Genomic DNA, 223,426 nt, shown 5'->3' on the forward strand with positions numbered 1-223,426 from the left:
TTTATTTATACTCCGCCCAGCTACTCTGGGCAGCTCCCAACCAAATATTAAAAATACGATAAAAGATCAAACATTAAAAACTTCCCTAAACAGGGCTGCCTTCAGATGTCTTCTAAAAATCAGATGATAGTTTATTTCCTTGACATCTGTATCCCATTCCCAATGGGCACCAGCAACCACTAGGCCAAACAACTGCCCAGTGAACGAGACACTGCTTAGTGATACTTCGCTGACTCCTACTTTAGAATTGGCCTCTTTTCTTCTCAATTTTGCATCATCTCTGCTCCAAAGTGTTTTGTTTTTTAAAAAAAAAACCTGAGGAAACCGGAAATAATTATTCTGAGGTTACACAATTCATCCCCCAATAGATTCCACAGGTGGCGTCTCCCCAAGCCCCAACTCCTTTGGCTGCTTATCTGTTAGGGAGAAAGGACAGTGGCAATCTCTGGATCAGCCTTCTCCAATCTGATGCCCTGAAAAGTTTTTGGACCGGAACTACTATCAGCCCCAGATTTGGGAAGGCTGATCTAGAGGAACAATATTGGCTCTGTATTCGTGACTTTATTCCCCCCCCCCCATTTGAACCGCACAAGTGTTGTAAAATCTCCCCTCTTTGGTCTGGGAGGGGGTGGGATGTGTGTGTATTCTGTATGTATAAATTGCAACGTCACCTACCTGTTAACGTGTGTACGTATTTATTTATATATTTACCTCTGCCTTTATATGAAAATGCCCAGCGAGTTGCTTTTTTTGCTACGTTTAGACAAAGATTCAAGAGAGCTAGGACTAGCCTTATTGTTGGACCAATCCTAGGTGGAAACCTAGGACCGCACTTGATGCGAGGAGCTATCCCTTCTTGGCAGTGACTTGGCGTGTTCAGTTCGGCCACTGATTGTCAGCTGGGAACGAAAGAGGGGCAGAAAGGAAAAGGGTCAGGAAACGGCCCTGAGCTCCTGTCTCAGCAGCAGCAGCAGCAGCAGCAGCAGCAGCAGCAGCAGCAGCAGATGGATTGATGAGGAGCCTTGTGGAATTGACCAGCATCTGAGACGGGTGAACAGCAAGTAGCCTGTAGGACCAGTGACTGGTTGGGGAAGGGCCGTAGCTCAGTCACAAAGCACTCATTCTGCACACAGAAAGCCTCAGGTTCAATCTCCAGCATGTTCAGGGAGGGCTGGTGAAAGTATTTTGCTTGAAACCTTGGAGAGCTACTGCCAGTCATTGAAGACAAAAACTGAGCGAGATAGGCCAGTGAACTGAAACAGCATCAGGCAGCTTCCTATGAAGAGAAGGGGCGAGCCAGAGATCTTAAGGTGGCTGCCTTGTGCTACTGTATATTAGAAAAATGGGTGGGTGTCAAAAAGGGCCCCACCAGCGCTGGCAAGGCTGATTGTCCAAATGGGATCAGTGAGGAGAACAGAGGCGCCAAGGAAATCCAGGATCCAGTGCAAATATGACATGCAGTCTGTGGGTGGGTGGAAGTTATTATTACTTTAAGACTTCAGGATGTTGTACTTGAGGTTCCAGTACAGAAACTGGTTTTTCAGTAAACCTTTTAAAAAATGTGTTGTCTCATCTTCTTTTGTTACATCAGTTCCATTGTGATGACGATAGCCTGCTTTATTTTTTAATGAATGGTTTCCCGTAAAATACCTGAAACGTGATTTTGCAATGAGAACATCAGCATTAAAAAATAATTAAAAACAACTCCATATGTTAAAAAAAACATAATAAGAAAATAAAGAACCACCTGGTGTGTAGTGGGGGTAATTGCAAAGAGAAGGTGCCACCACACTAAAGGCCCAATTTCTATACCATACATACAGGATACCTCCTGATGAGATTCTATCTGCAGTGTGCCTTCTCCTGCAGAGTGGAATGATTTGCGGGGGGGGGGGCGGCATATAATGGGTGAGATGATGTTTTAAATGGTGGCAATTAGAGTTTAAATATATCAGCAGAATTTTGAACAGTGCCTGGAGGAGAACCCCAAGACCTTGACTGTGGAAAATAGGAAAGCTAAGTTTATTACTGGAAATACATGTTGGATAGGAAAGAACTTAGTTCCAGCTAATTCAAGTGGGGATTGTCTTACCCCAGATCCTCCAAGTGTTCCTATTCAGGGATAGTCCCAGATTTACAGAAGCCGTCCCAGTTTCTGACTGGATCCCAGAATGTCCCATTTTTCCTCAGGATGTCCCTATTTTCATCAGAAATATGTTGGAGGGTATGTTACCCCACATTTGGCTGGTTGGCATATCAGCAGAATGGGCACTAATACAAGTGTCACTACTACAGGGCTTTATATACTAATAGTAACCTTTCCTGGTATCAAATCAGCAACCAGCGCAGATCTCTGAGCACAGGTGTTACATGCTGACAAGGCCTCACTGCTGTCAGTAGTCATGCTTCAGCATTCTACACTAACTGCAGCTTCTGGATCTGTCCTGAACCCCTGGCCTACCTGGCGGCAAGTCAGTGTGTCAAATCCAAAGTTAAAAGACCAGGGGTCAATCCACACAAGCAAAGTCCAAAGGTCAAGAAACACAGTCCAGAGTCAAACCCGAAGCACGGTCCCATAGAAATCCAAGTCAAAGTCCCTCAGCAAGGGCAGCTGAGCAGACACAACCCCTCAGCTCTGCTTCACTTGTGTACTTTGCATGCTGATTGCAACATCTGGGCTTGATGAGGCATGTGGCACACACCTGTTCCAAGCCTACTCCAGCTGAGGAATCACATGCCTTTTCCCAGAACTAGCGAGCCCCACCTGGCCAGCTAGGAAGCTGGGCTGTGGGCCGTAGCTTTCCTCTGCTTCCTGGAGCCCACTGCTCCCTACTTCTCAGAGCCTGCCGTGTTCTGCTGCTCTGGTTCCTGTGCACTGACACTCATCCCTTTGCTATCCTCCATCACCCTGTGAGTACATCCTTCCCCATCCCCTCCTTCCCCCGGTGTGTCCTAAGGGGTGTAGCCAGGATCCTCTTCCTCCTCCCCGTTGTCCTGCCAGTTCATGTAGGGCTGCCATATGCCTGGATTTTCCCAGACATAAACAGTGTCCCGCTGGAAATTGCTGAAATGTCCAGGAAAATCCGGGCGTATGGCAACAGAAGTTTTCACTTTTTGAAATATGGCATCCCTAAGTTCAAGACAATATCAAATCCTACAGTGCAATCCAGATAATGAACCAGACAGAGAACTTCTTCAATATATCATGGTTTGTTTATGTGCTAGACATGAGGGAGGAATTCAGTTCAGATTTTAATGTAAACGTACCTAATCCCCACTTCCTAAATCACAGCTATCTTTTGAAATTCATACTACTCTAAAATTTGCAATGCTGCTCTCCAGCCAAAAGATGTATACTAAATTTTAAAAACTATATTGAAGGAACGTATGGATGGAAGTTCATATATGAGTAAAAATACATATATACAAAAATGCATTATCTTTGGTAACATTGCTCGCAAAGAAATGTGCGTATGCCCTCTGAAATGCCAATGAATCTTTGCAAGAATTGCAAAGGGAAGCGGAAATGTGAAGACTGGGAAAAGGAGAATCAGAAAGGAAACCAAAATTGTCTGTCCTTAGTGTGTGTATGAACATAGACAGATAATTTAGATTTCCCATTGAGTTATCCAAAAACAAAGCGGAATATGTGAGTTTTGGCGTTATGCATGTCCCAAACTGTGAAGGAGGGAAAGGTAAAGAAATTGCATTTTGCTGATTTTGAAAGAAAAACAGGGTCTCCACAGGGATTGTTGCCTAGTTCCTTCAGCTGCAGTTGCTCAGAACAGTTGACAATGAGTGAACAGAAGTATTTAAAGCACATATAGATATATAGGATTATATGAATAGAAGATCCCTAAGGATGCATATATTGTTGAACACCTACAAAAGAGGTGATGACCACCAGCTGGAAATATTTAAAAAATGGTTTCAGAAGAATTACGGTACTTAAAAACGCAGCCATGCACCAAAAGGTATGAAAATCATACAGGAAGAGGCCCATTTGCCATACCATGTAAACAGTAAACGTGTTTTACAGTCTCTCATATTGGCATGGCTTAGCCTTGCTTAGAACTTGGCCTCAGGGAATAATTAAACTATGGAACTCACGCCTGCAGGAGGCAGAGATGGCCATCAGCTTGGGTGGCTTAAAAAAAAGGATAATAATAATAATAATAATAATAATAATAATAATAATAATAATTTATTATTTATACCCCGCCCATCTGGCTGGGTTTCTCCAGCCACTCTGGGCGGCTTCCAAGAGAATATTAAAATACAATAACCTATTAAACATTAAAAACTTCCCTAAACAGGGCTGCCTTCAGATGTCTTCTAAACGTATGGTAGTTGTTTTTCTCTTTGACATCTGGTGGGAGGGCATTCCACAGGGAGGGTGCCACTACTGAGAAGGCCCTCTGCCTGGTTCCCTGTAACTTGGCCTCTTGCAGCGAGGGAACCGCCAGAAGGCCCTCTGCGCTGGACCTCAGTGTCCAGGTGGAATGATGGGGGTGGAGACGCTCCTTCAGGTATATTGGACCAAGACTGTTTAGGGCTTTAAAGGTCAGCACCAACACTTTGAATTGTGCTCGGAAACATACTGGGAGCCAGTGTAGGTCTTTTAAGACCTGTGTTATATGGTCTCGGCAGCCGCTCCCAGTCACCAGTCTAGCTGCTGCATTCTGGATTAGTTGTAGTTTCCAGGTCACCTTCAAAGGTAGCCCCACATAGAGCGCATTGCAGTAGTCCAACTGAGAGATAACCAGAGCATGCACCACACTGGTGAGACAGTCGGCGGGCAGATAGGGTCTCAGCCTGCGTACCAGATGGAGTTGATAAACAGCTGCCCTGGACACAGAATTGACCTGAGCCTCCATGGACAGCTGTGAGCCCAGAATGACTCCCAGGCTGCGCACCTGGTCCTTCAGGGGCACAGTTATCCCATTCAGGACCACACCTGCCCGCCTCCTGTCCACCAAAAACAGAACTTCTGTCTTGTCAGGATTCAACCTCAATCTGTTAGCCGCCATCCATCCTCAACATATTCATGGAGGATTCAACATATTCATGGAGGAGAGGACTATCGAAGGCTACTAGCCACAATGGCTGTGCTCTGCCTCCATGGTTGAAGGCAGTTATGCTTCTGAACAGCCGTTGCTGGGAATTATAGAAGGGGAGAGTGCTCTTGTGCTTGAAGCTCTGCTTGAAGTTTTCCCACAGTGGTCGGCCACTGCGAAAACAGGATGCTGGACTAGATAGGCCATTGGCCTGATCCCGTAGGCTTTTACATTCTTCACTTTGATGCACCTTCACTTGCCTGAGGCCTCTCATCCCCAATGGACTTCCTCCATCTGAAACGTGGCTTCTGTTAGCTATTGGCGATGCAACTATTGGTGTTGGCAGCATGCAAAGCAGAGCAGTTGCTACAGACCAAAAGCGGTGATGGGAACAGGGTTGGAGGTGGGTCTACAGCTCCTGGATGGATGGGATGGTGGGATTTTGAGTTCAACCACATCTGGAGAACCTGGTATAAAGCCTCCAACTTAAACTGCAGAGATGAGATTTGAGGTGGGGGTGCGAACTGGCAAGAACTCTAGGACCCCCTGCAAGGGAGGAAAGGGGGGGAGACCCAACCTTTCTGCTTTCCACCCTGTCTTCTAAGTCAGCCTAGGTATTAAGCAGCAGAGAGGAAGTGAAGACCTTGACGTTAATCCCTTGTCAAAGAGTGGGATTCCCAATCAAAGAGATGGGGAGATCAAAGGCACCTAATCTCCCTCCTCCCTGACCACAGAGGGCTCCAGTAGGGTTCTGAGAGTTTATTTAGCTGACAGCCCCTCCCCTCCTTGACAGGATTACTGGAGGCTGTGGGTTTATTAGAAGGTGAGGCCAAAGAAAGTGGCCTGAGCTTCTACATATGACTTCTTCTCTCTGCCCACTCTGAACGTGAAGTCATAACAATCTGCTATAGGGGCAACGTTGCTGATGTTCGGTTGCTCCCAACTTCTTCCCCCCCCCCCCCAAGCGGAGAAGATATATCATCTATTTACTCAGCTGGCAACTTCCCCATTCGCCCTGCTTTTTGCTGGGCTGTCAATTGTTTGTGGGGCTCTGCCTCCCTTTTCCTCATTCTTCATTCATTGCAAGTTCAAAAGGCATCCCATGGAATAAGAAGGCACTGAATGCAGCGAGCTTTGGCTTTGATGTTCGGGAGGCTCATTTTCATTCTGAGGGTTCGAGCATTTCAGGAGGCCACTGGGTAAGGCTCACCTGACCTTCTGGAAGGTGATGGTGATGATGATTTCAGAAGGAAAGGTGAAGAAAACAATACTCTGGCTTTATACACGTTTTGTCTCAAGCCGGGACCCCCTCAAGTATCCAGTCCAATCCAAGTTATCCTCAGTCATCCTCCCCTCTGTTTCTGATATCCATGCTCAGACGGCCACTTACAGGAGGCAAAAATGGCAACCACCCCAACACATAGCTGGTGGGGGAGGAAGCATCAACAGCCTCAGGGGGAAACCCTATGTTTTGCAGAGGTACAATTAAAGGGAGACACACTCCAAAACTGCCCAATTAAAAACTGTGTGATCAGGCACCACAGACTGCTGACTGCTGCTTTGTTGTTGTTTTACCTATCACATTTATCTCTCACTTTTCCTTCAAGGAAAAGGACGCGGGTGGTGCTGTGGGTTAAACCACAGCCTAGGGCTTGCCGATCAGAAGGTCGGCGGTTCGAATCCCCGCAACGGGGTGAGCTCCCGTTGTTCGGTCCCTGCTCCTGCCAACCTACCTGTTCGAAAGCACGTCAAAGTGCAAGTAGATAAATAGGTACCGCTCCGGTGGGAAGGTATACGGCGTTTCTGTGCGCTGCTCTGGTTTGCCAGAAGCGGCTTAGTCATGCTGGCCACATGACCCGGAAGCTGTATGCCGGCTCCCTCAGCCAATAAAGCGAGATGAGCGCCACAACCCTAGAGTCGGCCATGACTGGACCTAATGGTCAGGGGTCCCTTTACCTTTACCTTTCCTTCAAGGAGCTCAGGTGGCACACATGGTTCTCTCCCTCCCTGTTTTATTCCTCACAACAGCCCTGTGAAGTAGGTTAGGCTAAGAGTCAGTAACTGGCCAAAGGTCATCCAATGAGCTTCATGGCCGATTGGGAATTTGAACCCTGGTCTCCCAGGTCCTAGTCCAACACTCTAATCACTACACCACACTGGCTCTCTTTAGCATCACCCAGCAAAACAGCCACAATGCAAGAAATCAGCCAAAGAATGGGCTATTGACTTCACATTAATATTTGAAAAATATTTTTCCCCTGCTCCACTCTCATCCTCTGCATTTGGTTCATACTGCCTTGTCCTTCACCAACGAATTCCTCAATCTGTTGCCTACTCTGAACCATTCCTTAAGCAACTTTGCCTCATGGATCTCTGACTCCCAGCACTCTTACTTTCCAGGATCACTGTCCTTTGCCTGATCCACAAAGCAGTTCTTGCCTCAGCCAGACCAACAACAGTCACTTCCCTCATAGTTACTGGACTGTGGAGATTGTCAGCTTTGTTCCTTGAACACTTGGAATGTTTGTGAACACTTTATCATCACAGAAGCTCAGCCAATCAGTGTAAAGGTTTCACGACCAACAGCATAGTGCACTATATTTTATACTTTCAGTATGTGGCTATATGAGAATTTTAATTGCAATCAGATTATCCTTTATCAGTATTTATTTACTGGTCCTAAAATGTCTATCCTACTTCCCCCCCGCCAATGGAGACGCTTAAGGCGGTTAACCCTATATAGCAAACAAGCCACTTCAAAAGTAAAAGAAGAAGAAGGCACAATCCCCATCCCTGAAACAATCATATTATTATTATTATTAAAATGTATACATTGCTCTTCATCATAGGATCAAAGGGCAGTTTACAGCATAAAAACACAGAAACACCTAACACATTAACAAACAAAAACAATAATCTTCAACGCCACCACAGTTTAAAAGGCATAGATTGTTTAATCAGCCAAAGGCCTGACTGATGAATAATGGCACCTAACGATATGTAATGAAGGCACCTAGCGTGCCTCCCTGGGAGAGCATTCCACAATCCGGGAGCCACCACAGAAAAAGCCCGTTGCTGCCCTCCAGAGCTCTTGTGTAGGGGGCACATGAAGAAGGGCATCCTCTGAAGAAGGGCCTCAGATGATGAAGGCAGGGTCTAGGTCAGTTCATATGGGGTCCTTGGCTGTTTAAGGCTTTATAGGTCAAATCTAGCACTTTGAACTGGGCCTGGAAACTAACTGGCAACCAGTGCAGTAGGACCAGGATTGGTGCCATTTGCTAATATCCCATCCTCCTCCTATTGCTCTTGGTCACCAGACCAACAGCAATAGGAGGAGGAAGGATGGGATATTAGCAAATGGAACCAATTATGCTCTATTCAGCTCAAGGGGACTTACTCCCACATAAGTGTGTTTAGGATTGCAGCCTCAATACCAGTTTTGGTATTGCTAAAAATGATCACTAGGTGGCGGTAGAGTCACACTTCTCTGTATAGGAGAAGGTGAGGACCAATCTTAAGAGACTGTGGAGAAGAATCATCCCCCTCCATTGACTTTGTAAGCAAATGACTGTCAGGATGCATAATGGAATCTGCCAGGTTGCCCCCAAACACTCTGAAGCGTTCCCCTTTCCTAGGGGCCTGATCCTGGCGAGCCTCCAGATGTTGCTGGACTGTGACTACTGTAGCCATCATTGGCCATCTGGGACTTGGACTCAAATCACCCATGGAGGTCTCCCTTCCCCTGCAAACCTCACTGCCTTTATATCACCTGGATATGCACATTTTTTACAGGCAACACATTATGCAAATACTCATTTAATACACGCATTGTCCTCAATTTGAACAAATTCCCTTGATTTGCACAATGTATCTTGAGCCCAGTTTTGCATAATTATGATTGCAGGTGACCAGAACTGATAGTGTCATGGTCATGGAGAAGGAAGAAGAGAGGTACAGCGAAACGTGGAACATTTAATTAGTATTGTCAAGTAAACAGAGGCCACGAAGAAGAGAGGTGTAGCTTGGCCAAGCTCAGAGGTCACTGCGAAATCTTGCCAACGCTGACTCTGGGTTTTCAAACCTATCTACACATCCATAAGAACCAAACATCTTTTATTTATACAAAATAGAAATTGTGGTGTACTTCCCATACTCACCCCTCCCCCCCCAAAAAATCATCCAGAAGATGGCCAACTCTGATTATAGGTTTGAGTCTTCGGTTATTATAGACTAGCCTGCCATGACTGCTTTATAGGCTGAAATGAGCAACACACCATGTAGAGTTAATTATAGGTAGAATTCATTGGGCTGTCAGCAGTCCTTTCAATTTTATTAATTGGCGAGCCAGGCTTTCTCTTAAAGGTCTGTCTGTGCCGTCTTTCCACAACCCACGTTTTGAACTACAACTCCCATCATTCCCAGCCAGCACAGGAAATCAGATCAGGAGATAAGGTTGCAGGGTCTGGCAGGCGAAAGCTGGTCCACAGGACAGAGGCTAGCTGCTCCTGCTCTATAACCCCTCTGCAGCGCCACAGATCCAGCTCAATGGTGTAACGTTGGAAAATGTCGATCACTTCTCCTACCTAGGCAATTATCTTTCCACATTGATGCCAAAATCCAGCATCGCCTGAGCTTTGTGAGTGCAGCTTTCTCCCAATTGAAGTGTAGCATGTTTGAGGACTGGGACATTCGCAGGGAAACCAAAATGCTTGTTTACAAAGCTATTGTACTACGAACCTTACTATATGCTTGTGAAACATGGACCACTTATAAACGCCATCTCCAACTCCTTGAAAGATTCCATCAATGGTGTCTCTGAAAAAAAATTACACTTGGGAAGACAGGCGAACTAATATCAGTGTGCTGGAAGAAACAAAGATCTCCAGTATTGAAGCAATGATTCTTCAACACCAACTTTGTTGGACTGGTCATGTTGTGCGGATGCCTGATGATCGACTTCCAAAGCAACTACTCTATTCTGAACTTAAAAAGAGGTTTAAAGACTGTCTCAAGGCAAATCTTTAAAAATGTAGTACAAACACTGACAACTGGGAAACACTGGCCTGTGAGCGCTCCAGTTGGAGAACAGTCTTTACCAAAGGTGTAATGGGCTTTGAAGACATTCAAACTCAGGACGCAAGGGAGAAACGTGCTAAGAGGAAGGCACCTTTGGCAAATCCACAACGTGATCAACTCCCGCCTGGAAACCAATGTCCCCACTGTGGAAGGACTTGTGGATCCAGAATTGGCCTCCACAGTCACTTATGGATTCATTGTTAAAACCGTGTTCATGGAAGACAATCTTACTCGGCTATGAGTGATCGCCAAAGATAGTATATTAGTTTAAAACAGGCTCAAAGCTGAGTAATCAACACAACTCCCAATCCAGGAGCTCTGGGTGTTGTATTTCTGCGACGATCTAAGGATCTTTGGACAGAATTCACAGCTTAGTGGTTTAGCCATCAATCCCCTTCCCAGGGAACTCTGGGAATTATAACTCACTTAGGGGAATAGGGCATAGGGTTGCCATATTTTGAAGAGCAAAAAAGAGGACACATTTGCCGACTTCTACTTTTAACTATGGATCCCTATGATGACTCTCATTTTACATACCCCTGAAAAAGAGGACGTGTCCTGGAAAAAGAGGACATATGGCAATCCTAAATAAAGGCCCCATCAAAACTCTCAGCACCCTAAACAAACTACTGCTCCTATAATTTTGGGGGAGAAACCAAAGTAGCATCATAGCGCTTTAAATGTATGGTGTGGGCTTTGCAATTTTGTGGGTACAGAAGAAGCAGGCACACAAAGGCTTGATCAGGTGCTGAAGATTCCTGTGTGCTCTCATGAGAAAAGGCATCAAGTCACGACTACGTTGCCATGTGTTTGTTCTCTAGGAAGGCCACAAAAATGAACCAGATAGCAGATAAGAGCATTTTAATATATGATGCCTAAGTGTTTTTAGGGTTGATAGCAAGCTCTGTGATATGGCAAGCCCAGATATGGGCTTTTCCCTGGAATAATCTGCACCATTTTGCTGCCTAGCTAAAATGGGCAGAATATCAAATGGATATGCCAAAAGTTCAGTTCTTCTGTATTACCCACCCACTTCGTTCAAACCATGCTTGGGAAGGACAGCTGTGGACCCTGCTATATACCTGATGATGCAATTAGGCACACACCCCTTGCACCCCTAGCTCTGCAAGCTTCTTCTGCTTCCGCCAGAAACAGGGATATGGCTGAAAGGATCCACTTTACTCTGGCCACAGAGGGCATTCACACAACCACTTGATCAGGCATTAGTCTGACGTAGATAGTGTCTCAAACTCACAAGACTTTACAAGGCAATTGTCCCAAGCCAGATCTACAGCCTTGTGCATTAAGCACAAGGACAAGCGTGGGTGGCTGAAGAACATAATAACTTAATCTGCAGAAGCAAAAGTTCAACCCCATTCTCATCACAGTTGCCTGTCTTCTCTGCCTTTTCCCTCAAACCTCTTCCTACTTCACTTATTTTTTCTGTGCATTACTGCTCCCTGATCCATCACACACTTCCTTCAACCACAGGAAGGAACAGGGGAAGCTGCCTCCTATTGAGACAGACAATTGGTCTAAGCTCAGTACTGTCTACACTGACTGGCAGTGGCTTTCCAGGTTTTCCCAGCCCTACCTGGAGGTGCTAGGGAAGGAACCTAGGGCCACCTGAATGCAAAGCAGATGCTATATGGACCTTCCCCTGGAACCTTAGAGAGTTTCTCACACACAGGCTAAGACCATAAAGTTATTCTGCAAGTTTGTGGCAGAGATGACCTCTGAAACTATCTTGTCCCTGGGCTGCCTGCCCTTTAGTTTCCCTACCTCCTGAGTTTCCTTCCAAAGCTTCCAGTCCTTAATACTGCCCCTTTCACTCCATGGGAAGTTTCAACCCCAGTCAAACTGCCAATGTTCCCTGCCTTCAGCGAAACTGGACAGCAGCTAATCTGTTTCAGAAGCTCCACTGTCACAAGTACAATGCTACATAGATATCCCCTTGAGAGGAAGCCAGAGATGCTATCAGGAAGAGGGGAAGGGATGTAGGGAGGAAAGTTACTTTGATGAGCAGCCAACTTAACCCTTGCTTCCCAGGCCAAGAGCCAAAGGGATTCTTATTGCAAAGATGTCTATAACATATGCCTGATGTCTCTGAAGGCTTACTAACTTTGCAATAATGGTTGCAAAACTTGGCTTCTCTGCTGGGTATTTAAAATGACAAAGAGGAGTGGGGAGAGGGAGGGAGAGAATGAGAATAAAATGTAGAACAAGCAGCAGTGGAAGGGTTTGTTTCCTATAAGATAACTTGAGGTAGTCAAGTAGCACCCAGAGGAGAGTGCAAGTCTGGGAGTAAAGGAAGGCCTAGGCACTAAAGCAAGGTCAGTAAATGGTTTGTGTGCCAGTGTGGTGTAGTGGTTAAGAGCAGTAGTCTCGTAATCTGGGGAACCGGGTTCGCGTCTCCGCTCCTCCACATGCAGCTGCTGGGTGACCTTGGGCCAGTCACACTTCTTTGAAGTCTCTCAGCCCCACTCACCTCACAGAGTGTTTGTTGTGGGGGAGGAAGGGAAAAGAGAATGTTAGCCGCTTTGAGACTCCTGAAGGGGAGTGAAAGGCGGGATATCAAATCCAAACTCTTCTTCTTCTTCTTCTTTGGGTCATGTCTGAAAATCCATAGGGGAGGAAGAAGTGGATAATACTATTAGTACAAGAGAGGATACCCTCCAGCACTTTGAAGACAAAATCTGGAGTGCCATCTTCCCAGATGCTTTCTTCCCATTTTTTATTGCAAAACCTGGTGGACTGCCTTGCCCCAGATCAGATCCAGGAGCAGAGCTGGCGACAGTGTCCCAGTCTGGAGGAGAAGGCAGCTGTTGCCCTCCAGTGCTGTATTTAAAACCCTCACAGGAGAGAACTTCGTGGAGTCGTCTTTGAAACTAGCTGGAGGGTAACAGGTGAGAGAAGGCTTGGCTGCAATTCCTGGCAGCGGTTCTCTGGGGATTCGAGACAGGAGTGTTTCCAAACTGTGCCTGAAGATGCCAGGGATTGAATTCTGGATCTTCTGCATGGAGAGCACATCCTCACAGGATGAGCCAGGCATGATCTAGCAGCCTTCCCCAACCTGGTGCCCTCCAGCAGTTCCTCAGGTATCCTGGGTCTGAGCCGTTAAGTGTCCTCCTACCTGTCCATAATTTGAGGACTGAGTCAACCTCTGTGGGCATAGCATGGTTTCTGAAGAGTTGTTCCCAGAAGCAAACTGGCAGCCAGAGAGTTGGGTGGCTCTTCCTGTCATTGGCTCTGGCGCCACCTACTGCTGGACTCCCTGCCTTCTGCCCTACCAGTACAAATGGGCACCAGACACCTCTGAAAGCAGGATGCAAATAAATATTGTACATAGGCAAGCAAACTTTGAGCAGTTGCAGACTCCCTCCAAGTCCCCAGCCTCAGAGTGTTTCTTGGTCACAGAAGTGTTTCCCAAAAGGCTCTGCTTTGACCTCTTTCCAGTTGAAACAATCATTCTGGCAAGGTGACTGGAGGCAAAAGGAGGATGGCAGGGCTGCAGGGCTTTTATTAGAGAGAATTTTTTATTAGAGAGAATTTTCTGCAGGTACAGCTTCTCTCTCGTGTGACAAACCACACACTTGTTGACATTCCTTCTTGTCTACCGTTAAAAACGACAACACCCAATCTGCTTGTGCTTTGAGACAGGCTTTTGTATGTAAAATAAATAACTGTAAAAAGGAATCCATCAACTGTACTTCAACTCCCCTCAGCCTTTCCTGGTCCTGTACTGTACTTTCAACAGCTAGCTACCATGGCCATAGGGGTTGCCAACTTTTTTGGGCCGCTCCTGTGGCTGTGCCTTTAAACAGCAGCCAGCCCAACGCACAGAAACGCAGAAGGGGAAACCCCTTTTTTCCAGGCACCTGATCTCCAAGCCAAGTAAAACGTCTCCTGCTGAACTTCTGCAGGTCAACCTGGTAGGAGAGCCTGGGATGGCAGCGCCTCTGACCCAAGCGCACCTGAACCCACCAGGTTGCAAAACCAACCAACCGGCACCCGCCTCTGTAGCGCCACCTGGCGGCGGCGCTTCCCCTTCGCCCGCAACCCACGTGTACCGCTTCTCCTTTTACAACCTCGCTATTTACCCGAGTGTGTTAATTCCGACGACCAATCAGTGGGCAGGAGGTGTAGCTCTGGGAGGTTAAGCTCCAATCAGCACCTGCGAGTGGAGAAGGGAGGAGATGCTCTCTCCCTCTCTCCCCCCCGCTTCTCCCTCCCCCCTTTCCTCCCTTTCTGTAAACCACGTTGAGTTTGTAGCGCTAATTAATTTTTCCAAAGTCTGGGAGGGCTTCGCTGCAATTCGGGATTCCGCTGCTGCTGCTGCCGCTGCTGCCGCCATCAACGGCCCTTCTTCGCCTTCCTCCTCCTCCTCTTCTCCCTGCACCGCAGAGCCCAGTTGCGGAGGCCCCTCGGCTACAATAAAATGTTTGACGGCTCCTTCCTGTCTCTTATATCTCCCCTTCTGTTGCGGCTGCTACTGGTGCTCTGCGGACCGGGCACCCATTCAGGTAGGGGTGACTCTGCGGATTTTCTCCCCACTTCAATCTTCTGCCTTCTGTCGTCTCCCTGGATTTGACATTTTGGAAGCGGGCGCGGGGAAGGGAAGTTTTTTTTTGGGGGGGGGGTTGGCGGACTAGACTGCAAATTGCATGCATTTTCAAAACGCACACCAACCCTTCGAGATACAATCATTTCGGGGAAGCCCCATATTTGTTGCATCCTTCCCCCGTCCCCTTAACAAGATGCAAAAGTTTGCAAAGCCAAATGGCATGTTCGTTTACTTCTCTCTCTTTTCCACCCTCCCTTCCGTTATATGGCTCTGGTCCCAGTTTTCCTTATCCAAAAGGATGTATCTGTTTCCAGACTTGTATATTCTTTATTCCTGGCTGGTCTTCTTGCAAACCTCACCCCCCCTCTCTCTCCCCTCTCTCTTCTTTTTTAATAGGTTTGGTGAAATGTGAGTACCCCCTCCACACTCTCCCTCCTTCCCTCTCCTTGTGTGTGTGTGTGTGTGTAATATCTAAAATACTTTTCTTGAACGATGCAAGAAAACTCTGGCGTTGTTCGGTTCTTTATCTCCCTCCCCCACTTTTCCCTTTATGCTGCACAACTAAAAGAAAAGTTGTAGCTACTGGCGGCAAATAAAATTAAAAAGAACCATCACCTCTCTCTCTTCTCTTCTCTGCCTGCAGCTGGCTCAGAACTTCCAGGGCATTTGATCTGGGAATATATCTCATTTATTTCTTAAACTGCTAAATGGGCAGTGCATGGGATGTAGGGAGAGGATATGTGACAAGTTAAATGGAAGGTGATGTGTCAATGGCTACTGACCCTGATGGCCGAAGGCATTATGCTTCTGAATCCCAGTTGCTGGAAACCGCAGGAGGGTAAAGAGCTGTTGTACTCGGGTCCTGCTGCTTGTGCGCCTCCTGTAAGCATCTGGCTTGCCACTGGGATAATGGGATGCTTGGCAAGGCGAGCCACTGCCCTCATCCAGCAGCAGACTCGTCTTCCATCCTTACGATAGGCAGAACTATAGAATCGTAGAGTTGGAAGGGACCCTTCTAATCCAATCCCCTGCAATGCAGGAATGTGCAGTTGTCCCATACAGGGATCAAACCTGCAACCTTGACGTACATTGTAACCAAGTGAGCTATCCAAGCTTCCCTAGTAAACGGAGCTTCAAAGGCAGTCTAAATTCTGAGTGTCAAGATGCTGGGGTCAAATAAAGAAGGGAAGGCTGGCAGATCCATGGAGGATAAGTCTACCTGTGACTGCTAGTTGTGTGATGAGTGCTCTAGTCTGTATGTCTCTTGATACTGGTGCTGAGAATCACAAGGTTGGGGGGGGAATTGTTGCATTCTGGTCTTGCTTGCAGACTTTCTATAGGCACATGGGTGACTACGGTGAGAACAGGATGCTGGGCTAGGTGGGACTTTGGCCTGATCCAGCCTGGGCTCTGTTTATGTTCTGAGAGGCAACCGAAAGTCCCATGGCAAAGACCTAGTACACTTGTTCCATTGGTCCATCTAGCTCACAGGATTGCGTCAATACTGGTTGCTGGGATTTGCAAGCAGGGAGAGTGCCGCCGCTCTCAGGTCTCGCTTTTGAGCATCCCACAAGCATCTGGTTGGCCACCGTGAGAACAAGATGTTGGGCTAGGTACAAGTTTGCCAGACTTGTGGTCTAACTACAGCTGGAGGCCCAACTCCCATCATCCTTAGCTAGCGGGACCAGTGGTCAGGGATGATGGGAATCGTAGTTCAAAACCGGCTGGAGACCCAAGTTTGGGAAACCCTTGGCTAGATAGACCTTTGGCATGGCCCAGCAGGGCTCTTGTGTTTCAGCATCAATGAGTATGTAACAGAATGCTGGCGAGACAATCCTTAGCCTGACCCAGAAGTGCAGCAGAATGTGTATGAACCAAGGGAATTTAGGTAGCTCAGTTGGATAGAGCATGGTGCTGATAACGCCAAGGTTGCAGGTTCGATCCTGCTATGGGACAGCTGCATATGCCTGCAATGCAGGGGCTTGGACTACATAATCCTTGTGGTATGCCACCTGGAGCTCCTTGGAGAAAAAGATGGGATATAAATGTAATAAATAAATGCACTGCACACAGATGCTCACAGATTCAATCCTTCACATCTTCCATTTAAAGAAAAGCGGTTCAGAGAGTTGATGACGAGGGAGAAATATTTGCCCAAGACCCTGGAGAGGCCCAGACAGTCAGAGCAGAACTGAAATGGATGGGCAGAGAGTATGGCAGCTTCCTTTGTTCATTCCTATGTGCTTTTGAGCATATGCAGAGTGCTTTCCGTCGCTATTAACAGTTGCCAGAGTAACCCCAGTTGACCTCCTCCTCCTCCTCCTTCCCCACACACCTGTGGGGAACAAAGGAGGATTAGGAACAAAGGGGGAGAAGTAGGAAGGATGTGACCTGAACCTAAATCTGAATCCTACTATGTCTGATTTAAAAAAAGAAATATAGTGTGTCCATCCTCTAACACGTAGAGAGGTTGTGTAATTCTGACAAAGCATCATCAAAAGTCTGACAAGTATAAAAAAAGATCAGTTTTAAAAAGTAGTAAAGGTAAAGGGACCCCTGACCATTAGGTCCAGTCGTGGCCGACTCTGGGGTTGCGGTGCTCATCTCGCTTTATTGGCCGAGGGAACCGGCGTACAGCTTCCAGGTCATGTGGCCATCATTACTAAGCCGCTTCTGGCGAACCAGAGCAGCGCACGGAAACGCCATTTACCTTCCTGCCGGAGCAATCCCTATTTATCTACTTGCACTTTGACGTGCTTTCGAACTGCTAGGTTGGCAGGAGCTGGGACTGAGCAACAGCTCACTCTGTTGCGGGGATTCAAACTGCCAACCTTCTGATCGGTAAGCCCTAGACTCAGTGGTTTAGACCACAGCGCCACCCGCGTCCTTTAAAAAGCAGTAATGCTGGGCAAATAATAATAATAATAAATGTCCAGCATTTTCAACTTCTGACCAGAGAGCTCTGCCTTCTCAGTCACAATGTACCAAAGGGGGTTGCATGTTGTTGGAGAGGGGATTCGCTCTGCATATGTGCAGAGGTGCCCTCTTCTTACAGACTCCAGTGTAAGACTGCCAGGTTCTAGCATTGCGAATAAGGTTCTGAAAATAGGTTTGGCTCTGGTGAGGTTGTGGTTTTAATTAAGACAGGGGTGGGAAACATCTGGCCTGCAGCCTGGCCTCACCATTTGACCCATGCAGATGCTGTATCTCAAGCCACCAACCTGACTGCGTAGATTTCATGGGGTGGCAGCCCCAAGCAGGTATCTCCTTGCGTTCTTACGACTAACAGTGAATACAGTGGTACCTCAGGTTACAGACGCTTCAGGTTACAGACTCCGCTAACCCAGAAATAGTACCTCGGGTTAAGAACTTTGCTTCAGGATGAGAACAGAAATCGCAGGGCAGTGGTGCAGCAGCAGCAGGAGGCCCCATTAGCTAAAGTGGTGCTTCAGGTTAAGAACAGTTTCAGGTTAAGAACGGACCTCCAGAACAAATTTAGTTCTTAACCCGAGGTACCACTGTATAACCTTCTACCTGGGAGTTGGGTTCTCTGTCCTGTATTGCTGATGGCTGCTAATGCTCTCTCAACCCCCTTTCTTCTCTCCCTCTGCGTCTTTTTGCAGTCAATGCGGACCTGGGTGTGATGATCATCCCGGAGCAGGTGCCTCTTGACAAGATCCCTTCCCTGCAGGTCAGAGGGATCCACTCTGAGGAGCGTAGGAGGCGACGCTCTGTGCCTCTGCAGCCTGAAGAAGAGGCCGAGGTGCTGATCGTCCGCCTCCCCGCCGGGCTGGGCTCCGACCCAGGCTCTGACATCTACTTGAACCTTCGCCGAAATGGGCAGTTTTTGGCACCGGGTTTCTCCGTGGAGGAAATTGGCGTGGGCCGAAGCAGCCGCCGTGTGGACTTGGATCGCCTCTGCTTCTACACAGGGCACGTGCTCAACCGCAGCGCAGACTCCTTCGCTTCCCTCAGTGCCTGCGGCGGGCTGGTACTTGTCTCTGGGCGAATTTGCCCTCGATGGGCGCAGTCTGGTGTTGCGGGAGGCCGTTGTTTGGGGGAGAAGAGCCTGTGGAAGAGTGTGTTGGGTGGGGCATGGAGTTAAGGGAGTCGAGAGACAGGAATGTGAGAAGGCGGGTGGGTCCCCTGTACCTAGAAAGTGGGGAGCCCGGTCAGGCTAGAGAACAGCGTTGCAAACCTGTGTCCGTTCCCTTACGATTTTCAGTTAGTTAAAGGTTACGCTGTCAGTTTCGTACTGACAAGTGGAAGAAAATTGTAGCAGTCTGGCCTGCTTCTGATATCAGAATTACAGCCAGCCAGCCATTCCCTTTTCTTAGGTACTCCATTCCATTTAGCCATCATGTTTTCCATTTCCCCACTCCAACCTTCAGGCAGCATTTTGTGGCTGCTGCGTAGGCTCAGTCCTCTTTGGACAGTGCCTGGAGTGCATGCCCTGGAACAGGAGGTGCTCTTAATGTTTTACCCCGGGGCCTACTTAAGAGGGCTGACAATTTCTGAGGCCTACCAGTCTCAAAATGGTGGAGGCGGGAGGTAGCGTCTGGCTTAATTAGGTGGCTGTTACTGACATGGTTTTCTATTGATCCCTAATCAGCCTCTGGTCATTGCTAAATTCTTTGCCACAGTGTTTTTCATGTGGCAAGGAGTTCTGTAGTCTATCTTGCCTGTATTTCAAAACAAATGTTGCTCATCCTGGGGATATTGTAAGATGAGTTTGCTGATCTAGAGGCTCAAAGTAAAGCACACTTACATTCACTTCCTTTTGCTGCAGTTACTCTCTCTTACCCTGTTCCTTTCTATTCTCAGTTGTTGTTTTATTTGTTGTTGTTTAGTCGTGTCCGACTCTTCGTGACCCCATGGACCAGAGCATGCCAGGCACTTCTGTCTTCCACTGCCTCCCGCAGTTTGGTCAGACTCATGCTGGTAGCTTCGAGAACACTATCCAACCATCTCGTCCTCTGTTGTCCCCTTCTCCTTGTGCCCTCCATCTTTCCCAGCATCAGGGTCTTTTCCAGGGAGTCTTCTCTTCTCATGAGGTGGCCAGAGTATTGGAGCCTGAGCTTCACGATCTGTCCTTCCAGTTGTTGTTTTTTTATTATTATTATTATTATTATTATTATTATTATTATTATTATTATTGTTATTATTAATTTTCAATAACTTTTGTTGTCTCTAATTTCCCTTAACACCTCCTCAGGTCTTTTCCCCTTTGAGAAAGGAGGTCTACCCCCCTTCCCCCAAATTTATCTGACCCTCAGCCATCTTGACTCGCCATATGAGGAGTGCTGACATTAATGCAACCATTAGCCCCACACGGCCAGGGGACTAGATGGGTCATGGCACCATGGCTCACTAGTCGCCTCTGGCCCAGCGTTTGGGAAACTCTATGCTAAACTATTCCTCTGACGCTCCTTTGGGTTGCTGGCAAAGAGGGCAGACCAGCTTCTGCTTAAAGATCTGCCCTTATGGATTGAATTGCAGAGGGAATCCTGGCTTCATTTCTGAAGGGCAGGGTGCTCCAGGAGCACACCTTGTAAACCAGTAGGGGGCAGCATTCTAAAATTGCAGGCTTAAAAAAAAAAGAATCTCCAGTTTGCAGGAGCTCTGGCCCCTTTTGCATCTTGTCACCCTGCTTAGCCCTGAGTGATGAACAAGCATTGATAGCTCAGTTGGTTAAAGTGTAGTGCTGACAATGCCAAGGTTGTAGGTTCAATCCCCGTATGGGACAGCTGCATGGCAAGGGGGTTGGACTAGATGATCCTTCCAACTCTGATTCTGTTTTAGGACTGGATCCCTCTATGGGACAACTGCGTAGGAGGTTGGACTTCCAGGATCCCTACTAACTGTATGATTCTATGGGGCTCAGCTTGGCCTCCCAGTCTTCCAATCGGTCTAGTCCAGCGGTTCTCAACCTGTGGCTCCCCAGATGTTGTTGGACTACAACTCCCATCATCCCTGAGCTCTGGCCTTGCTAGCTAGGGGTGATGGGAGTTGTAGTTCAACAACATCTGGGGACCCACAGGTTGAGAAAGGCTGGTCTAGTCGCATTGTGGGTCTCGCCTGTTAACTTTCTGCGATGTTTCTGTGGCTCTGTAGGAATGCCGATGAGGCTGGAATTCTTCACAGCCTGTCCTCGCCACCCCGCCCCTTCCCTCCCGCCTCCCCACCTAATGCAGGCGTTGCCCCTCAGGGCAGGAATGGGCGGAGCAGGGGGGTGCTTAGTTTGGGCAGCTGTGCTGTAGACAGTCCTTAAGGAAGGAGGGGCAAGCCCTGTGCCTCAGGTGAGCACCTGCATCCAGATAATGGGATACCAGCGTCTTTTGTGATTGATGTTGGAAGCTGGAGCTGAGCACCAGCAAAGGTTTCTTGGAGCTTGAAAATGTGAATGCTGCTCCCCCCTCGTGAAACGCTGACAGGGTTCTCCACCCACCTGTCCCTTGCTGCAAAGCACACTTTGTTAATCTCATTCATAAATTACCAAGCTCTTAAGGCTCTGAAGCCATCTGAAAAGTGTACGAACGGAACAGGGGAGGAAAAGCCATGTAAAAATATAAACTAAAAACGGGAATTCATTTGTAGAGGCAACTTTTATTGCTTGAGAAGTGATGGTGGTAGAAAGGGGAATTAATAACACTCTGCTGGCAGTTGGGGAATATGTCCCGACCTCACTTACTTGGAAGTAAGCTCCTTGAATCCAGTGGGACTTACTTCTGAGTAGACATGGTCCACATCCACACCAGGCATTTAAAATGCTATGGTACCACTTTAAACAGTCATGTCGTCCCCCCCCGCAACGAATTCTGGGCACTGTAGTTTAAGGGTGCTGAGAGTTGTTAGGAAACCCGTTTGCCCCCTAGTGCTACAATTCCCAGAGTGGTTTAACAATCAGTCCTGCTTCTCAGGGAACCCTGGGAATTGTAGCTTTGGGAGGGGACCAACTTTCAGCACCCTTAACAAATTACAGCTCCCATGTTTCCTTGGGGGAAGCGATGACTGCTTAAAGTGGTAACAGACCTCTTTAAATGTATCCTGCGAATAGGACTTGTGGTTAGGTTGACAGACTCTGAATTGTGGAGGGAATTTAGGAAGCTCCTGAAATCTACAATCCGGACGCCCTAACACCCTTGCCCCTGTTTTACCTTGTAATTAAAATTGGCAAACTAAGGGTGTTGCCACACAAAGTTAAGAGGTGCAGTTCCCTTTTGTATCCCCTATAACATGAGCAGCACCACAAAGGTATACAGCTGAAATTGGAAGAATCGCTATACCGATTTGAGTTAGGACCAAACCACCACCACGACAACCTTCTCCCCTTGCAAGGAGATCAATAACTTTTTTGCCTAGGAGTTGAGATTCTTCTGGATCCTGACATTTCTTCAGATAATCAATCAAATCTTAAAACAGGTATACTGTTCCACTTGTCTGGGAAGCTTCCGCAGCCAGTTCCCTGGACTCTAAGGTAGTGGGGACCCTCGCGGGGTGTCAAATCAAGACTCTTGCTTTGGCAGGAGGGATTAACTGACCAAACAAAAGTGCATTGCAGCTTGGGGGGGGGCAGCTACTTAAAGAGAGATCCTCCCTTGGGCCATAACATGGGTGGGTCTGGGATAACCTCTTGAGTAAACAAAACAGTGCAGACACCAGACTGCCCTCATCAACCAGGCGCAGAAAGACATAGTGGAGAGACCACTAGGGGAGTCATATCACAACTACTGTTTTAGGAGGTGATAGCAAGAGCTAAGGGGAGTGTTAGAAGAAGGTAGGGGGCTGCCTCTCCCCCATGCAATCCAAGCGCTGGGTGGGTTACAGAGTGGGAAGCAGCTGTTGAGCAATCCTTTGTACATTTCGCTTTGAGATAGTTCTTCTTTTGAACTATTTCCCCCAGCATCTGAAACATGTGCAGCTGCTTTACACGGAGTCAGATCAGTGTTGTTAACTCTGAGTGACAGTCTTCTTCCGGGGCCTCAAGCAGAGGTCTTCCCCAAGCCTGCTGGCTGAGATCACATCAGCTGGAGATGCCAGGAGCCAGTATATAATCAAAGCACTTGGTTCTACCACTGGAAACCCCTGTGAGCAATGGCCTACCAAGGCACTTTCCATTTTGGAAAGTTGGGCAGAGCATGGTATTGTCCCAATTCCTGCCGTGACAGCGATGTTCACTGTGTACCACAATCCGAAGCTGAAATAGCTCTGCGGTGATGATGAGCAGGTTGCTTGCAAGCCCTCTATCTCCTAAAAGCCAGGCAGCATAACTTTTAACGCGAATTCCATCTGTGGAAGAACAAAACCAAGGGTTGTTCGTGAACAGCAGTTGCGTCCGTGACATCTGTGTGCCATGCGTAAGTAAAATAACATGGGCTCAGCAGTAAACTAACCACAACAGATAGGAACATGGACCCTCTCCTATTGTTGGTCCTCTTCCAGCCCTGCTAACTGCATCATTGTTGGCAGAGAACACATTGCGGCAAAAACTACATATCCTGAAAAGCACTACCAAACACATGGGATGGAGGCACAGAGAACATGATCCTCTAACTATGCCCAGCTGCTGATGCTGGGAAGACCTATCCAGATGTTCAGTGGGGAGCAGTAACTATGGTTGCCTTGATGATGTGGACAGGAGGGGGAGCAGGGAGCTGTGAGGCACTGAGAGAAGAGGATGCTTGACTAGATAGGCTGTTGGCCTGATCCTGCAGGCTTTTGTGTTCTGATGTTCCTGTTGGTGCCAATGGGAGGTTGTTTCTTAATGCGAATTGCCACCACCTCTCTATGCAATTTGTTCCAAAGATAAACCATTCTTACTGCCAGGAAACTTCTACTCGTGTTCCATCTCTAACTTACGTCCAGGAGATCCAGTCCTGTCCTATGGGGCAGCAGAGAACTAACTTTTGCCCTGTTTTGGGTGAGAGTCCTTCAGGTATTAGAAGAGGGATATTATTTCCCACCTCTGTTTTCCCTGGGTGAACATACATAGTTCCTTCAACTTTTCCAAGTAGGCAAGGAAGGCATTTTGCTCTGGGAAACTGGGGCACTACTCTTTCTACAGGCAATGACAACTTTCTTCTCTGTCTGGTTGGAGCTTGTGTGTGTGTGTGTGTACATGTGTGCAAGAGAGGCAGGTGGTGGATGATGAATGCAGAGCAATCCTATGTAGGTCTACTTAGAAGTAGTTTCTGCTGAGTTCAGTGGGGCTTACTCCTAAATAAGCCCACATGGTATTGCAGCCTTGTATTTCAATTAGTATTTTCATTGCTGGATTTCTTTACATTACAGATGGAAATAATTGATATCCTTAATGTCGTTTGCAAAGGAGGAGAATGAGGGGAAAGCTATAATTTGTTGTCCCCGACCACTGTGATTCCCTGCTCCATCTATCCTTAGTTACCATTTCCTTGGCCCCACCTGTCTCAGCAGGCACCATCCGCTGCTGCTGCTGCTAGTAGTTTGTGATTCCTTTACCATGGACCATCTTCATTGACCTCCTCTGAACTTCTTCCAGTTTGTTAGTTCTAGTCTAGTCTCCTCCCTGATGTGCATTTGTACCAGAGGGAAACATAGTCAGTCCTTGTGAGCGGCCAACAGTCTTGAAAAGCACAGCCCAATGCTGTTACCCATTCCTAGATATTTAATGGTGGCAGAGCTAAGAAGTCCACCTGTGCAACGATGCCCCATATTCCCATGCTATGAAAGGCCTCCCCGGTAAGTGTGATGTGATAGTCTTTTAACTAAGGATGTAAGAAAGCAGTGCTTTCCATTCTATGTTGTGCTGTTTCCATCCCAATGCAGTTTATCTTCCACCCAAAGGTGCATTAGTTGTGTTGCTGTCTGCTGTGACAAATTTATAAAACGTACCGTATTTTTCGCTCTATAAGATGCACTTTTTCTCTCCTAAAAAGTAAGGGGAAATGTGTGTGCGTCTTATGGAGCGAATGCAGGCTGTGCAGCTATCGCTAAAGTCAGAACAGCAAGAGGGATCGCTGCCCAGTGATCCCTCTTGCTGTTCTGGCTTCTGGGATTCAGAATATTTTTTTTCTTGGTTTCCTCCTCCAAAAACTAGGTGTGTCTTATGGTCTGGTGCATCTTATAGAGCGAAAAATACGCTATATAATTTACATAAACAATCACATTTCAGTGCAAAGGAAAAACGATGCAAGGGGGTGGGAATAAAATGTAAGCAATTACTTACTGTTTGCAGACATAGACTGCAAGATGCAACATTTTATTCTATAATCTATAATGGAGACTGGGTCCATGTTTTCTCTATGTAGTCTACACACGATCTTCTTGAGAAAACGGGTTTCTTTCTGAAAATAACAGCTCACTGTAGATTGATTCTGCATAACCCCCCATTGTGTCCATTTGAAAACAGATGTAGGTGGTCCTGATAATGGTGAGGTGTGTATTATCACCTGCTTGATGTGGTTGTGGGTGGGCGTATATCAAGATCACAATCACGGCTTCCTTCTTCATTCACCTGGGGCTAGCTCAGGAAGGAGAAGGCATGGATAACTAAATCAAGGGTTGTATCAGGTAACCACACCCACACTTGTAGACGGCAGGCTCCAGAATCAATGTAAGTTGAAACCAGCATGTTGGAAGACGAGCATCAACAATTCTGGATTGAGAAAAATGACATTTCTGTGCCGATTCATTTCCGTTCTGGACACAGGACGAATAAGCGAACATCGGCAATTTCCTGTTTCTGTTTCTATTGGAATTCTCCGACATCCCTGCTTTTAACTCTTCCATAAGGAATATTCTAGTTAAGTGATGCAAAATGCTATCAGTTGACATAAACAGCTCCTCAAATGCATTGCAATGCACTTCAGGGCTGTTCAGCTCATTCTAGCTCACTGCACGGGAGCCCACAGGGTGGTTCTCCTTTGAACGGATAGAACAGCCCTGAACAACATGTGATCCACCAACACTGGATAGCTCAGTTGGTTAGAGCATGGTGCTGATAATGGCAAGGTTGCAGGTTCAATCCCCATATGGGACAGCTGAATATTCCTGGACTAGATGATCCTCAGGGTCCCTTCCGACCCTACAATTCTATGATTCTATGGCAACCTGAACGCAGCTCTGCAGGTGTGGATGGGCCTCCATATGCCCAGCTGCTCCCCTGGTTTTTGGATGCCCAATCAGGCATCAAGAACAGGGGGCTTATTGAGGCCTGGGTAGGCTGTGTAGGGCTGCTGGGTCACAGATGTGCAGGCCTTTTCAAATGAGGTACCTGGCTGGATTTGTCTGATCTAAAGCAGGCCAAGATTTCTCATTCAGCCAGATCTTTCTAACATTCAGTCAAAATGTTTCACTGACTGGGGTGGGGAGGATGTGTGATCCCATAGTAAGTGGGGAAACACGAGGGCTCTCCTGGGGCTCATTTGAAGTTTGTTTTTTTGTACCTGGTACCAGTTTGGTTTTCAAGGGAGGGGATGATGAGCCTGTCTTAAGAACAGAAGATTAGCCCAATTGGCTTGGCCCAATGGCCCATCTAATCCAGCATCCTGTTTTCATGGTGCCCAGCCAGATGGCCATGGGAAGCCCATAAGCAGGGCCAGAGTACAACAGCCCTGCAATATAGAGGAGGATGCCAGGGCTCTTCTTAAATTGTTTGCCAGATTAGACAAAATAATGGAGGATAAGGCTATTGATAGCTCTAATCCAGAGTTTCCCCAAATTGGGTCTCCTGCTGGTTTTGGACTACAACTCCCATCATTGCTAGGTAGCCGGACCAATGGTTAGGGATGATGGGAATTGTAGTCCAAAACCAGCTGGAGACCCATGTTTGGAAAACCCTGCTCTAATCCCATAGGCATTTGGTTGGCCACTGTGAGAACAAAGGTGTTGGACTAGATGGACCTTTGGCCTAATCCAGCAAAGCTCTTGGTATGTTCTTTTTCATTTATTGTGATATAGTGATGCCCCAAATATTAGCTTTCCTCTTCAGCCACTTCCAAAGTAGAGAGCCCACACTGGAACTGTGCTTCTGTTATTAGTGTACCGAAAGCACCCTAGAATGCAAATCAAGAGAGGAGAAAGACCAAGCTGATTTATGAACTTCATCCTCACTAGTAAAATTCAGCAATCTTCTTCTTGCCTTGGCTGAATTCTCCTGAAAACGTTAAAAAGAAATGTGAGCAGTTCTCTTATTTTAGTTTGTAATCTTCCTATGAAGCTATATAGTTAAAGTATGTCAGTGAGACTGCCCTGGTATAAGTGAAGACAAAGACTAGCGTGTTGTGTGTGTGTGGCCTGTGTAATTTATAACACATATGTAATGTAGATTGTAAATCAGATTAATGCAGTCAGCTGTTCCACATCCCAGCAGTCATATGTACGTGCAGAGAACTTATTTGGGTGGCTGCCTAGCTGGTATAGAACTCTCTCTTAAAAACAACCCCTCCCCCTTGAAATATCTGGCCTTATTCTCAGTCTGTACCCATCTGGTGGGTCTTGCATACAGCTGTAACAGTAAAAAAAAGGAGATGAACATTTCCCTTTTAAAAGTTTGATGTATGCCTGAGCACGCAATGGTGGTCTGCTAAAATTTTTGCTAGAGCTCTAAGTGTGATGTGGTGATAAGACTTAGCCCAGTGAGCTCGTAAACATATAGTAGTAATGTTTAAACATCTTTTTTCCTTTTTTGCCTAATGGAGTGGATATTTCCACACACACACCCCGGCTGCCAAGTTATTGGATATTCTTGGTCAATGTGATTCCAATGTCTTTTTTGTTTTGTTTTTGTGGTGAACAGGTTGGCTATATCCAGATTGGATCAGAACAGGTGCAGATACAACCAGTGAACACTTCTGAGACCTCGTTTCATGGGAAAGAGCACTTCATCAGGCACAAACGGGCCATCAGATCAGCACATCCCGGCAAGTCGGAGATCCCAGTTGAGCCCTGCAGAGTTGTAGCAGGTGGGTTATTGGAAGTCGATGTGTGAATGAGTGGCCTCCTTGGAGCAGTGGTGGTTGCCGCAGCTAGAGTTGGCCTTGCACACCTGTTCGTTTGCTTGCTTGCTTGCTTGTATGTTTGCAGAGTTGGAAAAGGTTCAGAAAAAGGCAACTGAAAGGATCAATGGGATTGAGTGACTCCCCTATGAGGAACAGTTGCAGCCTTTTGGACTTCTTAGTTTTGAGAAAAGGAAAGTAGGCGGTAACATGGTAGAAGTCTATAAAATTATGCATAGCATGGAGAAAGTAAGTAGAGGAAAGTTTTTCTCTTCCCCCACTAAAACTTGTAGACATCCAGGGAAGCTGAATATTTGAAGATTCAGGCCAGATAAAAGAAAGTACATATTCACACAATCTAGGTATGTGACACTTAATGGGAACTTAGAGAGTGAAGCGTGGCTGAAAATTTGGAGCAAAACATCTGCAAAATTCTGAAGTAAGCAAAAATGCCAATAAGGCTAATTACATTTTCTGCACACTCCTTCCTGTAAGCAATGCAGATCAGGACCCTGATCAGTTCCAAGTGAGCTGTGCTGTGTTGGCTAAGCTATGAAAAACATTGTTTTAGCAAAAGACTTGATTCTTATGAAGACGGGCAGAGCCTTGACTTCCAGCGGCCTGCCTCCCTGGGGGATATAACCTGCATGGCTGTGGAGCAAAAGAAACTATAAGAGAGGGCACAGACTTTAAGCTTGTGACATCTGCTTTGTGTTTTACTGGAATCCCAAGATATACTGACTGGAGCAAAGTGTGAAAGGCATACGAGTTTTATAACATGATTCTATCTCAGCTGCTGTTGAGCAAGGGGTTGTGAGCGCCAGAGCAGAGTTGTGCTCACAGGCCGCCACCCCACCCCCCAAATCTATTTCTGGTTACCCCTAAGTGCTATTATGCATTGTGTTTTATACTTTTTGTTTTGTATAAAGCAACTGATAAATGTAATAAATAAATAAAAATAATTGCCACACAATTTCAGTGAAAGTGAAATTTTGAAGAGAGACTAAGAACTTAATTTCTCTTTGAAATTTAAACAGTAGAGGCAGAAATATTTGGATTTACAAAAATATTCTGGACAGGAGTTCTCTACGCATACCTAGTTAAGTGCAATAGTTACAGTATCTTCTAACTAACTCTTTTCCAACTAGCCTAGTGAATCTTAAATTTCATGAATTGCCCTTAAGCCCTTTTCTTATTTGTGTGTGTCTGTGTGTTTTTAAAAAAACCATGATTGCTTTTTCTCCCTTTTGCTTCAAGAAAGATGTGATGTCATGGCTTCTAATAGGCTTAGTGTGTTAATGACCTAATTGACTCCTGTCTTGTTTGGATTAACGTTTTTGTGCCTAAGAGGGGAGAGGGTGGGGAAACCCTAATCTGCTGTGACACACAAAAGAACCTATTCCTTATGACATGGTTTGGGGACCAGGTGATCTTGGAGCACTTTCCCAAAGGTTCTTAGGAGAATCAAAGGCCTCATTTAGAATGGCACCCATCAGTGCAGGCAGGAGTTGGCCAGGATTCATAAGAGACCTTTGGTTCCAGAACATGGTATTTAGGCTGTCACATTTAGGCACAAACTTAAGTTATTCAGAGCAGAAGCTGAAAAATATATGTAAGGACATGCTTTTCATGTTATGAAAATTAATGTGTATATTTGTATGAGGGGGAACCTGGAAAAAAATCTCAAGTATTTTAGGGTAGACTGTTGAAAGAGCTTTGATGACCAGCAAAATTTATCTTGGTCTTGTATCTACTTCCTTGTGATGACAATATTACAATGTTGTGATTACAATGTTTACAAGATAAGCATGTGTGACTAAAGGAGTGGTGTGTGCATTGTGATGTTATATTTTGAAATGTATTACTAGATGGGAAGACATAAAATACAGGAGATAAAAAAGGGGGAGGAAGCTTTGCAGAGAAATATGTATATTGAACCCAATGCATTTCAAATATCTTCTTCATAACTAGGCATAAACAGCTTGAGTCTTATTTTTCCAGCTCTGGCAGAATTGTAGTTTATGGAGTTGAGAATTTGATGTACAAACCATAGTTCTGTGTGCATTTATATTGCTGGAAAGGAACGTTAATTTGCTTGCAATTCTTTTGTAGATAACGGAAGTGACCAAAAAGTGGTAATCTTGCAAATGGATTCTATCACTTTGCAGAAAAATCTGGTTGGGGACCATTAAATGTTAAAAATAGCTCTGGCATAAACTGATTGATTTATGTTAAAAAAGACTCTAATTTGTGGGTTCTGAAACAGCTATACAAGTTATGTTACATTTATGGGAGAAAAGAATATCTCAGGTATTTACTGGGGCCAAGGATGACATTCTTGTTTAAGTAAGTGTAGATATGAGACACTAAAAGAAAGGCATGCCTTCTTAAATTAGCTATAAATGTGGTGTTTTCTCTAGGAAATCTGACGTGCCTTTCTTAAGGTCTGTTCCAAAGGTCTCAGACGGTGATTTAAAGTCCCATTACCTAGAAAGGCCTTCTTATAAAATGCGGCTCAAGAGTGCGAAACAAGGCAGATCATCTTCTGAGGAAAAGTGATAATTTAATGCTCATGACACCAAGCTCATAAATTACTCTTAAATGTGGAACTGCCTAAAATTTGGCTCAACTGAAACACATTCTTCATTTAAAGCCTCGAGTCATACTCCAAGGAGAGGTAGGAATTTATTACAACAGAGTAAACTATTTTTAAGAAGTGGGCTAACTTTATTTTTAACACACTTCTTTCTGCACAAGCAAATATAAATGCAAACAATGCATGTGTCTGAGCTAGGATCTTTTTTTCCTTGGGAACCTTGTAATTCTTTGAGAACCTGTAATATCTGTGAGAAGATCAGTAGTAGTGAAATAATTTTTCATTACCGCTCTTCTCCTGTAGTGCACAGTGTATGTATGTTTGATATGTTCTAGATTGATCATGTTCTTCAAGGCTGGCCCATTAGGACCAACAAGGCCCTTCTCCACTAACCTCAGCCTGCCATTAGCCAGCCCCCAGCCAGCCTCACCTATTGCCTTCTTACTTATATCCAATGAAGGAGGTGCCACTGCCTTTCAGCTTCCTCCTCCATCTCAGTGTTGCTAATCTAGAACTCATTGAGGAAAAACTAGAATCAGCTGGCTTTGCATGTCATTGACTCTGACTCCAACTGTTGCTGGGCTCTTTGTCTTTTGCCTTCCCAGTCTGTAGGGAACTAGGCAGTTTTTTAGGTATGGAAGGCCAAAGTCATTTAGGGCTTTAAACATTAATGTGAGCACCTTGAACTGAGCCTGGAAATGAACTGGCAACCAGTTCAAAACGGGTTATGTGAGATCTAAACAGAATCCCAGCCAGTAATCTGGTCACCACAATTTGAACCAATGGAAGTTTCCAAGTCATCTTCAAGGGCAGCCCCACGTAGAGTGCATTGCAGCATTGCACGAATGATCCAGCAATGAATCTAAGATTGCCCAAAGGACTTTTACCTCTAAATTTGTAAGCCTATAACTGCATTTCCAACATAGTGCCAGAAAGTTTGAAATTAAAAAACAAAAATTTGAAATTTCCAGATAAGGTTTAGTATTCCATCTCCCTGCTCCACCCTCATCCAAGGGTCCAGGTATACATATTCAGGTATCAGCTGTGGGCCATTTCCCCAAACACTTATTAATTGTGACCACATGTTATTCCAGCATTAAGTCCTCTCCACCCAGTGTATTTTTAATGATTCTCTCTCCACCATGTTATTTTTTTTCCTGTAGGTTTAACTTGGCTTGAAAAACCCATTGTTATGGCCAAAGGCTGCACATACTAAAAATAGAATGCAATGTAATGAAACCTCTATTATCCCATATTAGGAAGTATCTGTTGAAATATTAACGAGTGCATTTTTTGATGACAGCTTGTGCTCGATGTATCACGAATTCAGTTTATAGGCTGTGGAGCTTTCAACCATCTTGGATGCCCATATGAAATTCCCTTACACCATGCTAAATCATTTAAGAATCTAATAAAAAGGCACACCATTTTTAAACAACTCCCCACTCCCCAATACCTTTGGCTTCTTATTAAGCAACAACACTAAATAGCATAATTTATAGGTGAACAACTTCAGTGGTCCAGGGCTGCAAGTGTAACACAACTCCTGTGGAGGGCAGTTAGAGCCAGGGTGGTGTGAAGGTTGCTGTTTCTGTTCAAATATCTATTCAGTGTGGAGTTCAGTGGATGAGCCTTGTGCCATGATGTCTGTGGTCTGTCTCCAACAACGGAGGCAGCATGCCTCCATATGCCTGTTGCTGGGAATCTCAAGTAAGGCGAGTGCTGATCTGCCTAGGTCCTGCTTTTCAGACTTCCCTTATTTGTATATTTCCAGTTATAGGCTGCTTACTGTCTAGAGATGTCAAAGTAGCATCTGGTTGGCCATTGTGACAACAGGATTCTGAACTAAATGGGAATTGGCCTCATTCAGGTGGCTCTTATGTTCTTATGAGAGAGGAACATAGAAGTAGCCTTCTACCAAGTCAGACAAATGGTCCATCTAGTTTCAGTGGCTGACAGTGACTCTCCAAGGTCTCTCTTAGCCCTATTTGGAGATGCCAAGAATGGAAGCTGGGACCTTTTGTGTACAAAATAGATGCTCAGCCACTGAGCTACACCTCTTCCCTTATAACATTAGGGTCTATCCCATAGTATGTGAGATATTTCTTTCTCATCCAACTGTGGAAAACTTCTGAAAGTGAAACTGTAGGCAATCTCTGCCCCACCGTACTTTGGTCAAATCACATATTTAAAGCACATGGTTACCCTGAAAGAATCTTGGGAACTGCAGTTTACCCTTAACAGAGCTACAATTCCCAGCACTATTAACAAACTGGAGCAGAGGCATGTGCTTAAATTTCAGTGTGAAATTGGTTACATCTTGGTAGGGCAGATGAGGGCCAGATAAAAATGCTTCACAGCCCGGCCCCCCACCCCCAGGGAACCAGTTTAGCCATCTCTGTTACGAATACAGTACTTGGGCTCCAAATAAATTATTATGAGAGTATAGCATCCAAGTGGGCAGAGAACACAACCTCATGTTCGCGTGGAAGATATAAAAACACAATAAACACTATTAAATAAAAATATAAAGCATCATTTTAAAATACAGTAACCAAGATTAAAAATAATAGCTCCCAGATATAAAATAGTTGGCAAAACCTGGAACTGAAAAAGACATCTTGGCACCAGGTGAGCTTTCTTGGGGATGAATATTAGAGATCCAGGGAGCCATGCCAGAGAAAGACATATTCTTGGCATCATCTGCCTCGTATTTGAAGGTAGGGTTATCTAGAGAAGAGCTTTAAAAGAAGACCTTAATACCTAGGCAGGTTCATGTGGAAGGAGGTAGTCAAATAGCTTAGAGCTTTGAATGTTAAGATTAGCATGTTGAATGTTGCTTGGAAACAAATCAGGCGGCACCAGCATAGTCGTTTTAAAACTGGCAAGAAGTGTTCCACAAACCCAGCCCCAGACAGCAATGTAGGTTCTGTATTTTAAACCAAGTGGAGTTTCTCCAGTCTCCAAGGGAAGCCCTGTTTGTAAATGTAAAAACTTAGAAGGTTGAGCCGGGGAGGAGGGAAATCTTAGGCTCAAATAGCCAAAAGTTTATTGTGTTGTTTTATGAAAATGGCATTAAGTTTTTTAAAAATGTAAAAATATTAAAAATTATGATAAACTCAGAAGGTTGTGCAATTGCACAGATTCCATTTTTCAAAAGAAAGGGGAAAAAAGAATATGTTTTGTATTGCTGCTGCTTCCTTTAGTTACTTGGTCAGCACTCTGGGGACACTCTCAGGGACACTTTGAGAAGTTAAGAGGGTGGTGAACTAAGGCCCCACCTCCTCAGCTTCCCACAATTGACTTCTGGCAAGTTCCATGGCTATAACCATCTCTTCCTATACACCTACCCACTCACACACATCAATAAGTTGGCAAGAGGGATGAGGGCAGAACTTGGCAGCTCAGGTTGCTGGTTGCTCATCCTCTACCTTAGTCGTTCTGATTACTTGGGGTTCTTAAGCAACCTGAGAGCTGGTATTGAATTATCCCCAGTGGAGCCATCCTCTCTTTCTCTCTCCACTTCATAAGGGAAGAATGCTGAACTTGCAGGGTCAGGGAGCTTAATCGTATAGCTTGGCTGTGTAAATTGACATCTCCTTACTCAGCAAATCTGCTGCCTGGGTAGTCCAAGGTATTTGCTTACATTACTAGGGATTACAGTGGAGACTACTTGTTAATAATGCAGTTGGGGACAGCACAGGGGAGTCTGCCCCTCCCCAAGAGTTGCAGCTGGGATCCCTTCTGGACTGTCTGTGGCTGGTGGGATGGAGAGTGGGAGGTAGCAGAGATGCCAGCTATTTGTTAGTAGTATTAGTAGTGGCAGCAGCAGTATATGTGTTTAATAATTCCCTGACAGGGACTCAAGGCGGTTTACAGATAAAATAGAAAAAGCTAAAAGCAAAGGGGGGGATGACAATTTAATCATATCTATCTATCTATCTATCTATCTATCTATCTATCTATCTATCTATTACAAACACACAATATCACTTAAAACGGGTAGGCAACGTAAGGCCCGGGGGCCGGATGCAGCCCAATTGCCTTCTCAGTCTGGCCTGCGGATGGTCCGGGAATCAGCATGTTTTCACAAGAGTAGAATGTGTCCTTTTATTTAAAATGCATCTCTGGGTTATTTGTGGGGCATAGGAATTTGTTCATATTTTCTCCAAAAATATAGTCTGGCCCGCCACATGGTCTGAGGGATGGTGGACCAGCCCATGGCTGAAAAAGGTTGCTGACCCCTGACTTAAAACATAAAAATAATTACAGTGAAACATCACAGCAACAGCCCTTTCCTTCAAAACAGCCACTTCCCCAAAACCTGTCGGAATAAGCAAGTTGTCATCTGCCGGTGGAAAGACAAGGAGGGAACCACAAGCTCTTTGATTATCACTATAACCAGGAAGGTGAATGTTGATAGAATTCAGGACAGGCAAAAGAAAGTATGTCTTCACACAGTGCATAGTTATACTATGGAATTCAATCCCACAGGAGGCAATGATGGCTACCAACTTGGATGGCTTTAAAAGAGGTTTAGAGCCAGGGATCAGCAAATTTTTTCAGCAGGGGGCCAGTCCACTGTCGCTCAGACCTTGTGGGGGACTGAGCTATTTTTTTTGGGGGGGGGAGAACGAATTCCTATGCCTCACAAATAACCCAGACATGCATTTTAAATAAAAGGACACATTCTACTCATGTAAAACACGCAGATTCCCAGACCATCCACGGGCCAGATTTAGGAGGCGACTGGGCCAGATCCGGCCCCAGGCCTTAGTTTGCCTACCCATGGTTTAGACAAACTCGTGGCAATGTACTTCTGAATACCCAGGTGCTGGAGGCTGCAGGAGTGGGGAGTGCTGTTGCACTCAGGTCCTGCTTGTGGGCCGCTGTGAGAACAGGATGCTGTACTAGATGGGACACTGGCCTGATCCAAGAGGTTTTTCTTATGTTGCCATCATCACTGTTGCATTTTTCTATATAAAAAATGAAATGTACCCAGTTTACTCTGTACTAGGGCTTATTTCAGGATGCTAAGGCTGATTAGATCATGCAATTTGTTAAATAAATACTAAATAAACCTGGGGAAATGGTGCAAATCCCCACTTGGCCACCCAGTTCAGTGGGGTGACTTTGGGCCAGCCACAAATTCTCAGCCTAATCTACCTCAGAGAGGGGTTGTTGAGGTTCATATGGAGGGGAGGGGGCCAATTTGAGCTCTTTGGAGGAATGTGATTATAGAATGAATGAATGAATGAATGAATGAATGAATGAATGTTTGCTGCTTCTGCTTTGCATAAGGAAGGACCCTCAACTCAGTGGGTAGAGCATATGCTATGCATGCAGAATGCTCCAAGTGTCAGTCCCTGGCAGTTTACCCAGCTCTGCAACATCACCATTTGAAAGAGCCTTCAGTAATTATAATAATAATTTATAATAATAATAATTTATTATTTATACCCCACCCATCTGGCTGGGTTTCCCCAGCCACTCTGGGCGGCTCCCAACGGAATATTAAAAACACGATAAAACATTTAAAACCTTCAGATTTTGATGCTTGTTATGTACATTTCTCTGCCAGTCGGTCTGCTTGGGTTTTATGACTTTCATGCTCACACTTAAACATCTGAGCTACATGGCTTTTAACGCCCGTTTGGCTATTTGTTTATTTTAGCTTGGGGTTTCATTGGCTTCACAGAGGGAATACCATTCCAAGGTTCATAAATCAGATAATTCCAGAGGAGAAAGGGGAGATGTGCTGTTGTGCCTTCAGCCTTCTTCAGTGCTGAAGTGCTGGAGGGTTTTCAGGGAGCTTCCTTCTTGTCTTGTAATGACTGGAGGCCAGGCCAGTCCAACATAGGCCTGCAGGATCCTTTCAGACCCACTAAAAGAATTCCAAATACTCTTGTTTGTGGCCCTTTCCATCACTCTGTGGGAACATCTAAGGTTTGCCCAAGTCCCCAAAAAACATGGTTGAGTAAAAGACAGTGCTGATCTTTATCCCATTTAATGGAGGATCTGGGATCACTTTCCCCCAACCTCATTGTAGTTGTGAATTCTTGGGGTCACTTCTGCTGGCTGTCAGCCAGCCCAGAGTGGTTTAACAGTCAACCTCTCTTCCCAGGAAACTCTGTACTAGGGCTTAGTTCAGGATGAGAATTGTAATCCTGGGAGGGGAATAGGGGTCTTAACAACTCTCAGCCACCCTCAACAAACTACAGCTCCCAGGATTCTTTGGGGAGAAGACATGACTATTTAAAATGATATCATAGTGCTTTAAATGTCTGGTGTGAATGTGGCCATTCTTGCTCTTTGAGTTTGACACATTTCTTTTTGAAGGCTTGCTCATTGCCAGGCACAGTTTTCTTTTCTCTTTTTTTGTTGTGTCCAGCTCCAGCCGTACTTCATAGCAGTTACTCTGGGTTATGAGACCAGAATAACTCCCTCTCTGTCTCTCTTTCAAATAAAGGGAAAGAAATACAGTGTAGAATAGAGAATAGGTTGGTGGGAGAGAGAGGCGGTGGGAAAGAAGAGTGCTTGAAGGAACGTTCTGAAAAATTCCACAGAACTCTCCTCACACTTGCATCATCTGGTGAGGAACAAGTGGGCATTGGATGCAAAGGCACTCCGAATGCCAGCCGTCATGGCTGCCAACTCCCAGCATGCAGCTGTTCCTCTCCTCTTCCAGTTTGCCTCAGGTTAGTTGCCAACCGGCAAACCTTCTCCCACCTCAATAATGAAAATCTTTTGACAGCCAGCATCAACGGACAGCTCTTGAGTTTTCCCTCATACTGGGTCCCGTGAAACACTTTGTTGCTTATGAGCCAGGAGTTGGCGGTGGGGGTGATGTGAGCGGCAGAGAGGGGTGGCAGTGTTGGAGTGAGGTTGGACGTGCAGCACTTTCAACAGAAAACGTGAAGCTTCAGCCCTCCACTTGCAGAGTCCATATTCTGCTAAAACAAGATAGCAAGCCATTTTGGTGACTGCCAAGGGAGATGAGAGGCAGCGCTGCCAGGTTATCAGTTTGGAATCCTGGTTCCGCAGGCTTAAAAAGAAAAAGAAAAACCTAACTTTTTGTTCAGAATTATTGTATGGAGGAGGGGGAGAAACTCCAGCTGTACAGTGGTACCTCGGGTTACATACGCTTCAGGTTACAGACTCCGCTAACCCAGAAATAGTGCTTCAGGTTAAGAACTTTGCTTCAGGATGAGAACAGAAATCGTGCTCCAGCGGCGCGGCAGCAGCAGGAGGCCTCATTAGCTAAAGCGGTGCTTCAGGTTAAGAACAGTTTCAGGTTAAGAACAGACCTCCGGAACGAATTAAGTACTTAACCCGAGATACCACTGTATTTGCTTCTTGAACCCCTCAAATTTAGCAATAGGCCACTTAGGAAACATAGGCCATGTTCAAAGCATACATTTAAAGCTATACTATGATACCACTTTAAACAGTCATGGCTTCTCCCTCCCCCCCCCCAAAAAAAATGTTTCTGGAACTGTAGTTTAAGGGCAGTGATACCTCGAATTCCCTGGGGAAATGGACTGACCGTTAAACCCCTCAGAGAATTGTCGCTCTGTGAGGGAAACGGGGGCCTCCTACCAACTCTCAGCACCTTTTACAAAATATGCCTTTCAGAATTATTGGGGGGGGGGAGCCATGGCTGTTTAAAGTGGCATCATAGCAACTCTTTAAAACTTGCCTGAGCATCAGTACCTCAAATTAGAGGAGGATCGGGGGGACGGCAGCCCCCCCTCCCCTCATGACTATTAGAAGGCTGCATGGGGCGAGGGCAATATTTGGCCCCCAAACCTCTATTGAAACCCCATCCCTGGCCCATATCTCATCCCCTGTGTCTGCTGGTGGGCCCTGTGCCTGGCAGAAGAGGGCAGTCTGGTCTCCAGCTGTGTATGGCTTTTGTTTAATTTGGCTGCCTATTCAGACCCACCCTCGTTCAGTGTTTGACTTGCAGAGGGGATGGGGCAACCTGGCTGCCCCCTACCTGGGCAACTGTTCATAGGGGAAGGTTATGGGGGGGTGTCTGTGACCTGGGTTAAATTAGGAGGAGTCAGGCATGGGGCTTAAGGGGTTTCATTAAGGGCAGATCTACTTTTCTTGTACAGTGGTACCTCAGGTTATATACGCTTCAGGTTACAGACTCTGCTAACCCAGAAATAGTGCTTCAGGTTAAGAACTTTGCTTCAGGATGAGAACAGAAATCGTGCTCCGGTGGTGGGGCGGCAGCAGGAGGCCCCATTAACTGAAGTGGTGCTTCAGGTTAAGAACAGTTTCAGGTTAAGAACGGACCTCCGGAACGAATTAAGTACTTAACCCGAGGTACACTGTAATTCAATCATGGCAGGTCACAATTGGAATGACTGAGCAGTCCTGAATTCTCATAGGGATAGATGATAGATAGATAGATGATAGATAGATAGATAGATAGATAGATAGGTGCAAAGGGTATAGTGTATTGTACAGAAATCCTTATTTCGTGTGGCTGCAGAAGAATTACGTCTTGCAAATCTGATAAGGCAAAAGCGTGTGCTGTCACTGCCAGGCGACTAGACCCAACACTCACTTGAACAGTTTCTGGCAAATCCTGTAATGTTTAGCAGATCTTAGCAAGCTGCTTTTCCTCAATAGCGCTTATCCTCTGCTTCTTAAAACTGGCAAAATTTATTGCTGGGTAAGAACTGAAAAGCATAAATACCCATCTCCTGAAGTGTAAAAGCTTTGTTCAGACTCATTCAACTTCTGAGTCCTGTATACATTTACTTAGATTCCTGCGTAAATCATTAGGATTTTTGCCAGTCTATCATACTAGCTGTGAGAACCAGGGGTGGTAAAAAGAAAATGATTTTTTATTTTTTTGGAGACTGAACAATTAGGATGGAACAAACTCTTCCTCCTGGGTCAGGCCTCTACAACTTGTCACCTACAACAAACACAGCCCACAAACCATGTAATGAGGGCCAGTTGTCTCATTGTTTCGGCTTATTCAGGATGCTTCCAGATTTGAGTTTATTGTGGAATCAGTGCTTTTCATGCATGCAAGTTTTTTTCTTTCTTTTGCAATGTCCATGCATTTCTCTCTGTTTAATCCCAGTTGAGAAAAACCTTTCTGTGCCCACTTTTTTCATGCCATGCATTATTTTATAAACTTCTATCATGTACCATCTCACTTGTCTTTTCTCTATATTAAAAAGTCCCAGTCACTGCAACCTTCCCTCATTGGCACACAGTGCTTGGTAACAACCCATGTTTATCGCTAGTCTGAGCTACTAAGAGATTTATTCTGGGTAACTGGATACAGCATCACTCTCTCCCTTGAACCTGGACAAACCAGGTCTGATTTGAGTGGAGGTGGTCTTGCTGGTGTTATAATGGAATTAAATTGCTAACCCTTTGCCAATAGAAGCCCTCCAACTTTGTGGAAATTTGCTGCTACCTACCCTAAACCTCTGTGAATACGGTGAGCTGTATATCTGGCTTAATAATCTATATCCTGTTTTTTGAACACACACACACAGAAGGATGAGGATTTGCCCAGGCAAGCCTAGTGGGATTAAGCCACTGGTGTGTAAATTGTTGTTATTCATTACCATTTCAAAAAAAAGTGAATATATGGTAGATCTTTATCACAATAGGGTCTTTCCACAACATGCATTTTTTCTCTTTGCTTCTGTGTGTTTCTCTTTTTCAGGAGGAGGGTGTGTGGTGGGGTTCAATTCCTTGTCTGTTGCTTCAGTTTATAAGTGGGGGGAGAAAACTATATTGAGTGATGATAGTTGGTGCCTCAGGCAGAAAAGCAATATAGCAGAACGGTTGCCAGACAGTTTGACAGAGGATGGACTGGATGTGAACAAATGCAGGCACTGACGAGACAGAATGGAAGTATGAATGAGCAGAAGGGTATTGGTTTCAGGTGTGCCTTGAGGGGCCCACAGAGGCAGCAGAGGCCATGACCTTGTATTATTTAAAAGATCCTTGCTCAAGGGAAATGGGCAGCCTGTTTTGAGGCAATGAATAGTTTACTAGTCTGGTTAGGAAGGCAGAATCATAGAATTGTAGAGTTTAAGGTCATCTAGTCCAATTCCCTGCAATGCAGGAATCTCAGCTAGATCATACACGTAAAATGGTCACCCAACCTCTGTTTAAAAATTTCGAAGCAAGGAGAGTCCATGGAAGTCTGTTTCACTGTCAAACAACTCTTTCTGTCAGAAAGTTATTCCTGATGTTTAGTTGGAATCTCCTTTCTTGTCCCTTGAATTCTTTGGTTCAGGTCCCAGCCTCTGGAGCAGGAAAAACAAGCTTGCTCCATCCTCCATGTGACAGCACTTTAGATGTTTGAAGATGGCTATCACATCTCCCTCAGTCTCCTCTTTACCAGTCTAAGTATACCCAGTTCCCTCAACTGTTCCTCATAAGGCTTGGTTTCCAGACCCTTGATCATATTGGTCGCCCTCCTCTGCACAGGGTTCAGCTTGTCAATATCCTACTTAAATTTTGGTGCCTAGAACAGGACACAGTACTCCAGGTGTGGTCTGACCAAGACAGAATAGAGCAGGACTGTTCCCTATAGCAAAACTACACTGGGGAATTTAAAAGAGAATGTACCACTGAATATGGACTCAGCAGAAGAGTTGTGGGAGCCAATGGAGATACTTCACCCAATCACTAGCTTGAGAAACCATGATGACTTGGTTGGAAGCCATGTCAGGTGTCACTGGTTCTCAGCCAAGTCCATGGGTTGTAGTGAACTAAATTATGTTTAGAGCAGACACACTGAAATTAATGGGCCTAGGTAAGTCATGTCTATCATTTTCAATAGGCTACATTCTCTCTCTGCTAGTGTGAGGGCTCCAGTTCCTAGTGGACAGATTACTTTGAATGTGGTACAACAGAGGAATCCAATGCAACTATTGCAGTAGTGGAAACTTGTTGCTTCAAAGTTAAAGCATCAAAGGAGAATATTTAATAGTGCTAGAAAAGATGTTTGAACATGTTGTTTGCTTTCTAGAAAAGAAGAGGCAAAAAAAGGCAAAGCTCACCAATGACTGGAGAGAGCGGAGGAATGCTATTCGGCTCACAAATGAATACACAGTGGAAACACTCGTGGTGGCGGATGCTGATATGGTCCAGTACCATGGGGCAGATGCTGCTCAAAGATTCATTCTTACTGTGATGAACATGGTAGGTTCACTTGGTTTCCTTGAGATGTGTCTGCATTCAAAACTAGCCCTATGTTTTGATGCTTAGTTTTTGTATTTGAGTTTGAACTCTTTATTCATTTTTATATGAAACATCTTAGACAGGCATAGTTGCATCTTAGACAACCATAGTGCAGTAATTGTATGTGAGCTCTCTTTTCACAGCAATGAATCAAGTAATATTGATGGAGAGAAAGGGTTCTTGCAACACAGAGTACGGTACTTCCTTAAGTTAACAACTTCAACATTTAGGATGTCGACTCTAACCAATTCATTTTTGTGCTTTTTATATGATAATTAGTACTCCTCCAAATGCTGTGAACAAAAATGTGTGTGTTAGGGGAAAGTGTGCCTAAGAATGCATATATTAGTGAAAATTAATTCTTGTTAAGAGCACCAAAGAAGAGAAATTCATTAGGCTGCATCCAATTCTAGTTCTACTCAGAACAGACCTGCTGAAGTTATTAGAGATTAATAACTTCATTTATTAACTAGGATCACATTTTTAAAAGTCAAAATGCTCTCCTTCCCCAGGAAACTGAGGGTGCCAAGAGTATGGGATAAGTTTATCTGCAATCCCTGATGTGTCCCCCTTTGCACCCCTTTATTTTTGCCCATATAAATGAATGGCTCCTCCTCCTATGCTAGGTAGGATCTGCTTAGTACCTCTGACAGTGCAAAATAATAATAATTGCCTCCCTTGCCTCTACTAACTACCCACCCTAATGTTAGTGTTAAATTACAAAGGTAGAACCTAGTTTTGCATTACAAATGGTCAATGAGGGCAATGATGAACTTCCATTAAGGCTTAAGGGTGCAAGGAGTCATTAGTGTCTTCCTATGAATGTTGATAAATGTTCAGGTTTTGGCCTTGCAGAGTTTAGTTTCTTCTCTACTCCAACATGGCAGGATGAACAGCTGCTTCTAAAAGAAACCAGAATGTTAATTTTGGCATGTATGCCAGGATTTAAGCAAATAGAGCATTGCTGTTGGGGAGGGGGGGGATTTATTAATTTGGCTCCTTGCTGTAAGGCATTACATTTACAGTCAAACCACAAAGTAAGACTTAAAATGGCATATTAGCACACACATTATATTTATAGTTTTTTTATATATATAAAAAAGCTAGGATCTGCTTAAAGCAATTTAATATCTGTTTGTTGGGAAGGAAAGCCAGCATTACAAAATATGGTTTTATTTTTGCAGCTGCTGAATGAGGATATGAATTTAGGGGTGGAAATGGATGCAACTCAAAAGAAAACAAAAATAAAAATTATTTCAAAAGACACAGATCGGATGATGGGCTCCTAAAGCCAAATCTCTGCTTTAAATGTCTTTTAAAAGCTTTGAACTGTGCCTTAAGACAACATTGACTTATGAATATATTGTTTAAAAAAATTAAATGTCCCAGGGAAACCATTATGGAGAACTCTAGGTGCTTGGTCTAGACCTGAGGGTCAGGTTTTGGTGGTGATGAGTGCTTTCTGTGAAAGAACTAGGAGTTCAAAGGCATATGGTCTGGCAGAATTATGTAGTACATTCCACCTGGGACCACAGGTGGAGAATCTCATAACTCTGAAAATTCCTTGCTGTAGAGAGCAAGTTCTAACAGCTGGCTCCCTGATTTGCTAGTTGTCTGTGTACAGGAAGTGTTTTGTTCAGCTTTTTGCTATAGTCCAGATATTTGGGTATATTATCACTACCAACCTTAAGCATTGACTACGTTGCTTGGGGTTGATTGGATTTGTAACCCCAAACCCTGGAAGGCACCAGGTTGAAGAAGGCTGGCTTGAGACATTTGAACAGGGCCGTCTTTAGCATAAGCGCCACTTGGGTACAAAGATCCGCCCAGCGCCTCCAAATTTAGTTTAGCTATCCCCAAATTAACTTTTATTGAGCTTTTTTGGGAGAGGAAATAGCTCACCTACAACAACAATGCAACAGAAAAAAACTGCTTTTGTTTTCTGACTCTTCAGGAATATTTGATGCTACGGAGTAACAGAGTGATGGAGGAGGTGGGCAGGGACTTTTGCTCCATTGCTTTTCACTGCTGCTGATAGAGAGGGACCAGTATACAGTTAGGTATACATTTGGTGCCCCCCAGAATTCAGCGCCTGGGTGCCTAGCACCCCTTGCACCCCCAGGTAAAGACGGCCCTGCATTTGAAGGCTGGTTGGCATCTGTCTGTCTCAGGAACAATGGAGGAGTGCACCTTTAGGGGTGAAGTCAAACTGTTGGAAGGCTTGCTGAGACTGGAGACACATGCTTTTTGCAGCTGGGGTAGATGAAGGTATCCGGTTGTGTTGCTGCAGATGCACCATTGTATTTCTTCTCTCTGTTCTGCTCCCAGTGGTCATTCCTCCTCTGGTCACTTCTGTAAATGCACAACCTGTCTGTCTCGAGGCTTTTTGGTCTTTGTAACACATCATATACATTGAGGATGCAGGATACATAAAAGTAATAGTTATTACCCACATCATATTGTTTCAGCCATCCAGGAAAAGGGGATGGATAATGTGATGTTAAAAATCCTTCTTCCTCTCACATCAAGCTTCCTCTCACATCAGAACACCAAATGGTGCCTCAAGGAATAAAAGCATTACTCCCAAAATAGAGATTAGTGTATTTTGAAGAAAAGAACAATTATTTCCGCATACAACTCTGCCTCTAAGATGCATCTGCAAGTGGAAAGACCAGGCTTAACAGGGTGATTTAAAATCCAAAAGGAAACTACAAAGGGAAGCCCAACTTTATTCAAAAAATCTAACATATAAACTTTCCTTTTTAATAATGTTCAAGGGATCACTAATTTCATGTTACTGCTTGCAGCTTCAGGAGGCTCTTAAATTAATCACATGGTTTAGCAACAGCTGCAGCCACACTAAGAATATACATTTACAATTTCTTAAGTCAGCCTGTGGTCTTTCTTGAAATAGAGGCAAGTTCATTTCAAAACCAAGAAGTGAGTATATATTTGAAAAGTAATTATTTAGGTTAACCAAACAGCAGATTATTTTTAACATCGCTGTTCCATAGATTTCAATATCTGGGCATCCTCTTACCACAAAGGTCTTAGAAAGTCCCTCTTAAATTGTAGATCTGTTCTTCCATTAGGTACATCTGAAGATGACCAAAATTTGATATAGTTGGATATACTAATTACTAGTTGAGTTGCAGGCTCACAAAGCTAGCATTATTTGTCACTATTTTGGGAAGAGCAGGGTTTTTCTCTTGGTTGCTCAACAACCTTCTGCCAGCAAAACAAGTATATTGTCAGGCTCCCATCCCAGAATGCAACAACAGTGGCACTTACTTCGGAGTAAGAAACAGATCTTTGTTCAGGCACAGTATGAAGCGCAGGTCCAGGAGTGGTGAGGGTACATGAGGAAGACGAGTGATCCACAATGAGTGACACACCTCTTCCTCCAAGCTTGTAAAGGGTGAGTCTGCTACATACGCACCTGTGAACTCCTCCTAGGCAGGTGCAACTGATCCCACCTACAACAGCGACACTTTGTTCATGGTGACAATGCTGTGTCCTGTCCCTCTGCCTCCAGCTCCTCTTGTTCAGCATCTCCCTGCTCCCTAATGAATCTCTGCACACCTCAGGAGTGGGGCAGTGGGAAGAACCAGTAGCTCTGCTTCTCCATCTGTGACACCTGGAGTTACAAGGGGCAGGTTCCCATCCTTCATCTCCAGATGCCTGTTATCCTGCCCTCTATCAGCTCTATCTCCATCCTCCTCCTCTTCTGTTTGGGACTGTCATGGCATGTCTGATCTTGATGGGACCGAGGGATTCATGGCATATACTGCTATGTGACTTTAACATAGTGCTACATTGGACCCAATATCATAGCAGTCTTCAACTTAAAGAACAGAAATATCATTATGTCCACATGGTGCCCTATGTATTCAGGCATCATTTCCTGCCCTTATCATTTGTCTTTCCTGGTGTCGCCAGGCACCAAGCCCAGTGAGGACCTCTAAGGCAAGGGAGTGCAGCCAAGCAGCTGGAACTCTCCTGGCTCATGAGGCAGGAAATTGCCAGCCACCACTGCCTATCAGAAGCAGTCAGTGCTTATTTCTTCAAGCATCTTGTAGGCATCAATACCTGTTAAAGGAATGCCTTCAGCTATTAGGTAGCTCAGAGACAGTCCATCTTCTGTATTCTCAGGGGCTGTTCTAATATCCTTACAGTGGTTTTCAGAAGCCAGAAGTGTACTTTGCAGCACAAAACAAAGTGCTAGGCATCTATGCTTACCGAAATCTTCTAGATCCACCGGGCATCCCTTTCTAGATTGCTCTGTGAGTGTCGACATTGCCTGATAGCAAGCAATCAAGTTACAGAAAAGACAGACGTCTCATCACAACACATACTCTAGGATTTATGCAACACAAATTTGTGCTTTGAATTTAGCTCCCTTTGTTGGTGGAGAAGAGCATAATTCAAAATGTACAGAAGATGCTTAAGATTTGCAAATATTTCTTGTTCCTCCAATTTTTGAATGATTGATATCTTCTAACATGAGGTATCTGTGCAATCAAGGAATGGGAAATACAGTTCTGGGCTTAATTACGTATCTGTAAAAGAGATGAACTGTCTAGCTGGAATGTACAGTCTGGAGATAACCATATAAACTAGTTTCCTGCGGTGTTTTTGAGCTTCCTAACTTAAGATTGTGCCATTCTGTACTCACTCATATTTCTATTCTCTTATATTGCACATGAATAACTCAAGGAAATTGCTTTTCCATTCTATTTCCTGAAGTCCAAAATGCACCATTATTTCGTTTTGCTTTCTGACAGCACTGTTCTCAGTATTTTTGACCTGCATAAACCACAGTCTTTCAACTTATCTCAGTGACTCTAAAATTATACTTTGACCTCAGTGTTCCCTTTGATTATAGTGCCCAACCATCCATTTCCCTCAGAACCATCTATCTTTTTTTCCTTCAGCTGCCTTTTCAATGCCTCGTGTTTTGTTTGGTTTTAAACCCACATATTAATTTTCTTTTTAGCCCTTGGAGAGCTTGTTAAAAAATATTGTTGTTCTTAAGAAGAGCTGCCTGTGGATATGCAAGTTATCAGATGAGTCAAATTTAAGGAACATGTGCTTAGCATTTGTGTACATAAGAGAGCTGGTTTGGTTTACTATGTCAGGGCTGGCAGACGTGGAGTCAAATCCTAGCCTGGATTCACAAGGAAAGGCACAATATTTTTAACCATGGGCGGACATTCTATTGAAAAAGGTATCACAGATTGCACAGGCAGAGGAGTTTGTAGAAACTCTGAACACAGGATGTGGGCCTGTGAGGCTGCAACAGATTCAGGCTCTAGTGCTATACTTCTGCCTGACAAAAAGCACTCCCCCACCAAGGCTATTGGGTTGGGTGCAGATTTATTATACCTCACATCAAAGTAACGCTTTCGCTTTGACTTAATTTGTGGCAGAGATGGATTTAGGGTGGGGTAGGTGGTTCCCCTGCGCAGTGCACCAAGCTGGGAGGGGGCGCAAAATAACCGTTGCCACCACCTATATTTATATGGGTACCTACTGAGAAGATCCACAATAAAACAACCATAAAGGTAAAGGGACCACTGACCATTAGGTCCAGTCGTGACCGACTGGGGTTGCGGCGCTCATCTCGCTTTATTGGCCGAGGGAGCCGGCGTACATGTGGCCAGCATGACTACGCCGCTTCTGGTGAACCAGAGCAGTGCACGGAAACGCCGTTAACCTTCCCGCCGGAGCGGTACCTATTTATCTACTTGCACTTTGATGTGCTTTCGAACTGCTAGGTTGGCAGGAGCAGGGACCGAGGAACGGGAGCTCACCCCGTTGCGAGGATTCGAACTGCCAACCTTCTGATCGGCAAGCCCTAGGCTCTGTGGTTTAACCCACAGCGCCACCCGTGTCCCTAAAACAACTGTACCAAAAGGAATTATTGTGAAAATAAAAATATGTTTTGTGAGGAGGAGGAGTCCAATTTTGTCCTCACTCAGGGCACCATATTACCAAATTCCATCCCTGTTTGTGGCACAGTTGCCGAAAAGACTGGACCCCACTGTTTGTTTATTTATTATTTAATCCTTCGTTAAAAATCTTAAACAGCGTCCGTAGTCTGGTGTTTTAGATCTTTGAATTAGTTGCTACTTACTAGTGAGTTGTGAGCCAAACCTGGGTTACAGTCTCCCCTAAAGTGCATTGCCCCAGGGCTACAGCTGCCATTTTCATTTTATTTTAAAGACAAGGAGAAAGAGAGGTGAAGTAAAGTAAGCAGATTGATTCTTGTCAGGCAGAAGTTAGGTTGTGGAAGGCCCATAGCTCAGCAGTAGAGCATCCGCTTTCCATGCATAAGGTCCCAGGTTCAATCCCCGTCATCTCCAGGTAGGGCTGGAGGGCTGCATGAAATCCTAGAGTGCTACTGTCAGCAGTGTGGACAGTACAGAGCTAGGTGGATCAATGGTCCGACCTGCTATAAGGCAGCTTCCTGTGTTTCTGTAAGGCCGTTGTAAAAACTACTGAGATATGTGCATGAAGCTATTTGCTTGAAAAATAGTATGCAAGTTATTTAAGTTACTGTTAATAAAATTAAATCCTTTGTATTTGTGGCAAGTAGTTTAGTATGTTAGGTCATGGTCATTAGATTATTTGCTGAATAAATCACAGGGAAACATTTTTGTCTTAGTTAACTTCTTTCCATGGAATGATATTCTGAGCTTGTTGTCTGTTACTGCCTTTGTTCAGGTGTACAACATGTTTCAACACCAGAGCCTTGGAGTTAAAGTCAATATTCGAGTGACTAAGCTTGTCCTTCTTCAAAGCCGTCCTGTAAGTTGGTGACAACCTGCTATGGTGGTTTTTATTTTGCTCAAAACAACTGTTTGAAATTGTGACTTTGATAACCATTAAATGATAGATGGGTTAAATAAAACAGCAGTGGACAGATTGCAGAGTTCCACAACCCACGTGCTGTAGCCATCTTTGGTGAGGCTTTTTTCACTGAAGTGAGGAATTTCAGTTTACCTGAAATTGACCTGGATCCACTGGTGGGCTGCAGTTAATTTCTGCCCCAAGCCCATTGCTAGATTTGCCTTCCTATCATCCTTAAGATTGACTGCTTTTTGATTATATGTATATATTCTCTTAGGCAGAGCAGGGTTAGAGCAGAGCCTGAAGAAATCTAGTCGAGTAGGGAGAGATTGTAGAGAAATCTGCCAGGGCTCAGGTACTGCCAGGGCATAGGCACAACCATGGCAGAATCTGGAAACCAGGGACTAAAACTAGGATAGACCCTGGTAGAGTATGGGCAGAACTGTAGAGAATCTAATGATTATGGGTGAAGTTTCCCCAGAAATGATTTTACAGATCCCAGTGCTGGTTACTAGATAGAACATGACTTTATTGGTTGGGCTGCTAAAATACTGCTTGGCAATCTTCATCCCATTGCTCCCTGTACTAGTGCAAAGTGAAAATGCACCCCCTCTGCTATTGCAGCAGGATTTCTTTCCAATGCAAAGTGGACCTCTAGTCTAGGCAGCCGCCTCTGTGAAAGCTAGCCCTGGTAGAGTTATTCCTCCGGTCCATATTAGTTGTCCATATTTTGTCCATATTAGTTTGTCATGAAAGATTCTTGGTTCATGTTCTACTGATGGCCTACTCATTGCTTGCAGATTTGCCACCTGGGTTGATTGCCTCCCTGCTTTGTGTCTCTTCAATTCCTCTTTGTTTCCTGAAGGCCAAGCTGTCCATTGGGCATCACGGGGAGAGGTCCCTGGAGAGTTTTTGCCATTGGCAAAATGAAGAATTTGGTGGCGCAAAATACCTTGGAAATAATCAGGTGCCGGGAGCACGAGATGACACCCCTCCAGTGGATGCTGCTGTCTTTGTCACCAGGTAGTGATTTTAATTCAGATTGATTGATCCCCTCCAAGACTGGCTTTTTTTATTTCAGGTGCATCCTGCAACATGTTTTGACACAAGATAGATAGATAGTTTATTACGGCCATAGGCCCATATTCAATACATCATACAGCAAAACAGGTATAACAAGATAAAATTAATAAATTAAATTAGGTTTAAATCAAGTACATCTCAAACCTAAATTCCATTAAAATAAGAACAATATAGCGCTTAAAATATCAAATTATCAGTATAAATCAATATTATTTAGGCAAAATCAATAATCATAGAGTAATCCATTTTTCCTTTTATAGGCTAATACTGTTATCAGAAATCTGGCAACAGAAAGGGACCTACTCGGATCAGAATCTTGCAATAAATGTATTAGCTGTGTTTCCAAGGAGTCACCTGAGATTTCCAATAATAAAGGGGACAAAAATCTGATCCGAGAAACTGAATGTAGTGAACAACAGAATAGTATATGTTGGAAAGATTCTATAGATCTATTATCACATACACACACCGCTGAGATCCGACCATTGGAAAATCTATTATTCAAGACATTGGAAGGAAAGGCGTTAAATCTTGCCTTAATAAAGGCATATCTGTGGGCTGCTACAGACAAAGAAGTCAAATAAGATGGTATCTGCTGTGAGGGCACTATGCCAAGATTTAATGGTGAGCAAGTGCCACTACCCAAAATGGTGTTTTGTTGTAGGTCAATCTCCTCAAGTTTTTGAATGAGGTTTTTTTTTGCTGTGGCTAGGTCCAATTCCAATAATTCTGATGGAGACAATCCATAGGTCACTACTTTAGAATGGATCTCTTTTGCCCCTAGGACAGGAAAATTATCTCTCCAGAGGCATTGGATCAAATACAGATTCGGGAGCCTATGCCTTAAGGACAACCAGTAACAAAGGCTGCGCCTCCAAAGAGTATTTTCTAAAGATGTAGTTTTTAATTCTAAGCGAATAGCTGCGTTACTAACGCACTGAGGAAGTTTTAGCAGTCGTCTTAGAAATTGATTTTGAATTACCTCCAAGGGCATCAAGTTTACTGCGGTCCCCCATAAAGGAACAGCATATGCCAATGTTGCAATTACTTTAGCTTTGAATACTTTCAAGGCAGATGGAACATGAAGAGCCCCGTCCGAAAAGAAAAAGCGCAAAAGCGCAAAGGATAGGGCCTTGGCCTTGTTTAAAATATGTGCAATATGCGCCTTCCAACCCAGATTATATTGGAGAAAAACTCCCAGGTATTGAAATTTATAGACCTGTTCAATAGGTTTTCCATCTAATTGCCACTTATAGGATTTCCGACTTTTTGAGAAAATTAGTACTTTTGATTTAGATTGATTTATAGTGAGGGAATTTGTTTTACAATATGAAACAAAGAATTTTAATGCTCTCCTGAGGCCAATTCTTGAGAAGGATAAAATCACAGCATCATCAGCATAGAGTAATAATGGGCAACGATAGTTTGCGAGACGGGGGGCATGGGTGATTTCCTGAGATTCAGCCAATGGTATCCTCATGTCACTAATGAATAAATTGAAAAGAAAAGGAGCTAGGATACATCCTTGCCGGACTCCTCTGTTGATGAGCACAGAGTTTGTGAGATCGCCGGCTGGGGTTATTCTCACCCTAGCAGCCGACCCCTCATGCAGCTGGATTATTAACCATAAAAGTCTTCTATCAATTCCCCATCGGGCCAACTTTTCCCAGAGTAACCTTCTGGGGATGCTGTCAAATGCAGCCTTAAGGTCGATAAAAGCCGCACAAAGTTGGCCTCGGTTTGAAAAGGAATATTTCCGGGCTAGATGGTGCAAGACTAAAACATAGTCCGTAGTTGACTGGTTCAGTCTGAATCCTGCTTGCTCGGGGCCTATCAGTTTCTTTTCTTCAGCCCATTGGGTAAGTCTATTCAGCAGAAAACGTGCGTATATCTTTCCAACTATTGACAGTAAACTAATATTCCTATAATTCTCCGGATCGTCTCGGGAGCCTTTTTTATATATTGGAATTATAATAGCGTCCTTCCATATTTTTGGCACCCTTCCAGTTGTATTAATAGCATCGAAAGTAACAGCCAGGATTTTTGCCCACCAGTCGGAATGTAGTTTTATGGCTTCCGCCGGAACCAAATCTGGCCCAGGGGCTTTGCCGATTTTAAGTTTAGAGATTAAATTCAAGATTTCATCGGGGTCAGTAGGAGGCCAGATGGGGAGATGATCAAATACATCATCAAGAGCGTTGGTATTGGAATCTGGTGACGCAAAATATTTCCTTAAAAAGGATTCCCAGACCGGGGCAGGAATTATTGTTAAGGGGTATCTCCTTGATCTTCTATTAACCAATTGCCAAAATTGCCGTGAGCTACATGAACTAGAGGCGACTATAAGCGCCTGCCAGCGATTTTGTTGCCACTCTTGCTTAGCCATTCTCTGGGCTTGCTTATATGCTGTTTTTGCTTGTTGGTAATTCCTAGGTAATACTAAAACACCAGAAGATTTATATTCATTGTAAATGGCACAGAGATGTTGTCTAGCTTGTTTGCATTTTAAGTTAAACCAAGGGGCACCGGTCTTAAAATGGGCCCGATTTACTTGGATGGCTGGTACTGTAAAAAAGGACATAAGATCTATTGTAAGCAGAGAGAATGAATTAATAATTTGTTCATGCCCATACAGATCTAAATCTAAAACAACATGAGTTTGAGTTATCTCTTGTTGGAAGAATTCCATATGTTTTTGGGCTTGAGTTACTGACCATTTTATTCCTCTCACTTGTTCTGCAGTATTTATTCCCATATATATGGGGTGTCTAGACTTGATAGACTGCCAGTCTAGGGAAAGCTTGGCACTCAAGGGGAGATGGTCGCTCATTTGGACGTTTTCTATTTTAAAATAAGAAAAATTTGGGAATAAATCTCTGGAAACAATAAAATAATCGAGAACACTATTTGTAAGTGTGCTCAAATGAGTAAACTCACCCGGAATATCCGGGGGACAATTTCCGTTTAAAATTATCAAATTCAAACGTAAAATCAGCTGATAAAGAAGGGTTCCCGCTTCGTTAACCCTATTATCTTTCGATTTTCTCTGTATATGGGGGGAGAAATCCAAGTTCTGGTGATCAGGTATGACCCTCCATTTGGCCTTGCCTAGCGCTTCCCAGTTTGCAGCTGTACGAGCATTAAAATCACCTCCCATGGCTGCTGAAATGTTTGGGAACTTAGTGTAACAGAAAGCTAGGTGTTCTTCAAGTGTTTCCCATTTGGAATGGAGGTCCACTACCTGCCCCCCAGGGGGGAAATAAACATTTGTTACCAGTAATTCAAATTTCCCTCCTGAAATCAATCCTGTAATCGCGTAAGGAGAGGAAGATTTAACAAGTGTAAGTTTTGCTTGCAATTTGAGGGAAATGGCTATTACCAAACCTCCCCTAGGGCGTCCACCTTTAAGAGAGGGGCTAGCTGGAAGCAAAATGGTATCGTATCCATTTATGTCAATCACCTCCTCTTCCCAAGTTTCTTGTAGGAGAATTACTTGGAATAAATTAACAAATTTTAAGAAGTCTGGATCAGATTTCTTCCCCTCCATCCCGCAATATTCCAGCATAAAAATGACATCGAGGAGTGGCTGGGTTGGTCGTTAGGTAGTCAGATCATGTGGGAATGGGATTCTAAATTTGGGGGAGTTTCAGCTTCAAAAAAATCAGTAATTTTCCTTTGAGAAGGTGGCAATCGTGCTATACATCCCAACTGTTTAGATTTATTGGGGTGTTTTGGCTGTAAAGTCGTGCCACTTGTCTCGCTAAAGGCAGATGTTAGGCCTAAGATAGTCGACTTTTCAGAGCCAGATGGTAGAATTAGGGGGGTATTACTTAGAGAGAGCGAAATTAAGTCAACAGGTATCGTGCCACTAGTTGAGTGATCATTAATTGTTTGGATAGTTTTGTTAATACGACCTGTCGGGTCTTCAACCAGATCACTCTTCGGGGCTAAAAATAAAATGGAGTCGTCTCTCATTTGTTGGTCTGGTTCAGCTGGTTCTGTTACCGGTTCGATGGTATCTATGGATTTATTCAACTTGCACACGTTAGAAGAGAGTGGGTTAATAAAGTTACAAGTAAGTGGATCCATATGGGGCACTTTACATGGAGAGCCTAATTCAGATTCGTTAAGTTTCCTCATTTTGTCCCAGGCAGATGTTGTAGCCATATTTGCCTCAGAGATGGGGTGCATGATAGATGGGTCTGGTGATGGGGTTTCCGCCTCCAGAATATGGAAGAGTGGATTCATCTCCGCAACAACCAGTTGGCTGGTAGGGGTGGGTGCCTTCCCAACCCACAGGTCCAGTTCTTGGTGGTATAAGCGTGGGACAGAATCTGAACCACAGTCTCTATCAAGCATATTTTGTTTAGGTAATCTCAGCTGTTCCTCCGTCACTTTTGTCAGGCAGAAGTAAAGGGTATCAATTTTATGAAGTATTTCTTTCTGAACTTCTTGCGGGAGAACGCTATAAGAGTGGAGTAAGTTATTATCAAAGCTATCAAGGTCGATTCCCTGATTCTCCACATACCTGGGCCCAAGGGAGTCCAACCTTTGAGAGTCCTTGGCAACCAGACCAGTAGGATGTTTGGAGATGTCCTCCGCAGGGTTTATATCAATTAGAACGTGTTGGTCAGTCTCATGTTGAGTTTTTGGCAAATTTACAATATGGGGGATAAGTGGAATTGGAGGTGCTTCATTTTTAAAGTACCTTGAGATTCTTATACCACTCGTCTCCAGATGTTCTCTACATTTGTACACTAGTTTTGCCAGTCTCCCCTCATAGAATGAGACCACCGCTCTGGCAAGGAATCCGTTGAAGTATAGATATTCCACTTGGGCCAAATCAGTAGGGTTATTAAGGATACCCGGCATATAGATCTTTAAAAGGTTCAATAGATGGGCTTTACGCTCTTCTTGTGACAGGAGTCCTGGGGGTTTAGGATAATTTGATAAAACGAGTTTGTTTCGGTACAGCACCAGATTCCAGTTTTTATTTGTTAGATTTGTCAAATTTCTCTTCTTAGAGGGATTGGTTTCATCTACTGATAGAATGTAAGACCATGGATCTTGGATCAAAATGTCTTGCTTGGAGTTAGGTGTTGGGGTAGGTGTTAAGGGTTCCAAGCAATCCATCGCAGCGTCAGGGCAAGGATTTATAGGACGTTCTTGCTTAGAAGATTTCCTGGTTAGAAGTTTCTCAGTGTTCCCACTGGTCTCGGTTATTGGGATACTCTTGAAAAGATTAAAGAGCTTTTTAAAATCCATTTTTTTGTAACGCACTGCCTTAAAATTTTTAACATTTCTGCTCTTTTTTACCCTTATGGGCCTCCTTTTCAAGGCAGTAGCCCTACAAGATCTCTTGGCCTTCCTTGGTGATCTGTTTTTGCAGGTGGTAGGAAGGAAGTTGTTATTACTTTCCAATTCTACAGTCACCCCGCTGGATTCCCTACAGAGAGTTTTGCAAGTGTCCATCATTATAGTGAGGATTTTTGTACAGGTGGCCAGATGAGATTTTATATTTTCGATATTCTCAGTTAAAAGCACAAGCCATTTGATAACTGAAAAATCCTCATCCTCATTTGTCTCAAGTTGGAAGCAGGAGTCTCTTGATGTTTTAGGGTTTCCTGAAGACATCTCTGCAATTTGTTTTAACATTAGTTCTTCCACTTCTCGGACTTGGGATGGTTCAGGAGAAGCTTGGGATTTAAGTCTCTGTTTTGGGAATACTTCGGTGACTGTACCAATTATGTTTGGATTTACTTTGGGCTTTATTGGCCCTTTGTTGTGGCATTCTTCTACACAATCCTCTCTCTGCACAGCCGGCCCTTCAGTGCAGGAGGGAGAAGTTTCAGTTTCCTGCTGATTCTCAATCGGCTTGACTTTACCCCTATTCTTAAAGGGCCGAGTGCTTTTTGTTTGAGCTCCCTTTAGGGTAGCTCTTTTAGAGAGAGGTCTTAAATCACTCCGATAAAAGCCTGGTGTTCTACAGCCACTCCTGGTTGTCACCATTATTTATCTTGTAAAGGTCAAGTTGGTAAAAATCTCACCTTGGTTCATTAGCTCCGTCGGGTGTTGCAGCAGGGTTCTCCGCGAGACTACTTCCAAGGTAGGCAAGTAATTGAGACCAATTTGCTGAGCTCCTTTGCCGTGGCGGTGGAGGCCGCGGCGGCATCAGCGGCGCCTTTCTGGGCCGTGTCGCCCTCCTAGCTCAGTGGGAAAGCATCCGAGATAACAAGGAAGTAAAACCATGAAATGATAAAATAGGGCAGTAAAACAATAAAATAAAACAATAAAAGGATAATAAAACTATAAAATGGTGAGAACAGCTGCCTCACCCTGCCTCACAGATCGGTGGCCATCTTGAATCTCTGTTTTGACACAATAATAGTTGCATTACTGATGGTGGATTTGTTCTGCTTTAGTTTGTTTTGTGATGATTCCTCAATGCTACCACATTATTTCTGCCTGGAGGGGCTATAGGACATTAAAAGCATGACAAAAATACAACAGAACATTTCTGGTATGAAAAGTTACTGGATTTCAGCAGGACATTGCAGGATATGCACTGATTGGAAATAAAGCAGTATGATTGCCCCCAAACATTTGTGGGCATAAGTAGTATTAAAAGCGGGATCACGTGTGACTGTCCTGGTATAATCATGAGCACAGATAATCATGAATGAACAATAAAAAGGAATGTCTGGAGGAACCCACTGATGACTCCCACTGGCTCTGGGTTCTGAGAGGCTCTTCGGCAAGATGCTGTCATTTGTCATTTGGAGAGATGGAAAGAGATTCTTAAATCAGTGCCTACCCTATCCCAGAGTGCTGTTTGCAAGAGACATCCCTTTACTCTTTGCTCTTCACTGGGGACTTGGGCAGGGTCTTTCATTCTGTGTTGTGTCCAAAGAAGCTGAACTCCTCCTTGCTTCTTCTGTCCTGCCCTAGTGGAAAGTGGAACTGGCAGAACTATTGGCACAATGGGCTTCTTTCTAATCACTTATCCTTATTAAATGCCCAACACTGTTATCAAGCATTGGCCATTATCAGTAGCAAAACCACATAAACAGTCTTAAATATGGGCCATGCTGCCTATTGTGGCTGTCCTCTGGAGAGCCCCTCCCTGTTTCAAACTTAGGGCTTTTCTCATCACCAGACACACACTGATGTTTGCTTATTTATACTCCTGCCACCACTGGGGTCTGCTGACCCTGACTTTACAACTTTCTTCTCTGCTTTTCTTCCTCCATCCTTGTTACACAACTGTATTCTCTCCCCTCTTAATTCACCAGAGGTGGTCTGCTTTCCTCCATCCCCTCTTACACATCTGTATTCTCTCCCATCTTAATTCACCAGAGGTGATGCTGCTTTCCCTTACTCCTAATGCAGTCAGTATCTTTCATCTCTTTCCTTTGCAGTCTCTTTGCTGCACCTCCTCCTTTCACTCCCACTTCCTTTCCCCATCTCTTTCTCAGTGGCTGGGACCTGCATGCAGTGCATCTCTCACCCCACTGTTATTCTCTGCCAGGTTGAATAGTGCTGCATCCTTAGCTTGGTCACCCTGCTTCATCCTTCCTAGCTTATGTTCTGGTCAGACTGCCAACACCTTAGCATGCTGGAGAGCTTACCTTGCTTTAGATTCACAGAAAACTTAGTTGAGTTACTGAAACTGAGTTTAAAAAAATACTATGTTTGTAAATGGTTCATATGTATATTTGGTAAACCCTTTTACGTGAAAGGTTCACAATATTTCCAAAGACATGTGCCAGCCAGATGGGGAGTTGGGGAGAGCCATAATTTTCCCCCCCTGTGTTGCATTTCCCCCTCCTTCGTAATCCCTTGGTGTCAACATAGTTATTCATTTTTAAGATTCAGGGTGATTTGCAAACCAAATACAATTAAAATAGAAGAACAGTTTTAAATGGTCAATAGAGCCTCGAAAAACTCAGTTAAAATCTTATCACAGAATTAACAGCCGAGCTTAAAGTCCCTACAGGATGGGAGAGGTCTTAACCAACTTCAAAAATATCAAATGGGGCTGGTCTAATGCACGTTCTTCAGCAGGAGGGTCCTCAGTGAGGTTGCCACTGCTGAAAAGTCTTGGCTTATTACAGTCTAATTTCAGAATCCCAAGGCACATGGATTAGGGCCCCTGTGATTATTGCATATAGACCTCTTTGGGTAGCATTGCTGGAGAAGCAGAGTATAGAACTTGGGGGGGGGAGTAAAAGCGGGTGATACCTTAGATTCCCAGATTTACCTGTGCTTTAAATTAATTAGCACCCTTGCTTCAAAATGTAACATTACATTTACATTACATTACATAATGTAATGTGCTCTGGTCCATAGGGTCACAAAGAGTCAGAGACGACTAAACGACTAAACAACAACAACAACAACAACATGTAAATTAATTAACACTCTTGCTTCAAAATGAGATTAAGTGCTAACCTCTTGATCTTCTTTGAATCCTGTAGCTGAGATGTGATTGGATTCTCTTATTTCTCTCCCCACTTCATTGTGAGATTTAACACACACTCAAGCACACTATATTGTTGAGAGGGGCAGCAAAGGTCCAATATTTTACATATTCTTCTTCCTTACCCACTGGGTTGATTTATCAAATGGAATGCCACATGTACTTAAGCGTTTGGAGCAGCTAGTCGCTCAGGGAAAACTTGGGACACCCTCCAAATTATATGGATTTGGAGAAGTTTACAGAAGTAATAATAGATGGGGCGCTCCAGCTGCCACTGGTTTGGATAATGGACTCAAAGATTAGCTCATTTTGTGAGAGAATTGGGCACCATACCAATGCAGGGCTTCAGCAAAACCACATCCACCCTGCAAAATAAGCCAGCGCTGTGTTGCCACAACCTTTCCCTTCCTGTATATCCTTTTGCTTTTGTTTTTTTGTCCTGTTTGAACTTTCCCCTTCATAGGAAAGGACAGTGTGTCAATTGGAAGATTTCTTGGCTCAACTCTTTTTGGTTTCTGTGGCACAAAAGTTAGCATTTTCAGCTAGGTGCTGCAAGCTTCTTCATTAAACGTTGGCTTTCAAAATGCATGTACATGTCCCTGGATGCTCCCCAGTGTGTCCAGTTTGGAAGGGCTAAGCCAGGGAAAAGCAGGAGCTGGTTTTTCAACAGCTGCAGCTGCTACTGTTAGCATAAGAACTAAGCTCTTAAGGGTCAGCCTCTAAAAAGGAACGTTTTTTCTGGATTTTGTAGGGCAGGCTATGTTTGTTTGGGCAATGGAGGAGCCAAACGCAGCTTATCTCTGGGAAGTTGTATTTTAAATTTCTATTTATGTGATTGCACCTCACCTTGATAGCATGCTGTAACATAAGAAAAGCCAAGACAATCTACTCCAGCATCCTGTTCTCATGAATGCCTCTGGGAAGTCCAAAAATGGAATTCTCCCCTACTGTGATTCCCAGCAGCTGGTCTTCAGAGGTATACAGCCTCTAACAGTGGAGGTACAACACAGTAGTCACTAGCAACCGCTGATAGCTTTATCTTCCATGATTTTGTCTAATCCTCCTTTAAAGCCATTGATGGCCATCACTGCCTCTTGTACAAGGGAGTTCCATAGTTTAACTATGCATTTTGTTTAGATGAAGGGCAGTATTAATAATAATAATTTCACCTTTGCACTTTGCTTTCTGCAAGCTTTCCTGAAGCTAGAGGGTGGGGGCACAATTAAAATGATTTTCTAATACATTATTTTCCTTATGACAAGATATAGCGTGCTTGAGGAGAAGGACCAGGGAAAAGTTTTCATAGGACTGTGCAGAAACTACCCTGAGATATTTCCCTAATCTTATCAGAAATTCTTCTTTTGCTGCCCTTGAAGTTCCACAGATGTTTCTCTTCTGCAATAATTAAATTCACCTCAAAATGTCAGTTCTGGTGAGATTTGCCAGTAATTCTCTGCTAATTGCTGAAAAAGAACCTTTATTTGATGTGCTCCTTCCTTCCTGCCTGCCTGCCTGCCTGCCTGCCTGCCACACCACTCTACACTGAGCTCCCTGTATCTTTTTTATATATATATAAATAAATTTATTGATTTTCCAAACAGTTATACAATTTTATCCAAAATACAACAAATTGTTTCTTTTTTGAACTTCCTTCAGCGTCTCTGACAATCACCCGTATTTATAACTTTAGTTACACATTCCCTTCTTTTGTATTGCCATTATACTTCCCTTCTCCTACTATTTCATATTAACAATACTTCTCCATTTTTACAGTGCCTCTTGAAATCCCACTAGCGTTGTGTTCACGCCACATATGTTTTTCAGATAATCTACAAACTTTCCCCAGTCTTCGATGAACTTTTGGTCTTTGGTGTATCTGATTTTCCCAGTTAATTTATCCAATTCCGCATAGTCTGTCATTTTCAGTCTCCATTCTTCTATCGTCGGTATTTCCTCTTGTTTCCATTTCTGGGCCATCAAGATTCTGGCTGCCGTTACTGCATATTGGAAGAGTTTACAGTCTTTTCTTCTTATATCCTTTCCTACAATCCCTAAAAGAAAAGCCTCCGGTTTTTTTACAAAAGTATATCTTAACATTTTTTTCATTTCATTATATATCATTTCCCAAAAGCTTTTCACTTTCTTACATTCCCTGTATCTTATCCCTCTCCCTCTACACTGGCTGCTACTGGATCTGATGCAGTAGGCAGCTTCCTTAAAAATTGTGTCCTTCACTTGTTGTCTGAAGTGGTACAGGCCTCTTTACCACCACATTCAGCTGTGTGTATATATATGGCCTCAGAGCTATTCCATCACAGAATGTGGCTAGTGGTAGACTGACAGTCAAATCTTTGTTGTTATGAGCAATGGCCAACAGATAGGCCAGGGATTTTGCCTCTGAATCAAGTTAAGATTGTAGATGTGAAAATGCATTTTTGTAATGCTCTCACACTCTTGCACATACAGACACAAAACACCTGTCTATAAAAAGCTAGGACATTAGGGAGAAAGGTTTGGCATAGTTTTGTAGGTTACTAGTGGAGATTAGTGTAGACACAGCTCATAATTCTACCACCTCAGTCAACCTCCCCATTCTGCATAATGTAAATACGCAGCTAGCTGCCTACATTTTCTTTCTCTGTTCCCCTTCCTGCTGCCACGTTAAGAGCTCCCCAGTGGACCGTTTGGTGTTGAGGGATAAGATGATTTTGCAGTCCTGTCAATCAATCACAGGTGGCAAATTTTGCTGCACTGTTTTCTAGTGTGGAGCAGTGGCATTTAGAGGGGGGCATCCAGGGAATCGCCTGGAACCACCAGCTCCCATTGTCATAATTTTGGTACCAGAGTGCAAGAGGGAGAAATGTCGTGTTTTTATTTGCTAAGCTAGCAAGCCCCTTAGGGGAAGAGGCTTTTCCAGCCGTGGCCTCCCGCCACTTACTCAAAGTTCACAATAAAAGCATCTGTTTGATTTACCAGTTTATATAACATAATAAATCCTTAAATAAACTTCTGTCGAGCTGGCTCTGGGAACTCCTGTGAGGGTGCTTGCGCCAGCTGGGTCAAGAGCAGAATGTCATCAGCCGCCTTGTGGAAAGGCTTGTATTTCAAGCATTTAGATGCAGTAGAGCAGTCCTGGATTCCTTTGGTTCACTGGTAGCAGCTTAAGAGTTTCTTTTGCTTCAGCCTGAATTAAATCCTTTTTGATGACTCTCCTGAAAGAGAAGCCTGGAGATGGCTTTGGGAGGAAAGAAAAATGAAAGTAATGGATTGACAGTGTGCATTTAATAAATTTTAGTTATGATGCATTGAATCGCCAAGGGTAAAGATGGGTAGAGCATGGTTAGTGCACTAGGACTGGATCTGGAAACATTTTAACTGTATGGTCAAGATTGGGGTGGAGGGATTGATTCTGCAAGTTTGCAGCAAAAGCTGGCTTTGGATAGTGCCAGCTGGATGTCACACCAATATGCCTCTGGTCTCGATCCCTGGAGCAACTGTTTTTAAAAACCCAGCCGGATGGGTGGGGTAAAATATTAATAATAATGCTTTATAAATGTAGTTTATTCCATTTTATGAAACAAACAGCATACAATAGTTAAAGGAAAAGTACGAAAACATTAGAACATTATGTTCATAGTTTGAAATTCTCAAACATCTCAAATATTTTGGTTTTGTTAAAAGTTAATTGGAACAAAGTAACGAGGTGGGTAAGTCCACCTAAAGCCAGAGGACTCTTTTTTTTGTATTGAGGGCTGCATTCCCTCTTGGTCAGCCCTCTAAGGGGCCTCATGCCAGCGATGGGCACAAGCAAGGCGGAAGTGGGCAAGGCTATCTACTTGCCCATGCTCAAATACAGCACACACATCCCGCGCATTTTCTTGTACACTCAAGTGCACGCACACACCAAACTTGGACAACATTTAATGGGGATTAAACAGACTGACAGAGGATCAGTTCTAGCAGGGCTCTTCTGATGTCTATATACACTCATGCACCTGCACACTAACTCTCTCCTGCCCCAGCAATTAGGTCATGGGGGAGAGCATTTCAGACCAAATTGCTGTGGGGAGGGTGACCTCAGAGACTGCAGCTGCGGTGAATGTCCCTGAAAATGCCACCCACACCCGGGTACCACAATTAAATTTAGAAAGGTTTTCTATTTGCTCCGATAGAGCAGTTTTTCCAAGCCTAATCACTGTGTGTTTAGTGCATATATAAATGTGCAAGACTGGATTCAATGGTTTTATTATATGTATATGCTTATTTTAATGAATATGTTGTGCATCATAGCCTTTCGTGTTTTTAATTACTATTTATTATTTTTAGGACAGATTTTTGTGTCCACAAGGATGTGCCCTGTGACACTGTGGGTAAGTAACTGAGCGATTACGTTCCATTTTTATGAGGGTTGGTGAAACCAAGGCACTTAAGATGGTGTTGGAATCCAACTCCCATCAGCTCCAGTCAGCATGGCCAGTGGTAAGGAATGATGGGAGTTGTAGTCCAACAATATCTGGAGAGCCACAGTTTGCCCAGTTCTTATCTATGTTGCCTTTATTTTATATGTGGAGTTTTCTGATCAAGCTCAGAAACCACTGTCACTGTCAGAAACCACGCATAAAACATTATGGGTAACTTGCAACTTACGGGGTATTTAACTTGTACACATTTAGCTTTACCTGCTTGGCAAAAAATTTTTTTAAAAAAAATTAAAGGGAGAAGACAGAGGGTGGGCGTGTGGGCAAAAAAAGTTTGGCAATGTCACCCACCATTGAACCCAATGTGTTTTGACGCAGAGTAACCCCAGCGTAAGTTGAGTCGCCTGTACGTAATACATTTGCATATTCATATTTATTCCCTCAACTTTTTCTACACTGTGTGCTAGACCTGGCAATAAATTCATCTTTGCTTAATTGGTTTGACATTGTGACACTGGAAATTGTAGAATTGTACAGTGAAGTTGGTAAGGCAATCAGCATCTGGGTTAACTCTTGCTAAACTGAACTATTCTTCATTGTAAATAAGAAATGAATGTCCTAAAACTGAAGCTTACAAGGTATAAATCAGAGTACTTTGAATGAAAATGCAAGTCAATTAAGGGAAAAGGAATGTTCTATAAGAGTATCATGTACTGCTAGAGCCAAACCCTGATAATCATCTATGTCCCATAGACTGGGAGCGGGGAGCATTTTTTTCAGTCTGAGGGCCACATTCCCTTATGGACAATCTTCCAGGACAGAGGCACAGACCAGTGATGGGTGGGGCTAGAAGCAAAGGTGGGTGGGGCAATAAATGCAAATTTTACCTTAGTACAATAGAAGAGTTTCTGCACATGCTCACTCAGCCCTCTCTGTCTTCTCTCCAGCCAAACAAGAGGTATTATCATAGCTCAAGGAAGCAGTGCAGCCAGGCTAAAACATATAAGGAGAGTACAAAGAAGGCCTCTTAAGGGATTTATCCAGGAGAAAGGGTGTGCGGCCTGGGGAATGTTCTGAGGACCAGATAGAATGGCCCCTAGCATAGACTTTTGTGGTAGAAAATAGTAACGTGCAGTAGACTGAAACCGGGAAAATTAAATACATTTCCAGGATCCATCCTTTCTTAGACGATTGCATGACAAGGGTTGTACAGTAACTTCCCTGTTTATATCAATGGGAATTTGGCTGGATCATGCTGCTTGGTTATATCTACACTACAAGCCTCTATCAGTTTTCTTTCTGTTTAAATGTCATAGCTTCCTCCAGATATACTAAGGAATTGCTGAATGTGTTAGAGATCCCTAATGCCGCTTCTAGAACTGTATATACCAGATTTTCTCTCTCTCTCTCTCTCTGCCTCTGTGTGTGTGTGTGTGAGATTGACAGCTAAAACATCTTTAGTGTAGGATGGCAAGGTGAAAAAGAGGGCAGAGCTCCTATACCAGGGGTACCCAATGTGGAGCTCTCCAGATGTTGGACTACAAATCAGATCAGTCACAGGTAGCATAGCCAGTGGCCAGGATGAAAGGAATCCATCAACATCTGGAGGTCACCAGGTCGGCTGTCCCTATCCTACACCTTTAACAGTTGTGTAGAAGCAGGAATTTCAGTAGGTGTAGCATTCATAACAAGTGGTACACTGTTTGATGCTTTATTTTCTTTGCCATACCTGACCTGTTCATCCCAATGCACCTAAAAACATGGGGCACATAATATACACAGAGAACAAATTCAAGGATAAGGCTAAGGCAAATTGGTTAACCTGTATCTACTTGGGTTATTTTGCACCTTTTACATAATTATGTTGGCTTCTGTAGTTTCATTGTCTTTTTTTCTTGCTTGTAAGCTGCCTTGGGTCTTCTAGAAAGGTAAAATAGAAATGTTTTAAATAATAAAATGTGATAGTTGAGGACTCATAGTTGAGTATAGAGTATTTATAGTATAACTTACGTAGTTCAGTTTAGTTGGGTAGGAGCAAAACTCCAGTCCTTAGAAATGTGTATTTTGTGTGAAGACTTTATTGAATGTTTCAGAGAAGTAGATATTTAGATATTTTTTCAGCTTTAATATTTCCTTGCTATATCTGCTTTCTGTTAACATTATAGCGCTAAGCATATTTTCTCAGAAGTAAGTCTCTCTGAATTCACTGGGATTTATGCCCCCAAAAAGTGTGTTTAGGATTATAACTGTAGACTTTATCCAATACTCTGTGTTTGCAGATTTTAGTACAGTCATAAAGGGAAGGAATTTGGAAACTTCCACTTTTGACTAACCAAAGCTTGCTGTGTTACCTGTATCTGCACGTATTATTAGTTTTAACCATGGTTAGCTTAAACTATCCAGCTTCAGTAACTGTGGTTGAAAGTTAGCCTTTCTGAAACTAAACAATTTGGTCTGATGTCAGTATAAGGCATCTTCTTATGTTCCTAATGAGCACAATTCCCTCTTCGGCTGCCCAGAGAACTTTTATGTTAAGTGTCGGCACACAAATAACATAAATTAATTAATTTTAAAATGATGGCTATGCACAGTGGCCAGTGTTTCTGTGTATTCTCCATTCAACTTGTATTAAGCCAGATATATCTAATGATCCAGATTCTGCACAAACCGAAGTATTTTCTTGGAAGCTGTGCTTGCTGGAGAGAAAAAATGGCACCAGGCGGCTTGCATTTGTATTTTGGCAGGGTGTGCTTGCTGGAATGGATTGCTCAGGGAATGGAATTCAACTGCCAAGGTAGCTTTGAAGGTTACATAATGACTCAACCAAGCTCAAAAATGGGGAAAAAATATGTAGGTATGTATATGCGGGATAAGACTGTGCTGGCTGCTCCAAGAATCAGAACAACCACATTTGTGTTGGAAAGAGTCTGCTGGCACTTAATGTATTTGCTCAATTGGTTACCTGGCCCCAAAGGACAGCTGAATTCTTTCTTTATTTGAAAAAAGAGAGAGAGAGAGAGAAAGGAGGATTTAATGGAAAAGGCATGCAAATTTCTAGCAATAGCATTGTAAGCAGCGTAACTGCAAAGAACCCACAGCCTCGCCCCCGCCCCCCACCAGTACTGAAATGCAGGCGGCCTTGCTTTTATGCCGTTCAGGGTTCCCTGTTGACAGAAGCTAGTTAAACAGTCTGTGGGCTGCAGCCGTCAGCCCTCAGCCATATCTCTCGTGTTGTGACTTGAATCAGTTCTCCTGTTTCCTGCTGAAATCTCTGTTCCAGCCACGCTGCCTTTGAGCGAGCCAAACAGTGAGAGTTCAGCGTCTCGCTCTTAATATCCTGTGGAAGGAGACTGGACGAGCTTTGCATAGCTTGTCAGAGTCTAACCTTGTTTTGTAGGCCAGCATGTTTGTAACCCTTTGCAGGTTTTAGGGCAATCTCCTTTGCTCTTGCAGCCCAGAATGAAAATGTGAGACATGAATTGAGTTTAAAGAGTCACGACTTTTTTTTTGTAATAGCAACTATCTGCAATTGGATGACCTTAGCTTAGCTATTTCCTGGGGGCATCCCTAACTTGAGGATAAAGCTGGGAGAAGTTCCTGCCCTCTCCCCATTTGAGTGACGTCATCAGGCGCTGGATCTGAAAATTACCTCTGTGACTTTCTTTAGCCACTTGCATTGAAGGCAAGTCAAGAGAGGCTGCTGGATGCTGGTCAGCATCATTCAGAGCAGAGGTTGGCAACCTTATCTGAGGATGGGCTGGTCAACGGTAAGAGTGGGCGGCTGCAGGGGGCACCATGGGCCAGTTAGACACTTTACTTACTTACTTATTCAAACCTTTATTAGGCATTATACAAATAAAACGATAAAAGAGAAAGAAACATATAAAAGCCTTGAGATATAAACAGAAAGGCAGCAGTTGGCTACATACATATATATATATATACATATAAAATCAGTGGTTTTCCTTGTTAACCTGCTCCTTGGAGGACTGCTACCAAAAACTCGGCTACCCCCGCCGTTACCCTTTGGTCAACGTCGGATAGGCAGAATCCCACACATTCACCTTGTTGGGGCTCCAGACCACCCAGAAGAGGGGACAGCACGCGTTGACGGAGCGTACTGTACAATGGGCACTGAAAGAGAATGTGCTCTACCGTGTCCGGGACATTCATAGAACATCTGCAGAATCTCTTATTTCTAGGGATGTTTTGATATCTTCCCCTGACAAATGCTGAGGGAAAAACATTCAAACGGGCCAGCATAAAAGCCCTACGTTGGGCTGGAATTATTAATTTGGTGACGTAATTGGCTCTGCTATCTAAGATATTTAAATCATAGAATATGGGCGAACAAATTTTGTTTACAGCTGCCATAATATTTTGCCTCTCGACATCCTTTAGTCTAGTTAGGATATTATGGAAAATGTATTGCTCATTAGAATTGTACAGGGGCTCCAGCTCGATGCCTAAAGATTCAATCTTTTTTTCGAGGTACTGATACCATCTTGATTTGTAGGAGTCTTTGAGCAAATCAGCGAGCAGACTTGATGGAGGGCAGCGAAAATGGCAGCGTAACCAGTACTTTATTGAGGTGGACCAGGCCCAATATTCCATTGTGTGTATGCCTATTTCTGCACACATTGTTTCATATTTGATCACAGCTGGGAGTCCAAGAATACGTCTCAGAAAGCTGGAGTGAATCTTTTTTAGATCACTATTATATGCTTGGACCCATAGCGGGATTCCATAGAGTATCTGGGATTGCACTTTTGTTTGGAATATCTGATTGGCCGCAGGAATAAATTGATTGCCTTTCTGATAATAAAAACGGGCAACAGCTGATGAGGTGCACTTTGCCTGTTTTATGGCATTTGTGCAATGATTTGCCCACCCTAAATTGCTCTGGAATAAGATTCCCAGATACCTATAGATTTTCACTTGTTGAATTTCCTGCCCTCTTATTTTCCATTTCTCTAATTTCCAACCATTCGAGAAGACCAAAATTTTTGTCTTCTCGTAATTTATAGAGAGCTTGTTACATTCGCAGTAAAGGATCAGAGAAGATATAAGGCGTTTCAGACCCAAGCTCGTTAATGATAGTAGAACAGCATCGTCTGCGTATAATAATAGAGAAACTGGTTTCTGATTAAGTTTAGGGGCATGTGATTCTATTTTTTGAAGGTGATCTGGCAAATCTGATAAAAATAAATTAAATAGGAAGGGGGCAAGAATACACCCTTGTTTTACCCCTTTCGAGTTTGGGATGTCTGATGAAAGGTGACCTTTGGTGTTAAGTTTGACTTGACAGATATTGGAAGAGTATAAATTTTTTATTAGGATCAATAAGCGCTGATCAATTTTTAATTCTGCGAGTTTCCTCCACAGCTTTGGGCGGTCAATTGAGTCAAATGCACCACGAAAATCTACAAAAGCAGCATATATCTTAGATTGCCTTTGAGATCTGTATTTTTCAACCAAATGCATAAGTATAAGGCAATGGTCTAATGTAGAGCAACCTTTGGAGAAACCTATTTGTTCTTTCCCTGGTAAATTTAGATTTTTCATCCAGGTAAGGAGTTTAGATAAAAGGTGCTTAGCGTAGATTTTCCCTATCACTGATAATAGGCTTATCGGTCTATAATTCCTTGGTTCTTTTGGGTCGCCATTTTTAAAGATTGGGATAATTATTGATCTTAACCATATCTCAGGTATGATCCCATATTTATCTATGAGAGTAAACAATTGAGCTAAGGGTTCTGCCCACCAATCTATATAGGTCTTAAATAATTCTATTGGTAGACCGTCTGGCCCAGGAGATTTCCCCGATTTGAAATTTTTAACTATCTCTCTAATTTCCTCTTCTTCTACCCTTGGCCACTCCTGGAGTTTATTGATTTTATTTTTAGTGGTTTCATTTCCTTTAAGTTCACTGTGTAGATTGTTAAATACCGATGTAAAATATTGGGACCATTTGGATTCTGCAATTGGTGGTAGAGTTAGTTGATTTTCGGGTTTCAATCCTCCGTACACTAGGTTCCAGAACGCTTTGTTATTTTTACTCTGAATTGAGTCGAGTAATTGTAGCCATTTTTGGGTTGCATATTTCTGTTTCTTTTCGGCCAGAATGTAATGATATTTTCTTTTTTCATCAAGATAAGAGGGCTCTAGTTTAGTGCGATTATTTTTAAATGTTTGGCGCAGTTTTCTTTTTAGCTGGAAACATTCATCGTCAAACCAAGGGCTAGCGCTATGTTTAAGTACCCAAACTTTAGGTGGAGTACTAAGTTCTACGAACATTTGGAAGATCTCATTATAAATTTTCGGAATATCGCTGTAGGAATTAGTGGTCTTTAAGTTGGATAATACTTGTTTTCTCAGGTTGGCTGTAAGTTTTTGCCCCACTACTGCACTCATTTCCTGGGACCATTTTAATTGGGTCATTTGTTTGTATTGAGAGGGTTCTATAATATTGTGCTTAGTTATCTTGGTTTCATCCTTTAAGTTAATAGACAACAATAATGGCTGATGGTCGCTTTCAGTACGCGTTCCAATTTTGAGGTCCATGATCGAATTTATAATATTATAAGGGACAAGAATATAGTCGATGACACTGCATCCTCGGGGGGAGAAGTATGTAAACTCCCCGCTTCTATCGCCTTTTGTTGAACCGTTCACAATCTGCAAATTAAAGTTGTTACATAATTCAAGTAGGCGTAAGCCTTCGTTGTTTACAACCCTATCTCTGGAGAATCGTCCTATTTTCAAGGCATGTGCGATATCATTATCAGTATTCCAATTTAGTTTGCTACATAGTTGTTCATTGTTGGTTCCCACTCTGGCATTAAAATCACCTGCTATTATCAATGAGGCATTTGGGTATTTATCGGTCAAATTTTCTATATAAAAGGTTAGTTGTGACCAATTTTCACTGTTGCTGTTGTTTTTGGATGGGGGGATATAGACATTTACAAGTAGCAAAGTATCGTCTTTTTGGGTTAAAAGTAGGGCTTGTGCAAGTGGCAAGCATTTTTCTAACTGCTTGATTTCAAACCCTAAGTTGTCTTTGATCATACAACAGAACCCTGCTTTCGGCCGGCCCTTCGTGTTTATTTTCAATGCGGGTTTCGTATAGGAGGAGAATCCATTGATTTTAATATCTCTAGTTGACCATGTTTCTTGTAGAAGTATTAATTCAAAATCTTTAAAGAAGTTCATTAGGTCTGGGTCTCCGTCTTTGTTTCCCCACCCTGCAATATTCCAGGACAGCAAGCGTAGGATCCGTTTTTGAGTTGGTGGCTGGTTGACAGCATTTAGTCATTCTAATTCTGTTATTGAGTCCAGCGAGGGATTTTGTCTTGTGCCGATACAGCCATTTGTCGCTACTTTCGGTGGGGAACATAATGGTGGATCTTTTAGATTCTTTTTTAAAGTGCGGGAAATTAGAATTTCCTCCCTTTCTTGATTTTCTTCCTTAGCTGTTCCTTGTTCCTGAGAGATTTCTGTGGTTGGTGGGCTATTATGGACAGTAGGATTGTTTTCGGTCTCTACTTCCATTTCTTTGGTTTCATTTGGTGTTGAGCTCAGTGTGTCAGGTCTGTTGGAGGTCATCTTTTGTTCGGCAATGTTAGAATCCTTTGTAGTACTTAAATAAGGGGTACCTATTTCGTTTGGAGCTAGTATTTGATATCTCAGCCAGGAATTTGTGGTCTCATTGCTGGAGTTTTTCCTTGTCATTTCATATTTTAAAGGAGGCTGGATTTGAAGCTCTGCATCTATACATTTGAAAGTTCCATTAGTAGCTCTCTTTTTGACTATGCATTTTGGGGAGAGGGCTGGTAGGTGTGAGGTTTGATTGTGTATTGTTTCTACTGCATTTTGTTGGCCTTGTTGGTGAATTTCGGTCAATCTGGCCTGTAGTTTCGTCAGTTTACTGAGTATGCTTGTTTGTTCTTTATCTGGTAAGTTGGTAAAGTTATTCAGCAGATCTTCTTCTTCTGGGACTGTCCAGTCTGTTGTGTCAAGGGCGAGGCTGTTAATTGATGCTACAATCGCATGATTTGGGAGCTTAGATTTTTCTTGCGTGATTTCTCGGGTAGCTGGCAGCGGTTTCTCCCATCTACTGGGTTCTTCCACGGGAGTAGGGCAGATATCGGCTTCTGTTGGAATGGCCTTGTTCAACTTGTTCTGTCTTTTAGATGCAATCAATGGTCTGAGCGATATATCTTCAAAGTGTCGACGTGGAATAATTCCTTTCTGGGCTAAATGAGCCTTTTCCCTTAAGATTTTGGTTGGGATTCTATGACTACCAAATCTTAGTAGTACTTTTTTGGAATATCCATCGTTAGTGAGCCTCTTGACTGCTTTTAAGTCAATCCTTCCCCCCTCAAGGCCTAGGAGCAGATTTAGATGATGTCTGGCCCAGGAGGATGACTCCCAGTAAGGTAGGGGCCCTCTGTATGGAAAAATGTGGAGAACAATCTCACATGGCCTCAGTATCAAGTTGACTGAGTGGGGGGGGCTTCCTCTGATTTTTGGTTGGTTTAGAGGTATAAATTTGTATTTGTTCTGTTTATCTCCAGGGCTTGTTAAGGATGGCAAAAAGGGAGTGAGTTGCCTCCTTTCATCTGGGTTATCCAGCTTCTTGAAGATGTTTTGTAATTGTTCAAAGATTTTTTGAACTGTTTGAGCAGTCAGTAGGCAGCATTCCTCCAGCAGCTCCACCTTTCTATCAATTAGTACTTGTGCCTCGGTTATGGGAGTAGTAGCCTTGTCCTCGTTTATTCCTAGGGATATCTCTTCAACTGTCTTTCCATGTAAAGAGTTGAGAGAGTTTTTGGGAGGAGATATGTGCTGTTTTTGAAGTAGCAGATACTTATCTAGATTACTCTGTTTGAAACCAGAGGGCTCTGCGTCAGTTTCTGTGTCAAGACACCTGAGTCTTTTGGCTCTTCTCATTGCAGATTCTTCTTAAATCAATGAGATCAGACTTCTAAATAGAGTGATAAAGTATTAAAGTTCTCAGGTCGCAATCTCGTTCAATTTTCATTCCCATGTAAATATCATACATATCATAAATAACATAAGGGGAACATGGGAGGAAAGAGAGAGAGTGGGAGGAGAAAAGAAGCCAGAGGTTTATGAGCAGGACATAAATCCTCCGTAGTAAATTCCAGAGTTCAAGGGGTCCTAGTGTTCTTCAGATTAAAGTTCAAATAAACAGTCGTAAAATAAGTCCCAGAAACGTCAATAAGTTCCCAAAGTTAGGGAAAGTTAGAAAAAGTTCTTTTTCCGAATATTTCTTTAATTTCTTTGGGTCGTATTTCCAACTTGGTATTCACTCAGTCAGGCAAAGAGATACATTCCTTCCTCCACCTTGCGACTTTGTAGCCTGCGCCATTTTAGTCCTCTACCGAGGTGAACTCCTAAATTAAATCGTCTAACATCCGACGTTCTCTTAGTGTATTTTTAAATTTTGTAGCATTAAATGAGTCTACTCACACTAAGGGTTCCGTTCTTATAGTTTTGGAGGTCCGTCGCATTCTTCCGTTAGACACTTTATCCTAGGGCACTTTATCCTAGGCTGGATCTAGGCACATCAAAAAAGCGTTTCAGGAAAACGCGCTGTAAACTTCATAATGGGAAATCACATTGGTGAAAGACGGGACTCCACAGCACCCTCTGGTGTCACAGTGTTATAATGCACATAAAACACCTTTTCTTTACTAACGTAGCTGAGTCACCTATTCCCTCTCTGCTTGCATACCTGTTAGTCGTTACTGATTTTGAAGCCAACAAGTCCAATTAAAATGCCTCCCCATCCTGGGATAGGAACATAGGAAATTGCCTTATATCAAATCAGACAATGGTCCATCGAGCTCAGTATTGTCCGCACTGGTTGGCAGCATCTCTTCAGAGCTTCAGATAGGGGTCTCTCCCAGCCTTACCTGATGATACCTGGAGAGCTGTGGAATTGAACCTGGGACCTCCTACATGCAAAGCAGATGCTCTACCACTGAGCTATGGCTCTTCCCCCATGAAGGAGAATTTCATACCATCTACATTTTTAAGCAAACTGCCCTGATTCATATCTCCTGGACTAATACACAGATTGGAACATAGTTGCTGCCCAGATTTTATAAAGTCCTTACCAAACTTTAAGGTACATACTCGGAGATTAAATACAATAGAAAACCTTTGCTGAGATTAAGTATGTTTTTAAACATGTATTTTGTGATGCAATTATTTTAAATGCATTTAAAAACATGTATTTTAAATGCAAGCATTGATATGGATTTTTTTTTAAATGACAGATGAATGGCAGAATGGACAGCTTAGAACTGACACATGTATGAATGAAGACATGTGAAACTGACATGACCAAGCTTAGAATTTTTCTGATGTGGAGTATACAAAAACAAAACAAAACAACCCAAATGAGGTTCTCTTGGCCAGTTATGAGAAATCCCCATAAAATTCATTCTCAGCTCACAGAAGGACAGTAAGTTAGACTTGCTGTGCAATGAAAAGATGGGTGGGTGACCAGGAATGAGGGCAGCACTGTCAGTGAGATGCAGTGATTAGAGTGTTGGTCTGAGATCTAGGAGACCAAGATTCTGACTTAGTCTTGGAGCTCACTGGGTGACCTCTGGCCATGCACTTACTCTCAGCCAAACGTACCTCACAGGGTTGGTGTGAGGATAAAATGGAGAGGAAGAGTAACCATGTATGCCACCTTGCGCTCCTTGGAAGAAAGGTGGGATATAAGTGTAATAAATAAATACAGTGGTACCTCGGGTTAAGAACTTAATTCGTTCTGGAGGTCCATTCTTAACCTGAAACTGTTCTTAACCTGAGGTACCATTTTAGCTAATGGGGCCTCCCATTGCCACCGCGTGATTTCTGTTCTCATCCTGAAGCAAAGTTCTCAACTCAAGGTACTATTTCTGGGTTAGCGGAGTCTGTAACCTGAAGCGTCTGTAACCTGAAGTGTCTGTAACCCGAGGTACCACTGTAATAAAACTGAAATAATATTAAGACAAGCTGCATTTCACCCTTGCTGGATTGTTGTTGCTCCCTCCTCTTCTACCACCTTGTGAGCCCTCAACTTGCAGTGTGTCTTCTTCCAGGGGGGTAGGGCAAACTTGCCCAGGCTGGAGGGCAGAGGAAAGTCGGTGTTGTGATAAGACTGGGCTTTGGTTCCGTCTCTGTTCTTTTCCTTGCTTTACTACTGTTTTGAGGCTTTTCTGTGAAAGGTTTAGGACACAGAGGCCGTGAAGGAAGAGTTTATTTGAGATGATTCCTCAGGCTTTGGTTTAAATCTCATTGACCACTTATTAGAACCTGATGCAGGTGTGCTTCTCCCAATCTCTTTTGTTCAGAGATGGGGAACAGGAATGTGAATTCCCCTCCCACTATAATGTTTATTCCCCCCTCAATAATGTGAATTTGTAATTATGTACATTGGGCCAAAATGTGCCACATACTCTCAACTAAAAAGACTAGAAAAGCTTTTGTTAAATAACGAAGTAAGCCAAACCGTGTCTCACTCTATATTTGGTGCCTTGCTTTGTTTTTGGGTGTTGTCATTTTAATTCTTATTATGACTAGAGATCTCAAAAGATGGAAGTGGGCTGGGCCTCTCTGAACCTACGAGAGGGCCTGCTTGGCGGCCACCTGCTAATCATATCCCTCCCCCCTATGCCATGCTTTGAAGTGATAAGAACATAATAAAATCCTTGATGGTTCAGGTGAAAGGTCCAGCATCCTGTTCTTACAGTGGCCAAGTGAGAGACCCACAAGGAGGGCAAAAGAAGGACATCTCTCTCTTCCATTCATGATACCCAACAGCTGGTATTCATAGGCAATCCAGAACCAAACGGATTGACTTGACTTTGGAAAAGGCAGTTTCCTATGTCCTAAATTGGCCTTCACCATGGGAGTTGTGTTAGTCATTAAGAATATAAGAGAAGCCCCAGTGGATCAGGCCAAAGGCCCATCTGGTCCAGCATCCTATTCCCAGAGCAGCCAGTCAGATGCCTATAGGGAGCCCTCAAGCAGAACCTGAGAACAACAGAACATTCAAGACATTGAGGGGGCAGGGAGCAATGATGACTGCCAGGAGGCAGCTGGTGAGAGTACTTCCACTGCCATCACTAAATGTTTTGACCAGCCCCTCCCCCAAATCAATGAAGTAGTGCCTGGCTCATCCTTCACCTCTTCCAATTTTCCACCAAAAGTACTCATTTGAGAATTTTCGGCTCAGCCCGAGTTTTATTGTGTGCTATATATGGTTCATATCTTACCTCAATGGCAAGTGTGTCATCCCAGCTGCAGTTAAAGATGCCCTCCCTTTGCAGTTAGCCATTCAAAACTGCCAAAGTTTTCTACATGATTGTATCCTAATTGCTGTCCTTAACTGGGAGAGGTAATTTTGGTTTTGCTCCACCCTGTTCACTTTGCTAGAATCTTTGAAATAAACATTTTTAGCCGTTTTGTGCCTCAGTATCAGCGTGCAGAATATTGTCTACCAAAAGCAACCTAATTCCAATTTCATTGTAATTTAAAGCACATCCTTTACATATCTCAGAAAGCAGGCAATCGTATATGCAGTTGGACTGGCTGAAGACACAAGCCGAACTGATGTCCAGCTAAGAAACTTCAGCCAAACAAATGTCAACAAAGGCTTTTTGGAATCCTTCCCAGCTACTGGGTGTGTGAGGCATGAGGTCTGTTTGGAGGCAGATGTGGACGGAATAGCTTAAGCGTGTTAGAACTGGAGGCGGGATGTTCCATGGAGAGAATTGCAACTCCTGGAGTTTATCACTTTTGGGTGTTGCCAAAGCTTTAAAATAAGGTCCAGTGAGAACTGGAGTGTATTGCACCGGGGGGGGGGGGGGAAGGTTTTGTAAACACTTATTGGAGACCCAAAGAGCACTTCATGGCCAATATGCAAATATTTCTTTCTTACAGTTAGCTTTTTAAAACTCTAATTCCATGTACATTTACTGGCAAATGAAGCCCACTGAATACAGTGGGATTTACTTCTGAGTAAACACACTTGACATTGGCTTGCACAAGCTGTGGTCCTCACACTTATTCGAAATCACTGGGACTGTCTGAACATAGCCAAGTTTAAGATGGGCCAATGATCAGATTCCAGACCAGGCATACAAACAAGTGGGATGAGGCAAAGAAAGGAGAGGCGAGTTTGTTCTAAATATGAGTGGGTCCAACTGAGGTGCTAGGCTTTATGGTACAGATAGATCCTGACTGGCTTGTGGGGTCAGCTTTCAGAATCCAGGCTGGTGCTGAAGTCTTGACTCACAGAACTTCTTATGAGCAGCACTGGACGTAAGGCATTGGAGACTGGCTGCTGGAAGCCCTGTTTTCAGACCCCACATTCCCATCAGCACTTTGCAGACTTCTAAGTGTAAACATGCATACGATTGGACTGTATAGCTTGAACCCTATGCACACTTATCTGGGAGTAACTACCATTAAACACAATGAAACACATTTCCAAATAAACATGCATAGCGGTCAGGCATTACCTTAGCTGTAATTATAGGTTTTGCTAGTATTCTGCAGTTTATTTTAAAAATGCATATGCTGCCTCATTTTCAAAGAGCTTAAGCTAATAAGTGAAATTCAGTACTCCGGAGTATGAACATTAAAAACTCAGCAACTTCACTGCTGAGAAAATGCAAATCCCAACTAATCTCAACATTGAGATAAATCCATGCTCAGATTCTTGCTGACGATTGGCCTTTTGCCACTTCCTTAGGATATCTCCAGGAGTCTTTCCAGATGTATGTATTTGCCACCTACAGTGGTCATGGACTAGTACTCAACTTCTTGTGACAGTGTTCTTGGAGTTTACATTTTGCATGCAAACAGTAAAGCTGTGCAAGCCACTTGCGAAGATAACACAGTTTCCCCTTCCATGCCATTTCAGCCATCAGGGACAGTCTTTTAGCATTTGTTTAGTTTGGATTTAGGTTCTGGTGCTGGTCTTTGAGTTCTGTGGCTCACGGGTTGAAAGCATTCGTTCTGTGTATCTATTTTGCTGGTGTCTTAGAGCTCTGAACAGTCTCTTCGGTCTGAAATATCTGCTTTGGGATGCCCTGTGCCCCTGGCAAGAGCCTAGAACTTTATTAAATAACTGTATACCTTTATTAATAGTGCAGGTCTTTGACCCCTTTTGTATGTCATGTGAGTAGTAATGAAATATTATGTTCCAATTACTTATGAGGAAGCAGGGTTAGAATTGTTGCATTTTTTCCTGAGTGTCGCAAGAGAGCATGAAGGTGTTGAAGGCTCTACTGGGATTGTTCATTAGTTGTGTTTTTAGTTGGACCTCAAGCTTTAGATGGATAATTGGTAGGGGCCAATTTTATTCAGAAAGAACACATTCCGATTAGCAGAGTTGGCATACATATTTTTAGGATATTTAGGTCTCTCTGTGTTGCTGTAATAGGGAATGCAAAACTTTCCAAGGTTTAGCTGGTGTAAAACGATTGTGACAGCTGGTATGATCAGATTGGGAGCGATACACATTCACCATAATTGTGTGCGCGCGCACACACATTTATGCCTGGAAGCTGTTTATGTTGCTTTTAATCCAGAGGATTTGTTGGGAAATGTTAGGCATCCCATCACATGGCATTTCATATTCGGTTCCTCAGTAACAGGGACCGTTAAGCAAAGTCAGTGCAAAATTGTTGCTGTTTAAGCTGTGGCTGTGGCAAATATTTTCCACTTTTGATATTCAGTTTGAAAGTAGCCCATTCTATGCAACGGAATAGATTCCTGGGGGTTGCGGAAATCATTTTACTCAGCATTATATTGTTTCTCTAGGGTATATGGGGTGTTAGGGATTATTATTATTATTATTATTTATACCCTGCCCTCCCCAGCCAAGGCCGGGCTCAGGGCGGCTAACAAGCAATAATAAAAACAAGTTGAATGAATACAACTTAAAAACAAGATTAAAATACAACATTAAAATATTGAAACATTAAAATATTAAAATACAGCCTCATCACAGGAGGAGAAAGGAAAAAGAAAAAAGAAAGAGGGGAAGGGAATCAAATTGGCTCCAAGCCAAAGGCCAGGTGGAACAACTCTGTCTTACAGGCCCTGCGGAAAGAAATGCAGATGGGGTAGTACCTCTGGTGGGGGACATGCCATGCTCCTTCTGGGGTAGTTTGTCCACCTTTGGTCCCCAGCCTGTACTCTGCTCTCACCTGTGGTTCCTAGAAGCTGTCAGCATGCAACAGTGGCCACACCCTGGGAACAGCTTTGACTGGCCAGCTAAACCAATGAGTCTCAAACCCTCGGTGAGTTAGGGACTTCCCCTGCATGTGAAGACAAGCTCAAGCAGATTGAGCGGACAAGACCAATAGTGGGCCCAATGGTCAAGAAGGCATTTTCTGCTCATGCTATAGAGCAAATTGAGGGGCAGATGGGGCTCATCAACCTGGGAAGGTAGCCCATCTAGGAGAATGAAAACTCTGATCCTAAACCTCCTTTGCTTTGTGGGACATCTTTGAGAGAAGAAAAGGCTAATGAGTAAACCCTATACAAACCTGGCGTGGAGTCCCTGTGACAGTTGGATGGTGCCTTGTACACCTTCTTCCAGCAACTTCTGCAGCCAAACTGGTGCCAAATGTATTGTTCTGCTTTCCTTTAGACCACATCAGCGAAGCTGAGAGGGGGGTCTTGTTGTCTGGGCAGCCCAGGACCTCCATACACACTGCCCAGGCTTGTGCCTTGGGGAGTGCAAAGAACAGCTGCTGTTTGATTTGCATACTGTTTTAATCAGGTAAGGTAAAGGTACCCCCGACCGTAAGGTCCAGTCGCGGACGACTCTGGGGTTGCGGCGCTCATCTTGCTCCACAGACAGCTTCATGTGGCCAGCATGACTAAGCCGCTTTTGGTGAACCAGAGCAACACACTGAAACACCGTTTACCTTCCCGCCAGAGCGGGGGGGGAAGGTATTTGTCTACTTGCACTTTGACGTGCTTTCGAACTGCTAGGTTGGCAGGAGCAGAGACCAAGCAACGGGAGCTCACCCCGTCGCGTGATTCAAACTGCCGACCTTCTGATCGGCAAGCCCTAGGCTCTGTGGTTTAGACCACAGCGCCACCCTTTAATCAGGTAGATTCACATTAAAATTCTAACCGAACTGAATTTCTCCCCATCTCTTATCTAATGTGAGATTATGGGTGCTTGTGAACAGACTCATATGGGGTACCACAGCCAATAGAATTAAAACTCAGTGGTGGGCAATTAGCGAGGGCAAGGAAGAGGAAATGAAATGAAGCTATTAAGTCATGTTTGTGTGTTATCCTCATAAGAATGAATGAATGAGTTAGCATCATAAAGGAATTATAAGAAAGAGTGGGACAACACTGCTGCCCTATCCCTGCCGTTGTGTATGTATGACCATCTCTGCACATTCAGCAAAGGTTTGAACAGAGAACAAATTGCCATTGCGTAAGTTGCATGGAGGAGCTTGTGCAAGTACAGCCAGCTTCCCTTTCAGATCTTGGTCAAACATGCAAACACCAGGGGGTGGCATTGACAGGTTGCAGTAGCCGTTAGAGGGTGGGGTGATGCCACTTACCTGATCTCCCAGTGAGATCAGGGCAGTGCCAACACACTGCCAGAGCCAATTGCACAAAACTTGTTGGTTCCTTGCTCCTCATCTTCCTAATACGCCACAGTGGTAGTGGTGACAGGAGATCACGTAAGCAGTGCCCCCACCACCACCCAACCACTTCTCGTAGGGTGGAAACATTGCTTTTATCTTTCTTGAACATTTTTAATAGAACGACAGGATAAAAAAACTATTTTAATAAACAAACAAACAAACACAGGTGTGTTTACAACCAGTGCTGAAAAATTGCCAGCATGAAAATAAAGCAGTTTCAGCCTTAGATTTGATGGCAGGAATTTTCACCTTTTCGTTTTTTGAAGTGAAATTCACAGAGTGGGAAAAACCCAGAGGCGGAGCACTGATTTGGATGGTGATATCAGTAGGACTGAGGGGGGAGTTGCTTTGGTTTGCATTTTACTGTGAACCTACCCAATTTCCACTTCCTAAAACAATGCACAAACTGAAATGCAGCTATCCTTCAAAGCGTGCGCTTCTGTGAACTCTGCAATGCAGTTCTCTAAGTCAGTACAAAAATATGACAGTGTGCATAATGTATATAATAAGATAATGTATGAGAGTGCATTATATTGGGGGGGGGGTTGCTTGCAAAAATGTGTATATTGCAGAAATTGGATTTAAAAAATATACATTTGGATACATTTGCATTAAAATGCTGACTTTTGTTCATGATGACTTGTAAACTGATTTGGAAATGCAGAGAACTGAACTTAAAGACTAGGAAAATGAGAAACGGAGAGAAACCAAAAGTGGCATCCCTAGTATCAGCACCTGATCTACAACAGGATGTGTTAACCATCCCATTGGTTGTGCTTGGATGCCCTTAAGCTCCCAGAAAAAGGCTGTTACTAGTGGAGTGGCAGAAATTGTATCTTGCCTTTTTGTTTCTTTTTATGCACAAGCAATGATGCAGCAGGTCTGGGGATGGAGGGGAAATGATAAAAACCGAAACGAAACCTTAGGTGAAGCAAAAAACAAAGTGGGGGGAAGCAGTTGGAGTCTTTATGAATGAAAAATATATATTGTTACCTCACAGTATGCTGACATGATAGGAGATATCCATTGGCAATAATTGCATGCAACGCCTCAGTGAATGTGACTGAAGCTTCCCTTCCCTTGTGGGCTGGGGTGGGGGAGGATGTCTGAATTCAGAGTAAACGCTTCAGGGCCAGAATGTGCTGTGGCTTGCTTCTAGGAAGCACGGCGGTTCTTGTGTTTTCTTAGTATTTAGCTATCATATTCTTACATTTGACTTCCCAGGTTTACTGGGTCATATCCAATATTCATTCTACTTAGTGTAGTTTATAGAAATGTGTATTTTGGGTCCATTAATTGCAGTGGGGCTACTCTGAGTAGAAACGTAGTTGGATGCAACCCCTTACTTCCTTCTAGTGCAAGCATTTTATTTTTGAGAGTTTAACTTTTATGCTGATTTGGTCTCTTTTAAAGAAAGTCTACCAAATTCTCCAAAAGAAACAGTTCTCAAACTCTTTTTCTTTTTGGGGACCACTTCAAATTTGCTAGAATGGAACAACTGATGGAACTCTTAAACTTCCTCTGTTCTACAAGGCAAAACTGGCACACAGCACATATTTTAACAACCACAATTTTCTAACATGAAGGAGATGCCTGTTTTTGTGAGCAAATTTCTGTAAAATTGGTGTAATGTTTGTCAGCTTTAGCCTGAGGTTCAGCTTTCATCCTGCTTCTGCATTTGGACTCAAGGGCAGCAATTGACGAAAATCCCCATCTTGTACAGGGACAAGAATAATGAAATTATTAGACTGCACCAGCACTGTATTCACTGTATTCTGAAGATCATAGGACAGTTCCCACCCACCCCTCTCTCACAAAGGCGTAGCTGGGGGGGGGGTTGTGGCACTGGGCACCACACCACACTTATGGTTGGGCCTGCAGTGCGCCTGAGCCATGCGTCTCTCCTGGGAGTGATGTGGTGTCTTGGGTGCCTGCAGGCTCTGCACTGCCTGAAACGGCAGTGTGGGGCTTGCGTCTGCCTGCCACTTCCCCTCAGCCGCCCCACAGCTGAGGGGGAGGCGGCAGCCAGACTCTTTGGATGCTCCACAAAGTGCGCTCTGTCCCCAGGCACAGGGTGCACGTGGTCTCCTGGTGCCCGAGTGGCTAGCTATGCCTCAACTGCCTCCACCCCCTCTTTCAGATTTCATGGAGCCCCACAGGCAAGTAGGTGATCGCCCCACCATGTACATCTCTAGCTTAACCCAAAATTATTGGGACAAATAACAAGGACATCTGTTTGATTCAGCAAAGCAATTTTTATGATAAATTGCATGTGAAAAGAAGCTATATTTTAATCTTTAAACATCTCCTATCCCTGCCATCAGCCTCCAGACCCATAAAGTCAATATAATCATAATATATTATTCAATACAGCATGTCAAAAACTCCCTTCTGGGAAAAATGGATTCGGCGTACGGCTTTGCAAATAGAAGGCAAGCCGACACAATGCAACTCATTTGTCTCTAAAGCCTGTTAAGATCGTTGAGTTGCAGATCCCCAAGATAAGCAAGCTAACATTGTTCTCCTACTCATTCTTCTGTGGTCTCTGTGTTGAAGCCAAAATGTAATTTAGAGCTTTCATTTACATAGTCCTTTTTGTACTGCCATGTCTTTTTAAAAGCTGTCTAATGTATTTACCGACCCACGTTAGAAGCTTTTTGAAAGGGAGTGTTAGTGAGGTCAAGGCCTTGGCCGGCTCTTTCTTTCCAAATCAGATAGGACTGTAGAGATATGTCAGCGCTCAGTATAAAATAAGATAAAACTCCCTGTGCACGCCACCCAAAACAATTGACTATTGGAATTATCAGATTGTAGAAGTGTGAGGAGGTGAAGCCAGTGGAAAAGTTGGCCCTGTGAGTGAAGATGCAAGGTGTCTAAATTGGGAAACATCACTACGCCATATGCAGCAGCATCAGTTCAGAGTTCAGACCTTCAGAATCGTTCCATTGAGACGGTCCAACTTGGCCTTGACCCAAGTAGCACAGAAACAAGTTGTGTCTTGCCAGCTCAGTGTCTGGATGCTTGTAACCTTTCTAAAAATAAAGGACTGCTTCTGAGAGGAGCATGGCTCCCTCATTTTACTTATACCCTTAGGACTCTGAAAATGCAAGGAAAGCTGATAAGACATTCCTCAACTCGACTAAAGTTTATTCCGTGCATTTCCACACGGTCTATATTTAAACTGTTTTAGTACTTTTTTTCATCTCTCTGGGAAACTCTTACTACTGGAATTCTGTGAGGGGGCCCTCCAGTTGTCAATTTTATTGTTCGTTTGTGATTTTTTGTCCTCATGATGCTGTTGGGGCGATCAGGCTCAGTTCTGCTTTCCCTACAGCTAAAGGCAGGACTTGGAAAGACCCTTTCCTGAAATCCTTTCCTGAAATCTTGCTGCCAGTCAGTTATCTAATTCTGAGCTGATTTGTACAGGTGCTCACCTTGGACTCATAGAAGCTGTTCAGTCCAAGTTCCTAAGGCAATTTTTCTCCATCCCATCCTGTGTTCCAAATGCTTCACTGCTCTTGGAGGCTAATCTTCCTTCTGTTGAATTACAGATTTGGCATAGGACATTTAATTATTGGTTTTGGCTGAATTTAACCCCCACCGGTCTATTAACCCTAGTATTGAGAGACCGCCGTGAAAGTGCCTGAGTGACTAAGTGTGACTAAGAGTGTCATCCAAAAGCTTTATTCCTCTGCCTTATCACCACAACAGTTATTAACATTGGGCTTCAGCAAAGCAAAGAATGTAATTAGACAGCACCTATATGACATTGAACGACAGAATAATTTGCTCTCCATAAAGTAATTTAGTCCATGGTATGATTATTTTTCACCCAGTCTTCTTGACACATTGGCACCATACTTGCAAAAGTTAACAGTTCTAAGATACAGATGTGCTTTCACTTATGCAAGACTGAACATACTGCCTTCAGCCGTACTTGAGGGTCGATTTCAAAAAATTCTGCTAGAAAACCATTTATGTCCATGTGGAGATGACAGTATTGAATCAGTAGCTCATGTACTGCTAGATTGTGCTCTTTATAAAGATTTGAGGAGTGAGGTTATTACCCCTCTACTACTATCTATACCAGGCCGCTCAACCATCGCTACTGTATCATTTTTTTTGGCAAATAAAGATAACCAGGCAACAGCAAAAACTGCTAATTTTTAAGCAGCAGCAATTAGAATAAGATCTATTTAACTTTCTAACAATGCTCAGCTTTTTTTTTTAAATAAAAAGAAAGCCTATTGGTTCACATGTTTTATCTGTGGCTAAAGGATCATGTATCAATTCTGTCATTTGCATTGATATAAACCTCCACAACATATTCTGTATAGCTAACTATTTAGCTCTGTTCCCCAGGAGAGTGGGTGGCGTTGTGATCTAAACCACTGAGTCTCTTGGGCTTGCTGATCAGAAGGTTAGCGATTCGAATCCGTGCGACGGGGTGAGCTCCTGTTGCTCTCTCCCAGCTTCTGCCAACCTAGCAGTTCGAAAGCACACCAGTGCAAGTAGATAAATAGGAAGCGCTGTAGCGAGAAGGTAAATGGCATTTCCGTGTGCTCTGGTTTTCGTCACAGTGTTCTGTTGTGCCAGAAGTGGTTTAGTCATACTGGTCACATGACCCAGAAAGCTGTCTGTTGGCAAACACCGGCTCCGTCGGCCTGAAGTGAGATGAGCACTGCAACCCCATAGTCACCTTTGACTGGACTTAACCATCCAGTATATTTTATCTTATTGCTATGGCAAGTGGCTAATGCAAATAAAGTTTCTATCTGTCTATCATCTATCTAATTCTGAGCTAAATGGACTAGTACAAGGGCTTTCAGTGTGGTTGCCCCTGTTCTGTGGAACAGCATTCCTGTCAAGATAAGACAGGCCCCTACTGTCTACACTTTCCAGAAACAACTGAATATATTTTTTTCTTCTGAATACCTTTCCCACAGCTGGATGAAGAATTCTCTGCCATGGGTGTCCATTTTGTTTTTAAATTTATCTTCTGTTATATAGTTGTGCTGCCATATTGCTATGAAAGTTGATAGCAATATTAATGCTTCCTGTGCTCCTAACTTCTGCTTTTTCTTCTTCATTAAATTTATATACACCCCTTCGTCAGAAAACCGCAGGGTAGTTTACAAAATGCAACCCGTGTCACTATGTGTTATATCTGTGCAACATACAAATCAAAACAATTATATGAATGCAACTCTAATACTAAACATTATATAACAAAACACAGATTCTCATTAACAGCAGCAGCATAAAAAATAAGGAGAGGAGAAAATCAGCAGCAAAAAAGCAGCAGTTCCCAGTCGCTTGTCACAGGACCACAGGCAAAGAGATATAGGAGAGGAGCCCTTTAGCCCAAGCAGTTCTCAAATTAATAAAATACCTACAGAGTGGGAGGTTCAGGAGACAGATAAACTCTGCTTCCAGCTGCCAGGTGTTCCCCTCCCCCTGCTCCTGTCTGCATCAGCCTTTGTGTTTGAATGCTGTGGGCTTCGAAGCACCAGTGATTCTTTATGATGAATTCCATGATACTCTCTTGCTCAGAAGTCTTGCTTAAGACTCGTGTTTAGTCCCATCATCTTTCCCTTCTCCCTTCTTTTGGCACTGCCTCCTTGTCTCCATCCAAAATTCTTTATTGATACAGATGGTTTGGGCAAACTGGAAAAGAAGGAAGTCTCTGAGTTCATCTTAAAATACTGAATGAAAAGCTGACTTTCGAAACTCTGCAAAGTTTGCAGAGCAGTTGTCCTTGATACATTTTTAGCTGCGAGCAGTTTTATTTATTTTTTATTTATTGAATTTACATCCTCCCCCTCAAGGAGCCCAGGGTGACAAACAGATCTATAATTTAAAAACAAAAACGAAGCAAAAACATTCTAAAACAGTTTAAAACATTCTAAAAGCAACTACAATTTTAAACTTCTAAAAGCAGTTATATTTAAAAAACATTCTATAAGCGATTTTCGGCCTGAAAAGCGAGATGAGCGCCACACCCCATAGTCGCCTTTAACTGGACTTAACCATCCAGAGGTCCTTTACGTTTTCCTTTACCCTACCATAGATAAATAATCTGAACTTTGGCCTTACTTTTCACTCTAGGCATTAGCATCCTAATTGCAGTGCCTGAGCCTTCGTTAATGATTTTCCTGATCAGCCCTCAAAATATTTAACAGTAACTGAAATGTTGAGCAGGGAAATGCATTTTCATTTCCACTTGATTTCTAAGCAAGCAGAAGCAGCCCGCACCTCCTATACTCTCTAGGGTTGTCAGAGGGTGGGATTGTTTTGGAATGTGGACATCAGCACATCAAAGTGTAGCACCCTGCTTGTGGTTAACGCTTAGCTGGAATGAAATATTCTCCCGGACTCTCATTTGGTTTCTGTTCTACTTCTGAGACTTTAGACATATTAGTGGGCTTCTGGCATGCCCTGCGGATACCTTGCACAAGCGTCTGGCGGTAGGTGGTAAGCCTGGCCAGGTGAATTGCATTGTTTGGATCCCAATTAGGATCTTCCAAGGGAAAGTTGTCCTGGAGATGACGGTCGATATTAAAAATATTTCCCACTCTGGCCTGCTCACGCAAATATATCTGCCTTTTCAATTATGTCTCTCCTTTCCTCAGTGGTGAACAGAGTATTCAGGAGTTGGCGGCAATCTGTCCAAGTAGGACTATGAGTATTTACTATTGAAGTCACCAAGTCCATCATAGCCTGAGGTTTTTCTGCGAAAGACGGGGTGTGTGTTTTCCAATTCATCAGATCCGTAGTTGTGAATGGAATGTACTGGAGGGTTGAAGTTCGAGGTGGCCGTGGTCCGGGTTGCCCGTTAACCAGCACGGGTTCCTCAAGTGCACCAAATACTCTTCTAAGAGGGGCTACTACGTGACCTTTCTCTTCGCTTTGCTCTAGGGGCCTCAAATCATAGGGGATGGTATCTGTCCCAAGGCATTCTTTTAGCAGCTTTATGCGCCTGGCTGTATTGCTTGCTGACCGATCAAGGTCTCCCTGTAACTTCTGTAATAATTCTCTAGGACTTGGATGTACAGGGGTTTGGGGTGGGCAATTAGTTGGTCCACTAAAGGAGACTGTAGATGGAGTTCTACTGGGACTCACAGGTGGAATAACCACTTCTGCTTGGGCTTTATTATAAGATTCCAATGCCTCCTGAAGATATTTATCATAATCTATCAAGGAATCAAGTTCTGCGACTACAGATTCATTATTCATTCCATTTTCTTGCCTTGGGGTTACAACTGGTGGAGTGTTTGGATTAGGCTCCCCTCGACGTGGCGCATAGGGTGGAGGTGGAAGCACCTCTTCCTCTGGCCCCTCAAAAATGGGTTTGAGTTTATTTGGCAAGATTCCTTTCCTAGCTTCGGCTTTTACAGCCAATAATTTGCATCGTTGGACTTTGCATTCCCAAGAATCTATATATGAAAATTGTTCTGGGCACCCTCCCGTTTCTTTGGTGATATTGGTCCAAAGTTTGCTTGCTAAATTTATATCAAAAGTTCCCTGAGGGGCCATCCAGTATTTTGTTTCAGCCACTCTAATTCACATAACGTTCTCAAGCGCTCTGGCGTCATTTTGACTCCATATGCTCCTGAGAAGGCTTTCTTAAAATTATTTAACATACATTCAAGAGGTGTATTTTCCCCCTTTGAACCTCCAACTCCCATTGTATGGCCCTGTGAAGTATCCATTCAGTCACTCACACACTCGCCTTACTGGGAAACGAAGTAGTACCCACTCCACACTTAGGTCAGCTACAGATTGTACTTTCTCACACATACAATGCGCTGGATACTTCACCACACTCTACCTCCCAACCTTTCCCTTTTCCTCCACCAGACCACCATCTGATGTACCCAACCACCTAGCGTACTCAGTTCCCCCTTACTGAGACGCAGAAGTTTGATCAAGACTTCTCTTCCTCCCAATTAATTGGAGGGTCACAACCCCTTTGCGCACTTACCCTTAGCTGGTTCCCTGTTTATTTCTCTGGTTCCCCGTCCCCGGTCCATCGCCGTGGTGAGCAGGGTATCAGACAGACGAGACTTCTGCGTTCCCCTGGAAAAATGTTCCAGTGCGCGCTGGGTAAGCAGGTAGTGGTCCTCCCTCTTGTACCCTGCCCACTAGGGCGAAGGGGCTGCGTTCCAGCAGACCACTTATCCGAGTCACGGCACCATAAAATGTAGCACCCTGCTTGTGGTTAATGCTTAGCTGGAATGAAATATTCAACGCAGCAATAGAGAAATTAAAATAATAATTTATTTGTCAGACAAATAAATGAGAGACACAGTGGTATACGGCTACCAAAGCTCTGCCCTTCCAGCCTTGATGGCCAGCACTTATATTCCCTCAGCCCAGCCCCCTTGCTCCTCCTTTGGCTGCCTCTGTCCAATCAGCCTGGTTGAAATTCCTATTGGCTGTTTGCTAGAACCAATCATAAAAGATACACCCATTTCCTATTACCTTTTATGGGAGACAAAGAGCTATATTTCCTTCTATCTATAAATGGCAAATAAATAGTCATATATCTTACATTTGCCTCAACAAGGCAACTTAATTACCAGCTCACCTCTTGCCCTCCTTGCCCTATTGCCCTCCAAAACAGATGGCTAATGGTTTTAAATTTTTATTTTAAACAGAGGTCAGAGATCTTGGGTTCACATTCTCACGCATCATCAATGAAAGATCTCCTTCTTTGGATGTCTTTAAGCAGAGGCCTGACAACCATATGTCAGGAGTGCTCTGATGGTGTTTCCTGCTTGGCAGGGGGCTGGGCTCGATGGCCCCTGTGGTCTCGTCCAACTATATGATTCTATGATTCTATGAAATAAGAATCTAACATAAGAATCTAACATTTCTTACTTTCTAAATCCTTTGCATAATTACATTTAAGCCTAGTGTTAAACTAGGTGTCGAACACTGAACCCTTGGATTCAGCAGTTTCCTGATGAGGTAGTTGCCTGGGAGAGAAGCCATTCAGAAAACAGAGGAAAGGTCAGACAGCAAATGCATGGGGCCCCTCACTCAATTCACAACTCCTAGTCAGTGAGAAGAAGAAGAAGGCAGCGTTTGAATTAGAGTTTTAAAGGTGTAATCTAGGAGGGGGGAAAGAGAGGGTCAGAGCACAATGGTTGATTTTTTAATGAATGAATCCTGCCATGGGATAAACAAGACCCCCGTGGACTGTTAATGCTATGATCCCCTCCATCATAGGCTCAGGTTGTATATATGTGTAAATAAACCATATGTCATAAAGACACCACAGTCTCTGCTGTGCCTCATTTCCAAAAGGAAACGCAGACTCTGGGTAAGTGCATTCAGCATTCAGCAATACTAGACTGTGCAGTATTCTGGAGGCCTAAACAGACTGACCTGCCATAATTCTAGAATCTAAGTTATGGAAGACAGAAGCAAATTTACCCTGAATTCTGACACCACACTAGGTCCTTGGTCCTTCTGTGCATTTCATGTGTTAAAAGAAAGTACTTCTTCACACAGTACGTAGTTAAACTATGGAATTTGTTCCCACAAGAGATAATGACGACCACAAAGCTGGATCGCTTTAAAAGAGGATTAGACAAAATTCATGGATGAGAGGGTTATTAATGGCCACTGGCCATGTTGGCTGTGTTCTGCCTGCACTCTTGGAGTGGAGTATGGCTGAATACCAGTTGCTTGAAACTGCAGGAAGGGATATTGCTTTTGGGTTCAAGTCCTGTTTTTGGAATTCCCGTAGGCATATTTTTGACCACTGTGAGGACAGGATGGACCTGGACTAGATGAACTCTCACCTAATGCAGAAGGACCGCTCTTATGTCCTAAATGTCACGGTTTATGGTGATGGATCTGTGGTAGTGGGCACACCACATCCAAAGCATTTCCTTGCAGGCATGAATTTGGACATTGGGCACATTTGCTGTAATAGAAATTTAAAAATCACTGGTAGAAAAGTTTGTGCCTAGTTTTTAGCCCTGCAAAGGAATCTTCATCATCTGTGTAGTTTAGAATTGGTAAAGGCTTTATTTGTTTCCAGTGTGGTTTTCATTAACTATAGTGACAAAGACAATTGTTGCTAAGGACACCAGTTTCCTTTCATGGAAGTGAAATCATAATACAAACCAGAATTTGGCATCCTGTTGTCTAACCAAAGTTGGGACAAACTGATCTGTGTCAGCAGATGTTAACCCTTTGTTCTTGCTGAGGTTGAATTCTGAGAAGAGGTTTCAATTTATGGACCCAAAGGGCACTTCTCTGAAATTCCAGAGCATAGAGGCAGTTAACACAGAAGCCTATAGGTGAGCTTACATGTGGTCAGAAGCTTTTGGGTGACTGTTGCAGCTTTTAACTCTGATAGCTAAAAAGTAACCATACAGAGCCCCTGACTGTCCCTTTCTCCTAACCATCTACACTTTCAGCAGCAGATTTGGTCTACAGCTGTTTGCTCCGGTTGGTGGCTGGACTCCTTCCTTTATTCCTGATGAGCTGGGTGACTGAGCAGCCTCGCACCTAGATTTTTCTGTAACAAGATAGCAGCCTCCTGAAATAGCAGAGGGGAATCAAGGAAGTTGCAGTGAAATTGACTACCCTGTGACTTCCTTGTTCTTGTCTGCTGCTACAAAAACCAGATACTGCCGTACTGGTGCAGATACCGTCAGCTGCACCAAGAGAAATTGAGCTCTGTATGATTAATAATCGCAACTGATAGCTGCGACAGTCGACTCAGAGATTCTTTCGCAAAATACAGTGTGAACTGGCCCATGGAGTTCTTTGAGGTTTTTGGATGGGGAAGCTTATCTGTGACTATACTGGTCTAGTTAAAGTTATTGCTTCTTTGCCTATTTTGCGTCTTTCACCCCACCCCCAAAGAATTAGAATTTTCCTTGACAAATTAAAAGTAGCAGCAGTTAATTTTTCATTAATTAACTTGCTAACAGCGCTGATTACACGTTTATTTGCTGCCAACAGGAGCTCCTGCAAATAATCATTAAAGGATTAATGGAGGGGGAACAGCAGGGGTCAGCAACCTTTTTCAGCCATGGGCCGGTCCACCGTCCCTCAGACCATGTGGTGGGCTGGACTATATTTTGCGGGGGGGGGGGGAATGAACAAATTCCTATGCCCCACAAATAACCCAGAGATACAGTTTAAATAAAAGCACACATTCTACTCATGTAAAAACACCAGGCAGACCCCACAAATAACCCAGAGATGCATTTTAAATAAAAGCACACATTCTACTCATGTAAAAACATGCTGATTCCTGGACCGTCCGCGGGCTGGATTGCAAAGGCAATTGGGCCACATCCGGCCCACGGGCCTTAGGTTGCCTACCTCTGGGGAACAGCATTAACCTTTACATCCACCAGCATTTGATGTATCACCTCTGCAACTAGGCAATGTCCTCATGGCCTGGCTGTGTTGCTTTGCAAAATTGTAAAGGGCTCCTTGCAGTGCTAAGCAGAGTCCTTTTTAGCTGGCAGTAGAGTCAGCAGCTGCAAAATGTTTACATGTAACAACTGGGATAAACCCATTTTTTAATAGTTGCGTGCAGTTTTTCTGTTCAAGTCTAGATAGCATCATATGTTCAAACTCAGAAGTTACATGCTGCAATTACGCAATTTCCCTCGGGGAGTAATTTTTAAAGGAACCCTGCCAATACTTGAAAATATAGCGCTGATGTTGCTTTGGCTGGGCATCTGATGCTCCTGTGTTGGGGTTCTTTTTAACATTAAATCATGCTGGTTTTTGGAAATGAGTGAATTGGCTTAGGTATCATCTGTAAGACAAGAACTGTATCAAGTAAGACCCTCTCCCCCGCTCCACACCCCCAGCCCCAGCTTAAACTAAATTGCAATAGTTGGTGCGGTTACATAGACCGGAGATCATACAGTAAAGCTTGTACGACAGTGGCTGGATTTGGAATTGATCAAACACCAAAGGAACACCAACTTTGGTTTCTCCCGCTGATTCACTTCCACATAAGCTGATTTAAAATGCGGCCTCTGGTGTGTGTGTGGTTTTTTTTTTAAAAAAGATTTCCCAACCAAGCCTGTAGACACACACACACCGCAATTGTTCAGCCCAAATAAATGAATTGATTAATTGGAGTCATTTATTCAACTCCATATAAGCATAACTTTAAAAGGCATAAGACCTTTTAAAACCATCCTCAGCTTGAAAAGCCCACAGCTCTCCAAACTGTGAAACATGGGACTCTTAAGAGGCAAGCTAGACATAATGTTAATATTCTCTCTCTCTCTTTCTTTTTAAATAGCACCAGGTCCCAGCTGGTATCTGAAAAATTGAAAATTAATGTTGTCAAGTATTTTTGTAGATATTGCCTTGCATATCTAGTTGTGGCCTGAGAGCCCATCCCATTTGTTTAAGAGTACAGTGGTACCTCAGGTTAAGTACTTAATTCGTTATGGAGGTCCGTTCTTAACCTGAAACTGTTCTTAACCTGAAGCACCACTTTAGCTAATGGGGCCTTCTGCCGCGCCGCCGCCGCCCAATTTCTGTTCTCATCCTGAAGCAAAATTCTTAACCCGAGGTAATATTTCAGAGTTAGCAGAGTCTGTAACCTGAAGCGTCTGTAACCCAAGGTACCACTGTACCTACAAGTGTGACTTGCAGTTTTAAAAAGTTGCACGAAAACTTTTTCTGTCTTCTAGTCTCCCTTCTCCAGGTTCTGCTGAGATGGGTAAAGTACAGGTAATCATTATTCAATCATGGGTCTGTCTTTTTTCTGAATTGAGTGGCCACTAAATTATTCTCCACCTTATTCTCTGAGGATCTTACCAGAGATTTGTGCTAGGTGTTTCCCCACTACTATACCAGAGGAATCCTAGACCTACAGAGTTGAAAAGGGCCACGAGGGTCAAGGAAGAGACTAAAGCAGGTGTGTTGGTAGTGTTGCTCAGGCAAAGCACTTTTGGTCTTGGACAGCCCTTCTGCATTGTTGGATACTTTCTCATTGAACTAGTGGTTTAACTGACCTGCATGACTGTGCACACACTTGTGTGAGACCTTTGTGTGAGAGACATTTTGCCCCAGGGGAGTAATTTTAAAATGGCATGGACCAGTTTCCCTGGTAAAGCAGAAATCTTCATTATGTTGTAAGTGGTCCTGTTTTGTTTCCAAAGTCGTAGCCTAACCAGTTTGCTATTAGAGGGAATGGTACCTGGATTTGACCCATCACCTCCCACTTAATCCTTTCTCCTCTCTCCCTGGGGTGAAAGTGTGAATTACTGGTTTTTGTCTGCATCTCAGAGAACAGTCTCTGAACTGAAAGGAAGCTGCCCAGCTAAAACACTTCTTATCACCTGCTGATGCACAAGAGGAATTATTTGAACATATTGCCCCCTCCCCCAAGTCTTAAGAAAATATTTTCCAAGGACTTAGGACTAATAGGGACATATTTCTAAAAGACTTAATGGTAAAAATGGACCTATGGTCAGTTGTTCCATAGTATTATTATTCATGCACCCAGTTCATTTAACTTTTATTATTCATTGTCCTATTTGTGTTATTGTCCGTTGTCTCCTTATTATATACAGTATATTTTTTAACATTGCAAGTATATTTTAATATTTATGGGTCATTTTGCTGATTGTGTTCTTCCATATAGGAGCCCTGATGTTCAGTTTTGTCCTCTGGATGCTGTAACAAACACCTCATCATGTAATTAATTAACTATACCAGATACCCATATAAGCCTATAATTCTCATGTAAGCCTGAATTTCAGCTTTCCTTGTACACCACCCCTTTAATCGCTGGCAATTTTCACTTATTTTCTTTTAGCACACAAGAGTATGATGGCCAAGCTTTTCCCACCAAAGGTTTCAAAACTGCAAAACAGCAGAACATGATGGAAAGTTGCCACATAGAGGCCCCTGCATTGTACTTGGCTTGTTAATTAAGTGTTAGTTTATTGGCAAAAGGTAGAAGATTTTCTACTCAACTGCATCTTCCAAAAAAAGGGTAAACTATCTGCCCCCTTTTTAACATGCCAGTTAAGAAGGGCTTAAAATTGGTGCTTTACTGAGAACATGTCCAAAGACTCTGAAGCTGAATTGTGCTAAAACAAGGGGTGTTGCTATGCTGCGTGTCGGCTTATTTCATTCTGCTAGGATATGGCTCTCATTATAGAAGGGGTTTGATTTGGCACCAAGCATGCTGGCATGTGTTAAGCACGTTGTGTAGCTGGGCTCACACCATAGGTGAAAAGCCCTTTGGGGCTACTCTAAAATTCTGTGTCTGCTTTCCCCCCAAGATACTGCTCCAAAAAAGAATACGGATGATCGGAGAATCTACAGAGTTGTAGAGTTGGAAGGGACACAATAGCACAACCCCCTATAATGCAGGAATCACAATTAAATAATCCGCTCTAAAAACCTCCACTGAAGGAGAGTCCACTGTTTTCTCAGGTAGTCCATTCTACCGTTGGACAGCTCTTACTGTCAGCAGTGGCAGAGGAAGGGGTGTGTGGTAGGGGCGGTCTGCCCTGTGTATCACCACTGGGGGTGTGTGACAAAATGCTGGGTGGCACTCACCACAGGGCCTGCAGTGCGCCCAAGACACACGTCTCTCCTGGGAGAAACACGGTGGCTTCAGCGCATGCAGACTCTGCACTGCTCAAACAGTCCGCCCGCTGCCTCCCCCCCCCCAGCTGCAGGGCGGCTGAGTAGGAGGAGGCAGGAAGACTCTCGAGCTTCCTCCACCGCTGACTGTCAGAAAGTTCTTCTTAATGTTAAGTCTTGTAATTTGAACCCATTGGTTCAGGTCCTGCTCTGGAGAAGCAGAAAACGAGCCCTTCAGATATTTGAAGATGGCTATCATATCACCTCTCAGTCTTCTCTTCTATGGGGTAAAGGTAAAGGGACCCCTGACCATTAGGTCCAGTCGTGGCCGACTCTGGGGTTGCGGCGCTCATCTTGCTTTATTGGCCGAGGGAGCCGATGTACAGCTTCCGGGTCATGTGGGCAGCATGACTAAGCTACTTCTGGCGAACCAGAGCAGCGCACGGAAACGCCATTTACCTTCCCGCCGGAGCGGTACCTATTTATCTACTTGCACTTTGATGTGCTTTCGAACTGCTAGGTAGGCAGGAGCAGGGACCAAGCAATGGGAGCTCAGCCCATCGCGGGGATTCGAACGCCGACCTTCTGATCGGCAAGCCCTATCTGTTACATATAATGCTACTCCTTCATCCTTAAAGATCATGATTAAGTTTCCCTCGGCACACGTCTCATGGTCTTGAAAATGATCCTACTTCTTCATGCAATAAGAACATGTAATGTAGACTAATTTTACAGCATCAACCCAAATATACAGTCACTCCATTTTGTATGAACAGTCATGAGCCTTTGAAAGTTGCCACTGGTAAGGGGGGGAATATATTTATTATATTATTATTATTATTATTATTATTATTATTATTATTATTATTATTATTATTATTATTATTTTACCACCCTTCATCAAAAGATTTCAGGGCGGTTCATAAGATAAATTCTATGTTATTATGTTACATTGAATTAAACAACAACAACCTTATAAACGAACTGGATGAGAATGGCCCCTGTATAGTGCAGCTGGATCCATTGTCTCTCTCTATTAAAGGCAACTGAACCCCAGGCCACCTCTGTGTGGGAGAAACATTTATTGCAAGTAAATAGATCTCTTGTCTCTTAGCTGGGGGTAGGGAAACTAAGCTTGAAATAATTAAAGCTGCTATTGAAGGATTGTGGGCTTTAGTTCCCCCCTTTACAATTAAATAAGGTCCTAATTAAAGTAAAAAACAAAACAAAAAACTTTAGATGGGTGCATGTTTTGTTCATACATGCCTGAAGTGTTTACCTAGCTTTCATTAAAAGGTCACCTATGAAACCTTTTGGAAGCAGGTACCCAGAGAGGTAATGAAAGCACAGTGAATAAAGGATAGTTCCTTTTTGAAAATTGGAGTGGAAGTGACTATTTCCATCATATACTGGATCACTATGTGAATAGAAGTTGATTGATTGCTATGACAGAGTCAATACCAAAACTGTTTTATGTTCAGACAGCTGATGCTCTTCTGAACACCAGATGCTAGGTATTATCAGCAGGTGATAGAGCTGGGCATGAGGGTAGATTGCTCTAGTGTGCCCTGTTTGTGGACTTCCATGAGAAATTTGATTTGACCACTTTTGGCCAACAGAATACTAGGCTTAAGTTGTCAATTATATGAACAGTCTGTGGCAACTGCAGGCCTATGTTCCATTTGATTATGAGTCTACATGTCAGAACAGGCTTTTGGGCTGGCTGTGCAAAATATTTACACATATCCTACCCTGCAGCAATTGCAGCCTCTGAGCATGTTTTGGTGCTGGTTATGCAGCAACTTGGGCTTGCCGTTCGGAAGGTCAGTGGTTCAAATCCCCGCGATGGAGTAAGCTCCTATTGCTCTGTCCCAGCTCCTGCCAATCTAGCAGTTCAAAAGCACACCAGTGCAAGTAGATAAATAGGTAATGCTGTGGCGGGAAGGTAAATGGCATTTCCATGTGCTCTGGCTTCTGTCATGGTGTTCCGTTTGCCAGAAACGGTTTAATCATGCTGGCCACATGACCCGGAAAGCTGTCTGTGGACAAATGCCACTTCCCTTGGCCTGAAAGCGAGATGAGCGCCGCAACCCCATAGTCGCCTTTGACTGGACTTCACCATCCAGGGGTCCTTTACCTTTTACCTTTTATGCAGCATCTAGTAATCAAAGTTAGATTTTTATTTTTTATTTTTAAAAGGCATAATCAATATTACAAAACGTAAGAGTACAGTTGTATTTGCCAGATGAAGAGAGAGTCAATAATGTCACAGAGACTAGATTATGACACATAAAGGAAATCTCACCAAATGTCATCTTCCTTACCCTTGGAAATGTGTAATTTGTGAGTTATTTTCACTGCAGTAGCCAGTCTACATTTTCTCGAACCACAACGGGAGTTTAAGTTATGTACTGGACCAAATAAGTTATCACTGCAGCCAACATCCATATAAGAAGTTCCTTAAATCAGAAAGTTGCTGTTTGATCATCCCACAGATTCAAAAGGGCAAGTTGTGGGTAGGCCTGAATGGAAAATTTAATTTTTTAAAATATATCTTTAAAAAAGTCAGTCCAAAATTTAGATGCCAGAGTGCATTCCCATTGGAAGTGGGAAAATGTTCCTCTGCTACTGCAACCACAACAACCTGTGGGGTATTTGAAATCATATGAGAAACTGCACAGAAGTACAGTGCCACCTGTGCTGAATTTTTAAGGAATATTCCCTTACATAAGTTAAGGTTGATTACAGATTGTAGGTGTCCATATTGCATTCCACTTAGGGACATCTAAGCGGAAGTCCTTCACGCAGGTAACTTTAAAGCCTTCTAATGAGCCTTTAGAGATATGAAGAAGTTCCTTATAAATGATAGACCTGGGATAGCTCAGTTGGTAGAACATGAGACTTACCGTAATAATTGTGGGTTCAAACCCTATGTTGGGGGTTGTACTTAGATGACCCTTGTGGTCCCTTCCAACTCTATGATTATATGAATTTATAACGGATACCAGTTCTCTGCCTAGATGACCCAGATTTAATAAATCCTTGAAATTTAGTGAGAGGTCTAGTCTCTTTTGACTCAAGGGCAGGATCAGCCTGTAATTATTGTCGCTTATACGTAAATAGCCAATTAAGCCCCCAATTTCCTACGACTAGCCTGACTTGCTATGTTCTGTAACTTTGATTATTTTGTTTTGTTTCGTTTGTAATTTTGATTTTACATAAAAATAAAAACAAAGTTAGACTACATCTGAACATTTGGCTTCCATTCCCAGCTATCATAGACCTACAGTATGTATCAACAGTTTTTATCCATCTTAGAATCATAGAATCATAGAGTTGGAAGATGCCACAAGGGCCATCGAGTCCAACCCCCTGCCAAGCAGGAAACACCATCAGAGCACTCCTGACATATGGTTGTCAAGCCTCTGCTTAAAGACCTCCAAAGAAGGAGACTCCACTACACTCCTTGGCAGCAAATTCCACTGTCAAACAGCTCTTACTGTCAGGAAGTTCTTCCTAATGTTTAGGTGGAATCTTCTTTCTTGTAGTTTGGATCCATTGCTCCGTGTCCGCTTCTCTGGAGCAGCAGAAAACAACCTTTCTCCCTCCTCTATGTGACATCCTTTTATATATTTGAACATGGCTATCATATCACCCCTTAACCTCCTCTTCTCCAGGCTAAACATGCCCAGCTCCCTTAGCCGTTCCTCATAAGGCATCGTTTCCAGGCCTTTGACCATTTTGGTTGCCCTCCTCTGGACACATTCCAGTTTGTCAGTGTCCTTCTTGAACTGTGGTGCCCAGAACTGGACACAGTACTCCAGGTGAGGTCTGACCAGAGCAGAATACAGTGGCACTATTACTTCCCTTGATCTAGATGCTATACTCCTATTGATGCAACCCAGAATTGCATTGGCTTTTTTAGCTGCCACGTCACACTGTTGGCTCATGCCAAGTTTGTGGTCAACCAAGACTCCTAGATCCTTTTCACATGTACTGCTCTCAAGCCAGGTGTCACCCATCTTGTATTTGTGAACTTGATTTTAAAAGAAAAAGCCACTTTACCTAGTAACATTACAGTGTCACGTGGCAATAAATATTAACAGCCATTGATACTTGCACCAAGAAAGTGCTTCCTTTTCATTTTCCTTGAACCTGCTTCCATTCAGATTCATTAAATCCCAAGTCCTAGCATCCTCACAGCAGGGGCGGATAGCCTGCGACCCTCCCGATGTTGAACTTCCATCAGCCTCATCCTCATTGCCAACAGTCAGGGATGATGGCAACTATAGTCCAGCAATATCTGGAGGGCTACAGTTTAGCCACCTGTCTTAAAGTAACTTCTCTCTGCTTACTGTTTTGATGATTGTTCACGATTTTATATACCTCTGTCACACCCCTCCTTGTTTGGCATTGAATTTCCATCCTGGTGCACCTCCTCCTTGGAGCAATCTGTGAGCAAATTGCTCAGTATTATTCCTTAATGACTCATAATTTTATTTCTTATGACAAGCTGCTTCAACGTGTTTGTGAGCATGAGCTGCTTTTGCTGGCACTGATGGAACCCTTCATTATCTTTTACAGGAATTGCCTATCTTGGAGGCATCTGCAGTGCGAAGAGGAAGTGTGTTCTTGCAGAAGACAATGGGCTGAACCTGGCATTTACCATTGCTCATGAATTGGGACACAAGTAAGAGGTCACCATTATATTTGCAGCTGTGTCTGAAGGTGTTGTGACTAGGGTTGTCCATACAGGTTATGGATTGCTGCTGTTGTTGCAGCAGCTAGTATTCCTAGTGAAATTTCATATTTGTTGTGACTGGATGGTAGTGAGTATTTCTTAAGCAAAGCGTAAGTGAACTTCCAAAGAAAACCAAATATTTCAGTGAAACTAGTAAAATTAGTCCAACATTTCCCAAGGCGGTCTCTGGATTTTAGCGATTTGATATTCGAGGTCATTTTGAAAGTTCCCACCTTTAGATGAATTGCCTTAAGGAATTCTAAGAAAAGGCAAAGGAGTTTCTGTAAGACCAGCAGAAGAACAGCAACATTTCTTAAGCATGCTTTTGTACATTGCTAATGTACACTCTGACAATCGATAGTAGAACATTTATTATAGATGAAGTTTATATTTACACAAAAGCAACTCACATTGGTTTTCCACTGATAAAAATGACTATGTACGTTGAGCTTAAGGATAAAGAATTTCAGTAGTTATACATCAGTGGAGTAGATGCTTTTAGGTAAAGGTAAAGGACCCCTGGACAGTTAAGTCCAGTCAAAGGCAACTATGGGGTTGCGGTGCACATCTCGCTTTCAGGCCAAGGGAGCTGGCGTTTGTCCACAGACAGCTTTCCAGGTCATGTGGCCAGCATGACTAAACCACTTCTGGTGCAACAGAACACTGTGATGGAAACCAGAGTGCACGGAAACGCCGTTCACCTTCCCGCTACAGTGGTACCTATTTATCTACTTGCACTGGCGTGCTTTTGAACTGTTAGGTTGGCAGAAGCTGGGACAGAGCAACGGGAGCTCACCCCGTTTTGCGGATTCGAACCGCCAACCTTCTGATCTGCAAGCCCAAGAGGCTCAGTGGTTTAGACCACAGCGCCACCAATCTTCCTCGGCTATGAGTGATTGCCAAAGAAGAAGAAGATGCTTTTAAGGAGGATATTTATTTTATAAAGTTTGCAAGGATTATTGCAACACAGAATGTCAAAGCAGATGCAATATTATTTATGAAATCATCAGTGCACATGCCCCATGAGACTGCAAACTATTTTTTGTTGTCTTCAGGGATGAACGCCAAGGAAACAGAAATAGTTGCCAATTGGGCAACTGCAGAAGCTGATAGCTCAGATTTCTCCTTGTATGTGAGCAGGCTTATTGATGGTGGAAAATGGTTTAGGAAAATGTTCATCAGATACGTTTGCCTTACTATGGCCTTTGACACCTGAAATGTGTGTTTTCAGGGGCCCCTCTATTCCTGTGATTGTAATCTCTTTAAACTGTTTTTAATTTTGTATCTGGGACCTGCTGGAAATGAGTAAATAATAATGGTGGTGGTGGTGGTGGTGATGATGATGATTATGATGATGCAGCAGACGGCATCAGATACGTATCCCATCCCTACAAGTGACTGGTGGTGAGCTAGAGGTGCCACCTTTTCTGGAGCATTGAGAGGGCCTGTGCATGATGCTGCACAACATTATGGGGGTGGGGCTCTGAACATTGAGTCCAGCACACTTTTGGTGAGCAAAGGAATGAAGAGCAACTACATGGAATCTACATGGAATCTAATTGCATGTATGTTTACCCAGAAGCAAAGGGATCAAAGGGGCTTATCCCTGAGAAAGCATGCACAGAATCACACCCTTGGTTAGGATTGCAGACTGAGGTGCTAAGCTATGGGTGCTGGTCAATGGCCAGGGATAATGGGAGTTATAGTTAAGCAACATCTGGAGGGCCAAAGGCTCCCCACATCTGTGCTAAACCAACAGCTTGAAGGAAGAGATGGATTTTGAGGTTGGGAATTCCTCTTCTGTCTGTTAGCAGAACAACTAGAATAAAGTTGATGAAGTCCAGAGAAAATAAACTTTCCTGATAACAAACTGAACAAGAATAGGGTATAAACTTATTTGCAGGCCTAATTGAGAGCAGGGAGACATATTCAACCACACAAACTGAGGTAAATCTCCTTCTCCCTCCTGTCACCTGCCAAATCTCAACCATCTTCTCCCTTCCAAATGACTAGAACCTCCAGACAATCAGAGTCCTCTGTCAGCCAGACCAGTAACAGAATTAACCCCTTAAGTCACACAGCGAATGATTCTTGCATTTGTCCTTCCAACATTGTCCCTTCAGCTACATTTCCCACGAACCTTCTTCAGAAGTCCCAGGACTGACTTTATGAACTTCTGCAAAAGGTCAGAAAAAGAATCAATGATTCTATTTTAAACTCATACACTTGCATACCACAAAAGCTAAAATGAAAAGGGAGGAAGGGAAAAACCCTCAAAAGAAATCATTGGACACAGATCTGCAAACATTTTTACTGTTTGCATGGTCCTGATGATGCATTACCTTTTAATAACCAATATTTGCTTTAAAGTGAATCTTTAAGAAGAAGAAAATCTTTGCTGAGTTTAGAAGCAACTTTTACCCAAATACATATTTTGAATACTTAAAGGAGTGGGTGACGTTTGTATGGGGTTCAACATCATGCCTTCATGTAAAAATGAACTCCACTCATAATAATCATAATGCTTTTGAGGCTTATTGTACCTGATAGTGTTCAGTAACTGTAAAAAGAAATACGTGGCTTCTCAATTCTTGATGGAGTACTTGGGGCAGGTACAGGAAATATTTCAACTCCTACCAGACTTGACAAGATGAAAACGAATGTCCTGTTCCCCTTCCGTTGACACTGAAAGGCGGCTGAGCCAAACTGGGAATGGTTTCAACAGAAGTGAATGATGGGAAGCCTTGTTTTTATTTGAACCATATGAACCAGGCTGTTATATCAATTCTCAACCTTAACGACACACTAATCTTTGAGTTGGAGGGTGAGAACACCATTGTTCTGTGTCAAAAAGATTTTGCAGAAACTAGCTCAGTAGTTTTCCAGCTTCTGAAGAATCCGCATTTATCATCACCATCATCAATATTATTATTTATTAGATTTCTTAGACATGGTTTACAAAACAGTCTCAATGTGGCGTACAGGCAGTTTAAAACATACAGAATATAAATAAAAATATAGCAAGGACACACAACCATTAAGTTTACTATACTAAAACCACACCATTCCACAAAAACCTGAAACACCACTCTCATAACTTCCAGTTAGACAGATGCTGGTAAAAAATTAATAATCAATCCATTAATCTCGGGATCTGGGTAGGTACTTGTCAGCCAAGTGTTGGGGTTGTGCATGGCTTTATAGGTTAAAACCAGCACTTTGAACTGGGCCTGGAAATGAATAATTAGCCAGCGCACTTGGTCCAGAATTGGTCATACGTGGCCAGACTGGCTGGGGCCCATTATCAGTCTGGCCACTACATTCTGCACTGCATTCTGCAGTTTGCAAACCATCTTGCAAGGCAGTCCCATATGTTATTGTAGTAACTTTACCTGGAGGCAGGTATTTTGGCACCTGAGGCAAACCACAAAATGGTGTGCCCCCTCCTCACCAAAAAAGGAGGGGCGAGTGAAGATCTGCATCAGCACACCCATTTGAAATCTGTCTCGGAGCCACTTCCCTTGTTACCTTAATGGCCTGTGCTTAGAGGGCCATTACCTCACCATGAAGCTAACCTGGCTATTCCAGAAAATGAAACTGTGCTGGATCCAGGAATTAGAAGGGGACTCAGGCACATAGACCCACCCACATCCTACAACTCATAACAGTATGCTTATATCTGTAGTATGGTTATGTTCTTGTTTGTACCTGGTGCCTTCATTACATATCTTTAGGTGTCAGGCAAAAAATGTTCCTCTACAATTGGCTTTGGCCAATTAAACAATCTATGGCCTCTTAAACTGTGAGGTGGGTTTATTGTTTTTGTTGGTTACTATGTTATGTGTTTTTCTGTTTCTATATTGTAAAATGCCCTGCGATCCTTGGATGAAGGGCAGTATAGAAATATAATAAATAAATAAGATAAATAAGATAAAAATAAGATAATATATATATATATACCCAGAAATTCCAATGGAGAAACATAATTCAGCACATGTATTATGTCTGATGAAAAGTTAGGTATCCTCCCCCCAAAGTTCTTTGCCAAAAATACCTAATCTTCCATATTTGTAGCTTTCAGCAAAATCTCTTGGTAGAGCTTCCTGGTGTGGGTTAAAAGGGTAAGATGTATTGCTGCTTGACAGGAGGAAAAACAAATGATGTCTGTTCAGATCAAAGTTTCAGTTTTGGCACTCACAAACAACCTCGGCTGTTACACTGTGGAAAGAGTGAATGAGCTTACTAATTGATGTGTCGGATTCTGAAATCCTCCACTCGTGTTGCTTGGATTTACTGCAAAAACATTGCTACAGACAGCTGCTTTATAAAAAGTTTCAGGCAGGGTTTATTCTAATGAATGAATCCATTAGAGAGTGGATTAGTATATACATGAAACATCTCCTTGTGTATTGAAACTATAGATTCTCACATTGCTCTCTTTCTTTCTTTCTTTCTTTCAACCCTGTTCTTTAAAAAAAAAAAACCCGCCTCCTATGGAAGCTGGATTTTTGGAAGGCCATTTATTTATTTATTTATTTATTTATTTATTTATTTATTTATTTATTTCATACAATTTATACACTGCTTGATTGTAAAAAACCTTAAAGCGGTTTACAGAAAGATAGAACAATAAAATCGAGGGGGAAAATAACAACCATACAAAAGTTAAAATACTAAATTAGATTAAAATTACCTCAGCTTTTAAGCATCTGGGTAGCAGGCTCCAAAAAGAGTACAGGGAAGGCGTCTGCTTGATTTCAATAGGCAGGGAGTTCCCAAGTGCAGCTGCTACTACACTAAATGATTAAGTTCTTACAAATGCAGAACGGGTATTATATGGCACCTGTACCACTGCCAGTTCCGGCAATTAAAGCAGGCGAGTGTGCACAGGTGGTATTTAGTAACATATGAAAACACTCATAACCAGCTAGTTTGTGAAAATCCAGCATCCACATTACTAGTTGTTAAGATAAAGAGGAAGTCCATTGACAATGGTTTTCAGAATGGAGGCAGGCACAGAAACATGTGAGAAAGAACCACATTATTTTGGTCCAATATACTTTATAGTCCACCATTCTTTCAACACTCTTCCTCTTGATGCTCCTGAAAAGCAGAGTTTGGAGAAGATACAATCCTTTGCTGTCTTATCCCCACAAACTGGTATATTGCTTCTGTTCATGGAGCCTGCATTTAGTGGTGCTATGGTTAATTGATTTGGAAATCCAGATTTTTTAGTTAGGCAGCACCAGATAATGGTGTTATTTAGATGCATTTGAAAACGGATTTAAACTATTTTCCTTTGTCTAGACAGAATAATGGACAAAGGGCCCCTCCAGACTGTTGTTTTATTGTGGGTGTATTCTGCAAGATGTTATTGACACAGTAATAGCGATTAATGGTGGATTTATTCTGCTTTATTGGTTGCTCTTTGATGCTTCCCCTGTGCTAACATGTTTTTGCTGTCCGGAGAGGGCTATAGCGCAACACAAGCAGAACAAAAATAGACCAGAACATTTGTGGTATAGAAAGTTATGGGAATTTGGCAGGAGGTAGCAGCATATGCACTGTGTGGAAATGAAACAGTGTGACTGCCTAAAAACTTTTGCAGGTGCAAATGGTATTGAAAGCGGGACTGTGTATGACCACTCCAATAGCATAATGAGCACAGATCATTGTGAATTTGCAATAAAAAGGAATGAGCCCATAAACTTTACAGAATGTTTTATTGGCCAAGAAAGAGAAGGAAAAAACTACATGGTTCCATGCAACTTCTGATGGGTACCCTTCCTGCCCTGAGGCTTGCACACAAATATCTTCATGTAGAGCAGAGGAATGCCATGGTCTAAAGCAGTCTTCTGCAAACCCAAGTCTCCTGTGCAAGTCCCATCATCCCTAAACATTGACCATGTTTGCTGGGGATAATGAAAGTTGTAGTCCAACAATATCTAGGGACCTAAGGTTGTGGAAAGGACATTCTAAAGTTTGAAACTAACCTATTTAAGCACCCCAGACTGTGGGTGCACCCTCCCACACACATTTATCAGGAACCATCTCTAAACTCCTATCCCAATTTTGCTTGTAAGGAAATGTATCTAAATTACTGCAATCACTGCACTCAGATAGGGATGTAAGGAAGTAGTGATTTCTATCCTGCCCTGTGTTTGTTGCAACCAGCACTCTTTCCCACCCACTACAGTCCAGCTTCCACTAAACCCTACATTATTCATCTTGCTATCTGCTATGGCCAAAATAAACATAATTATTTACATAATGTTTGTGAACTAAAAAAAAAATTGATAGCAAATGCTGCTTGTTTTTGCTTGCACGATTTCCATTTCTGACCTCAGACAAACATGTGAATTGTGGCAATTTCCATTCCTGTTTCTGTTTCCAACTGAATTTTCTGACATTCCTACATGGACCGTCCTCATCAGGCATAGAATCAGGGAACAGAGACACGCAACATCTGTCCCTGCAGTTGCCAGCAACGTGAAGCCTTTGGATTGTCTAGGCCTAGTATTAAATGCCACAGGACAAGCATTCTGCCAATGCCTGCTCAAAAGAGCAAAGCCTCCTGCCTGTTAATCTCCACACTCCAGCACAAGCCTTCACCCTCCAGCAACAGACTGCAGGGACCTTGGGTTTAGGCAACACACATTCCAAGCCTTATTCTTAGTTCAACTGCCTTTGGAGCATATTGAATCGGACAATCTCATTTGCCATCTCTCTCCCCTCCCCACTTTCATCACTGTGTAATTATTTCTTACTCCCAGGAGATGGGACCGCTGGGACCCCTTTCATTAGCTTGCCATTTCTGATGCATCTTGTTGAACTGAAGGTTCAGACGAGAGCTTAGGGAGCTTGTGTCTGGAAGACTTTGTTCACGCAGAAGTCTGTAGGAGCAGAGAAAGATGTCAGAACACAAACACAAGCCCTGAGAGCGACTTGTCTCCAGCAGTTACGAGGCCTGTACCAAATTACATCCCGCTGCACACAACCTGTGTGTGCAAGCTGGAGATGATAGAACGTGGGCACACAAGTGAGTTTTCTCAATTCCCCAAGCAGGAAGTCGAAAAAAGCAATTATCCAGATGTGTGAAGTGCAGAGATTTGCCTGTAATACATATTAAAAAATTGAAATATTTCACAAGGGACCCTTGGAACAGCCCAGAATAAATGGGAGGGAGATTCCGGTATCTTGGCCACCACAAACAACAAACTGGCTGGTGGCCATTTCTTTTCTTTAGGTTTCCTGGTTGCTGGCTTCACTCAGCGTTGCACAGGCTACGTTGCAGACGTTAAGCCAAATAATGAAGCAGGCCAGAGAGAGGATTTTTGGAATGTCATGACGACAACTTAGGGATGTTTGTTTTAAAACAAACAAAAAATCCCTCATGTTTCCCCTAGAGGTATGTTATGGATTTTAGTTTGCACTTACAGATGGCTGTCATTGCATGAAAAACAAAAACTAGAATCTCCTTCTGAGATACATGATTCTGCATTGATAATATGATATGCAGTAACTCCCCTTTTAACTATGATTTCCAAAGACACATACTGCAGAAATTCTGCTGGCAGAATATGTTAAGGTTCCTAAGAACAGGCATTTGAAGTGGCAATAACAAACTAACAGAGCAATCCAAACTTATAGGAAGCCAACATAACTTACGCCAGGGCAAATCATGCCGGTACAATTTACCTCTATTACAGATTCTGTCTAGGAACAGAGCCAGGTAGATTATGCCAGTGCTATTTACTGTTACTCCAAACTTCATTTGATAGCAAGGCTACTGTCAGAGCCTGGCAGAAGGAAAACAAGCCTTTAAAGTAGTTTGACTTACACTACCCCTTATGCCGGTATAGCTTCCTCTGGGTTGTTAGGCCACGTGACTGAGTTGAACAGAGTTTGGAACAGAGGTGAGTCTCCCCCTGACTTGCCCTGCCCTGCTGCCGCCCTTCCTCCAGTACACTCCTTTTTTGGGAGTTGCCATTTCTTGACATCTGTATATTCCCTTAAAACGATAGGTTAGTTTGAGGTCTTTCCACTGCACTTCACTTCTTTCCACTGCACTATACCCAGCCAGATGAGCGGGGTATAAATATATTATTATTATTATTATTATTATTATTATTATTATTATTATTACCCATGCCTGGGAAACCTCTTGAGTACCCTGTCTCTGCCCATGTGCTACTTTGATTTTCTGCTATTTCCACTGCGCATCTAGGGTAGCATATTTGTTGTCCTTTTAATTATTCATTATTTTACCCATAGAACAATGGAAACACATTTTCAGAGTTCATTTGTACTCTGTGCTCAGCTTGACAACACTAAAAAAGACAACATTTGGTTCTTTTTTTACACTGTGGCTTCATATTTCAGGGTGACATTTGCAAACTCCACAGATATCATCACTCTGACAATGGCATCCGGGTTGCGTTTAATGTAAAGTTGCCACTTGGGTGCTTCTTATCACCATCTGTTGATTTATTTTCTAATTATTTATTTAGAATGCATTTCATGACATCATACTTTGCTAATCATTCTGATTGCACAAGCATTTCAGCTTGCCAGATGAAATTAACCCGCCCCCCTTCTGTGTTGTTCAGGGGGGTGGTTCGCCAAGTGCTGCCCCCAAACCAATTGTGTGGGTGCAGGAGAGGAGAGAGGAGAAAATCCAGTTGCACAAGTGGGATTCCTTGCACAGGGTCTCCGCTGACAAGGCTGGTTAGGTGAATCCCATCAATTGGAACAAAGGAAATTGCCTTATACTGAGTCAGTCCTCTTTCTCAGCTGGCCACCCTAGTTAAGACCCAGGATGCATTCTGACTTTGGGAATACAGTCATACCTTGTATCACAGTACTATCTACAATGACTATCTGCAGTTTTCCAGGGTTTCAGACAGAGTTCCCTCTTAGCCCTTCCTGGAGATGCCGGGGATTGAACCTGGGACCTTCTGCATGCAAAGCAGATGCTCTTCCACTGAGCCATGGCCCTCCCTCTCATTTGTTTTCATTTCCCCCATTGAATATAGCCCAGTCTTTCTCTTTTGTTGGCTTCAGGCCATTGAGGTTTAGATCTTTGTGGCAAATGGGGGAGGCCAATGCTAAAATTGCCTGGATCATGAATCTTGTGTGAAATCACAGGCTGCACTAACTCCACACTTCACCACCCACTTTTCAGTCTCATGCAGTAAATCCCAGCTACCCATATTTCCCTTTATCCACCTCTGTGTCTTTTGTGTGTGCCTGCCTAATCATAGAACAACTTGGGGAAACTGCAAGGCAATGTAATGAGCAAATAATCCCTTTCTTTCATGCATGCTCTTCAGCTGCTGGCCTTAGAACCAGGAAAACCTGCTAAACCGCTGGGACTACAGAAGCCACGGTGCTTCAATTAAACATCCACACGTATATATGTAAGATTTGCTTTCCTTGAGAAACAAGGCATGCATCTTTACCCATTGCACATGCTAACTTGACTTGCATCTGCAGTATGCACACTCTGCAAACAGTTGCACGGAGAGCATTCCTGCTCTACTTGGGTTTGCGTCATTGGGCAAAGGAGATTACTGCCAACAAAGGCCATGATGGATTGAACCAGAACCATCTTGGCACAAAACATCTGTAAGCTTTGCCAGCTCATTATAGCCTAGCTATTCTGTGTGTCTTTGGCTTACTCAGCAGAATGAGCCCAAGTGGGGGTAGACAGCTGAGCTGCAGTGCTGTTGATTAAACTAAGATTATTTTGGCTAGGTTTCTCGAAATGTCTCAGCACTCCTCGCATTTTCCACACAGTTCCAGTATGTTGAAGTAAAACTCTGCAAGATGCTTATAAACAATGCTATTTTTCTGGCACTGGGACATTTCGCTGGGAATGTTGGACACATATTTCAGGAAAAGCTTAGAGGAAGGGGGTAGAATTGGGGAAACTTGTTCCCCATGGAATACAGAAGTCACCAGATTCACTTCCCACCTGCAACTGGATAAGATGCTAGAGGGCAACAGTTGCTGCAAATCGTGGTGAAAAGAAAAGAAGGTAGATTGCTTGACTATTAGGATGTAATGCAGACATCTACACATCCGCCAACCATTATTCATTAGCTATCTTCTGATCACTAATAGTAGCCCCCATTTGCCATAGAAGCCAGTAGAGAAGGGTGTGTCCAAACAACAAATCTGAAAGGGGATATGTGTTCCTGGCACTGATACTATCCCAGAATTAACAAGCAGCTACATTTGTTCTGGGGGTGCCTGGAGCACATCTGACCTTCAGATCCACTATTTGGGCACACCCTTCATTATTGCCTTCTATGGCAAATTGTTATTTGTGTTGGCAGGCAGAGGAGAGGATATGGACAGAACTGTGCAGGTAACTCTGTGGACGCTTTGGACTTGTGTTTGCTTTTTTCCAAAGTGACCCCACTTGCCACATGGCAAATTGCTTTTGGAATTAAAGGCCCTTTTAGAAGCAGTTGGTGATACCGCGTTGGCCTGATGTTTGAGGGGAGATAGTTCAAAAATCCAGCTAGGTGTAGCGAAACCCTTGGGTACACCTAAAGTAGCTTTTAGTTTATTCTCCTGCTTATGCTTTTTTACCCTTCATTGTTTTTGGTTTGGTTTGGTTTTTTGCTTGCCAAAGCAGTTTTGTGCAGAAGATCTCGACTATATGAACAGAAGTGCATGCAGGACTTACTGAAAAACATACCTATGATATATTGGGAGTAAAGCAACAATGTTTGCAATAAGTTACCTGAAAGAGGGGGGACTGGCAATGGACAGAGAGGCAATCTATTCTTCTCTTGGCAATTCCTTCTTGAGTACATGTAAATTGTCTTTCCTTGGGCTTTTACTTCCTTCCTGCTTCTCCCCTGAGTCAGTTAGTGTTAGACTTCTTTTTGTTATAACCTCATGTCTCCATGATGGCCATATTTGAGCTTGCACCCACAATGGCTTTGTTTGCCAGAAGTAATAAATCTTAAGTTTCTTTATTCTTTCAACCAGCAGTCTTACCAGACAATATATTTCTGCGCTCTGATACCAAACTCCAACATGATGGTATCACGTAGAACATGGGTAGGCAAACTAAGGCCCAGGGGCCAGATCCGGCCCAATTGCCTTCTAAATCCGGCCCGCGGACGGTCCAGGAATCAATGTGTTTTTACAGTCCTTTTATTTAAAATGTACCTCTGGGTTATTTGTGGGGCCTGCCTGGTGTTTTTACATGAGTAGAATGTGTGCTTTTATTTAAAATGCATCTCTGGGCTATTTGTGGGGCATAGGAATTCGTTCATTATTTCCCCCCAAAATATAGTCTGGCCCCCCACAAGGTCTGAGTGACAGTGGACCGGCCCCCTGCTGAAAAAGTTTGCTGACCCCTGACTTAGAAGATATGCAAGATCCCATCCATTTACAACTTAATACCCTCAAAATGTGTCTGTTGTTCAAGATATGTCAGCTTCCCTCGTCTTACACTGTAATTCAACTTAATATCAATACGTTCCAACAAATGTTTTCCGAAACAAAGGTATCTCTTTTCAAGTGGCTTATTCATTCTCTTATGTTATTATACAATAACTTGATTTCATTAGCTCTGAGTTTTATAGGCAAACAGGCAACCCACCGCTGCTTGCCAATTTCAATTTTGGATTCATCTTATACAGTATGTCTTGTTTTGGAGTTGCTTTGATACCAAGCCATCACCTACAATTTCTTCTGTCACCTTCTCCCTGTGGAGAAGGCAGAGAAGACTGCACAATGCACTTCTAAAATAGTTTATGGAGCAGCCAAGCCAAATGGCTCTAGGATTTTGAATTATCTTTCCCAGCTGCTCTGATACGAGTAATAATGGAAAGCTGGGAACTATGAGGGGCTGTCAACTGGAATGCAGCCTTTCTCACTTCAAAAGGAAGTAGAAATACCATTGATGGGCAGGCAAAAGCAGTTGGGACATGGACACAGCTGAAATTTCATACCCTTTTGGTGTTAGACTTCTTGAGCTGGAGGATTTTGTTGCTAGCAAATGGACTTGCGCATAACGTTTGTTGGATTACAACAGAGCTTGGAAGCTGGCACCTGCTGAGGAAGCACTCTCCTGATGAATAAAATATCCATTTTGCATGCTTGTAGGCAATGGAGAGAGATTAATTCATTAGAGTGGGGTTGAGTTTCTTTACTCTTAGTATGTGTCAAAACACCTGTCTGTAGGCATCATATTATGTTGGCAGCAGAGGCGATCCAATACATTTTTCTTCCTGAGGTGAAGGGCAAGATGGCTGCCACCCTACCATTCCACACACAGAAGCCTATTGAACTGGCCGCTATGTCTCACTTCAACACAGCAAATAGAATTTTTCGTAAAATTATGTTGTTGTTACTCTGTTCCATTTCAGTGCAGAGGAAACAAAATACAAATGGGGGGACGTAATCACTTATGTAACATTTACAGACTGAAAGCATTGTATTCACTGGATTGATTTCCATTCTGGACATGGGGCAAATAAGGAAAGATCAGCAACTTCTGTTTTTGACATCCCTAGTTGGAAGCTCTGCTTTCCTGACCAGGCAAGGAAAGAAAACCAGTCCGGTAGTAATGAAAATTAGGCCTAGGCAATCCAGAGGCCTTATACAGTGGTACCTCAGGTTACAGACGCTTCAGGTTACAGACGCTTCAGGTTACAGACTCCGCTAACCCAGAAATAGTACCTCGAGTTAAGAACTTTGCTTCAGGATGAGAATAGAAATTGTGCTCTGGCGGCGCGGCAGCAGCAGGAGGCCCCATTAGCTAAAGTGGTGCTTCAGGTTAAGAACAGTTTCAGGTTAAGAACGGACCTCCGGAACGAATTAAGTACTTAACCCGAGGTACCACTGTATGTCTGTAAGTCACAGGGGACACTGCTGCATGTCCCATTTTCCTTTTATGCCTGAGGATGCTAAGCAGGCACAGTCCTGGAAAGGAGCCCCTCAGCCTCCTCCTGTGAGGTTCCAAGGGTTGTATCCAGTGCTAGTTCTATTCAGAACTGACTCATTAAAATTAATGGACCTACATTAGTTATGTCCATTAATTTAAGCGCGTCTGCTCTGAGTAGAATTAGCACCAGAGACAACCCCCAATTCAAACTCCAGCTTCTGTGGTGTAGTGGTTCGCGTCTCCGCTCCTCCACATGCAGCTGCTGGGTGACCTTGGGCCAGTCACACTTCTGTGAAGTCTCTCAGCCCCACTCACCTCACAGAGTGTTTGTTGTGGGGGAGGAAGGGAAAGGAGAATGTTAGCCGCTTTGAGACTCCTTCGTGTAGTGATAAAGCGGGATATCAAAGCCAAACTCCTCCTCTTCTTCTTCTTCTTCTTCTTCTTCTTCTTCTTCTTCTTCTTCTTCTAAACCAGGGCCCTTCCTTCATTGCTTCTTTTCTCACGCATGGGTGCCTGAAGATTTGCCGGGCTAGGCATTTCAGAGCCGAAACACTTTTAACATATTGAATCAGTTTAGCAACTGGCCTTCTTCCAGTGTTGCAGCTTCAGTATGAAACACCAATAAAAATTCCTAACATTCAAGTCCACTGAGGACTGAAGAGTGAGTAAAAAAAACACACAAAAAACTGGGGGGGGGTCTCTGCATTGGAAAGGCAACTTCCAACTTGCATCATACTTGGCTCTTGCACCAACAGCAGGATGCGTCGTAGGTGGAGCTGCAGCTCTTTTGTCCTTCAGGAAGCTTCAGCAATGCTTCACGTTTTTCTTGGCACGTTGGCCCAAAAAGTAGATGTTTCAACACAGCTCACCATAAAACTTTTATTGGGGTGGGAAAATGGCCTTGTGGCATTGGATGGAAATCTGCAATGACCCTAAGGGGGAAAATACAGCTTTAATGGGACAAAGAAGAAGGGCTTATGTAACTATTTGTGAGTTTTCATTGGGAAGAATGTTCTTCTGCATCGTAATCACTGGGAAGGCTCCCATCAATTTTTAACAGGAGTTCTGGTCAAAGCCTCAGGGCAGTAGCTAGACTTGTGTGTGCGCTGCGCTAACCAGTTCCAAATTCTGCACAAAGAAAGGCTAAGTTATTTGACTGGGTTAACTGACATAAGTTAAGCAAATACTGTGCATGTTGTTTATTTGCATAGTGTATCCATGTAGTTGCTTGGGGGGGTGTATTACTCCATAGGGAGGATAAGGCAGGTAGAGCACTGAAGCCCAGCTTCTGGACCACAAGAGTCCTATTCAGACATTATCGTTTGCATATACAGCAACAAGAGCAGGGTTCAGATCCATTCCGACTAGCCCAACCCAGTGGCACTCGTGCATACAGGATGAATGTCTGCAAGGGGGGATTTTTGCGTACAGCAGTACATGCAAAGGCTTCCACACAACATGGAACTGCAACTGTGCAGAGTTGCAGGCTGCATGGAAGCCTTCACACATACAGATTTGTGTGCAAAGGCCCTCTCCCTGGAGGCATACATACAAACATAGATCACTTTATTTTTATGCACCTTTCCATAGTTAAAACCATGCTCAAGGTGGCTTACAACATGAAATTGTGTTTACATAATTACAAACATAACAAACGTAGTCATAAACAATAAATAAAACATCAAAATGTACACAGCCAAATTAAACAATTTCCACATATATCATACTATGGCCTTTTAAATGTGTTTGGGGGGGGGGGTTGTAGGTTTGTTTTAGTTTTATTGTGTATTTTACATTTTCATTTTGTTATGTTATGAACCGCCCTGTAACCTTTGGATGAGAGTGGTATACAAATCAATCATCATCATCACCATCTAAAAGAAAGATACAAAATATCAGTAACAACAACAACCCCCCTCTCCCGCTGGAATCAATCAGAGCCGCACCCTCCCAGGCCAGGTAGGAAAAGGCCTGTAAGGTAGTGAGCAAGTCTTCCTGGACTCACATCCAAGATGGTCTTTGGCCATTCTCACAGGTGCTGGGGGCAGGGTAGTTGGCACATGTGATAATGGGCATGGATACTCAGCAGGGTCTCTTCCTTGCTCCCATGTTGCACTCCACAGAAGGTATAAGTCCTGGATAAGCTTACAAGTCCAGCTTGGTCCCCGTTTTGTACGTTCACCAGAGTATGGCATGTACATTTTCCAGCTTTGTTGCACTGCTGTAAGAGCTAGAAAAACGGTCCTGTCCCCCGGAAAAACCATGCATGAATTAGTTAAAACTATATACAGTGGTACCTCAGGTTACAGATGCTTCAGGTTACAGACTCCGCTAACCCAGAAATAGTACCTCGGGTTAAGAACTTTGCTTCAGGATGAGAATAGAAATTGTGCTCTGGCTGCGCGGCAGCAGCAGGAGGCCCCATTAGCTAAAGTGGTGCTTCAGGTTAAGAACAGTTTCAGGTTAAGAACGGACCTCCAGAATGAATTAAGTACTTAAGCCGAGGTACCACTATAATGAAGTTGTGCCTGTGTTTGATCTGTGAGGTAGCTTCTTTGCACAGACAAGTTGTGCTTTATGCATGCATGAGCCAGCCTGTATGTGATATAGGACACACTTTCTTTTGATTTCAAGGGTGAATGGGTTGAATGTAAAAAAATTACTTTAACTAAGAATGTTAATCTGATTTGATCCAATAGTCTCAACCTTGACATCTGCCCATTGTTTCTAGCCTTTCTAGCAGCTGCATATGGCTGACTTCCTACCATTTTCGCTACTCTTGCTTAGATTAACTATGAAGAGGCTTGTACAAGAAGAAGAATGTGTGACAAGAGAAAGCAGGGACTCATTACAATATTCCTGTTTAACAGACCCTTAAAAATAAAAATCCCCTCTATTCTGTTTTAGGAAATTCCCTATGGGAATATCTAAGACTAGTTTTTCCAAAGGGGGAGAAGGATGAGTGTATTTCATACCAAAAACTTCAGACCTGTGATCTCTGGAAAGATTTTCAAATGTGCTATTTCTGGAATTATTTCAATGAGGAGTGAATGGGAAATTTGCTCTGTTATTTATTCGTATTTGTTCATTATTTTATTTTAAAGCAGCAAGTGCTAGCTACCAGCACTGATTAACAGTCATTTTTAATTACATGCATAGCCGTGAGAATATATATGCTGATTGAATGAAGGCATCCCAACTCAAAGCACAAAGGCAATTACTGACAAACCGCCCCCCTTCGCTTTAGCCTTTTAGGCATGAACAGATGTGAGGAAAAGACGGAGACCTTTGTAAAGTGGCTCAGAGGAGCCGCTTTCCCAGAATTCCCTTTAAAATGCAGCTCATTGGAGGCAAGGATTACATGACCTCAGTTGCAAGGGTGCTGCATTGTTAGGTAAGGTTTGTGGGCCCTTCGCTGCATTGAAAAGAACAGTTATTCCTAAACACACAACACAGACCATCAGCCATTAAGAAGCAGTTTTGTTTTAAATAATAATAATAATAATAATAATAATAATAATAATAATAATAATAATAATAATTTTATTTGTACCCTGCCCATCTGGCTGGGTTTCCCCAGCCACTCTGGGTGGCTTCCAACAAAGATTAAAAATACATTAAAATGTCACACATTAAAAACTTCCCTAAACAGGGCTGCCTTCAGAGGTCTTCTAAATGTCAGGTAGTTGTTTATCTCTTTGACATCTGATGGGAGGGCGTTCCACAGGGCAGGTGCCACTACCGAGAAGGCCCTCTGCCTAGTTCTCTGTAGCTTTGCTTCTCGCAGTGAGGGAACCACCCGAAGGCCCTCGGCGCTGGACCTCAGTGTCCGGACAGAACGATGGGGGTGCAGACGCTCCTTCAGGTATACTGGGCCGAGGCTGTTTAGGGCCGTTTGAATTGTGCTCAGAAACGTACTGGGAGCCAATGTAGATCTTTTACATGCATTTCCCTGTAACTTGGTTATTGGCTATTATCAGATTACTCCAGACCTACAAAGTCAGATGCAGCCCACTAACCTAACAATTGCATTAATGCCATTCCATAATTGGGCATAATTGTGGCCACAAAAACCCAGGAGCAGTGGGAAGACCGTTGGACTTAGAGCAGAGAGACTTGGGTTCAAATCACTGTTCAACTATGAGGTCATTGGATGGTCTTAGGCCAGCCATTATTTCTCAGCCTGATCCTATTCACAGCCCATTTGTTGTGAGGTTACAAGGGGACAATCCCATTTACACTTGGAAGAAGGGATAGGTTGTTTCCCTGCCTGGTTTTCTTGTTGCTGTACAAGTTTTCATTTTCCATCTAGGTAAATGTGCTCAGTGTGATCTCACTTTCAAGTTTTTGAAGGTGGTTTTACAGCTAATTACTGCAGTTAAATCTGGTGCTCCTTTAAGTACAGAGCCTTGCATTGTGTCCAGGTCTTTACACAAAGGCGCCATTTGAGGCCATTGGCTTCTGTGTTCACTCTTCCATTGTACCTTGTGATTGCCAGGTATTAGCCTTGTACCCTGTGTAGAGTTACTTACCTGGCTGAAACTGAAAGATTTCTATCCATTAAGCTAGCAATGACAGACAGAAATCCTTAGTTCTGCATCCTGGATCACTGATCCGAGTGACACTGCTGTGCGTAGGGAGCCCTGAAACAGCTAGATTCTCATTTCTGATAATGTAGAGCTGAAGGTGTCTATCCTGGCAGAATTGGGACCGGAGTCAAGGGGGAATGTTGTGGCAGTTCCACAAGAATGGGAAATCCATGAAGACATTGCTGCCAGTTGAGTGGTACCAGCATGCAAGCCAGTCTATGGGACTGTAGTGTAGCCACAGTTGGGATTATCTGGCTGAAAAACTCTTTTCCAGTACTTCAAATCTGCCATCTCTTAGAAATAACCAATATATTGTTACTTTTTGAAACTGAAATTGAGAAACTGCAAATGGAAGTGTCCCATTCACAGTATTAGTTTACTTGTTTCTTTTTCTTCTCTGACAGCATGGGGATGAGCCATGATGATGACCACTTGTCCTGTGCTGGAAGATCTCACATCATGTCCGGAGAATGGGTGAAGGGAAGGAATCCCAGTGACCTATCCTGGTCTTCCTGCAGTCGTGATGACCTTGAAAAGTTTCTCAAGTAAGAATGCTGTTGTCAGCAAAGCCTTTGAATCACAAGACACCAGTCTCTTGTCTTCTCTGCAGAAATGATGAACAATTTTCAATGGTGGGTGCCAGAAGGTGGAAGCTGTCTCCTTTGAATCCTGGGTTTTGCAGACATTACTGGCAGGAGATCAGAAACGTTATGATACCCATATTTCAGCACCTTGACAGCTTCTTGACAAGAATCCCAGTTTTGCTGTCCTTTTCAAATCAAACCTTGCCAGTGTTTTGTGACAACTGAAATATGTTGGTTTGAATGAAGAATCCAGCTCTATGCTTTTGCAATGTTGCCATGAAAGTAATAGAGAAATGTAACATTCGTGAGTGATTCTTCTTCTTTGGGCCAAACCTGGCATAAGATATACCATGAGTCTTAGTTCTCCCATCCTCTCCATAACACTTAGTAGAAAACTTATATCATGGCATTACAAAATTATGCACTTTCCCAGCTTTCACTGCTGGCAGCCAAGGGTCTGGAGTAGAGGTAGGAAAATATAGAATGTTGTGATGTCATAAGATAAGTTTTCTACTAGATATTATGGAGAAGGAGAGCAAAGCTGGACACATGATTGTCATTTTTTGTGGTAGTCACATTTTTATCATTGTGCCTAGTTTGTTTCTTAGAATTTCTGCCAATTTCTTCCCAATTCTGAATTTGGGGAAGGTCTGAACTGGAACCAAAGTTTACCCAAAACCCTTCATAAGATTATAACTATTTCCCCCCTTTTAGCAGCTCCATTATAATCCCTTTCTGAGACCATAATCCATCAGAACATTAATTTCACGGTTAACTCTCTGGATTGTAGCCAACACATTTTGTCATGGGAATCTGATATTTGATATTTTCATTTTTATTGTGATATTGATGCTGTTAATTCTGTCCTGTAGATTTTCAATATAAGCCTCTTTAAGCACTCATTATGGACCAGAACAGTGTTGTATACCTTTTTTTTTACAAATCAAATACATACCACAGTTTCATAGCACGCTGTCACTTAAAAAGGAGGTAGTACGTATATGTCAGGGAACTGCCATCGGAGCCAAGAGTGGAGGTAAGGCTCCCCAACAATGCAGGAGAAGGGACCAGCAGGGAGAGAGAGAACACTTCCTTTGGGGAAGGAAATCGGCGTGACACCAGGAAGAAAGGGGAGCAGGGAAGGACTTCGGAGAGATGGCTCCAAGACTCTTCCACAGAGACCAGCGGGGAGAGCCCAGGACCTCCGCTGGCCACGCCCACTCTGCGCAGAAGACTTCCGCGCAGAGAGGCTAGGAGGAGACTTGGGGTCAAAGAATTTTTATGTTGGAAGAAGTTCAGAAAACGCCCACTGACGGATTCTGCCAGCGACTGACACAGCCATGGAGAAAGGGCTGTCCAGCCAGGGAAAGGTTTAGCCAGACAACGTTGCCTAGAGCAGCAGCCCCCTTACGCACGAGCAACCCCCAATTCCCTTTACAGTATACATAGTAGTACACTGTTGGGAGGCATGTTTTGAAGAGGTTGCTAAATTGGAAGTCCATTATATTGTGAAAATACAGTCATTTGATGAAATAGAGCAATGCTCTCACAATGCCCTTCAAAATATGTTTTATCTCTTCAGGTCAAAAGTTAGCACCTGTTTACTGGTAACAGACCCACGGAGCCGTTATGTTGTGCGACTTCCTTACAAACTTCCAGGAATGCACTACAGCGCAGATGAGCAATGCCAGATTCTCTTTGGAACCAATGCAACTTTCTGCAAAAATATGGAGGTAAGATAACCCATTTGGGACATAAACAAGCTGGGGACAGAACCATAAGGCCCCAAGCATGGTTTTTTAAAAAAGTATGCCCACAGTTTCATTTATAAGGGCAAATTGTTTTGAGATGGAAGTAATAAAGAAATTTATTTTGTACATAGCATGTAATTCTGCGCCTGAGAACTGCAAAGTCAATGGCAGCTCTGTTACAGAGTTTCACCGCTCCCAAGGAAGCCAGTTTGGGTGGCAAAATTTATTCTGGCCCCTAGACTGCTGTGTGGTTTACAGAGTGGCCCTTGAGAATACAGACTTTGGCCATTTCTCCTCTAGAGGTCGCACTTAGAATAGACAGAGTAGTTTGTAATTCTGCTCTTTATTTTGGGAGGTAATTGTTTCAGTAAATGCCCCCCCTCCCCTTAGTAAAAAATCCAGGAACTTGAAATGTGATATAAAACAGAAAATAAGAACCATTTATATTTTTTAATGTTACATAAATGAGACGTGCCAAATTAATAAAACTTTTCACTGTGTGCTGTAGCAGAGGGAATGAACTTCAAGCCTTAACTGTTCCATTTTATTTATTCTGGATCGGGAAGGCAGCTAATGCAACATGAAAACAATGAGCACAAAAAATATTTTAAAAATCTTCCTAAGTAGTGTTTTTCGGGGAATGTGGACCACCAAGCTTGCTGTTATTGAGAGACGTTCTGAATGTGTATATCTTTAAAGACCATCCCAGGAAGTGTCTGTTAAAAGAAAGGACATTCTCAATTATTTTCCCTTTGAGAAGCTGGTTGGCTTTCCTTGGCTTGAGGCCTTTATATATACATATGCATTTTGCTGCTTGGCCTACTGCAGTAGTTTTCAACCTTCAGGAAATCCTTTCTGTGCTGCCTTCTCTTGAGGAACCCCTGCACGTCAGCTGTGGAACCCTTGAGAATTACACAGGATTCTCTATAGGGCAGGATCTTATAGTATGCACAGTGAGTTAACTTGAGGCATTGGCCAACAGTGGCGTCAGATAATGCTTGTTGCTTGCCTGAATGGGGGGATAGAGAGGGGGATGTGTGTGAATGTGTACAGAAACTAGTCTATTGTACAAAGGTAAAACCCACATCTGTGGTTATGCCCACTTTCCCCTCTATCTCTGCCCACCAATGGGATGTGGCCCCTGAAATGTGGCACAGAATGGAATATGGCCCTCAGGCTGAAAAAAGTTCCCCACCCCTGAACTGATGCCAAGGGCAAAATAATATGTTGGGAGAGGTGGTGTATAGCCAAATGTAAAATGGTGGTTAAGGTGGGGAGTCACTATTTTTACCTGCTGTATCCTGAGCCATGCTGTGGCCTAATATGTACAGGTATAAATCTATAGCTGAAGTACTAAAGATCAAGAAAGAGAGAGGGCTCTGAGAGGTAAATTATGTTGAAATCCGACTTCTTTCAAAGTAGATGTGTTAATGGCTAGGGCTCTATCATCCAGAATATCTACAAGAAATAAGTAGAGTAGAGGAAGAGGGCTAAAACGAGAAGTTGGTCTAAGTTGCAGAAAAGATTGGCAAGCTGTTTTAGCCAATATTTATCCAATAAGACAATATATGAAAAACAGAATATAAATATAAACATTTGTTACAAAATGGAAACAAGCTTCAGTAAATCAGCCCTACTCAATTTTGTTGAAATTTGGTATTAAAAAAAGAGTTACGAAGATAACATTCAGTAAAAGAACAACAACAACAACAACAACAACAACAACAACAACAACAACAACGTATAGTTCTCTCCTTGTCCCTTATCTGGAAAGCACGGGTCCAAGACCTTGACCTTGGAGAGTCAGAGTAAAGAACAGTGTGACTCGGAGACCCACACATTTCCACATGCACAACTAGTTCACCAACATAGGGATGAGCCAAATTTCATTGGAAATGAATGTTCTGACAAATTTTTTAACTGTTAGAGCATTTCAGTCCCCCCGGAGATTATTCAGTAGAATGGCCTCCCCAATTCACCCTCTGCAAATCTGAGGCACAATTGTCCATCCAGTTTTAATATTGTGTAATATTATTTTACTATTGTTCAAGGAAATGGGGGTTATGGCCCCTACGCTTTCTAATCCTCTCTTAATCCATGGCTTCCTCTCCAAGAATCCTGGGAACTGGAGTTTGTTAAGGGAGCAGAAGGTTGTTACGAGACCCTTAACAAACTCTAGTTCCAAGGATTATATGGGAAGAAGCCATGTCTTTTAAAGTGGAACAAAAGTGCTTTTTATATATGTGTGGATGTGGTCTTAATGTTGAATGGAACTTTATTGTTAGCTCATGTTATACGGTAAAAGAGGAAACCAATACTACTGAATGGAATAAAGTCATCCTGTGTGGGATTTACAAAAACCAAACTTTTAAAAGTGGGTATTGTTGGGGGTAGGGTGGGGAAAACATAAGCTGGATTTCTGTCTTCTGTCACACTAAGGCAATTGTTTGAAAGGAAAGTTGCAGCTCATAGAACTTACATTTCCCCCAAATTATTTGCCTCTGTACTATATCCATTGTAAATCAGGTGACTGGAGCAGAATGTTTGATATCTCTTTTTAAAGAATTTGCTACATTTCACTTGCCCTCATGTTCATATTTCAGTATAATGGCAATGACCGCTCCCCGCTTAAAACAGGGGGCGCCCTTTGTGTGGACGCGCGCAGCCATAGATCTGGAGCGGCCCCATCAGCATAGGCTTGGCTTTGCCTTCCCTCAGGTGGGATACCTGGAGGTCTCTGCCTACCTCAGTCAGTTGTCCAATCCCACCTGGGGGAAGCGTTGCCAAGGAGACCAGGCCAGGTAGGGGAGGGATTACCTGCCCACACAATAGAGGGAGGATCTTACCTGGGAATCCTCACTTGGCTCCAGAGCTTCTCCCACCCTACCCACCCTCAGTTAATGTCTTCTTTTGCAGGTTAACTTTTCTTCATAGGTTTTGCAGGTTAACTTATCTTCACAGGTATGTGGGCGCTGCTACGTTAAGGTCGCTGTTAAAGGGCCGGAAAGGAATTTCCCTGCATTGGCAGGCTTCGCCTTTCCCGTAGCAAAACGTCACAACTTTGGCGGTATCAGGCCTTGGGCGGAATCCTTTAGTCCATCTTCATCTTTGCGGCTGCAATACCAGGGTTCCCCGTTAAAGGGGTTTCTGAAGGGAGGCTTTGACCGTACGCTGAAAGGTCGTCATTGCTCTCCCCTGCGGCGGCGGCGGCGTAACAGGGGCGGCTATCTCTGCTTGAACATATGTTCTCCAGAGCCGGCCCATCCCCCCCCACACACTGGATAACCCTGAAGCTCCCTAGGTCCCCGGCTGGGGACTGGGGAGGGAGAACGCCCAATGCCTGAGCCAAGGTCTACCCACATTTGAAATTTAATAAAGTTGTGGCCAATTTAATCCCATAGCACGTTGTCTTGAGTCGTTATTCCACATGACGGGGGGGACCACTCGGGATCTGGGGACTCCGCCTGGCCACGCAAAAAGATGAACCCCTTGATCCCAGCACCAGCTGTTTCCCCCAAGATTTATAGCCTTGTTAAATAGCTAGATGCAATGCACTTTGACCTTGACATTCTTCAGAAGTTTAACTTAAGTGGGTGGGGGGGCATGATTATTAGGATGTGAATACTGTAAATGCTCTCCAAATGGAATACAGAAAATTTTGCTTTTCAAACTGGATCTCTAGCAAACCCTGAGATTCCTAGACATTTTATCAGGAACTCCTCAATGAGGAAACCAGCAGTACTATCCTTTTAAAGCTGTATTTAAATTGTACTTTAAATTGTCGTGGCTAGGGATTTAATTCCAGCTGTCAGCTTTCTTGGTTATTTTTTTTTTGTTTTGTTATTTATTGAGCCCATTCCACTTCATGGCACTTCCTTTTTCATCATTTTGAAGCTCTCTTGTTGCGAACTGCCCTGAGATCTGTGGATGAAGGATGGTATGCAAATATATACAATGGAGGAGTGTGTGTGTGTGTGTGTGTGTGTGTGTGTTTTTCAAAAAAAGAATTCTGCCTATGTAACCAATAACAAAGTGGTGCAGAACTGAGTTATGATCCTTTTGTATTTTAAATTTAAATTTCATATTGGAGTGCTTTGTGCCCTCCCGCACTTCTGGGATCCCTGCTTTCTGACCCTGAAGGCCTCTGCCTTCTCCTTCCTTCTGCTACTGATGCTTCTCTCACCTTCCCTGGACCGATCTATGTGCCCTAGCCTTCTTGTAGGGTCTGAGCAGTTCAGCTAGTGACACTTCTGCCTTCTGTCTCTTCTGCAACATTAAGGCAGCTCAATCAGTCATTGCCCACCAATATTACACATTACTTGGTATACCACAATACAGATCTTAACTAATTCAAAGGAAGCGTAACTGTAGTTTTGCATTGCCACACCAGCCCCTGTGGAAGTTAATTCAAAGCTGCTTGTGTTTCAGTTTCTCAAGCCCTTTTCTTATTTATAGCCATCACTTTAAAAATTATTTTTATTAGGATATTCTTAGATTCCCACATTGTATTTTACAATTCTATTTAAAATTTGTTCTCCCTCCTTTCCCCCCATTAAGCCAGAGTGCCTTTTGACAATCAGCCAAACTGAAACCCATGCAAACATTTTTGAGACATTCCAGTAAGTGTAAAATGGGTTGTAATAAATAATAATAATAATAATAATATGAAAAATATTTTCTAGTAAGAGTAAAGTCTTGCAATACACAGAAGCTGTGAAACCAAACACTTAAGCTTCATATAAAACAGCAAAGTGAAAACAGTCACACTTTTTTAATAACCCAACTTACGAAAACCATAAAACCCAAGGACAGCAATTAGACATGTTATTAACTTCACATGAGGTGGGTTTTTTTTTCTTTTTGTCTCTGAGCATTAACAAAAGTAGAACTTCTTTGCTGGTTCATTGCCATAGTGTCTCATATTGAATGTAAATGGACTGTGAAAAAAGGCTCTATGAATTGAAACTGGAGACACTATATGTACTTTTCCTTGTTTATTTGTTTGTTTTGTATCACACAAAAAAATCTTTAAGAAAAATTAAATTAAAAACACACATACATACACAAGACCCCAGTTGTGTTGGTGCTTTGAGGTCATCCCAAATTGTCCTGCCAAGGTTCTCTGAGGATCTTTTTAAGGCACATTTGCAATTCAACAAATTGTGTGATACAGTTCTCCAGCCAAACAATGTCTAAAGGTAAAGGTATCCCTGACCATTAGGTCCAGTCGCAGACGACTCTGGGGTTGTGCGTTCATCTCACTTCACAGGCTGAGGGAGCCGGCGTTTGTCCGCAGATAGTTTTTCTGGGTCATGTGGCCAGCATGACTAAGCCACTTCTGGCGAACCAGAGCAGCGCATGGAAACGCTGTTTACCTTCCCACCGGAGCGGTACCTATTTATCTACTTACACTTGACGTGCTTTCGAACTGCTAGGTGGGCAGGAGCTGGGACAAAACAACGGGAGCCCACCACGTCACGGGGTTTCGAACTGCTGACCTTCTGATCGGCAAGTCCTAGGCTCTGTGGTTTAGACCACAGTGCCACCCGCGTCCCAAACAATGTCTACAAAGATGCATATATTAGAGGGAAATGTGCATAGACATGCACACATTATTGAAAATAGCATACTTACCAACATGTGTATATTAATCAAAGCTGCATACAAAAAGGGAAGGTGAAGGTAAAGGACCCCTGGACGGGTAAGTCCAGTCAAAGGTGACTATGGGGTTGTGGCACACATCTCGCAATAAAGGCAAAGATGGGGGGAAACTGGTGCAGATTATGAGCAGAGAAGAGAGGTGTTGCAGAGATCGGGAAGTCTCAAGCTCCCATATTAATCTAAAATAAGCAGCTAGATTGTTTACGAAAAGCATCTATTTTATTTCTTTGGGGTAGGAAGAGGAGAAAGGGGGGGGATATGGTAGAAATAAAAAGTGTCACATTTCCCACAGTCAAGTGTGTGTGTGTGGATGCATATTTCCAGCCCAGGTGGTCAGTGCAGAAAACATAACTGTGCTGTTCTTTGAAAATATCACTTTGCTTAAAAATGAAGCCAATCAGATACTTCTGGATTCACATGAGAGACTTCGTCCCTCACAAAAAATAGCTGATATCTCCAGAAAAAGGGACAAAATGCCTTTGCTTTTATGTTGGCAGCATTTGATGTGTGCTGGTCTCTGGTGCCTTGTGGAAGGAGACGCATCTTGCAAAACCAAATTGGACCCTCCTCTGGATGGCACAGAATGTGGAGCAGACAAGGTAATCCCCCTAAGGGAGAATTCAGGCCTGGTCTTTTTATTTATTTGCTGTGTCTCTATGCTGCCTGATAGCAAATTTTTCTAGCCAGTCGACAGTATCAGTTTTCTAAGAGTTGCCCTTCCACTTGCTTTTCAAGACCATTTTCTACTCAGATAATGTTTGTGCATGTTTTCTTAGGAATCATTGTGTGGGGTGTGCATTAATTACATTATGGCAAATAGTTGGTGAACCTCAATACAGTAGACCAGAAACTTACGTTGGGGTTACATTCTTGGGGTCTTGCGCGCAAAGGCAAAATTGTGCAGTCAGGAAGACACACACCCACACCCTGAAATTGACACCCCCATCCCTACCTGTTTAATGCTGGTTCAGTGAGCAGATAAGATCTTGGGAGCCTCACAAGGCCTTCCAGAGTCCTCATGCTACTCTCCAAAGGCTGGTAAGTGCAAGGCAGAGGGCTTAGAAATTTCCACAGCAGGAAAGCCTAGCACAGAAATATCTTTTTAAGTCCTTTGCCTTGCTTTCCAGGCTCTGGGAAGGTTGTACAAGTGCTCTGGATGCTGTTTTGAAATCTCACAAAGCCCCTTCTGAGGGCTTTTTTCAGGTCTCCCATCATTCATTCATTCATTGGCAAAGTGTGTAAGGCTGTGATCGTGTAAGTTAACTGCATGTAAGTTTTGGGCCTACTGTACTCTTACTATTGGCAGTATCAGTATCTGATACTGGTGTCTTCTTATTGTATTGAAGAATGCTCTAAGCAGCTGACTACAGGCTTCCAGATAAGGTTTTCCCCAAAAAAATCTTCCTCAGAGTTCTCTTGCTTCTCCAGTAAGCAGAGCAGGCTTGAGTCTCGGAACAGATAAATCAAACAGGCTGTCTGTCTCTTTGTTAGAACCTGCCCCAACAAGCCAGCATAGTGCTCCAAACGATTTTCCTTGCTTACATCATCCAAACTGAGATCCTACATCCCATAAACCCTTTTGTCTCTTCCCACTAACACGCAGCTGGAGGAGGGGCCCCATCCATCTTCCTCTGGCATATTTCTCAGGATGATTGCTTTATTATTATGCTGCCTATCAGTATTTTTTTTACCATGTTTCCTATTATGTTTTTATCATTGATGTTCTGTGATGTGTTTTTAATGTTGTACATCACCCTGGGAGCTTTTGATAAAGGGCGGTATATAAATTGAATAAATAATACTACTATCACCTCAAAAGTGTTTCAAGGCCCTGATTGCAGTTTTTACAACTGGGAGGACTTCAGAAATATTTATCTCCAATATTTATTTACCCAATTCCAAGAAGATATTGCCACCACAAGGGTCCAGAACTATGGGCACACACTTCAACCATGAAGTTCATTGAGTGACTTTGTGCTGGTCACCGTCTCTCAGGGTTGATATGAAGATAGAAAGATGAGAAGCATGTGTACCACCTTGAGTTGGTAATGCTGGTATATACCTGTAATTTCTCTTTATTTCAGCTTAACAAGTGCTTCCACTTGTGCTTAACCTCATCCTTGTAGCCATTCCCTTATTTGTTTGATGGGTCTCAAAGCACCTGTGGCATTGAAGTCATTGGCCTCACTATTCTAACCCTTGTTACATTCCAGTGGTGCCGAACTGGGGAGTGTGTCAGCAAAACTCCCATCCCCGAACATGTAGATGGAGACTGGAGCATGTGGAGCCAGTGGAGCATGTGCAGCAGGACGTGTGGGACCGGTGCCAGATTCAGACAACGCAAATGTGACAATCCACCGTAAGTTGCCTCATTCCAAGGAGACATTAAAGTCTGAAGGCATCTCATGTAACCTAGGACGCTGCCTTATGCTGAGTCAGACTGTTGGTCCATCTAGTTCAGTACAGTCTACCCTGACTGGCAACAGCTCTCCAGGGTATCAGCTAGGGTTATCTTCTAGTAGTACCTGGAGATGCCTGGAATTGGACCTAAGGTCTTCTGCATGCAAAACAGATGCTCTGGCTGAACCAAAGGAGTGCCTTGACAGGAGACCTCCTGGTCCTGGGGACCCTATGTATGCCTCCTTGAGTTTCCCATAAAAGCTGTAGTATGCAAATGTATTAAACAAAGTAAGCTGTGGAAGAGGCCGAAAGATGCAGCCGTTACTTCAGGAGTCTCCTTTGTAGCTCGGTTTGCTTTCCTTGCCATTTCCTCATTTCTTTTGTGCATAAGCTAACTCTGCAGCACACATCACTCAAAGCTGCAGCATTGCTCAAGGCCCAATACTATGAAAATCACAGAAATTACCATGCTGTGTGCCAGTCTCATCTATAGTTGCCTAGATGGTACACACTATGTGGATATCTGAGGTCAACAAAATCTGCTTGAGCAGACAAGAAATGTAGTGTGTGCATCCACTTCAGTAAAACTAAATCTCCCCAGTGCCCCTTACTTTAATGCACCAGATTTTTGCGCTGATTTTTCACATTCTTTTGCTCATGTAAGTTCTTGGCTCGTAAATGGCACGTGATCCTGTTTCACTCTCTCTATATAGGTTCACTTTATATTCCTGTCTGCATTCTTTGTTCTTCTGCAGCTGGTTTATTTGCTGTCCAAAACTATTGATTGAAGATTTAAAAAATACTTCGCTTGGGGAATTCAGTAATGTTGGTGGTGGTGTTCTCTGCCATGGATGGAGGAGAAAATTGATTTTGTTCAATCTTCCAAAACAATATACAAATCAAAACCCAGCCATCCCATTTTCCTGAATTTCCCCCTAAAATTCTTACCGTTTTCTGAATTTTGCACTGCTGTTCTCCAGCCATGTAAAGAGTACAAAAATGCATATACTGGGTAAATGTGCGTGCCTCAGGGAAAAGAACATACAAAAAATGTGTTATATTAAGAAAAAGTGCTTTGAAAAATGTGTATATTAGGAGAAATTTACACTCAAATGTTGATGGATTTTGAGGAAGGCTTATTTTTAAATTACTAAAGGGACAAGGGGGGAGGGGTAAAAGGAGCTGTGGCTCAGGCCCCACCCCTAATGACATGTGTCTCCTCTGATCCCGGAATTAGCATGGATGTCTGTTTCAGGGAAACCTGTGTGTGTAGGTGTCCCTGAGTCCTGGAGCGCTCCATTATCAGGGTTCTAGGAGCCAGAGAAAACGAACATAAGAAGAGCCCTGGTGGATCATGCCAAAGGCCCAACTAGTCCAGCATCCTGTTCTCACAGTGACCATCCAGATGCCTATAGCAAGCCCACCAGAATGACCTGAGTGCAACAGCACTCCCCCCTCTTTTGTTTCCCAGCAAAGGGAATGTGCAGAAGCTGGGACAGGGCTAGGGAAAACCCCGAGTCATCTGCCAGGGGCAGAGGTGAGACTTCACAGCCCTTTCCTCCCCACATTGCTCCTTCACATGAATAACATCTGAGCGATTTGGTGGCAAAGGTGGGATAGGAATCCTGGGTTTGCTAGCTCACAGTTCAGCATCTTAGCTACCATGCTACTACTCTCTCAAGAGTTTTGAGTTTTGTCTTCCTTCCTTCCTTCCTTCCTTCCTTCCTTCCTTCCTTCCTTCCTTCCTTTGCCATTGATGTATTTTCATTTCTAACAGGCATTTGACTCCTTTTCAAAAAAGAGCACAAGCACACATTAAGTTGGCTTGCAACAGGTCCAGCTATTCATCCATCTAGCTCAGTATTGCCTGTTCTGACTATCCATAGCTCTCTAGGGCCTCAGGCAGAGGAGGGTGTTTGTGCCACTTGCAAGCTGATCCTACCTGGTCTCCATGCTGGGCAGGGGGAAAGCCCCTCCCCCCTGAAATTGCAGGGAGTTGCTTCCAATCAGAGTAAATTCTGGACTAGATGGAGCTATATGGTCTGACTCAGTGCCATAAGGGGACTCCCTGTGTTCTTATTCTTTTAACTACAGATGCCAGAAACGGAGCCTGGGGCTGGGACCTTCTGCGTTCATAGCAGATGCTCTATCACTGAGCTGTGGCCCTTCCCCAACTTTGTTGATTAAACACGTGTGTGTGTATGTTTGGTAGTGGCACGGTTCTTCACAAAAGACACTCTGCTCCTGGCATGGTGACGCAGATGAGTTCCAGCTGCAGATTGGAATCTTTTATGGAAATTCTGCCTGGCTAAGGAGGATTTAGGAATTGGATGTTTTAGGCCTTATTTAGATAACGAGGATTAGATCCCGGGAGCTTTAGCATGAGCTTCTCCCACATGTAGCATCTGAGACAGGAAAGCATTTGGGTTTGGATTTTATTCAGCGGATTCTATTAACAAGGTAACTTGTGTATACAGAGATCATGTTCCCCACCCATACTGTGCAACCATTTTGCATGCTAGAACTCAGCAGCTGTGTTAAATGTAAAGAGCTTTAGAAATCAATGAGGGTGGTAAGTGGATGTTATAAATGACAGTCCAGTGTGGTGAGTTTTGAGTTAAGGAGGGCCAGTAGCTGAGTGCTGGATCATATGTTCTGCATGCAGAAGGTCCCAGGGTCAATTCCCAGCATCTGGTTGAAGAATCTTTTGGCTGCAAAGGACCATTGCCTCAGATATTGGACAGCTGCTACCCATTGAAGTAGATCTGTGGTTCACAAGCTCTTCCACCTCCAGACCACTTGACTAATTCTAAGGAACTTAATGGCTTACATAATAAACGTTTTTGTTCTGTAAACCAAAGTACATGAATAACTCTTAATAACTGTAGTCTTTCTTTCAAATGCAGTGGGTTTGCTTGTTTTCATGAGCAAAGTCATGTGAAGTCAACTTCACATAAAGTTGTTTATCAGCTTTACTCTTGGGACAGGTTCAGCATTTATCTCACTTCTGTATTTAGACTTGATAAGTAATGAAGATCCCAAGTCTTTCACCAGCAGCATACTATGAAAATTATGAGCACTGTTTGTTAGCTTGTTTGATAAGCCAGCCCTACTCAAAACAGCCTGTTTCCATCATCAGGGGAAAAGTAAATAAATAATGGCCAGGGCCAAGTGCAGATATTCTCAATTGTTCTGCATCCTTACAATGGAACATCTGATTGAAGCTTGTGGTCCACATGCCAATAGTTGAAAGCCACTGCAATAGAGAGTAGTGGGCTCGGTGGGCTCTTGTTCTGACTCCCCATCAGGCAGCTTCCAGGGTTACAGTGCCGTAGTCAGCAGAAAGGTACCTTTTAGAGAGGAATGAGGGCTAGTGGTTTTGTTGGTTAACCTTCACCTCCCAGTTAACTGGCCAGAAAATTCTGCTGACACAAATGCTGCTTATTTCATGGCAGTGTTTAAAAAACAAACTGATTTTAGTGGTTGGGATTAAGAGTGGTTGGAGTCCTGTTGGATTCCAAGAGGGTGCATATGGTCCAGTATTCTGTTTACAAGAGAGGGTCTTGCAGATACTACTGGGAAGCCAGAAGCAGGGATTAAAGGTGATGCTCCCCAAAGCTGATTTTAAGAGGTATACTTCCTCTCGGAATGGATGTTCCATTTCCCTATCATGATTAATATTTGGTAGACCTCTCCTGGGAAGTTGTCTTTCACGAGCCTTACTTTTTTTTTTACTTTGAGAGCTCATCTAGCCTTAAAGGTAAAGGGACCCCTGACCATTAGGTCCAGTCGTGGCCGACTCTGGGGTTGTGGCGCTCATCTCGCTTTATTGGCCGAGGGAGCCGGTGTACAGCTTCCGGGTCATGTGGCCAGCATGACTAAGCCACTTCTGGCGAACCAGAGCAGCGCACGGAAACGCCGTTTACCTTCCCGCTGGAGCGATACCTATTTATCTACTTGCACTTTGACGTGCTTTCGAACTGCTAGGTTGGCAGGAGCAGGGACCGAGCAACAGGAGCTCACCCTGTCGTGGGGATTCGAACCGCCAACCTTCTGATCGGCAAGTCCTAGGCTCTGTGGTTTAACCCACAGTGCCATCCGCGTCCCCATCTGGCCTTAGAGCAACTCAAATTGCTAAAATTCTGCTCAGACAGACACATGTGCTTCCAAGGTCTACAGTACATTCTCCCTTTGCTAGGTTAAAAACACACACAAGTGTGTTACTTCAAATATGACAAAACAGCCCTCCTGCGTGTGGGGCCCCCTCTGGTTCATTCTGCTGAGTGGGATCCTGTAGTGCCATCTCTGAGTTCTACCCTGAAAACAGGGTATGATCCATTAGCTGTCTCCTGCTCATGGCTACCCATGCTTTTCTCCACTAACAGCCCTGGACCCGGAGGCAAAAACTGCCGTGGCACGAGTGTCGAACACACAGTTTGTGAAAACTTGCCCTGCCCCAAAGGGGTGCCCACATTCCGAGACCAGCAGTGCCAGACTCATGAGAGGTACACCAACAAGAAGAAAAGCCTTTGGACTGCTGTCATCATGGATGGTACATTTCTGTACCCTTGTACATTATTTCCCCCTGCCTCCCACCCTTCAGTACTGTTTTTTATTTTTATGGTTTTGTTTATGTATTATTTTAAACTTACTAATTTGGAGTAACTGAGTGATATACACGCATGTGTGGCAATTCATTTGGAATATATACTGTGCTGGCTTTTCAATGACGAAATAGGCCAGTACTGTTGTTTTGGTGGTGATAGCTTAGATAATACAACTTGCTGATTTATATTTATTTTATGGTTTATTTATAATATTTTTTGCCCACCTTTCATCATAAAGTTTCAGGGCAGGTTCTAGCAACGTAATATCTAGTTACATAAACAGATGCAACTGTTATAATTATAAAAACAAACCTGCTATTGCACTGCATTTACTTCTGCGGTGTTCCGTGTAATTGTTGGGGGCCAAGCATTCGGAATTGCATTGCCTGTGGTTTTGGTCTCCATGTTTATATAAATTAAGACATGTAAATTTACATCTTTTACCATACAAAATAGTGGGTGGTAGCCAAAGTAGCACTTTTTGCTAGCATAAGGATTTCTGCTTGTGCAGTGGAACATCCTCCCACTCTCTCCCCACCCCACCCCCACTCTGGTCCCTTAGATCTAAAGAGAAGGGAAGGAGGTCCCATTGCACAAGGATAAATTCGTGCACTGACAGTTTGCATTAATTGAATACCATCTTATCTGTTGTATATCATATACTTGTCCCAATAATTTTCAAGTGCTTTGGGTACATGATATGACTAAAGTCAATATTCTTGCGTGGTGTTTTCTGCGTATGTGTGTATTTCTTTTTCAGATAAGCCCTGTGAACTTTATTGCTCCCTGTTTGGAAAGGATTCCCCTGTGTTGGTGTCTGACAGGGTAGTTGATGGTACACCATGCGGGCCTTACGAGACTGACCTCTGCGTTCATGGCAAGTGCCAGGTGGAGTAACTTTTTTGTTATTCTCTCTAAGCAATAATATTTGCCTTGTGCATGACTTAACTATGGAAGATGATATAATAATGAGGATATGTTAAGCTTCAGCAAAGGCATTTCTGTTGGGAAAGGCTAGTGGGCAGCATAAAATGTGTTCAGGGAATTGCTGGAACTGTGACTATGCTTAGCTGTGATTACATCCTCTTTCAGGACCACAGGGCCTCAGTTTTCAGGTCGAGAACGGTTTATTTGAAAATACCCCCACATGAAAATTATGCCCCTAGGTCACATCTTCCTGCTGCAGTGAGAATTCTTGAAAGCTAGAAGAAATGTGAATTTGCACAGATGGCGCAGTCTTTTTAAATGCAGGATATGAAGACGTTTTCATATTGAACCAAAGTTCACCTGACCATATATACGCAAAGCTAGGTTTCTATGCTAAGCATTGTTATTTTATTTTATTTCATTTATCTCACAAGATTTATATACCACTTACAACCTCAACATGTTTTTCAAAAACAATAAAACAATAAAAGAATAAAATTATTGGTTTTAAAAAAACAAACCATTAAAAACCAACTATTTAGAACATTAAAAAGTGTGGGTGTTGCCACCCTAAAAGACTGTTTTGCTTTGTTTTTTAAAAATGCATTGAAGTATTATGTTGCACCTGTAACAGTGCCAGTTCTATAGATTGAAGCAGCCAAGTGGGCGTGTATGGGGTAAGGTAATCTCGCAAGTAAGCAGGTCCAAAGGCAACGTTTCTCAAACTTGGGTCTCCCATCATCCCTGACCACTGGTTCCTGCTAGCTAGGGATGATGGAAGTTGTAATCCAACAACCGCTGGGAACCCAAATTTAAGAAGCACTATATTAAAGCCTTTATATACTAGTAGCAACACCTTGAATTTGGACCGGTAGCACATTGGCAACTAGTGCAGATCTCTGACCAGAGGTGTTATTTGCTGACAGGGTTTCACTTCTGTCAGCAATTGTACTGTAGCATTCTGCACATACTATAGCTTCCAGATCAAGCACAAGGGAAACCCCAAATGGAGCACATTGCAGTAACCCAATATTGTATGATGATGTGCGCTTGGTATATAAAACTTGAACAGCCGGAGGTGGTTAAGTGATGTTCTTCAGGGGTATTTGCTCAATAGCTCAAGCTTCTTCTGGGTGACGTCTAGTGCATCCTCTGGTTTCTTTGGATTCTTGTGGCTGCCAACTTGGCCAACTCCTAGGTACACCCAACCTTCTCAAACACTGTTTGCTAACATCTAATTTATTGACACAATTTGGGGTGTTGTTTTTAATCTGTAAAGCCCTCAGTGACCTGGATGTAGGCTACTTGGAGAACTATCTGATCTCATTGTGAAAATATATCCTAAGTAAACAACACACAGTTGCCTGCATTTCTTGCACACAGGCACACACACACACACATCTTCTTTTAATAGGCACGAGCATTTTCTTCTTGATTCAACTGTTTCCACCACTGATCATTATTCTCTACTTTATACAATAATTCTCTCTTTGTAACATCCCAGCTGGTTGCTGAATTCAATAATAGCATCTTTAAATACTCTAAAGTTCTATGTGAGTGTTGGAAAATATCCAAAAAACAAGAATGATTTGAGAATCGGGTTAGAATAGCAATGTTTATTAAGAGCACCTCTAGCTTCCCCTCACCCCAAGTTTTGGAATCTTGCCCCTTGTACAGTATTCTTTTTTCTTTTCTTTTTTACTTGCAAAATGTAAGCCCTTTCCCAATGGAGTTTAAAAGTTTCTGAAAAGAAGGGATTTAACAACATCTAAATTTCTGTAACAGCCATCACAGATGTTTTGCAAAAGGCAGTCACCCAATATTGTAAGGCAGTGCTCCCAAGACAACAGCTAAATGGCCCTGATGTACATGGGAGCCAAAAGACACTTAGGATGCAGTCCAAATCCCTGACCAGCAGTGGCAGGGTTTAATGGAGTATAGTAGCCTCTGCCTCATCCACAGCCCTTCCACCCGTGCCAGGTGGGGGGGGGCAGGAGAAAATGTAGTTCCATTACACCTGCACTGGAGTCTAAGGACGGAGGAGAAATTTGATGCAGTTTGCATTTAAAGGCAAAGCTGCCTAATTTATACTTTCCAAAACAAGCAAAACACAGTCAATTTTTAAAATTCTACAAACTATGCAATGCAGTTCTCCATGTGTACATAAATGTATATACAGTACTAGGGTAAATTGTGTGTGTAAATGCATATCATAGTGAAAATAACATACAAGCATTCATATTGGGGGGGGGCGGGCTTTTTCTTACCGTGAATTTCAGTTTACAGATTGGGGGAATGATATTCCTGATAGGGATGACTCCCCCTTCTGGAGACAGGCAGGGTCTTCAGATTCTTGTGTCCTTTTCAGGGGGGAGGAGTCATCTGGTCTCTCCATACTGAGTGGCAGGCACTTAAGCGGAACCCACAGGTTCACAAGGGAGGAAAACACTCATATGCACCGTAAGATATTAGGTGAAAACACAAAACTAACTTTCCAGAACTCCTCCCCATACCCAGCTGCAACCAATCACAACCTCCACCTAGGGTTGACAAATGCTGAAGTGAATCAGGCCAGAGAAGGGCAGAATGTTGGCAAGATTCTCATTGATTTTTTAATAGATCCATTTTGCAATTTCCCTTTCTAACAGCAACTTTGGCCCTACCCAACAACACCTCTTCTAACATCCAGTCCCATGCTTAATCAAAACATACCCCTTTGCAAATATTTTCCATCAAAATAACAAAGAACCTCTTGTTATCATTAGAAAATTGGCTGTGATGGGATCATCGGATCAGCTGCCAAAGAAGATCGTTGCGGCATCTGCAATGGAGATGGCAAAACCTGCAAAGTAGTGAAAGGAGACTTCAACCATACTAAAGGGATGGGTGAGTAGATACTGGGCAGTCTCAGTAGCTTGGCATGGGAGAAGTGAAATGCAAAAAAGTCTGCGCCTGCAGAAGTTAAGGCATGTGCTGCATTTTGAGGGCAAAATTATGAAATTCAACTTGTTAACAGCAATGTGATACTCAGCTTGATACAGGTATTGACTGAAGTCACTCAATTTTGATTCAGACTTTGCAGTTTCAAGACACTCTGCCCCAAAGGTCTTTACATCCCAAGGCTATTGCCTTGCGCTGTCAGATTTCAGAAGGATAGCTTTGAATCTACTGGTCATTATTGTTCCCTGTGTGCTTCCATCTTGTTTCACAATGAACAGATGCATAGTCCAAAGCTCATGCAGATCAAGAGTGAAGACAAGTGGCAGACAAGACATGCTGTGAACTACCATTTAGAATAAATGTGTGTGCCTGCCTTGCCACTGTACTATGAACATGTGGTGTTCTGATTTTCAGCCCTTGGGTGGCCATGTGTCCTACTTTATAGACAACATTCCTCCATCTAAAGGAGTTCCAGAGGACAGTCCTTCACTTCAAGGTGCCGTCTGTCTGGTTCAAGGTAAAGAACCGTAAGAAAGCAGAGGACTTGAAATTGCCCAGCAACAGTTAGCAGGCCAGGCATAAAAATAACTTGGTCAGTCTTTTCCACTGTGGTGAGATGTATTGTATTTCTATGTCGATTATAATAACTAAAACAGCATGTACATGTTTTATGCAAATCTATGTGCTCTTTTTTGGCAATGCTCTACCCCCCACTTTCATTGACTCAATCGTTTTAATTGGTTGGTGCACAAGGAACAATCTTGGCTAGGGGTTTCAAAGAATTTCCAGAAATTGTTATGGGTTGTTGATTTATTATGTTAATATTTTGGTTTTATTATTGCTGTTGTTAGGAACAGTGTATGTGAAACATGTTTTTGAATACTGAACGATGTTTTCTGTTTTATTAACTGCTTTGGATCCCCTTTGAGAAGGGGAATAAGTAAGGGTACAGTTTTTTAAAATAATAAAACAATTTATAAAAATGAGATCCATTCTCTTGTGCATTTCCCATTCATTGCAACAAAGCTCGTCTGGGGTTAACCGTTAAGAGTTGCAGTGTTTGGCATAATCCTAACTTGGGGCATCTGCCATGACTACTAATATCTCCAAGGTGGGCCAAGGACAGACTGTGAAATAGCATATCAGAATTTTATTTATTTATTTAGGCTACTTATGAATCACCTTTCCTTCAAAAAGAGCTCAGGGCAATGTGCGACAAGCAAAAATTTAAAATGCAATTGAATATCAGTTCAAGTAGAAGTTCTACAAGTAGAACGGGTTAAAATACTGCATGAAGCTACATTGGAAATAACCAAGTGGTGGAGGAGGGCAGGCGTGTGTGTGAACCATTTCACCAGTTCAGGTACTACATTCTTGAAGGATGGCGGCATCATGCTTCCTTTTTTTCCTTAAAAAATTAATGCCATAATCCACAAGGACAATGATCGGTGGCAGTGATGGGGAGCCTTTGGCATCCCCTCTGGTGCTGTGGTTAAATGTGGTGGCAGCTAGAACCGTTTAATATTTTTCTGCTCTTAATGACCACTTACCGTCTTGCTAGTGAGTAGCGGTTGCAGCCTGACACGGTGCCTCCTCTTTCACCCAGACACGCAGCGCTATTTTAGAGTGTTTCCCCATCATTAATAGTTGGTTACTGCTCTAACCATTTCTTTTCAGCTAGCTGGGCTTTCCTATAGTCTTGTGATGGTTGCCGTTTTCGGAGCCAGGAAGGAATTTTCCTTGCTCTGCAGGTTTCGCCTTCCCCATAGCATTAGTCACAACTTTGGCGGTTTAGGCCTTGGGCGGAATCCTGTGGTTTTTCATCTAACCGGGGTGTGGTGAAGTGGTGATTCACCCACCCCTATTCCCTGCGGTGGTGTTAACTGGGTACCCCGTTAGAGGGGTCTGGAGGGAAGTGTCTGTCCAAAGAGCCAACTGCGTAGGGCTAGCGGGCCATAGAGCTTCCGTCGGCGATAGGGGGCCATCCACGTAAACCTGCGTTTTGCAGTGGTAAAGGTAAAGGGACCCCTGACCATTAGGTCCAGTCGCAGACGACTCTGGGGTTGCGGCGCTCATCTTGCTCTATTGGCCGAGGGAACCAGCATACAGCTTCCGGGTCATGTGGCCAGCATGACTAAGCTGCTTCTGGCGAACCAGAGCAGCGCACGGAAACGCCGTTTACCTTCCCTCTGGAGTGGTACCTATTTATCTACTTGCACTTCGACGTGCTTTCAAACTGCTAGGTTGGCAGGAGCTGGGACCGAGCAATGGGAGCTCACCCCGTCACGGCAATTCGAACTACTGACCTGCTGATTGGCCAGTCCTAGGCTCTGTGGTTTAACCCACAGTGCCACCCGCGTCCCTTGCAGTGGATCCACCCCCAAATAGACCCTGTCATGCCTCAGTTCCCCCAGCAGGGAGGGCTGAGAGGGATATACGCCCAATGCCTATGCCAAAGCTTCTTACAGCTGAAATCAATAAAGTTGTGGCCGTTTAAATCCCAGACAGTTGTTGTGTCCATTCATTTTACTCAGCAGTTAGGCACGCCAGAAGGGGAGACTGCAGCTGGGCACGCAATGTTAATTGCTGCTCTTTTATTCTGTGTTATAATAGAATGTGTTGCCTTTTAAAATATATAAATGTACACCGTTCTAAAAGTTATAATTGAACTTGGTCAGATATTTAAATTTTATAAGAAAATAATTCATTTTTAAAAATGCAACGGGTTATAAATTTTACTTATATTGCACAATTCTGCTGAATGCTGGTGACACCTCTGCTTAGAGTTACACTTGCAGGCACTGTGTTGGATATAGCAAAAAGCTGTTTGGAATGAAACTGTGTAATATCTGCACACTGGGCTCCACTGAATGACCTCATATTTTGTGACTGCTGACTCATGAAAACAGAGTGAGTGTTGTAACTAAACCCATGACAATTCCTTTCTTTTTCTCAGTATCCAATAGTCAATGTAAGAAGGTTTCCACGTGTGTGATGGCAAAGGCAAAGGGAGTCCCCAAGTGTTTCTCGTGTAAGAAGCCTGGTTGCTCTGTGTGGTGCTTCTGGGGTAGATGCTATTTGGTGTTGGGTCTCTCTCTCTCTCTCTCTCCTCTGGTTGGATCAAACATGGAAATGGTATTTTTCTAAAGGAAGGAAGGAAGAGCTGTTGATAAATGTGAAAGCCTTTTGCATATATATTCAGCACGACTTGCCGGGATTGCAACCAAAATGCACAAATCCCTTCTATATGAGGATCTTTTGGCTGTCCTCTGTGAAAAATCACATCTTAGGAAATTCTTTATCCTTGTTTTTTTGCCTTGGTCTTTCTGATGTAACTCTTAACTTTTAGAGTTGGCTATGTTTCAGCTGTAAGGGCTTATAGAACAAATAGGGTAAATTGCTAGATTATGTAGTAGTGAAGTGGCATAGTCAGAGGTGCAGGTTTCTTTCATGATAGTCACAGCCACACACCCTCACATCCATGCCCCTTCTAAGATTATACAATAATGTAGTAATTATTATTATTATTATTATTATTATTATTATTATTATTATTAATACCCCACCCATCTGGCTGGGTTTCCCCAGCCACTCCGCATGGCTTCCAACAAAATTTTAAAATACAGTAGTCCGTCAAACATTAAAAGCTTCCCTAAACAATAAAAATAATGAGGGATGAACTGTAATAATCAATGCTGATCTCCTTGGGTTTCCTTTTAGCTAGATCTACATACTGTGCTTTGTCTTCTGTGATGTTCCATTGTACATAACAGAACTTGCACACCTTATGTTTTCAGTGTTCCTAAATGCTTAGCTTTGGAACATACAGTGGGTAAAGAGCTCCCCTTTCATGCTGATTGGCTGGAGACAGGGACACTGCTGCAGAAATAGCAGGGTATCTTTGATCCTCCCCCTGCCTTGACCCCTGACAACTACACCACTGAGTTTATGCCTTTCACCTGAGCAGCCCAGGGAGTTTATAGTCCTGATTAAAGTTTGAGTGCACCATCTCTTATTCTATGCATCTGCCACACAGGTGAGAAGCTTACACAAAGCTCAGCAGAGAGCAGCAACGGAGGGGGTGCACTTTGCTCAAGGACACATAACCAATCTTATATATCCCCATTTGGGGTCTACAAATGTGTGGGAGTGAGCTGGAATATTGAATGGAAAAGGGGAAAATAAGCATTATGGGAACCTGTTGCCTTCCAGATGTTGGACTGCTAGTTGTCAGGACCACATCAGCTTATACTCGCCTGCTCCTTATTTGTTTTAATTATTTAAAAGCTTTTCTAAATCCACTTAATGTTTTTTAAATCTCTAAGCACTATACGCAATATAGAACACTGTTCATTAAAACAAAAATACAACATGAAACCAATAAAAAGTATAAAAGCAAATAAAACAAAGATTTGGGGGATTCATCTTAAAACAAGGCCCGATCTTATGGGTCAAGGAAAGCCAAGGCAAAAAGACAAGTCTTCACAAGATGTCTGACGCCTCTGATGGTTGCTGTATCACATTTGGCAGAGGGGAAGGGCATTCCGCGGTACAGGCAAAAACAGAAAACACCTGTTTCCAGATCACCACCCTTTGATATACTGTAATTTCCCCATATCTGAGTGATCTTACAGGCCTACAGAGGAGCAGGTAGTCTTTCAGGTAACCTGGTCCTGAATTGTTCAGAGCTTTATATGTTAGCAAGACCTTGAACAAGGTGGCTGACTGAAAGCCAGAGCAGTTCCCACAGCACAAATGCAGCATATGCCTGTCCAAATGCTCCATTCAGCAACCTTCTGAGGCTTATATTGCTTGTCCCTGTTCCATCCCCCCATGCACGCACACGGGGTGGGACTACAGGCAGTCCCACATGTGCAAAGCTGCTGTGGGTGGGTCTGCTCTACTGGAAGTTTCTCTCTATGTTGCACCAGGACTTTTGCATCCTACATTGGTGCAATAAGGCTTGTTTAGAAATTGGTTTTTCTTTTGACCCACGCAACTTGTAACATGAGGTGGAAAGGAAAGTTATTTGCAAGTTTTGCAGCACTTTCAGCCACGGTATAATATCTGTTTCACTGAAGAGATCACTTTCCAGAAAGATCCATACCAGCTTCCTCACTGAAAATCACACCAACATCTGTTTTTGGCTGGCTGGGGAAACAGCTTTGCCTAGTAATAGAAATACTTCAACAACCTTGCTTCCTCCCCCATCTAGCCTTCTCGGTGAAGATACAACAGGCTACCCTTCACATATTAATCTTCATGGTGACGAAAGTCTTGGTTCTCCCTTTATCCCTCCCTTCCTCTATCTCTGTTCAGGTGTCTCCTCTAATTTGACTTCTACCATATAATTTATATGCAGGATTCTCTTCAATCACAGCTTTGCATTCCTGAAGCATTGATGTAATGCAGGCTATCCAGAAAGATCATTGCATGCCAAAAAGAGAGAGCGCTATTCCTGAGGTGGACTATGCTTGTGTACAGTGCTATGAATGATCAAATAATGAGGTGCTCCTTTAAAGCATCGTCCTTAGAACAAAAGTGCTCTCAAGTTAATGGATGGATGGACAGGACATGTAGGCGATGGTACCATCCCACAACTGCATATAGTTGATACTGTCAAACCTGAATCATTGGAGCCTAGAAGAATAGGCTGGATACTGTTGAAAATATGGGATGTCATAATTCTGGCACTGGGACTTAAGTTGCTCCAAGTAAATGAGACTTGTTGACCTTTCTGGTGGAGAAACTGCAGGTACTAAGTGCTGAAGGAAATGTGGCTTGCATATAATGGAAAAGGTATTAAGGGATGCAGGGTTTTTTCAAAAGTTGGCAAGCTTATTTCCATTAATTTATTAATCGTTTGCGAAGCAACATATGAATGAATTCCAAAGCTCAAGAGAGCAATAGTGGAAATGAGTTTGCATGCATCTGTAGTAGATTTGTTGAATTCGCAACCGGATTAGATTTCTGTAATCTGTTGTTGCTAAAATCTCCAACTTTTTTATTTTTTTGTCCAAAGGAACATGCCCAAGAGTTTTACCATGAGCTCTTCAAAAAATTAGATTCAGGAGCATTGTACCTCTATTGGTGGCCAGCTGTTTCACATATTGCACTTTAATAAACCCAACAGAGAGCACCAGCCTATCCCAATTCTCTAGTTGTTTGCACCTGCAGGTGTTGTCAATCATCCAATTGCTACATCCACATTTTATATGTTCAGCTGTATGCTAGATCTGAAATTGGGCAATAGCTTTAAAGAGCTATAGTTTGAGAGCTCTGCATACTATACTATGCATTGTTGTTATCATATTGTCCATGGGAGGCTGAAGCGTTGAAGCTTACCCCAGGTCAGCAAATGAGTTTATGGCTGAAACTGGAGCAAACCACAGGTGTCGTGCTCTTTAGCCACTAAATCTATATGCCATAATTCTTGAATAGTCCATGGAAACACAGTTCTCTGGGAGTTCAACCAGCAATGGTCCAAGGCAATTGTGAAACTACTCAACTACACTGCGGTGTCTGGTGCTTTCTGGATAGTCTATATTGATTGCACTTGAGCTTCTCTAAGAAATGAGCCCTATGAACCAAAGAAGACACAATAGCAGCTAAATGCATTATTAGAAAGCACATCAATTGAAATTTATAAAAATGCACCTGTGGGGTTTTTTGTTGTTGTTGAGGCCCCAGCTTGGAAGGAAGGAATTCTTACCCATTTCCTCCCTCTGTGGTCCCAATGAAATTACACCCCTCCCCAAATCTGCTATTACCCTCCCCAAAATGGGAGAATGGAGGTGTGTGCCTACTACCAACTTTTCTTTCTTTGACCAGTGTGGATGCCATTGCTGTGTTGAACATCATGTCTACTGTGGCCAGAAGCTTGTGGTTTTGCAGATATTTTACCAGAGATGATAAAAACTCCATTGAAGGGTTGCTTTCCCACATATTACATGTGGACAAACATACCTTGAAACAGAAGATCCAGTAAAGGCAAAGCAATCATGATTTGTAGTAATAGTGCAACCAATACCAGAATTGGAATTACATTTAAATAAAATTAATTGGGTCATTTATCAATCTTATGAATAAATGGCTTGGCTTTCCTGCCTAAATTACATTTTTAAAGTGGCCAAAAATAAAGAGGTTTTCTCTTGTAATGTGGGGAGTGGCCTGCATTTGAGAAATTCTTCTGCTGTGGTAGATTCCCTGCTTTCCTCTGAATGTTGAAATTGGTTGGATTTGTCCAGCAGGTTGAGTCATTTGATGCCACAATTTTAGAAGGATCTGGCTTGGAAGCCCTGGAGAGCCAGGGCCAGGCAAAACATAACTTGAAGTAATTTTCTTTAAAAAAACAAAACAATAAGAAAACTTTAAGAAAACACATTGTAGATTTTGGGCATGTTCCAAAGTGGTGACAGGGTGTGATTGTCATGTGTGTCATATTCTTGTAATAGTGTCATGTTATTAATCACTCGTCTCCTATGTGTTCATGTCTGGTAGTCATTGTTGGTTGGGTGTGCTTGTCAGTGCATGAGTTTTGGCAAAAGATTTTTGCCATTAGATAGTGTGGTGACTGCAGTATCATTTTAAGTCTTGAACTGGACAGCGCACACTAAAAAACCCACCAAAAACCAACACCATACTATATGTCAAATGTCTGTTTGGTTTGACCATTATGGGTTACATTATTGTGGTAAAAGCATATTTAAACAGAAATCCTATTCAGTTCACATTTTAATGTGAACTTTAATTTTAATGTGAATTTGCCTAATTTGCACTTTGCAGAACAAAATGCACACAGAAACACTGCTATTCTCTGAATTTTGCAATGCAGTTCCATAACTAATGTATATATTAGGACAAGATACAGATAAAAATGCATATGTTAGTGGGGGGAAAACACGAAAGTGCATCACAGGAGGAAAAATTGATTTCAAAAATGTATATACTGCATTAGGCAAAATTGCATGTTAAAATGTGTATCAGGGAAAAGGTGTAATAAAATGCTGGTGAATTTTTATGAGGGCTTAAAATTTACAAAATGATAATGGAAGTGTAGTGAACTGAACATAAGATTGGAAAAAATGGGAAATGGTAAGAAATGAAAATTGACCCGTTTGTCCATCCCTACATGGCAAGACAATTATTATTGCAACATGTTTTGTGGTCACTAAACTGCTGCATCCATCCAGCTGGCCTTCACTGGTGTCTTTATACAGATCCCTGCTACCACTGTGTTTTCCGTTTTCCCTCAGGGGTGGGGTCAGGCTGCTTCTCTTGGTAACCTGACGAGGGGAGAAGAAAATGAAAAAGGTAATGTGCAGTCAAGGTGGGGCGATCCGGTGACATGGAAATGCAAATTGGGGTTAGGAGAGTGAGACAAGAAGAAAAGGGGAAACTCAGAATGCACATTGAAATAGGTGCCCTTGGGTCATATCACTTTCCTACTTGTTGCCTCTAGCAGAGACCAGATGAACATGAGATCCCTACAGGTTTGGAGAAAGAAGGGTTTGCAATATATCATCTAGTGGGCTGACCCAACAAATACTTGATTGCTGCAGATGCTGCTGTTTAAGCCCATGATCAGTAACAAATGCTCTTGGACCTTTGCAAAAGCATACCTGAGGGTTGTTGTTTTTCAGAGGTCATTCATACAGGTTAAACTATTAAATCAGCAGCTCTTCCTTTATGCCAGGCATGGAGCAAGAGTACAATATACATGAGCAGGAGCTCAGCTCCCAAACCTAATCATTTGAAGACCTTCAGCACAATTGTTATTTCTTTTAAACAGACTTTGCTTACTTATTTTTTGTTTAATTAAAATTTTATCCCACCCACCCTCCAATGAGCTCAGGTGGCACACATGCTTCTTCTCCCCTCGTTTTATCTTCACAACAAATTTGCAGTAGGTTAGGCTGAGAGGTGTGTAACCTGCCACCCTACTTATAGACAGAGATATATGAAGCAGTTTCCTGTAAACAAAAATAGCTAATGAATTATCTGGTCAATGAGGTGTAGCTGAAATCCCAGGGGGCGTTTTACTTGTGTCAACAAGGTTTGTTGATTTAGGATCATAAGCCTATATCTGCAGCTCCTGGAGCAACCTGACATGTCTGTGATAATGTCAACATGCACAAAGTACATCAACGAACTAGACTTTTATTCATCGTAATCTCAGATGTGGAAGCACATTTAAGATGCACCCAGAGATATTTTCTTCCTCCTCTTCAGGTCATATTGCACGACAATGAAACTTGAATGCCACATCATAACATTTCAAAATGTGAATTGGCATTGGCTTTTAAAAAATAAATTATGGAGTTCATATGTTAAATCACAAGTACTCAGTGTCTATTTTCTTATTTATTTGTTTTTTGAGATACTATGATCAATGTGTCCTTTTCATTTGCCCCAGGTTACATTGAAGCAGCAGTGATCCCAGCTGGGGCTCGACGGATCCGTGTGATGGAGGATAAACCTGCCCACAGTTTTCTGGGTAAAAGAGAAAGAAAGAAAGAACTGGTGGCTAGATCTTACCCTTTTGTTTATGTGCATACTTTGCTATGCGAATTGTCTCCAGCCAAGAAATACTCAGAGTAGACCCATCAAAATTAATAGATCTAAGTTCATTGACTTCACTAATTATTGAGAGAGATTTGGTGAGATATTGATTCACAATGGCTGGTTGCCCCAAGCAGTTTTAAACCTGGGCAAGAATTGTATCCACTCCCATCCACCTGTTCAATGTGTTTGCTAGGGGGAAAAGCTTAGGCTAAAATGAACCACGTACACTATGCTTTTTAAAGAAGTAAAAGACTTTACAGACAAAACATCAGAAGTCACAGAAATGTTTCCATCCAGTGAGCTGAAAGATTTAAAAAGGAGGTTCCGAAATTGTTTTCAAGAGAAAATAATCAGTTACAATCTCAGAAACAAAACATGCAATCCTCATGTTAATGAAAGAAAGCAGATTGTGTGAATCTTCCTGTTGGGAAGATTTACCACTTGGAGTTTGGGGAGCTGGAAGCCAGAGATGGTCCCTGCTCTTATACAGTGGTACCTCGGGTTATGTACTTAATTAATTCCGGAGGTCCGTTCTTAACCTGAAACTGTTCTTAACCTGAAGCACCACTTTAGCTAATGGGGCCTCCCGCTGCTGCTACACCGCCGGAGCACGATTTCTGTTCTCATCCTGAAGCAAAGTTCTTAACCTAAGGTACTATTTCTGGGTTAGCGGAGTCTGTAACCTGAAGCGTATGTAACCCCAGGTACCACTGTATCTTCATTCCTCCAAAAGAAAGAAGTGGACTAACCTGGGAGAGAACAAAGACTACAAGTGCTTCTAAGTCCTTCTGAGGAGAATGAAGTCCTAACCAGGGGACTCGTTGAAGCTGCTTCAGCTTAACCCTTTCATGGGCCCAGTGTGAGGCAGAAACTATCCCATATTAATTAATATGGGTCTGCTCCAAGTTCAACTAACTTGGGATACAACTCAAAGTAAGAGAGGAAGTAATATTGATTTCTGTAACTAGCTGACATGTGCCATTGCTCTGTGATCCCCAAACGTTCCAAGGGCTCCTTTTAGGACTGATAAATGTGAGTTGATTTTAGGGGCAAGTGATAGCTACAACTGTAATTGTTTAAACATTATCATTACCAGTACCACTGTTACTGAAAGCTGGGATGCTGTAGTGTTTCCTGAGGTGCCAAGGTGTCCTCTCTTTGAAGCACTGTCAGAGAGTATTTCTGTGTTTGGAGGAATTCTCTGTTTAAAGGGTTATCCCTCCTAGTTTAAAGATAAAAAGACGCATAATAAAGGAGAGCAGGAGTTTCAGAGTTGACCTTGGACAGCAAACTGAGTAGGCACACAAGCTATCTGGCCCTAGTCCTCACTGCTATAGTCTTTGTATTTCAAATATAGTAGTTGTTTTTAAATTTGCATCTGTACATAAGCATATGTAAATATGTGCCTGCCTTTGTGGAAATGCATTTCTTACTTCCTTTCTTCAATGTATAAGTAGCCACCATGGCCTTTCCTCACTCCCTGCTCAGTGCTCTTGTTAATGATACCAGGCAGTCATGCCCTCCTGTTCAAGTGTTTCTTTTTCAACATTCTGTGGCTACTGAGCCACATCTGATACTGAAGCAACTCAAGCCTTCCACTCCCCCATTCACTCCATAGAAAAGTTTTCTATTTACTTCTCCAACAGACACTCTTGGACTCTGGGGTATGGCTGGGGGAGAATAAAGGGGTGGGAGAGAGAAACCAGCAACAGGTTTTTTTGTGTTCTGCAACTGTTGAGGTCTCCCTAAATACTTTGGTTCCTCCCTTCTTGTTTTGGCTTCATTTCTGTCTGCACTCACCACCTGAATTCACCATGATAGGGTGTGGTTATTGACATCCATGTACACAACAGTTTTACAGAGTAAGAATAAGAGGACATGTCCCTGCACCAAGAACCTTACAAATTTGACAGAGGAATGGGAAAGGGTGCATAACTGTGGAATGCAATTCCATGGGACAGCAAACAAGCCGCATCCCTTATGGGTTTCAAACAGGCCTTAAGTAAAACTTCCCTTCTTACCACTGCCGTTAGCAACTGATTAGATGTGAGCTACAGAACTTCCCGACTTCTGCCTGATTTTGATATTTTTAATATGCTGGTTTAGAACTGGTTTCCTTCAATTTTAGTAATGCTCTGAAATATAGTATTGGTGTGTGTGAGAGAGCGAGGGTATGTTATTGCCTTAGACTGTGTCTTCTTGTATGTTGGATGCATGGCTGGCTTTTGGAAGATTTTTCTTGAAAAGAGGGCATTCAAATATACTACATAAATTTATTATAATAAACAGGGCAGGGGGTGTTCTTTCGGTTCAGTTGCACTGTCACCTACAATCCCTACAAGGGGATTGGTCTAGACTCTAGGAGCTTGTAATCCTCAAAGAATGGTGAAGCTAAGCAAGTGTGGGGTTCATCAATACATAGGTGGAAGCACCACATCTGCCCTTCTGAGCTTTCTAAAGGAGCAAAATGTTGCTAAAAATAAATGGATATGATATAGGCTGCACATCAAAATGCTTGTCTTAACTTGTGTGTGATCTCCTCTATGTCGTGTGGCTGATCAAAGCCCCTTCTGTGTTGTCAGTTGGTGCAGTTGCAAATGTGAATAAACCCTGAGGTGACAGAGATATGCTATGTTTTTGGGGAGATGGTGACAAAATTGAATACCAAAAAAACTTCGATTTTGCAACCTTGGATTACGCAGGTCAACACATTTGTTGTTCTTTAGGTCTATGCAAGAAGCCTCTGATCAATAGAAATGGTCAACCATCTCTCTGGCTTTTGTAATTTCTCTAGTCTAGGCGTTGCCCGCACCCGCCCAGCCCTATTTCATACCTGTAAGAGCTAGAGACTTGTCATTTTTTAAATGGGAGCTGCGATGCTCAGGAAGCTGCATTCTACAACAAATACAACACTTTTTTCAGGTTCGTCTCCTCCAGGAGGCTGAGTAGCATCCAAGATTACAGTGTGCCATTCTTTGATCTCTTGCCTGCTACTGCTTTCATTTCTGCTTACCCGGCAGCCAGTTTTGTGGACTAAAATTACGCCTACACAGAAGACTTTGACATAGCAAAGCTTTGGAGAACAATGACTGCCAGTGTTCTGGGGCATTGCAAGTCCTGCTTTTGGAAGCCAGCATTTTTATTTGTCTTGGTTGGATTAATTTGGATGCTTACTGCCAGTTGAGCTTTGTCAGATGTCACTTAGGGTGAAGACAGACATAATGTAGCTCAAATTGCATCTGCAGGGCAAGCTGGCCTAGGTGGCAGTCCTTTTTCTGTGGCTGGTCCTTTAAAAAAAAAAAAGACTGAGTGCTTCAACATTCATTTATCTTTACAATAATTTGTTGTCAGATAGATAGATAGTTCAGTTCTTTATTACAATCACAGAACAGCCACTAAATTGCATCCAAACAAATGCAATTTTGCAATTTACAGGCCAACAGATAATATTTATTTATTTATTTATTCATTCATTCATTCTTACCCTGCCCACCTGGCTGCGTTTCCCCAGCCACTCTGGGTGGCTTCCAACAAAAGATTTAAAATACATTAAAACATCAGTCATTAAAAACTTCCCTAAACAGAGGATTATTACAAATTAAACACATAGCAAGAAAACCTAAGATATGTGTGCATTGTCATATGTTCACAGGCATGCTTAGGATGGATTACTGAGCACTACCATAGTTAGTAAGGAGTTTTAACCATCTAGTTCCTAGTAGCGTGGGTGGTGCTGTGGTCTAAACCACTGAGCCTCTTGGGCTTGCTGATCAGAAGGTCAGCAGTTCGAATCCCCGCGACAGGGTGAGCTCCTGTTGCTCAGTCCCTGTTCCTGCCAACCTAGCAGTTCGAAAGCACCTCAAAGTGCAAGTAAATAAATAGGTATCACTCTGGCGGGAAGGTAAACGACGTTTCCATGCACTGCTCTGGTTTCGCCAGAAGAACTTAGTCATGCTGGCCACATGACCCGGAAGCTGTACGCCGGCTCCCTCGGCCAGTAAGGCGAGATGAGCACCGCAACCCCAGAGTCGTTCGCGAATGGACCTAACGGTCAGGGGTCCCTTTACCTTTACCATAGTTAGTAAGGAATTTTAACCATCTAACTCCTAGTAATGCATGCTGATACACAAAATTTTGCCACTTTTGTGGTAATTTCATTAGCAAAATCTGACAAGAGGAAGGAGCTGTAAAAATTATCAGATCTCTGTGGGAAATTAATTAAAATAGGTGTGATGTATAAGGAGTAAATGTCTTTATAATATGGTGTACAGTTGTTGTTTTAAAAGTAAAGGTCAAAGTGCTCCAAAAATGGGATGGCAAAAATTTGGGGGTGGGGGGAGGGTTGGTATCAAGATGGGCCAGCTAATCAGCACAACACAGATCCTGTTTATGCTTCGGATGTGCAGAACTGTTTATTTTTTCCTTTTAGGGCTCTAGTTTTGTGGTTTTTTTTCAGACTGAATGCAGCAAAGGTGCTTTCAGAACAACCCCACTGCGCTGAAATTATTCCATCTGACTTTATCCTGAATGTGAAAAATCATAGTGGTTTTGCTTGCTGTTGCTATAAACATATTCAATGGGCCTGTGTATTAGATGTGCCTGCCAAAATCTCTCTCTCTCTCTCTCTGTGTGTGTGTGTGTGTGTGTGTGTGTGTTGAAGGGATGTCTCTTTGTCCTATGTTGATAACATTGCTATCATAACGTTTTTTTAAAGCAACAGCAACAAACTTTCTTAAAATACACCCTTTTTTTCTTTTGCTATTTGCTCACTGATATGTCCAAAAAAACAGGCTTTGGAACCGTGGTGATAAAGTTGCCCTGCCCATATTCAAATAAATCTTTTATCCTGCTCCAATAAAACCCCAGCTGGACCAAGTGGAAATGACTGGGAATTGCTGCTTGCAGTTTGCCTGGCAACCACAAAGCCTTTTTCTAAATCCCTCCATCTTTCCCCCCAATTAGATGATAGCTTACCTGTGGATACCACAGTGGTAGTAGCAAAGATGGGCAGCTATGTTTCCGTCCAGAATCAGGATGGAGATGGGGCATGGGAAGAGAGAGGAAATGCTACAAAAGTTACTAGCCTGCAAAAAGAATTACTGGTCTGCTGGGGGCTGGCAGAGAACAGAGGAGGAATGGAGAGCTCCCTCAAGCAATTTTTGTGTTGGGGTGGGGAAGAAATTCAGTTCAGTGCACATTTAATTTGCACTTTCTGAAACAATACAGTGGTACCTCGGGTTACAAACACCTCGGGTTACAAACACTTTGGGTTACAGACTCCACTAACCCCGAAGTAGTACCTCAGGTAAGAACTTTATCTCAGGATGAGAACAGAAATCGTTCACTGGTGGCAATGGGAGGCCCCATTAGCTAAAGTGGTACCTCAGATTAAGAACAGTTTCAGGTTAAGAACGGACCTCCAGAACGAATTAAGTTCGTAACCAGAGGTACCACTGTATGAGAAGCGGAGTGGAGCTATCCTTCAAAATTTGCACCACTTTGCATTTTGCAGTACAGTCATACCTTGGGTTACAGATGCTTCAGGTTGTGTGTTTTTGGGTTGCGCACCGCGCCAAACCCAGAAGTACCGGAATCGGTTACTTCCAGGTTTCGGCGCTCGCGCATGCACAGAAGCACTAAATTGCACTTTGCGCATGCGCCGAAGCGCCAAATCGCAACCCGTGCATGCACAGAACGTGCCTTCCACATGGATCACTTTCGCAACACAAGCGTCCACTGTACAGTTCTTCTGCCAAGTAATGTGTACAAAACTTTATATAATGCTAGGTGAAGTGTACAGGAAAATGCATATATTAGTGAAAATTGAGGAAAACTGGTTTACATAAATGTGTATTTGGCAAAATTGCACAAAAGAATGTGTATCTTAGGAGAATTCATCTTAAAACACTGAAGGCTTTGCATAGGAAAATAAAATGGTGTGGAAATGTGGAGAACGGAATGAAAGCTGATAACTGATAGATTTGCTCATTCGTATTTCTAAGATTTCCTTTCTCTACCAGCCTCCTTGGTTTCCATGCAGAGCATGGGGTGGATGGCAGGACATAGCCCACTTGCTCAAATGCATGGAATTTTTGATCACCTATGGCTACCATGCTTACATACAAGACTAGGGAGAAACTACATGTCAGTTAAATCCTGTGGGCATTTTGCCTCACTCTGTTACATGGGCAGGGCCTGCTGACTGACTTCCCTGTTCATTCTAAAGTCTACTGCTGCCTCTGAGCTCAGAGATTGACTGCTTTGTTATCAAAGCCTTGCAGCAGAACATGGGCAAGAATCCAACAGGGTAAGCAGAATAATTAGGAAATCAAAGTACTACAATTTCCTGCCACTGTAACTTTAATAAGGCCTCAGGTTTGTGCAAACATAGCTGTGTTTAAGCTTGGAGTGAGGGCTGGAGCTAATTACACTCTCAAAGCTTAGGCCAAGGAGGTCTTGTTTCCACTGTGGACTGGGTAGGGCGCATTGGAAATGAACCCAGCTTCACGTTGAATTGATGTTCCATTTGCTGGGAGCAGTTTCTTTCCTCCTACGTCCATCCCACGCCGCCTGACTTAGTTGCCGTTGCAAACTACCTTGAACAGGAAATGCCTTATAATTTGTATCCATAAAGCAGGGAAGCGAATTGGAAGGAGTCTGAATTGAGCAAAAGACTGGACTTTGACGCAAGCTTGGAAGACAGACCAATGGGGTCAATTCATATCCAGGAGGAAAAGAGATGTTTCAAAGAGCCAGACATGGATAAATATAGTTATTGGCTTTCGGGCTATATAAGCTTTGAGTGGTTTAATTAAAATCAGGAGCTGCAGTTAAAGTAATGAGAAACTTAATATAAAAGGTGCCATATCAATAATGATTATAAAGTTTTTTCAGGTCTGTCCAGGCAACATGATTAAGGTTATGCAATAGGGTTAGGGTAAACTGAAATGGGAACAGAAATTGCCAATGTTCGCTTATTTGTCCCATGTTCAGAATGAAAATCAATCCAGCGAATATGATTGATATTTGCTGTTGCTTTCAGTTCACAAATGATACGTACTTGATTACATTTTTCACCCTTTGCATTGCTACCGGTGATCTGGAAGAGAGCTTAGCATAATATATGTTTGGTGACGTGAAGATGAATATATTTCCCTTTGCATAATATTCTCTTTATTCAATTTATATTCCTCCCAAAGGAGCCCAGGGTGGAATAGACATATTAGGGATTTGCATATTCTGTAGTGATGTTGCCAACTTTTGCAAGTCCTTGGCTTTATCCGAAGCAAGCATTGTCATCTGAGCTGAAGAAGAAACCTCTGCTCCCTGAAAAATAGGAAAGGCGATGACATGTATTTGTATATAATTTGCACGTTCTAATAGATGCACATGTAGAAATAAGTAATATAATTTAAATACCAGTATAATGCATCTTGCTATGTAGGGGAAAGACTATGGGCCAGGTGACCTGTGTGCCAGCTCAGTCGGCTCTCCGGGTGCTGCTAACTGTAGATGGGCAACTTTGGGTACTCATTCCTTCTTAGGATTTTTAAAATCTTCCTTTCAAATAAAGCAGGGGAACCTCAAGCCCAGAGACAAAGGCAGCCCCCTAGTCCTCTCTGTACGGCCCTTTGGATTCTCCCTAGTCCTAACCTCCCCAGGACACACCTGTCAGCGACCCTCCTCAAATGTTTTGGCCCAACTGGAATGCAGTTTTGCTTGCCTGGGTGGAGAGGTGTGTGCTTAGAAACCTCTAACTTTTGCATGACTGGAATGTTGCCTATTGTACAAAAGGTAAAACTCACATCCATTTCTCCACCCATATTTTGCATCTTTCCTCACCCACTGCTGGAATGCAGCCTTCAGGTTGGAAAAATGTTCCTTGCCACTGAAATAAAGGACTATCCTTTGCAAAGTAGGATGCATAACTACCATACCCACTTCCACCCCCACCCATCCCTCTACCTGGCTCTAGCAGCTGCTGCTCCCACCACCACCACCCCTAAAACTGCCATAGAAGCAGCCCAAGTAAGGAAATAGGGAAAGTCCTACATACGGCCACAGCCAGGTACCGGTAATAGAGGGGAGAGATCTGTCACGGAAGGATCTCCCAGATGATACAGGTTGGGGTCCATATGATGGGTGGATTGAGTGAGGAATTCAGATTTCACTGCACTTCTGATAATGAAAAGGGTTCGTAGCTGGGCCTGGGGAAACCAAGCTATTTCTTGACCCTTATTCTTATTTTGATAAATAGCTTCTTTGGTTGAGTCCAATTCCACATTTTAACAGGGCTTGTCCATCATTAATTCTTTCTACTAGGGCTGGATGAATCTGTCATTTTGTATTTCTCTCTGTTTCTCGTTTTCCCAGTCGTTAGTTTTCCACATTTCCACAGTAGATTGTGATTTTTTTTAAAAGTCCTCGTGAAAATTTATCACCATCTTTGTGTAAATTTATCTAATATACATATTTTTATAAGCAATTTACACACACACACACACACACACACATTTTTGCAAGCAGGCTGTCTCATTTTTATATATTTAAATATTATATACTTTCACTAATATAAGTGTTTTATGGTCATTTCCCTACAATATACACATCTTCATGCACATTATTTGGATGGAGGCCTGTGTTTGAGGTGCCGTCTCTCCCTTGGAGTAGCACTTGTTTGGCCTCAACGCCAGAGGCTGAATTCACTTATGATGCAAATTACACCTCCTCAGCTTCATCTAAGGATTCTGGCTCCTTGCCAGCCAATAGAGCCTGATTCTGTGTTTTTTTGTAATGCTGGACCTCAGGTCATCCTCTGATGAGGAATCCCCTGGCTGAGACATGACAATGAGGAACACTTAGGATAATCTCTTAGGACCCAGAAAAGGAACATCTGTCAACCTAAATGAAATTGGACAACAGCAGTTTCTCTCTGGTGAGGTATTTGCTTTCTGTTTCATCCCATGCTGTTTGGTTCTTTCCAGCTTTGAAAGATTCCAGTAAGAAATCCATTAACAGTGACTGGAAAATCGAACTTCCTGGTGAGTTTCAGATTGCAGGAACCACTGTTCGGTATGTGAGAAGAGGTCTATGGGAGAAAATCTCAGCCAAAGGACCAACTAAAATACCACTCCACTTGATGGTAATTTAATGCTTTTTCATTGTCTGCTTTCAGTGTTTCATCATGGTAGAATTGTTTTTTTGGTGTTCAGTATTAACTACTTCCTTCTTCACTTACAAGAGTAACTGACATACAAGCATCAAAGACAGATAGAAGCCTCCAAACTAGTGTGGTGTAGTTTGTAACATTCAAATTGGAAAAGGAAGATCTGGGTTCTAATTCTCTGGATAGGCCATGAAACTGGGTAACATTGAGCAATTGGTAATGTACTTGAGCAAAGGGTAATGTACCGTATTTTTTGCTCTATAAGACTCACTTTTTCCCTCCTAAAAAGTAAGGGGGAATGTGTGTGCGTCTTATGGAGCGAATGCAGGCTGCGCAGCTATCCTAGAAGCCAGAACAGCAAGAGGGATTGCTGCTTTCACTGCGCAGCAATCCCTCTTGCTGTGCTGGCTTCTGAGATTCAGAATATTTTTTTCTTCTTGTTTTCCTCCTCCAAAAACTAGGTGCGTATTGTGGTCTGGTGCATCTTATAGAGTGAAAAATATGGTGCTTGTCAGGGCTGTTGTGAGGTTAAAATGGGATAAGCCCATCTTGAACACCATGATCTCCTTGCAAGAAGGGTGCAATAAAAATTTAGTAGGTAGGGTTAGTTCCAAAACTAAACCATAGATACGGGTATTTACGTGAACTGTTATATCAAACTTAAGCTTCTTTTAATGGAAGGTATCTGCAAAGAAAAAGCAGAACACCCAAAAGAGTTCTGAAAATTAATGATAAGCCAGCAATGATATCTTTAATATGAGATATGTGAGCTGATTGTAATTTATATTCCAGAAAAAGCAAAACAGATGGTTGTATTTATGTCTGGGACTTTAATTATGTGTTCTTTATGATTTGATATTATTATTATTATTATTATTATTATTATTATTATTATTATTATATTGTTCTTAATATGTTGCTTTTATTGTTTTCAACTTCAATAACCTGTCTGAAAAGCAGCTTAAATCGAAAATAATCACAATAAAGAGGAAGAATAGTCAGCATTGTTTAAACCAGTCTTTTAAACTTGTTGCCTTCCAGATGTTTTGGACTGCAACTACTATCATTCCTGATCATTGGTCATGCCAGTTGGGGCTAATGGGAGTTGTAGTCAAAAACACTTGGAAAGCGCCATTGGTTTCCAAACTTTCTGACTTCAAGGAACCTTTTCCACATTCATTTGCCTGGTGAGCATATGCCACAGAAATCCAGTGCATCATGGAAAGATTCTGGAGCATATTGCAAGAGGTACACTTGGTTCATGCAAGACACTCACTAGGCCTTTTTGCCTTATCTCTGCCCCACAAGGGACCACAGTCCAACGTGTCCCCACAGAGTCCTCTGCAGTTGCACATTGCAGAGGAAGATAAGTGAGTCCTAGGTTGGCTGCAATTTAGCCACTGATATATTTGCAAAAGAAAAAACAAGGATTATATTACCAGAAATAAAATATGCTCACACTAATCCATATGCATCGATGTTAATTTAACAGTACAGATGAGGACCATGACCAGGTGAGTGTTGTCCCTGCTCATTCTGCTGTCCAAGTGCTGTTAATGTTTGATGGGCATCTTCAAGGCCCTTGATGTTCTCCCTTAGAATCATAAAATTGTAGATTTGTTAATGTTCTTAATTTTTAAACCATACCTGGCAGCTCTTCAAATATGGAGTGCCTTCAAAGTGGTGGGGTGGCTGTCCTCTGACAGTCCTTCAAAGGGAGGGCTGTTCTTTGTGATGTAGAACTCGTGACCACCTAACAGGTTGTTTTTCAGGGAAACCTGTTCCCCATTACCGATCTTCTCATTGAGGGCCTCTGCAGCTTCCGAGGGTCCTCAGGGTTCCCTGGAATGCAGTTTGAAAACCACTTGTTCTGAAGACTGTTAGAACAGCATTGACTCACAAAGCGCAAATCACCTGAGTGAAGACATCTTGACCTCTGTTTGAAACCCAATTACCCACACAGCCAAACAATGGCATGAAATCTATTTCATATGAGCCCTTAGATTCTCTAGCCTTGTTCCCAGATTGAGATAATAAAGATCTCTCTCTCTCTCTCCTTTTCTTTTTTAAAGAAGGAGCTTGCCTTTCCCCCTCTTTTTCCCCCTCCTTTAAATACCCAAGGCATTTCTCCAAATATGTTACTGTAAGTATGTTCCTTGGATAAATGAGTGTTTGTGTAGCTAGATCTGCTTCAGAGCTCCACTTGGCAACTGGAGGCCATCTCAGCCCACGAGATGCTTCCAAATACGACGGCTTCCTCCGAGCTGTACAGCAATGTCGTTAGCATCTTGTTTGCTTAAATAAGAGCAGGGTGGGGCTTCACGTCTTGTGCTGGCGAGTGCCGAGTGTTTTGGATCCTGCAAAAAGCTTTAAAACTATAGCTTATTGTCTGGTTTGTCTTAGCTTTGGCTTCCAACTCAGACTAATAAAGCTCCTTCTGTAGCTACAGATGTGTCTTTTATTTCTCCCCATCTTGCAAAAGATATTTGTCTGTTTTCGTATAGATCAGCACACACAAAAAAGTTTTTAAGGCGATGAGTGCCTGCTTTCATAGAATTAAAAGGACTGGAAGGGCCTCAAGGGTTATCTGGCCGAACGTCTTCATGAAGGCAGGATCTACCAGACCAAAGCAGATGTTTGCTGGAGTACTCTCAGCCCTCAGCACCTTCACTTAACACTTAGCACCCAACCTTAAACAAAACAATTAAGCAGCAATGGATTAGCACACTCTCAGGACCAGGCCTGGGGCATAAACAACTAGCCTGAACCCAGACTTAAAGGGACCCCTGACCATTGGGTCCAGTCGTGGCCGACTCTGGGGTTGCAGCGCTCATCTCGCTTTACTGGCCGAGGGAGCCATGACTAAGCCGCTTCTGGCGAACCAGAGCAGCGCACGGAAACGCCGTTTACCTTCCCACCGGAGCGGTACCTATTTATCTACTTGCACTTTGATGTGCTTTTGAACTGCTAGGTTGGCAGGAGCAGAGACCGAGCAACGGGAGCTCACCCCGTTGCAGGGATTCGAACCGCCGACCTTCTGATCAGCAAGCCCTAGGCTCTGTGGTTTAACCCACAGCGCCACCCGCGTCCCTGAACCCAGAGTTAGGAGTGTGAATTTTTCCACCCCGTAGTCACTGGTGGTATTCGCAGAGGCAGATATAGTGGTGCTGCGGGGACAACATACCCTCCAAGTATCCCAATTTGCCCAGGATGGTCCTAGAATTACAGAAGCCACCCCTGCTTCTGATTTGATCCTGGAATGTCCCTATTTCCCCTGCCAGCTCTGCTAGCACCAGGCTCTGGGTCAGCAGGTGCTTTTCCTGAGCAACAATGACGATGGCGACTACGAGGAAGCATCCCATTGCGTTTCTGTGGTTGCCGCTGGCCTTGTCTTTTGGGCAGCTCATAACAGCTACTGGAGAGCTGGCCCTTCCTCACCTTCTCTTGAAGGTGTTGTACATGATCCCTTCCCTCGCACATTTTTTATTTTACAAAAATGCTGTGAGGTAGGTTAGGCTGAGAGGTAATTGGCTCAAGGTGACAGCTGTACAGGTGTATATGACGTATAAGTGTGCAGCAAGATCAAACGCGGGAGAATCCTCCTGATACAGAATAAAATTCCCTATTTTCAGAGAAATGTTGCAGGGTGACAAACCTAGACAGCATCTTAAAAAGCAGAGACATCACCTTGCCAACAAAGGTCCGTATAGTTAAAGCTATGGTTTTCCCAGTAGTGATGTATGGAAGTGAGAGCTGGACCATAAAGAAGGCTGATCGCCAAAGAATTGATGCTTTAGAATCATGGTGCTGGAGGAGACTCTTGAGAGTCCCATGGACTGCAAGAAGATCAAATCTATTCATTCTGAAGGAAATCAGCCCTGAGTGCTCACTGGAAGGACAGACCCTGAAGCTGAGGCTCCAATACTTTGGCCACCTCATGAGAAGAGAAGACTCCCTGGAAAAGACCCTGATGTTGGGAAAGATGGAGGGCATAAGGAGAAGGGGATGACAGAGAATGAGATGGTTGGACAGTGTTCTCGAAGCTACCAGCATGAGTTTGACCAAACTGCAGGAGGCAGTGGAAGACAGGAGTGCCTGGCGTGCTCTGGTCCGTGGGGTCACGAAGAGTCGGACATGACTAAATGACTAAACAACAAACAAATGGGGGACCGGTTCAGCCCCATGGGCATGGAGCCGCAGGGGGCACCACAGCTGTGAGGTGGCGGATGCAGTGAGTATTCTCTGCAAAATGCAAGTGTCTATAGCCATGTCTTCAAGGTTCTACAGGATATTTGGGGACCAAGTACAAAAGTGGTCGTCCTTCAATTACCTCAAAAGTATGTTTCTTTTTCACTTTCCACTTTGATCTCATTTGTGCTAGGTTAAAAATTAGTAGAACGCATTTACTTTGAGGCAGCATTACTTTACTCTCATCAGCCCCAGAAAGCATCGCCAATGGACAGTGATGGTGGGAGTTGTAGTTCAGCAACATCTAGAGGTTCCTCACACTTGGTTTAGTTTGGGGTTTGTTTTTTTTACAGGAAAAAATGAATTTTTTTGTCTAATTTCCAGTTGAACATGACGAGAGTGACTTATCTTCCATGAATGCCTAGTAACTATTCCCATATGTACCTGACATAGCATCCTCTTGCTGTTGGGGGTGGGGAGATTGAAAGACTGTAGCAAAAAAATAATTTTTCTGTGTCAGAAATGCTCAGCTTCACCTCTCCTGGCAAGCACTTTGTCAAGCAAGGTGACATTTGGGCTTTGTGTTGTGCAATGCTCCCTTTAAAGCATGATACTACTTTCAAGAAACCATTTTCTCCCCTCTTTGAATTTATATAAAGTGGTACCTCGGTTTACGAACCTAATCCATTCCGGAAGTCCATTCTTAAACTGAAACCATTCTTAAACCGAGCCGCGCTTTCCCTAATGAGGCCTCCTACCGCTGGTGCCCTTCCACCATTTGGATTCCGTTCTTAGACCAAGGTAAAGTTCGCAAACCGGGACACTACTTCTGGTTTTGCGGAGTTCGTAAAGTGAATCGTTCGTAAACAGGACTGAGGTACCACTATACTGCCTTTTATCATAAGCTCTCAGGGTGGTTCACAGAATAAAATTGTTAATGGTCATAGGCCAGGATAACTAAATAGAACTTCAGTGTTTAGAGATGACTTACCTCTGAGAAATCAGGTGCTGGGGGCAATGGGAGGTAATAAAGAAGGCAAGCAATTGAGACCTACTAAGGCAGGCATAGGCAATGCCTGCAACTCCCATGATCCCTAGCTAACAGGACCAGTGGTCAGGGATGATGGGAATTGTAGTCCAAAACATCTGGAGGGCCGAAGGTTGCCTATGCCTGTACTAAGGGAAGACTACGGTTGTTGGAGTAGTGCTCCATTTCCCCTAATGGAGCAGCCTCCACTGTTACATGGGTGGTGTTCATTAGCTTCTCTGTGCAACCTTATAAAAGGCAGCATTTGGTTTTACCTATTTTGTCTCATTCCACAAAGTCTAAGCAGTAGCAGATGCCTCAAGCTGTCAGAGGAGCAGATCAGTTCTAGTTGGCACCGTTCCCTACCACACATTAGACAACACACTACCATGTTTATTTATGGCTTGATTTGTTCAATGGGCTCCTTAATACCTCCGGCTGTTTCAATAAACTCATGTACCATTTCACTGCAATGAGATACAGTGTCACCTGCCTGCTTGCCCGCCCATCCCCCTGGCCTTCCCGTCTTCATTCCAACCTGTTCCAAGTACTAGCACACCTTCCAGCACACCTGAACCCTCCCAAACAAATTTAAACTTGTACAGTCAATGGCATCTTAATTCAACAGAATCATTAATGAGTCGCTTTAAGAGTAAGCTTGGTTGGTTTTCACATTTCCTGCAGTCGTAATTACTTCTAGCTGAGTTGCCAGCAGCAAACTTGGGGAAGGTGTGGGGAGTTGAGACTGCAAGTTTCACATTAAAGGTATAATCTTATTTATTTATAGGCCTTTACAAGCTGCCTTTTCCCTGCCAGATTGGCACAGCATATAATGAGGACAATAAAACAATATGAAACTACAATGCACAGTTTCTAAAGCATTACACTGTCATAAGAGCCAGTGTGGTGTAGTGGTTAAGAGCGGTAGATTCATAATCTGGTGAACCGGGTTCGCTTCCCTCCTCCTCCACAAGCAGCTGCTGGGTGACCTTGGGCCAGTCACGCTTCTCTGAAGTCTCTCAGCCCCACTCACCTCACAGGGTGTTTGTTGTGGGGGAGGAAGGGAAAGGAGAATGTTAGCTGCTTTGAGACTTCTTCGCGTAGTGATAAAGCGGGATATCAAATCCAAACTCTTCAAATCCAAAAGTCCTCCAAGTTCAGAGGGAATGTGCCATCAAATGCCAGTTGCTAGAAGGACAATAGCAAGGGTAGAGGATTGCTTTCATTCTCAGCTAGCTCAGCACCCCTGCAGCATCACAAGAAATAAAGACTTATGTGGGCGATTTAGAATATATCTTTCCATAATAGGTAGGTGATTACTGATTTTAACTTTTTAATATTGTTCTTATTTAATGGTTTTATGTATAATTGTTGTAAACCATTCTGATCTTTTTAATGAATTGTGGCATGTAAATATTTTTATAACTAAATAAATTTAAATCTAGGTTTCAAGGTTTTTATACACACATAGTTTTACAGTAGATCAAATATCCTTTCCTTCCAGATGATCTCCTCTGTGGAGATGGATTTGCAACCACAGGGCTTCTACTCCCCAGAAGTAGACCGTGTTGTTTATATTTCACTCATAAATCCCTTGACCTAAACCTTTTATTAATATTATTATTGGTTGCTTTGCCATTTTGGTGGTTTCCATTTATATGTCTTGCCTCCCCACCCCACACATGCCAGCCTCAACAACTGTCTGTCTCCTATGCTCTCAACTAGGTGCTGTTATTCCATGACCAGAATTATGGGATCCACTATGAATACACCATTCCTGTGAACTACTCTGCTGAAAACAGAAGTGAGCCAGATCATCATCAGGACTCCTTGTACATATGGACCCACAGCGGATGGGAAGGTTGTAGTGTGCAGTGTGGAGGAGGTAAAGATTTTGTTTGCTTAAAATAATTTATCTAAGGCGGTCCATTAGTGTAGAAGGCCTGCAGAACAGTACTCAACCTTGCAGCTGTCTTTGTCTCACTGATAATGTATCTCCAAGGTCTTGGGCAAAGAGGTAGTTCCAACCATGCTATCCGAAATCTTTTAAGCAGGAGATACCAGGGATCAATCCTAGGACATAAGAGGAGCCCTGCTGGATCAGGCCAGTGGCCCATCTAGTACAGGATCTTGTTCTCACAGTTGCCATCCAGATGCCTCTGGGAAACCTGCAAGCAGGCCCCAAGCGCAAGACCACTCTCCCCTCCTGCGGTTTCCAGCAACTGGTATTCAGAATCATTACTGCTTCCAAATGTGGAAGGAGAGTATATCTATCGTAGCCAGTAGCCCTTTGTGAGAGCAAATTCCATAGTTTAACAAAACACTATGTAAATAAGTACTTTCTTTTGTCCTGAATCTTCCAACATTCAGCTTTGTTGAATGTCCCCAAGTTCTAGTGTTAGGAAAGAGGGAGAAAAACATCTATTTATCCACTTTCTCTATGCCAGACATAAATTTACGGTATTCTGTTGTTGTTGTTGTTGTTGTTTATAAAATTTCTATACCGCTCTTCATCCAAGGATCACAGGGTGGTTTACAATCTATCATGTCACCTCTTACTTACCTTTCCTCTAAACCAAAAAGCCCCAAATGTTGTAACCTTTCCTCATAGGGGAGTTCCTCAGTCCCCTTGATCAGATCATGCACAGCAAGTTCTCTCCCATCTGAATCCTTAACTGAAGCATTTCAGAATTGAAGAAGAAAAGCTTTTCTAAAACAACAACAACACTGTAGCGGACAGATACCAGGCCTCGGAGCTGAGAAAGCCCCATTCCAAATTAGCGAGCTTCAAAGGCTCCCAGATAATGGATATGGGTGAAATTAGATTCAACCGCTCAGAAGAGTTATCTTGCAGTGCTCTTTGGCTTGGAGTCCCATATCCATGGGGTGTTGCTGGGGAAAGTAGCCATGTTGGAAGATAGGGACATGTTCACAACCAAGTGGAATTCAGCAAACAAGACATTTCTTTTAGTGGAGAAAAAGAAACATTTAGATAATTTAATGAATGACATCGCTGCCCCCATTTTGCATCCAGGAGAACGTAAAACCATTGTGTCCTGTACACGGGTTGTTAACAAGACTATGATACTGGTGAACGACAGTGCCTGCCAGCGGGTGACCCGTCCCGAGCCTCAGGTCAGAAGATGTAATGTGCACCCCTGCCAGTCAAGGTAAGGATCCCATTACAGTCGTCATAAACTTTTTCATATACAAAAGTTCATATTGCATTGTAGTCTCCCATGCACTATTTATGTGATTGTATGAGCATTGTAAATGCAACAGAGAAAGCACAAATAAGGCATTTGTAATAGAACTGAGCTTTCTCGCCAATGCAGGTTTTATACTTATACATTAAAAACTGTTTTAAGCCTCATTTATAACACCCCTGGAGCTGCATGGAACTGCATCCAAATTCCTATTTTTCCAAGCATACCGATCTACAAATGCATTTGTGCATCTTTGCCTTGTTCAGCCATAAAGCTCCTTTTCTACTTATTTGGTAGATCTGCACCATCATACCTCTCTTTTTTACTCCGCTGGGGGATATAACGACTTGATATTTTAATTCTTAAACATCATTGATTCAACATACCCAAGGACCCCTTCTGAGAGTCACACAAGAAAGGGTGTTGGGAGATCATAGAATGTGCATTTTTCTATATATTATTTGGTTGGTGAAGCACATCACAGAATTTGTACAAGTGTGAATTTTGAAAGATGGCTTTTTTTCCAATTTTCATATTGCTTCAGGAAGTGCAAATTAGGTAGATTCACCTTTAAATGAAAATCAATGGATTAGTCCATTTAACCACCTTTAAATGGACCAATGGATTAGTTGCCAGACAGCTTCTTAAAGAGCATAATGTTTCTGGAGCGACACAAAAATGAGAGAGCTTAACAGAGCCCTTCCATTCCCTATGTTTTATTGTGATCCTTCAATAACATCTGTGTGCCATGTCAGGAAAGCCAGGGCCCCTAAGCCAAGTTGCCTCTGAGATGGTAAACCTGTGCCTGGACTGTACCACTTAAGTTTGCAGGTGGGGGTTTACATAGATAAGTATTCTTCCATTTAGAAAAACGTCTTGCACAAAAGAAACTGAATGTATTTGCTACCTCATTCAGAACTAGGCTATAGAGAAGGTATTTGCTGTGGTTGTCTCCAAATCCCCTGGTGACTTGCCAAGTCCATACATTGCTCATATATGGTCAGAGGCTTCTTTTCTTTACTAGGGACTGGCTTAGTCTGGGCTGTCTGCTTGTGTTTAAGGTAGGCCTGTGTCAGGAGCTAGTTATTTCTGGTGTTAAAATTAATTAAAACTGGTTGATCTTAAGTGGATGGTTGTCATTTGTGGGGGTGTTCAGCCACCCTCCTCTCAAGCCTTCATGGCAGTATAGATTTCTAGGCAAATTGAGAGAAAAATATCCAAAGGAATCATTGACAGAGAGGTAAACCAGCTGAAGAAAAATAATCTGGTCTCTCTGAAAGAGTTGCAAAAGGGAAAAACACACCATTGAAAAAGATCTGTAAAGCTTGAAACATGTCAGGTCATTCTCTAAAAATAAATCCAGCTTTCCGCAGCACCTTCTGGGCCTTTTCTGTTTGCCATGGAGTGGTCCAACTCTCTGGTTTTTGGTCTGTGTGGATTTCTAGCCCACCTGAAGAAGCTTCTGGAACCGCCTGCCTGTGCCATTTCTGACCCCCAAACTTTCATTTTCCTTTTGCTAGCCCACAGGCAAAAAAAAAAAAAAAAGTCAGGGTTGATCCAAGGGTGGTGCCAACCCAGCCCAGTTTTGTTGAGAAAGGGAAGTCTAAATTGCCTTACTCTATGGATTTTAATCCTTCCCCTTAATATAATTCCAGAACTGCTGCTTTTGGTTTGGAGTTCCTGAGCCAATTTAGAGTTACAATAAAGGGCCATTATCCTCGGCTGGACAACTAGAGTGTGCGTCTCTCATTGGTTCGTTTTGCCACCAGCACCATGGCAACCAACAACCACACAGTGCTTCACATCCAAGCAGGCCACGCCTCTCCCTCTCTCCTAACATTTTCTCGCTCCCTCCAGGTCGACCACACATTCACACTTCGGAAGCTGCCAAATGGAAACGTTTTCCGAAGCACATTCTCTAAGTCTCTGTAGAATTTAAATTTCCATTAGTGTTTGCCCACCCAGATATTAGAAATGCATGCTTGGCATACTCTCTGACCGAGAACATCTTAAAGAGACCTTTCTCTTTCACCATGACTATAGTTTATTTTGTTTTTTTAAAGAAAGAAGCTCTGGGTTTGCTTTCAGAGTTCAAGCGGAATTATTATAGCGTTGTTGCAAGAACTTCTCCTGTTTTCTACATTGAGCTCTGCTCTCTGGTTCTCATAAGAGCTATCGCTTTGATTTCTCTGTAGTTTGGCCTGCTGTTTGACATTATTGCTACCAGAAATTCACATGGTCATTCTTGGGATGAGATGGGAGAATCTGTCAGTTTCGCTTTTCTGTTTCTCATTTTTCCAATCTTAAATTCAGTTCTCTACATTTCTGCAACAGTAAAAGTCAGTAAAAGTCATCAGCATTCTTTAGTGTAAATTTCTCCAAACATACATGTGTTTGTATTCAATTTTGCCTAATATATACACTTTTGCAATGCAGTTTTTGTGTGTTGTTTTCCCTAATGCATTCCTCAGTATGTTCATTATTGTCCATGCTATTTGGCTAGAGAACTGCATTGCAAAATTTGCAGAAGTGTGTATTTCAGAGAATGACTGTGATTTGGTAGATAAAAATGAGAAATTCAAACTTTATAAGGGATGCTGAGGAGTCAAAGGGGATATGGAGGAGAGAGAAATGATGCCCTACACACTTTAATCTACCTTAATCTGTAGAGTTTCTGCTTAGTCTCCTCTTCCCACCATCTGAAATTTGGCATCTGATGATGGGAGGCAGGATCACCTCTGCTGTGCCACCTTGTTGTTAGTGGCACTTTAAAAAAATCTGCTTATGCTGTTTAAGTTGGTGTATTTTATTTTTAATGCTGGGCTTTTAATTTGCCGTGCAATTTGTTGTTTTAATTAGCATATTCCTATTTATTGCATTTATTGCATTTACTTCTGATGCTGATCTGAGAGCCGGGTCTGAAGAGTGGCAAATGAAGTTTAAATAAATAAAAACCAACCAGCATAAACAGACATTCTGATTAAGTTATCTCTAAGAGAGAATTTTCAACATCCCCAGCAAAGTGTCATTCCCAGAATTCTTTGAGGAAGACTAGAATACTTGGAATTGCCATACTGAAAACAATATTAGTGTATGAATCCTCAAAGAGGCAGAGTTCTACAAACCGTCTGAAAGAGTTCCATGTTCCAATAATTCCACTCAAAACTGGTGAGAAAATTATTTTTATAATTTATCAACAATTTGAAGATCTTGCTCCCCTAGCCAAACACTTTCCTGCCTCTTTTTTCTTCCCCCTTTGTAAAGTCAGTTTTATAAAAACATTTTTAAAACGCTCATTAAAAAAAAATTAGAAAGTGGCACTAAAAAGATGGTTGACACAGTGTCAGTGTAAATTTGTCCTTCACAAAGTTAAAACTCAAGTTATTCCACAACCACCCCGTGTGTGTTGCAGCTTTGTACCGAGTTCATGAAAGGACACTTATGCCGGACCTGGACAAGAGTGCAGTCTGGGGTGTCCATTTTCCCATCTGTCATTGTACTGAATTCCTGGCTCGTCTCATGCCCGTCTTCCTGTTTCCTTACAGACCACCGAACTGGAAAAGAAAGTGAGAGGCTGTCTCCTTTCTGATTCCTCCCATTCCTTTCCCCTTTAAGTGAGGTCACAGCCTCCTTTTTCTCAGGACTGTATGGTGTGCGGTCGAACTGTCAGTTCTGGAGGCAAACAACCAGGGTGGCTCCTACCAAGTTTTTCACTCCTTTCATCTCTACTGTTCTTTGCTCTCAATCCTTTTCTCTCCTTTCTTTGCCAATAGCTATAGATCACAGGGAGATTATAATGCCGTTGCTAGACTTAATTCAGCAGGGCCTGGACAGCAGCCATGCCTGCTTCTGGAGAGGACAGTAAATTAGTAAAGCAGTCCCCCTCTTTCCCCTTCCCAGCTTCATCTCACCACCCCTATCTGATTGGGACTTTCAGTCAATGACATATTTAACAACACATCTGTAATTTGTGCTCCAGTGCTTAAATAGTGGCCTGTGGGTGTCCTTTTTATTGCATATTCATGATTATTTGTGCTCATGATGCTATCAGGGCTGTCACACGGGTTCCCACTTTCATTATAGTTTGCACCTGCAAAAGTTTTGGTGCAGTCACTCTGCTTCACTTCCACTCAGTATTTATTTTTTATATATACCACAAAGTTTCTGGTTTATTTGTGTTTTGCTTTTATGGTGCTGTAGCCTCTCCAGACAACAGTATTGTGGTAGCATGGGGGAAGGGCAAATAAGAAAGCAGAATAATTTCAGTACTACAGCACTGTGTGTGTGTGTCAGTAACATGTTGCAGAATACTCCCAGGCTTTAAAAAAAAAAAACAGTCTGGAGGGGCCCTCAGTGCCTTGGCATCAGGTTGCAAAGATTAGTTTGGTTGGGAGGCAAATCAAGTTGACAGGTCTGAGGGACAGACCAGGATTCCAACTTCCTGAAAAAAAGGGTTCTGTGATTGCCACCTCCCTCCGCCTCCTCATGCATTTTTCATGTTCACACAGGGCTATTGTTCCAGCTCTTCACTTTGACGAGGAATTCCTGTAATTACAGAGGAGATCTTCCTCTGTGACAGGTCATAGGAAGCACTTAGCAGAGATGCCATATAGGCATTTATCAAATACATTCCTCTTTACTTGATTCTTCCCATGACCTCCAACTCAGAGTCACTCTCAAAAAGTTCCACTTCTGCTGCTCAGGTCTCAACAAAATAGCAATTAGTTATATGGGGTGATTGGAAGGGCAGACTGACAAAAGGGTCTGTAGAGTCCATATCTCTGGGGACAAGCAGTTATATTTCACAGCACCTGGGAATGTAAGGCTACGGGATTTTTCATTGTGAGCTGATCATAATGTGAATCTTATTTGCAATGTGATGTAGGTAGCTGTGTACTATTTGTGTCAATTGTTTGAACAAAGCAGATGACATAATTGCCAAGTGTCTCCTCGTGGTTCTCTTTTCCTCTTCATACTCTGACCTCATCACTCCTGAAATCTCCTCTTGTTCTTTTTACCTTTCTGATGGTTTTACCCCTCTTGATGGTTTAATTGGTCTGCTCGGATATCACAGCTAGAAGCAGAGGAATCCTGGCCCCTCTTGGATTAGCTCATGCCACAGAAAAGCTAGCATTAGCGGCTGAGCATGGAGACCTTTAGAACTGGATGTTCAGTGCCCATGAGCAACTTTGCTTCGGTTAAACAGCATAACCATGGTCTGCAAGCCACAGGCTCCCAAATGACCCTTGGTATAAATGGCTTGGGTGGTTTTTATATAACTTATTTGCTTAATGAAAAGAATCATAGAATCATAGAATCATAGAGTTGGAAGAGACCACAAGGGCCATCGAGAGACGGGCAACACTTGCTGTTAACCTATGTGATTATACAGTTCTCATTAAGGCACTTAAATTGCAAGCAATTTGCATCACTAAACAGGTATACAGATCTAGCTCAAGGATTTGAGCTGCAGAAAGAGGGCACCCCAGAACCCCCTGCAAGTTTAGTTCTGAGGTGCATTGCCTGTAAGGGGAACTGGCCATGCCAAATGCATTCCTGTCTTTAAACCACCTTCCACAAGGTAGGAGGGCATTTTTATCTGGACCCAAGGAAGAAAGGATTAGTAATATGCATGTAGTGTGCTTCAGTAACCCTGACTTGGAAAAGAACATCAAGGTTATTTAGGTTGTTGTCCTACATAATCTTCCACCACAGGAAATTGCAGGGGTTACTTGTGTCCAGATTTAAAGCCTCTTAATTCTGCATTAAAAATATAGGGTTTCAAATAATAAAAACCTTGGACACTGGTTGGTGGGGCCTGACACCCACCCAGGGTAGACACAAGAGGCAGTGATTGATGAGTGGCTTTGTATAAACGCCTTGTGCCTCAAAGGGCTGTGTCCCTATTGAATCCTTTTTCTCTCTTTTCTTAACAGGTGGGTGGCTGGGCAGTGGAGCTCTTGTTCTGCAACCTGTTCCAAAGGCATCCAGATCCGAGAAGTGGCATGTGTCTATCAGCTGCAGAATGGCACCTATGTCAACACTAGGGATCTTTACTGCCTCGGCCCGAAGCCAACACCAATACAAAGCTGTGAAGGTCGAGACTGCCTTTCCATATGGGAAGCATCAGAGTGGTCTAAGGTAAAGAAGTCTTGTGGGAGGAAAAGGACAGAAATTCCACAATAAAAACCCCAAATTGGTGTCTACTAAACATGAGCAAATCCTACTTCATGTGATCCATAATTAATCTATTTTTTAAAGATAAATATCAAGGAGGGCATTTTGTGGAAGTCTTAAAATTAATATTTCCCCCCAGGCTATTAAGAATCAGTGTTTTCTAGCCAGGATTAGCCAATGTGGTGCTCTCCAGATGCTGTTAGACTACAACTCCCTAGTCCCTCTAGCCACTGCCTATGCTGGCTGGGGCTCATGGAAGTTGTAGTCCAACAAATCCCAGAGAGCAGCATGTTGATTACCCTGATGTAGGTGCTTTTACATGCCCCAAATAGCACCTGCAGAAGCAGATTCCCAGAATCCAGTTCCAGAACCTAGGGTTGGGACATATCCAATGGCACCTCCTGAAGCAGCTCAAGTTGGTGGGGTTTGCCCCCATGCATCCATGCTATATCATATGATGAGTTTGAGTTCACAGAAGCTTATGCCATTATAAATTTGTTCGTCTTTAAGGGCCACAAGAATCTCTTATTGTTTAGGTGGTTCAAGAAGTACATTCCAGAATTTTCTTCAGGCCAGCAGCACACATATAACACCATCCAGGGGGGTAAAACTAGTCACCACGCAACAGAGCCAAATGCCCTAGGTGTATTCACAGAGTCGTTTTCTCAACACACAGTGATTCTGTATGTATTAGGGAAAGCAGGCAGTGATTGGTGTAAGACCAATTTTAGTAACATGGGTCCAATACTTCTCCCCACTGCCCCAATGTTCTTCTGCTGTGTATCTACCCAAACTTGCTATTTTGCCTTGTTTGCCCAAGGTTGTGTCAATGAGTCTTGTGATTGCTTTTAGGAAAATAGATTTTAGGAATATCGCTGCCAAGAGGTTATTTCCACAAATGTAATATTGTGACTTTTAACAACATTGAGTCCTACCACTAGTTCTGCATAATCTTTTACGGTGTAGTTCATATTTTGCAGCTGACATTATTGAGTTCCTATCACAAAAACTTTTAAAGATGTTTTCTGGTTCTTTCACAGGCTTAGAGGGGTGAAGGATCAGCTGAATGTTTAATATAATGAGTGCCTTGATTGTTTTCGGACTCCTGTCTAAATTAAATGAACAAAGCTCCTTAATTAAGTGTGTGCATGGCATTGGGTTTCAGGATTAGCCAACCCTTAGCTTCTAAGTATCTGCATCTTAAATTTGTTCCACAAATATGAAATGTGCTATGTGAGAGATTCATCAGATAAAGGATCCAGCTAAACCACTTATTTGCAATACATGGTTTTTTTTAATAACGTTAAAGTGAGAGGTGTGTTTTCCTTTAATCAATTTTGTGTCTTGATTGGTAAATGTAAACCAGTTGTTTTGTTAAAAAAAAGTCTCAGATGGCATTTGCTGTTAATTGACCTAATGCTGCATGTTGCTGAGAAGGAGAATAACTGTTATGTCATTTTAAGTATATTGCACATGGTTAATACAGTTTACTTGTAGCATGAATAATCTTAAAATGAAATAATCTCAATGGTGCTGGTGGAAATTCCTGTGTATTTCACATGAATTGCTTTGGATTTTTCTGGCTGCCCAACTTGAATATAATGCAAAATGTAATCTGGTTTTTAGTCAAAGTATTACGTTCTTAAATCATAAAGCGAAGGTTCAGTTTCATTGTGGAGAAAAATAATGAATTTTACTTTAATGGGGCACAGTAGCAATTTTTTGAGATGATGCATTGCTCCACCACATTTAGTGGACTGACATATATGAAGAGGAATGTGTGGATCTGCTCCTACTTTATATAGTCATTAGTAAGATTCCCTGCTTCTGCTTTTCAGGGCCTTTTAAGTTCTGGTTATGTTTAAGGGAAAGGGCCATAACTCAGTTCCTTGCACGCTGACAGCCCTGGTTCAGACCTTGGCATCTCCCATTAAAAGGATCTCAGGTTGCGGGGCTGAAAAAGACTTTTGTCTTGACTACATACTTTAACAAATGAAATGCATCAGCCCTGCTACTACCAATCTGAACAAATCTGCTTATACTTCTCGTGCATAAACTTTGCAAAAGCCAGACAAGTTTCCAGCAGGCCTGACTTGTCACCCCAAGTGTCAGGCACAACTCTCCACTTGCACACATTTACACAATCCAAGAGGGTCTCATCAGGATTCCTTTCCACAGTTCAGAATATGTATTATATTGTAAGTCACTTTGAGTTGGCGTTTTGTTTTTTTAAAAAGCAACTAACTCATAAGTACAATCATGGAAAAGAGAAGAAATACCACGGCCAGCTCCATAGATTAACAAAGCCGGGCATTTGGCAAGGCCCTAAGACTATCAGAAGGCCCACTGCCCTCCCTGCCTACCATTCTTATATTGCACAGAATAACCAGTAAGATCTGATGCAGCAAAGGAGAATTCTCAGTTTTCATGTCCTGCCTCTTCTGACTTGAGGAGACCTACAGAGGGTGCCGTGCCCAAGGACCAACAGAATCCTGGAACCAACACTGCAAAGCTTAGAGTTCAGATAAGGAACTCAATCAGAAACTTGTGCCCCAACATTTTCTGCTATACCGCAAGGCATTTTGGGGCACATCTCTGTTATCATATGCTGAGAATTTTCACATTCCCCCAAATGACACTTGTTGTGCCCAGTGATTACAGTTCAGTCTGGCTGGTCCTGATTTCCTGTTTTAGAGGAGGAGACTAAAGCAGCTGGCAGGCCTTTTGAATCCTTTCCTGTCTTGTGTTTTAATGCTGCTCCACAGCACCAAGTTATTCAGACTCTCTCTCTCTCTTTGAGGATGGTTACAGCCGGCCACTCATTTCAAGACACAGCTGTTGAGTTTCAGCATCCTTACAATCTTAAGGAATCTTTCCCAGTAGCCAGCAGAATTCTATTCTTGCTTTCACACTATGAAGATGTTACTTTCCATAAGGGGGTCATGCAATGAGCAGCCATAAATTAAGTGGAAGACTTCCCAGATTTTCTTCTTCTTCAATAAGTCACTTTGCAGTTGCTGTGAAGTATTTCAAAACATGTCTGTTTGCTTGCCAGCTCATAAACACTTGTCATTCATGTCCTTAACAGGGTCAACAGGTCATGACTGCCTGGATTGTATTTTTTTAAGACGATTAGACAGGCATGCTGAGATCTGCCCGTTTATTGTAACGTATATCAAGTTGAGTCCTGTTTCCATCCTAGACCCCCTAAATAGAGAAACTTATTGGAGCGCATTCAAAAGATCTCATGGAGTATCTCATATCTCCAACTATTTATTCAGTGTCAAGTCCACAGTTTCTTCTGTGCTGATCCCTTGAAGGGTGTGTGTGTGAAGATTGATGCTCCAGAAAAAGCTAGCATTTTTATTAGGACTGAGCAGTTTCGTAAACATTTTCCGCAGTGTCAAAAAGCACCATAACTGCTTGGCAATGTTGCTTACTCGCCTATTTGACAAATATTATCCTGAGTAGTCTTTGTTTGCCTTTAGTGACATCATCATATTCCTGATTGGCTAGAAATACTCATGTGACTAGGGCTGGAAGCATTACTCTCTCTCTTTTTCATAATAATTTTTATTAGTTTTCAATTAGTCCAATAATAGCCTTATTATAACAATACCAATTATAATACAATTATTAATACTAATTGTTCAACATCAAATTATATAATTTAGATAAAGTGGCCCCCCGCATGCTAGATTTGATGGTTTGATGATTTTCTTTATTTCTGCATTCCAAAATCTTATTCATTTCAATTGCATTCCGGCCATAATAATAATCCCCTATACAACAACTGCAATATTAATAACTCCTATTTGTGTGGATGCATCAAATGATTTGTAAAACTACAAGTGAGGAACTCAAACTATATCCTTGTTCTTCCTGTGTGTAGAAATTATTCTGTCCATGGTGTTTCTTCCTGTCCTTGTAAGATGTTACATCTTTCTTCCCCCTGTTGTTGCTGTTATCCGTCATGCCTTTGGTGAAGCTAATATCCCATTCTTGTTTCAGAAATTTATCCATTGCTCTGTCCCGTGCTTCACAGACTCCTTTCATCGTTCCTTCCAACTCAAGATATATAAGCAATTATACTTCCAATTAAATTAAATTAAATTCCATGTCCTCTTAGCGTTATTCATTTGACTTTGTAAATAATAAAGGGGAAGAGTCAGCTCTAAGTTTCCATCATAAACTTTTTGCAAAATAGAGTTTCCCTCCCTTTCCCCCTTTTTTTTACACACACAGTTCCATTTGATGTTATATTCCATATTTATAATCCAATTTCTTCCATCCTCGCTTGTACAAATACAATCTGAACTAACATTCAGAGGAGGGTTGTCGAATCATAAACGTAGAGAAGAAAACTTTAAATAAAGAAACCATAGGCTCCCCTCCCTCCCCACCGTCTTGCACTGAATGAAGTCTTATCCAAGTTCAAACCTTAAAGTCCTTGCAGTTGGTTTGTTCCGCAGTTTGTGATCCCATCTCTTCTAGCACGCGCCTGTACTTTAGTCAAATTAAGCTGCAATTAACAGGAGAACCTCTGCTTCTTAATGGCGGCTTTGGAAGGTTTTCGGCAGGCGAAGTGCTTTTGCACTCAGCGCCTCCCTGCCCCTCACATTCCTTGCTGGAGCGAGAACCAGGTACCGAGACAAACTGCAAGTAAAGCCTGTTTCCCCACCCCCTCCATCACTGGGGGGAATTTGCAAGGATAATTACCCTCAACCATCCTTGCTTTTCCTTTGCCAACAATCTCCCGCTATCGTGGGGGAGAGTAGAACCAGAAGCCAGCATTACTCTCACTCTTAATGTGTTGTATTTGCCCTCTGTGATGTCAGCATGTAAGCCAAACTGGTTGGCTGCATAGTGTTGTGACCTCACCGCATTTAGTATATGAGCTTTGATTGGCTAGAACCATCCTATAGAATTCTCAACCAAAAAATAAACAAACAAAATACCAAAAAGCAGAAGAAGGAAACAGGGAAAACAAAGTGAATACATTGTGCATGATCAAGGGTATGGGTGAAAATATTTTATCTCCCTGCCCCAAAGCTAGAAATTTTAGCCTGAAAAGCGGAACAGGAAAGCACTTAGCACAGTTCTACATTTTATCTTGATGGATACATTGATGGATTTTCAGTGTATGTGGCAAGACAAGTAACATAGTCTTTGGCAGAAGAGGAACTGTGGCAGAACGGATACAGTACTGCATGTGACAAATAAAGGGCAGAACAGAAAACAATGCTTCTTACATCCCTAGTTGCATGTAATTATGTGTTCAGGAAGGCCTATGCAAAAGCTACTGCTTATGAGTAGGGGTTCCGTGTGAACAGGATCCCTGATTGTATGCATGTCCAAGGGATACAAAGCCCCTATGTAGCAAGCAGGAGCTTGCACTGTGCATAGAACCATGTGCACATGTGGTTGTTGAAAGAAGCTGTGACATCGGGGGCAGAGCTACATATTCAGCCATGTTCTACACTTTTCCCTGCTAATGCCCTACACCAGAAGTTCACAAGCTGATCTGTAGCCCCCCAGTGATCCATGAACTTCAATGAGGTGGTTTCATGATGTGTCCACATTAAACATTTATGTTGGTTTTTATGTGTTTTTATTGTTTCCTTTATGTCACAGATTGCATTACAGTTTGAATTAAAAATGTCGCTCACAATATTTTAAGTCTGAAATATTATTAAGCTCAGTTTTCCTTCCAATATTATCTGCCAGTCAAGCTAATTTAGAATCAGCCCTGGTGTGTAGCATACTCTTTTTTTCTTCTTTTTTTGCACATTTAAAATGAAGGTTTAACAACTGTATTGGTGAGACTTGGGGAATGTATTGATACCAGTGCTAGTTGTCTTCATACACACCATACATTTAAAGCATGCACACACACTGCAGCACACTGGGAACTGTAGTTTGCTTCTCACAGGTTTATAATTCCCACCCTTAACAGATGGCAGTTTCCAGGATTCTTGGTGTGTGTGCGCGCTTTAAATGTTCTTTGAAGATATGCTGTGTACATAGCCTTGGATGGATGATGGCTAGAGCTAATGTCCAATGTCAATCTCCCACCAACATGCCCACAATCTCCCAGTCAAAATTTTATGAAAATTCTTGTGAGAAACATTTGGGAAAGCAGAACTCTTTACATCTGAAACCACTTAGGAAAAACTTGTTGGCAACAATAGATTTTTGCTCCGTTTTCATCCAAGTCAGTTTTCATCAACAACCAATGTTTGTGCCCATTGCTTTGCAGTGCTCGTCCAACTGTGGGCAGGGGAAGAAGAAGAGAACTGTCACATGCACCAACCCCCAAGGGAAGTGTGATTCAGCCACTAGGCCGAGGGATGAGGAAGAGTGTGAGGATTACACGGGCTGTTATGAGTGGAAAACAGGAGACTGGTCCAAGGTAAGGCCATGCTTTCAGCCCTGTATGGAGCCTTAATTCAGTAGAGTAGATACGGCCACTGGTTATCTCTTAGTGACTGTTAACTTTTAGAGAGACCACAAGTCCGTGATGGAGCACATCATTTCCATCCAGAAGGTCTGCCTGAAACCCTGGAGAGCCCCTGGAAATAACTCTACCAATCTCCATCTGTTCCACCGCTGTTGCTGCCCACTGCCATTGCAGACATTCTTCTTTGCTCATCTTAACTCTGTTTTCCAAGGGATCCCTCCTTGAGAATTCTAGTATCCCAGGATGCTCAGGGTGCAAGAGGCTTCCATGGTGTTTTCTTGGCCCAAAACAGCCACACAGAAGCAGGTTTCCTACACAGAATGGAAGGTGTGTTAACAATATTGGGCTGGGTGGACTAATGATCCGAGTCGGCATAAAGGCAGCTTCCTGTGGCTCTAAGCCCCTCTACATTTCTTGCTCTCATGTTTGCAGAGGGAACTGTATACACTAATCAAACTGAGGAATCAAAGCTTTTACATGTAGTGCAATATAGCTAAGGAAACACTATTCCCATTGTCTGAGCCAAGGAAATCCAAGGTAAATCATAGAAGCATGAGAAAAATGTAGGAAAATTCAGTTTAGCTCTGTTAAAACTAGGATTGCAAGCATGGATGGAATCTTCAAGAACAGGGTGGAGACATTGATGGCGTGCCCATGTGAAATTATGCCCCCATAGCTGCTTTATGGTTTCCAAACTCTTGATACTGTGCCCATGTATTATTAGCCACTGAGCCAAGGAGAGGAAGCTGTTCCTCAAACACCCATCTAGTTAGGAGAACTCGAAATAAATTCTCACAATAGTTTATTGTCACTTCCAAATTTTCAAACTGGGATTGAGCCTACCTGATTGGAACAGGAATTGGTATATTTGGACTGAGATCAGCAACACACATATAAGGCCAAGAAGCCACATTCGTAAATGGGTCTACGGACGACATTTCATTGTTGTGAGGCATGCTTGTTACTTGAATATGTTGGGAATTTTCCTTTTGCAGAGGGTGACTGAATAAATGAGCAGTGAAGTAACAGGAGATGAGCCAAGAGGGAGAGGATTAAAATATGGCTCCCTCTGTGTGGATTGGTGGATCTCTTTAAGATCTTTCCTTCAAGGCCTAGCAGAGCACCTTATAAGAAGGCCACATAGTTCAGACGTTCTAGCTTTGGCATTCTGGCTATGCTGAAACACTTACTGGGGCAGCTGCAGTACAAGCACATCCCTGGGGCTTCATAGGATTCCTTTATACATGGGCAGTATGTGACCATATAAATCTGGTTTTGTGGAGTCAAGCAAATGTTAGGTTAAGAAAGTAGAGACTATAGTTAGTGTCACAGATTTACACCTTTTTGTTTCAGCTTTAATTCCCAGGATCCTTTGACAGTTTTGTTCAGTAAGGTGCTGAGAATTCTGTGGTAGAAAGCCAAAAATTATCCCTTTCCAGAATGCAGTGCGGACAAATATTCTGTTAATTTTTCCTTAGTGTATATCAAGTCCCTTTACATTACTAGATTCCATGTTTTCACAAGGAACAGAAATTTCCCAGGAATATTGTATTCTACCTTGGTCATATAAGCCGGGGGGGTGGTGGTATTTAAATACTTATTTTATATATCAATGCATCTATTCCTAGACTTATCCTCAAAATACACATTTTTGTATGCATGTCTGCACCTTTTTTTTGAGCCAAGATCCATATTGCAAGATTTGAAGAAGTGTCAAATCTGATGGATATTTTCGTTAATGTCTGTGCATAGTCTGGAAGCTGCAAATTAGGTCAATTCACTTAAAAATGCAGTCTGAACAAAATTCTCCCCCATGTCTAGTTAATAGACATATCTTATCTTTGCCCACCTAATGGTCTTTGAACAAAGAAGCTGCTTATTCCAAAAGAACACACAGAATGCAATTAAAAGCAGACAGGTTCAGTAGCTTCACCTTAGTTTCCAAAACCTAGAGCTGAATTATGTTGTTAGTGACTGAATTCTAGCAAAAAAAACCCCACCTAGTCCATTCTGGGTGAAATTTCCACTTTTGACCATTTGACAGCAAGGGTGTTTGTGGTCTCAGGTGGCCAAAGTAAGTGTGACTATGGGCCCCTTCAGACTGGTGTGTTATTCTGGGTATATTCTGCAATAATTATTGACACTGACCGAGGGTCAGTGTTGTATTAATTCTGCTTTGTTACGTAGTTATTCTACAATGCTTCCCTACGTGACCACATTATTGCTGTCCACAGAAGCTGATGCACAACAAAAGGGGATCAGTAACCAACCGTAGAACATTTGTGATATGAAAAGTTATAGGATTTCAGTAGGAAATTGCAGGATATGCACTGATTGGAAATGAAGCAGTATTACTGCCCCCAAACCTCTGCAGGCACAAAGAGCATTGAAAGCAGGGTCATGTATGACTGCCCTGATAGCATCATGAGCACAAATCATCATATGTACAATAAAAAAGGATGGCTGGAGGGGCCCTATATGATCTTGCATCTGAGAGACGGCCTTCTCACTTATTCACTCCCTGCTAAGCCAATATTTAGGTCGCAGTGAGAATTTCTATCACCAAATGTTTGGAATTTTGAACATTATATTATTCATAACCTGGAACATAGAACCAGAAGGGCCAGCCAATATAAACAGTCACTGTGTATTAACAGGTGAAATAACATTTTTTGAGGCTTACAAAACAAAAACCCCTCCTCTTCAGGCTATGAATTGACCATAGAGTCTATTTTTCAGAGTGGAGCATATGAAATAGTTGCAGTGCTCTCCAGTTTTTCCCTTCAAACTGTCATAAAGCAGGATTTGAAAAAAGTACAATGACTGACAGTTGTGGAACTATGGCAACCAAGGATGGTGCAACTGGCAGCTTATGTTTCTTTCATTTCTGGGCAAGAGTGGAATTCAGCTGATACTAATTCACTGAATTAGCCCTTGGGGCCCTCAAATAATTATCTAAAGCCATCGGTCTCCTATTTCATACTGAAGCCTATGGGTGGAACCCAATGGCTGTTGCTTTGCTGATGGAACACATCCATCAGCAGAAAGAGGGAGGGGGCCATTTTCAGTCATTCCTCCTCCTTCCTGGCAGATAGTCTATATCTGGCTGCAGCCCCCACCCAATCTGTTCTGGAGGGTTAGGGGACTATCCAAGAAGCCATTTGCATGCAGCCTGCTTACAAACACAGCCTCGAGAGCAATGCTTATCCAGGAAACTACAGGGCATATATCTAGTTAACTGTAAACATTTATATATAGCTTTACAATGTTAAAAGTGGTTCACATTTAACCGTCACCCTATAGGCAAATACTATTGTCACTGTAGGATCTTGCCTCAGGCTAGGGGTGTAAGAAGGCACAGATTTCTGTTCTAACCCATGTTCATTGCATGCAGAGCTGTGTCCGTTCCACTGCAGTTTGGCTTCTGACAAAAACTATGTCATGCTGTCTGCTGTGGCGGAATTCTACATAATTAATTGCCATGAATTAAATAATTCCACGGCATTCCTTTCCGTACAAAGGAAACACAATGCAAAAGCGGGGGTGGGGGTACACATCTTCAGTTTTGTATCACTTGCAGACCAAAACAGCACCAGCAAATACCGATCATGTTCTCTGGATTGATTTCTGTTCCGGACGTGGGACAAATAAGCAAACATCATCCATTTCCACTCACACTCTCATTTTCATTTCCACTGGATTCCTCCACCAACTCTGCCTAAGGACCACCTAGTAATTTTCATGGCAGAGAAAAGAGTTGAATCAGGGACTTTCCAGCTGACAGCTCTGACTCTTATCAGCCCACTCTGCAGCACTACTAACACTTTGCTACTGCTGGAAGACTTTGCTTTCCCAGAAGACTGGAGAAGGCAGAGCAGAAACTGGCTCCCAGAGGCAGAATCACAATGTGCATTTATTTACTTATTTCAAGTAGGAGATAAATAGCTATGTATTTAAGGCCAGCCTATGATAAGCAAGCAGCCCCCTTCTTTTCCCCCCTCGCTGGGTGGCGAGCATGGGAATCTGGCAGAATGCCCATGTTCCATGCCCCCACTCCAAGCTGGGAAACGATTCTTACTTTCCATGTCACACACCTGACTGGCAGTGCCTCTCCACGAGGCACCCCGGGGACCCATATCCGCCTGGAACACATTTTGAAGCATCAGCAAGAACTTGGCAAACGAGAGAGCATTGAGAAGGCTCCTGCTGACGCTGCCAAGTCATGTCACTCATGATAAAGTGCATTTGAAAAATTGCCTCTAGCCACCTGCCCTCCCCTGCCGGGAGGAGCTGCCAATTGCTTCTTCGGCATCCTTGTTTCTGCAATCCTGGCTGCAGGTATCCATCCCAGTAGGACATGTGAAACCTGGGGAAAGTCTCATTTCCTGTTAGAATAACCTCTCTTTTGTGCTGTCCCCCCAAGATGTCTTCTATGCGGGATTATCAGTCATCCATCATTGTGGGAGTAATGAGAGACTTCTAATTGCAACTGAATCATTTTTGGCAAGATCAAGTGTAAACCATATTCTATAAAACCAGGGAGAATAAAGAGAGAGAAAACAAAAGAAATCCAAGGTACACAGGGGGAAATTTTATTAGAAACAATATTTCTATTAAACTGTATTACAGATTAGGTTCTGTTTTAGCTGTTGCCACAGGTATAAGAGCCATCATGACATGGAAGCTAAGATACTGGGCAATAAAACAGAAAGGCCCCATTAAAACATCACAAACTTGTAGCCTTCACCAAAGCCTCTTTGCTCATTCTCAAGTCAAATTTTTCCATGCAAACACCCATTAAACCAGGAGCTTGGAACTCCTATCAGCCCCTGCAAGTATGGTCCAAGGCATGGGATTATGGGAGTTGTAGTTCAGCAACATCTGGAGGGCCACAGGTTCCCCATCCCTGCATTAAACACTCAGTTCACATCCAAACTATACATTTAAAGCACATGGCTTCCTACAAAGAACCCTGGAAACTGTAGTTTGTTAAAATTTATGGAAATTGTAGCTCTTTGGGGATAAAATGCAGTTCCCAGGATTTTTTGGGAGAAGACTTGTGCTCAAAATGTGCTTTAAGTGAATGGTGTGGCCGTGAGCCTAGCCTCAGCCTCCCACATCTTCTGTAGTATGGAAAGGATAATACTGCTCAGGGGAAGAGGATATTGACGTATTTAGGAAAATTGGGTAAGTGAATGCATAAGAACAGGAGAGGTGTACATGGTCAGGGACTGCAACTACATACTGCTTTGAAACCACAACCCAAAATGATGGGATGCAGCCGTTGCAGGCCTCTAGGTCGATTGGGAAGTGACAAGGAGAAATTCCATTGGATTAACTTAAGAAAAGTTTTAGTTTTAGGTGGGTTGAGCCAAAATACATCTGGTAGCACCTGTCTGCAGATTACAGGTGATATTGTGCTGTTTAATCATGCCCATCCCCCATTTTACATACTGGTTTGTTTTTGGAGCAACGATGAAATGTTTGCAAAGAGATTTTGAGGAAGGTTTTTAAAAAAAATACGAGACACAGCCAGCCAGACATTTAGAACATGTGATTCTTCAGCCCATGCCAGAGGGCTTGTGCAGATGGAATCCTCATGGACGCGTACAGATCCTCTGCGTACTGCTCAACATGCAGATGTTGCACGTACAAATGTCGCCTGCAGAAATTTCTGGTGATGCAACAGTTGGGTTTGCATTCCTTCCTGCAGCTCTTTGCAAGATTTATTATTGCCCCAAGAAAGAAAGCAATAAGGTGATAAGGTTGCCAGAGCTCCTTTAGGGAAAGTGCACGGGAGGGCGGAGGGGGGAATTATCAGTAATGTTAGATGATCAGATCTTCACATTTTCAGATGCTTCATTTGTAAAGGAATTTTACACTGGTATCACCTCAGACTGGGTTGCTTTGTGCAAAGTGGTTCTATGACTACATGCTAGAAATTAAGACAAGGGACTTCTGAGTCATCACAACCATCAGGAAAAGTCACCTTCTCCATTGCAGGAAAGACTTATTTCCACTGCTGGTCAGTTGCAGTTTTTGAACAGTGCTTAAGCGTGGCTGGGGCCACAATGCAAAAGGGGAAAGGGATGGGGAGGGAAAAGGAAAAATTGGGGCACCAGTTCTGATAATGATCATCTGGGATGGAAAGAGCCAAAGTTGGCCAGCAGAGCCAATGGAGCAGGTCAGGCTTCCCATCTCTCCCTCTGCTTTAGCCTTTCATGTGTTCTTCTTACCAACTGCATCCCCCTTCCCCTCTCTTCCTACTTTGGCATACGCATACTTCCAGGAAGCAGATGGATTTATGTACTTGTCATCTTGAACTCTCTGCTCTTTGAAAATGCTGAAGTCATTTTTAATTACACGCAGAGATGAAAATGCTGGCCCCATCTTGTTCTCAATATCACCTGGACTTAAAAAATACAGCTTGGAGGCAGTTGGGGGGAAAACTTGGTAGGTAGATGCCCCTTTGCATTCTACAATATACTTCTAAGATACATTTTTTTCTCACCTCGATGTAATTTATTCCTTTTCCCAATGTTGAACTATTCCCCTTGAATTCAGAAGGCGTTCCATTTCTTACCCCCACTGGAATCAAACAAATCATTTCCTTGACACAAAAAACTGAAAGATGGTTTTTGACAAGACTAGGGACAATCATTATATAGCTTTGGTGTTTCTTTCCCTCTTTGTCCTTTGCTGTCTCCCCCCCCCCTTTTTTTTTTTTAAAGCTGTGAAAAGTACATATCTTAAAGTCTGCTAGGGACTAATTAGACTGCAGCTCAGGTGACCTTGGTGGCACAGAGTGCCTTCCATCAGGTGTGATGGGTGGCCCAGCTGTGCCCCTATCTGGACAGGGATAGCCCAACTTCTGTTGCTCAAGCTCTGGTAACGTCTAGGTTAGATTACTGCAACATGTTATACGTGGGGCTGCCTCTGAAGACTGTTCAGAAACTTCAGCTGGTGCAGAAATCAGCAGTCAGGTTGCTCACCAGGGCAAGATGGTTTGAGCGTATGACACCAATCCTGGTCCAATTGCACCAGCTACCTATTAGTTTCTGGACCCAATTCCAAGTGCTGGTTTTGAGCCATATAGCCTTAAACAGGTCAGGACTGCAATACCTCAAGGACCTCCTCTCCCCATATAAACTGACCCAGATCCTGCCCATTGTCTATGTTCCAGTGGTTCTGAATTTATGATACTAAAAGTAGTTGTTGGAGTTGATTGAACGTTTATGGGAAAATGTATCATGTACTGATTAATGCTGGAATCTTTAGTCCAAAATAATGGCATGGGCATGCAGGACGTTGATTTTGCAAATCATCCTTTCAAGATCCAATCCTTCATTTTAGGTTATGAAACTACAGCCATGTTCTGTCGGTGAATGATTTACTGGAAATCTATCTGCTACATTCAAGTCTACTTTTCTTTCAGCCTTTAAAAAGAGTAGGATAGTTGGTTGAGAAGGGAGAGGGGAGTAGTTTTATGCTTCGTCACAGCTAAGTCACTGGATCTGAGGGAGGCCTTCCTGCTCCATCAGCTCTGTCCTCTGGCCCAGCCGGTATCCAAACATGCACCCCCATTTGCCAATCCTGGGTGCAGGTTTGGATCTGGCTCCTGATAGATGCTGCAGGCTTATGCCCCTGCCAGCCATCCAGACTGAGCATTGATCCTAAGCCACCCTTGTTGGGGCCTTTGGAGGAGCCTTTGCCATCCTGCGATGCCACCACACCAAGAGGGTGAGCAGACATACCACTTCACACCACCTGATACCTACTCCAAACAAGAGTTTTCCCAATATATATCTACCCCAGCATCCAATGCCAGTGGCAAATCTTTAATCTTTAAGTGGAAGGCCCATACAAGTCATACTACAGCCAATGAGTTAGAAACAGGCATATATACATCCTACCAGACTAATCTTACCTCATTTTTAAAAATTGGATTACTAGTGTAGTAGATTGTTGGACTGCTGTGGACATAATTTATCTTGATTTCTGTAAAGCATTTGGCTACAACCGTCTTTTTTAAAAAAAGAAAGTACAGGTATAGGGAGGTAGGGAATATCTGGCTTAGCTACGCAGAATATTATAGTTCAGCACAAGCTGAATATGTGTCAGCAGTGTAATGTGGATGCAAAAAGGTGGAGCTAATGCAATTTGCAGTTCAATGTTTAGAGAAACCTTTTGATGGTAAGAGCAGTTTGTCAATGAAAGCAATGGTCTAGAAGAGCAGCCTTTCAACCTTGGGATCCCAGATGTTATTGGACTACAACTCCAATCATCCCAGACCACTGGTCCTGCTAGCTAAGAATGGTGAGAGTTATAGTCCAAAATCATCTAGGGACCCAAGGTTGAGGAAAGGCTGATCTAGAGTGGTAGTGGGCTCTCTCTCACTGGGGTCTTCCAGCAGAAATTGGACTGGATTTGCTTTATTAGTTCAGATGCCATGGATGCCCCTCTTCAACTTGCTGATTCTCTGAATCAAACATCAGCCACGTGAGACATCAATACGAACGTACATGTGTATATGAAGCAGCTAATAGAATTTTTTTAACATGTCTGATGAAATTATTCTTTAAGTTCTTTTTAGAAATGGATATTAAGCTAGCAGGGAGAAGGCTTCCAGTGAAGTCTGCTCCTTACCATTCTTATTTTATATGTTCGGGGATTTCTTCTTTTGATGGGGACCATTTAAACATACATTTCCATCACCACATCTTACAGGTTCAACTGGTGCACTGTTGAACTATATATCTGGACCAGGACGTCAAAATTATCTCCCAGTGAAATCAGTGAGACTTGTCTCCCAGTCAGGCTGTATAGGATTTAACATTTTTGGTACAAATTACAGCATTATCAACATTTACTTCCCTTCTGCCCTTAGCACCCTTGCTGTTCCCAAAGTACAATGCCATGTGTGCAAGAATCCCTCATGTGTACACTTTTCTGTATTCCCTGTTTCCTGGAAAGCTGATTCCCACCCCCAGCCCTAAAATAAGCCAGATGTCTCCTTAGCTGCCAAACCCAGGCAGTTCAAGATAGATGTTAAAGTCTGTCTTCCTGGCACTGAAAAGACTAATTGCATAGCCTAGGTGATGATCTTGGTTTCCCAGGAGAAGCAATCAAACTAAGCTCAAGGCAAGGAAAGAGAAAAAAACACACACGCTTGGTGGTTCTTTGTGTACTGAGAAGCAGAGCTGGCAGAAATTGTGGAAAAGGCGGAGGAAACCTTGAATCTTTGCCCTCTCTGTGGGCTCATAGATGCAGACACATAAATGTAGAGGCAGGTAAACATTTGCCGTTTGCAATACAGACCCCCGAGTGGTGTGTATGTGTATCTCCACACAAACATGCATCCATTTTGATTTGATAAAATCTTCATAAACATGAGAGATACTAGTCAAGCAACAGGTAAATTCGTATCCCACATATGACATGGTTTAGGGGCATAATTGTGACTCTTCCACTGACCACAGGCTGCAATAGATCTTTTGCATGCTTCATGGCAGGATCATGCAAACGTGTGTTAATGCTTTCAAACCCTTTTGAAGCTGGGAATAGCTGTGAGAAGGGCTGGGCATTGTCGAGAAACCAGGTCTGTCTGCTTGTGTTGAAAGGACCACCCAGATAGATTTATATGGACCTAGCCCCAAGTGTGAGGATATGGTTATATTTAGTAATGTTAGACTTCCAACCTACATATCAGGAAATGGAGAGATCAAGAACAGCAACAATGGAGAGCATACATGCATCATGTGTTGGCAAGGGAGGTACATTGTATATCACAGTAGGTGTTTAAAGCAACAGGGTCAATACAGAGAAGTGAGAGTTAACAGCCAAATCCTATGTCGCTTCAATTTGTTTCTGCTGCTGTTAGCTGCAAGTTGAGTGGAACTATCAGAACAGCAACCCGGTCGGGGGATTTGCACTTTCCTGGTGGTGCAAGGAAGGCAGCTGAGTCACTTTCCCCATTTGCATGGGAAAATATAACATATCATGTTTATTAGATTAGAAACAACTTGGCAGGGAGATAACTTTTTTCACATTTCACAATAAAAGATGTTGAAGTCACTCACATTGATGTATGTGTGCCTGTGTAAAAGACATTGCAAATTTGTTTTCATAGTGTGCAGATGACTGGAACATGTTAAAAAAAAGTGCAGGATGCACCAGTTCTGACCAGAGGCCCCATTCCTGATTTCCAGTGGTCTTCCACTCCACCCCACCTCACAGACTGGACTGGAGCCTCTTTGTTGTCTCTGAACTGCCACAATAGCTTCTCCCCTTGTCTCAAAGGGTTGTTTCCTCCTCCTCCTCTTCCTGTGGTGTGGGCCCTGCCATGAACGGAGACTGGAAGACTCCTGAGGGACAGGGTTAGCCAGCAGAGCTCAATTGCACAACCTTCTTTAAAGGGAAGCTGTCCAAAAATATTGCGGTTTGAGCATCAGCTAACTGCATTACTTGCCAGGGATTTTCAAAGCCAAATTGGGCATCATCTGATGTCATCCCAAGAGCCTCTCCGCTGTCTTCATGGGCCTTCCGACTGTTATATACAATTCACCAAGGTCACCTTCTCTTCTCCAGTGCTCCTCAACTTGTGGGAAAGGCCTTCAGTCCCGCGTGGTACAGTGCATGCACAAGGTCACGGGTCGCCATGGCAACGAATGCCCTGTCCTCTCCAAGCCTGCAGCCTACCGACAGTGTCACCAAGAGGCCTGTAACGAGAAGATCAATGTGAACACAATTACCTCACCAAGACTTGGTAAGTATGGCTGCATTTGTCACCCTAAAGAAACAAACTCTGAAGCTAGCGACCATTCTCCAACGACTTTGTGTTGATGTGTAGAGTGTCAGAACAGGTATGGCTCGGCAGATTTGCACAGCAGGGTTAAAAGCACCTCAGAGGGTGGGGCATTTAGATCAGGAAAACTGCACCCCTCCCCTACTGATGCTATTCTGATCAATCCCATCTCTGTCCCACCAGCATTACTCTGACTTGAGCCCCCAACATTGCTTAAAAGTGGACAAAAGCAGCAGGAGATCCAATAATGGCTTGTTCTGTAACATCAAGCTTATTTTAGTTATTTCACAATATTTATATGCCACTTGATTATAATAGAACCTCAAAGCAGTTTGCAAAAGGGGAGGGAACAACACTAAAATTATCAGTAAAAAAAAAATCCCAGTTAAAAACACATATTTAAAGCATTCAAACATAATTAAAATCCGCTATAAGCTAAAACCACATTAAAATACTGGGATAGCTTCTACATGTCTGGATAGACTTATTCAGCCACACCAAGTATATTTATATATTTGTTTTATTTCACGTGTATATATGTACCACTTGATTGTAATAAAACCTCAAAGCAGTTTACAAAAACAATAAAACAATAAAAGTAGCCTTTTAAAAGCATTTGAAAGTGGCTATTCAGAACCTTCAAAAAAAGATGCCTGCCTGATGTTGCTGTTCGGCCTTGATTAAATGCAATTAACATGTCTAGGGGTTCCCCCTTCCCAAACAATGTCCATGGAAGGGGGGGGGAACCAGACTGGAAGCCACAGGCAAGGGGGGTGAAGGTTCATATCTTTCCTTTCTTCCACTGCAGTCCTGATGAAACACCCCACCCCCGAAATCACTACTACTCCCAGGAGGAAAGCTTTTGTCTAGTTGATCCTCCTGACACATGTGGATTCCCTCTTCTGTGAGAAGGAAACATTTGGCCTTAATTTGGAAAATGTCCACTTCAAATATTTCCCATGTATGATAAGTGGGAGGTCCCTGGGTATACAGTGCTCTGAACAAACATTTTTAAATGTGCCTGCTAATTGCAAGGGCTACAAACTTGTGTTTAAAAAAACAAAGCACACACACAAGTGAAAATGGAGATTCCCAGGAAGTCAAGTACTGAAGTAAACACCCATCCTAGTTTGCCAGGTCTTAGCATGGTGCTCATGTGTGTATATCAGGAGTGAGGAACCTTTGACTCTCTAGAAGTTGCTGGACTACAACTCCCATCAGCCCTAGCAAGCATGGCCGATGGCCAGGAGTGATAGGAGAATGTCATTCAGCAACACCTGCAGGGCCAAAGATCTCCCACACCTGCTGTATATTATAAAACTCTGAGAAGAGATTCAGCTAGGGCACCTCCTGCATCGCTGATCTGTGCCACCACCTTCCTCCCAGATCAGTAAAGCGAGCCTCTGTGTTCACCTGGCACCAGTAGGGGTGGTGGAAAGGACTGGTGGAGGAGCAGCTTCAGACCCTCCCAACCTTAGACTCTGTATATTTCATGAGAGCTATGGCAGCAGCACAGGGCCTGCGTGAAGTGGTTCAAGTTTCCCAGCAGCTATGACTTACTAGGCAGCCTTAGGCAAGCTTCAGGGTGACCAGGTGGAGATGGAGGAGAAATGTGATCCAGTTGGTATTTAAAGGCAAATCTACCTAATTTTCTCTTTCCATAACAAGATGAGAACAGAAACGCTCCCATCCTTCAAAATTCACAATTCTCATAATTTTGCCATGCACTTCTCCAATCAAGTACTGTACAGTGGTACCTCGGTTTTCGAACATAATCTGTTCCGGAAGACCGTTTGAGTTCTGAAACTTTCGAAAACTGAAAACTCAATAGCCGACAGCCAGGCCTCAGGATCTTGCACTCAGTGGAAGCCGCTTGGCATGTTTGACTTCTGAAGCGTGTTCAAAAACCAAAGCATTTACGGCATTTGAAAACCGAAATGTTCATCAACGGAGACGTTCGAAAACCGAGGTACCACTGTAATGTGTTCAAAAAATGCACATGGCAGTGAAAATTATGCAAGAAAAATGCATTGTATTAGGGAAAGTTGCTTTACAAGAATGTGTACAACGAGGAAAACGCCACAGTAAAATCCTGACAAATTTCCATGAGGGTTCTTTTAAAAATAAATAAATAAATCGCAAACAGATGTCAACAACTGAACTTAAGACTGGGACAAATAAGCGATACAGAATGGATCAGCTGTGCCTAGCTATTCCTCTGCATGACTGTTAGCCCTAGTGCATGCAGGGGGCATCCACGCACCAGAGCCTTGATCATTCTGGCCTGCCTTCCAAGTTTGCTGTAAAGTTTATTCAGGTGATGTGTTTGAAGTTAATTTAACCACACAGGGAAAACACGGCCATAGTTCAGTCCCCAGTTAAAATGACTTGGGGTAAGAGCAGGGGTCAGCAAACTTTTTCAGCAGGGGGTGGACCACTGTCCCTCAGACCTTGTGGGAGGCCGGACTATATTTTGAAAAAAACAACGAACGAATTGCTATTCCCCACAAATAACCCCCAGATGCATTTTAAATAAAAGCACACATTCTACTCATGTAAAAACACACTGATTCCAGGACCGTCCACGGGCCGGATTTAGAAGGTGATTGGGCCAGATCCGGCCCCCGGGCCTTAGTTGCCTGCCTAAGGGTAAGAGGGCTGGGAGGAAACCCTCAAAAACCGCTGCCAGTCAGAATACGAGGCTAGATGAGCTAATTGTTTTTATATGTTCATAAATACAGAGTATTGTGGGTTGTGTAAACCTTTCCCTGTGATCCCAGCCCCTTCCCCAGAAAACTTTTTCTATCTTTTTTTTCTCTCTCTTCCTCCCACCCCACAATATATTCTAAAAGCTGCTCTGACCTACAAGTGCACAGGCGACCAGTGGATGGTATACTGTCGCGTGATTCGGGAGAAAAATCTCTGCCAGGACATGAGGTGGTATCAGCGCTGTTGCCAGACCTGCAGAGACTTCTATGCAAGCAAGATGCAACTGAAAAGTTAATGACACCCGCCTTTTGCTCCTTTAGGGTTTTACAGCTCCTATGTACTGCTTCATACAAAATGTGTCATTAACTTATGGAACTGCCTGCCACAAGATAGTGGCAATAGCCACTTAGCTTAGATGGCTTTTTTTCTTTTTCTTTTAAAGATTAGACAAAATTCATGGGGGGGGGAGGGGATAGCTAAACAGCCATGACAGCAAAATGGAATCCCCCCCCCCAAATGCACAGAGGCAGTCTACCTCTGAATACCAGGTGCTGGTGACCAACAACAGGGGATGGCCATTTCCACCATCGGGCACCAGCGGCACCTGGCTGGCCACTGTTAAAATGTCAAAATGCTTGAATAGATGGACCTTGGCCCAGTGCAGCCAGGAAAAGTTGCAAGCTTGAGGGTAAGCTGCCTACCAGATCTTCAGCAAGCCACTCAGACTTGGTGGATTCCAACACTTACCTAATAGGACTTGAAACTCCTTTTGCAGACCGGATGAACCAAAGCAATCCACGACTGAAAAAGAGAAAGAAAGAAAAATTCGTCTCGAAGCCAATCCTAGAGATTTTTATGATGTTTTGACGTTGCGACTTCCCTCCCCGCCCCCCAGTAATATATAGATTATTTCCAGCCACTGGATGGCTTGCTACCATTTTCCTTTACTTAAAAAAAAAAGGAAAAGATTTGAAAAGTGATTAAATTGACTAAAGTTACATGTACCTCAACAGGGTAAGCCTCTGGCAAATAACTCAGTGTAGATAGAGACATTACTTAATGCTTCAGCCTTTGGCTTCTACGTTCCATTCCCAGCCCGAAAGTGCGGGCGGAGGCCGGGTGGCTTGAAAGCAAGAACCATTAATGAAATGCTTAATTTTTTTTTAAAAAAAGAGGCATTGCTAGAAAAGCTCCTGAAAGCCAAACAGCAGTGGATGAACGCATCTGAAATCTCTGCAGAAAGCTCGCCACAGCTGCTGCCAGCATTCCACTGAGTATAATTTTAAAGGAGTGAAAAGAAGAAGAAAAACGAATCAAGGGCTGACATTCCGCTTCCTCTCTGCCAACATATATTCTCTTTTGCCTTGTTTTTTTTTTTATTAAGGTGCTTTATTTATCCAGTGTTGCAATACATAAATAGAAGACGATTGTAATGATCCCAGGAGACCCAGTTCAACTCAAAATGCTTCATAACTCTACAGTGGTACATCAAGTTCAATCGTGAAGTTTTCCATCAGACCAGTTTCAGTAGCCCAGCTGAGCTGCATAAAAACATGCCTGGCCCACTGCACCCACAACTGCAGCTGCATAATGCACCTCCACATGTGGCACAGAAATTTCAGTGGAAGGGTCAGCGCTAAGCACTGAAAGCAAGTTTTTATGTCCGGCATGGGGAACCTGTGGCTCTCTGGAGGTTGTTGGACTCCAATCTCTATCAGTCTCAGTCATCAGGGCCGGTGGTCAGGAAAGGTAAGAGCTTTAGTCCAGTAACATCTGGAAAACCACAGGTTCCCATTCCTGTGCTGCCTATTATTTTGCAACAAGTCCGGACATCTGTGCGGCGATCACAGTATTAGAATTGATGTGTTGAATCTGGGGGACAGGGGTTAGCAGGAAGAGGGGTTAAATCTTCTCGGCTCTATTATTTTGGGAGAGAATCCTTACTTTATCTCTTCCTGGGCAGAAGGCATATCCCTGTTTCTCTTCTTCCACACCCACACTCCGGTTTGGACATCATTTATCGTTTCCGATCTGGACCAGTGGGGTAGTGCCACAGAGCTGCCCTCCCAACAGCGGCATTGATGTTACAGCTCACCTGGATGGTACAGAGGCAGGACAGGGCTGTGGGAAAGACCCAGCACAGCATCACCAGCACAGCCAATCTGGTTCTCCTACTGCAGTGCTGAACCTTGCTGCTGTCCCACCCCACCAGCCCTCACACTGTTCAGATAAGCAGCAGCGACACCAATGCTGGGAGGACAGCTCTACCCCACCGCCCCAGCCACTCCTGCATTCAGTGGTGGGAATCTTTTCTCCCTCTCTCTCCAAAGAAATAAAACGGAGTAGAAATGTCATTTCTGAGGGTTGCTGTGGAAGACCGATGCAGTTCAGACATTACCTTTCACAGGCTCTATGGCAAGCAGTACTGTAAGCAGAGAGAAGCATTGCCGCTTTCATGGGTGTGCCGATTTAAACATGCTCTGTTAAACAAAGCGCATTCAGGTCAGATGTTTGCATCTCCAGCCACAGTGCTGAAGATTAAGCTGTGAATCTCCATCTCAACACCTTCGCTACGGTGACAAGTAGGTAGCAAATGGGAGGCTTTGCTCCATGAAGCCACTCTGTCCTCCGCAACTCTGTTGACTGGACGGCCAAGTTCATATTAGGACATTCTGACACCCCTAATACAGAAATGGCCCCGAGTTGAAATCAGAACTCACAAAGATCCCTGGATGTGCATTTTGTTTTTGTTTTTAAAAAAGTTCATCCTATGAAAAGACATTGAAATCAATCTACTACACAAATTGGTTTTTTAAAAAAAACCCTCAGGCATGGCAGATGTTGGACAATGAACTGGGTTTTCCAGAGTACGGACCTGGGATCTTATCAAGATGAAAATAAAGATAATGGTGCTCGAAAATTCAGGACCAGCTTCTAACCCTTCTCAAGGCAGTGGGAATGTTTGGATCAAAAGGAGCTTATTCACTCGCTGAGCTCCATTGGTGCTAGCCTGCTTCTGTATTATCAGGTTGTTTGTGGGGCAGGGTTCTGTGGCTCTTTATTCTTTATACATATATTTACAGGCAGGGCTGCAATGATGACTTGGCAGCCATATGCAAAGACACTGTGTAGTCTTGGTGGTGAGCCTAGTACATCCTTCCCCAACTGCCTACCCTCCTGTTGTTTTTGACTACAACTCCCATCAGCTGTGCTCCTATCAGTCCCCAGCATCATATGACTGTGCTGACTGGGGCTGATGGAAGTTGTAGTCTAAAACTTCCCTAAGATGGGGAAAGCTTACACATTTTGGATTGGATGCATTGCTAGACCTACTCAAGAGCACACCCACTGAAATGAATAGACATGATAACTAACTTAGGCACATTACTTTCAGTGGCCCTCCTCTGAGGTAGGCTAACATTGGCTACAACCCTTTGTTTCTTGTCTAGCTTATGGGAGATAACCTCAGATCTAATCCAGAGAGTTTGTGTTGGATTGGGACCAATTGGACATTGGCTGATTGATGGTGTACACAAGTCTCATTGGTGAGTGACTGTGGTAGGAACTCGCTCGGAGTTACTTCTGAATAAACATGCTTAGGACTGCACTTTACTGGGAGACTTGGGTTCAAATCGCTCCTCAGCCTGGAAGCTCACTTGGTGGTCTTGGGGAAGTCAACCTAAACAGGGTTGTTGTGAGGTTACAATAAAACAACCTGACTTCCACTACTCTGTGAGCTTCCGAGACGAGGAATAGGTGATAAAGGTGATATATTCCACCACCACCACCCCGTAAAAAATAAAAATAAAAATTTGCCCAACTTTCTCTGGATTCTATCAAATTTCTCTATAGTGTAGCTACTAATTATCCAATCCAGTTTATCTTGTTGAGTTCACTTGGTGTTGTAGTAGTAGTGCTTTTGGCCTGTTAAATGTCTTTATAGTGTTCCTTATTCTCCTCCTCAAAATCAATCATAGAAAGACATTCAGACTGCATTTCAGGCCTCTTTGCTGGTGTCTCCTAGATGTTATGGCTACATCTAGGAAACTGTTCATGAACGAACCAAACCAACATACTAAGGTGATCCCTGGTCAGATGCTTCTAGTAAAATGATCATCCCATCCTCATTCTGCTTCTGCTCTGTGAGATCAGGCCCATCCCAGGCTGATAGCCTGCCTGTACCCTACAGAGTGCCAGTGTTGTGCCAGGGTTCCTTTCAGACCCCAACCCAGCAGTTCTGTGCTGTGAAAAAGTCTTGTTTGGGATGGAGTGGGTAGCAGGCCGGCCTTTGTGCTAAGAGGACTGGCAGAGAAGCTTCAACTCATTTCCATCACTTTGGCACTGGTCCGAATAGCCAGACCTCATCAGCTAGCTCACAGCATCATGACTTAGGCTGCAATCAAAAGAGCCATGATCCTGCATGCTGAAGGTATCTTTTGCCTTGCACTATGAAATGCCAACCTTGCAGATAAAGAGACTGGGTTGTATGACTGAGAATTAGTTTAGATGGCTTTTTTTAAAAGGGTGTAGACAAATCCATGGGAGCTAGGGCCTAATTGGTGCTAGCAACAATTGCTAATGGAGCCTCTGTACACAGAAGCAGTGTACCTCTAAATATTTTGTGCTGGGGATAAACAACATGGAAAGGGTAGCCCCTTCAAGGCACAGATGGTGTGCCTTCTTGGAGGATCACTGGAAACAAAACGCTAGGCTAGGTCTTCCTTTGACCCAACATGCCACTCTTACACTTATGCTGTATAGCAGGGATGGAGGACTTGTGGTTTTCCCAGTGCAGTTGGACTCTATAATTTCCACCAGTCCCAGCCCAGCATGCCTAACAGGCAGGAAAGATGAGCAATTGAGTCTAGAAACATCTAGAGTGTCATGGGCATGGAAGCCAACTCCTAGTGGTTGAGACCCCTTCAGTCCCCTCCAATAAAATATTAGAGGGGCTTAGTTGAAGAGCATTGGTGTTCAAATGGTTTGTGTGTGCTGTGTCATGTGATGGATTATGCAGGACGGGGCTTACCTGCCCCCCAATATTTTATTCAAGTTGGCACCCCTGGCCATGGGTTCCCACCATCCCTGCTGTACAGTGAATTAAGTGCTTGAAACTGAGGGCAGTTTCCAAAACGGTTGCTGAGATGGTGCAAGGGTTTGTTCAAATAAAATTTGGTTTTGAAAAAGTCTGGTGGGCCATTGCAAGATCTGAAGCAAGGCTGAAGTTCACAACATTTTCTTCTTCACCTTCCGTCTCCTAAACCAGTCCTATTGCCCATCTCCCCATTAAACGCACAGATCTTTTGTCATGTCATTGTGTTTTCCCTTGCACAACCATCTTCCAGCAGTGCAGCAAGTATGCCAGTAAGTGACTTTAATCCTACATTGGATGCAACCTGTTTTCGTGTTGTTGTTTTTTAATTTACCAAGTTTTCTTGGGAAAAGGAAAATCCAGATTACCGTAAATGGGGAGTACAGGCTGCCATTTTGATGCCAGCAATGTTGTGTGTACACTGCAATTAATATGGGTGCATGAGGAGCATCAATGCCACATCAAGCACCCACATACAGTGGCTGTGGCTTCTTCATCTGTACTTACTGTGTACTTACTGTACTTACCTGTTGGTTTCAGTGTAGCTACAGCAACGCCTTTGGTTTGCTCCCTTTGAGCCCGCCCTCTTGGATTTACAAGGGTAGGAATCCCATTGTCTAAAATCCATTTTCTATGTGCTGCTTTTAAGTACTGTACATTTGTAATTGCACAAGTTGTCACATACGGAGTGTAGATTCTCATTATCATATGGTGCTATCTTTTTGTCTTTTGTCTATATGATTTTTTAAAACAAACAAACAAACACCTTTGCAGTTGGATACTGATATTTTATTCTAATGCAAGGTAATAATACCGTGTTACGTTTTTCAATACCAAGTGCAAAAATGTGTGTGTGTGTGTATAGATATAGATATAGATATATTTCCCAGTAATTAATTTCCATATGAACTGTAGCCATTGGTAATATTTCTAATTCCTTGCCCCACCCTACTCTGGTGCTGTAAACAAATAATAATAATAATTCCAGTAAAGCTTAATGCAACAAATTGTAAATTAAAAGAGATCATTCCAATCTGGGGATTTTTTTTAAAGGTTCAACATGTATAAGATAATAACAGCAGCAATAACAACAATAATAAATGTATTTTTTCCATAATAATTGCAAGTCTTGCTTTTACCTGTATCATGCAGACCTGAGTTGCTTCTGGATAGCTTGCTCTGTTGGCACCATGATCCTAAACTCATACTTGCTTTCTCTTGTGCAGAGCGAGTCAGTTCAACTGCATTTCCACCAGGCCAAAATTGTATTTAGCAGTGGCCTCATGGGCAGCCACAATTAAGGCTGCAGAATCCATAACCCACACAAGCCAATGGAACATGATGTGTTATGTGTCATCATTGGCAGCATCTGAAAAAGCATGGACTAAATGGCCCTTTGACTGCTGCAGCCCCACCAGAATATCAGGAAATGAAATCACTTCCTCTGGGTCCTAGCCCCTCTCTACAGTCATACCTCATGTTGCGTCCGCTTCAGGTTGTGTGTTTTCATCTTGTGTCTCGCGGCAACATGGAAGTAGTGGAACAAGTTACTTCTGGGTTTTGACGCTCGTGCATGCACAGAAGCACTAAATCGTGGCACGTGCAGACGTGGCGCTTCTGGATGCGAACACTTTGAGTTGCGGACGTGCCTCCAGGACGGATTTTGCCCGCAACTTGAGGTTCCACTGTAATTGTTATGACGGGGCTCAATTTGCCTGGGGAGTCAGTTGCCAACTGCCCCACAGGCTCAAGCCAGTGTGCTCTGCACATTAGTGGTTAGAGCATCTGCTTTGCATGCACAAGGTCCCAGGTTCAATCCCTGGCATCTCCAAGTAGGGCTGGGAGAGACCCTCTGCATGAAATGCTGGAGAGCCTCTGCCAGTCAGCATAGAGCTGGAGGGACCATTGGCCTGACTTGTTTTAGGTAGCTTCCTGTACTTTTATTGAGGCAGTAAAACACAGTGAAGAATGTTGGTGCTGGCACAGCTGCAAGGCCCTTGTAACAGCCAGAGCTGGACCAAAAGTGGGGCATGGGGAATGGCAACACCCTGAACAATATTACTGCTCAGGCCAAGAGAGACTGGAGATGACTCTTCTCCCACAAACCCAATGCTGCAATCAAACTGTATGTACTCAAAACTCTAGTTACCAACTGAGCACCAAGTGGCAACACTCAGAGCCAAAACAGACCACTGGAGAGGCTACGTGGGAACAGGGTAAAAGGTAAAGGGACCCCTGACCATTAGGTCCAGTCGTGGCCAACTCTGGGGTTGTGGCGCTCATCTCGCTTTATTGGCCGAGGGAGCTTCTGGGTTATGTGGCCAGCATGACTAAGCTGCTTCTGGCGAACCAGAGCAGCATACGGAAACGCCATTTACCTTACCACCGGAGCGGTACCTATTTATCTACTTGCACTTTGATGTGCTTTCGAACTGCTAGGTTGGCAGGAGCAGGGACCGAGCAACGGGAGCTCACCCTGTCGTGGGGATTCAAACCGCCGACCTTCTGATCGGCAAGCCCTAGGCTCTGTGGTTTAACCCACAGCACCAGGGAACAGGGTACAAGTGCCAAATCAGCCCATCGAGGGCAGCCCTAGAAGCTTAGCTGACTATAAGCTCCACGGTACATTAACAAGCTTCACTGCTGGAGAACTACTGCTTTGCTCTTGGAGGTAGCAGCAGCCAGAGACCATCAGTGGAAGAAGTGAGCTGTTCATCTGGCCTTCCTCCACAATTGCTAGAATTCCTCCTCCTCTTGAGGAAGCCACCCTTTTTACACCTTTGGTTGGCAAAGGGAAGCCTGCCCCAGTGCCCCATCTCACCTACGCAAATAGTCTGAGCATATTACACCAATCCTAGCCCGACTGCACTGGCTGCCAGTTAGTTTCCAGGCTCGATTCAAAGTGCTGGTTTCAACCTATAAATCCTTAAACGGATCAGGACTGCAATATCTCAAGAAAAGCCTCTCTCCATATGAACTTTCCCAGACCCTGCCATCTTCATCTGAGGGCTTTTTTCATATACTCCCTCCATGAGAGTTCCAGAGGGTGGCAACATGAGAACCTCTTCTGTGGTGGCTCCCCCTTTGTGGAATGCTTTACCCAGGAAGGCTTGCCTGGCCCCTTCATTGCATATCTTTAGGTGCCAGACAAAAATGTTTCTCAATAACCAGGCCTTTGGCTGACTAAACATTCTATGACCTTTTCAATGTGTTTGTGGGAGGAGGGGCTATTGATTTGTTTATGGTTTTTGAATTACGTATCTTGTGTTATCATTTTGTATTTTTATATTGTGAACCGCCCTGTGATCTTCGGATGAAGGGGGGTATACAAAATTTAATAATATTAATAATCTCCATTCCTCGGTCCAATGCTGCCTTCCCAGCACAAGGAGGCTTCCTGTTCTTGGAGGTATCCGAGGTACTAACCGAGGCAGCCTCCCATCGAGGCTATAAAACAGCAGCAAAACACAACAGGCCTTGTCCAAAGGTCGCTCTCTATTAACACATCATTAGCCTTGGAAGAGTCCATCATGCGCAGGAGCCAGATGAGATTGTAATTGTTGAACTCCCTAAACAACAAAAGGCCTGTGGGGGCTCCCTAGGAAGCCAAGAGGCATTGCATTAAGTTGGGAGGGTGAGAGAGAATTAATGCTGTAATAGGTTTGGCTGGAGGCATTGGAGACTTCTGCCAATAAACGCCCTCCTGTAATTCTGAGCTGCATCTACAGTGGGTCTGGCAGGTACAACCAGCATAGGATCGGATGATTTCCAAGGGACAACAGCTCCGTGTACCTTCCCTCTTGCTTCCAGCTCCCTTTGGAACAGTCTTCTATTGAGTTCATCGGGGACAGGCAAAACCAGACCATTACAGTGCTTCAAAAAACAGTGCCTGAATAAGAATCCCAGGGCGGCTGGGGTTTTTTGTTTTACTTTTTAGAGCATAGCAATCGCTCCTCAGTCCTCGGAGTCCACCTGTTCCCTCCACTCACTCTCAAGTCTTCAGAGAAGCTGACGGCTTTACCAGTCTCTTGAGGGTTTACCAGCAAGCCAGTCTGACTGTTTGTACATTAAGAGGTTTTCTCTGGATGGGAATTCCTTTCCAGCAAGCCAGATAATGGAACACCTTCTCATTTCAATCCCCAGAAATGCAGCTGAGCATTACCAGCCTCCTTAAAAACAAAACAAAAACCCTTAAGTCTAAAGCTCTTTAGAACTGCTCCCTTGGGTAGATGAATCAATCAAGGTTTTTTTTACCTGCAGATAAAAATGTACACAAAATCTGTAGGGCTGGCAAAAAAAAAAAAAAGATGCTGGCATTTTAGCTTTGAGAGTGTGAACCAAAGCCACAAGTTCCCCTTGTGGCCAACAAGTCAAACAACCCACTGGGAGGAGAGCTGTGGCTTGGTGATAGACTATCTGCTTTGCCAGTAATAAGTCCCAGGTTCAATCCCTGCCATCTCCAGGTTGGGCTGGGAGACACTCTCTGCCCGAAACCCTGCAGAGTAGTTGCCAGTCAGGGTAGACCAGGGGTGGAGAACCTCCAGGCTGGAGGCTAATCTTGGCCCACCAGTGAATCCAGTTTGGTCCACAAAGCCATTATCCTCAAAGCATGCCCATCTGCCCTGATGAGGTCTGGGAGGCCAGGATTTAATCCTGTGTTGGCTGTGTGCCATGTTCTAAGCAGAGAACCGTGTTGTGTAGTCAAGGCAACCCCTGCTCATCGACTGATGAGTGAAGATTAAAGCACTTCTCAAAAGTGCTGTTTGAAACAGTTCATGCGTTTCTCCTGAGAGGAGGCAAGAGAAGTGTACAAACTGCTTCAAACAGCACTTTTGAGAAGTGATGTAAAGCAGTCCCCACACTCCCATTTCAACTGAAATGTTGAGTGCAGGGGCTGCCTTACAGCGCTTCGCAAAAGCACTGTTTGAAGCAACCCCCCCTTCATTTAAAGGAGAAGGGGGGGCTGCTTCAAATAGCACTTTTAATATTAGACAAGCACCATCTCTGTTGTCTTTTTGGCACCTACCACAGACCTTCCTCTTTCACTAAGCCTTTTGAAGGTTGTATCTGTAGTGGAATTGTCTTTGGATGTTTTTATTGTTTTATCTTTTGTGTGTTTAATGCCCTGGATTCTTTGGAGAGGAAGGAGTAAGAGGGGTATAAGTTTAACTGATCGATTGACAACAACAACAGCAACAACAACATTATTATTAAAAGCCAATGACTTCAGTAGAGATCCTGTAAAAAGGTCTGTTTCCCATAGACAGTTAAGTCAGAAACAAGAAATCTAGTAGCTAGACAACCTACATTAATACTGGGTCCTAACCTTTGCCAGACAAACTTACTTGGAGGAGACTTTCCAGTTTTCTTTAGAAGGCATTTGTTATGCAGGCAGCAAAGCTGGAGTGCGAGCTGTCACTTGGCCCAGCTCCGCCTGCATTTTCTTGAGCCACGCACATGTCTATATCATGGGACTCCAGGAATTTCCTCCAGCTCTCAGATGGAGAGTGGAAGCTGCTGGCGGGACAGAAGCACTCTGTCCAACAGACTTGCTCCATGACCTAAAAAAATGCACAGGTGGTTAACAAAACTTCAGCCATTTCTCTCTCGCTCGCTTGCTGTTTTACAGCCTGCAAATTCATTTGCTTCCCCACACGTTTCTCCCTGGCAAAAACGCATAAGGTGCATCCAAGACAAGTCTACTTTCTTTTCCATGAATAATTGCAGTCGCCAGTTGCTCCAGCAGTAATTATTCAACTTTGAGGGTAATTAATACATGCTGTGCCTTGCAAAGCTGCCTTATACTCAGTCAAGACCATTGCTCCAATCAGCCTAACCCAGTGCTGATGAACAGCAGCTCTCTGGTGACCTGAGCAGAGATTTCCCTCAGCTCTGCTGTTAGAAATCCTTTTGTTGAGATGCCAGAGCCGCCTCATTCCTCTTTTTATCTAGCAGCGACATATCACAGCAAATTTCCCAAATGCTCTTGGGTCCTCTGCAGTCTCCTTCTGGAAGTGCCCACTGCAGCCCCCTCCAAGCTTCAGGCTCTGTAATCTGACTGCAATGCCATGCTTCTCTCAGAAGAGAAGTCTGGGGACGGAGGGAGGGAAAACCAGTTGCATCTCAAAAACCAGTTGCATGACTACTTCCCCATTCCTTGATTTTAATAGGGACACTACATCACTGCCCGTTAGCTACACTTCTTTGAACAGGGACAAGCATACTTATGAGATAACTTGCATTTGGTCACATGGCAACCGTCCTAATCTCTCATTTTGCGATGTTTGGTCTCAAACAATAATCAAATTATTACTGACAGTATAACTGAAGGTTCCAACAAAACAGGACTAATGATATGTGCGCACACATGTAGGTTTATTAGAAGTTGGGCTCAGCAAAGCAAAATATTTCCCTATCACCTCCCACATTTTTAATGCTTTATTGTTAATTGTTTTATTTCCTGCTAGTTACATCTCTTCCCTGCTTCTCTGTAGAAGAGGTTCAGGCAACCTTTAGCCCTCCAGATGTTGCTGACTACAATTCCCATCAGCCCTGATCATTGGCCATACTTGCTGAGGTTCATACTTGCTGTAGTTCAGCAACACCTGGATGGCCAAAAGTTCCCCATACCCAGTGGTGTGCTGTCAGGAGACTAGGCTAGTCCCCTAAATGTTCCCCATAAATTAGAGTATTAAAGTATTAAATCCTGGTGCCTCCTTCCCAAAGCCTAGGACTCATCTGCCTGGCTTAGGGAGGGAGGCACAATACTTCAACATGGTCCAAGAGCCACCTTCCCAAAGTCCACCCAGATTTGGGAAGGAGGCAAAAGGGCTCTAGCATCCTGTCCAGCTTAGGGAGTCATGATGCTCTCGCACACAATGTCAGGACAACATCACACACATGATGTCCCCAACATCACCCTTGCAAGCTGGCGCCTCTGCCAATAACTATACCCCTAAGAAAAATTTCACTGCATGCCACTACCCTACCCATACCCTATCCAGAACATAGATCTAATGCAGGCTACAGATCAGCAAAACTAACACCACTAAAACTGTCATAAAAGAGCATTGCAGAACTGAGGTTGGGCTAAATTATTCCCAGGATCATCACCAACAATATGATTCAGTAGTTGTAAGACTGGGGTTTGGAGAAGAGGAGGCCCACTGAAATGGTCAGACCCATTTCTTTTGCTAAGCCAACAGCCTTACGTACGCAATTCTACTACATAACTTCTTTTGTTACGAAAACAAGGGGCAATTTGTTGCCAAAGAAATAGAGGGTACTTCGAGGCAGGCAGCTCCTTCAGTCAATTCTTTTTCCTGCGTAAGCTGTATGTGGAATTGCTGTTGACTTTCCACAGCCTAACCTGGTGATGCTGGCATGGGGGGGTCTTTGCATGCAAATCATGCGCTCGACTGCCACAAGTCTCGAGTTTGGGCCCTGAGGGGAATTTGGAGATGGCGAGGTCAGGGAAATCAGCCAGGAGGCTGGCACCACCGCTTCCAGCATATGCTACCTCAGACTTCTTAGAACCCTATTTTGGCATTTAATGGTATATGAAGTTGTAAAATAAATAAACAAACCCACCTAATGGTAGGGCCAGCCCCAAGGACAGGCTTTGTGGCAAACAAAGCTCTTGACTTTCAAAATCTCGTCCCTTTGCAGCCTTCTTCAGCGAATGGTAGGACCACTTCTGCCAACACTCCCATTTGAGGTGGGGATTAGGTATTTCCTGAGTGGTGTCTGAGCACCACTCAGGCATCTTTTCTTGTGGCCCCTAATTACACAGATCCACCCTGACCCTATTTCGTCTCCTCAGCAGCAGCTGTACCAATTTGTGACCAGAATATATAGTGGAAAACAGGGCTTATTACATTCACAAGGAGCTTGTGAGGAGACATTTTGTTATAATCTATGGCAACAGCATCACCTGCTGACTAATTGTTAAATTGCTCCTTCAACGTTTTCATCCTGAGGGAAAATTTGCACCTTGCTTGAGGGAAATTTTCCCTTGAGATAAAGGACACTTGTCAAAAAGAAAATAAAGGATACTCATCAAGTTATATACACATCACAAACACAACAGTGAACTGGAATCACAACCAATACTTTGCCAAATTTTATGCCTTAAATAACCTGTTACCGAATAAGGCAAATAACTATTGTACCCAGAATCACTGAGTGGGATGAGATGTAAAAATTCCAGAATTTTGAAGCCATGGGGGAAGCGTTTGTATTTCCCCCTCCTATTCTGTTCTCGAGGGGGCGATTTTAAAAATGCAACCCTTACTTCCTTATCAAGCCTAAATTTATATTTCTGTTTTAACAACGTGAAATGCATCATATCTAAGTTAGTTGTTAATAATAATAACAACCAAATATTAAATGTAAACATTTAATATTTGGTTGTTGTTGATATTATTATTATTAATTAAATTTGTATACTGCCCTTCATCCACAGATTTCAGGGTGGTTCGTAACATAAAAATACAGAATAAAACCACAAGGTGCACAATAAAAACAAGAACAAAAATAAACAAAACAATAACCTCCGCTTAAAATGACACAGAGTCTATGTCAGAGACTCTCAATCAGCTAAAGGCCTGGTTGAAGAGGAACATTTTCGCCTGGTGTCTAAAAGTGTACAATGAAGGCGACAGCTGAACCTCCCTGGGGAGAGCATTTCCAGAAACAGGGAGCCACTGCAGAAAAGGCCCATTTTTCATGGAGGAGGCACCCAAAGAAGGGCCTCAGGTGGTGATTGCAGAGTCCGTGTCCTTGTCGGGTCAGCAAGCAGGACGTGTGAGCAGCAGTGCACTTGTGATACCCATCTAATGGCATTCCTCCAGCAATGGAAGTAGAACATAGCCCCCGTTGGCTAGTAGTCATTCATAGCCTCATCTGCCATGAATCTTGCACTTCAACTCCCAGCAACACCCAGAGGGGCTCAGGCTCTCTATTCCATTCCTGACCTCAAGATCTATCCTTTAATATGAGTGCCGTAGAATATCCAACTATAGATAAAGAAATACAAGGAGGAGAACATCCGACATTGAATCTGCTCCCCCAAGGGATAGCCCCACTGATCCTCTGCGACCAATTCCAGTCAGGCTGGCAGACTGCAGTTCTAAACACCCTCCAGAAACTGGGTTTTCCCCTCAAGCCCTTCTAAGCCTGGGCTTGGGCCAGGCAAAAGCCACGGTCAGGCAAAGAAGGAAGAGGACATAGGTAGGGTGTATCTGGTTTGCTTGCACAAGTCCAATCCCTGGCATCAGGTAGGGCTGGGAAAGACCTCTGTTGATAGCCAATGTGGTGACCTCCAGATGCTATTCGACTGCAATTTCCATCAGCCCTGATCATTTGTTTATGGTATCTCGGACTGATGGGAGTTGTAGTCCAATGACATCTGGAGGCTTCCACCACACTGGCTACCCCTGGTGTAGACAATGCTAACTTGGTATAAGGAAGCTTCATATGTTCTTCTAAGTGCAGCAAGAGATGGCAAGCCTGTTGTCCTTCACTAAAGCTAACCTGTTGTCCCATTAGACCAGTGTTTCCCAAACTTGGGCCTCCAGCTGTTTTTGGAATACAACTCCCACCATCCCTAGCTAGCAAGGGATGATGGGAATTATAGTCCAAAAGCAGCTGGTAACCCAAGTTTGGGAAACACAGCATTAGACAAAGCAAAATATTAAAAATTGCAAAAAAAAACCCCACATACGCTAAGTGCCAGAGGTTACCAGCACAAAAGGATTATAAAAAGACCTCCCTTTCACTGGCCACCTTTGAGTTCTGAAAATGCCTTGACTCTTTGCCATTGATCTCGTTAAGAGGGATTCCCACATGGCCAACTATGATGAAAAAGACAACCTGCCATCTCACTAGGCTCCGCTTTTTATTAATCCCAGATTAGGAATCAACGTCGAAAGTAATAATCACTCAAACGATTTATGGGTTGCAATATCTAATTGTGCAAGTACTGGACAAAGCTTTCAAGTTGGATGCCAATTTGAACAGCTGCAGCCTGAGCCTTGGCTGGAGAACACCCAAGTGTTTTTAGAATGATATATGCAAAACAAAGGGAAGTCCAGTCTAGGGCTCTGGAGAATTATCATTATAACAGTTATATATAGGGAGGCAGGACAAATCTGACTCAGTTTGGATTTAAAGGCAAGCCCACTTAATTTGTACTTTCCAGAATAATACACAAACCAAAATGCAGCCATCCTTCAAAATTCACACTTCAAATTTTGCAAGGCAGTTCTTTAGTCGAGTAAAGTGTGCAAAAAAATCATATACCAGGGTAAAGTGTGCATACAAGTGAAAACAGCATACAAAAATGCATTATACAATGGGAAATTGTTTTGTGAATATTACACAAAATTGCATACAAGAATGTGTATATTAGGAGAAATTTGCACTAAAATGCTGGTGCGTTTTCCATGTGGACTTAAAAAACAATAGCAGCAAAGAGATGTGGAAATGTGGAGAACTGAATTAAATATTGGAAAAGTGAGAAACAGAGAGAAACAGAGACTGACAGATTCGTCTACCTTTTATCCTGCTTCATCCTCGTGACAATTATGTTTTCGTTTATTTTAAATACTGATGAACTGCTAGACGTTTAGAAGTATCATAGAACATCATACAACAAAGCAGGTAATATAAGGTTCCAAAAAATGGAGACAAGTTCTTATCAGTGAATAGACTTGCTCATCTAGTAAGGCCTGGGTAATTTTTTTAAGGTGTATGAATAGAATGAAAACTATGCCTGTCTAATTTTGAGAGAAGATGTGCTCCACAGGGCAGCTGCACTAAAGGTTTAGTCTGAAAAGTCACACATCGTATTGTATTTTTGTCAAGTTGCCTTGAGACTTTTTATTGTAAAAAGCAACTGATGAAATGAAATCTAATGAAATGAATAATAATAATAATAATAACAACAACAACAACTTGGGTCCCAAAACAAACTGAGTCCCAAGTTTGTTTAGTTAAGAGCATGCCTGCTTTGGCCCAAAACCACACACATGTGATAACACATGTGAGGCTGTCAGTAGTTTTGTCACATACAAAATTCTCCATCCAAGGAACATCTTATTAAAACTCAGACAGAGAGAGAGAGAGAGAGAGAGAGAGGGAGGGAGGGAGAGAGAGAGGGAGAGAGAGAGAGAGAGAAAGAAAGAAAGAAAGAAAGAAAGAAAGAAAGAAAGAAAGAAAGAGCGAACCAAGGTAAACAGACCGGTGCCAAATTTACATACCTCGCTCAAATCAGCTTCTCCCCAGGCAGTGATGTTGCGATAGCTGGAATTAATTCACCGCGGAGGGACACATATCCCCTGTGTAGAAGGTTAGATTGCAAGGTCTTTGGGGCAAAGATCTTTCAACTTGCATGTTTAAGCGCCTTGCCCATGAATGTTGCTCTATTAAAAAAAGAAAGATTTCAAGAGAGGAAAGACAGAAAAGCCTATTTAATCCTTTGCCAACCTGGTGTCATCCAGATGTTTTGGATTACAACTCCCATTAGCCCCAGACAGCACGCAGACCCAGTTGGGATCCAGAACATCTGGAGGGCACTGGGTTGGCAAAGGCTGGTCTAATGCATGCCATATTGTTTGATCCAGACCAAAGCCATGGGCGATGCACAATCAGTTCCAAAACAACAGGGTGTTGTTCTCCAGCTCTGTGTCTGAAGTCTGCTGCTAAAACCTGAATTGTTCTTTTGATCAGCAAAAGACTCCTAATAGCCTGGCCAATTGCATGGTCCAACAATGGCAGAGGCCAAGGAGAACCCAGCTGTACCAAGCCAAGGGCCCATTAGGCCAGCACTCCATTCTCACAGTGGCCAAGCAGATGTCTCTTCAGAAGCTCACCAGCAGAACCAGGGGCTCCCAGAGGGTTTATGGGGCCTGAGGCATGTGCAACTTGGAGTTCCCCTACAAGAACTCAAGAATGTGTGTACAAAGGGAGGCATGTGAAAATTATTGCTTGCATGGACTGTGTGCGAGAAGCAGAAATCTCGCACGCAGCTCTTGGAAAAAGGAGGGCCATTCACTGGCAATAGCTGGCACAGTTTATATCGGACACAAGCTGGAAGAACATAGTAAACGTGTACAGTGGTACCTCTGGTTACGTACTTAATTCATTCTGGAGGTCCGTTCTTAACCTGAAACTGTTCTTAACCTGAAGCACCACTTTAGCTAATGGGGCCTCCTGCTGCTGCCGCGCGATTTCTGTTCTCATCCTGAAGCAAAGTTCTTAACCCGAGGTACTATTTCTGGGTTAGCGGAGTCTGTACTGTATCAAACATATGCGCCAAAATTAGAAAGCAAGGAACAAAATTAAGTTAGAAACACTTTCTGTGTCTAGGTGCATGCAACAGGAATTGCAGGTCTAAGCAAAGTCTTCCTTGTCTTCACTGATGCAAAGTTATCCTGACTTGAGAGCCAGTGCAGTGTAGTGGTTAGAGTGCTGGCCTACGACCTAGGAGCCCTGGGTTCAAATCCCCTGCCTTTCACCAGCAATATGGAGAGAATGATACTGGACTATTTTACAGCCTTGTTGCAAATTTACTAAACTGATTTTAGGCCTAGGGCTTGGAAAGTCCCTGGGGGTTCAGACCTGCGTGACCTCACCCAGTCGCTGTCTCCCAGCCTTACCTACCCCGCAAGGTTGTTGTGAGGCTAAAACGGGGAAGGGGAGGAAAAACAAGGGCACCCCCTTGAACTCTTTGGAGGAGGTAAAGGTAACAGGATCCCTGACCATTAGGTCCAGTCGTGACCGACTCTGGGGTTGCGGCACTCATCTCGCTTTATTGGCCGAGGGAGCCAGTGTACAGCTTCCGGGTCATGTGGCCAGCATGACTAAGCCGCTTCTGGCGAACCAGAGCAGCGCACGGAAACGCCGTTTACCTTCCTGCCAGAGCGGTACCTATTTATCTACTTGCACTTTGACGTGCTTTTGAACTGTTAGGAAGGCAGGAGCTGGGACCGAGCAACGGGAGCTCACCCCGTCGTAGGGATTTGAACCGCCGACCTTCCGATCAGCAAGTCCTAGGCTCTGTGGTTTAACCCACAGCGCCACCCACGTCCCATCTTTGGAGGAGAGGGTGGTATAAAAATGCAGTAAATAAACAAGGCTGCATCCCCTGTTCCTAGGAATCTGGCTGCAACAATTACCTCATATTCTTGACAGCAATTATGAAGCGGCCTTCATACGAGGCCCCAGCAAGCTCAGCCCCCTGCTACTGCTGCTAGAGAACTGCCTTTCCCCACACCTTCCAATATCTATGGGGAGCAAAGAAAGAAGGGGGTTAAAAAACAAACAAACAAGGCTGCTGTTCCTTTAAGGCCAACGCGCGCTTCCCTCCTCCGCCTCCTGAGGCACGTTCCTGCGCTGACCTCTCCGCCGAACTTGACTTCAAGGAACTGCTCTACGCCCGCCTCCGCCCACCAAGCACAAGTCATGCCCGTTCTAGCAGGCGATTGGCTGCGGCGCTGCTCTTGCCCGCCTTTCCTGGGCCATTCCGAGCTATCCGGCCGAAGAGGCAGCCCACAGCAAGTTCGGGTGAGGCCAGGCAGCTGGGGCGAGAGGGAGGGAGGAAGGGAGGAAGGAAGGAAGGAAGGAAGAGGGGCAGCTGGGAACCAGGTCGCCTGCAAATAAAAGCAGGTAGGGCTGAATGGTGGTTGGCGGGGATGGGAGTATTAGATCAGGAGCAGCTGATCTGGAAGGGACACCCTTTAACCTGGGAGTTCTGGGTTCCCCTTCAACTGGGGGGCTCCTCTCTTCTTTGCAAGGGCTGCAATTCTAAACCCCACACTTTCCTGGCAGTAAGCCCCATTTAATTGAGTGGTACTTGCTTCTGAGTAGACCAGGCTTTGCTTTTGGAGGCGTTTGGCTCGCAATACTAAAAACCCACTTTCCTTGGGAGTAAGCCTCATTAATTCACTAGGACTTGCCTCTGAGTAGATCTGGCCAGGATCACGCTACAAGTGTTTCCTTTTATTGCTTGGGAGTGTGGGCAGAGAAGAGAATTTGCCTGGGTATTTACACACACACACACACACACACACACACCAGTTTCCATTGCAATAAACAAATGCAATGTAAGAATCTTTGCTCTTTACTCCAGGGGCTTAGAAAGGGAGCCAGGGGTGTGTTGGTGTGAAGAGTGTGTGATTTTTCTTTTTTACTTGTATGGCTTTCTTTGAGGTGTGCAGGTAGGACTCCTCTACCCCATACGCAGAAGGAGGCAGAGGATGACTGAGGCATTGAAATTCAGGACTGCAGCACTTAAGACTTCCGGGGTGGAGGATGTGTGTGTCATAGTTTGGGATGCTATCTAAAGCTTTGTTTGTGCATCTAGTAAACTAGCCCAGTAGCTTTGGGGGGCGGGGACCTGTTGCTCTTTTGTGCTAGTCAACTAATTGAAGGGATATGTTTTTGCTTTTAAGCACATCCTGGAGTCTGTATAATACAATCCCCATTTATCCAGGCTGTTTACTGCCTAATGTGTGGAGCTGCTATTGATGTGGTGCCCTCAGTGTGGGCCTTTCAAACAGAGACTCAGCAAAAAGAGTATGAGGGCTCCCAAAGAGGGCAGGGCCACCTTACTTCAAGCTGTGCTGACACACATTACCATCTAAAGGCTGTTTGTGTGCCAAATTGAGTCCAGAGTCCAAAATTGCACAACTGTTTTCTACCAGGATACTTCTTTTGATCTGGTTGGAGGGGAATGGGGAATGCAGGTAGCTTTAATTGGTCCCCTTTCTCTCTCCCCCCCCCTCCAGTTTAGGGCAATGTTTTTGTTAAAGCAACACCTACCTCCTCCTCCTCCTCCTCTTCTTCGGTGATCACTTGTAGCCGAGTAAGATTGTCTTCCATAAACATGGTTTTAACAGTGAGTCTGTAAGACACTGTGGAGGCCAATTCTGGATCCAGCTGGGGCATAGGTTTCTGAGCGTGAGTTGATCACTGAGAGGGTTTGCCAATTGTGCCTTCCTCTTAGTGCTTTTCTCCCCTTTCATTCTGAGTTCAAGTGTCTTCAAAACCCATGACACCTTTGGTTAAGGCTGTCGTCCAATTGGAGCGCTTGCAGGCCAGTGTTTCCCAGTTGTCGGTGTTTATACTACATTTATTTTTATTTTTTGGATTTGCCTTGAGAGAGTCTTTGATCCTCTTTTGCTGACCACCAGCTTTCTATTTTTTCTATTTTTAAGTTTTTCTATTTTCTATTTTTAAGTTCAGAATAGAATAGTTGATTTGGGAGACTATAATCAGGTAGGTTAGGGCACAAATATGATATGCTACCAAAACAATAGAAAGTTGAACAGTGATGTCCCCTATCTGGCATCATTCTCCTGCTGTACAGAGGAGAAGGCCTTGTGGGGCCTAGGAAGGAAATCCTATGCTGATGAGAGTGAGGGTGCTTTCATGCTGCTTGAGAGCCTGCTGGAGGCAGCATCTGTCTCTCCTCTCTGTTGGAAACAGGATCTTGGGCTTGATTTGGCAGCAGGGCCCTTCTTATCTGTTCTAGTAAGTGAGAACAGCAGTAGCTCTTAATTTTCCCCAAGGATTAGATCAAAGACCTGAGAATAAGATAACCTGAACATGTGGCTCTGATTTTCCATTCTTGGATTTAAAGAAAAAAAGACTACTGGGTGGGGGCAGAGTCTATGGCCCAGTCATGATTATTTATCAAGGGATGGGATAACTGAAGGTCCAAACCAATTTTGAAGGGGCTACTCTGAGCCTTCCCTGACACAACTTGCCGGTGGACAAGTCATCAAAGCAAGGCAGGCTGTCCTGGGACATAAAGTGTTCTGAAACAGGGCGTGTAAGTTTTCAAAAGATCCTTAGCCTTGGAAGGCAGAGAGTCACTCCTGTCACGGGGATCTCTTAGCACCTGGAAGGTATGTTCAACCTTTGCTTTGGGGATGGGCTCAGCAATAAAACCAAAGGACCCAGGTTCAATCCCCGGTGTCTCCTGTTTGAAATGCTGGAGTGCTGTTGTCAGCTGCTGCAGACCAGGGGTAGCCAATATGGTGTCTTCTAAATGTTGCTGGATTACAACCCACATCTTCCCTGTTGCCCATGGTGGCAGGGGCCAGTTGGAATTGGAGTCCAACAAGGTCTGGAGGGCAGCTCATTGGCTATGTCTGGTGTAGACAGTACTAAGCTATGCAGGCCAATCGTAGAAGGTTGTTTCAGTGTTCATCATTCTATGTTCAGAAGCTCAGGGAGGGATGGCTGGGGAAGGGCTTTGTCTGTGGCAGTTGTGGAACCCCTTCCCCCTACCCCCAGTGGTACATCTGGCACCTTCATTATCCTGATTTGACAAATTCTGAAGACACAGCTCTTTACTCTGGCACTGGACATTTGAGGTGTATATTTTTAGCACTCACATTATTTCTGTAAGTTGTTTTATACTGTTTTTAACACTGTGTTTTAATTGTTGTTACCCGCCCTGGGACCTTAGAGTAAAGATTATGATGGTGATGATAATTTATAAATATGTACAATGAGATAATATGTATTTAAATACACACACAAAAAAGTTGCAGGGTTTCCCCCCCTTAATCCACAGATTGTTCTGACCATTTTCTGCAGCAGATTTGTGGATGAACTAAATGCAGAATTGATATGGAATAGACCAGACATAGGTTGATTCCTCCATCCCTTCTCATAACCCTGTATGCAGTGCAGGAAGCCACAGAAATAGCCAAAGGGAAAAGTGCTTTTTGAAGTTTCAGTATTAAAGATGATAAAAAGAAAGAAGGTTGTCAGAGTATGAGTCACAGCAAAATCTAAAGGATGGGCATGGTCTGAGTCTCTGTCCTAGAGCTTACTTAGCATAATGAGTAATCTGAACCCTTCTGCCATGGCTGCTGAGCTAAGCTTCGTCTGTGGCATCCCAGACTCCCAACTGTTGTTAAGGTATATTGTTCATTTTATGATCATTTTAAAAATAAAAATCCAAATGCTTTGTGTTGCAGAGGTTTTTGTAAAGCATGAGGCTGAGTGAGGCATTGACTCAGCCCTTCCAGGCTCCTGCCAGCATCCGAAAGTTCTCAAGCAGCCAAGTTTACCTGTTCAGAAGCAGGCCGTCGGATTCGGATGACTCCTCGTCAGAGGAGGAACTTGACGTCATGGAATTGCGAGCGAGAGGGAAGGAGCAACAGAGGCGCAACGCTCGTGCAGAGAAAGTTGGGGATGTGGTTCTGCTGGAACGCCAAGTTAGCAAAGACGACAATCTGAACAAATTGGCACTGCAGTATGGATGCAAAGTAAGAAGCAGCAATTGATGACGTCCGTGATGGGGTGTTTGTTTTGTTTTTACATTTCTGGCTCAGAGCCTTGCAGGGCTAAGGAAGAGCACTCTGTTCTGTTCCATTGGCAGGCAAGATGGGGGAAGGCATCTCCTACCCAAGGGCAGCCTTTGACAACCAAGTCAAGCTGGGAGTTTCCAGGCTTGCATGCCAATCATTTTGTTGTCTGGGTGGCAGAGGAGTAACAACTGTTTAGCTGTTGTAACTCACCCGGTAAAAATAGCTGGGTGAAACGGCTTTGAAGTTGGAACGAGAGTGTCAGGTGGGGAAAAAGGTAGCCAGTTATAGATTGCTGAATTCTGTGTACTTGGGGAAATAGGTGCTCTGCCACTGAGCCACTGATTTTCATATAGAAAGCCTCAGGTTCAGTCCCCAGCATTTCCAGGTAGGCTTGTGGAGGTGCACCCAGGCAGGGTGGCCCAGACAGCAGCTTCCTATGTACTTGGGTTTGCAGGAGAGGATGTTTGCTCCCTGTCCCATCAGCAGCATAGGATGCTGCCTATTAGCGAATCTGACCATTTGCCCAGCCTCAAGGAACCCAAGGCTACATCCCTCCCCTCACATTTTGCCGTATCATACTGAAGAGGTTCCTCTTTCAACAACCCTCCTAAAGGAGGTGTGGGCAACCTTTGGCCCTCCAGAAACTGCTCGGCTCCCAACATCTCTGTCCATTGGCCATGCTTGCAGGGGCTGATGGGAGTTGTAGTTCAGCAACACCTGGTGGGCCAAACGTTCCCCACACCTGTTCTAAATGGAGATCATTATCCGAGCTGGTCACTGCATTGGATCTGAACTGATTTTGTGTTTGTACGGCTGTTGTCTTAAACTGCTTCTGCTATGTATGTGTTTTAAAAATTGTTTCTATATATGCAGTTGTTTTTATATATGAAACTGTTTCATATATGCCAGTGTGGGCCAAACTTGGGTCTCCAGCTGTTTTTGGACTACAACTCCCATCATCCCTAGCTAACAGGACCAGTGGTCAGGGGTTACGGGAATTGAAGTCCCCAAACAGCTAGAGACCCAAGTCTGGACAACACTGATATATGCATTTACTATATTATTGCACATTGTTTCAGGTGTCCCCTTAGAAGCGATTCATGAAGTAAATTATTGCATTAGAAGGAGCTGTTTATATAAAATGAAAAAAGAGCTCGATAACCGACTTCGCACCCCATCTCCCCTTTCTGAATTCTCTTAGGTTGCAGATATCAAGCGGGTCAACAACTTCATCCAGGAGCAAGACTTGTATGCGCTAAAATCCATCAGGATTCCAGTCAAGGTCAACGGCATGTTAACAGAGACCCAGGAAGGGTTGTTGCCTGCCCAGAGAGTTGGTCTGTTGTTGCCTGCTGAACCGTCTGGGTCCAAAGAGGGAGACGGCAGCTCCGAAGACACCGAGCAAATCGACCAGTATTTCAGAGGGATCGACCAGGACATTGAGAAAGCAACTCTGCTGGATGTCTCCCCAAGCACAGACTATTGCATCGAAACACCAAACTGGTCACCTTCAGGGAGGAAGGAAATCGGTGCTGGAGCAGACTGTGGGATCCAGTGGTGGAATGCAGTTTTCATTATGCTCCTCGTAGGAATAATTTTGCCAGTGTTTTATATTGTCTATTTTAAAACCCAGCAGCTCGAAGTGACTACTACCTCCAACACAACTCTTCCTGTGAACCACACTGATGGGTCAGTGAGGGGGACACCTGTCCTCCCTGTGCTTAAAGAACCTCTGCCCACTATCCAAACCCACAGAGGAGGAGACTTCCTTCCGTCAGGAGGATGACTCTGTCTGTTACCCCACCCCACCCCTCAAAAAGTGGAGGAAAGTCTCCTTGCTTTGAAATAATGTTCTGGGATGAGCCAACAACAGATCAGTTGCTTCTTAAGTTGATAGGAGCTCAACTTGGAAATGAGATCAAGGAAGACCAGGACAGAGCAAGACATGGACAGTGGCTGGTCAGTCACAAAGGGAATGGTGGGATGGCTCACTTTTAAACAGCAAAAGGGGGTGCAAGTGAGGGTGCAGAACCTGAACCCTCTTGTAGGTTGTGTGCTCCCCAGTACCAGTCTTGAGCCAGATATCAGAAACAGACTCAGCTGGGGGAAAGGCACTTAGGGAGAAGGTTCTGCACTCCTCCCCTGTGCACCCTTTTTGCTCTAAAAATTTTGGCCACATTTGCACCTTACATTCTACAGTCGGGGCTTCCCCCAAGGCATCCTGGGAGCTGTAGTTTGTTAAGGGTGCTGAGAGTTGTTAGACCACCATGATTCCCTTCAAAGAGCTACAATTCTGAGAGTTCGCTGGGAAGAGCCATTGATTCTGAAGCCAGCCTGAGAATGGTAGCTCTGTGAGGGGAATTGCAGGTGGTGTCTCTTAACAACTCTCATCATCCTTGACAAAATTACAGCTCCCAGGTTGCTTTGGAGGCTTGTTAAAGTGGTATGACAGCACTTTAAGGTGGAGATGTGATCAGACCCCCTCCCTTGTGTTATTGGGGGCAAATCTCATTTTATGCTTGCTGCCTCTTTCAAGACTCTGAGGTTTGGTCTTTCTGAGGAAACAGGCCTAGCCTATCACCTGGGCTATATAGATATATATTTAAATTAACTGCCAGTTTATTAAAAGTCATCTTGTCTTAAATGGCAGGAGCAGCTCCAGTCTTCCTTTGCATACAATAAAGCTTTCTTCGCATATACACTTCTGCTAAAAAAGAAGAGAAGAACCTAGTCGTCATCTCAAGCTTGGTTTACACATACACAAATACATTGGAGATACAAGGTTTAAGATTTCTGTTTTACTTGCATTGCTTCCTCTTTCTGCAGTGAGCTCAGGGTGGTGTTGCTGGTGATCTTCATCCTCTCTTCTCCCCATACCACACACACTCCACCGTCACTGCTTAGGGAAGGGCTGTAGCTCAGCGATAAAGAGCCTCTTCTTTGCCTGAAGGAGGTGTCTGGTTCAGTCTCTAGGTAGGGCTATGAAAATTTGCCTGAAGAACCACGGCCAGTCTGTGAATAGCACTGAACAAGATGGACCAATCGTCTGATGCACTGTGCCCTCTCTGACGAGGCTGTTGTAGCCACAGCTGAACTAAATAACGGCTGTTCCTTTTAAGACGGATGCAAAGGTTAAAGGGGAGAGCCAGTGGATTGGAGTGGTTAGTGTGTTGGACTAGGACCTGGCAGACCAGGGTTGAAATTCTTGCTCAGCCACGAAGTTCCCTGGGTGACCTTGAGCCAGCCACTGCCTCTCAGCCTGAGCCTACCCTACGTAAAAGGCTTGCTATGAGAGTAAAACAGGGAGGAAGAGAATATAGGCCACCTTGAGAGCTCTTTGGAGGAAAGGTGGGGTATACAAGGCAGGCAAAGAGTCGTATGTGGGCACTCCTGCCCCATTTTTTTCATAGCAAGCACCAGGGCTAAGACCCCAAGCCCAGTGGAAGGGGATCTCCTCCCTCCTGAATACAGATGGCAGAGACTCCTCGCATTTTCACATTGGCTCCATTTGCAAGTTTGACTTCAGCGCCTTCAGCCATATGTTTCTACCCATTGCTCCCAGAGGTCCTTCTGGTAAGATGGCAAACACAAAAGGCAGAAAAGAAAATCTATTTCTTCAAGGCTGCCTTTCTCGAACTAGCAGGTGTGGCCATAACCAATGTGGAGCCCTCTAGCTGCTTATTTATTGTTAGATTTAAACATCACCTTTTCTCCAGGGAGCTTAGGGTGGCATAAAGAGCGGTCCTGCTTTCCATTTCATCCTCACACCAAGAATGGGAGGTACGCTAGGCCTAGAGGCAGTGACTAGCTAAGAGAGAGCAAGTGGCCCACTGCCTTACTGGACTCAATTCCCATCATCCCCAATAACTGGCTGTGGTAGCCGAGACTGATGGGAGTTGTAGTCCCAACAAGAGATGGAAGGACATCATGTTGGCTATCCCTAAAGCCATTTAAAATGGCTCTCACAGTGGAACTGTTCTCTCCCCAACCCCCTGTGTAGCCACTGTATATTGTGTTCTTCTTTTTGTACATGATGCACTGGGAGAGCACTGCCCTGAAAAGCAGTTTTATAGATGCTTTGAATCACTATAACTGAGCAAACAGCATTGTAGCCCAAAGTAGTTGCCTGCCTGTTCCTGTGGCTGATCAGGGCCTCTTCAGACCAAAAAAGCTATTACCACCTAGGCTTTCTTTACTTCTCTCCATAAAGCATTAATTTGGGAGTGGGGCAGGAGGCACATGCGCGCGCACACACACACACACACTTTAATCACTCCCAAAGTCTTCCATGCCCATGGAAACTGGCAAAAGCTCATCGTAATGGAAAACAGGCTAAATCTGTTTCAGCTGCAGATCTTTCAGACAGCAAAACACGACACTCCCTAAATGTTCGGGCCAGAGCACAAAGTATTAATTTCCATTCCACCTCTCTCGCAGCAAACCTGACAACGCAGTTACAACAAAGAGGAATTTGATCCAGAACAGTATGGCAGAGCGGAAGGTGAGGACTGTGTTCAGAATACTCTGCAAGAAGCCCCCTTTTTATTCTGTGATATCAATCAAATAGCTATAAAGAAAAACAAACAAGACTTTTAAGATAGGAAATCCAGAGCAGTGACCTTTAAAAATACTTGCATGGAGTTTCTCATGTTGGCTAGACACATGTCAATCCCAGCCAAGGATCAGGCATGACTCACCAAGCTTCTCTGTCTTGCAATGTCTCGTTGTTTTTTTAAGGGGTTCAGCAATAGAGTCTGGACTCGGCACAGCTCCATACAGAAAAAAGAGAATACACTAATGGCTGCAGAAATCAGCTTCCTGACAATCTCAGCTTTCATTTTAAAAAGCTTCTAGTCTTTGTGGCAATAATTTATTATTATTATTATTATTATTATTATTATTATTATTATTATTTATTATTATTATTTATACCCCACCCATCTGGCTGGGTTTTCCCCAGCCACTGGGTGGCTTACAGCATATATAAAAAATTGTACATCATCAGACATTGAAACTTAAGTGGGAGACATATCTAGTGGTTTAGGCTTCAGTGTCCTTGCCCTTCCCACCACTAGCAAAAATAAACATTAAAAAGTTTGCATAACGTATGCAGGCCACATAGTTCAGATTTTCTTTGTGGAGAATCCTGATTACTTTAGCACAGAAATTTAAGGGCAGAGTACACATAGGGAACAATAAGAGAACATTTGGGAGGCATCCTTATGCCAGTCTAGAGCAGAGGGTAGCAGTGGTCATGCCCTCCAGCTGTTTGGGGTACAGTGCCCATTAAGGCTGAGTGATGTAACAATATATCGTCCAAAATCAGTTTGAAGTCCACATCGTGGTAAGTTTCATAAGTCAGCATGGTGATATCACGATGTGTGTGTGTGTGTGCTATGTAAAAAAACAAGATGTAGGGAAACCGTAATCGGGTCATCGTCATAGCTGTCAACGCTTCCCATTTTTTAAGGGAAATTCCCTTATTCCGAATAGGATTCCTCGCAAGAAAAGGGAAAAGTTGACCGCTATGGATCCATCACTTCTCTCATGATTCCTGCCATCCATGTTGCTCTGTACTATAAAATAACAGCTGTAACTATATGTTAAAGCTAAGTAAAAATGTATCAGTTTTAGACTCCTAAGTACAGTGGTACCTCGGGTTAAGTTAATTCGTTCCGGAGGTCCGTTCTTAACCTGAAACTGTTCTTAACCTGAAGCACCACTTTAGCTAATGGGGCCTCCCGCTGCACGATTTCTGTTCTCACCCTGAAGCAAAGTTCTTAACCTGAGGTAGTATTTCTGGGTTAGCGGAGTCTGTAACCTGAAGCGTATGTAACCTGAAGCGTATGTAACCCGAGGTACCACTGTAGTAGCAGCTGCCTGGACGTTTCCCCATTGGCCTCTACATAGTTCCATCCTTATTTCAGACAGCAGTATATCGCAATGTTTAGCTGGTGACATATCACAATGTTGAAAACCAGACATTGCTCAGCCCATCAAGTGACCACTGACTATAGCCTAAGACAGGAATAGCCAATGTGTTACCCTCCATATGTTGTTGGGCTACAATTCCCACCAACTTCTGAATACCAGTGGGTGGGGATTTCAAGTGGGGAGAGTGGGGGTTGCACTCTGGTCCTGCTTATGGGTTTCCCATAGGCATCTGCTTGGCCGCTGTGAGAATAGGATGCTAGACTAGATGGGCTTCTTATGTTCTTAAATACTATGTTCAAAGTTAGCACAATTGGATTTATGTCAGTTTTAATACAAAAAGTTTATGGTGTCTGGCAGAGAACTTGGGTTTGGTTTTTGCTTTGTTTTGTTTTTTGAAAGAACATTTAGTATACAAAAGTAGAGGATACTTCCTACTGGAAAAGTTATGCCTGTTGCTTCCTTGTTTCCTACTCACAGGGGCCACAAATCTTGTAAATAATGTTAAGTGCTTTGTTCCAGCTCTGTTCAGGATCTTAGAACTTTATTAGTTAACACGAAGTTGCACAAAAATCAGGTTTAGGTGGCAAAAAAAAAAAAAGAGTCAACATACAGGCATTTGTGTGAGCTAAGAAAAACAACAGTGAATTGATTTTAAGCATCTGTAGCTACACTCTTGAATATTTTTAGCCCAAGGAACTCAACAAATTTTCTGGAGCCACTAATAAATCCAGCCTGCTCTTCATGCCAGGAAGTAAAGCTAACACGTAGGTGAAGGTGAGAGCAAGAATCAGCTTTTCTAAAAAGGTATGATTCAGTCCAAATAATCCCAAGTCATTTTCAGTGGTGAAGTTTAAAACTAGGCCAGCAGAAAGCATCTTTCGCCACCTACTAAATAACAGAGGCACTGATGAACAAATGGACACAGGAAGGGTGTGTCTATTAGTTCATGCAAGTGTAGTCTACCACATGTTCCAGATAAAAACAGGCTTATTTTTATATCATTCAAGTAGGCCCCACCATGTCTGCATAACATGTTAAAAGGGTTTTTTTATTAAAAAAAAAAGTTGGGGGAAATTGAGTGACAACATAAGGAAGACTGCTCGCCTTTGTAAAAATTCCCTCTTCTATACAACTACTTAAAAGCAAACAGGGGGGGGGGGGGAGCAGCCAACATTCACTGCACAGGCAACTGATTTATTTATTTTTTTAACCTAGGCATCTGGGCAGAAAAAGGGGGTAAGTATGAACCTTGGAAACAAAGGTTGAAGACCAGGATTAAAAGCTAGTCATGCATTTGGGAAAAAAAGGTGAAAGAAGCAGAGAATCCAAGGAGCTCCAGATGTTGGACCACCAACTCCCATCAGTCCCAGCCAGCATGGCCAATGGTTAGGGGATGATGGAAACTACAGTACAACAACATCTGGAGGGCCACTCCTCTTTAAACAGTGAAGTTTAAGCCAGAAGGAAACACTTTTTATTCCATCTTGTTTTACCTGGCTCACAACTGGAATTCAGGGTGGGATACACCTTCAAATATATGCAAGTGCTTCATTTGTACCTGTAAGCCTGGATCTTTACAGGCAAGGAAACAGGACCAAATCCAAGTTTAGGTGCTGACAGAGGGAAAAAGATTTGAGAGCTTCAGTTTAAATATGAGAGAGAGTCCGATATACACAGTAAAAGCCAGTATTTTTACTTTAGTGAATGCAAGATACAAATATTTTACAACAACTTCTAGCATTTTCTTAACCATTTGATAAAAAGTTCACTAGAATATTTATTGTATAATGAAGAAAAAAACACCACATTCAGGGGAAAAGATTAACTTAATTTTTTTCGTAAAGATTCGTCTCAAAGATGGCAACAAAGTCCAGCTTGTGCCGCCAGACGGCTTTAACCGCAAACAGCTTCGTCTGTGAACTGTTGACTACAAACATTTACCAAATACATATATTTTTTCTTATTTTTAAAAAAAGCTTTTCTTTTTAAATATAGCAAAGCAGTGTTTTCTTGCACAGCAAAGTGAGGAAATTTCCCAATATTTTTTTTTAAAGTCTTTTCACATTCTAAATTTTTAACTTCTTCCCATGGTTGATTTGGCAGGAGTCATTTATGTTCCTTATTTACTATATATTTCTTGTGCGCACAGTAGACTTGTCAATGCATTAGTGTCCTTTATAGTTTAAAGGCTAAAGCATTTCCAACATGCCGTACTTCTTTTTTTAAAAAGAGAGATACCAGGTACGAACAAGTCAGTATTGCTATGTCCACCATATGCAACATTTGACCCCAATTCTAGCAATCTGGATTTGCACAAGATTTAATCCAATTGCAACCTTCAATTAAAATGCCATTGATTCTATTTACACTTTATTTTTACTGTCACAATATTCCATGGTTCTAAAAATAAAAGGGGTGCGTGTCTTTGAATAACTTCATTGCACAAGCTGCTGTTGAATTTGCAAAAGCTGAATCTTAGCAAGACCTGTGGTACAGCCCTCTTAAAGAGCCAGTAGCACCTCAGAACCTGTTAAGGACAGAGGTTGAGATTGTCACTTCTTTGAAAGCACTTCCCGGCCCAAAGCACCCTGCATTTGAAAAGCTAACAGGCCCGGCGTGGCAGTTTCTCCCAAATAGGGAGTGTGGCACAGGAGCTCTTCCAAGCAACAATTCCCCTGACGCAGAAACCACACCATGTATTTCCCTTCGCATCTGGAATGGCTTCAAACAGTTGCCCTAAAAACCTTGGGCTTAAGGGGACTGAGAGATGTAAAGCTACTTTGGGCATAGCAAAGGACCTGCAGGTGCCCAGTGTGATTTTTCAGCAAGTTTAAATAGCACCCTCTTCTGTCTCCCCGACCTCTGCCCTGCAATGATATAGCCTAACTCCCTTCATATTGCAAAAATGGTTTTCTAAGAAGCATGAGGTACTTCTGCTCAGAAACTAGAGCTTGTTTGAGGACTCTGGCCAAAGTGGGACCCTCAAAAGCCTCTGCTGCCACATTAGCTACAACACTTGGGGCTGTACCCCATTGCTCTGTCTACTAGCACAAAGTTTCTGGTGCTAGCAGGTGGAATTTGATGCAGCAGTTGCGCTAGCAGAAACTTGTTGCGCAACAGACGTCGCAATCTATTGCACAACCAAATTACTAGCAACCTGCTTACGAATTCTCTTGTGCAACAACGTTTTACTAGTGCAAAACATTTCACCAGTGGGGGGGAGGGAGAAGCCTACTGCTAAGTGACTTTTAACTTTGTGCCTTGCAATATTAAGGTTTTTATTCAATGGAGCAGTGCAGTGGGCCTGGGGAAGGGGGCTCATCAGTGTACCAGCCTAAAGGCATTTTGGGCCGTTATGGGGCCAGGTGCTTCAGTGCAAAATCTAGTATTTGGTACGAAGGAATAGCAAATGACAGCATAGAAACACTGACTCGCTCCCATGCCAAAGTACAGGACAGAGCTGCGCACACACACAATCCTCTGCCCTGCTGCAACTATCTTTATCTCTAGGACCACTGTGTAAGACTTTCAAAACATCTAGAGTTACATTATTAGTGTTAATTACATAAAAAAAGTCAGCATGTTTTGTTTTCATGATGTAAAGCTCTTTTGCAGGAGACAATGGATAGGACCTGATCCTGGAACAAGGAGATTAGCTGAGAGTTAACAGTCTGACTCTAAGAACTGATTATTATTATTTCTTTAAGAAAGAAAGAAAGAAAGAAAATTGACTGGCTCGATTCAAGTACAAAGCCCAAACTATATCTTTTTCTTTTTTAACGGGGGGGAAAGTTGATGTAACTCGTTACAAACCTGCATAGGAATAAGAGACTATTGGGATACAGTCAGCAAAGCCATCTCATTAAGGCACACAAGAAATCAGACAGTAAATGTGAAATGAAGAACTCCCATTCAAATGTACAGCAAAGTTCATGTAGGTGCATAAATAGTGCAGGAGAATCATACCAATCCGAAGCATTAAAAGGATCTATGAAGCGGTGGTGTGGTTTCTGTGTTAAGTGTGATTTTTTTTTGGGGGGGGGGAGGAAGCTGACAGACCACTGGGACGTTTTCTGCTCTACCCTATCCAGACAGAAGTAACAGTACCTAGTGTGCATTAGTTCCTCAAAATGCTTCTAAGAAAGAGAGATCCTAGAAGCTTATGCATTTACAGAACCCTTAATGAAAACTAAATCGGAGCGAGCTATAAAGCACATAATCCACCACCAGTTTGTACAGTTTTTACATAAGGTGGGGAAGAATTATAGGTGAAATGAGTTATACAGGGCATAGTTTTGCCCATACCTTGCTTATCTTTAAAAATAAATAACTAAGGCAGCCACTTGAGGATATATTACAGAAAAAATAAATTGAGAGCTTCCATTCAACTCTTGGTTCTTGCTTAGTTTTATTGATATTTTGCCAAAAGTTAGAGAGAGTTTAGGTTGTTTTAAATCCTGATTTCTAGGTAACAAAGGCTTTACTTTCTCCTATAATAGGTTAAGGGCTTTGGGGGGGGGGGAGTTCAGTTACTGCATGCGTTACTTTGGCATGCACGGCCAATGTATGCTCATTAAGACCAAGCCAAATGCAACAGTAAATTAAACTTTAAGTGCACCTGTTTTTGCTTTATTATAGATTTTGTATTCTCATTTGTATTTTTCGGTTGTGAACCGCCCTGGGCTCTTCGGATGAAGGGTGGTATGCAAATTTAATAAAGAATAATAATAATAAATATCAATGGGAGCACTTCTCCTAATGCAAACAGCAGCTTTGGAAGAGTCAAGAACTGCAACAGGAGAGAGGGGTTTAAATCCTACCTCTACCAATTTGAATGCTTTGAAACAGGGGTCTCCATGGAGGTCGTTTAACCAGCCCATGAGCCACCCCCGAACCGAGCCACCCGCTAGGCGAGTCCCCGCGTGCTACGCTAAACCAGCACAGTGCGGCGCAGGGACTCTCTTCCACGGCTCCAGAAATCGCTTCTGTGCATGTCTGCAGTACCGGAAATTGCTTCTGCACAGGCATGATTTTCGGTGTCTGGGCATGCGCAGAAACGATTTCTGGCGCCACAGCCATGTGCAGGCGTGATTTTCGGTGTCTGGGCATGCAAAGAAACAATTTCTGGCACCGGACATGCACAGATGTGAGTTCCTGCGTCGCACTGCACCGGCCCAGCCCAAGGAGGATCTCCACGGGAGCGATCCGGCCCATGCCCAGTAAGCGTTGCCAACCCCTGCTTTAAAATGTGTGCACATCAAAATGCAAGGACACGTTCAACACCATATCTAGTTTGGCCCTAAAGATGTAGCACGTACATACTCAAATATGCATCACAAAACATGCTTGGTTATGTAAACATGCCACAGGGATCTGCTAGCCTACTGTCGCTCCCTGCAGTTAGATGTTTCAGAAAACGTGTTGCTTCCACAGGTATCATGAGAAGCAGAGCTCTCAAGCTGCAATTGTAGAATCAGAGCCCCCTACCCCCCACACATACAAAGCACTGACCAGCCACGTCACTTGAGGTGGTGCTCTATTTAAAGGATACTGAGCATTAAGAAAAGGAAACTTCTGAAACACTTTGTCCCCAACCCACACACCACTTCAAAACCCTTTTATTTTTTGCTTCTGATGTATGTTTCTGTTACTTCAGCATGAACAATAAGGTAATCTCCCCCACCCCATAGAGGCAGTTTTAAAATAACAGGTTGTAACCACCTTAATTCTACTCAGGATAGACCCACTGAAATTAGTTGACTTTTAAGTCAGTCATGTCAATTTCAAATCAGTCAACTCTGAGTATGATTAACCTTGGCAACAACCCACAGCCTTTACCCCCCCCCCCCGCCCCATGCATTTTATTTTCTATTTATGCAGGATGAACTTAACACCAGGTTTTCTGGATGGGATTGGAAGGGTGGGTATCACTTTGCTATCTATATACATATATTTATATATGTATATATATACACATATATGTATATATATATTTATAAAATGTATTATGAAGCCTTACCATACAGCACAAAAATGTTTTAACACACATTCACCACCAGTGAGTGGGGAACGGCCCCTTTTTAAAACACCCTCTGAAAAAATCTGGATAATATTAATTAAAATCCAAAAGGAAGTACAGTATATTGAACAAAATAGTAAATATTAAACAGTGAATACTCTACTTAATAAGGACCTCGCCTTTTTTTTTCTTCAAGTTGGCGTCAATCCACAAAAATATACTTTTTTAATCTGGCGAACGTACAATACATAGGTACTTACACCAAAAGGTGATAATATATTTAAGATGCTATATACACAAAGTTTGGCTCAAATTTTAAATTTACATATAGAATAGTAAGTATTCATGGCTTATTTTTCCCCAAGGTTCTGCCTGCAAGATTTTTTTTTCCTTCCTCCCCTAAAAACAAAAGACCAAAAAAATAGACAATCAAAAAACAAAACTATATTCTACAAAAAAAAAAAAAGCGCGACACCATACAGCTTTGGCTTATATAAATAATTCATAGCAGAATGTGTTCAAAAGTACTGTATATAACTTTCTATATAGTCTTAGAGAAGGGTATGGTTTCTTTAATAAAAAATATACACAAGCTAAAATTGTTTTTCTCTATTTTTTTTAAAAAGGTAGGAGGAACGTAAGAAAGATTTCAAACATTTTCCAATTATAACTTAATATATTAAAATTTTCTTTACGGACTATCTTCTAGTCTAATATCTTTTGAATATTCCATGCACGTTCTTTGTGTCTCTCTTTCACACTTGGTAAAAGGAAAAAAGGGGGGGGACCCTTAATTTGACCCAGTATAGTTTTGCACGTGCAAATACAGGTGTTGGGGGTTTCTTGTTTTGTTTTCAACATTGCCAGCCCTTCTCCATGCACCCTTTCGTAAGAGAGAGAGACCCATGCTTGATTGGGTAATATAAAGGTCATTCTATGTACAGTATTGCTTTCTTTTTCTACGGCTCTGCTGCTACAAAGCGTACTCTTAACTAC

At 43.2% G+C, this 223,426-nt stretch overlaps 2 protein-coding genes and 1 long non-coding RNA gene across 6 annotated transcripts; 2 read left to right on the forward strand and 1 right to left on the reverse strand.

The window, feature by feature from the left end:
• The first annotated feature begins 14,298 nt into the window (after positions 1-14,298).
• Positions 14,299-188,528, forward strand: ADAMTS17 (ADAM metallopeptidase with thrombospondin type 1 motif 17). Of its 2 annotated transcripts, XM_053364884.1 has the most exons (24): positions 14,299-14,656; positions 18,321-18,688; positions 27,473-27,638; positions 41,288-41,460; positions 48,226-48,309; positions 49,217-49,374; positions 62,240-62,283; positions 98,232-98,337; positions 116,292-116,432; positions 118,054-118,204; positions 124,381-124,482; positions 126,097-126,242; positions 130,669-130,835; positions 131,651-131,778; positions 134,583-134,703; positions 137,714-137,788; positions 144,173-144,253; positions 153,306-153,463; positions 160,428-160,587; positions 161,737-161,872; positions 167,845-168,049; positions 174,345-174,497; positions 185,133-185,310; positions 188,202-188,528. In XM_053364884.1, exons 1-24 carry the CDS (start codon positions 14,572-14,574, stop codon positions 188,351-188,353), a joined length of 3,438 nt encoding a protein of 1,145 aa, XP_053220859.1. In that variant the 5' UTR covers positions 14,299-14,571; the 3' UTR covers positions 188,354-188,528. The 2 variants fall into 2 exon arrangements, with proteins under 2 accessions (XP_053220859.1, XP_053220860.1); XM_053364885.1 differs by lacking the exon at positions 137,714-137,788.
• Positions 184,508-205,259, reverse strand: LOC128401616 (uncharacterized). 2 transcript variants are annotated; one of them, XR_008327489.1, is made up of 3 exons: positions 204,412-205,259; positions 188,806-188,859; positions 184,508-185,263 (listed from the first exon to the last, which is right to left on the reverse strand). It is a non-coding gene; the product is annotated as an uncharacterized LOC128401616 (long non-coding RNA). The 2 variants fall into 2 exon arrangements; XR_008327488.1 differs by lacking the exon at positions 204,412-205,259 and adding an exon at positions 194,625-194,983.
• Positions 205,260-206,764: 1,505 nt separating this feature from the next.
• On the forward strand, positions 206,765-213,126 carry LYSMD4 (LysM domain containing 4). Of its 2 annotated transcripts, none has more exons than XM_053365231.1 (3): positions 206,765-206,818; positions 210,145-210,435; positions 211,679-213,126. In XM_053365231.1, the coding sequence occupies exons 2-3, from the start codon at positions 210,160-210,162 to the stop codon at positions 212,261-212,263; spliced, it is 861 nt and encodes a 286-aa protein (XP_053221206.1). In that variant the 5' UTR covers positions 206,765-206,818; positions 210,145-210,159; the 3' UTR covers positions 212,264-213,126. The 2 variants fall into 2 exon arrangements, with proteins under 2 accessions (XP_053221206.1, XP_053221205.1); XM_053365230.1 differs by lacking the exon at positions 206,765-206,818 and adding an exon at positions 208,408-209,061.
• Positions 213,127-223,426: the final 10,300 nt, after the last annotated feature.

This window comes from Podarcis raffonei, chromosome 14 (genome assembly GCF_027172205.1).
Source record: "Podarcis raffonei isolate rPodRaf1 chromosome 14, rPodRaf1.pri, whole genome shotgun sequence".
Taxonomy (NCBI): Eukaryota; Metazoa; Chordata; class Lepidosauria; order Squamata; family Lacertidae; genus Podarcis; species Podarcis raffonei.

What these genes read in the sequence shown, in the direction of transcription:
- ADAMTS17 (XM_053364884.1), top strand. Translation starts at nt 14,572, where the DNA reads ATGTTTGACGGCTCCTTCCTGTCTCTTATATCTCCCCTTCTGTTGCGG. An exon ending in CGGACCGGGCACCCATTCAG is followed by an intron (nt 14,657 to 18,320) that starts GTAGGGGTGACT and finishes GTCTTTTTGCAG; the next exon opens with TCAATGCGGACCTGGGTGTG. An exon ending in AATTACCTCACCAAGACTTG is followed by an intron (nt 185,311 to 188,201) that starts GTAAGTATGGCT and finishes ATATTCTAAAAG; the next exon opens with CTGCTCTGACCTACAAGTGC.
- LYSMD4 (XM_053365231.1), top strand. Translation starts at nt 210,160, where the DNA reads ATGAGGCTGAGTGAGGCATTGACTCAGCCCTTCCAGGCTCCTGCCAGC. An exon ending in CACTGCAGTATGGATGCAAA is followed by an intron (nt 210,436 to 211,678) that starts GTAAGAAGCAGC and finishes GAATTCTCTTAG; the next exon opens with GTTGCAGATATCAAGCGGGT.